Source organism: Suncus etruscus, chromosome 15, assembly GCF_024139225.1.
Source record: "Suncus etruscus isolate mSunEtr1 chromosome 15, mSunEtr1.pri.cur, whole genome shotgun sequence".
Lineage (NCBI taxonomy): Eukaryota > Metazoa > Chordata > Mammalia > Eulipotyphla > Soricidae > Suncus > Suncus etruscus.
In genome coordinates this window covers 1,230,183-1,518,540 of record NC_064862.1, presented here as the reverse complement: position 1 = coordinate 1,518,540, position 288,358 = coordinate 1,230,183, and the positions used below count along the sequence as shown (strand labels likewise).

The 288,358-nt window shown below is 36.0% G+C and overlaps 1 non-coding gene and 1 pseudogene across 1 annotated transcript; both read left to right on the top strand.

The window, feature by feature from the left end:
* Positions 1-163,530: 163,530 nt before the first annotated feature.
* On the top strand, positions 163,531-287,932 carry LOC126031346 (tubulin alpha-1A chain-like; annotated as a pseudogene).
* LOC126031428 (small nucleolar RNA SNORA17) lies at positions 163,702-163,829 on the top strand. The gene has a single exon (XR_007503302.1). It is a non-coding gene; the product is annotated as a small nucleolar RNA SNORA17 (small nucleolar RNA).
* Positions 287,933-288,358: the final 426 nt, after the last annotated feature.

Below are 288,358 nucleotides of genomic sequence, written 5' to 3'. Positions count from 1 at the left end.
CAAGGACCTTGAAATCAAACCTGAATCTATAAAATATATTGAATTAAGCATAGTTATAATAATCCCAGACCTGGACCTTAAAGAAGTCATTAAGTTCTAATGGCAAAGTCTATGAATCAAATCTGAACAAATAAAAAACATAAAACTAAAAAAATTTTGTATGGAAAAGAAAGCCAGGATAAAACTAAAAGAGCTGAACAGAGAAAATATTTGCACTCAACACATAAGATAAAGGGTTGATATCTGGAATATTCAAAGTATTCACAAAAATTAACCTCCCAAAATTAAAAAAAATGGGGAGAGGCCATGAATAGACATTTCTCAGAGAAAGACTAACAGATGGCCAACAGGCATATAAAAAGTACTTTTCATTTCTTATTATTAGAGAAATCCCAATGAAGACAACAATGAGATATCATCTACACCAGTGACAATGGCACATATTAAAAGTACTGGGAACAATCTGTTCTGGTGGGGATATGGTGAGAAAGGAACTCATCCACTGCTGGGGGAAATATTGTCTCCTTCAATTCCTAAGGAAAACAGTATCATATTATACAATACATATATTAAATATAACAGTATTATAGGGTTCTGAGTAAACTAATAACAGCTAAACTTTTAAAGGTGCCTGTTATGATAGGGTGTCAGTATATGGGAAATTTAGCAGAGAAAGGTTGACACTGTTGGTGGGATTGGTGCTGAAATATTGTATGTTTAAAACTTAACTATGAATTGCTGGAGGGATAGCACAACAGCTATGACATTTGTCTTGCACACGGCCAACCTGGGACTGACCTATATTCCATCTTTGACATCCTATATGGTCCCACAATCCTGCCAGGAGCGATTTCTGAGCACAGAGCTAGGAATAACCCATGAACACCTCTTTGTGTGACCCACAAACAAACAAACATTTTTAAAGGAAACAACTAGTTATTTATTTATTTGGTATTTTGGGGCCACACCCAGCAGTGCTCAGGGCTTACTCCTGGCTCTGCACTCAAAAATTATTCCTTGCAGGCTCAGGGTACCATGTGGGATTCATGAGATCGAACCAATGTTGGTCCTGGGTTGGCTGCGTGTAAGGCAAATGCAAATGCAAAAGGTCCCCAAACTTAACTATGAATAACTTTGTAAATCACAATGCTTTATATAAAAATTAATTAAAAAAGACACAGAATGATCTCTATCATATGTTCATCTTAAAGATATACTCAGGGTAGCAATAAATGTTCAAAGGTAACATAATGGATCTACATAACTGAATTGTGGGGTGGTGGTTAAGAGAGACGAATGTTGCGGTTCTGGGGTCAGAGAGGTGGGTACACTGTTGAAGAGTGTAGTGTTGAATTATATACATTAGAAACCATTTTAAATAGTATTAGTAAGCACAGGATATCAATTGTTAAGCTTTTTTCAAAGAAAATTATTTATGGAGGATAAAATAAAAAATTTAGAATAATAAAGTCTGGATTAATTTTCATAAATATAAAATATTACTCAACACTTAAAATGTCCATATCATTACATCTTAGATTTCAAACTCTCTAATGACATTTGCTAGAATGGAGGGAAGTTTATAAAATATTTCTTTTCCCTTTCTTCCTTCCCAATCCTCTTTCCCTTCTATCACCCATCTTCTCCATAGGTAACCTTAATTCTAACTGTCTGTGTATTTTATTTTATTTTTTTACTCCTTCTTCCATTTACTCTCCTTATACTTATATTCACTTTTTTAAATTTTTATCTTTGTATTGGAAACACTATGATTTACAAATTTTTCACTGTTGGGTTCCAGACATACAATGCTTCAAGGGCCAATCCCACCAACTAGTGTCAACCTCCCTCAACGATCATTTAAACAATGCCTCCCCTGCCACCACCCTTGCTTCCCAGCAAGGAAGCGTAACAAGTCCATTTTAAGTTTTGATTGTTAAAGTTTGTGCTTCATGATTTAATTGTTGTTGACTCTGCTGAGATGTTTAGTTCTTTCCTTTCAGAAATCGCTCCTGGCTTGGGGGTCCATATGGGACTCTGGGGGTTCGAACTGCCGTCCATCCTGGGCTAGCGTGGGCAAGGCAAAAAACACCTTACAGCTACAGATCTGGCCCCAGTTTTTTCCTTTCTTAACATCACCAATGTACTTGAGACCTCTTGGGCTCTGGCCCCCATTCTTTTATATTTGTGTTTCTTCTCCACTCAATTTATTTCCTTCTCCTCACTATACTCTTGAGCCAAGAGTCTTCCAGACAACCATTCCACTTCTTCATGCAGTTATTCTAAATACCACATATACATACTACAAATAAGTGATTCGATTTATGTGAGCACCTCTTTTTCCTTGTGAGTCTTGCCACAAAAAAACTATTTCCTAATTGTATTGATTATTTGTACTGTTTTCTTTATTTCTACATCATTGATTTATGCTCTGGTTATATATAATTACACACATGTAATTATATACACACATATACATATATTATATACTTACATATATGTAATTATATATATATATATATATATATATATATATATATATATATTCTCCAGCTTGTGTTTGGATTCCTTTGTTGTGGTTTTCTAAAGTTTAAGGTGTACTTTTAAGTTGTTGATTTTCTTTTTCTCTTGTGTAGGTCTGTATTGCTTTGAGTTTTCGCTTAATTTCTGCTTTTGCTGTGTCCCCTTGACTTTGGTAATTAGTCTCTAGGAAACTCTTCATTGGCTCCTTGCTTTCCTCTTTCATCCAGCAATTATTGAACAGCATGCTGTTTAGTTTCAAGGTGTTAGATTTTTCCCCCACATCCTCCTTTTACAATCAATCTCAATCTCTGGCATTGTGATCGGATAGGATGCTTTGTCTGATTCTTCTGTTTGTGACTTTTAAGTTAGACTTATGTCCTAAATGTCGTCTATCCTAGAGAATATTCCATGTACACTTGAGAAGAATTATATTCAGCTATTTAAGGATGAAAGGGCCTGTATAAATCCATTAGTCTATGTTCTAGTTTCTCATTTAGACTCTTATATCCTTCCTAATGATATGCCTAATGGATCTATCCAGTGAAAAGAGTGGAATATTGAAATCTCCCACTACTATCACATTTCCATCCATATGTTGTCTAGGCATATGAGAAAACTCTACATTTGGTGCATATATGTTGGTGAGAATTAGTACTTCTCTAGGTGGCATCTCACTACCTAACCTGAAGCTATACTTTAAAGCCATAGTGATCAAAACGGCATGGTACTGGTACAAAGACAGAGCCTCAGACCAGTGGGTTAGAACAGAATTTCCAGACATAAGCCCCCAGACATGTTGAAAGTCTTTTCAACAAATGGTGTTGGTACAACTGGAAAACAACCTGTAAGAAATTGAAAATTGACCCATATCTCACCCCATATACAAAAGTCAACTCAAAATGGATCAAAGACCTCGAAATCAGACCCAAAACCATAAAGTTTATTGAGAAAAAAATAGGCAGAACACTCGAAGACCTAAATATCAAAAAAAGTCTTTGATGATAGATTGCCAATGGCAAGAACTTTAGCATCAAACATAAACAAATGGGACTACACCAAACTAAAAAGCTTCTGCATGGCAAAAGAAACCATACTCAACACAAGAAGACAGACAACTAAATGGGAAAAAAAAATCTTTGCACTCAACATGTCCGATAAAGGGCTGACATCCAGAAAATACAAAGCACTCAGAAAGATGAGCTCCACAAAACCAAATAAAGCCATAGAAAAATGGGGAGACGAAATGAAAAGACACTTCACCAAAGAAGATCGAAAGATGGCCAACAAACACATGAAAGCATGTTCACCTTCACTCATTATTAGGGAAATCCAAATCAAGACAACAATGAGGTACCACCTTACACCAGTTAGGATGGCTCACATCAAAAATAATGGAAACAATCTCTGTTGGCAGGGTTCTGGTATAAAAGGCACTCTCATTCACTGCTGATAGGAATGCCCCCTAGTCCAACCCCTATGGAGAACAGTCTGGAGAGTGCTCAAGGAACTCAGAATTGAGCTGTCATTTGACCCAACAATTGCTCTCCTAGGTATCTACCCCCAAGCTGAAAAGATATTCATCTCAAAATATGTGTGCACCTCACTATTTATCGCAGCACTCAGTATAATAGCCAAGTCTTGGAACCAACCTTGATGCTCAAAAACAGATGAGTGGATCATTAAGATGTGGTATCTATACACAATAGAATACTACATGGCAGTAAGAAATGATTCAATCACTGACTTTGCAGCAACATGGATGGACCTAGAACATATTATTTTAAACAAAGTAAGTCAGAACATGAAAGATAAACACAGAATGATAGCACTATTCTGATGCACCTAGAAACTACACCATATATACAACTAATATTCAAAGATCAAATAACAGGACTTAACAGGGTAGAAACTCCAAACACTGTAATACCACACATATACTGGGCAGAAGTGCCCAAAATACATGAAAGAGGAACATCATAAACTCTCGACCACACATTAAACCATAAAGAAACCAGCAACTGCAGAAACAGCAGAGTAGAGACAACAGGTATGTAATCAGCCTGTTACTGCAAAGGCTCATAATAATCTCTTAGGGAGCTTATACAAGGTTACAGGTAAAGAATACCATGGGAAATCACTGACTACAACTGAAGTATTTCAAAATAATAGGTGTTAATGCCTTAAGCTTAATATATTTAAATTAACCTCTCAGCTTTTCTGTCCACAGGAGTTCTTGGATACAAAGGATGGACAACCTAAGATGGCATCTCAGAGCTAAGCCACACGAGATGCCATACCCAGGTTGCGTTGCAAAATTGTCTGGACAAAACTTTTTAACAGACCCTTTATCTCTAGGGCATACCTTCTTTTAGGACCTGAAGCATGTGACCAGCCAGACCACCGAAGCAGCAACAGTGACCTGCAGACATATACTACGGGGCCTACTCATCGAACATATTCAAGCAAAATGACATACCCCCGCTCTTTTCACCTCTCTTCTCACTACTCCCTCTTCCTTTTTTTCCCTATTTAATCTTATTTTCCCCTTTCTTCCTTTCTGCCCCTTCCAAATACTCTCCCCTCTCCCCCTTCCTGGAATCCGACTACCCCTTCACCCCTCAATCCCATTCAGATTTTCCAATTCATTAAAACTCTTAACCATCAGTTCTTAATCTATTAGGCATCAAGACTGACCTCCTACCCCAACAAACCAGTACCCAGCACCCGAGCGAAGGGACTTCCACTCAAACCCACACCTCGTCCCTGGCAGGAAAAGACAACCAACAGCCCTACTGACTCATGCTGTGTGGCTCTCCCTACCAACTTATCCTAACGTGGACTGTTGCTGGATACCGGACTTAGCCCTAAAAGGACTCCCAATGCAAGAACTTTACACAAGACCCCCCCCCTCAAATCTTTTACCAATCTCAGGAAGGGCAGGGTGTGTGATGAAAAGGTGCCTGGGAACCCACACCCCACAAAAAAAATCTCAAAAGGCAATGGGGGAACCTATACTTCCATCATAAGTATAAGACCTATATAAAACTACCTCTTTATTTTTATTTTATTTTACTTAAAATCGTTTTTCACTATACATATGTGAGCAAATATATATTTTTTATTTTTATTTTTATGTTTTTTGGGTGTGTTTCTCTGTTCTTTTCACCCCCAAATGCACCGGCAATATAATGAAGCACCATTTCTCTCTGCAAAGGCACACTAAAAAAGGGGAAATCCCATGTATATAAATAACCTCTTATCTACTAGGGATAATAACTCATTCTTATTTTCAATACAGGGGAATCTCCCACCTTAAAAATATGTCATGTGGATCCATCTTAGATGCCAGAAGATTATACACCGACCATCCAGACTTGAATCCTGAACTCCAGACATAGAATCGACACAGTTCTTCACAACAGCTACAAGAACCAAAGCCCATCTGGGACATCCTGAATACTACTCAATCTCCAACATGAATCAGTTTTAATATGATATCCTGACAACGAGGAAATTGGGAACAAATGGACATAAGAACAGGTTATCCTACCTTACCAACTAATGATAAAACAAAATTAGAAGACTTACCACACTATGGGCTGTGCAAAAGCCAAGAACGTGATCTACAGATGACCGGCTGATAGAACCATGACCAGGCAGAATATATTCTGGGACCAACAAGAAAGCCCTAGTCTAGGGTTTGGTCTACGTCCTGCATAACAATCATGACCTCCAATTCCAGAGTCCTGACTGAGGCAATTGCAACTGAATGGGTCTTCTGGAAACATAACGAAAGACATATCTCAGGCTCCATCTGAGTTTCAGCGCAAGGGCCAAGACCGCTAACCACAGAAGACAGATTAAAATGACATCGAGGAAACAGAACTTCGAAAATCACAAAGAAAGTCATCATCATAAGTTCCACTCCTTGACCTATGCACAGACTGAGACCTCTAGATTTAGAGGTCTGTTTTTAACATCCAGATTGGAGCAGAAGTCTTCTATATGGCACAAAAACACCAAGGGGAAAGTAAATGAATGTGAAAGGAGTCTATAGATAATCCCATGACAATATATTCAAGGGTAGAGAAACCCTGTATCTCTTAGGCCAAGGGGATTCCCGTTTCGGATGACCCCAATATTTACTGTGCCTATGCAGGGTTGGGGGAGACAAAAAACACTAAATAATCCTTTTTTTATTTTAATTTTTAATTTTTATTATTTTTATCTAGTTTTTGTTGATTTCTTTGTTTTGGGGTAGATATTGAAGTAGTTGTCCATTTTTTAAATTATATATTTACTTTTTCTTTCTTCTTTTCTCTTCTTCCTCTTTGCGCCTTGTCATATTTCCTATCTCAAGACCATGGCAACTATGTGGTGCATATTTTTATTGCTGCAGTGCTCACTGGACATCTTATTTGATTCTTCTTTTTGAACTGTTGTGGTGTTTCACCTTATTCTTTTCCCTTCGTCCCTCAAACCAAGGATGAGAGCCTCTAGAATGACTCTGCTCAAAGTCGGCGTAGTCGATTTTTACCCCATTATATTACCTTTCTCTTCCTCAAACAAAACCACATAACTTGAACTTTCTAGTCCCGCCTCCCAATTATAGGGGACAGTAATGGAGGCACCAAGACCAAACAGTTATAAGACCACTAAGTAATAAACTAGACACAGAAGGGACCACGCATTCTAGCACCCCCTGGGGGGAAGAGTGGAGGATGGGAGCGGTTGTGGGAGGACAATTTGGTGGTGGGAATTCCCCTGATTCAATGTAAATATGTACCTGGAATATTACTGTGAATGATATGTAAGCCACTATAATTAAAATAAAAATTATATTAAAAAAGAATTAGTACTTCTTAGTCTATTGTTCCTCTGATAATAATGCTCATATTTGTCTCTAACTACTTTTTTTGAGGTTGAATGTAATTTGGTCTGATACAAGTATTGCTTTCCTAGCCTTTTTTTTATTCTTGTTTTCCTTTGCTGGTGTAATGATTTTCCATCCTTTTATTCTGAATCTTTGTCTATCCTGCGATATTAAGTATGTTTCCTCCAAGCAGAAAATGATTGAGTTTTTATTTACTAATCCAACATGCTTCTCTGTGCCTTTATATGGGAGAGTTTAGTCCATTGACATTTAAGAAAACTAGTATCAGAAAGGGCTGTTGTGCTATCATATTATGTAGAGTTGTTGTTGCTGCAACTGGGTATTTGGTTCATATAAGTGACCTTTGAACAGTTCATTTAGAATAAGTTTGGATAGTGTGAATGGTGCAGATTCTTTTTCGCCTTGATAATGTTTTTATCCTTCCCTCCCACAAAAATGAGAGGTTTGCTGGGTAGTGGATTCTAGGTTGAAAATTTTATTCAGCAATTTGAATATGTCATTCTAATTTTTCTTACCAGGATCTTTTAATATGGGAAATATCATTTTATTTTTATATTTTGTTTTTTTTTTTTAGAAATTTTTATTTTTATTTTTACCACAGTGGATCTTTCACAGTATTATTTTAGGTACATAGTGACATTGAATCAGGGGCATTCCTACCACCAATCTTGTCCTCCCTCCACCCCTGTTCCCAGCATCCCATAACTCCCTCCTTTGACCCTGGGCTGCTAGTATAAGTGTGTCTAGCTTGTTATGCCCTTTATATGTAAGGTTATTTTTCTCCTTTATTGATTTAAGGAGTCCATCTCTTTCTCTCCCCCCAACTCTGTCTTTTGGATTAATATGTATCTTGGTGTTGTTCTTTTAGGACTATTTTGTTTGACACTCTTTTTGCCTCTTAGATTTATATAGCAGCCTCTTTCCAGAGAGTGGGATTGTTCTCTGCTATTATTTCTTTCACCACTTGTTCTTCCCCTTTTTCCCCCTCTCCTTCTGGTATTTCTATAATTTAGAGATTATTTCTCTTGTCTTTTTCATTAAGTAACCTAACATTTTTCTGCTGCAGGCGTCCTGCATCTCAGCAATTCTAGTGGGTCTTAGTACTTCACGAGAAGAAAGCAGGAGCATGAGTGGCCAAAGGGAATAATATTGCAGAAATGATTACCACACACTAAGTATGGGGACTCACGTCTGACGAGTGTGTGACAAGTTTAATTTTTTGAGCAGGGAAATTTATAGGGGTAAAATTAGTCAGAGGTAAAGAATAATTATAATCAAAAAGCATAGTACAACAGTAACAATACCTAAGCTATGGGTGTGACTGTAAAATTTCTAGTTTACAAAGGAGAAGGTTACAACTCAAGGCAACTCTTTGCAAGCTCACTTTAAATGCAAAATTAGGATTAGGAGGAAGTAGAAAGTATCTAGGAACTTTATCTTTACTGGACTGGACTCTATTGTTCAGGGGGCCAGTTCACTGTCCCTCAGACCATTGGTAGGTCTGACTATAGTAAAAAAAAAACTTATGAACGAATTCTTATGCACACTGCATATATCTTATTTTGCAATGAAGAAACAAAACAGATACAAATACAAAATGTGGCCTGCGGGCCATAGTTTGAGGACCACTGCTTTAGAGGTTAAGTAAAGGGAGGAGCCAAATCCCCAAAAATGAGTTTCCCTATTTCTAAAGGAGGGTCAGTAGTCAGTAGCCAGGATTTGCATTCTGGTTACGCCCTTGATTACCTGAAAATGCAGCTGCAAGGACATATTTGAAAAAGAGAGAAAAAGGTACTGTCTTTGCTTTTAGGGCTGGCTATTATCCAGAAAAGGGGTTCTCAAATAATCTTTGGTGCTGAAATTTCTGAGTAAAATTATTTGATAGAGGCTATTATTTTGCCTGATATATACAACGGAGAGATAGTCAAATACTGGCTTAAAATGTACTGCTAGGCATCTTTTTGGAGATTCCTCAACCATCCATGCAGGGAAAAAAAGGCTCCACAGAGGGTCTTTTGAGGAACCCCATTGAGGTTAAATTAGTTCTACCCACCAGGAAAATCTGAGGATATATCTGGTGGGCTGAGCCCCCCTAAAAACTTAGGTATGCCCTGGCATTTTCCTTCTATTGTTTTGTCTCTCCTTTCTCTTTTTGACTGTTTTTTTTTTTTTTAATTTTTTTTTTTTTATAAATGCTGGTGTGTAATTTGTCTTCAAGTTTGTCTATATAGTTCTCTACCTGTATGATTTTCTACTATGGCTTGCTAATGTGTTCCTGATTTCCTTCAAATCCATCTGTATGGATTTTCTTACTTTTTTAAAGAGTTTATTGAGTTGGTTCAATTATTAATTATTAATATTACAGGCTAGTGTCTCCTTGATATCCGTTGCTAACGCCTTAAGTGTTGATTTTAGGTTCTCATCTATGTGTCTCATGTGTTTTGATGGGCTTGGAGATTTACCTAGGTTTTTCTCCATATCTTCAACTGCAGCTATCCTCTATAGTTTCTCCACTGTTCTTTGCATTTTTATGTTAGAATTATGGAGTTTCAGGTTTCCTGTTACTTGAGAAACTTATCTATTGAGTTGATTACACAAAAAGGTGGCTACAAATACATCTGCCTCACAGATTATTTTTCTAAACATGTGAGATTATTTGAATAGGAAAAATTTTGTCAAGTAATTATTGGGTTGGTAGACTCTATTGTAGGCAGAATACTGTGTAAGAGAAAGAAATACTAGGCCCTTTATGTCTGGAAATATTAGATATAAATTGGAATGACTTTGTGCAGATATGTAGAATCTATGTAGCTTTGGGACATGAGGGCAGATGAACCAGATATCAGGACAGGTATCAGACTAAGCCTATAGTTTGAGAGAGGGGATTGGCACATGGCCCTGGTATCCCAGAATGCTAATTCAAATATGGGGCCAGATGTCCTTCCCTTGGATTTATACTCACTTTTATTTAGACAAAATTATCTATTATCTATTTCCTTCTGAATTCTTTCGATTCACACAGTTCTCTTAAGATCCTATTTTGGTGCAAATGGAAAATTTAAACTTTTTATAGTTCAGTTACTACTTAGTTTATACCATTATATAAATGTACCACATGTTTATCTAATTATCTATTCTTACTTTAGTTTCTTCCACTTTTTAGCTATATAATGCTTCATAAACATTGGAGTTAGTTATTACTTTTTGTGTTAATATTTTTGTTCCCTCAGATAAATACCACAAATGAGACTTTTACCATATGGCAATCTTTTGTTTCTTACATTTTTTAAAATAGTTTTTTTTTTTTACCAATTTATACCTGTTCCTACAGTGCATGAAGATAGTTATTTTTTCTTATTGTCTCCAAAACTTACTTTTGCTCTTAATTTAATTAGTCCTCACAATTGTAATATGCTATCTTAATTATAATCCTAATTTTAATTTTTCTGAAAGTGTTGATGAGCATATAAAAATGCCTGTTGGCCAGCTTTGTTTTCTCTTTGGAGAAATGTCTTTGGAAATGTCCTTGTTTTTGTATTTTAAAATTCTTCAGTTTTATTTTAAGTTATTTATATTTTGTTGAGGCAAATTTGTTTAAAAAGTGTGTAAATTTTATAAGTTCAAGCAGTACAACATTATTAAGCCATTCGCAAACCAAAGTGTCAATAAGCTTCCTCTGCATTTCACTGAATACCGTCTAACTTTTTAACTCCTTGATAATCCCAGTTTTTTATTTACATTGGATATTGATTTTTTTCTTTTGTGTCTTTATTTGCCACCCAAGAGACAATTTGGTATTTTTCCTTCACCTTCTGACTCATTGTGCTTATTATTCTCTATTTCTACATTTAATAAAAAAAAGATTGTATCTTTTATAATAGCCAAGTAGTATTCCACTGTGTATATGTATAGCTTGCTTATCTGTTACTGAGTACTTGGGCAATAACCAGCCTTATATATTGTATATAGTGATGCAATGGACATAGGAGGACTCATATCATTTTAAATTAGAATCAATGAAATTTTTTGCATAGAAACCTAGCAAAATATGTGGCTCAAGCATATGGTAATTCTGTTTTCCTTTATAGCTAGATAAATTTAAGGATATTTAAATAGTAAATGGGGGATCTTTTTACTCTATGCTCTAGCAAATACCTGTGTTTATTCTGGTCTTTTTAATTTAAACTATTTTCACAAATATGAAGAGACATCACAATTAAATCTTGATTTGCATATCTTGAAAACTAGTGGTACTGTTTTTTTTTTTCTGTTCATTTTGGCAATATATATATATATATCCATATATATATCTTTATTGGTGCAGTTCAGCTATTTTCCACATTTGTTTTGTTTTGTTTGTTGTTGAGTTTTGAGTGCCAATATATCTTGGATATTAATAATTTATTAGAAATATGACAGAAGACAGTTTTTTCCTGAATGAATTTTTTTGTTTTAATTATAGATTCTTTTGCAGTGCAGAATCACTTTGATTGATGCATTTCCATTTGTTTAGTTTTGCTTTTAGTTTATTTTTAGATGGAATTGAATCCCTGAAGATACCAGCAAAGCCAAAATCATGTGGTACATTATCTATATTTTCTTCAGTTATCTTATGATTTGAAATCTAACATTAAAATATTTAATTAAATTTGGGTCAACTTTTTGCATGGTAAGAGATAGTTATCCAATTTTAGTCTTAATCAGGAGATAGTTCTAGTAGTATTTGAGAAAATTATTTGGTACCAGGAATCAAATTGGGATTTTCATATATAAAGCTTGCACGCCTACCCTTTGAATCATCTCCATAGTCATTAATGTATTTCTTGAGAAGTCTGTCAATTTATTTCAAGGATTTGTATATATTTTCATAGTGACTTTTTTTTATTTAGTTTTAAGAATGAAAATATTTTAGTTCTTACTTGACTATGGGTTTATAAAAATATAAACTAAGCTTGAGTAAAACAGACTTAAAATTTAAAATGGCTATATAAAATGCATATATTTTGGGGAGAGATTTTGGAAATCACTATATTTTGTTAATATTTTAATTTCTTATAATTTAATAACCTCTAGAAAGAAATGGTACTAAACTTTATGGGGACCCAAAATCAAGCAAGCATATTTTGAAAATCATTAACTTTCTAATTCTAATAGTTTAGGTGACTTTTACTTTTATGCTTAAACTGAATTTGTTTAAAGAGATTTTGAAAAAATGATACCCCCATTTCATAGATTAAAAAATGAGCTTTGAAAGTTTCCCCAAATTTTGCATAGAAATTCAGTGGGAGATGAAACCTTGAAACTCAGTAACTTATTTTTTCATCTTGTGCTTAACCAATTGAAGGCAAGTTGTCTCTAGGCTATATTTTCTCTTTAATGACTATAAAGTGAATATATTCAAAGAACAGTCTAGTGTCCTACTGAGATTGATATGAAAAAGGACGGGGGAAGAAAAGAGAACTCATTAATGGATTTATATTCTAGAGATAGGGATAAGGGGTACAAAGGTCATTTTGTAAAGTAAAGTGAAATATAGTTTGCAGGAAAATTATCTTGTTATCTGACTTAGAGACATGAGGCTGCACGTTATTCTCTGTTGGTTTAGTTTTTTTTTCTCCTAGTTTTCCTTTTATTTTTAGATAAATGTGAGTCAGATGACAAGAGTAATTTTTAGAAATGCTTCCTTTGCAAGCTTTTGAGAGAAGAGCTTTACATTTTTTAAATGGTCTGATTGGAAGTGCTTTTTGATTGTGAAGAAAGAACATCTGGAAATAGGCATTAAATCAAACTTTGGTGGCACACTAGAGAAAGCAACTGAAATATTTATTAAAAATGAATAAACTGGGTCATAATCAAATAAAATTTGAAGATTAATTTCAAAAGTAAAATTGAATTTCTCTAGATTACCAAATGAGAAAGGAAAATATATATTGCTAAAAAGATTTAGTAGTTTAACTATAAAACGGAGTGGAATTAGAAGGTTATTTGAAGCTCTTATAAAGGTGGCCTTTCATTCTAATTAAATAGCTACATTTAAATGCCATTTAAATTTAAATCATGGTATTTAAATTTAAATAATTTAAAATTTAAATTAATTTAAATAAATGTTAAAATTAAATCAATTTAAACATTTAAATCACTTGAACATGGACACATTATTTTAAATATATGTATATGAGAATTTTCAGACTTAAAAATTTAACTGTATTGACTATATTCTCAATTATTGGGTATGACTCAACAGCTATAACTCAATTATATTCAAGTATATGAGTACAGTTACAACATCATATAGGAAAGAATGATCACCTCTGTTAGGGGTGGACAAAGATTTTATCAGAAAATAAATAAAGCATTGACCTGGCTCTTTTATGTCGAAAAAGAAAACCAATAGGGCATATATAATGAAGGAGAAAATCTAAACAAAATAAAATGAAACAATTAAATAAAATGCATTTAAAATATTGCCAGATAAAAATAGGATATCTAGAAAAATTTAAGATTAAAGCAAACAACTAAAGTATAAACTCATTTAAAAATATAATCTATGTACTTTTTGAAGCATGTGTATGTATGTTAACATATGCTTTATCATTTATCTGAAATGCAAATTTAACTAGAATATTTTCTCTGTTAAATCTAGACATACTATAATTTGGCTTCCTTAGAGAACAGTCTAGTCTGTAAGAATGACATTCAAAGAAGTATAAAGAAAGTTAGGCTGAGGTTTCAAGATCTAATATTTGCTCTGATTGGGATAAACAGACAGAATAGATCACTCTCCCAAACAAATATTTGTTTATTCTACTGCCCTGGCAATTTATAATCTTTAGTTAAAAGGAACAAGTAATTGAAAAAGTCACTTGTTTGAGGAAAAACATATAATATAAAAGGGTTAATAACTTTACAATAAAGTAGAAGTGTCTGTTCTGCAAATATAAACTATAAAAATGCTCGAATTAAAAACAATTTTGAATGAAGCCACTTGAATATTTAGTTATTACATATGTTAGTGTTTCATATTTCAATTTTAAATAAAAAATATCTTATTAAATTGTATCATTCTCATGAACATCTTGCACAAACTAAACAGAAAATAATATACTCGCAGTAGTGTGAAATTATGAAAATTTTCCCAAAGTCACTGAAGAAAACCTTCAATGGGAAAAATTGAAAATCATTCTATGAATGACAAGTGGCATTTTATAATTATTTTAAATATTAAGGTCACTATATTATTTGAAGAGGCCTCTTAATTGCTGTATTTTTGTTTAGTGACATCACATATAAGTCACTTTGGGTGATGGAGCATGTCTTCTATGTTGTTTTTATCAACATATAAAGGCATATAAACATCTCAATTTAACATTTAGAAAGCAAAATGTTTGTGAAAGCAGTAATTACAAACCAGTTTAGATTTTTTCCCCTCCATCCTCATTAGATATGTGACTATGCCTTTTATTTACTTTCTCCTTGCTCCGGAAAGGATTTAAAGCAGCTCATAAATGAGTGCAAGACCTATTACTCCTACACAGAGGGCTGCTCAAGCATTTTGATGAGTGTACATTTTAATGTTCAATGAAGAATTCCTTCTTCATGATTAGTGTGGATTTAACTCTGAAGAAAGTTATAATGATTATTACATTCTGCCAACATTATTTTATTATTTTTTCTATATCTAGAGAGTAATGTCATAAATCCCCTAGGAACCACAGTTAAGCAATTATTTTGCAAATTGCATTCATTTGTTTTATATTTGCTAGGGAATTTTACTTTTTTGGATTAATCCTGTTTTTACTTTGGATGAGGTCAAAGAAGACAAAATTCTAACTTTAAACACAATCTGTGTCATGATCAATAACAATATAAAGATAAAATAAAGAATCTAAATGTTGGTCCCTAAACAATAACTTAAGTTCATTGTGTTTTTAGGAATGTTTTAGTTTTTAAGAAGAATATTCTTGATTAAAATTAAAGTGCTATTAATAGGCAAGGATGCAAATTAATAAACAGTAAATTAACATTTTAATCAAGGTTATTTAATATTTATTTATTTATATTTTGTGAGTTTTTTTGGCTTGCACTCAACAATGCTGAGGGTTTCTCTGCTCTGCACTCAGGAATTATGACTGGAGGTGCTCGGGTGACCAAATAGGATGCAGAGATTGTACCTGGATTAGTTGTGTCCAAGATAAGCACCTTAACCACTGTATTATCTCTCTAGGCCTCTATTTGATATCTTGACTTAGATAGGAAAGGGTGCAAGCTTTATCAAAAATGGTCTGGGGCTAGAAACTAACATATTAAAATGAAAATTTTCAGTGATTTGATGATCATCTTATCAAATTAGCTGGTGTCTTACTGAAACTACTGAAAAAAGCCCCCCCCCCATTTCACAATCTGGACAAATGTCTCCACAAAATTAAGTTTTATAGTCATAGAAAATAAATATATAGCTCTGTAAAAAGTTTATATTGAAAATGGTGGGGGAATGTAGCTTGATAATGGTGAATTAGATGTAAGTGAAGAGTATTGGGAATTAATAAGTCTCTTAGAACTTTAAATTAATTTTGAAGAAAATGTTCTAGACAATGGAAAATGTTATATATCCACTAAATATACTATAATTGCATTATTTTTAAAAAATTCAAATGTATAGCTACGTACTATACCTTGAAAGTCCATTTCAAAAACAAAAGAGGTACATGAGGTCAAAGGACATGTTTTATCTGGAGGTGAGAGGAACTTTATAGTTAAAGTGAAATGTTTTGTTTTCAACTTTATGAAGGTGATAACATAGAGGTTTCCATATAACAACTGATTTCACTATAATCAATTGTTCACAGAAAGAACAATTTACTTTAGCAGATAAGTTCCTTTAAACTTTTGAAGAAGCTGGGGATAGATGATTTATACATTGAATATAATTCTAGGCTTTTCTAATTCCTTCTGAATTGGCTTGCATAAAATCTGAAGAATGTTTAGGACACTTACATTTTTCAAAAAATTATTTCATTTAAATTGGGGCAAGAGCGGTGGCACAAGCCATAAAGCATCTGCCTTGCTCGCACTGGCCTTGGCTGGACCGTAGTTTGATCCTCCAGTGCCCAATATGGTCCCCCAAGCCAGAAGCGATTTCTGAGCCCATAGCCAGGAGTAACCCGAGCGTCACCGCTCTTTGGGGGTATGTCCCCCCCAAAAAACACAAAAATATTTTATTTAAATACTGTGATTTCAATGTTTTGTGTAATACAGTTGGATTTTTTTTCACATGTACAAAATTGTTCATGATTGAGTTTCAGTCATATGATGTAGAACACACTTCACCAGTGCACATTTCCCACCACCTATGTTCCCAGTTTCCCTTCTGCCCTCCCCTTGCCCTGCCTCTATGGCAGACATTTCTCTTTATCTTCCTTTATTTTTTCTTTTTAGACACAGTTGGTTTGCAAAATTTTACTGCAAGGGTATTATACATATGAGTTTACCTCCTTTCAGTACCCAAATCTTACCAGAGCTATCATTTCAATTATCATTGTTATAGTGCTCTCTTCTCTGCCCTAACTGCACTTCCTATCATAGACTGGTCATTGTCTCTACTATTTCTAGATATTATTAGGATATTTACATATTTTCATGATATGACTTTTTAAAAGCCATGAATAATTTCTGAAAATTACATTACAAAACAAAAACTAACCTGCCTTTGTTATAACATAATCAAAGCAAGTGCTTAATGGACTGACCATTTGTATTTTGATGTTCAAAGAAGCTATAGATTATTTTTCTTGCTATTGTTCTTCATATAATTTCAACTTAAGTAGATAAACTGAATTATAATAGACTTTCATAGAAACTTAGCCAAAAAATATATACCCTACTTAAATGAAAATTCCATTAAAGTCAGAAAATTTGTGTTGTTTGCATTTAGTGAGATACCAGTTATTTTTCCAGTCTTTTTTTAAATATAAAAATTATTTTGTTTATTTTTGCTCTTCTAATACAATGCTTAAAGGGTTAGGGGCCTCTTCAGGAAAATCTGACAAATGGTTCAGTGGGTAGGCCAGATGAAGCAATGCTGCTTGAAGTCAAGCACTGGGTTTGCTTCAGCAGAGCTCAGTAGCTACTAGGCCGTGTCCAGCAGTAATTTAGGTCTCCATAGCTACATAGGAAGGTGTTTGGTGGTGTGTTTTTATGTTTGATTTTTTATCCTGGGGATTAAATTATGTGCTGCATGCATGCAAGGTAAGGTATTCACTCAAGTATTTTGAGCTATTGGCCAATCCTCTCTTTCCGGTCTTTTAACATACGATGGACTCCAACCAATGATTTATTTATCTTCAAAGATAGTTTATGTTATAACATACCTCTATAACAAATTAACTCACTCCTTGGAGTTTGCCGTAATAAGATTCACAAAATCAATTCTTGTGAAATGTTCTTTTCTTCTTTATATCTACACACCCTAATAATTTTTGCCAGTCACCAGCTGACTTACCACCACCATAATTGACTGTAAACTACAAGATAATTATTAAAAAATTTGTTCCAAAAGTTACACAGAGCCAACAATGTCAACAATGGAAAGAACTAGTACATTTTGTTTTGAAAATTAAAAAAAGTCCTACTTCTGGTTATTTGCCAACTTAACCCTCAAATACTTCAACAACAGACTTCTAAATAAATAAATTCAGTTTGCCTCTTATAAAAATGTTTTTTGGCTTATTATCTCAAAGCTTAGAGCATCTATAAATGCCACTCCTTGTAATCCTATAATACTTAAAATATAAAATGTATAACTTTACAGTATAATTGGCCATGCATTTGGTTAAATTAGTTGAATAGATTTTTATATGAAATGCAGTATGTTGAACTTTTCATAACTATGAGTTAAATCATAAGACTTTTCATATGTTTCTTAATTTAAAATTTAGTATTAGTTTCCATTATTTTATAATTATGTCTTCCCTTTGTTTTAAAATTGTAAAATAGTCTTCCCTTTCTTGTTATTTCAATATCATCACAAGCTAAACTATCATCCAGAATTTATAAAGAAGTCATAGAAACTCAAAATAAATTTGTCCAGTAGGGGTTGTCTTAAACAATCTCTCAGGAAATAAATATTTAGTTAAAAAAGTACATCGTAGTGTATTTTCAGTTGTTTTTTAATTTTCACAAGTTCATTCAATCCACTACTTTTCAGCAGTGGATTCAATCCTCTTTACTTTTCAGGTAAAGTGCATTCCAAGTGCTGAATGTCTGAAGATCCCCTATATGTCTTTTGTCATAAAATATAAATCTTCGGATCACGGCAAAGTGCAAGAGGACTAGAAAATAGCATCCAAAGAATTTTAGGGCGCTGGAGAGAGCATGATGAGTATGGCCCTTGCTTTGCACAGGTTGACAGGGGAATCTCCTTACCACCTGTGATCACCCTTCCAGGAATGAAACCTAAACGCGTAGCCAGGATTAAGTTCTGAAGACTCCTGGAATGACCTAACCACCAGCCCCTCTGTCCCAAAAGATTTTTCCAAAGTTTCCCATGAGAGTTAAAAAGTGCTATTTAGTGTTCTAATAAATCCTGTCATAGTAAGGGGGCTTATTCTAAGACATTTTTGTGTAGAGTGTGCTGTCTAATTGAAGAGAACATTTGTACATTCAAAGCATTTTTAGCCTTTTGAAAAGTACAGCAGTGCTTTTCAATGAGGTCTCATGGTTACATATCATTTTAATAGTGCTTCCTATCAAAACTATAATTTTTAAATCATGAAAGAACCAAGACTTGCATGTTGCATAGGATTAAGTTCTTTCCTAATTACTTTCTTAGAAAAGCCAGTGGAAAATTAGATACATCCCATCAGGCAATAAATATATCATACTAAACGAAATTTAAACTGTACAACAATCAACCCTTTTTCTTTGTTCTTTCAAAGGAGAAACAGATTAGACTTTTATAAAAGATCAAGAGCATTTTATGGGAAATCCAGAAAAAAAACTATTTGGACTGAAATCAAAATGTTATGAATAGTACTTTCTAAGTAATGACACATATCAGCAGTATTTGTAACCATAAGAACAATGTGATAAATTTTAATCACTCGGGACTCCATTTCTGTGGGAAGTGCTTATTACACAGACATCATTTATAGGTTTCCAGTTATGACCTACGTCTAAAAGACATTTTAATGATAAGTGGAGAAAGTAGATAGATTGTCTTCCTAGAGTGTTGAAGTTCCTGCTTGTTGTCATCCTCAGCTCTATTAAAAAGCAGCATTTTCCAAGGTACTCTTCAGACTAGCAATCAGGATGCAATACCAAAGGCATGGAACAATCTAAGATAAAATGTGCCAGAAACACACTCCTCAGGATTTCCTGTGGGAGTCTGACAAAAATTAGGCAATATTAATAAATATAAATTCTGGAACACTATTATCAACTGAAACAGGGTTTTAAAATGTACCCTTGAAATTTTTCTAGTTTCCTCAGACAGTCACTATTTCAGCTTTAATTATGCATAAGTTAGACCTCCCTGTGGGGACAATTGCTTTAAATTATATCAAAGACTCAAAGATTGTAATAGGCATGCTAAAGGAAGTTTTATTTGTTGGATGCTCTAAGTCTTTGAGTAATCAGGATCCTTGGGACCCTTAACCTTAAAAACATTTTGAGACACACACAGAAAATGTGGATTTAAAACATTTCAATGTGAAAAAATGCAATGGCTCTATTTGGTTTTTATCCTTTACCATATTTTTACTGCATTTTTTGAGAAAGAGAGGCTGAGGTGATACATATAGAATAAAGGGAAGTCAAAGAAGAGAAGCCTTGTGCTATTAACAATGAAGTGTTACCATGCACAGTTACATTTTATTTCAATGATTAGTAAAACAGCCCTCCGGATATAGCTTGTAGCCAAGTAAGATTTCCTAGTTTAAGATTTCTCAAGAGAGGCCAGAGTGGTGGCGCAAGCCGCAAAGCTTAGGATGGCCTGCAGTTCGATCCCTTGGCGTCCCATATGGTCCCCCAAGTCAGGGCGATTTTTGAGCGCATAGCCAGGAGTAACCCCTGAGAGTCACTGGGTGTGGCCCAAAAACCAAAAAGGAAAAAAAAATTTCTCAAGAGGAAAGACTACAGGACTACATATTTTTTCTTTGGCCTCTTTCAGCTTCTGTATCACTGAGAACAAATGAATCATCTCAGTGATCTCAAAGATGCTTCGTTTCATTCTCTCCATTCAGTTTGGCTGCTAACAATTCATGTAGGAAATGACTTCTTAAGTGTTATTTATTACCACCTTATGTTTTCAGCATTCATTAATTCTTCATTTATTTCGCTCCCACCTAATATAGTATCTTCAATGGTATGGTAATGCTAATATTTTTCCATTCAATTATAGTAGAATTACTTTATTACATTATCTAAATAGTATGCTATTTAACCATTCATACTAGTGCAAATTGCTTTGTATCACTAGTCTACTTGTCTAGAGAACTAATTAAAATTAACTCGATTTTGTTAAGCTTTTGATAAAATCAAAAAGTATTTACTGATTATAGAAGATGGAACATTGGGGCCGGAGAGATAGCATGGAAGTAAGGTGTTTGCCTTGCATGCAGAAGGATGGTGGTTCGAATCCAGGCATCCCATATGGTACCCTGAACGAGCCAGGAGCGATTTCTGGGCATAGAGCCAGTAGTAATCCCTGAGCACTGCTGGGTGTGACCCCAAACCCCCCCTTTCCCCCAAAAGAAGATGGAACATTAATCACTGCTTTAGTTTTGAAGAACAAAATATACCATCAAGAGGCTTTTATTTTCTAGCTGCTACAGTTTATTATTTTAAGAAAGTAACCGATTTGAAGGACTAGAGGGGCCACGTAGAAGCATAAAGATCACCAAATGGAATCTACAAAGATCTACATAGTGTCATGTTTTAGAACTCTGAAAACTCTCCAGAGTCTTGTCTCTTATTATTTCCGTAATGAAGGGTAAGGTTTAATGTTAAACGGAAAGAATATTCAGAATCAAAGTTTACTATTGGAAACATTGAGGTAACAGGAGTCAAGCCTTTTGTTACTTATTACTGCTAAGCTCCCACAGGGGCTGAGTTTCAGGGACCCAATAAGGAGATTCAAGTTAATTTAAGATATTTAATTCATAGGGTTTCTAGGTTTCAGTCTTTTTAAAGATATTTTTAAAATTGCTTTATTTAAGCACCATAGTTATAAAACTGTTCATTGTTAGGTTTCAGTCATACAATGTATATCATGGCTCTTGAGAAATTTCCTGTTCTTCCTACCCCAAAAAGGAGTGGTTCAATCTTCGGCCAGGTTGTCCAATCCAGGTCTCTTCAATGATTTATTATTTTTTGTTGTTATTTTTTCTTTCCTATTCTTCTTTGCTTGTAATTTTTCAAGGAGGATTTCTTTATCTTAATGGAAATTCGTGTCAGTGAAAATGTTCTCCTGAATGCTTTTTATTTTTCTCTCATTCTACTCTTTCAAGAATGCTTATCTTAGGAGAAAAGACCCTGTCAGAAACTGAGTGTCTGTGGAGTTGTTGAAAAGACTGACTGATTACAGTATGACAGAAGAATGATATCTAACTTCGTGGTTAGGTTAACTGATTAAGCTTTCTGTGATTAATAAACTACCCTACAGATTAGTGGTGAGAACTAGTTACTTACCCATGGTTATAGTTTAGTGTAGATATGATAGCCTATCTACTTGTGAAGGCTTTGATGTAGAGTACTTTTAGTATTTTAATTTCTATTGCAACATCAGAATTTTAGACATTTACTGCTCCCTGTTTTATGGCTGTGGATAAACTTTAAACAAAGCAGAAACTCAATGATGAGCTTAATTCAAAGTCTGTGAAGTAAGCAAATTCTAATGCCTGAGAAATTGTGCTATTTAATTGAAGAAGACTTTAATACAAGACCGTGGAGTTTAAACAACAAAGATGGAATGATAATAGCCAGTTCACATGCAGAGTAAAAGGAAATGAATGGATACAAAAAGGTAATGATGGGAAAATGATACCTTATAAGTGGCAAAGTTTTGTATCCTTCCCCGAGGACTAGCATATTATTAATTGCTTATGACTTTTTTTTATTCACAGGGATGTTTATTATTGAACAATCAATCCAAACCACACTGTACTTTTGAACTTCCCATTCAAAGGAGAAGGACTTGTCAGAAAGATCTCTGAATTTGCACAGATTTAAGGCATGATTTAAGATACCACATAGTGTGTTTAACATCCTTTGAAGCTTGGTCTTTCCTACGTATAATATGTATATCATTCCAACACTCACAAAATTTAATTTTGATGAACAGCACCACAGAGACTGTCTTTGCTTCACAAAATCTCCATGAATAGACCCTTTTCAACTTTACCATGTTTGAGGATGTGAGTGACCAAAACAAAGGGTATGAATCAATCTAGCTATATTTTTTCCCCTTTTTCATCCAGAAACCAGACCTGGAAGTCCTAAACTTACTGGGCACAATATTCATATCCCATATGATTTATTCTTAATTAAAGGGGAGATTAATTTTAGTTTTCTGTGTTATGTATCTACATAAAAATTGCACCTGGCTTGTTTAGGATTCTGTGTTTCATTGATCATTATGGAAAGTAAAATTGCTTTTATTAAAAAACAGAAAGCATGTATCACATTTGTATATCCAAACTCCAATTTCTTTTTTTTTTCCTCAGTTTGTTCAAAAAAAATGAGGGTTAACTAAGGACCAAAAGAAGTCTTATCTGAAAGTCTTTTCTCCTTTAGCCTACAGATATTTTCATTCTTTTGACTTGTATCCCCAATTCGCAAGAAACATTTAACATATCTCAATTTCAAAGCTTAGAATGAAAAGACTTTATCAGAATATGAAATTCCTTCCTCAATGTCAAAATAGAAATACTATGCTACTTAAAGGACACAATTTTGTTTCCAAGGAAGACAGTTTGAGCTCTCTATTATTAATGACTGAACTTAAAACAACAACAACAAAACCATTCATATATTTTTCCAAGACATAAAATCTGATTTCTTCCCATTAGCTAAACCTAGACAAATAGGAAAGACAAACAAAGCAACAGCACCCTGGCTTGTACACCCTGACAAGGCTGCAGACCCTGGGATTAGTGTGTTTCAGTCCCATATCCGATGTCTCCCAGAAAGACATTTAGGAGGAAAGAGGAAGCTTGAGGTTAGTAATTTAGAAAGATTAGGCCAGATAGTTAAAGCTCTGGATAGAGGAGGCAGCCTGTAACTGATTAGCAGAGCCCTTCCCAGGGGTCACTGCAAACACCATACAGCGAAGAGCAGAAATCTGCCAGTCCAGGCTGAGGTTCATTCAGCATTATGTCTGCAATCACTACCTGCCCGTTTTACTGATTGTTAAGGTATATAGGAGAGAATCCAACTAATATGGAAAGCATAAGGACTTACTATTTGCTCAACTGAAGGCATAGTGAAAATAAGATTGCTAAGAATGGTTTCATGCAAGAGGCAGAGAGAGAACAGGAAGCAATGAAAATGCATTTCTTGTCATTTCAAACGATATTTTAAATTGACCAGATAAATCAACAATCATAGATACCAGAAGCATGTTTTGGCGTAAGCAAAACAAAACTAGGTTTGGGTGTGGACTTAACTAAGGAAATCTAAGATTTCATTTTTATATTTACCACTGGGTAAATCCTATAAGAATAGAATTTTATTAGTGAAAAAATGGGTTTGTTTTACATTGCTTTTACAGTCCATTAACAAATCACTTACTAACCTAGCAGTTACAGTGTCCTTTGAATAATGTATCTGTTTCACTTTCCTCTTTAATAACTTTAATAAGATGCAATGGTCATTTTTTCTAATTATTATATTATTATATTATAATTATTTAAAAATTTAAAATTTATACCTTAAAATAAGAGAAACAAATAACCTGGCAGCATGTCTTTTAAAAAAAGCACCGTTGGGCCCGGAGAGATAGCACAGTGGTGTTTGCCTTGCAAGCAGCCGATCCAGGACCAAAGGTGGTTGGTTCGAATCCCGGTGTCCCATATGGTCCCCCGTGCTGCCAGGAGCTATTTCTGAGCAGACACCCAGGAGTAACCCCTGAGCACTGCCGGGTGTGACCCAAAAACCAAAAGAAAAAAATAAAAATAAAAAATAAAAAAGCACCGTTTAAAGATTCTGTAAAGTTGGCCAGAGAAATTGCACTTATCTTGCATGTTGTGAACCTGAATTCTATCTCTGCACCCACAGATTCTTTGAGCACTCCGAGGAGTAATCCCTGAGACAGAGATATGAGCACTATTGGGTGTGCGGCCCAGACTCCCCCAAATTAATGAGTTTGGATTTCTGTATGCCTGTCAGTCTGTCTGTCTCTCTGTATCATCTACCTACTTACTTAAAGGGGTCAATCCCAGTTGTGCAGGTGCCCCAGTGCCAGTGTACAGCACAGTAGCATTGGCCTAATGTAATGTCTCCACCCTCACAGTGCTTAGGGACCACAGGACCCTTCGGGACCCAGCTTGGGCTGGGGTTATGGCATATGGTGCAAATTCAGGGCCTTAAACAAATAAAGCATGTATTTTCTTACTTCCCATAAGCCCTGAGTTTGGATTTAAAGGGAGATATAATATAAAGCATAGAGTCAGTATTTTCTTTTATAGTGCTACTTAGATCTGTAGACTTAATCCAGTTTTATAAATTCTTGAACTGGCCATGAATGCGAACTTTAAAATGTAGTCACAGGCATATTGTATTGGGAATTCAAACACCAAAAGTTCTTTTCTTTTATTTAATAATTTTTATTGTGACCAGAGTCAATTACAAATCTTTCATAGTAATATTTAAGGTACATAGTGACATTGAATCAGGGGCATTTCTACCACCAATGTTGTCCTCCCTTCACCCCTATTCCCAGCATGCATCCCTTATCCCCTTCTTTTGCCTTCCCCCCGGGCTGGTAGTATAACTGGTCCCCTCTGTGTATAGCTTGTTGTAGATTGGGTATGAATTCTATTGTCATTGACTTTGAATTTGGTGTTTAAATCTGATCTTTTTGTTTATTTCTACTCAATGTTCATACAACTGCTTGGTCTTGGTACCATCCATTTTTCCCCTCAATTTATGAGGCAGAACAATATGATTCAAGTTATGTGGTACTGTTTGAGAAATTAAGAAAGAATAGAAAATCAAAGTAAAAAAAAAAAAGAAAAGAAAGGAAAAAACAAACTAACAAAAAACAGGAGGAGTCCATCTAGAGGTTATAAATATCAATTTCTTTTGATATTTATAATGGAGAAAAGAAGAAAATAACAAAAAGACAAAAATACAAAAAACAAAAACAAACATAAAACAAAACAATAACAAAAAGAAAAATGAAACTGAAAAACGTAAACCAGCAACTACAAAAAAGCACCACAGCAATAAAGACAACAACCAAACAATAACCACAAGCACAAAATAAAAAAGAATAAAGAAGAAAAAGAATTGTGCTTTTTTTTTTTGCATCATAAATATTGGGGAGATTAGAATTCTGTTGGCCTAATAGATACAGGGTTTCTCCGCCCTTGAAGCATACTGTCATGGGAATAACTACAGACTCCTTACATGTACTTTTTCACACCCCCAAGTCTTTTTATGGTGCCAGGAAACTTTGCACTCAGTTGTGGATGATAAAATCAGGCCTCTTTAACTAGACATCTTGTTATTTGCACGGATCATAGGATGAAGCCTAGGATAGAGTCTTTATGGTTCTAGAAGTTCTGTTCCATCACTGTTGTTTTAATCAGTTTTCTCTAATTGGTGGTCTTGGTTTTTGCACCGATCCTAGGATGAAGCCTAGGATAGAGTCTTTAATTATGGTTCCAGAAATTTTGCTCATTCTCAGTTGTCACAGTCAGACATCTGGAATTAGAGCTCTTGGTTATTGTACAGACCATAGGCCAAAACCTATACTAGGGTCTTTTTTTTAATTGGTCCCAGGATAATTCTGCCCAGCCATGGTTGTCAAAGTCAGTCTTCTGTAGTTAGCAATCTTGGTTTTTGCACAGATCAAAGGACAACATATCCTCTGATTTTATCTTACCATTAGGTGATGAGATAGGACAACCTGCTCTTAGCTCAAGTTATTGCCATTTCCTTTTTGTCAGGATGTCATATCAAAACTGGTGCAAGATGATGCTAGAGCAGTATTAGGAATTTCCCAGGGGGCGTTTTTTCCTGATGCTCTTACAGGAAGCTTTGTCGGTTCTATGTTTTTGATCTAGGGCTCAGGATTGGACGGTCGAAGTCTGATTCCTTGGAGTCTAAGTTCAAACACAGAAAGTTCTTTATTAAAAAATATTGTATTAGAACTTGATAAGATACTTTATTTTAAAAAATAATATTTTGTTTTTGTTATTGACCCACATGTAAATCATGTTTGTTTGTTTTGGGGCCAATAGAGCAAAGGGCTTACTCTTATCATTCAAGAGACCATATGAGATGCGAGGGAACCCAGGTTGGTTGTATGTAAAACAAACAACCTACCTGAAGCTGTTTCTATAGCCTCAAAAATATGCTTTTAGACAGGAATAATAATAAAGCAATTCCTCTTAACTCCTGTGTGGCGAGAGTGTGAAAATATCAGAGTTCTTGGTTCATCACTGCCCTGTAGCACCTCCTTTCTGTCTCTTTTTGTGAGAGCTAGAGCTGTGCCTTTACAGTAACTCTTGAATTCTCATATTTGTGTCTAAAGGTGCCTTTTTTGGGCACATCAAACATCAAAACTAGAAAGAAAATCCCATTAGCCTAAGAGATACGGGGTGTCTCCACCCATGAAGCATTCTGTCAAAGGACCAACTACAGGCTCCAGGCATGTTGGTTGTCCAACCCCAATGTCTCTTTTTATGGTCCCAGAAAAAAATTCTGCTCAGTCATGTTCACAAAGTCAGTCTTCAGTAGTTAGAGATCTTGGTTTTTGTATAGGTCTAGGATGAAGCCTGGGATAAGTCTTCCTATGTGGTCCTAGGAAAAGTTCTGTTGTCACAGTTGTTATAGGTAGTCTTTTGTAACTAGAGATATTGGTTCTTGCACAGACCCTAGGGTGGAGTGTCTTCTGATTTCATCTTGCTGTTGGGTGGTGAGGTAGGCAACCTGTCTGTAGATCAAGCTTTTGCTGTTTTCGTGTCATCAGGGTGTCTTATGGGACTACCCTGAAGCAATTGATGCCAGGGCAGCATTTAAGACTCCCCCAGGGGAGTTTGAATCCTGGTGCTAGTGCTATAATCTGTGCTGGTACCAATAATGGGACCTGATATTTGAGGTTGGACAATCGATGTTCTATCCATTGAGGTCAAATTCAAGTCTCCAAGACAAATGCTCAGGGTGAAAGGCAGCCTTGCACTATAAAATTTATAAGTTCCTATTATATAAGAAATTCCTTCTATATATTAGATTTCTCTCTAATAAAAAACATTACTTCCCCTCCCCATTTTTCTTTTCTTCTTTTAATTTTAATTATATTCTAGATAGAGGAGCTCATCTTTTCCAGAGAACCACAGAACATGAATCACTTTGTTCTGTCTCATATTTCTATGTCTTTTTACAAATTGAGAAAGAGGGAAAATGACTGGGGCCCAGGGGCCAAGTGGACTCAGAAACATTGAGTGGAAAACAAAAGAAGTCAGATCTAAATACCCAAGCCAGAGTCAATGACAACAGAATCAAGAGACCCAAATATAACAAGCTATACACAAAATGGACCTGTTAAACTGGTAGTCTAGGGGGCTAAGAGTGGAGCTATGGAATGCATGCAGAGAACTATGGTGGAGTGATGGAGATAGGTCAGCATTGGTGGTAGCAATGGCTTTAATTCACTGTAACTAAAAACCTGAAATACAATTGTGAAAGACTTTTTTAAGTTTATAATTTAAATAAATACATATATATTTGATATCTTTATTAAAAAACCTAGATTACAAATATGGTTGTAGTTGGGCTTCAATCATGTAAAAAACACTCCCCTTCACCAGAACAACATTCCCATCATCAATATCCCAAATCTCCCTTCTCCCCACTCCACCCCCACCTGCACTCTAGACAGGCTTTCTACTTCCATCAGTCATTCACATTGTTATGATAGTTCTCATTGTAGTTATATCTCTAACTGTACTCATCACTCTTTTTGGTGAGTTTCGTGTTGTGAGCTAGACCTTCCAACTCTCCTCTCTTTTGTCTCTGAAAATTATTGTAAAAATGTATTTTATTTTTCTTAAAACCCATAAATGAGGGAGACTAATCTGCCTCTATCTCTCTTCCTCTGACTTATTTCACTCAGCATAATAGATTCCATGTACATCCATGTATAGGAAAATTTCATGACTTCATCTCTCCTGACGGGTGCATAATATTCCATTGTGCATATGTACCACAGTTTCTTTAACCCTTCATCTATTGAAGGGTAACTCGGTTATTTCCAGAGCCTGGTTATTGTAAATAGTGCTGCAATTAATATAGGTGTGAAGAAGGGATTTTTGAGTTGTATTTATGAGTTCCTAGGGTATATCCCTAGGAGTGGTATAGCTGGATCGTATGGGAGCTCAATTTCCAGTTTTTGGAGGAATCTCCATATTGCTTTCCAAAAAGGTTGGACTAGACAGAATTCCCACCAGCAGTGAATAAGAGTTCCTTTCTCTCCAAATCCCCGCCAGTACTGCTTGTTCTCATACTTTTTAATGTGTGCCAATCTCTGTGGCGTGAGAAGGTACCTCATAGTTGTTTTGATTTGCATCTTTCTGATGATTAGTGATGTGGAGCATTTTATTCATGTGCCTTTTTGGTCATTTGTATTTCTTCTTGACAAAGTGTCTTTTCATTTCTTCTGCCCAGTTTTTGATGAGGTTAGATATTTTTTTCTTGTAAAGTTATATCAGTGCCTTGTATATTTGGGATATTAGCCCCTTATCTGATGGGTATTAGGTGAATAGTTTCTCCCACTCAGTGGGTGGCTCTTGTATCCTGGGCACCATTCCTTTGAGGTACAGAAGCTTCTCAGCTTAATATATTCCCATCTGTTTATCTCTGTTTCCACTTCTTGGGAGAGTGCTGTTTCCTCCTTAAAGATGCCTTTAGTCTCAATGTCATGGAGTGTTTTTACCTACGTGTTGTTCTATATACCTTAATGTTTCAGGTCTGATAGCAAGGTCTTTAATCCATTTGGATTTGACCTTTGTGCTTGGTTGTTAGCTGGGGGCAAGTTTGCTTTTTTGCAAGTGGCTAACCAGTTGTGCCAACACCACTTGTTGAAAATGCTTTCCCTGCTCCATTTAGAATTTCTCAATCCTTTATCAAAAACTAGGTGATTGTATGTCTGGGGAGCATTCTCTGAGTACTCAAGCCTATTCCACTGATCTGATGGTCTGTATTTATTCCAATAACATGATGTTTTGATAACTATTGCTTAGTAGTACAGTTTAAAATAGGGAAAGTAATGCCTCCCATATTCTTTTCCCCAAGGATTGCTTTAGCTATTAGAGGTTGTTTATTGTTCCAAGTGAATTTCAGAAACATTTGATCCACTTCTTTGAAGATGTCATGGGTATCTTTAAAGGGATCTCATTAATCTGTACAATGTTTTGGGGAGTATTGCCATTTTAATGATGTTAATCCTGCCAATCCATGAGCAGGATATGTGCTTCCATTTTGCTTGTCCTAACATTTTATGGAGCAGGGTTTTATAGTTTTCATTCTATAGGTCCATCATGTCTTCAGTCAAGTTGACTCCGAGATATTTGAATATGTGTGGCACTAATGTGAATGTGGTTGTTTTCTTAATGTTAATTTCTTCCCTATCATTATTGGTGTATAAAAAGGCCATTGATGTTTGTTAATTTTGTAGCCTGCCACATTGCTAAATGAGTCTATTGTTCTAGAAGCTTTTTTGTAGAGTCTTTAGGGTTTCCTAAGTAGAGTATCATATCTTCTGCAGACAGTAGAGTTTGACTTCTTCCTTTCCTATCTGGATTCCCTTGATATCTTTTCCTTGCCTACTCGCTATAGCAAGTATTTCCAGTGCTATGTTGAATAGGAATGGTGAGAGAGGACAGCCTTGTATCAGAATTCAGAGGGAAGGCTTTTAGTTTTTCTCCATTGAGGATGATATTAGCCATTAGCTTATGGTAGATGGCCTTAACTTATATTGAGAAAGGTTCCTTTCATTCCCATCTTGCTGAGAGTATTTTTTTAATCAAGAATGTGTTTTTATCAATGATTTGACCTTATCAAATGTTTTCTTTGCATCTATTGATATGATCATGTGATTTTTATTTTTCTCGTTTTTGATGTTGTGTATTATGTTGATAGACTTATGGATGTTAAACCATCCTTGCATTCCTGGGATGAAATCTATTTGATCATAGTGAATAAACTACTTGACGAGGCATTGGATCCAATTTGCCAGGATTTTGTTGAGGATCTTTGCATCTGTGTTCATCAGGAATATTGGTCTGCAATTTTCTTTTTTGGTAGCATCTCTGTCTGGTTTAGGTATCAAGATGATGTTGGCTTCATAGAAGCTATTTGAAAGTGTTCCTGTTTTTTTGATTTTATGAAACAGTCTTGCCAGGATTGGTAGTCATTCCTCTTAAAAGGTTTGAAAGAATTCATTAGTGAATCCATCTGGGACTGGGCTTTTGTTTTGGGGCACACAATTGATTATCATTTTAATTTCCTCAATAGTGATGGGAGTGTTTAGATATGCTACATCCTCTTTATTCAACCATGGAAGGTTAAAAGAGTCCAAAAATTTATCCATTTCTTCCAGGTTCTCATTTTTAGTGCATGGAGTTTATCAAAGTAGTTTCTGATTACCCTTTGAATCTGTGCAATGTCGGTAGTGATCTCCCCTTTTTCACTTCTAATATGAGTTATCGAGTTTCTCTCTTTCTTTGTTAGTTTTTCTAATGGTCTATTGTTGTATAAGTAAACATTTTTACGGGATTATTATGTTACTGACCCCACCCTGATTGGTGATTGTGCCCTACCCTAGAATGTGACCTGGCATTCTGCTCCCACTTAGGGTGGTACCTGATTCTACTCCCACCATTGGGTGGTATCTGATCCCATCATTGGAAGGCACCTGATTCTGGGGCATAAAAGCAAAGGTCTGTGGAAGGTAATAAGTTTTTTCCTGGGGCCTATTCTTAGGCCTTTTGGCTTCAGCCTCTTCATGGAGTAAAGAGCTGTTTTCTTCAGAAGCCTGACTGCCTGTTGGCTTTCATCCCACCACATTCACCTCAGAACGGCAGGCTGAACAGGGTAACAGACGCTGGTCCGAGCTGGAGGAAAAAGGCCTCATCCTCCATCCCTTCATCAGTCAACCTCATCAGGGGCAATGATTTGCAACATTATTGTGCCCAAACAGGGACCTGAACCCTCAATAATTTTAAGTGAAATAGTCCATTGAAAATTTCCTCTGCTGAACATTAAATGACTTTGTGGTTAGTCATGTAAATTCTGCCACCTTTTTGCATATATATTGGTTCTCTATTATATAAGTGGATTATTCCATTTTGTTTTAAACTAATTGGTTTGGATCTAAGGACAATCACTACAGTTGGATGGTTGTAGCCTATATTTCAAATGAAAATTGCATTGTCTCTAGCCATCATAGTTTGTGGAATTTCTGTGTTGGCTCATGTTGTTACTGTGAGCATAGGTATTGGCTAGTATTTAGGAAATAAAAAGTGTAGAAATGGTGAGGCTAAAACCAGTATCGATAATAAGGAAATCTTTCTGATGGAAATTCAGACCAAGGTGCGGGCTGACGAATCTAGCCCCACCATCAACAATATAGGAATTTTTCCTGGAAGAAAATCAACTCAGAAAGGTAAGCTTGATTCTAGCAAATTGCATGACAGTAGTGACTCAGAAAATGATCAACCTCTGGTGCTAACTCCAGAAGTGATGTCTCATTCTATTCACAAAATTGAATCGCACAACAGTGCAGATTCAGATGATGAACCACACGCATGGCCTCGGAGCTCTATTCAGAGTAATTTTGCTAATCCGGCCTCATCCCCTTTACACGGGGTAAATGTTTCTTACTATGTACCCTATCAGATGGAAGAATTAGATTGGTTTATAAAAGCATGTAAAGAGTATGGTCCAAAATCCCCATACAGTGTGGAGTTACTAAAACTTTGGAGTCATAACTTATCTTGGACTTTGTATGATTTTAAAAGAATCACTGAAATATGCCTGTCATCTAAACAGCGAACTGAATGGGAAATGTACTATACAGAAGGCGTAAAAGCCAAATTATATAGCCCAGATGGTACAAAAAAACAAGTGGCAGATGTTACTCTATTGTATGAATTATTGATGGCAGAAAATCAATTTGCAAATATTCAGACACAAGCTGCTTAACTAAAGAAATCTTAAATTTAATTAGAGATATTGCATTGTCATCATGGGAAAAAATTGATTCTAAAAGCATTGGTAGAGGAAACTTTTTTTTTTAATATAATTTTTATTTTGATCATAGTGGCTTACATATTGTTGACAATATTTTAGGTACATATTTACATAAAATCAGGGGGGCTTCCCATCCCCAAATTATCCTCCCTAACCCTCCGTTTTTGTCCTACCTCCCATTTCCTCTTCCCTCCCCCTCAGGGCGGCTAGAATATATGGTCCCCTCTGTATCTAACCTACTACTTAGTAGTCTTGCATCAGTTTGGTCTTGCTGCCTCCCTTATTTCCCCCTGTAAGTGGGGGCAGGGCTAGCTAGTTCAAGTTACGTGGTTTTGCCTGAAAAAGAGAAAGTAAATAAACTGGGGTAAGGGTCTAATACCCCGAAAATGGGTAGAATCCTTCTAGAGGTTCTCATCATCAATTTGGGAAGTGAATGAGAACAAGAAGGTGAAACACTCCACCAGTACCAAAAGAAGTGTCAAATATCCAGTGAGGACTCCAGTTATATCGATAGGCACCACAAAAAACAGATTAAAAATAATAATAATAAAAAAAATAAGAAACAAAAAAAAACACGCCATGGTCTTGAAATAAGAAACATGGCGTAGCACAAAACGAAAGAAGAGAAAGGAAGAGAGAAAAAAATATAAGAATAATTGGGGACAACAATTTCAATAATCACATCCAAACAGAGAAATCAACCAAAATAGCTAGGTAAATAAACATAATAATAACGATAATAAATGAAGGTAAGATATATATATATATATATATAAAATGTCCAAGGTTTTGTGTTTTTTGTATTTTTGTTTTTTTCCCTCCTGCCCTGGCACAGTAAATATTGGGGTTATTCGAAAAGGAATTCACTTGCCCTATGCGATATGGGGTTTCTCCGTCCTTGGAGTATATTGTCATGGGATCAGCTCTTTGCTCAGGATCATTACTCTCCCGGTGGTGTTTTTTTTTTTTTTTTTTTTTTTTTTTTTTTTTGGTGTGTGGAAGACTTCTGCTCTGTCCAGGGTGATACAATCAGAGCTCTGTGTTTAGAGGTCTCAGTATCTGTACAGATCCTGAGGTAGGACTTATGGTGAAGTCAGTCTTTGTGAATCTAGAGGTTCTGTTACCTCAGTGCCATTTTAATCCATCTTCTATGGTTGGTTGTCTTGGTCTTTACACTGAACCTAGGATGGCATCTAGAATAGCGTCTTTCTTTGTGCTTCCAGAATCCCCTTTCCGTTACAATTGTCTCTGCCGGACCTTTGGAACTGGGGATCATGCTAATTGTGCAGGTCTTAGCTCAAGCCCTAGACTAGGGCTTTTTTATTGGTCCCAAGATGTATACAGTCTGGTCGTGGTTCTAGCAGCCAGTCATCTGCAAATCACGATCTTGGCTTTTTGGACCTACCAAAGGGTGCCACGTCTTCAGGTTTTGTCTTGTCGTTATCTGGTAAGGTAGGCTAAACTGCTCTAAGGTCAAGTTGTTCACATTTTCCTCATTGTCGGGATATCATGTTAGAGCTGGCCCTTGTTGTTGACCCTGTAGTATTAAGGCTGTCCCAGATGGAGTTTGTTTCTTGCAGCTGTTGTGAAGAGCTGTGCCGTTTCTATGTCTGGGATCCAGGGTTCAAGGCTGGATGAATGGTATCTAATCACCTGAGGTCTAAGTTGATTCCACATGACATATTTTCAAGGTAGGAGATATCCCTGTATTATAAACAACTATGAGTTCCTATCTCTAGTAGATAAGAGCTCTTTTTTTGTATGTAAGATTTCCCCTTTATTTAGTGTGCCTTTGCATGGGGAAGTGGTGCTCCGTTATATTGTCGGTGTATTTGGGGTGGACAGAGTGGGTAACAGAAATAGATTGCATACCCAAAAACGATAAAAAAAAAAGAAATAAAAGTATATGTGCCCACAAATGTATATGTAGGACAAACATTTAAAAAAATTAATTAATTAAATAAATTACAAAAAAAATAATAAGATAAAATGAGTTAGCGAAGTTTTTAAAGGACCAAAGTGGTGCAACAGACTACTTTACAATTGGGGGAGAACAGGTAAAGAGGTAGTGTATTACAGGTCTTATTCCTATGTTGGAAGTACAGTTTTTCCCGTTGTCTTTTGGATTTTTCTTGTGGTGTGTGGGTTTGTAGGCATCTTCCAATCACACCCCCTGACCTTCTTCAGATTGGTAAAAATTTTGCGGCAGGGAGGTCTTGGAAGAGTTCTTGCATTGGGGATACTATTGGACCTAAGTCCGGTTTCAAGAAACAGTCCACGTTAGGGGGAGATGGTAGGGAGGGTCTCGCAGCATGAATCCACAGGGGAGTTGGCTGTCTTTCCTTGCAGGAGACGAGGTGCGGGTTTGGCTGGGTGTCCCCTCGCCTGGGTGCTGGGTACTGGTTCGTTGGGTGGGAGGTCGCTCTTGATGCCTAAAAAATTAAGGGCTGAGGGTGGAGAGTTTTAATATGGTGGGAGACCAGGATGGGATTGAGGGGTGAAGGGATAGTTGGATTTCCGGGGGGGAGAAAGGGGAAGGTATATGGGAGGGGTATGAAGGAAGAGAAAAGAGAAAATATCGAAGAAAGAAAGGGAGAAGAGAAAGGGAAAAAAGTAAAGAGAAGAATAGAAGAGCAAAAAAGAAGAAAAAAAAGTAGTGAGAAGAACGAAGAGAATTGCAAGGGAATGCTGGTTTGGTTGAATGTGTTCGATGACTAGAACCTGTAGTTTAGGTCTGTACGTCGCAGGTACTGCTTTGGTGGACTGACTGGTCACGTGCTTCAATTCCTAAATGAAGGTTTAACCTAGAGATAAAGTGTATGTTAAAGAGTTTTCGCGTGGCCATCTCGTAGTGCAGGCAAGGTATGGTATCTCGTGTGGTATCCCGAGTTGCCATCTTAGTTTGTCCGCTCTTTGTATCTAAGGGCACCTGTGAACAGAAAAGCTGAGAGGTTATTTAAAATATATTAAGGTAAAGGGATTAAAACGTAGTGTTATGGTATGTTGCCCTTGCAGTCCGTGAATTCCCGTGGTGTTCTATACTTGTGTTCCTGTTAACGATCCCTAAGGGATTATTGTGGGCCTTTGTTGTAAGAGTCTGATTACATACCTGTTCTCTCTATGTTGCTGTTTCTGTTTTCTTTGTGGTATAATGTGCTGTCAAGAGTTTGCGTTGTTCGTTTTTCATGTATTTTGGACACTGCTTCCACGTATATGTTGACTATTACAGTGTTCGGAGTTTCTACCCTGTTGAACCCTGTTATATGATTGTTAGGTATTAGTTGTGGAAACTTTTTAAAAATTACCCAAGGCCCTTATGAGCCATATGCAGAGTTTGTAGGTAAGATTAAAGATGCAATGAAGTTACAAGTTGAAGATGAAGAGATGAGAAACTTCCTCATAAAATATTTGCCTGATCATAATGCAAATTCAGCCTGTAGATTTGTATTGAATACTTTAAATAAAAAGGCAGATGTGAATGATTTTCTTTATGCCTATCGGAATGTCTATGGGGAACCCCAACCCCCACTCCACTTAGACTCGGTACAAACCTTCCCAGTTACCAAGGGAACGATGCCTTTCTACCTATGGGGACAAAGCACTTCCTGAAAACCAGGTCTTTGCCCAAAATGCAGAAAGGGTTGCCACTGGGCGAAAGATTGCAGATCCGGAAACATCATTGATAATAGCCTAAGAAGAGGTTTCAACACAATCCCCAGGAGGCAAAGTGTCTGCTACTATTGTGGAAAATAGGGGCCTACCAAAAGGAATTACACTCTTCTTTTAAGAAGAGTGCTCTTCACTCTTATCTACTAGGGATAAGAACTCATACTTGTTTACAATACAGGGATATCTCCCACCTTGAAAATATGTCACGTGGACCCAACTTAGACCTCAGATGATTAGACACCATCCGTCCAGTCTTGAACCCTGGATACCAGACATAGAATCAACACAGTTCTTCACAACAGCTACAGGAAATAAATCCCATCCAGGACATCCTTAATACCTCTGTACCACCAACAAGTTCCAGCTCTAATATGATATCCTGACAACAAGGAAAATGGGAACAACTTGACCTAAGAACAGGGTATTATACCTCATCAGCTAACGATAAGACAAAATCAGAGGACTTGTCACCCTTTGGAGGGTCCAAAAGCCAAGATCACGATTTACAAATGACTGGCTGCTAGAACCATGACCAGACTGAATATATCTTGAGACCAATAAAAAAGCCCTAGTCTAGGGTTTGAACTATGACCCACACAACAACCATGATCCCCAGTTCCAAAGGTCTGGCAGAGACAATTGCAATGAAATGGGGCTTCTGGAAACACAATGAAAGACGCTATCCTAGGTTCTATCCTAGGATCAGTGCAAAGACCAAGACCACCAACCACAGAAGATGGATTAAAATGACACCGAGGAAACAGAACTTCTAGAACCACAAAGAAAGACTTCATCATAAGTCCCACTCCTGGACCTGTGCAGATACTGAGATCTCTAGATACAGAGGTCTTATTTCATCACCCAGAATGGAGCAGAAGTCTTCCAGATACCACGAAAGCACCACCGGGAGAATAAATGAACCTGAACGGAGTCTATAGTTAATCCCATGACAATATACTCCATGGGTGGAGAAACCCCATAATTCTTAGGCCAAGTGAATTCCTTTTCGAATGACCCCAATATTTACTGTGCCAGTGCAGGAGGGGAAAAAAGGCAAAAAGTAAAAAACATTTTTTATTTTTTATATATTATTTTTTTCTTCATTTATTAATTATTATTATTTTATTTTTATTTACCTATCTACTTTTTGTCATTTTTTGTTATTGACAAAACAATTTCTTTGTTTTTATATATTATTTTTTCTTCATTTATTATTATTATTTTATTTTTATTTACCTATCTACTTTTTGTCAATTTCTTTGTTATTGACAAAACAATTTCTTTGTTATTGACAACAACTTCAATAACCAGGTTATTGAAGTTGTCCCCATTTATATTTATTTTTTCTTTTCTTTTCTTTTCTTTTCTTTTCTTTTCTTTTTTTCTTTTCTTATGTGCTCTGCCATTTTTTTTAACTCAAGACCATGGCTTGAGTTATCACTGGAGTGCTCACTGGATATTTGACACTTCTTTTTGTACTGTTGGGGTGTTTCACCTTCTTTTTCTCCTTCATCTCTCAAACCAATGATGAGAGCCTCTAGAAGGATTCCGACCATTTTCGGTGTATTAGACTTTTACCCCAGTTTATTACTTTTCTCTTCTTCAAATAAAACCACATAACTTGAACTATCTAGTCCTGCCTCCCAGTTAGAGGGGAAAATAAGGGAGGCACCAAGACCAAGACTACTAAGTAGTAAGCTAGGTACAGTGGGGACCACAGATTCACACAGCCCCAGGGGTGAGGGAGGAGGATATGGGAGGTAGGACGAACACGGAGGTGTAGGGAGGACAAATCGGTGATGGGAACCTCCCTGATTTTATGTAAATATGCAGCTATAATATTATTGTCAACAATATGTAAGCCACTACAATCAAAATAAAAATTATAATAAAAAAAAGAAGAGTGCTCTTCAAGGACACACAGACAAGTTGCAGGGAAATGCCCACAGGCCTACCCCAGGCCCTTCCAAATCAGGAGCAAAATTCACAGACAATAATCCTTCCAAGCACAGCCCAAGAAAATTTATCACTATAAGGGAATTAATTCACACACATCAGGGAATGCCAGATTAGACATATTATGCCCAGAGTACATTACAATTTACCCAAGAGCATGCCCTTACATGTTAGAAACTGGCACTGTGGGCCTACCACCCCAGATACTATGGGTTTGATTCTTGGCAGAAGTTCCCTCAACATAAAGGGTATATCAGTAACCACTGGTGTCATTGACTCAGATTCTATGCGATAAATCATTGTAGTTATTACTGTACCAGTTACATGGACCTTTAAAAAAGGAGAAGCGATTACCCAGATAGTAATAGTGCCTTATGTCAAATTTGGGACTTCAGGTAAGACTAGAATTGGAGGTTTTGGAAGCACAGATCCGAGTGCTGCTCAAAACCCAATCATGGCTCTGGTTACTAAATTAAAAGATAAAAACCCAATGATCAAACTTCACTTCAAAGCGCAACCCTTTGATGGCATGATAGATATGGGTGCTCAGGTTACTATAATTTCTGATAAAGAATGGCCAGGAAATTGGCCTCTTCAGGAAATCCCATATTCGCTAGAAGGAGTAGGAGGCCTGAGCTCCTGTCTGTTGAGTACAAAGACTATAATATTTTATGGCCCAGAAAATCAAAAAGCGATAATCAGACCTCACATGGGCCCATTTTCACCATCCCTGTTGAGCCGTGACTTACACAAACAGTGGAAAGCAGAATTCCACATCCCATTAGCTCCAGAAGAATCCGCACCTTCTTTTGATTTAAAAACCCAAAATTTTTAGTAGGGGCCACTATCATAAAAACCCCAGCACCAATAAAAATAAAATGAAAATCTGACGAACCAATTTGGACAGGTCAGTGGCCCCTTAAAACTGATAAATTAAAGGTCCTGACAGAATTAGTGGAGGAACAGCTAAGTTTAGGACACATTGAACCATCTTTTTCTCAATGGAATTCACCTATATTCACTATAAAAAAAGAAATCCGGTAAATGGAGACTTTTGATGGATCTTAGAGCTGTAAATTTATCCATGACACCTATGGGCAAATTGCAGACTGGCTTACCATCACCTGTAGTTATTCAAAAGGAATGGTCACTAATTATAATTGATCTGAAAGACTGCTTCTACCATATTCCTATCCACACAGATGATTAAAAAAATGTTTTGCATTCTCAGTTCCTTCTCTCAATAATACCCATCCCTGCAGATGTTTCCAATGTACTGTTCTCCCCCGGGGCATGCTGAATTCCCCAACAATGTGCCAGTTTTTTGTAGATAAGGTTTTGAGTCCTGCTCATGAAAAATTTCCTCAAGCCATAATATTTCATTAAACAGATGATATTGTGCTCACAATGAACAATGAAACAAATTTACAGGACTTATACTCTTATGCTATTGGCTGTTTACAAACATCAGGACTGAAAATAGCTTTAGAAAAAATACAGATAATGCTACCGTATCAATATTTGGGTTTTATTTTGGACTGGATGTCAATACGTCCACAAAAAATTTCTATCCAAAAAAAAAAAAAAAAACAAAAAACCTCAGAACGCTTAATGATTTTCAGAGACTCTTAGGTGATATAAATAGTATTTGACCATAGATACCAAAATACAAATCTGAACAGAAAGTTGAATTAGCAACGTTAATTTACCTACTAGAAAATGTATCTGAAGCCATGAATATAGTTTCTGATTTTTTGTATGTGGTAAATTTATGTCATGTAATAGCCACTGCCTCCCTTAATGTTAATAACCCGGTCATACAGAACTTACTTCTACGATTACAGCAGCTTCTTCGAAAATGTGCTGAGCCCATCTTTATCACGCATATTAGAGCTCACTCAGATCTTCCAGAACTGATGGCTCAAGAAAATAAAACTGCTGACTTTCTAGCAATGCCTATATTTAAATCACCTGTAGAGGAGCATTCAGCCCTATACAGAAATGCTCGCCATTTACATGTGAATTACCAAATTCCATGGAGGCAAACTAGAGAAATTGTAGAAAACTTCAACCTATATGCACAGTTAACAAAAAAGACTCACATAGCAGGAGCAAACCCAAGAGGCTTACAGTCTTATGAACTTTGGCAAATGAATATAACTCAAACAGATTTACTTCCAATAAAACCTTATTTTCATGTTGTGGTGGACACTTATTATTGGTTTATGTGGGCAATTCTTATGTCTTTTCAAAAATCTAAGACTGTTTGTATTTTTCCTTTACAATGTTTTTCTGTGATGGGTATTCCATTTTCTATAAAAACTGATAATGGGCCAGCATATGTTAGTAAAACTTTAAAATTTTTTTGTATAGAATGGCAGATAAGACATCTGAAAAGCATCCCTTACAATTGTAGGGGACAGGCCATTATAGAAAGGACTCACAGAACCTTAAAAACTGAATTACAAAAAAATAGAAAAAGAGGTTTACCACCAACGGATTTGCTATAATTGACTCTTATCACACAAAATTACTTAAACTTACCTCAAGGGGAAAGTTACACTGCAGAGGAAAGGCATTTTAAAGAAGATATTCGGAGACAAGAAACAACCTATAAACCTATTTGGATCAAGGAGGATGAAAAATGGATAGCTGGATATCTTCACCTGAGAGGAAGGGGTTATGCCTATGCTTCTACAAATGACAACCCTACCAAGAAATTTTGGGTTCCATTATGCTTTTTTAGAAATTGTGGTAGCACAAATGATCAGGTTCAGACTATAAACTCCCCTTTAGAGCAAAAACAGAATACTCAAGACACTAACAACAGTAATATTGCTGAGGTCTCTGGGACAGGGAACAAAAATTTAGCTGTCACACAACATATATTGAGTGATACTGACAGTAGATATAAACCCTTACACTCCGAGATGCCAAAGGAAAGACAGGAACCTATCTTAACTGGGCTCCAAAATATAGGAAACTCTTGCTACATGAACTCAGTATTGCAATGCTTGTATAATATTTCAGACTTGACTCGGTATTTTCATCAAGATCATTATAAAAAGGATATTAACAAAAAAATTCAATGGGGCATGAAGGTAAATTAGCTGAAGAATTTGGTCGGCTCATCAAAACCATGGGAAATAAATTGCATAGATATATTAACCCTGAAAGCTTCAAAGTAACAATTGCTTTACTTAATGACCAGTTTGCTGGACACAATCAGCAGGATCCACACGAACCACTGATGTTTCTAATAGAGGGACTACATCAGAATTTGCTTACTGTAAATCCAATAAGCTTCTGCACCTCAAAAGAAATAGTGCCCAGGATACAAGAGTCACCCACTGAGTGGGAGAAACTATTCACCCAACATCCTTCAGATAAGGGGCTAATATCCAAAATATACAGGGCACTGACAGAACTTTACAAAAAAAAAACATCTAATCCCATCAAAAAATGGGGAAAAGAAATGAACAGACACTTTGATAAAAAAGAAATACAAATGGCCAAAAGACACATGAAAAAATGCTCCTCGTCACTAATCATCAGAGAGATGCAAATCAAAACAACGATGAGATACCACCTCACACCACAGAGATTGGCGCACATCACAAAGAATGAGAACAATCAGTGCTGGCGGGGATGTGGAGAGAAAGGAACTCTTATCCACTGCTGGTGGGAATGCCGTCTAGTACAGCCTCTATGGAAAGCGATATGGAGGTTTCTTCAAAAACTGGAAATTGAGCTCCCATTCGACCCAGCTATTCCACTCCTAGGGATATACCCTAGGAGCACAAGAATACAATACAAAAACCCCTTCCTCACACCTATATTTATTGCAGCACTATTCACAATAGCCAGGCTCTGGAAACAACCAAGATGCCCTTCAACAGACGAATGGCTAAAGAAATTGTGGTACATATACACAATGGAATATTATGCAGCCGTCAGGAGAGATGAAGTCATGAAATTTTCCTATACATGGATGTACATGGAATCTATCATGCTCAGTGAAATAAGTCAGAGGGAGAGAGAGAGACGCAGAATAGTCTCACTCATCTATGGGTCTTAAGAAAAATAAAAGTCATTTTTGTAACAATCCTCAGAGACAATTAGAGGAGAGCTGGAACACCAGCTCACTCCATGAAGCTCACCACAAGAGTGATGAGCACAGTTATAGAAATAACTACACTGAGAACTACCATAATCAAGTGAATGAATGAGGGAACTGGAAAGCCTGTCTGGAGTACAGGTGGGGGTGGGGTGGGATGGAGGGAGATTTGGGACTTTGGTGGCGGGAATGTTGCACTGGTGAAGAGGGGTGATCTTTATAGGACTGAAACCTTATCACAATCATTTATGTAATCAAGATATCCAAATAAAGAGAAAAAAATAATCTTAAAAAAAATAATAAATTTGAAATAAATAATAAAATAAAACACCAAAAAAAAAAACAGATAAAACTACACATCTTATGGAAAATGAAAATTATGAACAATTAGTCCAGAACACCAAAAAGCTCACAAATCTATTATTTATGATCTCTTTCAAGGACAATTCAAATCTATATTACAGTGTCTCACATGCCACCAAAAGCCTGAGGTTTATGAGACATTTGTTCATTTGTCTCTGGATGTTACATCTACAGATAAATGTACATTACAGGAATGCCTCTCTGAATTTTTTAAAGAAGAAGAGTTAAGGGATGACAATAAAGTTCAGTGCAACAGCTGAAAAACTAGAAGGGATTTTTCAAAGAAAACATATTTATGGAAACTGCCACCAGTATTTATAATACACTTGAAACATTTTGCTTTTGAAGGCAAATAAATAAAAAAAATTGCACACTTATGTGGATTTCCTATAGAGGACTTCAATTTAGTAGAATTCACTTCAGAGAACAAAAGCAAGATTAAGAAATACAACTTATCATCAGTATCAAACCATTATGGTAAAGTTCACTATGGACACTGTATTTCATACTGTAAAATTGCTGCAAAACAACACTGGATCAATTTTGATGACAAGATCAAAAAAGTCCCTAATAAATTGGTGAAATCCACAGCAGCATACACCCTGTTTTATACTACTTAAAGATCTACAATGAACACCAGATAATCATTTCACTTCCTTATCGGTTGCTTTTAATGCTCTATGTTCTTTCCACAGGCATGATCAATGAATAGGATTGAAAATCATGGACCTCCAATGTGTTTCCTTGTATGATGGATTCATATCTTAATTTCATTATTGCTCTAGGTCTCAGTTAATCATGAAATCTTACAAATTAATTTAGTCAAGGTTCACCTGAAAAAAAATTCTCATCATATTAATGTTGTTTTTCTTTCTAGGTATATTCATTTAACGACTTTCACTCTTTTTATTTTAACATCATTTCTTTATTTTCCTCAATTTAGGTTTTAAGATGCTGGCATAATGATACTTTTAAGGTGACTTTCTTCACAGTGCTTCTCGCCTATGGTTGACTATCATAGAGTTACTGTTATACAAATACTTTGTATATATACTGTTATACACTTATACTAGAGTTTTCCATGTTTGTATTATGCATGAAATTCTCTTTCAGATCTGCTCTGCTCTGCCATTAAAAAATTTTTTTTGAATTTGAAATGATTCATCTAAAGAGTTGCTGGCTATTACATTTTAAAGCACTTTTAGTTGATTCAGCTGAATTCACTTTTTCTTTTTATATATTTTGGATCCTTTCCAACAAATATTTTTTGGTATGAGTGAGTGTTATAGCCATAATTTTGTGAAGTCTGTATGTGTATGTCTTGTTCAGTGTCTGTCTGTTTTGCATACTTTGTATATAGTTCCCTTTTTCCTAACTTTATCTTCCCCAATTTAGTCTTCCTTATCTTTCCTTCTCTCTTCCTAGTCCTTAACATTTAATTTCCAGGATTCCCTTCACATGTGCAAATCATCTCATTCACCCCCAACTACAAGCCTCCTGATCTCGGCCCGAGGAAGAAATCCATGACTGTTGGAGTTTTGTACCATGTTTGCTGCAAACTTGTTGGAAATGAAGCCATCTGGAATTTGTGTCACAATGTAACCCCAGAAAAAAGATCCACGGGTAGACCCACAGTCTCTGGAGCCCAGTCAAACTGTGCTATCTGAATTTCTGATTTTTTATCCACATACACAGTGCTATTGTTGACCATATCTACAATGGCTACCCCAAGATTGCACTGATCCCAAAGGAAATGCAGAAGCCCAACCAACTCATGATGGCAATGATGTAATGCTTGGGGATGCCCCAACACATGGATGACTATACTGTCCTTCCTTCTTTATTCAGCTTGATGTTATCTTCTGTACCAGGCTTCAACCCACTTTTCCAGACCCATCAAGTGTCTTTTGCCGGTCTTTTCGTAGTTCCAGACTCCTAATCTTTACAGATTGGTATTGGACTCTGTAGAAATTTCACCTTTTGTATTTGTTTTATAATTGTAAACCTTTGAATTTATATTTGGTACTACACTTCTTTTGACCATTGTAATTAATGTTTTTCTATTTTAGTTTTTAATCTTAGAAACTGATGTTGTATTACATTAGGGTTTTGCTTTCTTGACTTTAGGTTAGTGGGTTAGATATTGTTGTCTATAATTTCCTAAATGATGTTTTTGTCTGTTCTCAGGGTTTTCTACGCGGGTGCATCATAGGCGAAATACTAGGTTTATAGGAGGTTCTATCCATTTTGGATGGACCCTCAAGTTGTTTATTTACACAGGGAGATTATTTGCCTTAAACATTTTGTTCTGATTTGTTACTTTAGCTCCCATCTATAAATAATAGACCATACTTGGTACATCAATTTCAGACCTCATATGAACTTCTGCCTGGTCTAAGAACTTGGATTAAGTTCAGATGCCTATTGATCATCATTGCAGTGGCCCCCCCACTGTGCAGGGGGTATATACTTCTTCCTCCAAAATAAGGGCCTAATTCAATGCCCTCCAAGATGGGCTTTCTGGTCTACCTGGACTTGAATGAAAAATGGGTCCGGAGAGAGAGCATGAAGATAAGGCGTTTGCCTTTCATGCAGAAGGTCATTGGTTCAAATCCCGGTATCTGCCAGGAGCAATTTTTGAGCATAGAGCCAGGAGTAACTCCTGAGCACTGCCGGGTGTGACCCAAAAACCAAATACCAAAAACCACCACCAACAACAACAAATAAAGAAAAGGTGCTTCTTCTCGCCTGCTACACAACCTTTCTGGTGTCTCTTCGAAGGATCTATGTCTACGTATTACAATTGGGATTTCTGATTGCCCCAGGAGCTCCCCATCACCTACTAGATCCTTGATCATTAAATTTCAGATTCTTCATCTGCTTTTCCAAGGAAGAACTTACTTGGAATTCTTCATCTTGTACGTCAAAGATCTATCATCTCAGGAACTTTAGTTGATTTCTTGACATATGTTTCTGGCTTTAGACACCCTGTGTTTAGGTTAGAAGGTTTTCTTTACATTTTCCTGTGATGCACTTATGCAAACAGCCTCTCTTTTATTATAGACTAGTTTTTGCTTTAATAATTGTAGACAATATTACTTACTTTTGTATATATTTGTCTGTTTACTAAAAACAAACTGGGGAATTGTTGTGTATGTAAACATTTTTATGAGAGTATTGCTACTTACCCCACCCTGATCGGTGATTGTGACCTACCCTAGGGTGTGACCTGGCATACTGCTCCCACCCTAAGGTGGTACCTGATTATGCTCCCATCATTGGGTGGTATCTGATCCCACCATTGGGTGGCACCTTAATCATGGGGCATAAAAGCAAGGGTCTGTGGAAGGTGAGGGGATTTTTTCCTGGGGCCTATTCTTAGGCCTTTTGGCTTCGGCCTATTCACGGAATAAAGAGCTGTTTTCTTCAGAAGCCTGACTGCCTGTTGGCTTTCTTCCCACCACATTCACCTCAGAACCGCCAGCTGAACAGGGTAACAGACTCGTGGTCTGAGCTGGAGGAGAAAGGCCTCATCCTCCATTCCTCAATTAGTCAGCCTCATCAGGGGTGATTTGCAACAGTCTATCAAACTTTATTTTTTTGAAGAACCAACTTCTGCTTTCATTGATCTTTTGGATTGTTTTTGGGGTTTCCACTTTGTTGATTTCTGCTCTCAGCATTGTTATTTCCTTCTGTCTCCCTATATTTGGTTCCTTTTGTTGAGCACTTTCTAATTCTATGAGCTGTGTCATTAAGCTATTCAGTTAGCCTCTTCTTCCATCCTGATATGTGCTTGCAAAGCTATAAATTTTCCTCTCAGTATTGCTTTTGCTGTGTCCCATTCGTTCTGATGGTTTCTATCTTTATTATCATTTGTTTCCAGGAAAGATTTGATTTCCTCTTTGATTTCATTTCAGATCCACTGGTTATTCAGTATGAGGCTGTTTAACTTCCCGGTGTTAAAGCTTTTCTTCTGTGTCCCTTTGGAATTTACATATAATTTCAGAGCCTTGTGGTCAGTGAAGGTAGCCTGCAAAATTTCTATCCTCTTGATATTATGGAGGTATGTTTTATGTGCCAACATGAAGTCTATCCTGGAGAATGTACATTGGAGAAGAATGTGTATCCAGGTTTTTTGGGGGTGGAGCGTCCTATATATATATCTACTAGGCCTCTTTCTTCCATTTCTCTTTTTAGATCTAGCATATTTTTGTTGGGTTTCAGTCTGGTTGATCTATCAGTTGTTGACAAAGCCGTGTTGAGGTCTCCTACATTTATTGTGTTGTTATTGATATCCTTGTTTAGATTTCTCAACAATTGCATTATATATTTTGCTGGCCCCTCATTCGGTGCATATATGTTTAGGATAGTAATTTCTTCCTGCTGTACATATACCTTGATTAATACAAAATGTCCATCTTTGTCCCTTACAACTTTTCTTAGTCTAAAGTTTGTGTCGTCTGATATTATTATGGCCATCCCAGCTTTTTTAAATGTGTTGTTTTCTTGGATGATTTTCCTCCAGTCTTTAATTTTGAGTCTATGTTTGTTCTAACTATTCAGGTGTGCTTCTTCTTGTAGGCAGCAGAAGGTTGCATTGTTTTTTGATCCGTTTAGCCACTTTGTGTCTCTTAACTGGTGCATTTAGTCCATTGACATTGAGAGAAAGAATTGTCATGGGATTTAGTGCCATCTTTGTGTAGAAGTTTGGTGTGTCTGTTGGTCAATCTTGTCTTAAAGTAGATCTTTCAGTTTTATTTTAAGGCTGGTTTTGATTCTGTAAAATTTCTGAGCTGTTGTTTGTCTATGAAGCCATATATACTTCCTTCAAACCTAAAAATAAGTTTTGGTGGGTGCAGTATTCTAGGTGAAGCATTTATTTCATTGAGTTTTGTCACTATGTCGCACCACTGCCTCTGTCCTTGAGTGTTTCTTGTGACAGGTCTGCTATAAATCTCAAGGATGCTCCCTTGAGTGTAATTTTTCTTTTTGATCTTGCTGCTTTCAGTATTCTGTCTCTATCTGTGGGATTCCTCATTGTGATTAGGATGTTTCTTGGGTATTTTTTCTGGGGTATCTTTTAGTTGGTACTCTTGGCATGCAGAATTTGGTCACATGTATTGTTTAGCTCTGGTAGTTTCTCTTTAATGATGTTCTGGACTGTTGATTTTTACTGGAGATTTTTTTCCTTGGGTCTCTGGGACTCCAATGATTCTTAAGTTGTTTCTGTTGAGCTTATCAAAGACTTCTATTTTCATCTGTTCACATTTTCTGAGTTATTTTTCCATTGTCTTTTCATTTGCTTTAAGGATTTTTTCCAATATCTTCTGCTATATGAAGTTGTTATGAATCACATCTTCCAGCTCACCAATTTTATCCTCAGCTGCTGTTACCCTTCTGGAGAGGTTTTCCATTGAGTCTTTTAATTCATCTACTGAGTTTTTCAGACCTGTTATTTGACTTGCTATTTCAGTTTGGAGTTTTCTGATTTCTGTCTTCATATATTCTTGGTTTGTATTAGTGTTCTGTTCAATTCAATATATGTTTTCTTTGATTTCTGTGAACATCCTTCATATTTCTTCTCCAAACTCCATATTTGAGAGTCTAACTAGGTGGTTGGCTGTTTTCGGGTCATCAGAGTTGTCATCTTCATTCTCTATGCCTGGTGCTCGCCTGCATTGTTTCCCCATTGTCATGCTTGTATCGTCAGTTTTTCTATGTGTTGTGGTGGTATTCATTGGTTAAATGATGTGTGTGGCCACGCTGCTCCTGCAGCTGTGCTCCTCTGGGTCCACCCTTTGTTTGCGCGTCAACTCACCTCCAAGAAAGGGAAACCCTCTGGTAATGAAGCTACACCGAATCAAGTCTTATGCCTGAGCAGGTGGAGCAGGCAGAGAAGACAGTCGAGAGAGGTCTGCTGAGCTTCAGAAACCCAGCACAGTTCAGCTGGCTTCATCCTTGTGGGCAGGTCTACTCACCTCCAAGGAAGGTGAGCCCTCTGGCGATGAAGCCACACTGGATCAAGTCGTAGGCCCCAGCAGGCAGAGCATGCAGAGAAGACAGTCTAAGAGAGAGCAAAGACTTTTAATTCACAATGGCCTCAATAAAAAAATTTTAAAAGTGCTTTTATTTCACCACCACCACTACCACCCACCACCACCACCACCACCACCAACAACAACAACAACAACAAACCAAAAAAAATGAAAAAGAAAAGGTGCTTTTATTTGTTTTAGCATCTTCAAACTACATCTTTAAAATCTGATTTATACAGAGAATAATTTTTCTCTATAATACTATTTTGTGCAGAATCAGCACTTTTCATCAAGCTAATTATCTTTATCTAACTATTTTTGAAATTTCCCTGAAATATCTATAATGTATGAACCCTTATACCAATGCTTTATCCTACTTCTTACTTATATTCTAGCCTTACCTTTATTCTTATTATAATTACTATCTCTAAAGCATCTTAATTTGCCACTTCACTATTTTTAATCACATTTTAAAGATCTATTCCAGAAAGGAGTATTTCAGACCCAGTCCATATTGCTCTATGTTTATAATTCTTTTCTGATTGCTTTTTGGCTTAGAACGTTAGAGAATTAGTCTCTATAGTAAATCTTTATGGCAAAACCCTAGAAATTTTTGCTTCTTTGTGTTCTGTCTGCCACTTATCCTAACTATCTAGCACAGAGAAAAAGGACTTAGAGTCAGTTCTCAACTTTTCTTGTTAACTATTGAAACATATGCATTCTTTTGATAACTGAAAGGGATACTGAGAATTGAAGTTAGCTTACCTAGTTTATCCATGAATGAGGCAAAGAACAACACCAAACAACATGGATGTGGTATTGAGGAACATCTGCAAAAGAACAACAGAGACAACAATCTGGCTTGCACTGGTCAGGAAATGAAGTGGCTCATTCCTAGCAATGGCCCATTTTGTATTTTGGAGGCCCAGATATAAACAATGGAAGGCTCTTTTAAAAGCAGCTGCAGTCTCAAATCTCCCAACAAGCTTCTTATGTGCAAACTGCAGGAAGGACTCCTGGTACCATATTGTGCTTCTCAGTCTCACACACACACACACACAGAAGAATAATCACTGTCAGGGGTGTCATCTTGGAATATGATGCAGAACAACTCGCCCATATCCTTCTTGGCTGTAAATGAAAGTAAATGAGAAATGAAGTAAAATGAAGTAGGGTTATTAGATAGGCCATTTATTAACCCTCTGAAAAACTTGACCAAAAATTTCATCTTTGACCAAAAGAAAATTTTTGTGTGAGTACAAAAAAGCTCTTGAATTAAATATGCACTGATTTTATAGATTATATATAAATTCAGGTTTTATTTTTTTTCTAAGTGTCTGCTGATTAGATGTCAGGTTGTTTGGGTTATCGCCTTCTCATCTGAACATTTTATTGTGAAAGTGCAAGTTGTGAGATCTAACATGATGTATTAGGCATATAAGTAATCAGGAAAAAATGTAGTTAAGCCCATGCATTCTTTGGAAATATGCATAAATATTTATAAATTATAGAGTTAAATCCAGATTTTTTTGGTAAGAAAATATATCCACCATCCCCTCTTTTATGTAAATGGCACATCAAATTCTGTAAACCAGTAGGACAGCAAAGTCAAAACATTGTCCACAGCCCCAACAGAGCAATTGAACATAATTTTATAATTTTTCATATATTAAAAGATTTACTCATCTAAACTATCTATTTTTTTAAATTTGCATATAATTTTTTAAAGTTTTGATAATTAGCTGATTTTCTGGTCAAACACAATAATGTTGTAAATGTTAAAGATATATTTCTGCCTTCTTATTTTTGTGATGCACAGGCCATTATATCAAGTTTCCAAATTGGTTAATTTAGCATTGATTTTTAATTTTTTTCTAGAATTTCCTTTCATCTACAAAAATGGAAGTAAAGCTAATTTGTATGTTAATATAGTGAACAATAGTTGACCATTCTGGAGTTTACCAAGCCACCCTGCTGATCTTGCGGGACCTCCAGAGTTCCTCTTGGCAATGCTTGGGAGACTATTAGATACTGAGAGTGGAAGTTGAGTTTAGTGAATGCAAAGAGTTCAAATTCAGCCTCGTATTATTTCTTTTGCCTTGGAAGTGATACTTTTAATTTAGAAGAGATATACTTTAAGTAATAACCTGTGCTGTTATATATGTTTAAATGGCGTTTCACATTACTTTACTAATAATTTATAATGCTAGAAGAAATGATACAGAAGTGGATAAATATGGGCCCGGAGAGATAGCACAGCGGTGTTTGCCTTGCAAGCAGCCGATCCAGGACCTAAGGTGGTTGGTTCGAATCCCGGTGTCCCATATGGTCCCCCGTGCCTGCCAGGAGCTATTTCTGAGCAGACAGCCAGGAGTAACCCCTGAGCACTGCCGGGTGTGACCCAAAAACCAAAAAAAAAAAAAAAAAAACCAAAAAAAAAAAAAAAAAACAGAAGTGGATAAATATATATTGAAGGTGATGAAAAGAAAAAATGGCCTTTTCAATACATTGAAAGATGATATGTAGTTTTTATAAAAATTGTGCTATTCTTAAATAGAAGCTAAGTGTTATAAATGTTTGTAATGACCATGTTTTTCATTTTATCACTGAACTTGAAATAATTATGTTGACAGCCTATTTATACTCATAAGTATCAGTTAGCTGGAACAATAATAATTTAACATTCAAGGGCAATCTAATGTGCTAATAAGATAAAAAACCATAACGCCTGCTTATCATATATAGCTGACTAGTGGTTTCCTATAATGATGAGTGATAAAGAATATTTTACAGGGGCCAGAACCATACTACAGCGGTAAGGCATTTGCCTTCCACGCAGCCAACACAAGACGGGCCCTGGTTCGATTCCTAGCATTCCATATGGTCCCCAGAGCCTTCTAGGAGCAATTTCTGAGTGCAGAGCCAGGAGTAATCCCTGAGCACCACTGAACGTGATACCCCAAAAATTTTTTTTACAAAGGGTGCACATGTATGTTTCTAGCCCATGAATATTGTGGCATCAATCACTTATGATGTGTCATTTCATACATTCATGAGGGAATTTGTACTTGGGCTCTCTTATTCTCTGGAAAAGCTCTCACTCTCTGTTGAGCATATTACTCTCTCTCTCCCTCCACTTCTTCAAAATCTCCAAATAAAACCTCTTTTTGCTTCAAAAAAATAAAAGAACCCTTTACAAAGGTAGATCTTAACTTGAATTATTTTGTTTAAAACCATTGATTCCACAAAAATAAGAATAATATTGGATAAGCCCAGTCAAGTGTTTATAAATAAACTATTTTTTCTGTATTAATAAATAAACCAGGTACTAAACAATGTTCAGTGAAAAGTAATCTTTGGATTTTGCTGACATAACTGAAGTTACCAAGCATTGGAGTGGGTGTGGCAGACTGGAAAAATCCTATAAATGTGACTGAGGGATATTGACTGGTGGGTGTGGTCTGGTATTATTACACACCCCCATATTATTAATAATGTAATATTAAGTATTAAAACATATATGTATTTACACTATTTTAAAAAATATCTTATTAAAAAGTAAAATGGAGGGGCTGGGAAGGTGGCGCTAGTGGTAAGATGTCTGCCTTGCAAGTGCTAGCATAGGACGGACCACGGTTCAATCCCCCGGCGTCCCATATGGTCCCCCCATGCCAAGAGTGATTTCTGAGCACATAGCCAGGAGTAACCCCTGAGTGTCAAACAGGTATGGCCCAAAACAAAACAAAACAAAACAAAACAAAAAAAGTAAAATGGACACATATTTTGGACAATTTTTAAAAAGCAGATAACTTTTTTACCTAAAATAAACCATACACAGTTGCAGACAAAACCTTATAGAAGAAGGAGTTTGGTTCTAAAACTAGCACATGAAATGGTGAAGATAATCCCTTCAATCTAAAATCCCAACTCCAGTTTACACATTTCTTCTCTTTCTCATCTTTTTTATTCCTGTCTTGATTTCTTTTCTTCTTAGTCTTCCATCCTAAGCATTCTAAAGTGCTTTTGGGATTGTTATTTGGTTCAACCCCTGTGGAAAATGGTATGGAGAAGAAACTTAAAATTGAGAAATTCCACTTTTGGGTGTCTCTACCAAAACTTAAAGCATTCCTTCAAAAGTATGTATGCCCACTATAATTTCTAATAGAGTTTTAAATAATTACTTTTGTTTTTTAGCAAAATGCTTCTATACCAGTACAATATGTGGGGGTTCCTGGTTTCCCGCATGCTGCTGCCTGCAGCCTACAGTTTGCAGTATTTGTTGTGTTTGTGCTGACCATAGAATGGAGTTACTGGAGAAGGTGCATAGGTGCATAAGGCCAGGGTTTGAGCAGCCTCTGGGATTGAATTGAGCCAACAGAGAAGTACTTGAGTTGCTTCCTCTATCACTTTTAATAGCCAGATTTAATAGAACAAAGGTAAACCACTTGAGGGATAGGGTTGAAGTAGCTAAGGGTAATTGTATTAATTAAAACTAGGTTAGTTTCTAATTAAGCCTGGGTGGGTTTTTGTATTTTTATTTTTTATAATATTTTTATGTTGTGTATGTAAACATTTTATGGGATTATTATGTTACTGACCCTACCCTGATTGGTGATTGTGCCCTAATCTAGGATGTGACCTGGCATTCTGCTTCCACCCTAGGGTAGTACCTGATTCTGCTCCCATCATTGGGTGGTACCTGATCCCACCATTGGGTGGTACCTGATTCTAGGGGATAAAAACAAGGGTATGTGGAAGAAGAGAAGCCTTTTGGCTAGAACTGATGCTGAGGTTTTGGACTTTAGTCTTGTCCACCGAATAAAGCTAATATTTCCACAAGCCTGACTGTCTGCAAGCTGTTTACCCGCCACTTCACCTCAGAACTGCCAGCTGAACAGGGTGGCAAACACGTGCTCTGAGCTGGAGGGGAAAGACCTCATCCTCCATCAGTCAACCTCTTCAGGGGCTGACTTGCAACATCTTTATTTAAGCACCATGATTACATTTTATATTTCTACTTAATGTTCACATGACTGGTCTTGTTACCCTCCATTATTTCCCCCTCCATTAGTGAGGCAAAACAAGATGGATCAAGTTGTGTAGTTCTGTTTGAAGGAAAGAGAAAAAAATAATAATAAATTAATAATAAAATAAAATGGGGCAAAAAGCAAACAAGTCGAAAAATGAGAAGAGTCCTTCTAGAGGCTATATTTCTCAGAGTAAGAGCAGGGAGGGAGAAGAAAGAAAAACATAATAGCAATACAAAATAATAGATAAATAAAAGATAAAAAAGTCAAACAAAAACTTGAAAAACACCAGGAAAATGTAGACTGCAGTCATACAATAACCATAGTCCTTAAATAAAAACAAAACAAAGCACAAACAAAATTAAAAACAGCAACAAACAACAACAATAACACAACTAAAAATAAAAATATAAAAATTTGATTTGTGCTCCTCTCTCTCTTTTTTTTTTTTTTTTTTGCATAGGCACAGAAAATATTGGGGAGATTAGAAAGGGCATTCCTTTGGCCTAAGAGATACAGGGTTTCTCCACCCTTGAAGTATACTGTCATGGGAATAACTACAAGCTCCATATATGCTCTTTTACTCTCCCCTAGGTCCTTTTGTAATGTCTGGAAGTTTTCCACTCTGTCTTGGGTGATAAAATCCTGCCTCTGTAGCTAGAGATCTTGATATTTGCACAGGTCAAAGGACGGAGCCTAGGATGGAATCTTTCTTTACAGTTCTTGGAGTTGTGATACATCACTGTTGTTTTAATCAGCCTTCTGTAATTGGTGGTCTTGGTTTTTGCCCCATCCTAGGACGAAGCCTTCACACCCTAATTCAGTGTTATATTAATTACAGTGGTATTTAATTTCCATATCTTAATCTATCTTAAATGTTTAAATCACACTAATCTTTTTACAGTTCTTAGCAGAGATTATTTTAGCAGAGGAAGCTTTGAGCTACACTTGGAAGTGTTCAGAGGTTATTCCTAGCTTTTGTTTAGGAGGTCACTCCTGCTACTGGAGAACCATACATAGTGATGAAGATTAAACATAGGTCAACCTTATTCCTTGCACTATCTCTCCTGTCCCTTTATCAATGATATATTTTTTTTTGTTTTTTCGGGCCACAACCGTTTGATGCTCAGGGGTTACTCCTGGCTAAGCGCTCAGAAATCGCCCCTGGCTTGGGGGGACCATATGGGACACTGGGGGATCAAACCGAGGTCCTTCCTTGGCTAGCACTTGCAAGGCAGACACCTTACCTCTAGCGCCACCTCACCGGCCCCTCAATGATATATTTTATTTAACTAGTCATCACTGAACCTACTTTTTGGTAAAGTGATATAGTGTTGACAACCTAAGTTTTTCTTGGAGACTGATGCAATTAATTGCAATTAAAACTAAATATAGTCAATTGAATAACAACTGGACTTCACAATTCTTTGCATGTAAGTTGCATGCTAAAACTGCATGTCTTGAGGTTATGGTTGGGACAGAGGCATAAAAGAAATCTTTAGCTGACATTCTACCTTAAGGGTAAAGGACCTGTTGTCCTGGTCTACAAAGATCTTAGAATCCATGTTTCACTCTGGAAGATGTAAGGCTATTTTAATTCCTCTGGCATGAGAAGCAGACAAGAATTTCTTTCTTTTAATCTTTTTTCTTGTTACATTGCAGTCAGTGTAGAAAGATCTTTGGTGCTAATTAGGCTGTCTCTGTCCACATTAAGAACTATCTTGTAGTCTTGTTTAGATCTCCAGTGTGGGATTTGATACCAAGGCTTTTCTTTATTTAAACACTGTGGATACAAAAAATATTCACAGTTGAATTTCAGTCTATTTTTCTCTCACACTCATTGTCATGGCAGTTGTTAGTGCAGTTATTTCTCTAACTGTGCTCACCATTTCTTGTGGTAAGCTTCATATCTTGGGGTTGGCCCTCATCTTCTATTGTCTCTGGTTTATAACTGTGCTTTTATTTTTTTATATACTACAGTTGAGTGAGACTATTCTGTGTCTATCTCTCTCCCTCTGATTCATTTCACTCAGCATAATGGCTTCCATGTTTATCCATATGTAGGTAAATTTTGTGACTTCATTTTTCCCAACATCTGCATAGTGGTACCAACACTTCTTTCTAATGGACAAGAGATAAATGCTGTTGGGAAGAGAATTCTTTTTCCTGACATTGTACTGCAGCTCAAAGGGTGGTTTTTATCCTGTCTTCCAAAAGTGACTCTTGCATAAACAACTTCTTCATAAAAAGCATAAATCTATTGAATTAGGCCTTTCTCAATGAAAGGATGGAAAATTACCACTGAATGTCTTCTTCATCCCATAGCCACTGACCTGTGCCAAACTACATCTTAGTCTTTCACTTTCATTCTCTTTCACTCAGAAGGTCTGGAGAAATGTAGGATCTGGTTTCTTTGTGTTAAGTGGCCCAAAATACATTACAGATGTGTTAGAGAAGACTTTTTATATGGTAAAATTCCCTTATAGTTTGGGGGAAAATAGGGTAGAATTTGACTAAGTAGTATGCTTAAAAATGAGTGTGAAATAATAGATATTTTTTGTAGATTGTGAATGACCATGTCTGATTCTAAGAACCATTGTGCAATGGGTAAAGATATTTTAAGCTAACCAAGATTTTAGTAGTATAAATTAGTCCAAATATTTATATGACATTTAATTCAATACCCAGATTATATTTATATTTCTAAATATCATTTCTATTTAACTCCAGGAGTTATATAGGAGCTCTTAAATCTTGACTTTTAGCATAAAATACTGAAAAAAGTGGCAATCTAACTAATATTAAAATTTAATATTCGATATTAATGATAGTTAAGTGTGATACATATTAAAAAAAGATTTATATGAGAAGTATATGAAATTTAGAAAACTTTTAGAATTTAAAAATTTAGAAAATGATTTAGGAAATCATCTAGTATAGTAAAGATCTTGACTAACAAGCATTAGTATGCATTTAAATTAATTATAGTCTTTCTAAGTGTTGTCCTAATTTATAGTAAAGTACTTATTAAGCAGTATGAATGCTTAACTATGAGTGCAAGTTATAAATCGCAATGGATTTCAAATGGATGTGTTAAATCCTAAGATTAGAGGATTTAGGTTGTTAGGTTTATTTGTTGGTTTGTAATTTCTCATCTATAAAATGTGGTCTATAACATCAAGACTATACTTATATTAAAGAGAATTAGGTAGAAGAATTTAGAAAATGAAATGCATGAAGTACAGTCCTTCTTTGACAATGTTTATTATAAAAGATACAAAATACTATAAATTGTTTTCTACATTTAATTACCTTATTTATTAGTTTTGTCTTTAATTATTTAATTGTAAAATATTACAGTAACTTGTTTTCATAAATTGAACTATTATTACATTGTAGAAATAATCCCAATGATTATTGTGTTTAATTCTTTTAACATTTTATATAATCCAATTATCATAATTTGCAAGTGTTTTTACATCAATATTCTTTGGATTTGTCTGTAGCGGTTTTCCTCCCTTTTTATAGCATAGTCTTTTAATTTTAGTATCAGAGAATATTGATCTTATGAAATAAATTTTAGTGTCTTTTTGTTTTGTTTTGTTTTGTTTTGGGGGAAGGGTCACACCAGGTAGCTCTCAGGGTTTACTTCTGGCTCTGTGCTCAGAAAGCACCCCTGGCAGACATGGGGGACAATATGGGATGCCAGGATTCCAACCGCCGTCCTTCTGCATGGAAGACAAACTCCTTACCTTCATGCTATCTCGCCGGCCCCAGTTTTAGTGTCTTTGAAGGACGATAGAATTTTTTTTAAATTTATTTAAACACCTTAATTACATACATGATTGTGTTTGGGTTTCAGTCATGTAAAGAACACCACCTATCACCAGTGCAACATTCCCATCACCAATGTCCCAAGTCTCCCTTCGCCCCACCCGACCCCCGCCTGTACTCTAGACAGGCTCTCCATTTTCCTCATACATTCTCATTATTAGGACAGTTCAAAATGTACTTATTTCCCTAACTAAACTCATCACTCTTTGTGGTGAGCTTCCTGAGGTGAGCTGGAACTTCCAGCTCTTTTCTCTTTTGTGTCTGAAAATTATTATTACAAGGGTGTCTTTCATTTTTCTTAAAACCCATAGATGAGTGAGACCATTCTGCGTTTTTCTCTTTGTCTCTGACTTATTTCACTCAGCATAATAGATTCCGTGTACATCCATGTATAGGAAAATTTCATGACTTCATCTCTCCTGACAGCTGCATAATATTCCATTGTGTATATGTACCACGGTTTCTTTAGCCATTCGTCTGTTGAAGGGCATCTTGGTTGTTTCCAGAGTCTTGCTATGGTAAATAGTGCTGCAATGAATATAGGTGTAAGGAAGGGGTTTTTGTATTGTATTTTTGTGTTCCTAGGGTATATTCCTAGGAGTGGTATAGTTGGATCGTATGGGAGCTCGATTTCCAGTTTTTGGAGGAATCTCCATATTGCTTTCCATAAAGGTTGAACTAGAAGGCATTCCCACCAGCAGTGGATAAGAGTTCCTTTCTCTCCACATCCCAGCCAACACTGTTTATTCTCATTCTTTGTGATGTGTGCCATTCTCTGGGGTGTGAGGTGGTATCTCATCATTGTTTTGATTTGCATCTCCCTGATGATTAGTGATGTGGAACATTTTTTCATGTGTCTTTTGGCCATGTGTATTTCTTCTTTGTCAAAGTGTCTGTTCATTTCTTCTCCCCATTTTTTGATGGGGTTAGATGTTTTTTTTCTTGTAAAGTTCTGTCAGTGACTTGTATATTTTGGAGATTAGCCCCTTCTCTGATGGGTATTGGGTGAATAGTTTCTCCCACTCAGTGGGTGGCTCTTGTATCCTGGGCACTATTTCCTTTGAGGTGCAGAAGCTTCTCAGCTTAATATATTCCCATCTGTTAATCTCTGCTTTCACTTGCTTGGAGAGTGCAGTTTCCTCCTTGAAGATGCCTGTAATGTCCTGGAGTGTTTTGCCTATGTGCTGTTCTATATATCTTATGGTTTTGGGGCTGATATCGAGGTCTTTAATCCACTTGGATTTTACCTTCGTACATGATGTTAGCTGGGGGTCTAAGTTCAATTTTTTGCAAGTGGCTATCCAATTGTGCCAACACCACTTGTTGAAGAGGCTTTCCCTGCTCCATTTAGGATTTCCTGCTCCTTTATCAAAAATTAGGTGGTTGTATGTCTGGGGAACATTTTCTGAGTATTCAAGCCTATTCCACTGATCTGAGGACCTATCCTTATTCCAATACCATGCTGTTTTGATAACTGTTGCTTTGTAGTACAGTTGAAAGTTGGGGAAAGTAATTCCTCCCATATTCTTTTTCCCAATGATTGCTTTAGCTATTCGAGGGTGTTTATTGTTCCAAATGAATTTCAAAAGTGTCTGATCCACTTCTTTGAAGAATGTCATGGGTATCTTTAGAGGGATGGCATTAAATCTGTATAATGCCTTGGGGAGTATTGCCATTTTGATGATGTTAATCCTGCCAATCCATGAGCAGGGTATGCGTTTCCATTTCCGTGTGTCCTCTCTTATTTCTTGGAGCAGAGTTTTATAGTTTTCTTTGTATAGGTCCTTCACATATTTAGTCAAGTTGATTCCAAGATATTTGAGTTTGTGTGGCACTATTGTGAATGGGGTTGTTTTCTTAATGTCCATTTCATCCTTATTACTATTGGTGTATAGAAAGGCCATTGATTTTTGTGTGTTAATTTTGTAGCCTGCCACCTTGCTCTATGAGTCTATTGTTTCTAGAAGCTTTTTGATAGAGTCTTTAGGGTTTTCTAAGTAGAGTATCATGTCATCTGCAAACAGTGAGAGCTTGACTTCTTCCTTTCCTATCTGGATTCCCTTGATATCCTTTTCTTGCCTAATCGCTATAGCAAGTACTTCCAGTGCTATGTTGAATAGGAGTGGTGAGAGAGGACAGCCTTGTCTTGTACCAGAATTTAGAGGGAAGGCTTTTAGTTTTTCTCCGTTGAGGATAATATTTGCCACTGGCTTGTGGTAGATGGCCTTCACTATATTGAGAAAGGTTCCCTCCATTCTCATCTTGCTGAGAGTTTTGATCAAGAATGGGTGGTGGACCTTACCAAATGCTTTCTCTGCATCTATTGATATGATCATGTGGTTTTTATTTTTCTTGTTATTGATGTTGTGTATTATGTTGATAGATTTACGGATGTTAAACCAGCCTTGCATTCCTGGGATGAAACCTACTTGATTGTAGTGGATGATCTTTTTAACGAGGCATTGAATCCTATTTGCCAGGATTTTGTTGAGGATCTTTGCATCTGCATTCATCAGTGATAGTGGTCTGTAATTTTCTTTTTTCGTAGCGTCTCTGTCTGGTTTAGGCATGAAGGTGATGTTGGCTTCATAAAAGCTATTTGGAAGTGTTTCTGTTTGTTCAATTTCATGAAAGAGTCTTGCCAAGATTGGCAGTAGTTCCTCTTGGAAAGTTTGATAGAATTCATTAGTGAATCCATCTGGACCTGGGCTTTTGTTTTTCGGCAGACATTTGATTACTGTTTTAATTTCATCAATGGTGATGGGGGTGTTTAGATATGCTACATCCTCTTCCTTCAACCGTGGAAGATAATAAGAGTCCAAGAATTTATCCATTTCTTCCAGGTTCTCATTTTTAGTGGCGTAGAGTTTTTCAAAGTAGTTTCTGATTACCCTTTGAATCTCTGTCATATCAGTAGTGATCTCTACTTTTTCATTCCTGATACGAGTTATCAAGTTTCTCTCTCTCTCTCTCTCTCTCTCTCTCTCTCTCTCTCTCTCTCTCTCTCTCTCTCTCTTTCTTCGTTAGGTTTGCCAGTGGTCTATCAATCTTGTTTATTTTTTCAAAGAACCAACTTCTGCTTTTGTTGATCTTTCGGATTGTTTTTTGAGTTTCCACTTTGTTGATTTCTGCTCTCAGCTTTGTTATTTCCTTCTGTCTTCCTATTCTTGGGTCCTTTTGTTGAGCATTTTCTAGTTCTATTAGCTGTGTCATTAAGCTACTCAGGTAAGCTCCTTCTTCCTTCGTGATGTGTGCTTGCAAAGCTATAAATTTTCCTCTCAGTACTGCTTTTGCTGTGTCCCATAAGTTCTGATAGTTTGTGTCTTTATTGTCATTTGTTTCCAGATACCTTTTGATTTCCTCCTTGATTTCATCTCGGACCCACTGGTTATTGAGCAGGAGGCTGTTTAACTTCCAGGTTTTAAAGTGTTTCTTCTGAGTCCCTTTGGAGTTCACAAATAATTTCAGAGCCTTGTGGTCAGCGAAGGTAGTCTGCAAAATTTCTATCCTCTTGATCTTATGGAGGTATGTTTTATGTGCCAGCATGTAGTCTATCCTGGAGAATGTCCCATGTACATTGGAGAAGAATGTGTATCCAGGTTTCTGGGGATGGAGTGTCCTATATATATCCACTAGGCCTCTTTCTTCCATTTCTCTCCTCAGTTCTAGTATATTCTTGTTGGGTTTCAGTCTGGTTGACCTATCCAGTGTTGACAAAGCCGTGTTAAGGTCCCCCACAATTATTGTGTTGTTGTTGATATTATTTTTCAGATTTGTCAACAGTTGCATTAAATATTTTGCTGGCCCCTCATTCGGTGCATATATGTTTAGGAGAGTGAATTCTTCCTGCTCTACGTACCCCTTGATTAATATAAAATGTCCGTCATTGTCCCTTACAACCTTCCTGAGTATAAAGTTTGCATTATCTGATATTAGTATGGCCACTCCAGCTTTTTTATGGTGTTGTTTGCTTGGATAATTTTTCTCCAGCCTTTTATTTTGAGTCTATGTTTGTTCTGACTATTCAGGTGCATTTCTTGTAGGCAGCAGAAGGTTGGATTGAGTTTTTTGATCCATTTAGCCACTCTGTGTCTCTTAACTGGTGCATTTAGTCCATTGACGTTGAGAGAAAGAATTGTCCTGGGATTTAACGCCATCTTTATTTCAAAATTTGGTGTGTCTTTTGGGTAGTCTTGTCTTAGATTAGGTCTTTCAGTTTTTCTCTTAAGACTGGTTTTGTGTCTGTGAAGTTTCTGAGCTGTTTTTTGTCTGTGAAGCCATGTATTCTTCCGTCAAACCGGAAAGTGAGTTTTGCTGGGTATAGTATTCTGGGTGAAGCATTCATTTCATTCAGTCTTGTCACAATATCCCACCACTGCTTTCTGGCATTGAGTGTTTCTGGTGACAGGTCTGCTGTAAATCTTAGGGAAGCTTGCTTGAATGTGATTTCCCCTTTTGATCTTGCTGTTTTCAGAATTCTGTCTCTATCTGTGGGATTTGTCATTGTGACTAGGATGTGTCTTGGGGTGGTTTTTCTGGGGTCTCTTTTGGTTGGTACTCTTCGGGCATGCAGGATTTGATCACATATATTCTTTAGCTCTGGAAGTTTCTCTTTAATGATGTTCTTGACGTTGATTCTTACTGGAAATTTTCTTCCTGGGTCTCTGGGACTCCAATGATTCTTAAGTTGTTTCTGTTGATCTTATCATAGACTTCTATTTTCATCTGTTCCCATTCTTTGACTAATTTTTCCATTGTCTGCTCATTTGCTTTAAGTTTTTTGTCCAATCTCTCCTGCTGTATGGAATTGTTATGTATCTCATCTTCCACAGCACCAAGTCTATTCTCAGCTTCTGATACCCTGTCCCAGAGCTTATCCATTTTGTCATTCACTTCGTTTACTGACTTTTTCAGTCCTGTTAGTTGACATGTTATTTCAGTTTGGAGTTTTGTGATTTCTGTCTTCATATTTTCTTGGTTCTTATTAGTGTTCTGTTCAACTCAATACATGGTTTCTTGGAGTCCGTTGAGCATCTTCCATATTGCTAGTCTAAAGTCCTTATCTGAGAGGTTGATTAGTTGGTTGGTCATTATCTGGTCCTCAGAATTGTCATCTTCATTCTCTATGTCTGATGCTGGCCTGCGTTGTTTCCCCATTGTCACACTTGTATTGTGGGTTTTTCTACGTGTTGTGGTGGTATTCATTGGCTATATGATGCAGGCAGCACACTCCTCTGGCTCCTCCCTTTCTGGATGGGCTGACTTGCCTCTAAGGGAGGGGAGTCCTTCGTGGATGAAGCCTCACACTGGGTCAAATCTTAGGCCTGAGCATGCAACAGAGAAGTGAGTCCGGAGAGAAATGTTTGCTTCTGTGATATAGCGCCGTTCTTAGTGTGATTTTTCCTTCTTGTTGCAATGGAGTTTTTTCCTTAGAAAGAGTGCACGGCCGCGTAGCGAAGCGGAGCGGCCATGATCCACTGGAGCCTCTTTTTGCCCCACTCGCAAGAGTTTCATGCAAGAAGTCAGTAGACAGACATAGTCAGGTCACACTCACAGTTTTTCACAGTTGGGCCCCACTGGGCTGGTGTACTTTCTCAGATTTTCCCGCCTGGTGTCACACACAGGGAGCCGGCTTTTGCAAAGCTTTGCCGGTTTTCATGCTCTGTATTCCCTCCCTGAAAATGGCGTCTTGGCGAGCAAGGTTTCTGGAGGCTCTTTTTGCCCCACTCGCAAGAGTTTCACGCAAGAGGACAGTAGAAAGACATAGACAGGTCACACTCACAGTCTTTCATAGCTGAGCCCCACTGGGCCGGTGTACTTTCGCGGATTTTCCCCGCCTGGTGTCACACACAGGGAGCCAGCTTTTGCAAAGGTTAGCCGGTTTTTATGCTCTGAAGTCCCTCCCTGAAAATGGCGTCTGGGCGAGCGAGGTTTCTGGAGGCTCTTTTTGCCCCACTCGCAAGAGTTTCACGCAAGAGGACAGTAGACAGACATAGACAGGTCACACTCACAGTTTTTCACAGTTGGGCCCCACTGGGCTGGTTTACTTTCTCGGATTTTCCCCGCCTGGTGTCACACACAGGGAACCGGCTTTTGCAAAGCTTTGCCGGTTTTCATGCTCTGTAGTCCCTTCCTCAGGACGATAGAATTTAATTCATCGTTTGTGGCAAATTCTCTGGTGAAGCCATCTCATTTTAGGATTTTCTCTAATGGAAAGTTTTCAATTACTAGGTATTAGTCAATTTAAGAGTAATTTTGAAAAGAAACTTTGGGAGGTGTAATAAAATGTGCCCCAATACCTCTATATTGAGTATATTATTACATAGGCCATCACTAAGCTTTGAGTCAGCCGAATCAATATAATCTAGTACTATGAAAATCACATTGTGTGTAGGAAAGTATAGTATATAGGTCTATAGTATACTATATACTATAGTACAGTATAGAGAATTTAACTTAGAATTGAAAATAAGTATGTACTTTGTAAAATTTAAAGAACTGAGAACTAAAAGAATACTGACCTATCCTTATTGAATTAAATAAACTCAAAATTAATAAGTATTTGTCTAGTATTTATTATATCTGAGATTGCTATTAGGTGATGGCAGGATCTGTACAAGAAATTGAGCCTGGGGCCGGTAAGGTGGCGCTAGAGGTAAGGTGTCTGCCTTGCAAGCACTAGCCAAGGAAGGACCACGGTTCGATCACCCGGCATCCCATATGGTCCCCCCAAGCCAGGGGCAATTTCTGAGCGCTTAGCCAGGTGTAACCCCTGAGCATCAAAACGGGTGTAACCCAAAAAACCAAAAAAAAAAAAAAAAAGAAAAAAAAGAAAAGAAATTGAGCCTATTTGGAAAAATTTTACTAGATAATGAATCATAAACATGAAAATAGTCAAACTTGATGAAAAAGAAAATGATCACAAAAGAGGAAATAAGTGTCAAGGGTGCAAGAAGAAGACTGAACTCTGCGATTATGTGCACCTGTGTATGTGTACTTTTTCCTGCGACATCTCCGTTCATGGCACTATAATAAATGGACCATTAAAGATACCTGGATCTCTCCTCCTGGTAGAAACCATGGGGTGGTCATCTGTTGCCACATTATAAAAACGGCTATGATTGTAGCACAAGAAGGAAGAGACGTTTCTGTGCAGAAGTGGAGTATCAAGTACAATTTACTGCATGTACATTAACATTAGATGTGTGTGCATGCAATGTGTCGTGTCTGTGTATTTGTGTCCTTTTACTTTGGAGGCTCTACTTATTCAATGTGGTGCATGTAAGACTTCTGAGCATTGATATCTCATAGAAAAGTAGAGAACCAGAGGAAGACAAGAAGGGAAGGAATTAATTCACTAACGAAGGGATTATTTATTTGCTTTGTAGATAAACATAGGTCATTCTCGTAGAGTTAGAGATCTTAAACAAATTTAACAATGCACAGAGAATTATTAGAGACCCAATTTTATTTATGGGAGGACCCTGCAACTCTGTAACTTTAAATGATTATTAATTTTTAATTGTTATTAGAATCAAGGAATTATGATATAATACCAATTATTCTCTCAGTAGCATTCAGCACTGTAGAACATTATCACAAATTGTCTTGCTTTTCCTACTTTCCTGGTTTTTTTTTTTAATTTCTGAATACATCATTTCTGTTTTCTTTGTCCAATAATCATCACCTTTTCCCTGAAGTGTACATTTTACATCAGGTATATATCTGGGGATCTTTAGTTTTTTCTTTTTTTTAATCAGGTCATATATTATCTGGTTCTTTCTGTCTTGCTAATTTCCCCCCTTTTTACATGTTCCTTTATACCTAATCTGTCAAGTCCAGCCCCTAGTTTTATACTAAAGTGTCTATTCCAGCATAGTTGGCTGTTTCTTTTGTTTCCTGACTTAATAATGGCACAATGTTTTTCAAGCTAAAAAGCATTTTCAGATCTATCCACTTCATATATTTGCTCAAATGATGACCAGCATCAAACACTGGTGCATATATATTCATGGTATCTATCAAACATATCTACTTCCTGCATTTCCACCACATGTACCATGACTCAAGAACTGTATTCTTATGGACTACTGAGAATGCTTTCAGGTACGTTTTTAAACATCCTTGTCCCATGTCCTACCTAATATTCACATTGTGCTCTTTCTAAATGCAACGTGATCCCACCTCTTCTGTTCCCCTTGTTCTCAATATGAAGATAAGATTCTAAAAACACCATACATCATATTTCTCCAGCTAAAACCTGCTCATATTACCATCCTTGTTTTTTACCTCCCCTATTCTCAACTCTTTACCTTTCAGCTATGTGTGTGTGTGTGTGTGTGTGTGTGTGTGTGTTTCTAAAGCACAGTTGCTTTTAACATAATTTGGGTGAAAGATTACTTGAATACACATCCTCTGACCTTAGACTGTGTACTGTCAACACACAGAACAACCCCCCTTCTCATCAGACTGATTTGGGGGTGGGGCACACCTGGCAGTGCTCAGGAGTTATTCCTGGCTCTGCACTCATAAATCGCTCCTGGCAGACTCAGGAGACCATGTGAGATGCTGCGAATTGAACCTGGTCTGTCTCGGATAGTCTGCGTGCAAGGCTAACGCTCTATCAATGTGCTATCACTCCAGCCCCATCATACTGATTTTTTATTAAATAAAAACTGATTTTATTTAGAGGTGCAGAGAAAGGGAAAGGAAGAAAAAGAGAGTGAGAGAGAATGCAATATGAAAACAAGAAAGATCACATTTCAAGAGGGGAGATGAGAGTGCATTTGTTCAGGCACCATGTATCCAGGCAACACATATGTCTCATTCTGCTGTTTTGATATTGTGTGGCCACTTGCATCCTACATTGACATCTAAGCTTCTAGAGTGCAGATATCCTATTTTATCAGTTTTTTCTCTAGAATCTATCATTTTGCAGCTTTCAGTATGGATGCATTTGTTCAATAAATAAACTAAATGTGTTCTAGGAATGTATATTTAAAAATAATTCATTCAAAATTGTGTTGGTAATCATGTCTGCACACATTTTCTTGCTTATTAAAATATGTTTTTATCACTGTCTCTCATCTATTTTCATATTTATATCTATATCAAAACATACTTATATCAGAAAAGTGTAAATTTTTCAAAAAATGAAAATCTTGCAATACTCTCAAATAATGATGGAACACCTCAGCCTTTTTGAGACCTCGTCTCATTTCTCTTTTCTTTATGATGTTCTTCAACTTATTTTTTGAAAGGGGAAAAGATGTAGTTGGAATTACTTCTTATGTGTTTTTTATAAACAAATTTAATGACTATCCCTTTTCAATGCATTTTCATAACATTATACATAATACTATAAATTAGCAATTTTCCTTTTACATATAAAACAAATCAACATTTTTATTATTGAAAGTTACAATGTGGAATCTAAGACAGAAAAGAAATTCTTGCTTTTTTAAGTAAAAAATTTTAGGTTAACAGAGCTATGAATCACTTTCACTGCCTATTACAACTTTATGCCACTTTATCACAATCAAGTGCTTCAGCCCCTGTGATGAACCTAAACTCATGTTTAGATTTGTAAGGTAATAAGTTCAAGGAAAACTTAGCTGAGTTCTTTATATGCAAGCCACTCAAAATCAATGTTTATACTTTATAAGAAACATGTCTTTAATCTTATATATTTAAAACTTCTACATTTTTACAAGATTCTGATGACAAAGAATGTCACACTTGTACATTAAAATGGCACTATTTCCTCTCTGATGGGATAAGTAGACTTTTTATATCATCTTTGAATGCTGAATTAGTTTTGCATTGATCTTTTCAATGATCCCTAATTGTAATGTTTTGATAAAAACCTTTTCAAAAGGTCTTTACAATATTAAAGAATATTAAAGGAATATTATAAATCCTAAGGAATGATCAAGCATATCACGAATGGAGCCAGCAATTTAGGCACAAGTTAGTGCAATACCTGATGACTTAAACTCCAAAAAGTAAATCAAACTTAAAATCTTCCTCATTAAAAAAAATGTTAGAGTTAAAATACATATTGTGGAGTGAGTATCTATTGTTATTGTTCCACAATTTTACAAATTTTTGAAGAACATACACTTTGCCATTTTACAGTTAGTATGCAAAATTAATTAAAAAGAGAAAATTTACAACTCAAGAGGAAACAATTGATTAAAATTAGACAGTCTTGAATAGAAATTTTTTTAAGATTCATGACAAAAGATTAAAATGAGTAGAACATTATTAGTAATTAGAGAAATGCAAGTAAAAATATAATTATAAACCATTGTACACATATTCAAGTCTGATAAAATGGTTGGTTGGTAAATGGTAAAGATATGGAGAAATTTAAACATTTATATACTGCAATTATGAACACTAAAATTGTATAATTGTTGTGTATAACATTGTAATACTTCTTTAAATAATGAAAATTAGGTCTATTATATAGTTTAGTAGTCATATTTCTTAGAATTTATCAAAAATAATGCTACTCCCATATTAAATACAGCAAAATTCATAACCAAAATCTGTAAACAATATATGAATGGATAAAAAATGTAGTACAAATTTAAAATAAATTATTATTTAGCTTTAAAGCAGGGGGAGGAGCAAGAGAGATAGAACAAGTGTTTGCACACCTTGCATGAGGTAAACTCCATTTCTATCCCTGACTATACAAGGTCCCCAACACATTGCTGCATGCAGCTCTGATGGCCTTTGAAGCACTGCCAGGTGTGGCCCTGAAAGTAACCAAGCCTGCCTACCAATAAAATCAGTTTTTATTTAATAATATGCATAATAGCTCTTCAGTAACAATATTGTAAATCAATGTGTCTAGATAGTAGAAAACAACAACAACAGAGAAGTAGAAGGCCGGAACGGTGGCGCAGCAGTAAGTTGTTTGCCTTGCATGCGTCTGACCTGGGTTGGACAGCGGTTTGATCCCCTGGCGTCCCATATGGTCCCCCAAGCCAGGGACGATTTCTGAGGGCATAGCCAGGAGTAACCTCTGAGCGTCAAAGAGTGTGGCCCAAAAACCGAGAGAGAGAGAGAGAGAGAGAGAGAGAGAGAGAGAGAGAGAGAGAAAGAGAGAGAGAGAGAGAGAGAGAGAGGGAGAGAGGGAGAGAGAGGGAGAGAGAGGGAGAGAGAGAGAGAGATGTCTGCCTCAGAGTCAGGCAGTGTAGAAAAAAAGAGGGAAGAGAGGGAGGGTGGTGGAAATGTGCATTGGTAAAGCGTGTTGGACATTATATGATGAAACTCAATCATGAATAACTGTAATTGTGGAAATAATTGTAATATGAATAACTTTGTAAACATTGGTGTTTAAATTTGTTTAAGGGCAAAGCTATTATGTTATAGGTTTAAGTCATTCCAACTATGACCATGGCATTTTTCATTATCTAGTAGGTCTATGTATAACATTGACATGTATGTTTCTCAATGAAATGTGTATATTCTTTTAATATAAATCCTTAAACTATGTTCACTTGTTCTGTTAGTGTTATGAATGTGGTATATTATATTTTGCACTGGTCAAATTGGAACTGTAATTTGTTTCATTACTATCCCTGTATGTTTTGATGTTGGCTAGTGTTGGTCAAAAGACATCTGGAGGACTAAAATAGAAAGAAACCATTATTTTTTGATGGTTATTGTGGTTAGATGCAGTGACAAACAGATACATAATGCTATACTTGGGTTCTAACTCTTTTTTGAGCTAGTCTGCTTCAAATTCAGGCCTTCCCACTTGCTGACTTTGAGAGTAAAAATCATGCCAGATTAAGGACCTGGTTTAGGTAGCAAAATAGATTTATTGGTGATTCTTCTGGTCTTGCAGACCCTTCTTTTTTTGGATCTATTTCCCCATTTCCCCTCATAATGGTATAAAGTCTAATTTCTATGATAAATTCTTTTCCACTAATGCATTAAGATTCTGGTTCACAAGCTAGGAACAGGGGTGGAGGGAGGACAACATTGGTGGTGGGGATGCCCCTGATTCAATGTCACTATGTACCTGAAATACTACTGTGAGTGATTTGTAATCCACTTTGGTCAAAATAAAAATTATTCATATAAAAAAGATTCTGGTTCCAGGACTTAGCCCTGACTGTTAGGTTTTCTGTTTGTTTTAGTTTGTTTAAAGTTATTGGGTTTATTTATAAATTCTACTTATTTTAGATAGCTATATTTTAATTTCAGAGTTTTTATTACTAGTTAATATACAAAGACATTGCTCTATCTATGAATTAATATAAATTTTCTTAGAATAATTTTTTATTATTTTAATTTCCTAAGAGCCAGAATTAATAATCCTTTATTCCCTACATGAGTAATTTGTATTTTATTCCTCTTTTCTTGCCTTATGTAAAGATTTATCAGTGTTATCAAGTTTCTTTAGAGTCAGACTGGTATTTGACTTTGTTTTGGTTGTTGGTTTTAGTGTTTCTGGTATTACCTTGAGTATTTCAGTTTATTATTTATAGTAAGTTCAATTTCAATTTTTCTGACTTATTAGGGTGAAAGTGTAGTTTATTTTATAAAATAATAGAAGCATAGTTATGTTTTTAGTCATATGACACAAAGCACTATTTTAAATATATTTTATTTTGGAGCACATGAGTTTTTATTTTCATTCATTTAAATATATTTTATTCTTTCATTTATATATATAAACCAATATATATGTGTTTCTTGGGCCACAGCCATTTGACGCTTAGGGGTTACTCCTGGCTATGCCCTCAGAAATCACTCCTGGCTTGGGGGATCATATGGGATGCTGGGGGATCAAACCATGGTCCTTCCTAGGTTAGGGTGCTCAAGATAGATGCCTTACCTCTAGTGCCACCGCTCTGGCCCCTTTAGATGTATATTCTAATATAATTTGTAATTTATATTTTGACCTCCATATGTTTCAGTAGTATTTATTTATTGCTTCAGAATTTTCTTGGTATTACTTCTAACATAACCAATTTAATTTTTTGTAAACAAAGAAGATATTTTGTATAATCTCACTCTTTAAACAAAATCTGAGGCTTATTTTATGGTCCAGAATGTGATGCACCTTGATGAGTGTTCCATATGTGTTTATGAAATGATTGGTCTACATAATAAAGTGAATAATGACCCAAACAACTTTGAGTCTTTACCCCTTGGGTATGTTCCTGGTATTACAAGGGTTCTTGTGAAAGGATAAAATTTAGAAGTTCAAGATAGGAAAACTATTCAGCTTTATGCTAGTGTACCTAATGTAATTTGTAGGTGTCCTTCTAAAGGAAACAGTAAGGAAGGAGTATTATAGGGAATATAACTATAGAACAAGATGTTGGAGGGATATGTTTGTTAACTTCTAAATATGGAAAAAGATTATGAGTAAAGGAGTTTAGACAATCTCCAGGACATTAGTGCAGCAAGAACACAGCCTCCTATAAAGCTTTCAGAGAAAAGATTTGCTTTCATCTGCTACAGAGAAAATTTTAACCTTTTAACCTCCCAGGTAATAAATTTATAGTTATATTTCTGATTTATGTGATTACTATCTAAATATGTAGTAATTTGTTATAGTAACAATAGGAAACCTATATATGTATATATATTTAGGGGGTATGTAATTTGAGATATGGGGGGGCTGAGTTTGGGCCATGCCCTGCAAATCTCAGGAGACTATATGTGATACTGTGGAAGAACCAGGGTTAGCCTTACTAGCTAAATGTAGAGCAAGTAAGTGCCTTACCTCCTGAATTATCTCTTCTGCCTTTCTGTTTTGCAAAAGCAATTTATAATTCTCAATGCTAATTATTAATTACTAAATAAATAATATATTGTATAGTATAATGTTGATATTTAAAGAAATAATAATTGAAAAAAAGTATAACACAATTTCTGCTACAAAGTAAATGTTCTGCAAATATTGATCTTTGTTGTCCTCAAATGAACTGGGTTTATGTACTAGGATTGCTTCCTCAAATAACTGGGAAGCTCATGACACACATGACACATTTAAGGGACATTGTAAATATGAATACAGAAATAAAAAGCAAAAATTAAAGATAATTGTTAGCCTATATGCCTCCTTTAATCTCAAAAGCATTTCTTAAAACTTCAATGATCTGGAAAATAAATTAGCACTAGCACAGCAATTGTTATGTTTGATTCTAACCTAATCTGAGAAATCTCTGCTGCTTTTGTTTTGCTACTGTCATCCTCTAAATCAAGATTTCCGACAATGTTCCATTTACCAGAGACTTTGCTTACTTGAGAATCCTTTTACTCCTTTTACCTTAGAAAGGCAACTCAGGTGAGTGTACCAGAAATATCTCAGAGTGATTACATGAATTGTTTTGAAATAATTTTTGGTCTTTAGTTGACCAATCATGATCATTGCTTATTCAGAGAACTTTTACTATTGCTTTTTTTTTTTTTTTTTTGCAATCTCCACCCACATTCAGTTAGTTGAAAATTTGCAGGGTCTTAACCCTCAATTTAAGAAGTTAGGCTTTAAATTGCTTCGTTAATTTACTGGATAAAGAGTTGGTTTGAAAAATATTTTCCAAATTATAGCACTTGATACATTTATTAGTGACCATAAAATTAAGAAGTTATGTGAAATAGTATTTTAAAAATGTAATACAAATTAATAAAAATAGAGAAATATGAGTCACATATTCTAAATCTAGAAATTATTTTTCTTTCTATTGTGTTTGTGTAGATTATTTCTCTCCATACATATAAATGTGGAATTGTAGATTATAGCAAAAACTCCTAATTCTTACTTGTGCCACTACTAAAAGGTTTTTAAAAATTTGGTATAAGATGTATCAACCTAGCCATGGCCTCTCTCCACTGGAAGTTCAGATTACAGGGCACTCTGAGGGTCACAATTTGCTTTCATTCTTCAATGCCAAAGATTGACTTTAGATAGCAGAAGAGTAATAGCCATTTTAACTACCATTTGACTTTTTTATAAGACAAATCCACTGATACTATATGCTAATGAAGTATGCCTTCAGATAACTCATGTCTCATTTTTAAATAATAGCACCTATTTAATATTAATTTGTGATGCATACTATGATGTATAATAATTGAAATAATTAGTTTAGTTCCTTATTGATGGTATTGCAGAGAATTTTTTTTGCATAAAAACCTCAGCAACTCCAAAATTAACAAGCCTTATTTTATGCATGGCTTTATTATGAGTTATTGTAGACTAAATATTTAATGAACATTGGTAAAGGCCCCACTTTTCTCACTTTTTATATCTAGAATCACTTGAATTTTTGTAGAGGTTAATATTCATCCAAAATAAGAAAATTTCTATGGGCTATTAAAATGCATTTCAAATAAGTATTTGGCATTATAAAACATTGTAATATAAACTAAATTTCAGAGTACCTAATATCTCTTCAGAGATCTTTGGATTTGACTTTATGGAAAGTTACTTGAAATAAATAATTTGAGATACCATTTTTAATAATTTATGGTCAAATTAATGATACACAATTAAGAAAAATACTGCAATAAAATGAAAATGGATGCCTAATAAAATTTTATTTGAATAGGATTGGAATACTTTGAGGACTCTCACAAACAAACTGATTGATGATGTGTTTAATTCAGTTTTTAAAACAAGATAAATCTCAATGAGATACAGTAAGATCTCAATTTTATGAGCAGTCACATTTATTCAGATTATAATCAAGAGAGTAAAGAATAATAAATTGATCCATTGAATAGCTTTAGTATAGTTTGTCTGCATATTCTTAAAAAATATAGAAGATATCTGTTACTTTGTATATTTTTAATGTTCTTATATATAGAGAAAATGTTCCTGTGAAAGAAATTGGGGAGGTATATGGTCATATGCTTTAGGGTTTTTCTTATTTCACAGGATTTAGTGTTACCAGTCTTTTATGTTCCGTTTCAAACAGATTTCAAAACAAATCTACAGACACATTGGGACATTGGTTATTTTGGGCTAGTGTCAGGTAAATGAAAGGAGATTTTGACATTGTGCCAAATGTCTTAAGTCTTAGTTACAGAGTCATGTCTTTTTTAAAATAAAACTTTGAGATTTGCCAACAGGGAATTTTTAAAAAACTATAGTTACCCGTTACTACATTAAAAGAACTTGTCTCTATGGAGGTTGATAGAGGGCAGTCAAATCTCTTGCACTGCATAAATTATATCATTAGGTGTCTGAATATGAATTGACTTATCTCAAGGCCTAAAAACTAAACACAGCTGAGAGCTAAATCCCATGACAAATGAAAGTTCTGTGAACAGATCACAGACAGCATATAGAAAATGGAATTTCTAAAAACCACACCATCCTCTAATATACACCTGATAAATGACCATCTGAAACTGTAACTTGGAAAAAGAATTTAATGTTGCTGCTTCAGGATAGCACAAATCAAAAAGGAAAAATACGGCTTGTGCATTAGAAGCAAAAAAAAGGTGATCGTTTTCATCTTAGTGTTAAATAAATGTGGATAGGAGGAGATTAAATGATGGAATCAAATTAATAAAGAAACTATCTGTTTCTCCTGAGATTTTAGTTGAAAAGTTTTTGTATTGTAAGAGGCAGCCTTTATGATAAGCCTAAATGTCAAAAGCCTTACAAAAAAAAGTCACACTATAGTGTTTCTTTAGTTTTCTTTTCCCAAGAGACAATAAAAACAGTATTTGAAATGTAATTTTATCATTATCAGAAATAAAATATAGTTTGTTTGAATATCAGAAATTTTATGGTAACTTTAACCAATGATAATCAGGACTTACTTTGGCTCTTTCCAGAAATTACTGGCAGTAAACCTCAATATGAGGTTTCAGGGTTTGAACCCAGGTCAGCCATGTGTAGGGTAGGTGCCCTACCTGCTGTATTATCACTCTGGCCCAATAATTTTATTATATAATATTATAGAAAATAAGATTTATATTTTGAGTAATAATTTACCTGCTAGTATAATTTTATAATCAATTTTATAAAATTGATATCATTTAAATGGTTAGCAAATGAATAGCTATTATTAATAAGTAATTCATTATTTCAAGTGCACTTGACATTTTTCAAAATTCAATATTAGGAATGGTTATTATTTATGCTGGATAAACATAATTAACTTGAATTATAATATAGATTTAATTGTTATTAAGAATCAAATAAATAATCAGAATTTAAATTATATTTTATATCACAAAAAGATTCAATCTGTATATGTTCAACTAAATTATTTTATTTTAATTTTTAAAAATAATATATTTATTTAAGCACCAGGGTTACAAACATGTTCATAGTTGGGTTTCAGTCACCCCCTTAACCAGTTCAACTTTCCTGCCACCGATGACCCCATTTCCCTACTCCAACAACCCTGCCAGTATTCGAGACAGTCGTTCTAGTCTCTCTTTCACTATCACAGTCAGGGATATTGCTAGTGTAGTTATTTCTCTAACTGCACTTACCAATCTGTGGTAAGCTTCATATTATGGACTGGTCCTTCCAGCCTTGTCTCTATTGTCTCTGGGTATTATTACCATACTGTCTTTTATTTTTCTTAAATATCATATAGATGAGTGTGACTATTCTATGTCTATTGCTCTCCCTCTGACTTATTTCACAGCATAATAGTCTTCATATCCATCAATATGTCAAAACATTTTATGACTTAATTTTTCCTAACAGCTGCATAGTATTCCATTGTATCGATGTGCCACAGTCTCTTTAGCCAATTATCTGTTGTTGGAAATCTGAGTTATTTCCATTTTCTGGCTATTGTAAATAGTGTTGCAATTAACAGAGGAGTGCAGAGGGCATTTCTCTATTGTGATTTTGTGTTCCTAGGGTATATACCTAGGAGTGGTATTTCTGGATCATATGGGAGCTCAATTTTGATTTTTTTTTGAGGAATCTCCATATTGTTTCCAAGAAATCTCCATTTGTTTCTAAGAAATACTGGACTAGATGGTATTCCCACCAGAAGTGAAGGAGAGTTTCTTTCTCTCTGCATCCACATCAGAACTGGTTGTTCTTGTTCTTTGTGTTGTGTGCCAGTCTCTGTGGTATGCTGTTTAGATTTGCATCTTCCTGATAATGGGGTCTTCAGGGCAAACTGTCAATGTGATAGTTGCTTCCACTACTGTTATTCTAGAATTGATGAAATGACTGCTTTAGATTCTCTGCCTAAATTCCATGCAAATAAAACCTATATTTGAGGAAAGATACTCAGGTGTTCACAATTTGTTATTAATCAATCATAAGTAATAAATATCTTCATTTTATTCTCAGAACATTTCAAGATGTTCAACCGAACTCTAAACATTATGCTACTAAATAAATCTATAAAAAACTGGGAAAATTGATTGTGGTTTGGCCAAGACAACTTAATAGTAACAGAGGAACTCAATTTGAGAATTATAGATGCATTTTCCCAAGGATTTGAAAATAAAATGCTTTATTAAAGCTAATTCTTATGAGTCACTCATAATAAAAAAAACATTCTGCAAACTATTCTGTATTCCTCAGGAAAACAAATTTTCAGAATTATCTGAAAGATAATATTAATTAATTCAAGCAAAAAATCTAAGTTAGTTTTTCATTAGTCTCTAATAGCTTTAATAAATGGCACATTTGTCAAGAATAAAACTAATCATCATTATTAGCACCACATGTTCAACTTTTTCTTCACTATGATGCCTCATCAATTTGTTGACAAAACATATGGATTTTATCTAAAGCTTTTACTCAAGTTTTGTAGATTTCTCAACCTTCCTTTTAATATTAACCTAAAAGTTTCATCCAGAACCATCAGAGATTACCTTTGCCTATATCTATTACTTCATACTCAAATCACCAAATTATACTCACATATACTCTTCTTTACAATTACTTTATTTAAGCACTGTGGATACAAAATTGTTCATAATTGAATTTCAATTATAGAATGTATACCACCTTTTACCAGTGAATATTTCCCACCACAAATGTCCCCAGTTTCCCTCCCATGCATTCTCTCATGTTTCTAGATTAGGCATTTTACTTCTCTCTTTCTCTCTCTCTCTCTCTCTCTCTCTCTCTCTCTCTCTCTCTCTCTCTCTCTCTCTCACTCACTCACCCTCTCGCTCTCTCTCGCTCTCTCACTTTTCTCTATCTCTCTTTTTCTCTCTCTCATCTTCTGTCATTGGTTAGCTTATTGTTAATGAAGAGGTACCATACATATCACTTTATTTCATTTTAGCACCAAGTTCTTATCTAAAGTAATCAGTTGCAACTATCATTGCCATAGTGGACCCTCTCTAACCTAATTGCATTTACCACTCTTTGTGGCAGGCTTCCTACATGGACGGGTTCTCCTGTCCCGTATCTCTATTGTCTCTAGATAGCATTGCCATACTACATTTTATTTCTTTTAATATACCACAAATAAATAAAATTATTTTATGTCTATCCCTCTACCTCTTGTTCATTTCATTCAACATAATTTTCCCCATATATATCCATATAAACAAATTTTCTAACTTCATTTTTCCTAACAGCTGAATAGTATGTTATTGTGTATTGGTATCGTTTCTTTAGACACTCATCTGTTCTCAGGCACTTGGATTTTTCCCAAATTCTGGCTATTGTAAATAGTACTGTGACAAACTTAAGAATGCAGAGGGCATGTATGGAATTTTTGGATTCCTAGATTACGTCTCTTGGGGTGTTATTGCTGGATAATATGAAAGGTCAATGAATACCCATATTCATAAAAATGCTGGACTAGTCTACATTCCCACCGGCAGTAAATGAGAGTCCCTTTTCACATCTGTGGCAGCACTGGTTGTTCTTGTTATTTGTGATGTGTACCAGTCTCTGTAGTGTGAGGTGATATCTTCTTGTTTGAATTTGAACCTCTCTGATGACTAGAAATGCAGAGCCTTGCCTTTTGGTTATCCATATTTTTTGAGGAAATTTCTGTTCATTTGTTCTCCCCATTTTTGGATGGGGCTAATTTTTTCTTGTTAAGCTCTATATATACTTTGTATATCTTGGATATTAATCCTTTATTATATGGGTATTGTGTGAATAGTTTTTTTCATTCAGTGGGTAGTCCTTGTATCCTAGTCACAGTTTCCATTGAGGTGAGGAAGCTTCTTAGTTTAATATAGTCCTATTTGTATATCTTTGCTTACACTGGCTTGGCCAGTGGTGTTCCCCACTGATATTTCAATGTCATAGAGTTTTCTGTCTATATTTTCATTATGTATTTATAATTTCAATTCTGATATCAAGATATTTAATCCATTTTGATTTGACTTTTTTGCATGATGTTAAAGAGAGGTCTGAGTTCATTTTTTTTTTTTTTTTGGCATATTGTAGACCAATTTTCCCAACAACACTTGTTGAAGAGGCTTTCCTTGTTTCACTTTGTATTTTCTGCCCTTTATCACAGATAGATTGATCATATACCAAAGGATAAGTCTCTGAATATTCAAATCTGTTTCATTGATCTGAGTATCTGTCTTTATTTCACTACCCTGCTGTTTTAATGACGACTGTTTGTAGAAAATTTGAAGTTACAAAAAGTGATTTCTACCATTTTCTTTTTTCCAAGGATTGCTTTAGTTTTTCTAACTGTTTATTGTTCTAATTAAATCAGAAGTGTTTGATCCACTTTTTTGGAGAATGTCATGGTTATCTTTAGAGAAGTTGTATTTAATCTGTACAATGCTTTGGGGAGTATTGCCATTTTAATGATGTTAATCTTCCCAATCCATGAGCAGGGTATATGTCTCCATTTCATTTGTCCTCTTTTATTTCTTGATGAAATATTTTATAGTTTTCTTTGTATAGGTCCTGTACTTCTTTAGTTAAATTCACTCCAAGGTATTTGAATTTCTGTGGTGTTATGGTGAATGGTATTGTTTTAAATGTCTATTTCTTCTCTATTATTATTTGTGTATAAGAAGGCCATTAATTTTTGTGCATTAATTTTGTAGCCTGTTATATCAACCTATTGTATTTAGAAGCCTTTTGGTAGAGTCTTTAGGAATTTCTAAATATAGTATCATGTCATCTGCAAACAGTAAAACTTGACTTCTTCCTTCCTACTTGAATTCTCTTGTTACCTTTTTCTTGCCAAATTTTATGGCAAGTATTTCTAGTACTATATTAAACAAAAGTAGCGAGAAGGGCAACTTTGTCTTGCTCCAGATCTTAGATAAGGCTTTAAGTTGTTATCCATTTATTATAATGCATGTCATGGGTTTGTTTTAAATGGTTTTGACTATATTAAAAAAGGTTTCTTCAATTCTCATTTGTTGACAGTCTTTATCATGAACAGTTCTGGGTATTATCAAATGCTTTCTATGATTTATTGTCACAATCATATGAGATTATATTTAATTTTTTGCTATGTATATTATATTAAATGACTTGCATATGTTAAATCCTCCTTGTATCTCTGGAATGAATCCTTTTTGGTCATGTTTTGTGACCTTTTTGATGAACTGTTGGGTTTTATTTGCTAGTTTTCTGTTGAGGATCTATGCATCTACTTTCATCAAGGCTATCTGACTACAATTCTATTTTTTGTGTGGTATATCTGTCTGCTTTTGGTATCATGGTGATGTTAAGTTCACAGAAATTGTCTGGGAGTGCTTCTGTTTCATTAGTTTCCTGGAAGAACTTGAAAACATTGCCAGTCCTTTGTTTACCACTAAATTTCTTTTTATCACTATAAAAACTTTTGTTTATCCCTGTAGAGAGAATTGAAATGGTAATCAAAAGCTTCCCAAAAAGAAAAGCACAGGCCATATATATTTGTTAGTGAATTGTTTTAAACCTTTACTGGCAAAGTTTTTCAAGCTCGTATAGTTCATATTATATAATATACTTCATATATGATGTTATATATGCTATGTAAAATATATAGACACACCATGAATTCTTTATTTAGACAATTTTCTAGGACATAGAATTATTTCTGGATGAGGTCCAGGAGGTCTGGTCCATGGGATAAAGCACAAAGAGTGGGGGAGTTCCATTAGGGCAGAGAAAGGACCACTATGACTATGATATTTGAAAACGAACACTCTATTCTTGATCGCCGTTCTTGAACTGGGTGCTGAAAAGAGGTAAAGTGATATGCAAGACTCCTATTCAGTAGCAATATTTCAAAAAAAAAAAAGGAGAGATACACAGAGAAAGACAGAGACAGACAGATATAGAGACACACAGAGAAGAAAATGTCAGGCAGGCTGTGTGGAAGGGAGTACGGTGGCAGGAAATGTGCACTGGTGAAGAGTGTTGATGGTATAATTAAAATTCAATTATGAACAAATTTGTAACTGTGTATCTCATGATGATTCAATTACTTTTTTGTATAAAAATGATTGCCTCTTAGCTAGTACAACTAGTGCTTGAAAGAACACATTTTTTCTTTTTTCTTTTTTCACTTGTTAAAAGTAAAAATCCTCTTAGTTTCTTTTGATCTGAGAAAGCTGGTTTAAATGTATATCTTCATGCAGTTATTCTAAATCTATCATATAAATGATATCATTCTGTATTTATCCTTTTTCTTCTGACTTACTTCATTTAACTGCATGAAGAAATAAATTGGTCCAAATGGGAGTTATCTTGAACACTCTTGGCCCCAGAGTAAAGCAAGGAGAAGGAAAGAAACTGAGTGGAGGAGAAACACAAATTTGAAAGGATGGATGGGGCCAGGGACCAAGCAGTCTCAGGTGCATTGGTGGAGTTTTTTTTTTTAAAGGACAAAATTAAGTATCTTAAATATCCAAGCCAGAATCAATAACAATTTAATCAAGAGACCTAAACTCTAATAACCTAAACTTTAAATGGCTCTGTTAAATTGGCAGGCTGGGTACAAAAGGTAGTGGTTGGAATACATGTGGTGGAGGGAGGTCGATACTGGTGGTGGGTTGGTCCCGATTCATAGTATGTCTGAAACCCAACTACGAAGGACTTTGTAAATCACAATGGTTTCATTAAAATAAAAATAAAACTGTGGGGCCAGAGCGGTGGTGCAAGCAGTAAGGTGTCTGCCTTGTGCAGGCTAGCCTAGGACAAACATCGATTTGATCCCCCACCCCTTTCCATATGGTCCCCAAGCCAGGCGCAATTTCTGAGCACATAGCCAGGAGCAACCCCTGAGTGTCACCGGATGTGGCTGAAACAGCCCTCTCCCAAATTAAATTAAATAAATGCACATCTTTTGTAAAAAGAGAAGAGTATAACGTGAATTTTTGAAAAGACATCTCTAAATGATAGCTATTTTATGTTTCTAAATTTGCCACTTTTGTACAAGAGTAGTGATTAAAACACTGCTAAAATTATTTCTTCAATTTAGAAGTAATGGCAGTTTTGAAAGGTTGTGAACCTGGAGAAAATTATTGTTTAAATATGGAATTTCTTTCAGAAGCAGTAGAGCAAGTGATTGAATATTAGGCTGGGAAGTTTGGAATTATAAGTTTAGAAAATTTGAGTCCAAGTTGAGGGAAATCAATCTTGTTTGACTTTCAAACAAGGTACTTATCCCTGGATCTCGATTTTATCATTGTAAATATAAATTTCACTTTCTGGTTCCATTACTATATAGTTTCAGTATGATTAATCTATGGCTGTAGGAAAAGAAGAGACATCAAACATAACAATGAATTGTTTTAGAGGTTAAGGAGAAAAAACTTAGTATTTTTATACTGAGTGGAAGAGATGAAATCAGTACATTTGACTATAGTTATTAGATTCTGTAAGTCTCAGGATTTCATAAAATTATTTTGCTTATTTATTTCATTTGCGGGCCTCAACTGGCAGAGCTCTGAGTTTACTCCTTGTACTGCACTCAGAAATTACTGCTAACAGGTATCTCATAACTATAGATGGTGCCAGGAACGGAACCTGAGTTTTCTATGCAAAATAAATACCCTACCCATTATAGCATCTCTGCTCTATCTAAAAATACCTAAACATATTAAATATTTAATTTTTTAAATTACAGGGTCTTTGGGGATTATATTGATCAATATTTATTTTATTAAAATAAAGGTCAACTTTATACAATACCACACTATTTTGTTTTATATTTCAGAGGTCCCTAGGCTCCCTTGTTGTTCTTCTAGAGATTACCAGTAGAAAATGTCCAATGTATTAATTTTTGAATTAGAAATACATGCACAAAGCAAATCCAATTTTATAAGAATAATTTATATTGGCAGTAGAAAACAACCTGTACTATTTGGATTTTATACTGCTGAGCCAAAAATTTTTATTCCAAATCATATTGCTGGGCTACATGACCTTTATAATTTCTCCAAGTTCCTGATTGTATTAGTGTATGATTCATTCTATTGGCTAACTAGGCTGATCTTATTCCATTGCTCTGTTACACCACCTTTACTTCACTAGAGTTATGTCCATTTGGACTCATAATTTATTACCAAGCAACTTTAGTCATAAATGTATCTTCTAATTTCCTTTGCTTAATTTGAAAAATGTCTAGTGAATTAAAATCTAGCATCATGAAACAAACACAGTGGAAAATAGTTTATTTATTATACACATTCATACTTCTAATGACTAGCAACAAGACAGGAAGTATGTTTTGGCCAGAGAACTGCATTTTTACAATGCATAAATTTTTTTAAGTTAAGAAATTCCATTATTTTTTCTTACACCATTTTTCCAACAGAAGAGTTCCATTAGAAAAGAGACATCTCTGTCCAACAATACATGTTAAGTGAATAAATTCTCTGCTTGGAAAGGGCTACTGTGCTATAAATCAGTATGCACAGATATTTTCATAAATTCCAAGAGCAAATTCTGACCTTGAAAATACTGGATTTTTTCAAGGTTTAAAAAAAACTTTTGGATCAAATTTGTGTCTATGTTACATGAAGTCTAGAAAATATAAAGGTAAGCTTGATATTTGAGAAAAAGTAAGACATTAAAACAATTTTAAAGTTTTTAAGAAACACAAGATCTTTTTTATAAAGATTCATATTTGATAAAGAAAGGTCAAGACATAATGTTAGTAAGTTTTCTGGGAAGAGAATTTAAATTTATTAAATTTCTAGGAATGAAGAGCAAACCCAATTATCTGCCTCAAGTTTCTCAAGGTGAGATTTGATCTAGACTCAAGCTTAGATTATCTAGTACATTACTGTCTTTCCAGCTGCCTTTTGTTTTGTCCTCTTAACTATCTGATATGAAAATCTTTCCATTCAATTTCCTGATGAAATACCTTATCATAACCTAAACCTCATAACCCTAGAAATGCTACTAGTTTATTCATTTGTGCAAGGTAGATCATGTCAATATTGAACTACTGTTTTGTTTTGAGGACAACACACGTCCTCTAATTTAGTGAGAAAGAGTCTTGTATTTTTCTTCTCTGTTTCCTTCTATCCACTGCTCCATTCCTGATAAAAAGCAAACTGGGAACTTCAAGCAGCATTTAACTAGCTTAGCAGAGCCAAGTCAGCACCATCTCTTTAACATTGTGACGTCCAGGACAAATTTCACCTGGATTGCATTTTTTTTCTATCACTAGTGTAAGGATGAAATAGATAAAGGATTATTATCTTTCTTCCACAAGACAGGGAGCCCCCATAGTACGTGAAAAAGTCAGACTTATAACTGTTGGGTTTTTTCCTGTCCAAAGGGGAGTGCTGGCCTCACTCCTAAGCAACAACTTAATTACAGGTATATAAAACTTGTTCAATGAGGAAGGATTGACATGTTTGGAAGTGTGACCTAGGCAGGTCAGAGCATCTCTCTCAACCATAATGGCATTTAATAGTGAAGCTTCTCAGCTTCTCAAATTAAGGAAAATTACTTATCCAACAATCAAATAAACCTGTACAATCAAATTTGTAAAGAGTCCAAATTGTGAATAAAAATACCAGAGAGTGTGTTGCTAATGTAGAAAATACATTTGGTTTGATATTGGGAGGTAAAATATAAACAGCCTAGAGATGATCCTGTTTAACTAAGTGCCATATAATCATCATAGAAATCACAGAAATGAATATTCAGAACTGCTTCATATATAATTCTCAAATGTCAGAAAAAACCCAACTGCTGCTAGGAATACACATAAACACACATACACAGTTCTAGTCATACAATGTCCTGTTGCACAAACAGAAAAAGTTACCCGTCTCCACTCTACCGAGTAGAACTAATTAACTTCAACTCTACCATTTTGAGACACCACTATGTGAAAACTTGATTTCTACCCCAGAAATAAACACACCAAAGTGAAGGAATGAATCTCAGAAAATCGTCTATTTTATATCATCTCTACAAAAGTAAGAAACAAGGCATGATGTTATTGAAGTGTACAAACTTTTCACATCGAATCATGGGATCCATGCTGGGAACCCGGGTGGAGGGAGGACAACTTTGTTGGTGGAATTCTCTTGATTCAATGTCAATATGCACCTAAAATATTACTGTGAAAGATTTGTAATTCACTTTGGTCAAAATAAAAATAATAATTATTAAAAATAATAAATAAAATGCTGGATTCTGGTTAACTTGGGGAGGGGATGTACAGGAGGTGGTTAATCAAAAATTACAAAATTGGAGATGAATTAATTGACAATGTTATAATTCTTGAACTGAACTTTTAAAATTGCAGATATAAAGAAGAAAGGAATGGAAGGATTCCCTTTTTTATTTTTATCCTCCCCTCCCCTCAGTCAAGGAAAAGTCAGTAAATAGCTGAGTGGTCAGGGAAGGCAGATTCTCCGAGAAACTGTAGTTGAGCCTTTCCAAGTTCATGTGCTCATCAACACAGTCCTCTCTTCATAGGGAGCCAGTACACAGGGGCCCCCTGGCAACCCCAGATTCCAAGACAGTGTCTCTCAGCACGCGGGCGGCTATTCCACTGCTCTCAGCTGCCCTCCAGAGAAACTACTTGGTGTCTGTGTGTCGACTGTGTCCTAGTCAGCTCGAGACTCAACCAGATAAGCTCCTCAAGGCAGACCCTTTGCAGCTGTTGTGGTGAGAGCAGCAGGTTCTTATCTGAGGACAGCGGGGCCATGTGGCACGCCACGCTGGGCAGTGGCTGTGGGAAGCATGTGGTTTCCTACACAGTAGCAAAGCCCAATAGACAGCAATTAGCACCAGGAGAATGAAGATGAACGGGACATACACATAAACTTCATAAAAATGTCACAAGGAAAAAGACTCACAAACCATATGGATTTGTGCTGGGGCTCTCCCAGGTCAGCCTTTAGTTCAAGTGACAGCTTTTTAAAAGAGATGTCTCTTCCATATACGTCGCTGGCCCAATTGGACAAGGACAGGAAAGAAATTGGCTGCCCTTAGGATGTTGGATGTCACATGAAGAGCAATTCATTCTGGAACTTGTCTAGTTTTCCTTGCTCTCAGTTTCTGGAGTAGTCTCCTGTGCATGTGGTGATAGCTAATTAAATAAACTGTTTTTCTTTCCTTCTTTCTTTCGTTTTTGTTTGTTTTATATTTGGTCACACCCAGCTGTGCTTAGAGCTAACTTTTAGCTCTGAACTCTTGGCAAACATGTGTTCTGTGAACCATAAGCATGTGGTGCCCAGGACTGAATCTGGGCCAACTGTTTGTAAGACCAGGAAGTGCCCTACCCACTGTGTTATTGCCCTGGCTCCAAATGAGCAGCCTCTTTTTTGGAATATATTCTCTCTTGCTTTTGGCTATCTTCTTCTGCACCAATGGGTATTTCAGAAATTGAGCGCCCATTTTCTAAGGCCATTGTTGGATACTTCTCTATGCAAAGAAATAAACTCTCTGTAACTGCATTAAGCAGAGAAGTCATTATTCAAAAGGAGTTTGTGTTACTTCCAATGTCACTGGGTAAATTGCAGTCTTCCCATAAAATAGGAAGGCATAATGGCGTAAAATCTTAGATAGAATCTAGCCTCAGCATGACCTGTAAGTGAGAACGGATACTAATGGTGACTACAAGATTAGTGTCCATCCTGAAGGTGCCTATTTGGGAAAATAGGCAGGCGGTACCACTGATGTCACATAGAGATGAAAAGCTTTATTCTAGAATCAGAGCCATAATAGACCAGGTAGCTTGCTTTGCACAAGGCCAACCTATTTTCAATCCCCAGTACTCCATATGGTCCCCCATTATCTGCTAAGAATGATTCCAAAGTGTAGAGTCAGGAGTAAGCCCTAAGCACATGAAGCATGAATACAAAACAAGACAATACTATTTTTAAATTTTGGCAGCCAGGGACCTAGTTCAAAAGATTGAAGCTCCAACTTGGTATGTTGAAGGCCCTCATACAATTCCCCAAACCTTGTGATAGACCCAGAAATGACCTTTAGGTATCACACTGAGAATAGTGCTTGAACACTGCTGATTTGTTCTCCCCAACCAATTAACTTTATTTTATATTAAAATATCAATTCCTGATACAAAACTGAGAAATCTCAGCTTAATTATTATATTTTGAGCATTTAAAAGCATATTTTAAAGTTTCTTTCTCCCTACATCCACAACAGCAGTGTTGTTCTTGTTCTTTGTGTTGTATGCCAGTCTCTGGCATGAGATGAACCTCATCTTGTTTATTTTTTGTGTGTATTTATTATTTTTATAATATCTTTAAGATAATGAAGTATTACAGTGGTTAAGGTGCTTGATTTGCATAAGAAGACTTTTATTTTATCTCTAGCTTGGCATTTAGTACCCCCATCAGGAGACACTCCTGAGCAGAGCAAGTAGTAAATTCTGAGTATTACTGGGCCTGCTCCCAAACAAAAACAAGCACATAAATCAGTAAAATATAACTGACACTCTCTCAAGTTCGTGGGACATATTTACCAAAGAAATACACACATCTCTAATTGCTTAGAATAGATAATTGTGTTCTAACAAGTTTAGGAGACTGAACATCACAAAACTGAATATAAATAACAAAGGAACAAATGAGGCCAAATGGTAGCAAATGAGAATGCGTAGGGAAAAAGGAAAAACGTCCAAGGGATAGGTTGGGGCCTTTCAGTTAACAATTTTTAAAGGGAGTAGTCTGGGACTTATCATGGAGAGAATGATTTTCCAAGAGGAATTTTAGGAACGTAGGGACGAAATGTCATACATTCTCACAGTTGTAATACATTCTAGGGCATCTGAAATGGCTGGAAAATAAATTGATCCTTATGGGGGAATAAAAAAACAAATAAAAGGAATTAACTGGAAGTCCGAAGTTTTTATTGATAATCTATACAAATAGAGCTACAGGGTAAAGTGGAATATTCTTGGGTGGATTTAAGCATAATGCACAATATGGGATTGAGAGGGTACAAGGAACCTGCCACTCCCTATCATAGAGGTAAGGAAATTAGGTATAACTGTGTCTTAGTCTCACATTGTATGTTTTTTATGTTTGTTATTATATAAATAATTTTTAATTTTTATGAATCTATTATTTTTGTCATACGTTTCTGCCTCTGTGATCTGTTTTGATAGAGCTTAGAGAAGATATGGGATACAGGTATTAAAACTAGACTGACCCCATGCAAAGCAACTACCTTATCCTCTGTACTATGCATACAGCCCTATAGGTACTTTTTGGACCCCCCCCCACCCCTGCCAATGAAGGCAGAAAGTAGATAAATGATCACAGACTTGTGAATTAGTTGCAGGAAATGCTGGTATTCCCTCTCAACATAAACATGTGATCTAGACGGAATGTCTGTCTCCTGATAGGACTATGTCAACCCTTAATGCCCATGTTACAGCATTTGAACCATTTCATTTGAACCATTAGGAAAGAATTAGCATGTCACAGTGAAGGCTCATATGAATAAAATTATGCCATGCCAAAAGAGATTCAGAGAGATGGCTACAAATGAGGCAGGAATAAGGATCTTTGCTCATGACGATTTTGCAGGCACCCTGATCTTGAACTTCTCAGCTGCCCAAACTGAGAGAAGTAAATGTTCACTGCTTATAAACTATTCATATAATGGCATAAAGTTAGAGCAGTCTGTTCTGATGAAGAGAAGAGTTGAGGTTTTGGGAGGGCTGGTTCTTTCCAGTGAGTGTCTCCTCTTTGGACTCTGATAATGGTGTAGAAAACCTAGGTGACTTTTGTGTTGTCTATTTGGACAGATCTGTTTCAGGTGCCTATTCCTATTCACATAGACCATTAATGCATAGATATGAACCCTACAATAGGAAGTACACATCGTTTTATGATGACTTGTATGTGGGAGCATCAAAAAAAGGGGGGGAGAAGTGTTTAAATATTTTTGTTCCATGCTCTAAATGTTTAATTCATTTCATTCTCCTTTTGGTGCTTGAGAGATAGTATAGTGGGCCTGGTATTTGTACACAGCTGTCTTGATCAGGGTTTGAAGCTTGGGATCCTATATGATCTACTGCACCATACATAGCTATTCCATTTGGCTTTGTCCTCAGAAATGACTCCTTGAAGTACTCCAGAAATTGTTAGAGGTGCTTCAGATCAGGCTGAGGTCAGCCACCTCCAAGACAAGTGCCATAACCCTATATCTCCACCTTTTATGTTATTTTCTTTTCATTTAAAAAAGAAACATGGGGCCAGAGTGAATGCACAGTGGTACGGCATTTGCCTTGCATGCTGCTGACCCTGTACAGATAGGGTTTGATTCTGGCAACCCATATGGTCCCCTGAGCCGGCCAGGGTGATTTCTGAGTGTAAAGCCAGGAATAACCCCTGAGAGCTGCAAGTGTGCTCCAAAACATCCCCAAAATAAAGAAAAAGAACATAGATTGAAGAGTATAGACCATTTATTTTCACTGTAATTGCTCTAGTCTGAATTTTGCTGACAGCACACTTTTGGTGCTTTTAAATATCTTCCTGCATATCTCTAGACAATTAATATAGTCTTTTTCCCATCCAGAAGTTAATATCTGGTTACCTCACTTTGGGAAATACTATTTGCTACTGATGTTAAGTAACTACCTCAAGTTAGGTTAAAAGTAATGAGACTTGAAAACTTCACAATTTAATTTTTATTATTAATATAGAATAACTTCAGTAAACTTTACTTTTTAGGATAGCTTTAGATTTAGTAGACAATATTTAGAATTACTGTAAGTGCCTACTTCCATTTCCACATTTATTCATGTCTTTTATTGTAGGTACTGGTATATTTATAATTAGGATGTCTGGTACATTTCTTATGATTAATGGATATTGTTATTAGAGTTCATACTTCGTTCAGATTTTCTGAGTTTATAACTGATGTACAATTTATGAGTCATTTAGTGATGCATTAGAAACTAATGCAGTTTAGACACATTTAGTATAGTTAGGGATGAGAAAATGTAAGCAACATAATGGAGGTGAGCATTTTAAAATACATTAATGTGCATTTAACTGGTGAAAATAAAGTGGAATGAAAGAAGGCTACTAGAGATGAGAAAAAGCAACACATCACCATGTATACTTTTAAACTTCTGCGTGGATAGCTGTGCTCCTTAGAAGCAAAGTAACATTTTCCCCCATAGTCTCCAAATAAATAATTTTACATTACAAGGAATTAGGGAGACTCAAAATGCATACAAATACTCACAAACAATCTTAGTTGTATTACAAATGATTAAAAAATAAGCATCAAAGAGAAGTTATTCGTAGTTCAGTTAGTAATTTTGTACTAGATTTAACCTCCTGGCATCAACATTTATACATTTATTAGGTAATTTGTTAGCTTAAGAAATTACACACAATTCTCTGTATTGTTTCTGCAATATTTTTGTAAGCATAAAATTATTTACAAATATAAAATTGGAAAAAATAAGGAAAGTAAAATGAAAATGTGGCAAACATTTTTAGACACTATGAAAAGATCTGCATATATAAAAGATCAAAATAAAATCCAGAATAAGCTATAAATCAATTGGAAAAATAAAAAGTAATAGAAAAAGATTAGAAATTTAAACACCTAAATAGGTGTTTAAAATTTCAATAAGCATATAACAATTTTCATGAAACATCAAAGCTAGCAGATTGACTTCCTGAACTCATATAAACTCACCAGTATGCTTACCATTAAAAATATGACTAGATCAAATATGGGTTAGGATGCAAAGTAATAGAAACTTCTATATACTGATAGAGAATTTATAGGCAAATATATTTAAAGACTGTCATTTATACTAGAGTCTAACTCCAAGCTGTTATTAATACTAGAGCTTAACACACATATTAACAAACACATCACATACATATGCATGTATGAAACATATATTGCTTATATGTCTTTTGAACTAGCACTTCTTCTAAATATGTAACTATTATATATTTACAAGACATGGTATATTATTAGTAGTTAAAATATTTTAAGTAAAGGACAGTCCATATTCAAAACTGGAGTCTATATTAAACATTCATCATCATTAGAATAAATAATTAAAGTGTGATCATTTTACAATGGAATATTTTCAATTATTATATTTACAATACACATAAAATGAATCTTGCAAACATAAAACTGAATGTAAGAAGCAAGACACATTAAAATGCACATCACAAAAATGTGAATGAAACCATGGGATGCATGGTTTCAAAATATGAGAGTAAAAAAGACAAAACTGGACTATGATTTAAAGACCCACTACATTCATTATGTTTGAAGGAAAGTGGGAGTAGTGATTGGAATGTGCAGGATGTGGACTTCTTAACATTTGGCAACATTATGTTTCTTGACCTGGGTGGAGTTTTATGTTCTCCTTTGTGACCATTTACCACACTGTACATTTAGAATTTCTGCACTTTGATATATGTGTGATAGACTTCAATGCAAACATTTTAAGTTCTTTTTTTTTTATAGAGAAAACATTTTTAGTTAATCAGGAATAGAGATAAGGTCATACACAAATAACCTCAACCCCTTTCTGTGTGGATTAGAGTAATAAATATTCTACTCAATATCTACACATTTCTGCCTCTGGATTCTTATTTATGAGACATTCTCTATTTTATTTCCTTTCCTTTTATTATTTTCTTCTGTATACTTCTAGTTTATCCTTATAGATAGCACAGGTCTCCTTTGATTTCATTCCAAAATACTCACAGAAAGAAATGTAGGTCAGAACTTGTAGTTATGATTTGGGCAAATTGGGTAAGTCAAGAGACATATGCTGAAGATCATATGGTTTATATAAAAATTTATGCCCATTAAAAGCCAGTATCCTTATCCTCTACTCCCCTATACAATTGTTTGCTGCAAAGTTTTGTTTATCACATCTTCTTCAATGCCTACTCTCAATATACTTTTTATCTTCCCCAATTTTGATTTTTTTCTCCTCAAACTCTTCTATATACCTCTTTTTCAAAGTCACTTTTTTTCCTCATACATGTTTTTCTGGCCATCCCTTGAAAATAATTTCTCTTTTCAATGACAGTTCATTAAATTAGCCAAATAAAACATTTTTCCATGAAATGGTTTTTCTACTCTTTACCAGGCAGAGTTCTGCAGGTGATCCTTAAACTGATTAACTTTTTCCACTCTCTCTGAATCTTGAACTTATTTTATTTATCCATAACTACTTTTCTAAATACACTGGTACCTATCCTCATAGTTGCTTTATTTAACAATTCTAGAATAGAGATTAGCACAAACTCATATAGAAACTTTAAAAAGTAGAAATTGATTACTTGCTCTTCTATGTCTTTCATACAAAGACTAATTTGTTTCTAGAAGACTTCATCAATTACTTAAAATCTATGGTCACTATCTTTATGCATATTTATTCATTCTTTGTTTTGCTCCCTTGTAATAACGTAATAAGTTTTGTAGTTGCCCAAAGAAAAAGATAGATTTTTTATGATAGGTATACTATAACAAAATGCAATTAATATTTTATACCAATAAGGGACAGTGTTCCACAATATTTATTGTGTGATGAAATTGTGAAGAATGAACAGATAGTGGCAAGTTTTTAAAATGCTAAAATGATTCGTATTTGTATTATGAATCAACATGTTTTTCATCCTGGTGGGAGCAGAAGAGATGAAATAAGAACTTTTATTTATTGATTTATTCATTTATTTTGGTTTTAGGCCTAACTTTTAGAGGGGCCAGAGCTACAGAGCAGCAGTAGCATTTACCTTGCATACAGCTGACCCAGGACAGACCTGAGTTCAATTTCTGGGGTCCCATATAGTTCCCCAAACCAGGAGCGATTTCTGAGCGCATAGCCAGAAGTAACTCCTTAGCGTCATTGGATGTGACCCCCCCAAAAGAAACAAAACAAAACAAAAACAGACAAAAAGAACTTTTAGAGACTTATTATTGATTATAGTTTTATGGAAAAATGTCCTAGGAAGCACTGAAACAGCTCATCCAAAGTAAAGGAAAAGTTTCTATTTATTGCAGCCTTTCTCACTAAGAAGAAAGCATGATGCTTTGTTGGCTGATGGTCTCTAAGGCAGTAGAAAGTGACTTGAGTCACTTTAATAAACCTCTGTTTATTATTTAGTGGTTTATTATCTAGTGGCTCAGTTTGCCAGTTTTGAGTATTAAACAAAATAATGAAGTTTATACCACATCCAATCCCATTGGAGGTTGTCTATCACTTGGGTAATTTATTTCAAATCTGAGAGTTCTGGGAATTCCTGGGTGGGCAAATATGCAGGTTAGAGCACTTACCAAACTCCATGGAAAAATCATAATTTGAACGCCTAAAATTGAGAGCTACATCATGTCTATTTTATCGAGAAAACAATATTTGCTGTTTAAAAATCAATTCCTTGTGTGCTTCTATGCTTTGATGAGTGTGAGTGTATGTAGAATCAAATAATTAATGATGGTGCTGGATGGCGATGGATGGCGATGGATTCCTTTCTGCCACCCCAGGCCACATGGCTCTGCAACCTCCATCCAGCCGGCCGGGTCCCAGGCCCAGGTGAAATCACTCACTCACACGCAGGCTTCAGGAAGAATCATCTTTATTCATGCCCTTGCCACCACAGGTGTGTGGCCTATGTCAACCTTTCAAGCACAGCTATATTTTGCTAGCCCTGCATCTTATCTCCTGTTAGCCATCTTCCCTTTGGGCTCCATGCGGCCCAAAGATCCAAAAGCCAGGAAGCCAAGCCGGGCCAAGAGAGAAACGGCAAAAAGCCCGAATCCCCTGGCTCAGAGGTTTATCTATCCTTTTCCAGACCCCTCCCAGAAATGGGAGGTCTTGCAGGTAGTTACACCTATTATCCGGTTCCCAAAACTCCTCCCAGATATGGGTGGGTCTTGGGGTACACCAAGTGTACATTATCAGGAAAATATTAGCTATAGTCCAAATAAAAGATGGGAACAATTTCTTGAGGTACCAGCATTCTCATGACAGGTTTATTATATCATACCTCTCTTATCTTGCAGAGAACCAGGAGGTATCTTAAACCAGAACTGATTATCTACAGTGGATTTGCGTTGACATTAATATCGTATCCAGCAAAACCATTGCTATGGTATCTAATATATGTGACATGATTGTAGACCTCATTTTAGGACCAGAACCAAAGGACAATTGCCTTTAAACTTCATTGTTCAGGAGCAGCTCAATGAAAATACCAACATATTTTATTGCCCGAGTCTAGGATATCATACAGTTGGTTATCAAATGTCTCATACTTGGCATCAAGTATAATTGAGCCTGGGGACCAAAGACCAGAAAACTATTAAATCCTCTCACCATGCTGGTGACTCTCTTTTTGAAATTTGTCTTCCCTGTTCCTTATTTTCCAAATCAAAATTCTCTGTTCCGAGGAAGAAAACCAGTCGAGAATACAGTAAACATTTCTTTAAGCTTGAACTTCAGCTTCCACCTGATCACTTTATATTTCCCAAACGAGCAAAGAAGGAAATAACTTCAAAGCAACTGACCTAGTCTCACTGCTATATGAGGTGCCAATGAGGGGTGTGTATAGATAACAGGATACTTTTGGATTCTCTCCTCTTCATAGTTGTGCTCTCAGTGATAATGTCATCTGAACAAATTGTAACCACAGCTTGAAAAGAAAAGGCTCAAGTTATCCAATAGTACAGGAAATTTAGCAAAGCTGAGGATCTGGGGAAAAATGAAAAGAATACTGAATGGCATGTTGAGGTTACCAGATGGTCACTATTGGTTTCAGTCTCAGAATTAACAGCATCTTCAAGGATGTAGCTGCCAATAAGCTTCATATTCTTAAAGATACCTTCATAGCTGACCAAGATTTGGAAGAGAACATAATGGGCAGAAGATCTGAAATGCACAAAAGTCAATTTCATCATATATTTTATGTACCTTTTTATATCATCTCCAATATAATTGCTATAGGTTCTGCTAAGGTGCCTCCTTATAACAATCTATAAGAATATCTTTGATGCTGCGACATGGGACTCTAGCATGAAACTACCTGACGCTCACCTCATAATTGTATTCAAGAGGACTGTGTAGTATCTATGAGACCTTTTCTGTGAGAAGTGGAGCCAATTAATAGTTCTCTCTGTATGTCCTAGTTTAAACAATCTATGCTATATCCTGTGAGAAACAATAAGTTCTTGGCAGGATTGACTACCAAAACTTATACTGAGGACTACTTCAATATGCAATCATTTTTTACTTTATTTAAAGAACATGCAACACATAGTTGATACAGTTGACCATAATACATTCATTTCTGGATAAGTGAGAATGAAGTTATTTTTGGACCACACCTGGTGACGCTCAGGGGTTACTCCTGGCTATGTGCTCAGAAATCACTCCTGGCTTGGGGGACCATATGGGATGCCAGCAGATCGAACTGCAGTTAGTCCTAGGTTAGTGTATGCAAGGCAAATGCCCTACCACTTGTGCCACCTCTCTGGCCCCAACAAAGTTATTTTAAAAAGAATAGAAAGAAAAAATAAAAAGGAACAGGTAGAGAAGATAGAAAATTAAAATAAAGAAGTACAGTGATGAGCAAAGTTGTAAAACATATCGTATCTACAATGAAGTCATTAAAGCATTGGCAGAAGTTTTAGTAAGGTTTTGTTGCTTACTAAACTGAACTCTAGTTGTCGCCATTCTGTTATTTTATTTGTTTCTGAACAATAAGTGACCACAGCTACACATTGTCATCTAAAATGATGTGTTCCTTTAGGGCAGTGCTTCTCAATTATTTTCTGTCATGCCCCCCTAGGAAGAAGAAAACATTTTTTCACGCCCCCACGCGACTGTAAATAGTATCTTTATTAAAAACACTTTAACCTGCAAAACAAAAATATATAAAATAATTTGAGCTGTTTTTTTAATAAGAGGTGATGTCTGGATTATTGGCTACAATGAGCATCTTTTGCAATGCATAGCTTTTCGAAGCAGGGTTTGAAGCAGGACTCAGCGACTCTCAGCTCCAGAGACATACAGAGACATAAACATGGGGCTTAGCTTGTTATGACAGTTTTTACAAAGGTCAAATGTGCCCCCCTTTATGGAGCCTTGCACCCCCTGGGAGGCACACCCCACTATTTGGAAAGCACTTCTTTAGGGGTCACAGCATCAAACAAACAAATTTGTCCAGGAATTCGAAGCACTATTAATGATATTATGGCCCTTATGGGGTATGGTATCAGCTACCAGGTCTCCCAAACTAGGAGAACATAAAGCTATAGGGAGGGAGAGTTCTGCCCTAACTTCAAAAGAACCATGGTGATATTAGCCCAAATACCAGCATACCTAAATTTTTGTCAGATTGGTGTCTATGAGCAGCAAGCAGAGTCATAGGTAAACAGCAATTATGGTTGCTAAATGGAGCAGGCATGGCATAGAAAAGGCAGGGGTTTGGCTCAGCCTTTTCTCCCAAGATTGCCAGTTTTCAACTGTGTGATTGATGTATCTATAATATTTCTAGGCTTGGTTTACATCCTTTTCTAGGAAAGAATAAGCCTCCAGAGCTAAGTATAAACATAGTAAATATGCACACTTTAATAGACCAACCTCCTCCCCATCACAATCCCCATGTCCTTTCTTTATTCTTTATTAAGTATTTTAGAAATATCAGAATCAAGCCTCTTCAACAAGTGGTGTTGGCACAACTGGTTAGCCACTTGAAGAAAAGGGAACTCAGACCCCCAGTTAACACCACGTACAGAGGTAAAATCCAAATGGATTAAAGACCTTGATATCAGACCTGAAACCATAAGGTATATAGAGCAACATGTAGGTAAAACACTCCATGACATTGAGACTAAAGGCATCTTCAAGGAGAAAACTGCACTCTCCAAGCAAGTGAAAGCAGAAATTAACAGATGGGAATATATTAAGCTGAGAAGCTTCTGCACCTCAAAGGAAATAGTGCCCAGGATACAAGAGCCACCCACTGAGTGGGAGAAACTATTTACCCAATACCCATCACATAAGAGGCTAATATCCAAAATATACAAGGCACTGACAGAACTTTACAAGAAAAAAAATCTAATCCCATAAAAATGGGGAGAAGAAATGAACAGACACTTTGATAAAGAAGAAATACAAATGGCCATAAGGCACATGAAAAAATGCTCCACATCACTAATCATCAGAGAGATGCAAATCAAAACAACTATGAGGTAACATCTATTGCCACAGTGATTGGCACACATCACAAAGAATGGGAACGAGCAGTGCTGGTGGGGATGTGGAGAGAAAGGAACTCTTATACACTGCTGGTGGGAATGTCGTCTAGTCCAACTTTTATGGAAAGCGATAAGGAGATTCCTCCAAAAACTGGAAATTGAGCTTCCATATGATCCAGCTATACCACTCCTAGGGATATATCCTAGGAACACAAAATTACAATACAATAGTCTCTTACTCACACCTATATTCATTGCTGCGCTATTTACAATAACCAGACTCTAGAAACAACCAAGATGCCCTTCAACAGATAAATGGCTAAAAAACTTTGGTACACATACACAATGGCATATTATGAAGCCATCAGGAGAGATGGAGTCATGAAATTCTCCTATACATGGATGTACATGGAATCTATTATGCTGAGTGAAATAAGTCAGAGGGAGAGAAATAGATGCAGAATAGTCTCACTCATCTATGGGTTTTAAGAAAAATGAAATACATTATTGCAATAATCCTCAGAGACAGAGGAGGGTTGGAAGGTCCAGATCACAACATGAAGCTCACCACATAGAGTGGTTAGAGCAGTTAGAGAAATAACTACACTGAGAAGTATAATAACAATGTGAATGAATGAGGAAAGTGGAAAGCCTGTCTAGAGTACAGGTGGGGGTGAGGTGGGGAGAATGGAGATTTGGGACATTGGTGGTGGGAACGTTGCATCAGTGATGGGGGGTGTTCTTTACATGACTGAAACCCAACCACAATCATGTTTGTAATCAACGTGTTTAAATAAAGATATTAATATAAAAAACAAATATATCAGAACCATTACTAGCACACACTTTTTTGTTTGTTTGTTTGGGGCCACACCCAGCACTACTAAGGGGTTACTCCTGGGTCTGTGCTGAGAAATTGCTCTTGCAGGATAGGGGACCATAAGGGATGCTAGCGATCAAGCTCAGGTTGGTCCCAGGTCTGCTACATGCAAGGCAAGAATGCCCTACCTGGAAAAGAAAAGCCTTGGCCTACATACAATGAGATCTTACCCCTGAAGTTTTCTGGCATAAGACCAACTTTAGGCTCCAGGCATACACGATTGTCCAACCCAAATCATTGTCTGTAGGGCCAATACATTTTATTTTTCACACAGTCACTGTTGTTGGTGTCAGGTTTCTGTAGCCAAGGATCCTGGAATATGTCCATATCCTACTTCAAAGTCAGGATGATGTGGAGCATCCTTTAGTTTCACCTCACAATTAGAGGACGATGCAGAGAGCTTGGTCCTGAAAGTAGGTTGTTGATGTTGTTAAGTCTTCTGGGTGTTAAGGGAAGTCTTTGTTGAGTAGGTCTATGCCAGAGCAGTGGTAGGGTCTTCCCTGGTAGAGGTTTTCTTTCAGGGGATGTTGTACACAACCACGGTTGTTTTGTAGATGGCATCCCTGGTTCAGGGGTAAATGGACAATGCCCGTTCTTCTGAGGCCTGAGCCAGGTCATTATGATAATGTTTATGTCCATGTCCCCTATATTTTGCTGGGTTATGCAAACAATTGCCACTATAACATCATATTTGTTGTGCTCCTTTGACTCTTCCTTAATGAAATAACGTATTATGATCAACTGTGTCAACAATATTATAGGCTTTAATGTTAGAGGAGTTACATAAATTTTGTGGCTTAAGATAGCTTTGTGTATTGCTAAGAAATGTTATAATGTCCTACAATCTGGGGACTTGAGGGACAAAGTAATTTTGCATGCATTTTATTTTTCTTAATGTCTTTTGGCTGAAAATTTAAAATTAAGTTGTCAGACAGCAGGCGGGGAAAATCCGCAAAAGTACACCGGCCCAGTGGGGCCCAACTGTGAAAAACTGTGAGTGTGAACTGTCTATGTCTGTCTACTGTCCTCTTGCGTGAAACTCTTGCGAGTGGGGCAAAAAGAGGCTCCAGAAACCTCGCTCGCCCAGACGCCATTTTCAGGGAGGGACTACAGAGCATGAAAACCGGCTAAGCTTTGCAAAAGCCAGCTCCCTGTGTGTGACAGCAGGCGGGAAAATCCGCGAAAGTACACCGGCCCAGTGGGGCCCAACTGTGAAAAACTGTGAGTGTGACCTGTCTATGTCTGTCTACTGTCTATGTGACCTGTCTATGTCTGTCTACTCCACTTCGCTACGTGGCCGTGCACTCTTTCTAAGGAAAGAACTCCATTGCAACAAGAAGGGAAAATCACACTAAGAACGGCACTATATCACAGAAGCAAACTTTTCTCTCCGGACTGTCTTCTCTGTTGCATGCTCAGGCCTAAGATATGACCCAGTGTGAGGCTTCATCCACGGAGGACTCCCCTCCCTTAGAGGCAAGTCAGCCCATCCAGAAAGGGAGGTGCCAGAGGAGTGTGCTGCCTGCATCATATAAACAATGAATATCACCACAACACGTAGAAAAACCCACAATACAAGTGTGACAATGGGGAAACAACGCAGGCCAGCATCAGACATAGAGAATGAAGATGACAATTCTGAGGACCAGATAATGACCAACCAACTAATCAACCTCTCAGATAAGGACTGTAGACTAGCAATATGGAAGATGCTCAATGGACTCCAAGAAACCATGGATCGAGTTGAACAGAACACTAATAAGAACCAAGAAAATATGAAGACAGAAATCACAAAACTCCAAACTGAAATAACATGTCAACTAACAGGACTGAAAAAGTCAGTAAACGAAGTGAATGACAAAATGGATAAGCTCTGGGACAGGGTATCAGAAGCTGAGAATAGACTTGGTGCTGTGGAAGATGAGAAACATAACAATTCCATACAGCAGGAGAGATTGGACAAAAAACTTAAAGCAAATGAGCAGACAATGGAAAAATTAGTCAAAGAATGGGAACAGATGAAAATAGAAGTCTATGATAAGATCAACAGAAACAACTTAAGAATCATTGGAGTCCCAGAGACCCAGGAAGAAAATTTCCAGGAAGAATCAACGGTCAAGAACATCATTAAAGAGAAACTTCCAGAGCTAAAGAATATATGTGATCAAATCCTGCATGCCCGAAGAGTACCAACCAAAAGAGACCCCAAAAAAAACACCCCAAGACACATCCTAGTCACAATGACAAATCCCACAGATAGAGACAGAATTCTGAAAACAGCAAGATCAAAAGGGGAAATCACGTTCAAGCAAGCTTCCCTGAGATTTACAGCAGACCTGTCACCAGAAACACTCAATGCCAGAAAGCAGTGGTGGGATATTGTGACAAGACTGAATGAAATGAATGATTCACCCAGAATACTATACCCAGCAAAACTCACTTTCCGGTTTGACGGAAGAATTCATGGCTTCACAGACAAAAAACAGCTCAGAAACTTCACAGACACAAAACCAGTCTTAAGAGAAAAACTGAAAGACCTAATCTAAGACAAGACTACCCAAAAGACACACCAAATTTTGAAATAAAGATGGCGTTAAATCCCAGGACAATTCTTTCTCTCAACGTCAATGGACTAAATGCACCAGTTAAGAGACACAGAGTGGCTAAATGGATCAAAAAACTCAATCCAACCTTCCGCTGCCTACAAGAAATGCACCTGAATAGTCAGAACAAACATAGACTCAAAATAAAAGGCTGGAGAAAAGTTATCCAAGCAAACAACACCCATAAAAAAGCTGGAGTGGCCATACTAATATCAGATAATGCAAACTTTATACTCAGGAAGGTTGTAAGGGACAAAGACGGACATTTTATATTAATCAAGGGGTACGTAGAGCAGGAAGAATTCACTCTCCTAAACATATATGCACCGAATGAGGGGCCAGCAAAATATTTAATACAACTGTTGACAAATCTGAAAACTAATATCAACAACAACACAATAATTGTGGGGGACCTTAACACGGCTTTGTCAACACTGGATAGGTCAACCAGACTGAAACCCAACAAGAATATACTAGACCTGAGGAGAGAAATGGAAGAAAGAGGCCTAGTGGATATATATAGGACACTCCATCCCCAGAAACCTGGATACACATCCTTCTCCAATGTACATGGGACATTCTCCAGGATAGACTACATGCTGGCACATAAAACATACCTCCATAAGATCAAGAGGATAGAAATTTTGCAGACTACCTTCGCTGACCACAAGGCTCTGAAATTATTTGTGAACTCCAAAGGGACTCAGAAGAAACACTTTAACACCTGGAAGTTAAACAGCCTCATGCTCAATAACCAGTGGGTCTGAGATAAAATCAAGGAGGAAATCAAAAGGTTCCTGGAAACAAATGACAATAAAGACACAACTATCAGAACTTATGGGACACAGCAAAAGCAGTACTGAGAGGAAAATTTATAGCTTTGCAAGCACACATCAGGAAGGAAGAAGGAGCTTACCTGAGTAGCTTAATGACACAGCTAATAGAACTAGAAAATGCTCAACAAAAGGACCCAAGAATAAGAAGACAGAAGGAAATAACAAAGCTGAGAGCAGAAATCAACAAAGTGGAAACTCAAAAAACATTCCGAAAGATCAACGAAAGCAGAAGTTGGTTCTTTGAAAAAATAAACAAGATTGATAGACCACTGGCAAACCTAACAAAGAAAGAGAGAGAGAGAAACTTGATAACTCGTATCAGGAATGAAAAAGGAGAGATCACTACTGATATGACAGAGATTCAAAGGGTAATCAGAAACTACTTTGAAAAACTCTACGCCACTAAAAATGAGAACCTGGAAGAAATGGATAAATTCTTGGACTCTTTTTTTTTTTTTTCTTGTAGCAGTGTTTTGTAGTTTTCTTTTTTTTTTTTCTTTTTTTTTTACACCACCCATCACCAGTGCAACATTCCCATCACCAATGTCCCAAGTCTCCCTCCTCCCCACCCGACCCCTGCCTGTACTCTAAACAGGTTCTCAATTTCCCTCATACATTCTCATTATTAGGACAGTTAAAAATGTAGTTATTTATCCAACTAAACTCATCACTCTTTGTGATGAGCTTCCTGAGGTGAGCTGGAACTTCCAGCTCTTTTCTCTTTTGTGTCTGAAAGTTATTATTGCAAGAATGTCTTTCATTTTTCTTAAAACCCATAAATGTGTGAGACCATTCTGCGTTTTTCTCCCTCTCTCTGACTTATTTCACTCAGCATAATAGATTCCGTGTACATCCATGTATAGGAAAATTTCATGACTTTATCTCTCCTGACAGCTGCAAATATTCCATTGTGTATATGTACCACAGTTTCTTTAGCCATTCGTCTGTTGAAGGGCATCTTGGTTGTTTCCAGAGTCTTGCTATGGTAAATAGTGCTGCAATGAATATAGGTGTAAGGAAGGGGTTTTTGTATTGTATTTTTGTGTTCCTAGGGTATATTCCTAGGAGTGGTATAGCTGGATCATATGGGAGCTCGATTTCCAGTTTTTGGAGGAATCTCCATATCGCTTTCCATAAAGGTTGAACTAGACGGCATTCCCACCAGCAGTGGATAAGAGTTCCTTTCTCCCCACATCCCCGCCAACACTGTTTATTCTCATTCTTTGTGATGTGTGCCATTCTCTGTGGTGTGAAGTGGTATCTCATCGTTGTTTTGATTTGCATCTCCCTGATGATTAGTGATGTGGAGCACTTTTTCATGTGCCTTTTGGCCATCTGTATTTCTTCTTTGTCAAAGTGTCTGTTCATTTCTTCTCCCCATTTTTTGATGGGATTAGATGTTTTTTTCTTGTAAAGTTCTGTCAGTGCCTTGTATATTTTGGAGATTAGCCCCTTATCTGATGGGTATTGGGTGAATAGTTTCTCCCACTCAGTGGGTGGCTCTTGTATCTTGGGCACTATTTCCTTTGAGGTGCAGAAGCTTCTCAGCTTAATATATTCCCATCTGTTAATTTCTGCTTTCACTTGCTTGGAGAGTGCAGTTTCTTCCTTGAAGATGCCTTTAGCCTCAATGTCCTAGAGTGTTTTACCTACGTATTGTTCTATATATCTTATGGTTTTGGGGCTGATATCGAGGTCTTTAATCCATTTGGATTTTACCTTCGTACATGATGTTAGCTGGGGGTCTAAGTTCAATTTTTTGCAAGTGGCTACCCAGTTTTGCCAACACCACTTGTTGAAGAGGCTTTCTTTGTTCCATTTAGGATTTTTTGCTCCTTTATCAAAAATTAGATGATTGTATGTCTGGGGAACATTCTCTGAGTATTCAAGCTTATTCCACTGATCTGAGGGCCTGTCTTTATTCCAATACCATGCTGTTTTGATAACTATTGCTTTGTAGTAAAGTTTAAAGTTGGGGAAAGTAATTCCTCCCATATTCTTTTTCCCAATGACTGCTTTAGCTATTTGAGGGTGTTTATTGTTCCAAATAAATTTCAAAAGTGCCTGGTCTACTTCTTTGAAGAATGTCATGGGTATCTTTAGGGGGATCGCATTAAATCTGTACAGTGCTTTGGGGAGTATTGCCATTTTAATGATGTTAATCCTGCCAATCCATGAGCAGGGTATATGCTTCCATTTCCGCGTGTCCTCTCTTATTTCTTGGAGCAGAGTTTTATAGTTTTCCTTGTATAGGTCCTTCACATTTTTAGTCAAGTTGATTCCAAGATATTTGAGTTTGTGTGACACTATAGTGAATGGAGTTGTTTTCTTAATGTCCGTTTCTTCCTTATTAGTATTGGTGTATAGGAAGGCCATTGATTTTTGTGTGTTAATTTTGTAGCCTGCCACCTTGCTATATGAGTCTATTGTTTCTAGAAGCTTTTTGATAGAGTCTTTGGGGTTTTCTAAGTAGAGTATCATGTCATCTGCAAACAGTGAGAGCTTGACTTCTTCCTTTCCTATCTGGATTCCCTTGATATCCTTTTCTTGCCTAATCGCTATAGCAAGTACTTCCAGTGCTATGTTGAATAGAAGTGGTGAGAGAGGACAGCCTTGTCTTGTGCCAGAATTTAGAGGAAAGGCTTTCAGTTTTTCTCCATTGAGGACAATATTTGCCTCTGGCTTGTGGTAGATGGCCTTAACTATATTGAGAAAGGTTCCCTCCATTCCCATCTTGCTGAGAGTTTTTATCAAGAATGGGTGTTGGACCTTGTCAAATGCTTTCTCTGCGTCGATTGATATGATCATGTGATTTTTATTTTTCTTGCTGTTGATGTTGTGTATTATGTTGATAGATTTACGGATGTTAAACCAGCCTTGCATTCCTGGAATGAAACCTACTTGATCGTAGTGGATGATCTTCTTAATGAGGCATTGAATCCTATTTGCCAGGATTTTGTTGAAGATCTTTGCATCTGCATTCATCAGCGATATTGGTCTGTAATTTTCTTTTTTCGTAGCATCTCTGTCTGGTTTAGGTATCAAGGTAATGTTGGCTTCATAAAAGCTATTTGGAAGTTTTCCTGTTTTTTCAATTTCATGAAAGAGTCTTGCCAGGATTGGTAGTAGTTCCTCTTGAAAGGTTTGAAAGAATTCATTAGTAAATCCATCTGGGCCTGGGCTTTTGTTTTTGGGCAGACATTTGATTACTTTCTTAATTTCCTCAATAGTAATGGGTGTGTTTAGATATGCTACATCCTCTTCATTCAATCGTGGAAGATTATAAGATTCCAAAAATTTATCCATTTCTTCCAGGTTTTCATTTTTAGTGGCATAGAGTTTCTCAAAGTAGTTTCTGATTACCCTTTGAATCTCTACCATATCAGTAGTGATCTCTCCTTTTTCATTCCTAATACGAGTTATCAAGTTTCTCTCTCTTTCTTTCTTTGTTAGTTTTGCCAGTGGTCTATCAATCTTGTTTATTTTTTCAAAGAACCAACTTCTGCTTTCGTTGATCTTTTGGATGGTTTTTCTGGTTTCCACTTCATTGATTTCTGCTCTCAGCTTTGTTATTTCCTTCTGCCTCCCTATTTTTGGATCCTTTTGTTGAGCACTTTCTAATTCTATGAGCTGCGTCATTAAGCTATTCAGGTATGCCCCTTCTTCTTTCCTGATGTGTGCTTGCAAAGCTATAAATTTTCCTCTCAGTACTGCTTTTGCTGTGTCCCATAGGTTCTGATAAATTGTGTCTCCATTGTCATTTGTTTTCAGGAAGGTTTTGATTTCCTCTTTGATTTCATTTCGGACCCACTGATTATTCAGTATGAGGCTATTTAACTTCCAGGTGTTAAAATTTTTCTTCTGTGTCCCTTTGTAGTTTATATATAATTTCAGGGCTTTGTGGTCAGCAAAGGCAGCCTGCAAAATTTCTATCCTCTTGATATTATGGAGATATGTTTTGTGTGCTAACATGTAGTCTATCCTAGAGAATGTCCCATGTACATTAGAGAAAAATGTGTATCCAGGCTTCTGGGGGTGGAGTGTCCTGTATATATCTACTAGGCCTCTTACTTCCATTTCTCTCCTCAGGTCTAGTATATTCTTGTTGGGTTTCAGTCTGGTTGACCTGTCTAGTGTTGACAATGCCGTGTTGAGGTCTCCCACAATTATTGTGTTGTTATTGATATTATTTTTCAGATCTGTCAACAGTTGTATTAAATATTTTGCTGGCCCCTCATTCGGTGCATATATGTTTAGGAGGGTGATTTCTTCCTGCTGTACATATCCCTTGATTAATACAAAATGTCCATCTTTGTCCCTTACTACTTTCCTAAGTATAAAGTTTGCATCATCTGATATTAATATGGCCACTCCTGCTTTTTTTTGGGTGTTGTTTGCTTGGATGATTTTCCTCCAGCCTTTTATTTTGAGTCTATGTTTGTTCTGACTATTCAGGTGCGTTTCTTGTAGGCAGCAGAAGGTTGGATTGAGTTTTTTGATCCATTTAGCCACTCTGTGTCTCTTAACTGGTGCATTTAGTCCATTGACATTGAGAGAAAGAATTGTCCTGGGAGTTAGTGCCATCTTTATATTAAAGTTTGGTGTGTTTGTTGGTAAGCCTTGTCTTAAAGTATGCCGTTCAGTTTTTCTTTTAAGAATGGTTTTGAGTCTGTGAAGTTTTTGAGCTGTTGTTTGTCTGTGAAACTATGTATTGTTCCTTCAAACCTAAAAGTGAATTTTGCTGGGTACAGTATTCTAGGCGAAGCATTTATTTCATTGAGTTTTGTCACTATGTCCAACCACTGCCTTCTGGCCTTGAGTGTTTCTGGTGACAGGTCTGCAGTAAATCTCAAGGATGTTCCCTTAAATGTAATTTCTCTTTTCGATCTTGCTGCTTTCAGAATTCTGTCTCTATCTATGGGATTCGTCATTGTGACTAGAATGTGTCTTGGGGTGTTTTTTCTGGGGTCTCTTTTAGTTGGCACTCTTCGGGCATGCAGGATTTGATCACATGTATTCATTATCTCTGGTAGTTTCTCTTTAATGATGTTCTTGACTGTTGATTCTTCCCGGAGATTTTCTTCCTGAGTCTCTGGGACTCCAATGATTCTTAAGTTGTTTCTGTTGAGCTTATCATAGACTTCTATTTTCATCTGTTCCCATTCTTTGAGTAATTTTTCCATTGTTTGATCATTTGCTTTGAGGCTTTTTTCCAATTTCTTCTGCTGTATGTAATTGTTATGTATCTCATCTTCCAGTGTACTGATTCTATCCTCAGCTGCTGTTAACCTGTGGGAAATCTCAAACATGTTTTTCTTCAATTCATCTACTGAGTTTCTCAGACCTGTTATTTGATCTGAAATTTCCGTTTGGAGTTTTCTCATTTCTATCTTCATATTCTCCTGATTCTTTTTAGTTTTCTCTTCTATACTTTGTTTGAGTTCTTTGAACATGTTCCATATTGCAACTCTAAACTCCTTATCTGAGAGACTGACTAGGTGGTTGATCATGTTCAAGTCATCAGAGTTGCCATCTTCATTCTCTATGTCTGGCACTGGCCCATGTTGTTTCCCCATTGTCACACTAGTACTGCGTGTTTTTCTACGTGTTGTGATTGTATTCATTGGCTAAATGCTGTGCACCGTCGCGAAGGGGAGCGGAGCAACCGTGCTCCTCTGGCTTCTCCCTTTCTGGGCTTGTCGACTCACCTCCACGGAAGGCTCACAGGAAGGCAGGCTGGCAGATGGGCTGCACCCAGGATGAAATCAGGCCAAAAATGCAGGACAGCAGAGTAGAGAGGCAGAAGGGTGCTGGCATCTGAGATCCAGCGAAGTTCAGTGGCTCCTCCCTTTCTGGGCGTGTCGACTCACCTCCACGGAAGGCTCACGGGAAGGCAGACTCCCCGGAAAGTTCACAGGAAGGCAGGCTGGCTGATGAGCCGCACCAAGGGTGAAATCAGGCCGAAAATGCAGGACAGCAGAGTAGAGAGGCAGAAGGGTGCTGGCATCTGAGATCCAGCGAAGTTCAGTGGCTCCTCCCTTTCTGGGCGTGTCGACTCACCTCCACGGAAGGCTCACGGGAAGGCAGACTCCCCGGAGAGCTCACAGGAAAGCAGGCTGGCTGATGAGCCGCACCAAGGGTGAAATCAGGCCGAAAATGCAGGACAGCAGAGTAGAGAGGCAGAAGGGTGCTGGCATCTGAGATGCAGCAGAGTTCGGTCAATTCTTGGACTCTTATAATCTTCCACGGTTGAAGGAAGAGGATGTAGCATATCTAAACACCCCCATCACCATTGATGAAATTAAAACAGTAATCAAATGTCTGCAGAAAAAAAAGCCCAGGTCCAGATGGATTCACTAATGAATTCTATCAAACTTTCCAAGAGGAACTACTGCCAATCTTGGCAAGACTCTTTCATGAAATTGAACAAACAGAAACACTTCCAAATAGCTTTTATGAAGCCAACATCACCTTGATACCTAAACCAGACAGAGACGCTACCAAAAAAGAAAATTACAGACCAATATCACTGATGAATGCAGATGCAAAGATCCTCAACAAAATCCTGGCAAATAGGATTCAATGCCTCGTTAAAAAGATCATCCACTACGATCAAGTAGGTTTCATCCCAGGAATGCAAGGCTGGTTTAACATCCGTAAATCTATCAACATAATACACAACATCAATAACAAGAAAAATGAAAACCACATGATCATATCAATAGATGCAGAGAAAGCATTTGGTAAGGTCCAACACCCATTCTTGATCAAAACTCTCAGCAAGATGGGAATGGAGGGAACCTTTCTCAATATAGTGAAGGCCATCTACCACAAGCCAGTGGCAAATATTATCCTCAATGGAGAAAAACTGAAAGCCTTCCCTCTAAATTCTGGCACAAGGCAAGGCTGCCCTCTCTCACCACTCCTATTCAACATAGCACTGGAAGTACTTGCTATAGCGATTAGGCAAGAAAAGGATATCAAGGGAATCCAGATAGGAAAGGAAGAAGTCAAGCTCTCACTGTTTGCAGATGACATGATACTCTACTTAGAAAACCCTAAAGACTCTACCAAAAAGCTTCTAGAAACAATAGACTCATATAGCAAGGTGGCAGGCTACAAAATTAACACACAAAAATCAATGGCCTTTCTATACACCAATAGTAATAAGGATGAAATGGACATTAAGAAAACAACCCCATTCACAATAGTGCCACACAAACTCAAATATCTTGGAATCAACTTGACTAAATATGTGAAGGACCTATACAAAGAAAACTATAAAACTCTGCTCCAAGAAATAAGAGAGGACACACGGAAATGGAAACGCATACCCTGCTCATGGATTGGCAGGATTAACATCATCAAAATGGCAATACTCCCCAAGGCATTATACAGATTTAATGCCATCCCTCTAAAGATACCCATGACATTCTTCAAAGAAGTGGATCAGACACTTTTGAAATTCATTTGGAACAATAAACACCCTCGAATAGCTAAAGCAATCATTGGGAAAAAGAATATGGGAGGAATTACTTTCCCCAACTTTCAACTGTACTACAAAGCAACAGTTATCAAAACAGCATGGTATTGGAATAAGGATAGGTCCTCAGATCAGTGGAATAGGCTTGAATACTCAGAAAATGTTCCCCAGACATACAACCACCTAATTTTTGATAAAGTAGCAGGAAATCCTAAATGGAGCAGGGAAAGCCTCTTCAACAAGTGGTGTTGGCACAATTGGATAGCCACTTGCAAAAAATTGAACTTAGACCCCCAGCTAACATCATGTACAAAGGTAAAATCCAAGTGGATTAAAGACCTCGATATCAGCCCCAAAACCATAAGATATATAGAACAGCACATAGGCAAAACACTCCAGGACATTACAGGCATCTTCAAGGAGGAAACTGCACTCTCCAAGCAAGTGAAAGCAGAGATTAACAGATGGGAATATATTAAGCTGAGAAGCTTCTGCACCTCAAAGGAAATAGTGCCCAGGATACAAGAGCCACCCACTGAGTGGGAGAAACTATTCACCCAATACCCATCAGAGAAGGGGCTAATCTCCAAAATATACAAGGCACTGACAGAACTTTACAAGAAAAAAACATCTAACCCCATCAAAAAATGGGGAGAAGAAATGAACAGACACTTTGACAAAGAAGAATTACACATGGCCAAAAGACACATGAAAAAATGTTCCACATCACTAATCATCAGGGAGATGCAAATCAAAACAATGATGAGATACCACCTCACACCCCAGAGAATGGCACACATCACAAAGAATGTGAATAAACAGTGTTGGCGGGGATGTGGAGAGAAAGGAACTCTTATCCACTGCTGGTGGGAATGCCTTCTAGTTCAACCTTTATGGAAAGCGATATGGAGATTCCTCCAAAAACTGGAAATCAAGCTCCCATACGATCCAGCTATACCACTCCTAGGAATATACCCTAGGAACACAAAAATACAACACAAAAACCCCTTCCTTACACCTATATTCATTGCAGCACTATTTACCATAGCAAGACTCTGGAAACAACCAAGATGCCCTTCAACAGACGAATGGCTAAAGAAACTGGTACATATACACAATGGAATATTATGCAGCTGTCAGGAGAGATGAAGTCATGAAATTTTCCTATACATGGATGTTTATGGAATCTATTATGCTGTGTGAAATTAGTCAGAGAGAGAGAGAAAAACGCAGAATGGTCTCACTCATCTATGGGTTTTAAGAAAAATGAAAGACACCCTTGTAATAATAATTTTCAGACACAAAAGAGAAAAGAGCTGGAAGTTCCAGCTCACCTCAGGAAGCTCACCACAAAGAGTGATGAGTTTAGTTAGAGAAATAACTACATTTTGAACTGTCCTAATAATGAGAATGTATGAGGAAAATGGAGAGCCTGTCTAGAGTACTGGCGGGGGTCGGGTGGGGCGAAGGGAGACTTGGGACATTGGTGATGGGAATGTTGCACTGGTGATGGGTGGTGTTCTTTACATGTCTGAAACCCAAACACAATCATGTATGTAATTAAGGTGTTTAAATAAATTAAAAAAAAATAGCCAGACCACAACCATGAAATCAACAAAAAATAGATAAGTAAATATTATTAATAAAAAAAATTAAGTTGTCAGCAATGGTATTTCTTTTGAGAATTCTGTTTATGGGTTATTCTCTTCCAACTGTAACTTCACCTTGTTCTTTTTCTTTGCATCTTTGTCTTCATAAAAAAAAGAATGTCCTACCTGCTGTTCTATTTCTCCACCCCAAACACAAACTTTTTAATATGGACACATGATTCTAGAAATGGTTTTCTGTCTAAAAACCAGTCTGTTATTAAGGCCATAGTGCACTTCTATTGGCCCACATCAATTTAGTCTATTTCTCAAAGTATCCACAAGAAAATTTTTTTCAGTTGATTTACATAAGAAACTGTATCTGTAGCCAAACTAAAGTCTATGTCCACCTTATTATCAACATTATAAAAGTTTCTCCTGCGTTTGAGGCACATACTATCAATAAATCAATTTTAGTGTTTCACCATTAAAGTTTGTCTCTTTTTTGTTGGATCTGAAAGTGATAGCACATATTTATAATGTTCTCTAAACCAAAACACCCTGTTATAAAAGTTGGTTTGCTTTTCCTTTGCAGAACATATACATATCAATGACCAGAAATTCATGTTAAAATATGGAAACTGTTTTTGGATTATTTTAACCATGAACAACAATCAAGTAACTTCAGTCTAAGAGTAAGAGAAAACTCTGTACCCTCTTTTTATTTCTGTTGCATAAATAAAAAATGAAGTATTAATTCAGAAAACACCTTTATTTAAGAGAAATAAAGGAGATGAGTGTTAGATACCAGTGATTTCTAAATTTATCTTGAGTATGTCAGCATTAGATAAGAAGAAAAAGTGATAAAAGCTACTAATATTTCTTTTTTCCATAACTAAGGTTCTTTTATTATATCTTTAAGTTTGTAACTTAACTTTATTTAAGTTTGTAACATAGTTTGTAACTGTGGTTACAAACATGTTTGAAATTGGTTTTCAGTTATAAAAAAGAATACCCCCTACACAAGTGCAAACCACCCATCATAAATGACCCCTATCTTCCTCCTCCCCCATTCCCCCACTCCCCTGCCTGTATTTGAGACAGGATACTAGCTCTCACTCTGACTTAAACTGACTAAAACATAACTCAAGTTTCTATTAAACTAAGGCCTTATGTTTGTATTTAAGTCAGTCTAAAACAAAGAACATGTTAAGCAGTCCAACTGAACAATATTCACACTATTGTATCTTCACACTAAAGCCTGAGTCTATCCCTCAAAGATAAATATATTTAAAAAATTACTCCTGTTACCTCTCTTTCCCAATTCCACACAAAATATGTTAAATAACCTAAAAATTAAATGTTATAAGGCTTGAGTTTTTCAGTCACAAAAATATTTTTTTCACTTTGACCCAGAACCCAATCTAAAGTCAATTAGTGTCACCTTTTGGGGACAATTCAGCATGATAGAAGGCCTAGTAAAAGTCAAAGTGCAGAAGAGTACTAATGTTTTACATCCGTTCTCCTGGCAACACCTTAATAACAGACTCATCTGCATATGAAAATCCTAAGAACAGGACATCTTTAAAATCTAAAAACTGGCATTGCAAAAGTAATAACATTTTACTTCATTTGTTTCCTGTGATTTTTTTTCTTCTCAAATTTGTCTTTTTGATCATACTTTTTTATTTTCCAATTTAGCCAAATTTCTTTACAATTGTATTCTCTAGGAATTATTTTCTTTATAGCAATGAACCTGAGGAACTTGATTCAAGAGGTTCTGGCTAACTTTTTTATTTTCTGAACAAAGAAATCCTGCAATCTTCCTACATCCATGTCTTCCAGAAAATTAAGCTGGTAGAAACCAGTTCCAAAGAGATCTAAGGCTCAATTTGACTACTACTTTGTGGGTTGCTTCAAATCTAATATCTATATTTTTTTTGTATTTATTTCATTTTTAATAATATCTTTATTTAAACACCATGATTACAAACATGGTTGTAGTTGGGTTTCAGTCATAAAAAGAACACCCCCCTTCATCAGTGCAGCATTCCCACCACCAGTGACCCCATCTCCCGCCTCCCCCATTCCTTGCCTGTATTCAAGACAGGCATTCTATTTCTCTCACTCATTAACATTGTCATGATAGTTGTTAGAGAAGTTATTTCTCTAACTGCACTACATGGTAAGTTTTATATCATGAGCCAGTCCTTCCAGCCCTCATCTTCATTGTCTCTGGGCATTATTATAATAAAGACTTTCATTCTAATTAAAACCTATAGATGAGTAGACTATTTGGTGACTATCTCTCTCCCTCTGACTTATTTCACTCAGTAAAATAGACTCCATGTCCATCTATGTATATGAAAATTTCATGACTTCAACTCTGCTGATGACTGCATAATATTCCATTGAGTATATATATGTACCACAGTTTCTTTAGCCATTCATCTGTTGAAGGGAATCATGGCTGTTTCCAGATTCTGTCTACTGTAAATAGTGCTGCAGTTAATATAGGTGTGAGGAAGAGATTTTTGTATTGGAATTTTGTGTTCCTATGGTATATTTCTAGGAGTGGTATAGCTGGATCTTATGGGAGATCAATATCCAGTTTTTTGAGGAATCTCCTTATTGTTTTCTATAAGAAGACATTGCCAAAGCAGTGAATGAGAGTACCTTTCTCCCCATATCCACGCCAGCATTGATTGTTCTTGTTCTTTGTGGTGTGTGCCAATCTCTGTGGTTTGAGGTGGTACCTCATTGTTTTTATTTGCATTTCCCTGATGATTAATGATGTGGAGCATTTTTTCATGTGCCTTTTGACCATTTGTATTTCTTATTTGAAGAATTGTCTGTTCATTTCTTCCTCCCATTTTTTTGATAGTCTTAGATGTTTTTTCTTGTTAAGTTCTGTCAGTACCTTGTATATCTTCGATATTAGCCCCTGATCTGATGTATTAGGTGAATAGTTTCTCCCATTCTGTGTGTGGTTTTCGTATTCTACTCACTATTTCCTTTGAGGTGCAGAAGCTTCTCAGCTTAATATATTACAAAATGTTTATCTCTGCTTCCACTTGTTTGGAGAGAGATGTTTCCTCCTTGAGAATACATTAGTCTCAATGTCATGTATTATTTTACCTATGATTGTTCTATATACCTTATGGTTTCTGGTCTGATTTTATGGTCTTTAATCCATTTGGATTTGACATTTGTGCATGGTGTTAGATGGAGGACTGAGTGTGCATTTCTGCATGTGGCTGACCAGTTTTCCCAGCACCACTTGTTGGAGACTCTTTCCTTACTCCATTTTGCATTTCTTGCCCCTTTATTAAAGATTAATTTGTTGTACATCTGGGGAAAATCCTCTAAATACTCAAGTCTATTCCACTGATCTGAGGGTCTGTCTTTATTCCAATAACAAGAGTTTTAATGACTATTATTTGCAATACAATTTAAAATTGCGGAAAGTGATGCCGCCCATATTCTTTTCACCAAGAATTTCTCTAGCTATCCGCGGGTGTTTATTGTTCCAAATGAATTTCAGGATTGCTTTATCCACTTCTTTGAAAAATGTGATGGATATTCTTATCGGTGTTGCATTAAATATGTATAATGCTCTGGGGAGTACAGTATTGCCATTTTATTGATGTTAATCCTTTCAATCCATGAGCTGGACTGTTGATTCTTCCTGGGAATTTTATTCCTGGGTCACTGGGACTCCAATGATTCTTATGTTGTTTTGTTGTTGTTATTTGTTTTTGTTTTGGGGTAACACTCAGCAGCTCTCAGGGGTTACTCCTGGCTCAATGCTCAGAAATTGCTCCTGGCAGACTCAGGGGACCATATGGGATGTTGGGATTTGAACCACCGTCCTTCTTCATGCAAGGCAAATGCCCTATCTCCATGCTTTCTCTCCCATCCCGATTCTTATGTTATTTCTGTTGAATTTATCAAGGACATCTATTTTCATTTCTTCACATATTTTGAGTATTTTTCCATTGTCTGATCATTTGCTTTAAAGCTCTTTTCCAATCTCTTCTGCATCTCATCTTCTAACTCACTGATTTATTCTCAGCTACTGTTACTCTGCTGGAGAGGCTTATTGAGGCTTTCATTTTGTCTACTGAGTTTTTGAGACCTGCCATTTCTGTTTGAAGTTTTCTGATTTCTATCTTCATATCTGTGAATGGGTACCAGGGATCCAAAATGGGAATCTGGTAAGGGACAGGTCTGGAAGTAAATGTTGACACAGGAAATAATCCACACAGTGAACATGTACAAGAACTGGTTTAACAAATTCAGCCCTCATGTAAGGAATTCAACCACACAAGCTTTTTGCACCTAAGAAGTAATGCAGCTAGTGGAAGAAGACCAGAGAATGAATGTCTACCTTCCTCAGATTTTGTTTTTATTGACAAGAACCAGGCCACACTTCAGGGTGGGAGAGGAATAGCAAGTATTGAATAATCTAATAATTCCATCACCAGATCACACCATAGGGTTGGGTATGAATATTGATTAGGGTAGTACCAGTAATCCAACAGGGGACCATCCATATTAAATGTTGGGATTGAACCTGGTTTGGTTCAATCTGCTGTACACTCTGACCCACTCTTGTGGCTGACTTTCCCCTTAACTACATATCCTGTACTTGCCCTGCCTGGGACACAGGTGGTTCAAGCAGGAGATTGTTAGCTATCTCTCATTCTATCAAATTCCACCACCACTCACCACTTCTTCCACCAAAATAATCAGAGAAACTGTTAAGGACACTGACTTCATTCAGAAATATATCCAAAAGATCCACTTTGAGTAATCTTTTAAGATTCCTATATCAGAACCATAGCAAAAATTTGAAGATGGCTGGAAAATACTGTGAGTAAGGTCTGATTCCCAGCCTGTTTATTGTCCCCTGAGTGTCATCAGGTATAAACCCTGATCACCACTGAGTGTGTCAATGTCTGCCCATGCCCCACCCCAGCTCAAAACAAAACAAAAGGGGGGGCGGGGTGGCAAAAAGAAAAAAAAAAAAACAACAAAAGCCAACAAGAGCCAGTTCAACATAATATTGATTTTATTTATATATGTTTATTTTTATAAATATTTACTTATTGTCTATTTTATACATGATATTTATATTATATATATATATATATATATATATATATATATATGCTATTTACAACGGCCAGACCCTGGAAACAACCAAGATGCCCTTCAACAGAAAAATGACTAAAGAATCTGTGGTACATATACACAATGGAATGCAGCTGTCAGGAGAGATGAAGACATGAAATTTTCCTATACATGAATCTACATAGAATCTATTATGCTGAGTGAAATAAGTCAGAGGGAGAGAGACACACACAGAATAGTTTCACTCTTTTATGGGTTTTAAGAAAAATTAAAGACATTATTTTAATAATGCCCTGAGACAATAGAGATGAGGGCTGAAAGAACCGGCTCACAATATGAAGTTCACCAAAAAGAGTGGTGTGTGCAGTTAGGGAAATAACAACACTAACAACTATCATGACAATCTTAATGAGTGAGGGAAGTAGAATGCCTATCTCAAATACAGACAAAAGATAGGAAGGACAGGGAGAGGGGGAAATTGGTGGTGAGAATGTTGCACTGGTGAAGGGGGCTGTTCTGTTTATAACTGAAACCCGACTACAATCATACTTGTAATCATGGTGCTTAAAGATTCTATAAAGAAAATAATGATTTTAAAGTGAGAATTTTCTATGTGAAATGTACCTGGGCTCAGGTTAAGGTTGATGTTCTCAGACATTTATAAATTCTTGTATTATTATTATTATTAACATTACATAACTGACACTAAAGACATTTGTCCTGGGTCACTACTCTCTTCCTTGCTTTCTCAAAGAAAACATACTAACTAATCTTTTCCTTGCTTTCTTGAAGGTAACATATATTTCTGTATGACATTGACATTTTAGTTATTTTCTATGAACCTACTTTCTAGTCCATCAATTTTTTTCCTTTAATTATGTTCAACCTTTGGTTTAATCAATCCACTTGGTTATTATATTCTTTCCAAATTAAATTTTATATTTCACTTAATTCCCTAGGATAGATGATAAAACTCTCTGGTGAAGTTCTCTGAAGAATATTCCCTAATGAAAGTCTTTGTTTTGATATGTTTGTATTCAATTTATTATCTCACTTTCTTAAAAATTGTATCTGATATTTTTAATATTTAGATTTTTCTATTAGTGAATTGGTTTTTTTTTTAATTTTTCTTTTTTGTTGTTTTAGATTGTTATTTTTGTTTGTTCCTTTTTGGACCACTGCTTCAGGATTATATTGGACTCTGCACTCAGAAATAATTTCTTTTTCTTTTTCTTTCTTTTCTTTTCTTTTTTGTTTGTTTTTTGGGTCATACCCGGCAGCGCTCAGGGGTTACTCCTGGCTCTACGCTCAGAAATCACTCCTGGCAGGCTCAGGGGACCATATGGGATGCTGGGATTTGAACTATTGACCTTCTGCATGAAAGGCAAATGCCTTACCTTCATGCTATATCTCCAGCCCTCTTCTTATTTTTCTTAAAACCCATAGATGAGTTTTTGTTTCTATCTTTCACTCAGCATAATAGATTCATGTACAGGAAAATTTTATGACTTCATCTCTCCTGATGGCTGCATGATATTCCATTGTATATGTACCACAGTTTCTTTAGCCATTCTTTTGTTGAAGGGCATCTTGGTTGTTTCCAGAATCTGGCTATTGTAAATGGTGCTGCAGTGAAGATAGGTGTGAGGAAGGGATTTTTAAATTGTATTTTTCCTATGGTAGATCCCTAGCATATACCACACACAGAGAGAGATCATTGATTCCATCCTTCCCTTCCTGATTAACTTCACCCAACATGACAACTCTCCAAATCATCCATGTATGTAGAAGCAAGTTGTATGATTTTATATTTTCTTATAGGTAATATTATATTGTATATATCCTATAGTTGTTCTTTTCTTTAATTCAGCCATGAATCATATTGTTTTCCATATTGTTTTTCAAAAAATTATATTTTTCCTATGGTATATCCATAGGAGTGGTATAGCTGGATCATATTGTTTTCCATAAAATAAAAGACATTTTTGTAATAATTCTCAGAGACAATAGAAATGAGAGATGGAAGGTCCAGCTCATGATATGAAGCTCACCACAAAGAGTGGTGAGTGCAGTTAGAGAAATAACTACACTGAAAACTATCATAACAATGTGAATGAATGAGGAAAGTAGAAAGCCTGTCTCAAATACAGGCAGAGGGGTGGGGAGGAGGGAGATTTAGGGCATTGTTCATGGGAATGTTGTATTGGGTGAAGGTGGGTTTTCTTTATATGACTCAAACCCAACTAAAATTGTGTTTGTAATCAAGGTGTTTAAATAAGGATATAAAAAAGAAAGCAATGTGGAAATTTCTCCAAAAGTTAAAAAAAGTTCAATACTAAAAAAAAATGAAAGGAAGAAAAGTATGAATTCCTGGCAGTGTTTCAGGAACTTTATGGATGCCAGATGCTAATTTCTGATAATGAGAATTAACTTTTAACTTTGGATTTATTTAACTCAATTAGAACAATTAGAACATTATTTCATCTTAACCTGCATTGGGTTGTACTCATTTCAGGTACTTTTCAGTAATAATGAGAGGTAGTCTATTCAATGTTCTATTAGTCCAAGGGCATCGTTTTTGGGAGATTTGAACTGATAGAAATATTTAACCAACATTTAACCAACAATCAAGCCTGAGCATTATTATTTTTCTCCCAAACTCTTTTTTTCCTTTTAACATTTTATTGATTGGTTTAGTACCACATCCAGCAGTGCTCAGTGATCACTCCAGGCCGTACTTAGGGAACCACATGTGGTACTGGGGAATCAAACAAGGTTGTTTACATGCAAAACATGCACCTTAATTCCTGTACCATCTCTCTGGCCTGATATATTTTTTACTTATCTCTTTTATTAATTAAATAATTTCTTTATTTAAACACTATGATTACAATTATAGTTGTAGTTGGGTTTCAGTCATAACAAGAACACCCTCATTCACTGTGCAACCTTCCCATCACCAATGCCTCCATCTCCTCCCCCCTGCACCTTCCATCTGTATTCTAGACAGACTTTCTACATCCCTCACTCACTGACATTGTTATGATATTTCTCAGCTTAGTTATTTCTCTAACTACATTCACTATTCTTTGTGGTGAGCTTCATATCTTGAGCCAGTCCTTCGGCCTTCATCTCTAGGAATTATTTCAATGTCTTTAATTTTTCTTAAAACTCATAGATGAGTGAGACTATTCTGTATCTCTCCCTCTTACTAATTTCACTCAGCATAATAGATTCCATGTTCATCGATGTACAGGAAAATTCCATGACTTCATCTCTCCTGATGGCTGCATAATATTCCATTATGTATATGTACCACAGTTTTTTTAGCCATTCCTCTGTCTGCTGAAGGGCATTTTGGTTGTTTCCAGAGTCTGCCTATTGTAAAAAGTGCTGTTATTAATATAGGTGTGAGGAAGGGATTTTTGTATTGTATTTTTGTGTTCCTAGCGTATATCTCTAGACGTGGTATAGCTGGATCATTGGGGCTCAATTTCCAGTTTTGGGAGGCATCTCCATATTGTTTTCCATAAGGGCTGGATTAGACGGCATTCCCACTAGCAGTGAATGAGAGTTCCTTTCTCTCAACATCTCCATCAGTACTTTTTTTTTGAACTTTGTGATGTGTGCCAGTCTCTGTGGTGTGATATGTACCTCATTGTTTTAACTTGCATCTCCCTGATGACTAGTGATGTGGAGCATTTTTTTTTCATGTGCCTTTTGGCCATTTGTATTTCTTCTTTGAGGAATTGCCTGTTAGTTTCTTCTTTCCATTTACTGATGGGGTTAGATTTTTTTTCTTGTTAAGTTCTGTATGTCTTGTATGTCTTAGATATTAGCCCCTTATCTGATGGGTATTGGGTGAATAGTTTCTCCCACTCTGTGGGTGACTTTTGTATCCTAGGAATTATTTGCTTTGAGATTCAGAAGCTTCTCAGCTTAATGTAGTCCCATTGTATATCTTCAACTTGTTTGGAAAGTGCTGTTCCTTCCTTGAAGATGCTCTTGAAGCTATTGGAAATTCAGAAGTTTCTTATTATATTAGTAACCATGTATTTTTTTCCTTAAGTCCTTAGTTGAGAGCTGAATATTGGCAAATGTCTCAAAAGTGCAGACAGTGAACTTTGAATTTACTTTTCTGTTTCCTGTTTGAATTTTACTTTTCTGAAGATTATTGGACCCTAAAAGTACAAAACATCTTGGTTGCTTTCTAAAACCTGAAAATATATTTTTAAATGACCATGATTATTTTTGAGGTATATTAAAAGATTTCACTTTATGAAAGGTTGTCAACTATAGCTAGAAACACATGCATTCTGCTTTTTTAATTTGATACCCCAAGTTATAATACATTTATTAATAAGATTATTTTGGTATAAACAAATGTTTATATGTTCCACCTATTGTATTTCTATGTAACTCACTTATCTTCTTTTTACCGGGTTTGTATATTGATTTATAACACAGGAAGAATTTCAGAAATTACTTGTGGGGAAAGGAAGTTTTAAAATGTCTCCATATATCTTCCTCTTTTCTGCAACTTGTTCTAATTATCTTATGTTATCTTTTGTCACAGAAATATTTAAATTTTTATAGACACATTTTATTTTTCTACTTTATAAAAATTATATTTGGCTTAATAAATTATTTCCTTTCCTGATCTCAAAAATATGTTTCACAAGTTTTCTCCACTGTTTCCAGTTTTTATAAAGTTTTAGTTTTAATGTTCATACTGAGGTCTTTATCAGTCACTGACTTTTCCCAGGTTGTATCTTATAGAAAGCAATTAATTGCCCAGGCATTTGATGTCACTGTTAGTATTGATTAAATTTAATTTTAATATTTATCAGCTTACTTGTATAATGACATAAATTTTATGTTAACATAATTCTTTAAATTTTAGGCACTGTGACTCACAGTATTGCTAATGCTGGGTTTCAGACACCAAATCCTACAGCAGAGTATCAACTTCCTTACACAGTTGTCTCAGAATCCCTCCCCACAACACAATCCTGCCACTATAGTGCTGTAATAAGCACAGATATGTAGAACTGTTCTCAGATTTAATCATTTGTTTTCCTTTACTGTATTTCTTTGTATACCACACACAGAGAGAGATCATTGATTCCATCCTTCTCTTCCTGTTTAGCTTCACCCAACATGACAACTCTCCAAATCATCCATGCATGTAGAAGCAAGTTGTATGATTTTACATTTTCTTATAGTTAAGTAATATTATATTGTATATATCCTATAGTTGTTATTTTCTTTAATTCAGCCAACTGTTTTTAAACATTTGTTTCCAGATTTTAGCTATTGTTTCTACATGAATTCTTTTTAAAATTATTTATTTTATTCTGCATAAACACAGTGATAATATCATAGTTTTTTTTAAAAACTCATTCACAGGGGCTGGAGAGATAGCATGGAGGCCTTGCATGCAGAAAGTCGGTGGTTCGAAACCCGGCATACTATATGATCCCCCGAGCATGCCAGGAGTGATTTCTGAGCATAGAGCCAGGTGTAATCCCTAAGTGCTGCTGGGTTAGACCCAAAAAATAAAAGAAATAAATAAATCAATACATAAAAACTCATTCACTTGTTCGATTTTCATAAAATTGAATACAAAAAATAATTGTTCAAAGTCTGATATAGTGATGTTTTATACTAATAAGCAACAAAGCATTTTCTATCTATTACAAATTTTACAGTCATGATTTCTATCACATCTAACAATTTTTACATTAGTGATGGTTAGCAAGCTTTAAGAACTTTATATTTGCTGATTACTAAAAACTTTCAGGTAATAATAAATGTCTACATTTTTTCACATAGTAAAATTGAGTTACAGTAAAGTAAAATTTTATACCATTTTTGGGAGGCACCATACCCAGCAGTGCTTAGGGTTAACACCTGGCTCTTTACTCAGGAATCACTCCTGGTGAGCCTGAGAGACCATATGGGATGCCATAAATCAAACCCAGGTTGGTTGCATGCAAGCAAACATATTACCCATTCCATCCCAAATTTATACCGTTTATTTAAAATAGACAAATCAGTACTACTTCACTTGAAGTCATTTTAACTTGTAAAATAAATGAAGTATTGCTACTACATAATTACCAGGTGACCACTGAATTATAAGTATATTTATTTCTCTGTCAACCTTTAATCTTACTGTGATGCATGTCCACATAACAATTGCTATTACTGCGATCATCATTGTAAATTAAAAAGCTCATGAGGCTTGTGGCATTGTGCAAGGTATTAAAATAAACAGTGATTTGCTTGAATCTACACAAAACAATTGGTATCTAGAACTTTCACTACATTTTTTTTCATGATAATGCTGACTGTTTAGGGTTGTACTAATCTGGTGGTTAAAAACACTATATACAAATAAAAAACATGTAATGAACTGAGTCTCTGCAAATGAAAGCCAAAAGCAATATTAGGAATGGTGTTTTTTTAATAGACCAGAAACTGCATTTTAGATGTTAATGTTTATATGACAGTTAAATTAAATATAAAAGAGTCCCATTACAAGGGAAGTACTTTACATAGGCTTTTTATATGGTCTAAATAGCATAACCAGCCCTGCAACTCCTCATGTGAGACATTTTTAGAACCTTATTTATATTAAGGCTCTAACAAACTAGCAACTCGAAAACTATAATGGGCACAAAAGACTAATAAAAAAGAAATTGTTGAAAATACTTCTTACTAGCAACTTAGGAAGAATCATAACTGGATCAGTGCAAAGACCAAGGCCACCAACCACAGAAGACGGATTAAAATGACACGGAGAGAACAGAATTTCTAGAACCACAAAGAAAGACTTCATCATAAGTTTCACTCCCTGACCTGTGCAGAGACCGAGATCTCTAGATACAGAGGTCTGATGTTATCACCCAGGATGGAGCAGAAGTCTTCCATACACCACAAAAGCACCAAGGGGAGAGTAAATGAACCTGAAAGGAGTCTATAGTTAATCCCATGACAATATACTTCAAGGGTGGAGAAACCCTGTTTCTCTTAGGCCAAGGGAATTCGTTTTCGAATGACCCCAATATTTACTGTGCTTGTGTTGGAGGAAAGAAAAAGGAAAAAAAAAAGGAAAAAAATCACAATTTTTTTATTTATCTAATTTTTGCCGATTTATTTGTTTTGGTGTGGTTATTGAAGTTGTCTCCGTTCATATTTTTTTTTTAATTTTTTCTTCTTTTCTTTTCTTCCTTTATGTGCTCTGCCATGTTTTTTATCTCAAGACCAGGGCCTTTATGTGGTGCTTATCTTTATTGTTGGAGTGTTCACTGGATGTTTTATTTGACACTTCTTTTTGTACTGTTGTGGTGTTCCACCTCTTTTTTCCCCTTCATCTCTCAAAACTAGGATGAGAGCTTCCAGAAGGACTCCGCCCATTTTCGGCATATTTGATTTTTCCCCAGTTTATTACTTTTCTCTTCTTCAAACCAAACCACATAACTTGAACTATTTAGTCCCGCCTCCCAACTAGAGCGGGAAATAAGGGAGGTACCAAGACCAAACCGGTGTAGGACCACTAAGTAGTTAGCTAGGCACAGAGGGGACCACTTATTCTGGCAGCCCCGAGGGTGAGGGAGGAGGATATGGGAGGTAGGACGGGAACGGAGGTGGAGGGAGGACAATTCGGTGATGGAAATTTCCCTGATTTTATGTTAATATGTACTTAAAATATTATTGTCAATGATATGTAGGCCACTATGATTAAAATAAAAATAATATTTAAAAAAGGCTAAGCTGGTGTCTTTAGATGCCTGCCACTCTAGTGATCAGAGTTCACAGGTACTCCCTCCCTACTTATTCATCTTCATTGCTCTCTTGTGATCTTTTAAGATTGGCATTTGTCCTAATTTTCAGCCAGTGTATATTGAGCCAGAGGTACTCTTGAAAAAACCCAAATGTCAAAATATCTTATAGGTCTAACAAGAGTTGGTAGATATGTGTACATGTGTACAGATACATTATATTTTTACAAACTGGATCATTGAAATCTGGATTACTTTTCTGCTGAACTGCTGTGTTTATATAAGAGGGCTTAAGTGAATAAGTCAAATTATTTATTAAACCCAAACTACTTAATATTGGGAACATATTAGTTTTACAGTCAGACATGTTGGGCCAGATTCATATTTATTGCTACATCAGGGAAATCTGAAATAAAATGTGGCTATTAAAGTAAAGAAAGGAAAGATTCTTAGAAAAGAGTGGACCAGTCATGTATAAAATTCTGCTTCAATCACCAAAAAGACATTCAGTTTTTATAATAGTGTAGAGTAGTGGAGAAAGAAAAAATAATTTTACATTTAATTTTGTACATTCAGGTCCTTGTGGGCTCTTTTGTGAGGCAAACGTGAAATCAATGAATTTCTCTGCTTACACAGTGCTGGAACCCTATGGAATATTGTTTGAAAACTATGCACTTATTGCAATTGCTGATGCCTTGTGTATGGTTCTCAAACTGTATTTGGGTTATAGACCATCACTGAGATCATTGACATCTGCCTCTCACCCTGAGAAGCTTTTTTCTCCTCAACATTTCTGATATAGGATCACTGGTCTATTTCTGAACTCTCAGTATTGGGAAGTATACAACTCTAAAAATATTGTAAGCCTTACTCAAGGAAAATTCTTCACAGATCCCAAATCATGTATATTTAATTTATGTAGCATGTCCCTTAAATAAAAATGGCCACTCAAGAAAAGCTGGCTCATCGTGAGCTTCCCACTGCATTTCTTGGAATTTCCTCTTTGATGCATTTTCAGACTGTATTTTCTTACTTAGTTTCTGAGTGTTTATTATATGAGTGAAGGAAGAACTAAAAGAAGCCAGGAGACTGGAGTGAGTTGAAAAAGCAAGCGATACTTTGCAGGATTGGAAAACTGGATATAGTGATAAGAACAGGAGTTAGCATAAGCAGAGTTTTTTGTTTTATTTTGTTTTGGGATCACACTTGGCAGCACTCTGAGGTTACTCCTGGCTCTGGTCTCAGGAATTATTTCTGGAAGTCTCAGAGGACCAAATGTGATGCAGGAAATTGGACCCTAGTTTGCTGCATACAAGGCAAATGCCCTACCTGCTGTACAAACCCAGCTTAAGCAGACTTCTAAGGAAGTGTTTTGTGAAAAGGAAAACTTCTTATAGATAAATAATGTATCATTCTTCTGGGTTCATATAAAATACATAAATAATTTTGAAATCAAATCATATACTGGATAAAATAAAAGCACTCATTTAAAAAGTTATGTACATTGATGCACTACTTGCAACATTATTTACAATGACCAAGGTATAAAAACAACCTGAAAGTTCACAGATAGATAAATCATAAAGAAAATGTGATTATATACACATTTTATATATAATTGCATATGTAATATAAGTAAATAAATATTACAATTCAGCAAAAATAGTTGAAATATTGACACAATCAAAATTGTATAGATATTTGTCTTGGGGACTGACATAACTCAGATGATAGGATGTCAACCGTCCATCCCCAAGCCCCAAATCTCAACCTTAGAACTGGCACAATTGCCTGCAGCAGTGCCAGAAATCAAACTTCTTTGGAGGAGTCCCTAATACTGCTCAGGCACCAACTTGCACCAGGGTAGGTTCATATGACACCCTGATGACACAGAAAGAGCAACAACTTGATCTAAGGGCAGGTTGCCCCGCCCCATCACCTAATTCATTTTCACTATGTACCTTAAATAAAACTGTGAAAGATTTGTAACTCACATTGGTCTCAATAAAAATTTTAATAAAAAGTTCATAGAAAAATGTCTGATGAATTCTAGAAATAGAATGGTTGATAAAATGGTTGACAGGGTTAAAAATGTCCAAATTTTGAATTATAAAATAAGACATAAGATATAATGTAAGTGATAACCAATACAGTGTACATACATCTCATTACAAGAAAAATTTTTGTATTTTCAAAGAATACAAATAAATCATCATTGGTATATGCATAAAATAAGGCTATTCCATATAGCAACTATACATCAATAAAGCAGTCATTAATACATGATACACATTTGCTCTATTTGTAAATTTGCCTTTTTATTTTACATATAATAAATTCATAACTCTCACTTTTTCTTCTGACTCATGTTTTTGTGCAGTATTTTATTGTACTGACTTTTATCATTTTTAATAAGCAATTGATGAACATTTAATTTTTAATCCCCTACTGTCATTACCACCTTCAAATAAGGGATATATAAAAACTCATAGTTAGAGAAGTTTTATATTACTGCCTTAATTTCTATAGTTTATTAATGGGAAAAAGGTTAGACAACAATCTACATAAAAGAAAGATAATTTTCAACAATGCTACAAAATTAATGCAAAGGGGAAGAATAATTTTTTTTCAACAAAAGATGCTGAGACAACTGCACATATGTATCAAATGAAATAAAAATAGACCTTTAAATAGTACACTTAAAAAGATTAGGTCCTCAAATCTTGAATTACTCATTACATGGAATTTTGAATTATATGGAATTTGAATTCCATATAATCTTTGATGCACACTGGGAGAAAGAAATGCTCATAGCTAAATACTACAATTGTCAGGGTATGATTTATTTGCTTTCAAGTACTGTATGCATTTAGATTTATCTCTGCTTTTTCAAAATAATTTTTATTGTGACCAAAGTGTATTACAAATATTTCACAATAATATTTTACGGTACATAGTGACATTGAATCAGGGCCATTCTCACCATCAGTAGTTTGTCCTCCCTGCACTCGTGTTCCCAGCATGCATCCCATATCCCCTCACTTTGCCCTCTGGACCTGCTAGTGTAACTGGTCCAATCTGTGCATAGCTTGTTGTAGATTGGGTATGGATTCTGTTGTCATTGGCTTTGAATTTAGTGTTTAAGTCGATCATTTTCTATGTTATCAATGTTATGACTATTTGGTCTTGGTATCGTCCATTGTTTCCCTTAATTTATGAGGCAGAACAATATGTTTTGGAAAAAATATAGAAAAAAAGGGGAAAAAAAGAAAGGAAAGGGAAAAAAAACAAAAACTGGGAAAGGTCCATCTAGAGGTTATAAATATCAATTTAGAAAAAAGGAAAAAAAAAAGAAGAAAAAACAAACAAGAGATCAAAACAACAACAAAAATCCCCAAAACTCAAAGAAAAAAAACAAAACCAGCAACTACAAAAAGCACTACAGCAATAGACAATAACCAAATAATAACCATGAGCATGAAATAAAAAGAAAAAAATTGTACTTCTTTTTTTTTTTTGCATAGACACAGTAAATATTGGAGATATTAGAAAGGGAATTCCCTTGGCCTAAGAGATACAGGGTTTCTTCACCCTTGAAGTATACTGTCATGGGCATAACTTCAGGCTCCATACATGCTCTTTACTCTCCCCTAGGTTGTTTTGTAATGTCTGGAAGTTTTCCACTCTGTGTGGATGATAAAGTCAGACCTCTGTACCTAGTGATCTTAGTATTGGCACATGTCATAGAATGGAGTTTTTCTTTATAGTTCCAGAAGTTCTGTTCCATCACTGTTGTTTTATCAGTCTTCTGTAGTTGGTGGTCTTGGTTTTTGCACTGATCCTAGGATGAAGCCTAGGATAGAGTCTTTCATTATGTTTCCAGAAGTTCTGCTCAGTTACAGTTGTCTCACTCATTAGTAATTAGATAGATATCTATCTGTAATTAGATAGAGAACTTGGTTGTTGTACAGATTGTAGGCCAAAGCCTAGACTAGGATTTTTTTATTGGTCCCCAAGATATGTTCTGCCCAGTAATGGTGGTCACAGTCAGTTTTCTGTAGTTAGCCATCATGGCTTTTACATTGATCAAAGGATGATATGTCTTCTGACTTCATCTTATTGTTAGGTGTTGAGATGAGACAACCTTCTCTTAGACCAAGTTGTTTCCATTTCTTCGTTGTCAGGATGTCATACCAAAACTGGTGTATATTGGTGTCAGAGCAGTATTAAGAATGTCCCAGAGGGAGTTTGGTTCCCAGAGCTGTAGCAGAGAACTGTGTTGGGTCTATATCTGAGATCTAGGGTTTTTTTTTTTTTTTTTTTTTTTTGTAAATGTTGCTGCTTGTTTTTTTGTTTGTTTTGTTCCTTTGCTTTGCCTTTTTTACCCCTGTGCATTAATTCATCTTTATTTCAGGACCGTGGTTAGTGTTTGGTTGTTTTCTTTATTGCTGTGGTGCTTTTCAGGGTTTTAGTTTGTTTATGTTTTGTTTTGTTTGGGGTTGATTTTTCTTGTACTATGTTTATGTTATGTATTATGTTTTCCTTCCTTTTTCCTTTCTTTTCTTAAACTGGTATTTATAGTCTCTAGAAGGACTCCTCCCATTTTTTGCTCATTTGAATTTTTGTCCCCCCCCTTTCCTTTTCTTCTTACCTTCAAACAGAACCACATAACTTAAACCATCTTATTCTGCCTCACAAATTCAGGGGGAAATTAATGGAGGGCACGAAGACCAAACAGTCATCTGAACATTGAGTAGAAATAAAAAATGATCAGAATTGAACACCAAATCCAAAGCCAACTACAACAGAATCGATACCCAATCTACAACAGGCTGGACACAGAAGGGACCACTTATCTAGTAGCCCGGGGGGAGCAAAGGAGGGGTGATATGGAATGCATGCTGGGAACAGAGGTGAAGAGAGGACAACATTAGTGGTGAGAGTGCTCCTGATTCAGTGTCACTATGTACCTATATACTACTGTGAATGATTAGTAATCCACTATGGTCAAAATAAAAATAAAAATTATCAACAAAAAAGAACCAGTTTCTCTCCAAAGGATCCCTTAAAATAAGCTAAAACTTTATCACACACCTATTCAAATGGCTAAATTGGAAAAAACTGACAATATTAAAAGTTGACAGAGAGTGGAATATTTATATAAGCATTAGTGAGTAATAAAATGGTTCATTTGGCAAACAATTTGTCAAATTCCTATAAAGTGAAATACTTATCTTCATTTGACCTAACTCTTTTTACAAAAAAATGGAAGGAATTATGTGTTAAAGAGTAAGTTAAGAGGAGAGGAGGTGACAAGGATAAAGAACATTTTTTTAATATTTAATATGGGTCATTTGGGTGTTTTCTTTAATAAAATTTATGTTCATCTTTTTCCTCCCTTTTTTGGTGGGTTTGTTGTTATTGCTGGGTTAAGATTTACAATTTTGTTGTATGTCTTAGATATTAACCCTTTTTTCAATGAGTGGTAGATGACCGTTTTGTATGTTTATGGGTGTCTTCTTTATTTTAGTCGTCATCATTATTCTCTCATCAAGAAAATTAAAATTTAAACAATGATATCACTCATCTAGTGAAAATAAGTCAGTACTGGTCTGAATTTGTGAGGACTACTCATACACTGCAGGAGGGGCATGTAAATCTCTTTAAAAATAATATGGTCACCTATCAAAAACATCTAGGAATTTACTTTCCATAGAATCTAGTATTTCTGCCTCAATGATCCCAAAACACTATATGTTGTAAAGACATCTGTGTTCCAGTGCTCATTGCAACACTGTTTATAATAGTCATTATCTGAAAACGACCAAAACGCCAAAGAACAAATGGTGATAAAGAAATTATAATATATGTGCATTATAGAACACTACTCAGCTACATGAAAAGATAAAATCATGAATTTGGCATTATATAGATGGATCTAGAGAGTTTTCTGTTGAGTGAAGTCCAGATAAGATAGAGACAACACAGAATGATCATTCACATATGTGGGATACAAAGAAGCATAGTAAGCACTAAATGACCAGAGGTGTTGAATTAGAGAGTATGATCTTAATTTTGTTGGGAATGGGAGGAATCCTTAAGAAATTAGTGAAGGGCAAAGAGATAGCATGGAGGTAGGACATTTGCCTTGCATGCAGAAGGATGGTGGTTCGAATCCCGGCATCCCATATGGTCCTCCCAGACTGCCAGGAACGATTCTGAGCATAGAGCTAGGAGTAACCCCTGAGTAGTGCCAGGTGTGGACACCCCTCCCCAAAATCCAACAGCAAAAAAGAAATTAGTGAAGGGAAGTGAACACTGTATTAGTGGGTATAGTGTTGGAACAAGGTATGTATTAAACTATTATTAATGGTGTTGTAAATCATAGTATTTCCATTTAAATGGGGAACTATAAACAGAAAATGACACCCAGGAATTAAAATTCCTTTCACACTAAGAACCTGGAAGGAAAATGGTGCTCAATTCTCTGAAAAGCCCAAACATATTATCACATAAGCACAATCTTAGGAATAAATATTGTCACAACTCTGAAATATGTCACAGTTAAATTTTATTCTTTCATGCTTTTTTTTAGTAAAGAGGAAAAAAGTATTTTGTTCCAAGTAAAAGTAGTATGAAATATTAAAATAAAAGATGATTAACAACAGGATGACTTCATTCATATAAGGAATATAAAGAAACAAAGCAAAATATAGACTAAACAAAATAGAACAAAACCTTTAGGTCTGATTGCTGAATTGAGGTTATCTGGGGGAACGTGAGCAGGGTACATACGATGGGTGTGGAGGGCTCCAGTGGATTGTGCTAGAGGGTTTGGTGGTGGACATGTTATGTTCTCTTACATTTGAGGAGTATAAACCTGTACTCCTTAAATGTATTTTCTCTTATAAACTGTTATAAACTCATTAACCTTAAGAAATTAAAAAAAGAAAAGTCCCTAGTAGTTATCAGTAAGGATTTCTGAAATGTTCTTACCTATATTCTAAATATTCTTACCTATATTCTTATATTCTTACCTATATTCAATTTTTTTTATTTTCCAGCCTTTCTAACATTAATACCCATAAAAAGATATATTTTGCTCTTGTGCAGATAAAAAAGAAATTGTTAAGAAAAAAGGTCTAGATAGTCTGCAAGCAACAGTCTCCGGTCCTTCCCCCATCAATCCCACTATCAGTTCTGTGACCATGTAGGGTCCCTGCTCCTATTGATTTTCGTATCGCTGTCATGGTTCTCTCAGTTCTTTCAGGGCTCAGCTCTGAAGGAAGTTTTTTTAAGCTAAAGTCTTCTTTTCCTTCATCAAATGTTACACCAGTGTTTAATGTCAACAGCATTGTTTCAAATGTTGTTGTTTTTAGTTTTGTTAATGACTGCTTTCTTTTTTTGTCAAACAAAATCATCAGCTTTCTGTTTGATATTTTAGACGTGCAAGAATGACAAAGTCAGTGTGCTTCCTAATGAATAATGGTGCAAACATATAGACATTATTAGTTTGACCAAATAAATTGGAAATTGGAGGGCTGACCCCAAATCTCAACTAGATCTTAAATCCTCAGTGAAACTTTGCTTGGGAAGGCTTTATTTGCTTGTTTTAAAAAAACCTGCACTAGCTTTAAAGATTTCAAGGATCAAAACATCCACAGACCCTTTGCTGTGAAAATGTCTGTTTTTGTGTTATTGGCTGTATTTCCTCCTCATTTTGTCTCTTTATTTCTTTCAGTGTGTGTGAGGTCTCCTTCTCTGTCCACTTCTCCTTTGATTTTCTTAATTGTAACATAAAGTTAAAATTTGTTTTTAAAAATCATTTCACATATTTAAATTTTACTTATTACCATATGAAATACTAGCATTGCCTTACTTAAACTCAGAGGAAGATAGGTGCTTTATTTTTCTCATCTTAAAATGCCACTTCAAGAATATCTACTTGCTGTGTGGATTTTGACTTACAAGGTCTTCAATTTGTTTTGTTTTTTTTTTACCCCCTCTATTTTTTGTTGCTAGTGGCACTGCTGTGCTATTCTTACCCCCCACACCTTCCTGCCAGCTATGTTGATGATGCAAGTTTTTGTATTTTTGTACTTCATAACTTTATTTTTAGGTGCTTTCCAAAAGTATAGACTTGATAGTAAGTGTACTTTATTTACACTATATATATTTACCTATTTGAAGTGTAAATTAAAAAACCATAAAATGAAAAGATGAATATATGTCTTTTCAAATATTTGCTTATTTAGAGCATAAATAATAGCACTGCAGATAAGGCCTTATAGGCAGCCAAATTAGGATCAATACTTGACATCACATATGAATGACATCACATACTTATCACTGCAAGAGTGATCCCTGAGCATTGCTGGGTATAACCCAAAACAAAAAAATATTTTTGGGGGGTGATTTATTTTTTGCTTTGTTTTGATTGCTTTATTAACAAAATTCTTGTAATTTTCCCAAAAAGCACTTGGTAAGATTTGTTCTGATTATGAAATTAGTAACATTCAATGAAAAACAATAAAGTTTTTTAGTTTTCTCATCTTTAACCGAGAGGGCATTATGACCGCACAATTTGTATTGAGAAACATCAAAGACACTGTCTTTATATATCCACTTTCATACAAGTAAGACCCTTGAACTTCTAATAAAATTTCCTTCATAAACTATTCCTAATCATTGTGTTTCTGGTGTTCTACCAAATAAAACATGTAACCATAAATAATGGTCTTTATCAACAGTTCACATGCATATGTAACAATAGATGAGAAGAGCAAATTAGAGAGAGATTACAAGAGTTTTGGAAACTTGAAGCAGAAACACTCTAAATTGACTTAGTCAATTTCACATAGATATCTGAAGGAGAATAAAAAACCCTGCTTAAAATCTATGCCACTAATTCTGTATTCTATTTTATTATTTTAATCAGAGAAACTAAACAGTACAAGACAAGGGATGTTCTTTTGAAATATGAGTTGGAGAAGACTTCTTTTGCAGTTTCTTTATTATACAGTCATCTCTTTCCAACTCTGTTCTTTTTCAATGGCTTCCTGATAAAAAGCAGTTATAAAATTTTTAGAATTACACCCACCTGCAGAAGCAAGATTTAAAGATGGGAGTCTTTCCAGAAGGAGAGTTCAGCCATATTCTCACTGACTTTTGGGAATATAAAACAGTCTCAGTATTGAGAGAGTCCAGGATGCTATAACATTGGCAACAGTTTAACAGTTTAAGCCAATAGATTTTTACATTCACATGAAAAATCAATGCCAATTAATACTCTTCTATGAGTAAACTAAGTAACCCAAAGAATATAACATAAAATTTGGAACAAGAGAAAGAACAAGTCACTATTAAAGGATCAAGTCACTATTTAAAAGGAAAAATCAAAAAAGCAGCTCATGTTAGAAAAGATATTTCCTTAGTTGCTTCCACATTGTAGGTAATGTACTCTTCCAGCACAGGAAAAACTAGTAGGTGTGCCCATCTTTTTTTCTTTTTCCTTATTTTTGCTTTCGGGCCATACCCCATGATAATCTTGGGTTATTTCTGGTTCTGCATTTAAGCATGAATCCTGATAGGGCTTGGGGACCACATGGGTACCCGCCTGATTGCAGGGCAAGCACTCTGCCGCTGTACTCTCTTCAGCCTCAGGGATGGCCATGCTGGCCTCCAAGTAAAACTCTTAATTCCTTAAGCCTCCTTGTGAAGAGGTTCTGGAGCCTGCAGTCTTTCCTGGGGATTAAGAAAAAAAGCCTAGTTACTAGAACTAATGCTTACCAATGTTTTTCTGCCCATAGTCAGGAAAAGATTGAAAAGTCTTTCTTTTATAAAAAATAAAGTGATAACATCATTTTAAATTCTCACCTTTATGATGTTTGTATTTTGACATGTATTTTCATACAGAGAAATTGAAAGTCTTTGATTGAAATGAACTCACTTAATTGAAAGCAATAGTTTAAATTCTCATTAAAACCTTAAATTTAATTTTATAAGAGTTCCACTTATATTGTACAAATTAATTAGATGTTAACAAATACTTCTATTTTAAATTTCTTTGAGTAATCATGCTTTATATTTAATGATGGAATGATTTTCTGCATATATATTCCAAGGCCATATTCTCCCCATGTGTTCTGCTTTCCTCCACCATTTTTTCAGTATCTGTACCCTCAATCTACATCCTTGCTGTTGTGGTAAGCTCAGCTTTATATACCAATACTCAGGTTCTGTTGCCTTTAGGCGTTTAGCATCCCTTACTATGATTCTTTATATATCACATATGAAACAGATTATTTTGTATTTATTTCTCTTCTCATTAACTTCATTCAACACAATATTCTCCACATAGCAAAAAATGAATTGGTTCTATGTTTCTTATAATTAAATATTATGCATTGTCTTTGTATACCATGTATGCCTATCCAGTTATCTGTTTTTAGACATGTTACTCTCTCCTAATATTGGGTATTGGGAATAATGTTGCAATAAACATATAACTATAAACACCTTTCGAAGTAATATTTTTTGGCCAGAGGGTGGATGCCAAGAAGTGAAATTGACATCTATATGGATTCTCAATTCTTAATATATATATATATTTTTTTTTGGAAGTAACAGCAATGCTTTCCAAAGAGATTGAATTAGTTAATTTTCTCACCAGCAATAGATGAGGTTCTATTTTCCCCATACTCATATCAAGATATTATTATTATTATTATTATTATTATTATTATTATTTAGTTTTTGAGCCACACTCGGTGATGCTCAGGGCTTACTCCTGGCTCTGTGCTCAGAAATCGCTCCTGGCTTGGGGGACCATATGAGACGCCAGGGAATCTAACCGTGGTCCGTCCTAGGTTAGATGCATGCAAGGCAAACACTCTACCGCTCTGCCGGCGCTCCGGCCCCTCAAGATTGTTTTCAGTAAGTCATTACAATAATGTAATGGTAATCTTTCTGCATAAATTATTGCAGCACTACACCTTTTGAGGGGTGTCTGCTTTTCTCCACTATTCTAGTACTCCCCCTCCCATCTATTTTCCAATCTCTACTCATCCCCCTGGTAAGCTTCCTCCTGAAGATCCGTACCTAATTTCTATAACCTTTGGGAACTTGTTATTTTCTTAGTATGATTCTTTTTATACAGAATATGAAAGATCATGCTGTGTCTACTTCTCGTAACTTCACTCAGCACGATACTCTCCAGATTCGACCACATGGTAGCAAACTTCATCTTTTCTCACTTTTTTATCTTACTTTTTCTTACTTTCCTATTTTCTTACTGCTAAGTCCTACACTATGTTATATACCACACCATATCTCTAGCTCTCTAGCTCTTTCCTTGGACATTTGAATTGGTTTTGTCTTTTGTGAATAATGCTGTAATCAACATAAAAGTGCTAATATCTGTTCATAACAGAGGTTGTAAGACCTTGGTAGATGCCAAGAAGCAGAATTATATAGAAACATAATGAATTTCAATTCCTAATCTTTTGATTAGTGTCAATATTATTTTCCCAAAATGGCTGAACTATCAGTGAATGTGAGAACCACTTTCCTACATTTATGCCAACAGTGATTGGTTTTGTTCTTTATGATATGCACCAGTGTCACAGGTATGAGATGATATCTTATCACTAATTTAATTCACATTTCCCTAATTATTAGTGATGCAAAGCATTTTGTTATATATATTTTGGTCATCTAAATGTCTTCTTTGAAGAAATAACACTGGTTGATTTATGTGTATGAAAGTTTCAGAATCATGAGGTGATATCCCAAATACTATCCAAAAATGGGAGAAAGAGATAAATAAATCCTTCCTCAAAGAATATAAAACACGTCATCTGACATCTGTGATAATGGCACATATCAATAAGATAAAATACAACCAAAGTTTCCATTTCACAAGCATGAGGTATTTATTTTTGTTTTTGCTTTATGATAAATATCTAAAAATATTTGTTATATTAAATATTTATTATATTGATAATCAATTAATAAGACATTAACTGATTAATAAAATTAATGGATTAATTACATTACTAGTAAAATATTAAACACTTGTTACGTATTCTTTTTGTTGTTATTGTTGTTGTTTTGGATCACACCCGGAAGCCCTCAGGGGTTACTCCTGGCTCTACACTCAGAAATCACTCCAGGCAGGCTTGGGGGACCATATGGGATGCCGGGATTCGAACCACTGTCCTTCTGCACGCAAGGCAAATGCCTTACCTCCATGCTATCTCTCCAGCCCCTTGTTATGTATTCTTTGAGGAAATATCTGTTTATCTTTTCTCTCCATTTCATTTTTTTTTCATTTCTCTTTGATTTTAAAACAAAACACCAACCCTTTTCTCTCCATTTTTTGGATAGTGTGACTTTTTTTTACTAAGATTTTGTCTTTTGGGCCATACCCAGCAGTTCTCAGGGCTTATTCCTGGCTCCACTCAGGATCACTTCGGCTGGCATTATTGCAGCATTTACACAAAAGAGTGCTTAAACTTCTACAAGTATTTGGCTGGCAAACTATTTGACAGATAAGACATTAAAGAGAGACCTAAGAGAAACCTAAATATTATTATTTGAACAAATGATATACATCAAAATATACAGTATATCCTTTGTTGAATTTAAATATTGGACATTACCTAATACCTATCTTGAAAAATTGTGTTTGTAGAATCAGGAAAAAATATAGTTTTTTAAAAGTTAGTTTAACATGTTAAACAAACATATTATAGCTAACTTGTGGAAATTAAACCCGAGTCAATATTTTATATTTCAACTACTGTGTGTACTATACTGCTATTCTAACAGTATCTTAATTGGCAATTTTATATATCTTGTCTGAAAAAATATTAAAATTTTATCTGTCATATCACTTTTATAAAAATGAGTCTTAAATCTGCATAGTTTAGTTTCATGTATATTTCTAATTTGCTACTTTAGATACTTATTGAAAAATTTTAACATTTATAAAATTAAAGTATATTAATGTCTGACATATTAAAATAAAAATGTTATATAATTTGTGACTATTTTTCTTTCAGGTGACTTATATTTTAAGCCAAGAGTATATAAAACAGTGTAACAGGTAGGCAACATCATAAAACACAACTGTGGGAAACGTGACTGCATAATTTGTAGTACTTAGGGATTGTGTTCATGCTCTCCCCTGTGTGTGTGGGGAAATTATGAAACTCAATAATTTACATTAGTTACCTTAGAGTGTTGATAGATGCATGCAAAAATAACTAACTCAGGAGTTCATAATTAGCATAAATTAAAATATGAATAAATAAAATAATAATAATAATAATTAATGATAAAGAAAAATTACTGTAATGACAGGACTCATTAAAAGAATACAGTCAATAATTTTTGTTTTTCTTTTAGGGCCATATCCTGTGATACTCAGAACTCACTCTGGCAGTACTCAGGAGATCATGTGGGACTTTGGGGATCAAACCTAAGTTTGCCTGAGTCCAAGGCAAGTACCTTACCCACTGTACTATCACTTTAGCCTTTAAAGTCAAGAATATTGTAAAAATAAATATTGACAAATAGAAGGAATGTTTCACGTAAATTAGTAGTAGAGTTAAGCAAATAGACTTCCTGTAAAAAAGTCACTCATAATTAAATATAGATCAGATTTTGATTAATATGTTATCGACTATAGCAATGGTAAAATTTTTTTCTATAATCAATGTAGTCAATGTAGTCATATTTGTAGTAGGCACTAGACTTCTTTTTTGCTTACATTTTTAATCTATATATGAAGAAGAAATGATCTTTAAAAAATTCATGAAAGATTATTTTTCTTTCCTGAGTTGCATTAAAATTATGCTAAGAATTTTCTAATCAGGCACACTCTTGGCTGTTCTTGAACAAAGAACAGACTCCAGAATTAAGAAATTACCTAAAGCCATGGTAGTGATTTACTTGCACTTAAATGCTTTCACCTAGTTGAAAGACCAGAAGACAATGTTAAATATCACTAGTTTTTCATAAACATAGAATAAATTTCATCCCAAATTTCCTCTGTCAACAAGTGAAAAAATGATACTGGAAATGCCCTGCAAAATTAGCCTTGGGAGTTAAAATATCCATTGAAGAGATCAATTGAATGTATCAAGAGCTTTTCATTCACATAAATATTTTTCACAGGTGGTTTAGTAAGACTGACTGTATGGAAATAAGCCAGGCCACAATGAGATAACAAAGAAGAAATGTTATTACCACTAAAGAAACACACCTTCTAAAGCCCTTATCCACATATCCCCAGACTGAACTTTCAATTCAGTTGAAGGGGTTTTCCCAGCATTTCCCAAACTAGCGTTCCCATGGCAGCTGCTGCATTACAGAGTTCTAGGTAACCCCAGGCTCACCTCAGCTGGAACATTCTGTCATCTAGGAAAAAGTACTGATATTCAGAGGCAATCCTCAACTAAGGCTGAATAGAGATGGGGAGTAAGTGCTCGATTTCTTTCTCATCCTTTAGGGAGGTAAGTCTGGAAGGTGTTTAGCACTTTTTTTTTGGGGGGGGGGCACACCCGGTGACTCTCAGAGCTTACTCCTGGCTATGCGCTCAGAAGTCGCTCCTGGTTTGGGGGATCATATGGGACGCCGCAGAATTGAACTGCGGTCCGTCTTAGATCAGCCATGTGCAAAGCAAATGCCCTACCACTGTGCCATCGCTGCGGCCCCAATGTTTAGCACATTTCTAAGGCAGTTCCAGAGGAATGGACTTTGTTTCCCAAATAAAACACCTTTGGTTGAATTTTCCTACTTTGCTGCCTCACTCAATTTTATTGTCATCTCATTTCTCCTAGGGTCTAACTCGCAAAAATTATCTGTAACCATGTTCTGGCCTTGGTTTTACTTTGAGGGCAACCCAGAATAACACATTTCTGATTCTTATAATCATCATGCTATTCATCCAACAATGAGTCGTCTCAAAAAAATTTCCAGCTTTGTTTGGCAAATATTTAGTTTTTATATATAGGCCTGTTTTGGACTCTTTTCCACTGAGAACTCTATATATTGTTTTGGATTTTTTTTTTTTGCATTGTAACTCAAATCTAAAATATTTTCTTTCTCTGTCTCTCTCTCTTTCTTTTTCTTTTTCTCTTTTCTTCTTTTTTTTTCTTTCTATCTCTTTTTTTTCTTCTTTTTTCTCTCTTCTTTCTTTTTTCTTTTTCTTTTTTCTTTCTTCTCTTTCTTTCTTTCTTTTTTCTTTCTTTCTTCCTTCTTTCCTTCCTTCCTTCCTTCCTTTCTTTTTTTCTTTCTTTCTTTCTTTCTTTTTCTTTTCTTTCTTTCTTTCTTTCTCTCTTTCTTTTTCTTTCTTTCTTTTTTTTCTTTCTTTTCCTTCCTTCCTTCCTTCCTTCCTTCCTTCCTTCCTTTCTTTTCTTCTTTCTTTTCTTTTTTTTTCTTTCTTTTCTTTCTTCCTTCCTTCTTCTTCCTTCCTTCCTTTTCTTTCTTTTTTTTTTCTTTCTTTCTTTCTTTTTTTTTCTTTCTCTTTCTTTTCTTTCTTTTTTCTTTCTTTCTTTCTTTCTTTCTTCTCTTTTTTCTTTCTCTTATTTTTTCTTTTCTCTCTTTTTTCTCTTTCTTTCTTTTTCTTTCTTTCTTTCTTTTTCTCTTTCTTTCTTTCTTTCTTTCTTTCTTTCTTCTTCCTTCCTTCTTCCTTCCTTCCTTCCTTCCTTCCTTTCTTCTCTTTCTTTTTTCTTTCTTTCTTTCTTTCTTTTTCTTTCTTTCTTTCTTTCTTTCTTTCTTTCTTTCTTTCTTTCTTTCTTTCTTTCTTTCTTTCTTTCTTTCTTTCTTTCTTTCTTTCTTTCTTTCTTTCTTTCTTTCTTTCTTTCTTTTTTCCTTCCTTCCTTCCTTCCTTCCTTCCTTCCTTCCTTCCTTCCTTCCTTCCTTCCTTCCTTCTTTCTTTCTTTCTTTCTTTCTTTCTTTCTTTCTTTCTTTCTTTCTTTCTTTCTTTCTTTCTTTCCTTTTTTTGCCACCCCAGTGGGGTGCTAAAAAGTGAGTTTGGGGACACCAACTTCTATAATCACCCAAAAAATTTTAACAACATTTTATGATAGACTTTCATGCAAAAACAGTCCAACACGACATCTACCATCCATGATGTGTTTCCTTTATCATTGCCTCTCTACTGTCCCTACTGTGGTAAACTCGGTTCTGTAGCCCAGTTGTCAGTTTCTATTGCGTTTGGCCATTGCTTATTCCTTTGCTATGTTTCTGTATATCTTTCATGTGAGAAAGATCATTGGACACTTTGTTGTTTTCAGATCTTGGCTATTATGAACAGAGCTGTCTTAAAGATAAGAGTGCAAATGTCTTTTCTGAATAGAGTTTTCTTGAGCCCTTGGGGGAAGATGCTCAAAAGTGGAAATGACCCAAAATGGAATCTTAATTCTTAGTGTTTTGCTGGATTTGTTTTTGTTTCTGGTCTACCCTTGACTATATTCAGGCGTCACTTTACACTCGGATGCTGCTCCTGGTGATGCTCCAGAGCCCAAAAGGGATTGTGAAAGGCCCTAGAAAGAAACAAACCTTTTTTGTCAAAGTAAAAGTGAGTGGAGACAAGGTGATTTTAAGATCTAAAGAAACTATTTGGACAGGAAATGTTTTCTTTCTTTGTGAAACACTTCATCTCCTTTTATAAAAATATTGGCTATAAATTTAAAAAGAAAGAACTTATCTTAGATTTGAGTTTAGCAAGTGTGACTAACAAAGCTGTACTAGAAGACTCTATAACTTAGAATAAAGAGCATATACTAAGACACAGAGAAGATTGAAGGGACATACAAAAAAGAGCAGAAGAGTGAAAGTGAGTTGAAGTTAATTGGCAGAAGAGCCTTGATTCCATTTCTTAGCTATTTTATCTAGGTGTACAACCACAGATAAGTAGAGTACACAATGGAATACTATGCAGCTACAAATAACTATGAAATTATGCAATTTGTTGCAATCTGGTTAGAACTAGAAGACATCATATAGGTGAAGTAAGCTATAAAAAACTACAACAGGATGATTTCACTTACCTGTGGTACATAAAATAATTGTATTAGGAAATATTGTGTAGTAAACGAAGGATGTCTAGATCACTCTTGATCCCAGAGCCTAGGAAGAAAAAAGAGGAAAAAAGAAATTATTGAGGGAATGAAGATGAGAGAGGGAAGAAGTGGGTAAACAAGGGTCTGGGTTTTGATTTACTGGGGATATGGGAAAGTGGCATAGATATAACTTCAAAGCACAAACTCAAAAACATTAAAAATATGAGATCTAAGATGAAACCACTGAAGTTTAATTATCTGCAGGCAGGGAATAGTATTTGGTTGGGACAAGGGGAATGATGAAATACAGGAGCATTGGTGATGAAAGTTGACATTGGTGGTGGGATTGGTATTAAAATATTATATAACTAAAACTCAACTATCAATAACTTTCTAAACATGAGTTTTATTTAAATAAAATTTAAAAAAATAGAGAGGCTTAATTACAAGAGATTGGTCAGAGATCCATCTACATGAAGCTGTACTAACACACTGTAGTAAAAGCTAATAATTTAGTAGAGTATTTAGTAAATGAAATTTAAACCTGAATCCAAATGGAATTCAAAGCAAGTGTTTTGAAATGCCAAATGCAATTACATGGAATTTAAAGTAAATTAAAATGGAAAGGCATTGAGAAGAATAAAAGCAAACCCAGTGCTAAGTTTTTAAGATGATGGGATCTGAAGATGTCAGTGATGAGTAAACACACAGTAAAGCTGGATAATGAGCTAATGAGCTAAGTAAAAGTTACTGGTGCCTTTGTCTAATGCAGCTCAGTAGGAGTATTCAGGGGATACTGGGGGGATGAATGAGAATGTGGCAGGCAAATATAATCAGTTCAGGGCCCGGAGAGATAGCACAGCAGCGTTTGCCTTGCAAGCAGCCGATCCAGGACCTAAGGTGGTTGGGTTGAATCCCGGCGTCCCATATGGTCCCCCGTGCCTGCCAGGAGCTATTTCTGAGCAGACAGCCAAGAGTGACCCCTGAGCACTGCCAGGTGTGGCCCAAAAACCAAAAACCAAAAAAAAAAAACCCAAATATAATCAGTACAGGTGTTTCTAGTTGGATAATACTACAATAAGCAGAAAAAGAATTCAGGAGGGGGGCCAGAGTTATGCTACAGTGGGTATGGTATGGCATTTGTCTTTTATGTGGCTGACCCAGGTTTGATACTTGGCATTTCTTATAGGCCCCTAAGCACCAGCAGAGATAATTATTGAGTGCATAGGTAAAGTAACTTGAGCATTGCCGAGTATGGACCAAAAACCAAAAGAAAAAAAAAAGAATTCAGGAGTAAAAGGAAAGAATGCAAATAGGAAAGACAGGTAAGAATAAGAAAGGGGGGAGGAAGAAAAAAGAAGAATAAGAAAAGAAGCAGAAAATCATATTTTACTTTGTAATTACATGTAATTTGTAATAAAGAGTAGTGAATACTCATTCTTTTCAATGGTAAGCTGCATCAAAGCTCAATTAACTTTTGCAGTGGGAGGCTTCCAAGACTTTACTTAACAGTACAAATAATGGGTTAAAAGTCCTGTTACTGATCATGTGTGCATTTCTGTCTCTTGGAGTTAAAGGCCAGATTTAGTAAATAAAATACAGATTGTCAAACACAGTTTAAATTTCAGAAACAAAAAGTTCTTTTTCAGTGAAAATATACTCATATAATTGAGCACATTTCATATGACATATTTATTTTAATTACTTAGTTATCTCAAATTTAGATGAAGTGAGAGGGGGTTATTTCAGCAGGTATTAGGGATATAAACTCATGAGATATCATTTTACAATGAGCAGCTCATAGTAACTTATTGGAAATATTACCACCATAAGTTTAATCATCATAATTTCAGAAAGTAATAGATTTTTGTATATATGAATACTTTTGCAAGTTGTAAGAAATAAATAGAAAGCCTGTCTCGAGTACAGGTGTGGGTGAGGTAGGGAGGAGGGAGATCTGGGCAATTGGTGGTGGGAATCTTGCACTGGTGAAGGGGGGTGTTCTTTACATGACTGTAATCATACAACTACAATCATATTTGTAATCACGGTGTTTTAAAGATAATTTAAAAAAAGATGGGAAATGAGAAACAACAGAAATAACCATTATAGTATAAAAACTGACTTTGCAGATGAATTTAAAACAGACACTGTAATTTTTTTTGTTTTTGTTTTTGTTTTCGTTTGGGGGCCACACCCGTGACACGCAGGGGCTACTCCTGGCTCTGCACTCAGAAATTTCTCCTGGCTTGGGGGACCATATGAGACTCTGGTATCAAACCATGGTCCATGCTGGGTCAGCCATGTGCAATGCAAATACCATACCACTGTACGCTCCGGTCCCAACACTGTACTTCTGTTTTAATTTTTAATCTCATTTGTCTTTTTTAAAATGGCCCAGCCTATGTTGCTTAATCACTGCAAATGACAAATTACACTGAGCTTCAGTAGGCCACACTATGAACTGAGTTTAGGGTTTCAGTTGAATTAATTAAATTATGAACAGCTTTCAAAAAAAGAATTAATCTAAAATATTCTTACTTTACAATTAATGCCATAATTAATTTCCTCACACTAATCATTTTTCAAAATCAACATGACATTTTTTCTAAAGAAAGTATTTTTTTGGCATTTGGGAAATTTTTGGAATTTTATTATTTAGAAATTAACAAAACCTTGGATATTTCAGCGATAATATTGTTAATTCTGATTATAGAGCGTTTTATATGATTTCTTAATGTAAATAGGATGTTAATTGTATTTTAACACAAAAATTATAGAGTTAAGCTTGATTGACATTTTAAAAAATCTCAAGTGTTTTTTTAAGTAAAGAATCATTTACTTAAATACTATTTTTAATTTAAGCAGTCAAAATATTATGTAAGTTTATGTATTACAGAAACACAACAAATCTGTCTGGGAATGGCATCCCTCACTTTTCCTTCAGGGGAAAAGCTTCATTTTTCTTGTGCTGAATAATTCAACCCATTGAAATAGGATTTCTATATCTTTGCTGCCCTAGATAGTCTCTGCAGCCCTTTTCTCCTCACAGATGACACTTGTTATTTATATCTACCATCACATCTTAGCCACCTCAATGGTGCTTTCCCAGTGGGTTCCTCACTGTTCTCTGACTACAAAACCCAGACAGGGAACTGCTGAAACTCTCTGACTGGAGAACCAGATGGTCTGCAGCCAATGATCTTTAATATCTGCTGTGTTAATGAATAAGATGCTTGGCTTTAAGTCCTTTGTGAAATAAAAAAAATTCCCAAATTATTAAATGAGAATGATAAATTTATAGATTACATATAAGGGAAATAATAATAAAAGTAAAAAGATCAAGGAACTAATATTTTCTGAACATTTGCTTTGTACCTCACACAATCTCAAGTATTTTACAAACATCATCTCATTTAATTCTCATTACATACCTAAGAATTAAATGTTCTAAAAGGCAGGAATTTTAACAGATATTTTACAGATGAAAACACAGTGTTTCTCATGAATGTTCAGACCTTTCCAAAAACACAAAGATAATAGCCATGGAAAAAATCTCCAATAGGACTTTTAGGTATCAAAGCCCCTATTTGTCCCATATCATTATATTTTTGCATAGAAATCATTTGTTTAAGTTTATAAAGCTAGAATGTGGGAGGTATGAATTCAAAATTAGATAGGACTACTGAAGTAAGTGAAACATAAGAACTAATATTTAATAGGATTGACTAAGGTATTAAAAATGTTGATGATGGGGACTGGAGCGGTGATGCAGGGCATAAGGTGTCTGCCTTGCATGCTTTAGCCTAGGATGGACAAATGTTCAATCCCCGGCATTCCATATGGCCCCCCTCCAAGTCAGGAGCGATTTCTGAGCACATAGCCAGGATTAACTCCTGAGAGTCACTGGATGTGGCCGAAAAACAAAAAAACAAAAACAAACACAAAAAATAAAATGTTGATGATGTATGGCAGATCCAAATAAAGCACCACAGTTTGCCATAAACAAGTTCAGGTAGCTTGTGTGTGTGTGTGTGTGTGTGTGTGTGTGTGTGTGTGTGTGTGTGTGTGTGCCGTCTGTGTTGCAGGAGGCGGAGTATACATGTGTGCATAATTTGATGAATTATTTAGCAAGTTGTCCTAGAGTAGATGTTACAAGTTCTCCTGAACTATAGTCTAATAGCAGCATGATTATTCCTCGAGTTTTGATGCTGAAGGTTCATTAAAGTTAGTGTTTGAATATAACTACTTTATTCACACATCACTGGGTGTTATGATGATCACAGTTACAGAATCATCATTTAAATGGAGAACCATCTTTGGGTCCTGATAAATAGCAACAAAATTTAGCATCCAAGTATTGATATAATTGGGTAAATATTTCTTAAAGGGTGGCATATGTATAGGTGGAAGCCAATTCATGAGAATAAAAGATTAAAAGAGGTTTAAGATTGAGTTTTATTTCTGAAACCAGTATATTGTGAGATTTTGGGGAGACTATTCAACTTCTGTAGTCTGAAGACTAAATAATTTTTCCTATAAAAATCATATATACTTGGGGCCAGAAAGTTGGCACAAGCAGTAGGGCATTTGCCTTGCAAGCGCTGACCCAGGAAGGACCACGGTTCGATCCCTTAGCATCCCATAATGTCCCCCAAGCCAGGTGAGATGTCTGAGCACATAGCCTGGAGTAACACCTGAGCATCACCGGGTGTAGCCCGAAACAAACAAAAAAAAAAAGCATATATACTGGAAAGCAAGTCAAGGGGATGGAAAGCATGCTTTGCATGTAGAAGACCAAGTTTCAAATCCAGCACCGCATGGCATCTAGAGGCTGCCAGGACCATCCTATCCCAAAAACCTACATAGAGTACAGTCACAGGCTAAGAATCAAATAAAAATAAATTTATCATTGGTTTAAAATACTATAATATTTCTTAGTACAGCTTTCCATCTCCAAGTATATGTGAATCATATCCACAATAAGAGTTCTAGTACTATCACACTATAAAAATGAACTTCTCTAGCCAGGTCTTTCTTTTCCGCTTGCAATTGCCATATTTTTGCAATTCAATAATTATTTTTGGTGTTGTTATTTATATTCTAGTTATGACTGAGATACCAGTTCTTACTTTTTTACTTGTTTTTGAATTTCATTAAAACATTTATTTTCATTTTTTAAATAATATATTTAAGCAATATGGTTACAAATATGATTGTAGTTTGATTTCAGTCATAAAAAGGAACATCCCACCTAACCAGTGCAACATTCCTACCACAAATGCCCTTTATCTCCTTCCTCCCCACCTCCTGCCTATATTTGAGACAGGCATTCTACATCTCTCACTCATTAATATTGTTATGAGTGTACATCCATGTATAGGAAAATTACATGAATTCATCTCTCCCAATGGCTGCATAATATTCCATTATGTATATGTACCACAGTTTCTTTAGCTATTCATCTGTTGAAATGCATCTTGGTTGTTTCCAGAGTCTGGCTATTGTAAAGAATATAGGTGTGAGGAAGGGATGTTTTGTATTTCGTTTTTTAGTTCCTAGGTGTGGTATAGCTGGAACAAATGGGAGCTCAATTTCCGGTTTTTTGAGGAAACTCCATATTGTTTTTCATAAAGTCTGAACTAGACAACATTCTCACCAATGAATGAGAGTTCCTTTCTCTCCACATACCACCAGCACTGATTGTTCTTGTTCTTTGGAGGTGTGCCAGTTTCTGTGGCCTGAGATGGTACCTCATTGTTGTTTTGATTCGCATCTCCCTGATAATTAGTGATGTGGAGAATTTTTTTGTGTCCTTTGGCCATTTTTATTTCTTCTTTGAGAAATTGTTTTTTTTTTCTCCATTTTTTGATGAGGTTAGATGTTTTTCCTTGTTGAATTCTGTCAGTACCTTGTATATCTTAGTATTGGGTGAATAATTTCTCTCAATCTGTGGGTGGCTTTTGTATCCAATTTTGTATCCCATATTGACGAGAGGAAATTGTCGCTATTTCCTTTGAGGAGCAGAAGCTTCTCAGATTAATATAATCCCATCTGTTTATCTCCGCTTCCACTTTTTTGGAGAGTGAGTGTTTTCCTCCTTAAAGATGCCTTTAGACTCAATGTCATGGAGTATTTTACCTATGTGTTGTTCTATAGACCTTATGGTTTCGGGTCTGATATTAAGGTATTCAGTACATTTGGATTTGACCTTTGTGCATGGTGCTAGATGGAGGTTTGAGTATGCTTTTATTTTTCTTTTTTCCAAGCAATCAGACTTTATTACTAGCATGCTAGGGCCGACTCCTTAGGTTGGAGAGTAACCCTGGCTCAAACTTTCATGCAGCTTATGGACTCTTTAGATCATTCCATGACATCGTTCGTCAGTTACACAAAACTACATAAAATTATATTTCAAACAGTCCACAGGTCTACATAAACATAAATTTTAGCTCACATCATTCAATAGGAAAAGATACAATCCCCTTGACCTTATCTCAGCTCACATTCAGGTGGTCTGTCTGTTTCTCCTTGGGACTGCCTTAATCCACCAGGATGGGGATCTTTGGGAGAAGTCTGGCCCATCAGGATCTCAAAGCTATTTTTATAGCCTTGAGCCAGCAGAGTATGCTTTTTTTAATCTTTATTTAAATACCATGATTACAAATATGATTGTAGTTGTATGATTTCAGTCATGTAAAGAACACCCCCCATTACCAGTGCAACATTTCCACAACCAATGTCCAAAATTTCTCTCCTCCCCAACCCACCCACACCTGTACTCTAGACAGGCTTTCTACTTCCCTCATTCATTCACATTGTTAGGGTAGTTCTCAATTTAGTATGCTTTTTTTGCATGTGGCTGACTAGTTGTCCCAACACTACTTGCTCGAAAGGCTTCCCTTGATCCATTTTGCATTTACTGTTCTTTTATCAAAGATTATTTGGTGGTATGTCTGGAGAACATTCATTTTCTGAATAGTGAACTTTATTCCATGTCTTTATTCTAATACCAGGCTATTTTAATAACTATACTTTGTAATACAATTTAAAGTTGGGGAAAGTAATACCTCCCATATTCCTTTTCCCAAGTGTTGCTCTAGCTATTCATGGGTGTTTATTGTTCTAAATGAATTTCAGGAGTGTTTTATCCACTTCTTTGAAGAATGCCATGGGTATCCTTAGAGGGATTGCAATAAATCTGTACAATGCTTTGGGCAGTATTGCCATTTTTATTATGTTAATCCTCTCATTCCATGAGAAGGATACGTCTCCATTTCTTTTATTTCTTGAAGAAGGGTTTTGTAGTTTTCTTTGTATAGGTCCTTCACCTCTTTAATTAAGTTGACTCCAAGATATTTGAGTTTGTGTGACATTAATGTGAAAGAGATTTTTTAATGTACATTTATTCTCTATTATTACTGGAGTATAATAAGGTCATTTATTTTTGTGTGTTAATTTGTAAATTGCCACTTTGCTATTAGAATCTATTGTTTCTGGAAGCTTTTTGATAAAGTCTTTAGCATTTCCTAAATATAGCAATATGTCATCTGCAAACAGAGAGAGTTTGAATTATTCATTTTCTATCTAGATGTTTTTGATATCTTTTTCTTGCATAATATCTGTAGCAATAATTTCCAGTACTATGCCAAATAGGAATGATGAGAAAGGATAGCCTTGTCTTGTACCAGATTTTAGAGGAAAGACTTTTAGTTTATCTCCATTAAGACTAACTGGCATGGATAACTTGAAAACCCCATGGAATTTCATCAAAAGACCCACTGCAGAAGCTGTACCCCTGCATGGAGAATTGAAATTTCAAAGTGGTATTTCTTAAATTCATATAGTTGTACTGACATAATATTCCTTTCTTAATATTTGGCCTTTAAATTAATTCTCCCTTCTGCTGATATTCACAGGCAGAATATAGCCTTGATTAAAATCTCTTTACCTGCATAATATTTAGCACCAAATCAAAGACAATCTTTTTTCTCTCTCTTCAAAGTGTCCTTGCAGTCTCAGCTTCTAGGATACAAGGGCAGAGCCAGAATGAAGATTGTGGGCTATTGACTTTTCCCAGAAAATGAGAACTACACCTTAGTGGATTTAGTTCCTTCTTTCACTTGACCTCTAAAATAATAGAGCTCATCCCAGTGAAGATAAAATTCCTAGATTTTTTTCTACTACTTCTTACTAATCCCTTATTTTGCATCTGAAGCTAGTTCCCAAGGAACTGCCTTGAGTTGAGTTGTGACCTTCTCCTTTGTAACTCAGAACTGCTTACACCAGGGGTCTTCAAACTATGGCCCACGGGCCACATGCGGCCTGCAGAGGAGTCTGATCCGGCCCACCAGCAGTGAGCGCTGTTTGGTTGCCAAGATACCTGCCAGCATATACACTCAGTGTCACGGTTTCTCAGGGATGACGTCAACCACCTCCGCCCACGGCATGTTGTGTGCTGGGAGGGTAGGCATGAGGGCGGTGTTGAGAGGGACACTGATGCGCCCTTGTGCCTGGCACTTGGCTAGCGCGTTGCTGATGACGTCACTGGAGGGCGCCAGATGCAGTGTGGCGAGGAGTACCACATGTGGGTGACTATATGATGTAAAAAGGCGCCTGCTACACCCCCCAGGCAATGTGGTGTCTGTGTGCTGTGCCTGCCTGTCAGTGAGGTTTTCCTCCACTCCCTCCACTGCCAAAGGTCAGTCAAAAGTGCCATAGAAATAAATTTTTGCCTGATGGGGGGTTCTGTGCGATTGGGCTGTGGGTGACTCATATGAAAATTCCCCTTTGGGGGTGGTGAGGCGTTCAGTGCTGAAATCAAAGTTGGGGGGGGTGGTGGTTGGGAGGTTAGGGATTTGGTGCTGAATTGCCCATGTGGAAAATTAGGGGTTCGATGCTGAAGCATTTTAAAGGGGTTACATTGAAAATTTTATATGCATTTTGTAGTTCCTTTTCAGTGTTCACATGCTGATTCCGAACATATCAATTTGGGCATCATATAGGGAGATATAACTGAACTATCAGGGACTGAGCTGGTCTGCTTAAAAAAGCCTGCAAGGGGTAAGTGTTCACATCAGGGACTAATGGGGGTTCATACACTGTGTATATATATACACACATATTTGTATTTCACTAATATCAGTTTGGAATCCTAGGAAACAATGATGTCAAAAAAATTGATGGCGAGTGTAGGATATTCAAAGAACAGTGGACTTATGATTACTTTCTTATGCACTACAAAGAAAAAGCTGTGTGTCTGATATGCCAGAATATACTTGCTGTGTTCAAAGAATACAATTTGTGACGCCACTATCAAACTCAACATAAAGATAAATATGATTGTTTGGTTGGAGAAGTGAGAAAAGATAAAATATTGCAACTGAAACATACACTGATGACTCAGCAAAATACTTTTGTGAAGCAGAAACAGTTAACTACTTCCTCACTGCAGGCAAGTTTTCAAGTTGCCAAGCTAATAGCGTGTAATGGCAAACCATTTGTGGAGGGAGAATTTGCTAAAGAATGCCTTATTTCTGTTCCCAAAGAGATGTGTCCAGAGAAGGCCGATTTATTTAGTACAGTGAGCCTTTCAGGAGTTACAATGACACGAAGGATTGAAGAAATGGGAGAAAATTTGCTGCACCATTTGCAAAACTCTGCAAAGAAACTTCACTATTTTTCTTTGGCACTCGATGAAAGAAAGATGTTTGTGATTCTGCCTAACTTCTCATTTATATCATGGGACAAATGAATATTTTGAAGTCACAGAAGAGCTTGCTGCACTGCAAAGTATCAAAGGTACAACCATAGGAGTGGATATATTTGAAAAGGTTTGCCAAACTGTGAATGGTTTGGAGCTGGACTGGGTTAAACTAGTCAGTGTAACAACTGATGGTGCTCCTAGCATGGTGGGGTCTAAGAGAGGAGTAATTGCTCACATTACACAAGAGATGGACAAACATAACCATCCTCATCCAATTGCCATACACTGCCTCATCCACCAACAAGCGCTGTGTTGTAAATCACTGAAGTGGGATTCTGTTATGAAAATTGTGGTATCTTGTGTTAATTACATTAGAACTCATGCACTAAACCACAGACAATTTCAGGAATTTCTATCTGAGGTAAATGTTGCCCATGAAGATGTTCTGTACCACATAGAAGTCCATTGGCTGTGTAGAGGGAGAGTTTTGAAACATTTCTATGACTTACTTCCGCAGATTACAGCTTTTCTACTTTCAAAAAACCAAGAAGTACCAGAGCTCAATTATGCAGAATGGAAATGGCACTTTGTCTTTCTGACAGATATAGCAGAACTACTCAACAATTTCAATCTGCAACTTCAAGGCAAGGGGCAGCTCATCTGCGATATGTCATCGCATGTGAAAGCATTTGAAGTAAAATTAGGCCTTCTCATCAAACAGGTACAGGAGGAAAACTTCAGTCATCTCCCAACAACTCAAAACCTGTCAGCGGACAAACCATTGGTTGCATTTCCAAAGGAAACATGTCTGGCTTCATTAGAATTGTTGCAAAAGGAGTTTCAATTTAGATTCAAAGAGCTTCATCTCCATGAACAGGACATACAGCTTTTTCGTAACCCATTTTCTGTTGCGATTGAAAATGTCCTTACAATTTACCAAATGGAACTGGCTGAACTGCAGAATTGTGACTCTCTGAAAGATGCATTTAAGTCAAGTAACCTTTTGAATTTCTATGCATCTCTCCCCTCTGGGACATATCCAAATATCAGGAACCATGCACTCAAAATGGTAACCATCTTTGGTAGCACTTATGCCTGTGAACAGACTTTTTCAAGAATGAAACATCTGAAATCTCCAACCAGATCAAGATTAACTGATGCCCACTTGCATCACTTGTTACGGCTGGCAGTGACAAATATGGAACAGAACATTGACCATCTCATTAGCCAAAAGCAGGCCCACAGTTCCCATTGAAATACTGGTGCGTGATCTGTTTATTTATAAATGGTTTTCATTTATTTATATAAGATATGTGCAGTGTGAGTAGGAATTAGTAGCTCATATAGTCCGGCCCTCCAGCTCTCTAAGGGACCGTAATCCGGCCCCCACTTTAAAAAGTTTGAAGACCCCTGGCTTACACCATAGTTTGTTGTTTTGTTTTATTGATAAGCTCTGCTTAGTAATTGTAAACTTTCTTCTCAATACCTATGATTGGCTTTTACCCCTTAAATACACCTAGCTTGGCGATTAAATTTAAAACATGCTTGCTAGAAAGTGTTTCCCCATACATTCACTGTATGGTCTCATTTTCTTCATATTTTGCCATTCATGTATCCACTCTTCTCAAGGAGGACTTAATAAAAGCCCTGTAATGCACTTGGACCCCAAGAGCCAGTCCACAAGATCTAGCATACCAAAGTTAGCCTGCAACAGTTTGCCATCATGCGTAATGACTTTCCCACAAAATAAAGGCATTTTCTATTGATTCTACTTATACAAGTATAATAAGTTAAAGTGCCATTTAAATAAACTCAGGCTTCTGAATAATTTGGTTGAATGATCAACTTTTTAATTATAAAACCCAGATTGATCAGGGAACGTTTTCAAAAGAAACATTGTTGTTTAGGAGTTGGGGGGGGTGGTGTAAAGGTTCCTTGAAGCAGTGCTCAGGGAGCCGAAAGACTGCCTAAAGTAATTATCCTCTAACAGGGCAGGGCACTGGAATGCTAAAGCCCCGTAATTCAGTGCTACTCTGATCCTACAGTGAATTAATAAAAACTTTAGGAATTAAAATGGAAGGGGCTGTGAAATGTTCATTTGTATCAAAACTTAGAGCCTAGCCTGCATGTTCAGATTTCCTGGATTCTAGGTTTCTAGTCTCAGAACCTAGAACCTGGCTGAAATAGTCAAATATACAATTGAAAGCCCCAAAACCTATGGATTTGAAGGAATACTGGTACTTTTTATCTTTATTAAACTGATGCTTTTCTATTCTGCTCTCATCAAGGGCAAAATGTTCTTACTAATACAGTTTATTTGGCATTTAAATGACAGCCTGAAGTCCTGTTCCACAACCAGTGATCAGCAGCTTTATGACTTGCCAAATTTTCTCACAAAGCCCAAATTCATATGGTAGCTAAGCTGCAGCAGATGTCACGTAAGCATAAATATTTTATTCTATTTTCTGGTCCACAGATGTGAAAATGGTTGAAAAACAATATAATAGAGTAATTTTCATAAACCATGGGTGCTCTAATTTACAATGAATATTCATCCACACTTCACACATTTTAGGAAAATCTTAATATTTACACATATCCATGAAGTAGTTTTTATTCTATATTCATTGTTACTTGTATTTTCATCTCTTATTTACTGATTATAAAACTTAATTTTTTCACTCAAGGAATATTTAAAGAACTACAGGGGGAAACAGAAGGAAGCCTATTCTTCATATTTGAAAATAGGTCTTAAAATATTAGCTTCAAGAACTATTCTGAAGAAAGCACTATCTTTCTCATTCCTTTTACAAAGCAAAGGATTTAGTAAATTCTTTAATTTTTTTCTTATTGTCCACAGCTCCTAAAAGAATAATCTTCCTTGACAGTCATTTAATCATTGTGAGTGATCTATGATTTTATTATAAAGTACTCATCAATGATCTATTTCCTTTACCCATATTCCCTTACTACAAAGCTAGGAAATTATCTTTGTGATTCTTTTAATAACTTCCTGTGGGATTGCAAACCCCAACTGAAGTGACTCTGCAAAGGAGTTTAATCATATAATTTCACAGATTAAACACCACAGGGTTACTAATGAGAAACTTCAGTTTAGTGATAAACTTTTTTTTCCAGGAATATTTTGAGAGTCCTGCAACCTTTGGCTGACACCCAGCAAGGCTATTAGTTTAACCATGGGATGCACTACCAAAATTCACAAGAGTCAGCAGAACTTTTCTGCAAAGTTGATCGTAAGAATAATCTTGTTATAAAGACTTTAGAAATTGATGGAATGGGCAAAGGGGTGGGGAATGTTCAGCCATATGCTTAAGATGGAAACCACAGTTCACATTGAAATGTCATGCTACCCTCTGTTCCATAAACATGTATCATCCATCACTAAATATTTAGATCTGAATTGTTGGAGCTGAGTTCTGTGCCAGGGGTAGGGGGATTAATTCCTTTCAAGGCCCTCACATGATGGATTTTCACTCAAGTAAACATCCTAGAAGAGCTCACACTAAAGCCATAAAATATATAAATAAAGTTTAAAGTTTAATTAAGTCGACATTATTTAAAGTAGTTGTCATATTTTATAGTGAACTTTCATGCTTATTTTGTATGACTCCTAATAAATAGCCCCTCCTGATCAGACAAAAGGCACAGCTAGTTTAAAGAGGACTCCTAGCATGGGAACACAAAGAGAAAAATATATCTGAGCTGGGTATAGAGTACCTTTCTCCCATTATGCTTTTGCCCCAAAAATCAACTTATCAGCTAGACACTAAGCCAATATTCCAGCTTGCGGATTACATATGGCTGTATTCAGTGCTTACTTCTGACTCTGTGCTCAGGAATTACTCCTGGAGGTATTTAGGGGACCATATAGAGTGCTGAGTATTGAACCTGGATTGGCAGTGTGCAAGAAAAGCACTCTGTCAACTGTACTATCTCACAGGCTCCAAGGTTCCGTATGGTAAGGACATTTAAAATTCTTTAAGATTTTATCAAGTGGACTCTGGGAGAAATAAAATATTCCCAAGGATAGAAATTTAGAATAGGAAACAGACAAGAATAATTCATATGGTAAAACAATTCGCACTTAATTTTAGTTATTAAATATTAAAAGAGAAAATCAATTAATTATACATTGACTTTCTATCTCCTAAAATAATTTTTAAACAGTAAAACTATGTGAGTGTATATAAATCCTCAACTTATATTCAATAATCCAGTGAATATATTTCTCCTGAGATGTCAAATAAAACAATAAATAAATCTTATACTCTTCCACATTCAGTAGCCATTAAAAAAGCTAGAATTGAACAAATGCATTTTTCTACTACAGAGAGCTGATATTTGCTTGGCTTCCCGAGCCTGCCAGGAGATATTTCTGAGGACACAGCTAGGAGTAACCCCTGTGCACTGCCAAGTGTGACCTCCAAACCAAAACCAACCAAACAAACAAAATATGTGTCAACATATCATGCCCACTACTAAGGAATAAATATTTCTCCATTACAATCTGTTGGACTCTGCTCCCCACTTTAATATCCATCTTCCTTTACCCTCTGTTAACTTCAGTTCTGCACTTTGAATCCATGGATTTGTTTTCATTTGGATTGTCTGTGTCATACTTTGTTCCGATATATTCCACATATAAGCAACATAACCCAATGTATCTTTCTACTGACACATTTCACTTTGAATTTGAGAAGTTAAATACCAAGGATAAAGTGTCTTTCCAAGTCACGAAATTGTTGTGATCTGGCTGAAGATGATTTAATTTCTTTTCATAAATGGGAACTAATCTTTATATTTTTGATAAGTCACAATATCATATGTAAAAATCAGATTATAGGTAGATATTTTTTCTAGAATAAAAAATATAAAATGATAAAATGTATACAGTAGCATGACTTATTACTTAAAGGAAAGTTTTTAATTTTAATAGAAATGCTGAAATTTGATAAATAAATTCATAATTAATTTTATAATTTTACTGAGAAAAATCTTTATATTATAACCCTTAGCATATTTAAGCATTCTTCATATTAAAAAATAATTAGAAAATAAACAAGTTTTGTTTATCTATATACTTGAAAGAATACGTAAGAGAATATAAATGTAGAAAAGAATACATTGATGATGAAACTCTAAAGAAACATGAATAATAAAGCAGTAGTAAGTAAAGGGGCCAGTGCAATAACACAACAGATAAGACTTTTGCCTTGTATGCAGCAGTCCCGGTATCCACCTTCTACATCCCATGTGGTCCCAAGAGCCTGTCAAAGTGATTTCTGAACAGAGATCCTGAGTAACCAAGAAAAACAACAATGATAGTAAGTAAAATAAGATTCTGTTGGCTCAGTTTTGACTTTATCTGGGTTGTCTTAAATGAATAAATTAGTTCCATGTAAACCGTTGAGTCCAGAAACTTTTCTGTTTCTAAATAGTGATTTTATTAATAATATTTAATTTTTGTTTGGGGGCCACACCTGGAGGTACTCAGAGCTCTTCCTTCCTCTCCTTCTCCTTTCTTCCTTCCTTTTTTCCTTCTCTTCCTTTCTTCTTCTTTTCTTTTCTCTCTTTCTCTTCTTTCTCTCTTTCTTTCTTCTTCTTTTTTTCTTTCTTTTCTTCTTTTTCTTTCTTTCTTTCTTTCTTTCTTTTCTTTCTTTCTTTCTTTCTTTCTTTCTTTCTCTTTTTCTTCTCTTCTCTCTCTTTCTTTCTTTCTTTCTTTTTTTCTTTTCTTTCCTTTCTCTTTCTTCTCTCTTTCTTTTTTCTTTTTCTTTCATTCTTTTTCTTTCTTTCTTTCTTTTCCTTCCTTTTTCTTCTTTCTTTCTTTCTTTCTTCTTTCTTTCTTTCTTTCTTTTTTTTTTTTTTGGTTTTTGGGCCACACCCGGTAATGCTCAGGGGTTACTCTGGCTATGTGCTCAGAAGTTGCTCCTGGCTTGGGGGACCATATGGGACACCGGGGGATCGAACCGCGGTCCGTCCAAGGCTAGCGCAGGCAAGGCAGGCACCTTACCTTTAGCGCCACCGCCCGGCCCCTCTTTCTTTCTTTCTTTCCTTTCTCTTTCTTTCTTTCTTTCTCTCTTTCTCTTTTTTCTTCTTTCTTTCATTCTTTTTTCTTTCTTTCTTTCTTTCTTTCTTTCTCTCTTTCTCTTTTTTCTTCTTTCTTTCATTCTTTTTTCTTTCTTTCTTTCTTTCTTTCTTTCTTTCTTTCTTTCTTTCTCTCTCTCTCTTTCTTCCTTCCTTCCTTCCTACCTTCCTTCCTTCCTTCCTTCCTTCCTTCCTTCCTTCCTTCCTTCCTTCCTTCCTTCCTTCCTTTCTTTCTTTCTTTCTTTCTTTCTTTCTTCTTTTCTTTGTTTTTTTATTCATTTGTTTGTTTTGTTTTTTTTTCGGCCACACCAGTGAAGCTCTGGGGTTACTCCTGGCTATGCGCTCAGAAATTGCTCCTGGCTTGGGGGACCATATGGGATCAATATGGGACCATATGGGATCAATCCACAGTCCGTCCTATGCTAGAGCGCACAATACAGACGCCTTACCACTTGCACCATCGCTCTGGCCTCCTGAGCTTATTTCTGACTGTATTTTAAGTTAACTTCTATTGGGACTCAGGGGTCAGCATATGGTGCTAGGGATTAAACCTAGGTCAACCATGTGTAAGGCAAAGTGCCTTTTATCCACTGTAGTTTGTTCCAGCACTAATAAGGATTAAGTTAATATATGTATACAGATATATATTGTGTGCCAAATAAATCTCTCAGAAATTATGTTTTGTAAAAATATGTGATATACGGACAAAGTTGTAGATGTTATAGAAATGAAAACCTTTACACTAAATAAAAAGAACTTATTAATGTTATACAGAGCACAAAATGTTATACCAAGACTAGATGATTTCAAGGATAAAGGCTTGAAAACAACTATATAAAGAGAATTCTTTTTCAACATCTAGTGAGTGTATTTACTGAAATATCTCATTGAACATATTTAAAGATCTATTCAAAATTCTCTAAAGCAAAGTTACTGAAACATTGGTTCCTTATCTAAAGGATGGTATGCTGCTGGTAACATATAAAATTACTGTTTCTAACTCATATTAAATATTACCTATTAACCTACACATTCTAAATTCATGTTTTTTTTTTGTTGACTTTGAGTGATACACACATAAAATTATCTACCTAGAACTATAAGTACCTAGATTGAGGAACTTATTCCTTCATTATTTGATGTTTGGTAAATAAGATAAGGTAAAATTGTGAATGTTTAGAATTCTTAAATAGATTAGTGAACTGATTGTCTACACATATACTTTTAATAAATGGTCAAAATAACTCACTCACAAAACTTGTCTTTTTTTTCTTCCTAAACGTCTTACCTTACTCACACCTTACCTCATATAATTAGGCTCTCAAGAGTGTGGTTTCTGATTCTCATAAACTGGATGCCCAGAAGGCTGAATGCAGTGTAAATTAATTTCATTAATGCACTCTCAAAATAAGCACACGTGCAGCTAGTATTTCTAAACAATTTATTTTGTGTAAACATTTATCTTCACAGAGTTATTTATACATTATGATACAGTAGAACTGAGTGGGCACTAAAGGTAGAGTCAGACGAGAACCTTTCCAGGCATTGCTCACTGATAGTAAATGTTGGGTTTTTATTAAGGAAAGTCTTTAGCAAGCAGAATATTTAAGAAAACATAAAGATGTTTGGAATAGAATAAGTTAAGCAATGAAGATGCACCTATTAAACTTTAGCTATTTTTCAAATTTTTGCTACTAATATATAAATTTGTTTTGCAAACACCTGACCATCTTTTGTACAATGTTGACCGTCTCCTGTACAGTAAATAAAATCCAATATAAATTAAGTTTTCATTACCTTTATTCTGGGATGAAAATTTCCTTTAAGGGGCCGAAGAGATAGTATGGAAGTAAGGTGTTTGCCTTTCATGCAGAAGGTCATAGGTTCAAATCCCGGCATCCCATATGGTCCCCTGAGCCTGCCAGGAGTGATTTCTGAGCATAGAGCCAGAAATAAACCCTGAGCACTGCCAGGTGTGACCCCCCAAAAAAAATGAAAATTCCCTTTAAGATGTCAGGAAGTCACTGTGATCAATCTAAAGCATGTAACTATGCACACTGATATACATATATATTTGTACATTTTGTTGTGATGCATTATTTAACTTAACTCTATTTTTAAGTTCTAAATATATTTGAAATCTATAAAATAATATTATTTTATGCCTTTTTACATTTGTATCTGATGATAAAAAATTGCAGGGACAGGAGTGAATGGAGGGGCCTAACCTGAATGCTGCCTGTCCCAGGTGCAGGAAGGCGGGCAGGCCGAGGGTTCTTGTATACAAAGGGTGGCCAACCTAAGGTGGCACCTCGGTGCTCAGTCACATGAGATACCATACTCAGCTTGCATTATGAAAATGTCTTGATAAAACTCTTTAACATACCCTTTATCTCTAGGTTATGCCTTCTTTTAGGACTTGAAGCACATAACCAGCCAGACCACTCTGAAGCAGCAACTGTGACCCACAGACTTATACTACAGGGCCTACTTATCGAACACGTTCAAGCAAACTAACATTCCCTTGCTCTTTTCTCCTCTCTTCTCACTATTCTTCTTCTTCTTCTTCTTCTTCTTCTTCTTCTTCTTCTTCTTCTTCTTCTCCTTCTTCTTTTCTTCTTCTTCTTCTTCTTCTTCTTCTCCTCCTCCTCCTCCTCCTCATTTGCCTCCTCCTTCTTCTTCTTCTTCTTCTTCTTCTCTTCTTCTTCTTCTTCTTCTTCTTCTCCTCCTCCTCCTCCTCCTCCTCTTCTTCTTCTTCTTCTTCTCTTCTTCCTTCTTCTTCTTCTTCTTCTTCTTCTTCTTCTTCTTCTTCTTCTTCTTCTTATTCTTATTCTTCTTCTTATTCTTCCTCTTGTACCTTTTCCTCCTTATTATCATCAATTTAATCCATGTCAAATAAAAACCATACTGTTACCTCCTCTTTAAGAAAGGAAAGTGGATATATATAAGATGCTGCGGACAATACTGCATAGGGTAAACACCTACATAGATAACCTCACAAACACAATGTTTAGTACTCGTGATGCAAAACCTATATGTATCCAAAAGTTTATCTATTAGTTTCTTTACCTTACACGTACTATATTTACCTATCTTTCTGTACTTAGCTTATATCTTGCTCTCCCCATCTCTTTTTCTTAAGCTATACCTAAGCTAACTTCTATATGTTTATATGTGGGGAGGAGCACACAGAGATAGAAAGGAATCCACCTTGAAAGCCAAACAAATTATAAACAGCCCAGACCTATAGTGCATATATCCCCTTCCATCCTACTATCCCTTCACACTTCAATTCCATCCTGATTTTCTACCTTATTAACTCTTCACCTTCAGCCCTTAATCCTTTAGGCATCAAGACCGACTTCCTACCCCAACGAACCAGTACCCAGCACCCAAGCGAAGGGACACCCACTCAATCCCACACCTCGTCCCCAGCAAGAAAATACAACCAATACCCCTGCTGACTCATGCTGTGTGGTCTTCTTATCACCTCTCCCTAAGGTTTGATACTGGACTTATTTCCAAAAGGATCCCCACTGCCAGGACTCTACCCAAGACCTCCCTGCCACAAATCTTATCTCAATCTCAAGAAAGCAAGGGTGTGTGATGAAAAGGCACCCTGAAGCCCACACCCCACAGGAAAATCTCAAAAGACATGGGGAGGCCTATACTTCCATCATAAGTATAAAACCTATATAACACTACCTCTCAACCTGTTTTCCCCCAAATGTAAGGTAGTCTCCTGTATCACTTTGTTCCTTTAATTACTTTTTAAATTCATTTTAAAATCTTTTTTCTTTATATATATGTGAGCATATATACTTTTATTTTTGTCTTGTTTCTGCTTTCTTCTCTTTGTGGTGAGCTTCATATCACAAATTCTAATTTAAGAGATATTTTGTTTTACAAAAGGTTGAATCATGAGGATATCAAAAAATTCCTTTATTTTAACTGAAATGCCCTATAAACAAAAGCCAAGAAAAAAATCTTAAAATTAATATAAATAAGCATGTCATTTGATCTACACAATAAAGTTGTGAATTAATAGCTTACTCTCAAGTGTTATAGACATTATTAATTTCATGTGTTCTATCCAAACTATAAATCATAAAATTTCTATCTCATTAAAATTAAATCAGTGGGAAACCACTATACTTTCCTGATAAAATAGTTTTTAACTTAGCTGTGTTTTGACATTACTTTCACATCTAGAATAAAACCTCTATTTAGCTTTATTATTATTAAACTTATACTTCAGGTGATAATAAAGTCCAAGTCTTTCATCAATATTGCATGTCAAAAACTTGGCAATGTGCAAAAGCTACATAGTGATTATATTTAAAATATGTGAATAAGTTTTGATAAGATAAAACTGGCAATATCAAGATGGAAGCTTTGTCTCAAGGTTCTCAAAATAGGATGATCATTTATAATAAGAAATAACAGAATGAGAAATTAGCAAATGACTTGAGGTAATATGTCATTATGCAAGAGGACAAAATTAAACTGAAAGGACACGCTTTATTTGAAAATACTGTCAACTTGGTAAAGTAGTCATGAATAATTTACATATTTATCAAAAGAAATAAAAATGAATAATGAAAAAAGACTGAAGATATATTTCAAAAAAGACAAATGTTATATTTGGTAGCTCGTTTGATGTTGCAATATAATTCATTATTATAAAATATTATAAGTCTATTGGTTATTGGAACATATCACCATTCCACTTCAAAACTGTATATTAGTAATAAGAGAAATATAATTTCACTAGAACATAAAATTACTGTGATCAATATTTACAAAAACACATGAAAATATAAAGTTAAGCTGTGAAGAGTTTATTTAGACATAAAATAGATTCCATAGTTATTTAATGATTATATTTTATTGATACTGTTAGCCCTCACTTTTAAAAGTTTGTATATGCCACTTTATCTTTACATTAATTTAAATCAATACATTAATTTAAATACAATAAATTTATTGTGTATTTAACATTAATTAAATATTATGTGTTTAATAAATAGATTTAGTAATTAATAAACCGATACATTAATTACCTACGCATTAATAACTATTTTTGTTTCCAATATAAATCAAAACATTTTTTAACCTAACTCAAAAGGCAAAAACTGAAAATTATTTTCAGCATAACTAAAAGCATGGAAGCATTGCTCACATTGGGAAATACCGTAACTGTAAAAATTATGTGAACCATATATAATATATACATTAATTGTGAAATATGTATATATATATATATTATAGTTAGGGTTTTTGGTAACACCAAATGGAGTTCAAGGCTTCCTCTCTGTTTTTTTTTTGTTTTGTTTTGTTTTGTTTTTTTTGGATCACACCCGGAAGCATTCAAGGTTACCTTTGACTCAGCACTCAGAAATCGCTCTTGGCAGGCTTGGGGGAACCATATAGGATGTCAGGGATTGAACGCCAGTCAGCCCAGGGTTGGCATTGTGCAAGGCAAATGCCCTTCCCACTGTGCTGTCACTCCAGCTCTTCAAGGCTTGCTTTTAACCCTGACTTAGGGATCACTCCTGGTGATACAGAGGATCATATGTAGTGTCAGATATCAAACCAATGTCAGTTGTGTCACTTACTTGCTATACTACCAGTTCAGAATCTATAATTTTTTCTTTTGGTTTTAGGACAATACCCGGTAGTGCTCAGTGGTTGCTCCTGGCTATGCACTCAGAAATTACTCCTGGCAAACTCAGAGACTATATGGGATGCAGTAGATCTAACCCAGATCAGCCACATGCAAAGCAAACTGCTATCACACCGCCCTTCTATAATAATTTTAAGTGAAATATATGGCAGAAATATTTATATGTAGATTTTGAAGTAGTAGTGTAGTAGATTTTGAAATAACTGAAAAGTTTTCATCTCCATGCTCCTTGCAAAATGAGCCCAAACTAGTTTCTAGCCTCCAGTCTGTATGAGTTCAGGGCTCAACTGGCTAAAGGAGCCCAGCAGAATAAAGCAGCAGAATAAATGCCCACCTGCAGACTAAATTTCTCACCCTCAGGTTGGTGAGCTCTGAAATGTTGGTCTTTACATTACAAAGTTTATGGTAGTTTTTTTAGTCATGTAAAAATCATAATCCAAGTTCTATTTTTTAATTGTATGAAATTCCAAGTCATTTCCCCAATAGTAACAATTAGTTTATATTAAACCATGTAATTTTTACATGTCTAATCTCCCTTTGTGATTGTGTAATTCCTTCAGTAGATGACTTGAGACTCGATTGTTATGCAATGATTTTTCTGAAGCAAGTTAACTGAATTCTTTTAGAATGAGACCCAAGATACCAATTTTATTAGCATCCTGTTCTGAAACTGAGAGGCTTGGCTCAGATATTTTCTTTAGCTTCAGTCTCTGAAAACATTTTTGAGTTTTCACTTATTTTCTGTGTAGGTTATATGTATGCATATAAAATTAAACATAAATTGAATTTGAAAAAATAATATCAGACACTAATAAAGCTGTAAATATCAGGACCAGATGATGACTTTTGAGAGCACTCTCTCTGTTAGCCTTTGTGGGCTTCTCCCACAAATGAGCTAATAGTTTTTGACTGCATTAAATTGATGATAGCTACATTACACAATGATATTACACAATGATACAGGGGGTAGGGCACTTGCCTTGCATGTGGTTGACCCAGGTTTGATTTCCAGCACCACATATGGTCCCCCAAGTCCAGTAGGAGTTTTCCCTGAGTAAAAGAGTAAGCCACCAAGTGAGGCAAAAAATGATAAAATAAAATGATCACTTATTTTTCTAATAAAAAAGTAAGAAAAATATTTTGTGATTTTTGCTTCAATCTCTTATTTCAAATGATTAAATCAACCTAGAAAGACAAAGGATAAACCTATTTGCTCTTTTTTTCGTTTCTAGTTAGAATTTTTCTGTAGGAATTGAAGAGTTGTGTGTATCTGTGTGTTGTTTGCATGTACATATGTGTATGAACATTTCTCCTCTTACACCTGATTAAGTAAGTTATCCCACCATCTTCTTCATCCCTCTCTCCAGTTGGGAGTATGCTGCCTAAGAGTAGTTACATAAGACCTGCAGCAGTTAAAAAAAAACCATTCATATCCCACAATGACCAAAAGAGAAAAAAAAAGAAAAGCAAAAGAAAGCCAACACTAGGGAATCTTCAATATAAACATTAATAGTTTCCCACATCTTTGTTTAGAGAATAGCCTGAGGATTTCTAAACTTTTAGATCTTATTCATTCCAGAAGAACTGTTTCACTTATGGCCACATAAATCTTGGGCTTTTAGAAATTCTAAGACTAAAACTGTGGAAACCAGAGGCACAGAGAACCATAGGTGATCTATACAGAGTATCTGATTTAAAGCATCAGGAGCCATAACATTTATGAAAGTCACTTAGGCATAACTCAACATCTAGGGACATGGGAATGAAACATAAAATGGAGGTCTTAGTAAGAATTGTAGTATTACTGTTTTTAAAACAGGATTAATTTCTGATGGTAAAAGACAGATATATTTAATAAAGATAAATGAGAATATTCATTTATGTTTTGGGGCCACATCCAGAAGTGTTCAGGGATAACTCCTGGTTCTGTACTCAGGGAACTCTTCTGGCGGGCTTAGAAGACCATATGTGCTCCCAGGGATAGAACCCAGGTCAGTGCAAGCAAGGCAAGTAGCCTACCTGCTATACAATCACTCCAGCTTCCTGGGACATTCTTTAAAAAAAAAAGTTTGTATGTGTATATATATATCTTACTTATGAACACATTTTACTAGTATTGACTTTTTCAAAATATATGTCATTTGGGTGTCAGCAGAGAGACTGTGTGGGATGAGCCGAGCAGCTTCCCAGGCATCTCCCAGCACCTCCCAGCCTGGATCCCCCCGGGAAGCAGTGCCAGAGGAGCCCTTTTGCAGGAGGCCCTGCCCGTTGGAGTTCTGTAGGTCGGGCACCCGCCCGGTAGAACTGCAGAAGTACAGGTGAGCAGGATGTGAAGCGCTTGCTGCCCCTCGAGTTGTTTCCGGTATGGTTGTGATGCCTGGCTGCTTCAGTAGGTAGCACACAGGAGACAGGCCTGACAGAGCTAATGCTCTGACCTATGAGCTCAGGATGGTTAATTGTCTGGCATACTGGTAAAAAAAAATGCCTTCTGCACACCTATATTCGTTTCAGCGCTAGTGCCAGTAGCCAGAATCTAGAAACAACCCAAATGCCCAACAATAGATGAGTGGCTAAAATAACTGTGGTACATATACACAATGGAATACTATGCAACCGTCAGGAGGGATGAAGTTATGAAACTTTCTTATCCAAGAATGGACATGGAAACTATTATGCTAAGTGAAATAAGTCAGAGGAGAGATAAGACACAGAATAGTCTCACTCATCTATGGGTTTTAAGAAAAATTAAGTAGTAATGCCCAGAGACAATAAAGATGAGCGCAGGAAGGACCAACTCATAATATGAAGCTCACCACAAAGAGTGGTGAATACTGTTAAGGAAATAACTACGCTAACAACTAGCATGACGATTTTAATAAATAGGAGAAGTAGAATGCCTGTTTCGAATACAGGTAGGAAAAAGGAAGGAGGGAGGTGGAGGTCATTGATGGTGAGAATGTTGCACTGGTGAAGGGGGTGTTATGTTTATGACGGAAACCCAACTACAAACATGTTTGTAATCAAAGACATAAAAAGTATGCCATTCATTTTGAACATAGTGAAAAAAGTTTTTACAAACCACACGTTTCAAAATGCAACTATCTAAATCAAAAGAAAATAAGAGTTCTGGGAGTAGTCTTTTCTAAGATTCAGTTTTCTATATATTCTCACATCTGCGGAGCATCTTATCATTAAAGTCCCCACAATTTTTTCCAATACCAATACAGCTTTTAAATGGAAGTTCCCCATCAACTAACCACCACAAATTTTCACATACAAAATTAACTCAAATATCCTGGCACTCACACCATTTAGCCCCTTACCTTCATCAATATGGTCTCTTCAGCACTCTGGCTGTGCTACTATAGTGCCATGTATTAATCAGTCTAACTACCTTTACTGTCCAGGAGTCTCTAAGGTATTTAATGTCCCATGACAATAGTCATTACTTTGCTCAAATGGTAGATCCTTGGGACTAGATGTGTTTAGTGCTGACTTGCAAGGCTGAGTGGTGAAAGGAAAGGAGAGAACTTACAATACATTTAACCATTTTTCCTACTTTTTTCATCTCTTCTGTAGCGGTTGGTACAGTCTTATGTATATATAAAGAAAGGACAGATAAAGCTTTACGTATTGTCTTTATGTATGTTTTATGGCTGTCTTTGTGTATATCTTGCTATCAGTACTATCAAAATTTCCTAGAATCCCTTTTGAATATACCATATATTTTATTATAGACATCTGTTTAATAGACATTTAAATTGTTTATGTCTTGGTTATCATAAATTGTGTTGCAATAAACATAGGGATATATGACATTCTTATTTATTTTCAAATTAAATGTTTTAGTAATATTGAAATATTATTAGAAATAGAATTTATTAGTAATATGTATATCTATCCTCAAATTTCTCACATCTAAGAGTATATAAGGTATTTACATTTGTAACAAATAATGGAATTTGAGGTGATAAAGTTAAGTGAAATAAATCAGAAAGAGAAGGAAAACACCAGATCATCTCACTACTATGAAGACTATAAGTAAGCAAACAAGCAAACTAAAAACTAACAAAAATAACTCTATATGAACAACAATAATAAAAGTAAAAGAAAAAATATCCAAAGATGAAGGGAAAAGCAAATGAAGGAAATGGGTGGGAAGAGATCAGTGGACAGTAATGAATGTATTGTATGCATTTATCAAAGTGAGAGGCTATATTCCTAAATATCATAATATTACAAACCAATGATAATCAAAATAGTAAAATATATATTTAAAAATTGAATCACCATGAGATAAGTTGCTCATGATTGACTTTCAATCATACAGTGTCCAAAACCCAATACTTTATTTCCTTTTTAAACACTGGTGTTAGCAATATTATTAGTGTAGGTATCACACATATCACATTGTCTCTTTGCAGCACAAGTTCTTGTCCAGAGTGATCATTTTCAACTATCATTGTCATAGTGGTCTCTTCCATACCCCAAATTTACTCTATTGTTTGTAGCAAACCTTCTGCTGGGAACTAGTCCTCCTGGCCTTTGGGTATTATTACCATACTATCTTTTTTCTTCTATAAATACAACTTTAAAAAATTTTTAAAGGGTTTCTTATTCTTTTTAAATCATAACTTATTTATTTATTTATTATTTATTTTATTTTGTGGTTACAAAAATGTTCATCGCTAGGTTTTAAGTTGTGGAATGTACATCAACCTTCACTTGCTGAAGAGGCTTTTCTTGATCCATTTTGTGTTTCTTGCCCCTTTATCAAAGATAAATTGATAGCATGTTGGAGGTTATTCTCTAAATACTCAAGTCTATTCCATTGATCTATGAGTCTGTCTTTATTCCAATATCATGCTGTTCTTATGACTACTGTTTTGTAGTACAATGTAGAATTGGGAAACGTGAAGCCTCCCATCTTTTATTTTTCTTTAAGGTTAATTTAGCTATTTGTGGCCATTTGTTATTCCAAATAAATTTCAGAAGCATTTGATCTACTTCTTTGAAAAATGACATGGGTATCCTTAGAGGGGTTGCATTTCATCTATCTAATGCTTTGGAATGTATTATCATTTTGATGCTCTTAATCTTCCTAATTCATGAACTGGGTATATGTCTTTATTTCCTTGTGTCCTCTTTTATTTCTTGAAGCAGTATTTTATAGTTATCTTTTAAGAATTCCATTGGTTTTTGCATGTTAATTTTCTTTTTTTATTAATAATATAATTTTTATTTTGATCATAGTGGCTTACATATTGCTGACAATAATATTTTAGGTACATGTTAACTTAATATCAGGGGGATTCCCATCACCGAATTGTTCTCCCTACACCTCCGTTCCCTTCCTTCCTCCCATATCTTCCTCCCTCACCCCCGGGGCTGCAAGAATACATGGTCTCCTCTGTGTCTAACTTGCTACTTAGTGGTCTTACACCTGTTTGGTCTTGGTAGCTCCCTTATTTCCTCCTGTAACTGGGAGGTGGAACTAGATAGATAAATTTACATGGTTTTGTTTGAAGAAGAGAAAAGTAATAAACTGGGGTAAAAATTAAATACGCCAAAAATGGGTGGAGTCCTTCTAGAGGCTCTCATTATGGGTTTGAGAGATGAAGGGGAAAAAGGTGAATCACCCCAACAGTACAAAAAGAAGTGTCAAATAAAATATCCAGTGAGCACTCCAACAATAAAGGTAAGCATCACATAAAAGCCATGATCTTGAGATAAAAACATGGCAGAGCACATAAAGAAAGGAAAGAAAGGAAGAAAATAAATATATAAATATAAATGGAGACAACAACTTCAATAACCACATCAAAACAATGAAATCGACAAAAACTAGATAGATAAATAAAGGAGAAAAATTGTTTTGTGCTTTCTTTTTTTTCCCCTCCTGCATAGGCACAGTAAATATTAGGGTCATTCGAAAAGGAATTCCCTTGGCCTAAGAGCTACAGGGTTTCTCCACCTTGGAGTACATTGTCATGGGATTAACTATAGACTCCGTACAGGTTCATTTACTCTCCCCTTGGTGCTTTCATGCTGTTTGGAAGACTTCTGCTCCATCCTGGGTGATAAAGTCAGACCTCTGTATCTAAAGATCTTAGTATCTACATAAATCAAGGGGTGGAATTTATGATGAAGTCTTCCTTTGTGGTTCTAGTAGTTCTGCTCCCTCAGTGTCATTTTAATCCATCTTCTGTGGTTGGTGGTCTTGGTCTTTGCGTTGATCCTAGGATGTTTCCAGAAGACCCATTCCGTTGCAATTGTCTCAGACAGACCATTGGAACTGGAGATCATGGTTGTTGTGCAGGCCATAGTTCAAACTCTAGAGTAGGGCTTTTTTATTGGTCCCAGGATACATACAGTCCAGTCATGGTTCTACCAGCCAGTCATCTGTAGATTGAAATCTTGGCTTTTGGACAGAACAAAGGGTGACAAGTCTTCTGATTTTGTCTTATTGTTAGCTGGTGGGGTAGGATAACCTGCTCTTAGGTCAAGTTGTTCCCATTTTCCTCATTATCAGGATATCATATTAGAGCTGGCATTTGATAGTGTCCCAGCAGTACTAAGGATGTCCCAGACGGGATTTGTTTCCTGTAGCTGTTGTGAAGAACTGTGTCATTTCTATGTCTGGGATCCAGGGTTCAAGGCTGGACGAATGATGTCTAATTACTTGGGGTCTAAGTTGGGTCCACGTGACATATTTTCAGGGTGGGAGATGTCCCTGTATTGTAAACAAGTATGAGTTCTTATCACTTGTTTTTTACCTAAGATTTCCCCCTTTTTTAGTGTGTCTTTGCAGGGGAAATGGTGCTACATTATATTGCCGGTGCAATTGGGGGTGGAAAGAGAAGAAAACAGAACAGGTAAACTCCCAAAAAATATAAAAAATAGAAATAAAACTATATGTGCTCACATGAATATATAAAGAAATGTAATAACAAGGTAATTAAAGGAACAAAATGATGCAATAGACTATCTTACATTTGGGGGAAAAGCAGATAAAGAGGTACTGTGTACAGGTCTTATACTTATGATGGAAGTATAGGTTTCCCCATTGTCTTTTGGGATTTTTTTGTGCTGTGTGGGTTCTCGAGCACCTTTTCATCACGCACCCTGACCTTCTTCAGATTGGTAAGAGAATCACGGCAGGAAGGTCTTGGGAAAAGTTCTTGCTTTGGGGGTACTTTTAGAGATAAGTCCATTTTCAAGTAACAGTCCATATTAGAAAGAGTTGGTAAGGAGGGACGCGCAGCATGAGTCAGCAGGGGAGTTGGTTGGCTCTTCTTGCCGGGGATGAGGTGTGGGTTTGACTGCGTGTACCTTCACTTGGGTGCTGGGTACTGGTTCGTTGGGGTAGAAGGTCAGTCTTGATGCCTAATGGATTAAGAACTGAGGGTGAAGAGTTTTAATAAGGTGGGGAATCTGGATGGGATTGGGGGGTGCAGGGATATTCAGATATCTAAGGGGGGAAAGGGGAAAGTATATAGAAGGGACTGAGAAGCTTCTGCACCTCGAAAGAAATAGCGCCCAGGATACAAGAGCTCCCCACTGAGTGGGAGAAACTATTCACCCAATACCCATCAGACAAGGAGCTAATCTCTAAAATATACAAGGCACTGATAGAAATTTACAAGAAAAAAACATCTAGTCCCATCAAAAAATGGGGAGAAGAAATGGACAGACACTTTGACAAAGAAGAAATATAAATGGCCAAAAGACACATGAAAAAATGCTCCACATCACTAATCATCCGGGAGATGCAAATCAAAACAACTATGAGGTACCACCTCACACGCCAGAGATTGGCACACATTACAAAGAATGAGAACAAGCAATGTTGGCGGGAATGTGGAGAGAAAGGAACTCTTTTTTTTTTGGGGGGGGGGTCACACCTGGCGGTGCTCAGGGGTTACTCCTGGCTGTCTGCTCAGAAATAGCTCCTGGCAGGCACGGGGGACCATATGGGACACCGGGATTCAAACCAACCACCTTTGGTCCTGGATCGGCTGCTTGCAAGGCAAATACCACACCACAGTGCTATCTCTCTGGCCCGAGAAAGGAACTCTTATCCACAGCTGGTGGGAATGCCATCTAGTTCAACCTTTATGGAAAACAATATGGAGATTCCTCCAAAAACTGGATATTGAGTTCCCATACGACCCAGCTATAACACACAAAAATCAATGGCCTTTCTATACACCAATAGTAATAAGGAAGAAATGGACATTAAGAAAACAACCCCATTCACAATAGTGACACACAAACTCAAATATCTTGGAATCAAATTGACTAAAAATGTGAAGGACTATACAAAGAAAACCATAAAACTCTGCTCCAAGAAATAAGAGAGAACACGCGGAAATGGAAGTACTTACCCTGCTCATGGATTGGCAGGATTAACATCATTAAAATGGCAATACTCCCCAAAGCATTGTACAGATTGAATGCGATCCCTCTAAAGATACCCATGGCATTCTTCAAAGATGTGGATCAGGTACTTTTGAAATTCATTTGGAACTATAAACACCCTAGAAGTGCTAAAACAATTATTGGGAGAAAGACTATGGGAGGAATTACTTTCTTTAACTTTAAACTTTACTACAATGCAGTAATTGTCAAAGCGGTATGTTATTGGAATAAAGACAGGCCTTCAAATAAGTGGAATAGGCTTGAATGCTCAGAGAATGTTCCCAAGACATACAATCACCTAATTTTTCATAAAGGAGCAATAAATCCTAAATGGAGCAAAGAAAGCCTCTTCAACAAGTGGTGTCGGCACAACTGGATAGCCACTTGCAAAAATTGAACTTTGACCCCCAGTTAACATCATGTACGAAGGTAAAATCCAAATGGATGAAAGATCTCGATATCAGACCCGAAACTATGAGATATATAGAACAACACGTAGGCAAAACACCCCATGGCATTGAGACTACAGGCATCTTCAAGGAGGAAACTGCACTCTCCAAGCAAGTGAAAACAGAGATTAACAGATGGGAATATATAAAGCTGAGGACCTTCTGCACCTCAAAGGAAATAGTGCCCAGGATACAAGAGCCCCCCACTGAGTGGGAGAAACTATTCATCCAATACTCATTAGATAGGGGGCTAATCTCCAAAATATACAAGGCACTGACAGAACTTTACAAGAAAAAAATCTAATCCCATCAAAAATGGGGAGAAGAAATGGACAGACACTTTGACAAAGAAGAAATACAAATGGCCAAAAGACACATGAAAAAATGCTCCACATCACTAATCATCAGGGAGATGCAAATCAAAACAACTATGAGGTACCACCTCACACCACAGAGTTCCCATATGATCCAGCTATACCACTCCTAGGAATATACCCTAGGAACACAAAAATACAATACAAAAATCCTTTCCTTACACCTATATTCATTGCAGCATGACTTCATCTCTCCTGACAGCTGCATAATATTCCATTGTGTATATGTACCACAGTTTCTTTAGCCATTCGTCTGTTGAAGGGCATCTTGGTTGTTTCCAGAGTCTTGCTATGGTAAATAGAGCTGCAATGAATATAGGTGTAAGGAAGGGGTTTTTGTATTATATTTTTGTGTTCCTAGGGTATATTCCTAGGAGTGGTATAGCTGGGTCGTATGGGAGCTCGATTTCCAGTTTTTGGAGGAATCTCCATATCGCTTTCCATAAAGGTTGAACTAGACAGCATTCCCACCAGCAGTGGATAAGAGTTCCTTTCTCTCCACATCCCCGCCAACACTGTTTATTCTCATTCTTTGTGATGTGTGCCATTCTCTGGGGTGTGAGGTGGTATCTCATCGTTGTTTTAATTTGCATCTCCCTGATGATTAGTGATGTGGAACATTTTTTCATGTGTCTCTTGGCCATGTGTATTTCTTCTTTGTCAAAGTGTCTATTCATTTCTTCTCCCCATTTTTTGATGGGGTTAGATGTTTTTTCTTGTAAAGTTCTGTCAGTGCCTTGTATATTTTGGAGAATAGCCCCTTATCTGATGGGTATTGGGTGAATAGTTTCTCCCACTCAGTGGGTGGCTCTTGTATCCTGGGCACTATTTCCTTTGAGGTGCAGAAGCTTTTCAGCTTAATATATTCCCATCTGTTAATCTCTGCTTTCACTTGCTTGGAGAGTGCAGTTTCCTCCTTGAAGATGCCTGTAATGTCCTGGAGTGTTTTGCCTATGTGCTGTTCTATATATCTTAAGGTTTTGGGGCTGATATCGAGGTCTTTAATCCATTTGGATTTTACCTTTGTACATGATGTTAGCTGGGGGTCTAAGTTTAATTTTTTGCAAGTGGCTATCCAATTGTGCCAACACCACTTGTTGAAGAGGCTTTCCCTGCTCCATTTAGGATTTCCTGCTCCTTTATCAAAAATTAGGTGGTTGTATCTCTGGGGAACATTTTCTGAGTATTCAAGCCTATTCCACTGATCTGAGGACCTATCCTTATTCCAATACCATGCTGTTTTGATAACTGTTGCTTTGTAGTACAGTTTAAATTTGGGGAAAGTAATTCCTCCCATATTCTTTTTCCCAATGATTGCTTTAGCTATTCGAGGGTGTTTATTGTTCCAAATGAATTTCAAAAGTGTCTGATCCACTTCTTTGAAGAATGTCATGGGTATCTTTAGAGGGATGGCATTAAATCTGTATAATGCCTTGGGGAGTATTGCCATTTTGATGATGTTAATCCTGCCAATCCATGAGCAGGGTATGCGTTTCCATTTCCGTGTGTCCTCTCTTATTTCTTGGAGCAGAGTTTTATAGTTTTCTTTGTATAGGTCCTTCACATATTTAGTCAAGTTGATTCCAAGATACTTGAGTTTGTGTGGCACTATTGTGAATGGGGTTGTTTTCTTAATGTCCATTTCATCCTTATTACTGTTGGTATATAGAAAGGCCATTGATTTTTGTGTGTTAATTTTGTAGCCTGCCACCTTGCTATATGAGTCTATTGTTTCTAGAAGCTTTTTGATAGAGTCTTTAGGGTTTTCTAAGTAGAGTATCATGTCATCTGCAAACAGTGAAAGCTTGACTTCTTCCTTTCCTATCTGGATTCCCTTGATATCCTTTTCTTGCCTAATCGCTATAGCAAGTACTTCCAGTGCTCTGTTGAATAGGAGTGGTGAGAGAGGACAGCCTTGTCTTGTGCCAGAATTTAGAGGGAAGGCTTTCAGTTTTTCTCCATTGAGGATAAGATTTGCCACTGGCTTGTGGTAGATGGCCTTCACTATATTGAGAAAGGTTCCCTCCATTCCCATCTTGCTGAGAGTTTTGATCAAGAATGGGTGTTGGACCTTATCAAATGCTTTCTCTGCATCTATTGATATGATCATGTGGTTTTTATTTTTTTTGTTATTGATGTTGTGTATTATGTTGATAGATTTACGGATGTTAAACCAGCCTTGCATTCCTGGGATGAAACCTACTTGATCGTAGTGGATGATCTCCTTAACGAGGCATTGAATCCTATTTGCCAGGATTTTGTTGAGGATCTTTGCATCTGCATTCATCAGTGATATTGGTCTGTAATTTTCTTTTTTGGTAGCGTCTCTGTCTGGTTTAGGTATCAAGGTGATGTTGGCTTCATAAAAGCTATTTGGAAGTGTTTCTGTTTGTTCAATTTCATGAAAGAGTCTTGCCAAGATTGGCAGTAGTTCCTCTTGGAAAGTTTGATAAAATTCATTAGTGAATCCATCTGGACCTGGGCTTTTGTTTTTCGGCAGACATTTGATTACTGTTTTAATTTCATCAATGGTGATGGGGGTGTTTAGATATGCTACATCCTCTTCCTTCAACCGTGGAAGATTATAAGAGTCCAAGAATTTATCCATTTCTTCCAGGTTCTCATTTTTAGTGGCGTAGAGTTTTTCAAAGTAGTTTCTGATTACCCTTTGAATCTCTGTCATATCAGTAGTGATCTCTCCTTTTTCATTCCTGATACGAGTTATCAAGTTTCTCTCTCTCTCTTTCTTTGTTAGGTTTGCCAGTGGTCTATCAATCTTGTTTATTTTTTCAAAGAACCAACTTCTGCTTTCGTTGATCTTTCGGATTGTTTTTTGAGTTTCCACTTCGTTGATTTCTGCTCTCAGCTTTGTTATTTCCTTCTGTCTTCCTATTCTTGGGTCCTTTTGTTGAGCATTTTCTAGTTCTATTAGCTGTGTCATTAAGCTACTCAGGTAAGCTCCTTCTTCCTTCCTGATGTGTGCTTGCAAAGCTATAAATTTTTCTCTCAGTACTGCTTTTGCTGTGTCCCATAAGTTCTGAGAGTTTGTGTCTTGATTGTCATTTGTTTCCAGGAACTTTTTTATTTCCTCCTTGATTTCATCTCGGACCCACTGGTTATTGAGCATGAGGCTGTTTAACTTCCAGGTGGTAAAGTGTTTCTTCTGAGTCCCTTTGGAGTTCACAAATAATTTCAGAGCCTTGTGGTCAGCGAAGGTAGTCTGCAAAATTTCTATCCTCTTGATCTTATGGAGGTATGTTTTATGTGCCAGCATGTAGTCTATCCTGGAGAATGTCCCATGTACATTGGAGAAGAATGTGTATCCAGGTTTCTGGGGATGGAGTGTCCTATATATATCCACTAGGCCTCTTTCTTCCATTTCTCTCCTCAGGTCTAGTATATTCTTGTTGGGTTTCAGTCTGGTTGACCTGTCCAGTGTTGACAAAGCCGTGTTAAGGTCCCCCACAATTATTGTGTTGTTGTTGATATTAGTTTTCAGATTTGTCAACAGTTGTATTAAATATTTTGCTGGCCCCTCATTTGGTGCATCTATGTTTAGGAGATTGAATTATTCCTGCTCTACGTACCCCTTGATTAATATAAAATGTCCATCTTTGTCCCATACAACCTTCCTGAGTATAAAGTTTGCATTATCTGATATTAGTATGGCCACTCCAGCTTTTTTATGGGTGTTGTTTGCTTGGATAATTTTTCTCCAGCCTTTTATTTTGAGTCTATGTTTGTTCTGACTATTCAGGTGCATTTCTTGTAGGCAGCGGAAGGTTGGATTGAGTTTTTTATCCATTTAGCCACTCTGTGTCTCTAAACTGGTGCATTTAGTCCATTGACGTTGAGAGAAAGAATTGTCCTGGGATTTAACGCCATCTTTATTTCAAAATTTGGTGTGTCTTTTGGGTAGTCTTGTCTTAGATTAGGTCTTTCAGTTTTTCTCTTAAGACTGGTTTTGTGTCTGTGAAGTTTCTGAGCTGTTTTTTGTCTGTGAAACCATGTATTCTTCCATCAAACCGGAAAGTGAGTTTTGCTGGGTATAGTATTCTGGGTGAAGCATTCATTTCATTCAGTCTTGTCACAATATCCCACCACTGCTTTCTGGCATTGAGTGTTTCTGGTGACAGGTCTGCTGTAAATCTCAGGGAAGCTTGCTTGAACGTGATTTCCCCTTTTGATCTTGCTGTTTTCAGAATTCTGTCGCTATCTGTGGGATTTGTCATTGTGACTAGGATGTGTCTTGGGGTGGTTTTTCTGGGGTCTCTTTTGGTTGGTACTCTTCGGGCATGCAGGATTTGATCACATATATTCTTTAGCTCTGGAAGTTTCTCTTTAATGATGTTCTTGACCATTGATTCTTCCTGGAAATTTTTTTCCTGGGTCTCTGGGACTCCAATGATTCTTAAGTTGTTTCTGTTGATCTTATCATAGACTTCTATTTTCATCTGTTCCCATTCTTTGACTAATTTTTCCATTGTCTGCTCATTTGCTTTAAGTTTTTTGTCCAATCTCTCCTGCTGTATGGAATTGTTATGTATCTCATCTTCCACAGCACCAAGTCTATTCTCAGCTTCTGATACCCTGTCCCAGAGCTTATCCATTTTGTCATTCACTTCGTTTACTGACATTTTCAGTCCTGTTAGTTGACATGTTATTTCAGTTTGGAGTTTTGTGATTTCTGCCTTCATATTTTCTTGGTTCTTATTAGTGTTCTGTTCAACTCGATCCATGGTTTCTTGGAGTCTGTTGAGCATCTTCCATATTGCTAGTCTAAAGTCCTTATCTGAGAGGTTGATTAGTTGGTCAGTCATTATCTGGTCCTCAGAATTGTCATCTTCATTCTCTATGTCTGATGCTGGCCTGCGTTATTTCCCCATTGTCACACGTGTATTGTTGGTTTTTCTATGTGTTGTGGTGGTATTCATTGTCTATATGATGTAGGAAGCACACTCCTCTGGCTCCTCCCTTTCTGGATGGGCTGACTTGCCTCTAAGGGAGGGGAGTCCTCCGTGGATGAAGCCTCACACTGGGTCAAATCTTAGGCCCAAGCATGCAACAGAGAAGACAGTCCAGAGTGAAATGTTTGCTTCTATGATATAGCGCCGTTCTTAGTGTGATTTTTCCTTCTTGTTGCAATGGAGTTCTTTCTTTAGAAAGAGTGCACGGCCGCGTAGCGAAGCGGAGTAGACAGACATAGACAGGTCACATAGACAGTAGACAGACATAGACAGGTCACACTCACAGTCTTTCACAGTTGAGCCCCACTGGGCCGGTGTACTTTCGCGGATTTTCCCCGCCTGGTGTCACACACAGGGAGCCGGCTTTTGCAAAGCTTAGCCGGTTTTTATGCTCTGAAGTCCCTCCCTGAAAATGGCGTCTGGGCGAGCGAGGTTTCTGGAGCCTCTTTTTGCCCCACTCGCAAGAGTTTCACGCAAGAGGACAGTAGACAGACATAGACAGGTCACACTCACAGTCTTTCACAGTTGAGCCCCACTGGGCCGGTGTACTTTCGCGGATTTTCCCCGCCTGGTGTCACACACAGGGAGCCAGCTTTTGCAAAGCTTAGCCGGTTTTTATGCTCTGAAGTCCCTCCCTGAAAATGGCGTCTGGGCGAGCGAGGTTTCTGGAGCCTCTTTTTGCCCCACTCGCAAGAGTTTCACGCAAGAGGACAGTAGACAGACATAGACAGGTCACACTCACAGTCTTTCTCAGTTGAGCCCCACTGGGCCGGTGTACTTTCGCGGATTTTCCCCGCCTGGTGTCACACACAGGGAGCCGGCTTTTGCAAAGCTTAGCCGGTTTTTATGCTCTGAAGTCCCTCCCTGAAAATGGCGTCTGGGCGAGCGAGGTTTCTGGAGCCTCTTTTTGCCCCACTCGCAAGAGTTTCACGCAAGAGGACAGTAGACAGACATAGACAGGTCACACTCACAGTCTTTCACAGCTGAGCCCCACTGGGCCGGTGTACTTTCGCGGATTTTCCCCGCCTGGTGTCACACACACAGGGAGCCAGCTTTTGCAAAGGTTAGCCGGTTTTTATGCTCTGAAGTCCCTCCCTGAAAATGGCGTCTGGGCGAGCGAGGTTTCTGGAGCCTCTTTTTGCCCCACTCGCAAGAGTTTCACGCAAGAGGACAGTAGACAGACATAGACAGGTCACACTCACAGTCTTTCACAGTTGAGCCCCACTGGGCCGGTGTACTTTCGCGGATTTTCCCCGCCTGGTGTCACACACAGGGAGCCGGCTTTTGCAAAGCTTAGCCGGTTTTTATGCTCTGAAGTCCCTCCCTGAAAATGGCGTCTGGGCGAGCGAGTTTTCTGGAGCCTCTCCTTGCCCCACTCGCAAGTGTTTCACGCAAGAGGACAGTAGACAGACATAGACAGGTCACACTCACAGTCTTTCACAGTTGAGCCCCACTGGGCTGGTGTACTTTCGCGGATTTTCCCCGCCTGGTGTCACACACAGGGAGCCGGCTTTTGCAAAGCTTAGCCGGTTTTTATGCTCAAGATACTTGATTTTCTAAAGTCTAGTTATAAATATTTTAAATATATATTCGTTATTTGTATATAAGAAATTCAAGGATTTTTGTTTATTAATTTTGTAATGTGCCACCTTGCTATATGAATCTTTTATTTCTAGAAGCTTTTTGGTAGAGTCTTTAAGTCTTTTCTAAATATAGTATCATGTCATTTGCAAACAGTGAGAGCTTGACTTCTTCCTTTCCTATCTGGATGTCCTTGATATATATATATTTTTTACCTGATTGCTATAGCAAGTACTTCCAGCAATATGTTAAATAGGAGTGGCAAGAGGGGGCAGCCTTGTCTTGTGCCAGATTTTAAGGCTCTTTGGCAATCTCTTCTGTTGTATGAAGTTGTTATACATCTCACCTTCCAGCTCACTTATTCTGTCCTCAGCTACTGTTAGTCTGTTGGAGAGGCTTTCCAGTGAGGTTTTCATTTTGCCTACCAAGTTTTTCAGTCCTGCTATTTCACTTTGGAGTTTTCTCATTAATATTTTCACATCCTCTTGATTATTATTTGTGGTTCTTCAGGTCCTTCCATGACTTCTTTGAGCTCATTGAACATCCTCTAGATTTTCTCTCTAAAGTCTTTATTAAAGAGGCTCTACAGGTTGCCAGTACTAATTAGATCTGCAGAGCTACCATCTTCATTCTCTAAGCATGGCGGTGTTCTGCATTGTTTCCCCATTGTGTCTTTTGCAGTGTGGTGTTTTCCATGTTTTGTTTTGGGTCTCATTGACTGGAGGACAGCCACAGAGCAGAAGGCTATGCTCTTCTCTATGAGCAGGTCCTACTGCATCTCTTCTGGGCCATGGGTGGATTCCACTTGCTGTAGCCTTCACAGGCTAGGCACCACTCACCAGGCTGCTACTGGATACATCGTTTGTGTCACTTTTTGGTCATGGGGTGGGTGATACTCACTGATGGGTTTTGTTTCTTTGAGCTCATTAAATTAATTTAATTAATTCTAATTTTTAATTAATTAATTCTAAGCATTTCTGTTTTAAACTTTTTAGAGAGATTATAGGGGGTTATTCCTGATTTAGTCTTCAGAATTACAATCTCTCCTAACTGGGTAAGGTGGAGTGTTGTGCAGTTTTATCTTGTTTCATTTCTGTAGTCTGGAGCTCCTTCCCTTTCTGCAACCTGTCTTTCCACTTCACTTTCAGTGTGACTCCCTACTTCTGACCCTGCTCGAGTTGTCTCTGAAGAATTTTTATGTAGGAATGAGATTATCTTGTGTCACATGAGTTACCGCTGCTTGTGGCAAAAGGGATGGTCTATGATCAGTTCGTGGCCAACTTTCTGTGCATCAGCTCTGACCAGTGGTGACTTCTTCCCTTTTTCCCTCTTCTCCAGAGCCACCAGAAAAAACTGTGTGCTTTGTATCCATGAAAGCTTTTTAATTATCCCTTTTTGTTTCAGTGGAGGTTTAATTAAATGAATTCATTTATTTGAACCACATACAAAATTTTTTAAGGGCTACATTTGGTTCTGTACTCAGGAGTTGCTCACAGTAGTGCTTGAGGCAGAGGAGCAGGTAGTGATGGAAATTGCTTCTTAGACTTCTACCTGTAAAGCACATACTTAGTAATACATTGAGCTATTAGGCCCTCAGTGGATGTTAAATACTGAAAAACACGATTAATAATTCTATTGACTTTTTAGCATTTTATCTCACTTCATAATGCCTAGCTTAATACTCAATATTCAATCTTTATTTAAATCACTAGCAAATTTATTCTTTTCTTTTTTATATTTTCTCTCCTTAATTAAAAGAAAAGGAGTTCTTTCTCTTCAAAATACTCCAGCCAGAGTTTAGGCCCTTAAAGGACTTTTAGACACTATCAGACAAAGTCATCAGGTGCTTTTATCTTCTAGTCAAAATACTATTTTTCTAGATATTTTGGAACTATTACTGATGTTTGTTTGTTTGTTATTAATAGAAAGTCAGCATCTTAGTTTGTTTGGTGGATTTTCTCTTTTAAGCATAAATACTTTTAAATTTTTCTCCTTTTCTGTCTCCCACCATTTATGTTTGCCATGCTTTTTTTATCTGTTGTTCTCCAGTAAACACATTGCCTCAGCAATTGTTTCTGAAATATTAAGTTATGCTATTAATATATATTTATGCTGACATACAATTTCTAGATATTTAAATCTAAAAGTCTATGGATACTTCCTGTATTTATGTTACCAAGAAGTTTCTATATTTATATCATGATCCCCTCCTCTAAATCTCCCAGATTGCTCTTTGTTCTGTTTCCTCTCTAAATTCTTTGATGGTACTATCAAGTTTTTCAGTTCATAATATTAGGAGCCATGATAATCCTTTCCTTTGATAGTAGTGCTGATGAACAACTTTCGATATGGTTTTCTCTAATCTTAATCTCAGTGTATTCCTTTTTTATCAATTGGCTTGCCATTGTTTTTATTTTGTTTTGTTTTCTGCTCTTGCCACAAATGTATTTTCATTAACTCATGTTAATAAGCTTGCAATGCTATACTACAACTGAATTAATCTGTTCCTTATTGAGGTTCTTACTGTTTCCTTCTTGGGCTCAAGTGACTCCCTTCTTTGTCTATTACTCCAAATCAACACTTTCACAACTTCTTTTTCCCCCACCAAATTGTATTGTTTTATTACAGAAGCCATGCCTTTCTCAACATCTCAATAAATATTATATCCAGTTCAATAAATATTTATCAAATAAAATGTTTATTGAAAAAATTCTTCTAATTCTTTAGTCTTTTCTACTGCATTTTTATATTTCAATGTTTCATTAAGAAGTCAGAATGTAGCAATTAAAAGAGAGGTTCTGAAAGTGAAGTAAAAGGGAAAGGGTTGAAACTTTTATTATATTGGTGATGTAGGAGAATGGTATAGCTATGCATTCAAAGAAAAGTTTCAGCAACACTGAAAACATAAAATGTAAGCTGCAACTTCTTAACTTGGTTATGTGCTTGTCTAAGTTGTAGACAAGGGGTAGGGGAGTGAGGGTGAGCTTGGGGGATGAAGGAGTACAGGAATCCTGGTATTGGGAGTTGACGTTGATGGTAGTAAAATATATGCCTAAAACCCAACATCAATAACTTTATAAACTATGGTTATTTAACTAAATAAAAATTACTTTTAAAAGTGACGTTCTGAAATGAAACTTCTTAAGTTCAAATTACACCTTACCAATAAGTAACTGTCCTAACTTTTGAATATTTTTGTGCTCAAAGTTATCATCTTAAAATACAAAAATCATTTACCTATTTCCAAGATAGTGTGAAGATCATACAAATTAATATGTATATATCTAGATGTTAAACTCTTACCTGACATAAGTATTTAATAGATATTTATTTTATTGTTACATTTATTTTTTCATTTGTTCATTTCATCCTTTCTTCCTTTTTTCTTACCAATTTTATTTTGTATTCTCTTCATTTATTTGTGACCCAACATTTTACTTTTATACTCCACTAGTTTTACATTTACTAACAATTCATAATGTTCCAGCCACAAAGACGATCTTGCTCTAAGGAATCAGACAAACAAATGCCTCTTCTCTAAGGTCATGTTGATGTGACATTTTGAGGAGGAGTAAACAGTTGCATTGTGGCAGTGATGTAGTTCTGGAATTTGTCTACAACGTAGGCAGCTATAACATGGAATACTAAAAAATATAAATGCTCTAGAATTCTATCTGAGCTGGCAAAGTTTTTCTGGAATATCATTAGTTGCGATACTAATAATGCCAGTAATGCAAGCTTAGGGCAATATTCATATTATCAGTATCATCTAACAAATAGTTCCATTTCTCAACTTTGTTCTGAGCTATTTTGTCCTGATTAAAGAAAAAAATGTATTTTCTAGGACTTGATCTTAGCTCCTCACATTTAGCTTTCTCTTGAAATCTGATTGGTACTCCTTTTACAAAGATTTTGATCATGATAAAATAATTGAGTCAGAGTGATAGAATAGTGTATAGGCCACTTACATTGTATATGGCCGACACTGGTTTGATCCCAGCATCCCATATGATTGGATCTCTCTGAGCACCAACTGCAGTTCCTGAGAGCCGAGCTAAGAGTAAGCTCTGAGCACCATTGGGAGTGACCAAAAACAAAGAATAAAATTGAATAAAAGAACTCATGCATCTGCTTGATTGCTAGTCGCCAGGGTTATCATTTATAACCCCATTTTCCAAAATAATTAGTGTGTGCTTATTTAATATCATGCATAAATTTCTTTAAACAAAAGTATTAATATCAATCTTTATTAAAATTTTATTATGATTTAGGTAATATAGTTTCAAAAGTAAAGTTATTGAGCTACACACAACTTTACCTTCCACCATCGTCCATTAAAGCTATGAACATCTAAGAAAAAGTGATAGAGGTGTCTGTGTGTGTGCATTTTATAGAGAGAAAATATGAGGTTATTTGAAAAATATGATTATCCTTTAAAGAAAGATGAACTTAAAAGAGAAAGAAAGACAGAGGTTATCTGCATGTCAATAAGTAAAAGTCTTTATATTTTCTGTTTGCTATTGATACTTATGATAACAAGTTATATGTGGTCCTTAATGTATCATTAATTGCTGAAAAATGTATCATAGTACTTGCTTATAATATGTCTTGATAGTTATTGAGGATGCATTAGTAAGTGAAGAGATTAATTCAATTATCAAAATATGTTGTAAAATATACAATTGGCTGTGTACATTTTTGGAGGAAGATAAATGTTAATATACGCCATAGTAATTTTAGTGAGAGAAATTTAAGAGAAAAAGTTAAGAAGTTACAAATCTCGAGGCTGAGATATAGCACAGGTATTAACGCACTTGTCATACGTATGGCAGGCTCAAGTTTCATCCAGACGTCCCATGTGGACATTCCAGAATGATCCCTGAGTTCCATGGCAGGAATAAGACCTTAGAAAATTAAGTTATGTTACTATTGTCCCAGTAATGTCTGAAAACCACTTGTAAGACCACCTGTTGGAGGTAATTGATAAGATAAAGAATAACAAGGAAATAAAAGCAGTCTGATAAGAAGTAAATATAGTTCTATGCCCCAAATACATACTTCTTTCGCACAGTCACATTGTGCAAGGTTGTCTCCTTTACATATATTAAAAATAAACTCCAGAAAATTCAAAAATGACATTCTTTCCTATTTTATTCAAGTGTCTAAGCAACAATGTAGAAATTTTCAAAAGATTTCTATGAAAAAAATACTCAGGGATTTGTACTTAAGATTTTAAGGAGTTAAGATATGAAGCTCACCACAAAGAGTGATGAGTGCAGTTAGAGAAATAACTACGCTGAGAACTAGTATAACAAAGTCAGTGACTGAGGGATGTAAAAAGCTTGTCTCGAATACAGGCTGGGTTTGAGGAGGAAAGAGAGGGACATTGGTGATGGGAAGGCTGCACTGCTGAAAGGGGGTGTTCTTGTTATGACTGAAACACAACTATGTTTGTAAGCACGGTGTTTAAATAAACAGATTATTTAATAAAAATATTAAAGAAAAGAGTTTAAGGAGTTAAGAAATCTAGATTTTGATTTCAAGGTATTTACTCTAAAATTGAAAACAATAATGAAAATAGTATTGATACATGACAGACTATGAAATATATAGAATTTCCTTTTTTCTTTTTTCTTTTTTTTGTTGTTTGTTTTATGGGCCGCATTCAGTGATGCTCAGGGGTTATTCCTTACTATGCACTTAGAAATCACTCCTGGCTTGGGGAACCATATGGCATGCCGGGGATCGAACCTGTCCTTCCTGGGTCAGCTGCATGCAAGGCAAAAACCCTACTGCTGTGCTATCACTCTGGCCCTGAAATATCTACAAGTTTCTTTCTGAGAATTGGATCAATCAGGGTTAAATTGGAAAAGCAACGCAGTGAGAGGTATTCAAGTATTTATTTTGATAAATCAAATCTCGAAGTTCTAGGAATTGATAAAATAAATCCAAAATCTGTTCTGTAAACATAGTGATGGGATCCAACTCTTCATGTATAAAGTGTGTGGATCCTTAGGTGTTTTGCCTGAACTGGGTTGTTGTAGGTTACTATTAACTTCACGTGATCTCTAGTATTCCAAGATACTATCTTCCTTCGTTCCTTCCTTCCTTCCTTCATTTATTTCTTTGTCATTCTTTTTTGGTTCTTCCTTTTTCCTTCTAAATTTTTCCATTCTTCCTTCCTTTCTTTTTCTTTTTTCTTTTTCTTTCTTTTGTCTTTCTTTTCTTTGTCTCTTTTTTCTTCCATTCTTTTTTCAGTTCTTTCTTCCATTCTTCCTTCTGTTCTTTCCTTCCTTTTTTCTTCCTTCCTTCATCCTTCCTTCCTTTCTTTTTATCTCTCTCATTTTCTCTTTCTTCCTTTCTCTCCCCTTTTCCTTTATTCTTCCTTCTGTTCTTCCTTTCTTCCATTCTTCTTTCTTCTTTCTTTCTTTCCTTCCTTCTTTCTTCTTTCTCATTTTCTTTCTTTCTTCTTTTTCTTTCTTTTTTCTTCCTTTCCTTCTTCTTTTTCTTCATTTTCTTTTCTTTCTCTTCTTTTCTTTCTTTTTTCTTCCTTCCTTCCTTCCTTCCTTCCTTCTTTCTTTCTTTCTATTCTTTCTTTCTTTCTTTCTCTCTTTCTTTCTTTCCTCTCTTTCTCTTTCTTTCTCTCTCTCTTTTCTTTCTTTCTTCTCTCTCTCTCTTTCTTCTTTCTTCTCTCTCTCTCTCTTTCTTTCTTTTTTTTTTTTTTTTTCTTTCTTTCTTTCTTTCTTTCTTTTCTTCTCTTTCTTCTTTCTTTCTTCTTTCTTTCTTCTTTCTCTCTCTTTCTTTCTTTCTTTCTTCCTTTCTTTCTTTCTTTCTTTCTTTCTCTTTCTTTCTTCTTTCTTCTTTCTCTCTCTTTCTTTCTTTCTTTCTTTTTCTTTCTTTCTTTCTTTCTTTCTTTTCTTTCTTTTTCTTTCTTTCTTTTTCTTTCTTTCTTTCCTTTCTTTCTTTCTTCTTCCTCCTTTCTCTGTTTCTCTTCAGGACTCACTATAGGGCCTCTGCTAAAGATCAATAAATATTGTTGGGACATGGAGGACCATATGTAGTTCTGGGGAGTAAATAAGCATCAATCTTGTGAAACTTCATCACTACAGTAGTTGTACCATTTCTCTGGTCCTACTATCTCTATTTCTGCATGTTGATTTAGATACTGGGGAATTCTGAGCATTATTATCCACTTCCAGTTCAAATAAATTATAGTCATACTTTCTAGTAGAAGCCTGTCTGTATTTGGAGGTAAAGTCTGCAAAACAACAGAGACTAAGTTCATGAGCTGAAAAACAAAGCGTTTTGAGAGATCATTAGGGATTTCCATGATTGGAATTATTCCTGATTTTACCCTTTGATTCACGGATCCATAAATCATGGACACAAAAAAAATGTACCCAACTATTGATGTTTATTTAATTACAAATGGCCTCTCACTTCACTGATATAATATGTTATCAACTAGTTAACTTTGTATATTTGTCTTGAAAGGCTACCTTTTGGTTCAGACAATCTAAATTTTTGGAGGAATAAGTATATTTAAGAACAGCAATGTCCTTAATCATGAATCTTTGGCTGTACTTCATTTGCTATGATGTGAATCTTTATTCAATGTTGTGAGGAATGTCATAATAGTGGATAAGGCATTTGGTAGTTTACAGATCATATTTTCTCTTTTTTTAATTTTTTTTGGGAGGGCCACACTGGTGACACTCTGGGGTTACTCCTGGCTATGCACTCAGAAATTGCTCCTGACTTGGGGGACCATATGGGACTCTGGGGATCAAACCAAGGTCTGTTCTGGATTGACTGCATGCAAGGCAAAGGCCCTACCACTGTGATATTGCTCCAGCCCCCGAAAATCATTTATTTAGGAAAATTATCACTTATAGAAATATCAAATTCCTATCAACAGTAAATATATAAATTTCTGTAAGGACAAATGTATGTCCTTCCATGATAAAAATTGTACAATGTAACCTATCTATTAATAAATAGGATGATAACCTCAAGAAATTGTACCTATCAAGGACTAAGTATTGGTTACTGTTACTGAGAGATTATCATTAATAGTGGTTGTAAAAAAGTTTGTATTGATCATTTAAAGGTCACATTAATTTGTAAATGCCTAACCTCCTGTGTTACAGTGATCATTTTGTTCATGAACCCTTGGGTAATAACAAAAACTAGAGAAAGATGCTAAATGGTATCTTAAGAAGACCCTGTTAAAGTCACTCTTTGGTGAGCAATAATATAAAATATAGTATCTTAACATTCTTTGCAGGCTTAAACATTGTATTCTCTTATGTTTTACCAGTATCTGCTAGTTGCCAATTTTCTGGACATGATCATTATGGACCATAACCAATTATCAAAGCCTCTCATATTTTCTTCTCTCAAGAAAAGTTAGCCTGTGCCTCTCTTTTTGGTTGTTGTATAGTATCAGATTAAAAACATTATCATAGACCTTGAAGAGTCTATTTCACTGTGCTGTAAGCACAAAACCCAAAACATTTCTCTAATGCAGGAGTACTTAATTTTTTTCTAGTTTATTTAACATCCTATAAATCCCAAAATTAAAATAACATATTAATGGTTACTTATTTCTTCTGGCTAGTATTATAATGTATTAAAAGTTATATAATACAGCTATTATAATATTTAAAACTATATAATACTTATATGTAATCATTTTGATATCTTTTGGAAAGAAGCAGAAGTCCAATTTCCTGAAGATTGATTACAGCTAGAACTAGAAATTTGTTATATAACCAAGGCAAGAAATTGTAACTGTATTTTTGATTGGGGGGTTATCTAGCCTGCTGGTGCTTTGGGGCTACCAGGCCCTATTTTGGAGGACCCAACAGTAATAAGTATTGAACCAAGGCTTCCTTCATGCAAGGCATGTAATCCAGCCATTGAGCTACCTCTCCAACCTTGAAAGTGTGTTTCTGACTGGTGAACGTAAATGTGATTGGCCAAGTGAAAGTAAATTTATACTGGTGGCCATTACTAACAGATATAGGAAAAAATGGTTAAAACAACTGCATTACACAAAGGTACCTAGGGATTTTTAAATGATTCATATCATAAAACTACATCTGATACAGAAGCTGTGATGGAAGTTTCCACCTGATCGTTTATGTTAATCTTTATTATGCTCTAAATTCATCTGTGTTTTTACAAGGATCAGACAGGAGAATTGGATGGAGATGTGGTAATCTCCACTCCTGCAACTTTCAAAGTGATGATGTTGGCACTAATCACTGCAGTCTTTGAGGGTTATAGTATTGCCTTTAGGTTTGCTATTCCTGTAGAGGACAGTCTTAGTGTTTTCTTTTTTCCTTTCCTGAGACTTTCACTGGTTGCCCAATAGTTATAGACAGAATAAAACTAAGAATTTTTTGAAATGAGTATGCTTCACTGTCAGGAACCTGAGAGCCTCACACCCTTGGTCTGCTTCTGCTGCTGCTTTACAGAACTTCCTGGTATAGCTGCCCTTGAGACCCCCTGCTCCAGGGCTTAGGAAATGAGTAAAACAAGACAAAGTTAGCACAAATTTTGCTACCTAACAAGATACCTGAGGAGGTTTGCTAAACTATGTTGCCAGCCTTGTTCCTGTTGACCTTTCAAGCATGAGTTAAGATCTAGGTTTAACTTTATGTTTAGTAAGAACATTGGGTAATTGTAAATGTTTTAATGGTAAATGCCTTCATGTTACACATTTCTTTCTGCAGGCCCACCCCCCTGCCTCTTTGTGGCTTGGTACTATATAAGTTCTGTGAACTTTGCAATAAATGGCTCTTGATCAGAATCTTGTCTTGAGTCCTGTCTGTTCCCCTCCCCAGTTCTTTTACAGGTTAAGTCCTCTTCGTGACCCATGACTAAGTGGCGACCCCCGTCCCTGCGGGCAAGTTTGGGTGGTCACACTTCACAATTATGCAATTTAGAATGAGGGGCAAGCCATAGTTTTAGCAATTTAGTTTTAGGAATACTCTATGAGATTCTCCAAGCTATCACTCTGTTAATCACCCAAACACTACAAGTCCATTTCTAACTGGCACACAAAGAAGAGTTTTGTGGGATTCAGAAATAGTGTCAGTTCAGGCATAAGCCCAGAATTTCTTTTTTTTTTTTTTGTTCTGTTTTGTTTTGGGGCCACACCTGGCGGCGCACAGGGGTTACTCCTGGCTATCTGCTCAGAAATAGCTCCTGGCAGGCACAAGGGACCATATGGGACGCCGGGATTTGAACCAACCATCTTAGGTTCTGGATCGGCTGCTTCCAAGGCAAACACCGCTGTGCTATCTCTCTGGCCCAAGCCCAGAAATTCTTTACTTTCCCCACTGTACAATCATTTTAGGTTTCTTTGGAGAAGATTTAGAAATAAGTATAAATTTTAACATTGTTGAAGGTTCTTTTCTGAAGAGGTCATTCCTGAAATGAAGAGTGTGGTCATTGAATCATTCCATAGGTCTCTTATGTGTGTGTGTGTGTATACAAACTTGTTTAATCCTTATTACCCATCTTCCAATATATTTGTTATTACCCCCATTATGTAAGGAGACTGTGGATTAAATATAATAAATTTAAATTTTTATTATTAAAATGAGTATTTGCTTGGTAAATTTTTTTGGTTTTTTTTTGGGGGGTGTTTAATATTTTTTGTATTATTTTTATGTTTTCCTTCCTTTTCCCCTTTCTTTTTCTTTGTTTTTGTTTTTGTTTTTTTGTTTTTGAGTCACACCCAGCAGCGCTCAGGGGTTACTCCTGACTCTATGCTCAGAAATTGCTCCTGGCATGCTCAGGGGACCATATGGGATGCCAGGATTCAAACCACCGACCTTCTGAATGCAAGGCAAATGCCTTACCTCCATGCTATCTCTCCGGCCCCTCCTTTCTTTACTTAAACTGTCCCATCCTGCAGGACTCCATTATTCCGTGGGTGTATAGAGGGGTCCCAGCCTGTAAAGAGGATGGGGAGAAAGAAGAGACACGGAGATCAAGGAAAGTGTCTTATCAAGGTCTCCCTTTATTGAAGGGTACAGGCTCTTTTAAGCACGATTAAACAGGGGGTGGAGAGGAAGCAAAATGGAACAGCCAGCATTACAGACAGTCTTTACAGGGTGCATCCCTGTAATTAAACTTCACATGTTATCTTTACACAGGAACCAATTTTCACCTTAAGATAGTAAAGATCAAAGATATCTCAAGCTTCCTGGAATATATACCTGATAGGAAACTAATATTTCTTAGGGCTCTGGGCTAGTCAATGCCTTAGGTTATGTATTTTTGCCACACAGACTGGTTTATCCTGCTAAATTACATATCAGGGTTTGATCTCTGGCTGTCTCTGACATTAAACTGATTTTTAGTCTCTAGGACTCCTCCAGATTTTTTCTTTGTTTGAATTTTTGACCCCCCCCCCGTTTTCTTTTTTCTTTTTCTTCTTTTTTTTCTTCTTACCTTCAAGCAGAATCACATAACTTGAACCATCTTGTTCTGCCTCACAAATTGAGGGGAAACTAATGGAGGGCACCAAGACCAAACAGTTGTATGAACATTGAGTAGAAATAAAAAACGATCAGACTTAAACACCAAATCCAAAGCCAACTGCAACGGAATAGATATCCGATCTACAACAAGCTAGACACAGAAGGGACCACTTATACTAGTAGCCTGGGGCCAAAGGAGAGGCGATATCAGATGCATGCTGGGAACAGGGGTGGAGGGAGGACAACATTGGTGGTGGAATGCCCCTGATTCAATGCCTCTATGTACCTAAAATACTACTGTGAAAGATTTGTAATCCACTTTGGTCAAAATAAAAATTAATAATGAAAAATTCTGTTCTATGCGATTACGTTTAGAAATGCACATTATTTTTAATAGAGTTTGACCAATAAATGGTTTTAATATTTTCTATTGACACAAATAGATAATATGGTAAAAATATTAGCTGTAGCTAGATTTTATAAGATAAAAGCTAAAATCACTAGTTTCAGTAATTGAATGACACTCTCATTTGAGTTGTTTAGGCACAGAAGAGCATCTAATAATAAATAAATCTTAATTATGTAATTGTATTAAACATTATATTTCAATACATTACATGTAAATAAGTGATACAACGCCCACTGGTAAAACTGAGAATAGAATGATAAGGATCTGGGGCCGGGTGGTGGCGCTGGAGGTAAGGTGCCTGCCTTACCTGCGCTAGCCTAGGAGACAGACCGCGGTTCGATCCCCCGGTGTCCCATATGGTTCCCCAAGCCAGGAGCGACTTCTGAGCGCATAGCCAGGAGTAACCCCTGAGCGTTACCGGGTGTGGCCCAAAAACAACAACAAAAAAAAGAATGATAAGGATCTAAGAGATAAAATGTAAATGATGGCATATTTTTATTTAGCATGAATATGAAAGTAATGAAAAAGTTAAAGTAGTCAGATCACCGTAGAAAAAGAATTTTAGATGAGCATAAGTAAAGGGTAATAAAATAATCTGGAAAATAATGGCAAAAGTTTAAAACAACTAATAATAAATAAATGTTAGCTGAATTGAACTGACGGTTTTTCATGTAGCATGTATAATTTATTTGTCCACATTCACAGACATATTTTTCCAACATTCATATCCAAATTTTTACTCATTATAAAAATAAAGTAACATACATACCAAAAATCATTTGAAAGATGCTGTAATTTAATAGAAAAAGATAGTGTAGGCACATGTCCTTTTTGGAGGAGTTTTTATTGCATTACATAACATGATTCATAACAAAAAGTTGGCTGTGGGATAGCAGCTTATTTCATAAGCCACCAATATATTTATTAGAATGTTAATTCTTTTAGTCCTAATCATAAAGCAATCTCTTGGGACTATTTCAATAACAATAATCCCAGACATTAGTAATATACAGCTCAAGAATACTCATGACAGAGTTGTACTATTATGCCCTATAGGAAGTTTATGGGGTATGTGTTTTGTTTTGATGTTTTTTCATACAAAAGAGTTCTCTTTCCTGATATATGGCCCAAAGAATTTGTGGGTGGTATTTGAAGATTCTTGTCCTAAGAAGATAATATCTAAGTTTAAATACTTCTCTTATCTACACAAAATAAATAAAAATTGTAAAAGATGAGAGAGCAATTAGTTTTTTAATGCACACTTCAATTTAATGGGTTAATTTGTGAGTACCTGGGGTATTAATAAATGAACTAAATACCCACTGAAATTAATTACTCTAAAATACTCATATTTTATTTTTATGTAATATATATTTGTATCTTATTCTTAACATAATCAAATACATAAAACATAGAGCTTCTAGGTAAATGATATTTGAGACTTTTTCTCTTGAAAAAGTGTGTTCTAGTAATTATTTTAAGTGGATTTGAACACTACTTTTTTAACTCCTAATATCAATAATAAGTCAGAATTTTGAAGTCAGGATCATATACCATTGAAAAATTATAGAATTGTGTGACTAGTGAAGTTGAGATTTGGGCAAGCTATAATTATGAACAAGAAAAAGAGTAAAGCAAGAGTAAATAGTAATAAACTCTGTGGAGGTTTTCTTTATGCTGAGACTTACGGGAAGTAGATATTTTCCTCAATGAAAATATTCATAGATATAGGACAACTCTTTATCTCAGAAACTGAGAAAGCATAGATATGTCACTCTTTCATCCTGCTTCCATATAGTTTAATGTATAAGGAACATTCTTTTTCCTAGTTGGCACAAATAAATAATAAACATTTTCTTTTAAAGGATATGTGTTTCTGTAATAGAACACCAGGTGAACCTTAAGATTTAAATGCTGTATAAAGATGACTCTATGTGACAGAATCCTAGAAAAGGACACTGTTGACTTCTATAGAGGACTTTATCTCTTTTTTTTTTTGCTATTACATCTTTTATTGCTACATAAACAGAGAGGTCAAGAAATTTATTTCCAAGACTACGTACATCTTGTTCTCTGGTGTTCATTGGCAAAAACTTGGCACACTCAAGTCAAGTGAAGATATACTTAGAAACTTTACAATATATTACAGAAACTTTATTTAAAAAAGGCATATCAAGATATTAAATAACATTTTTTGTATTGGATGGGGAAATAAAACAGAAAGCAAAATAAATGCCTCCATCCCTAAATAGACGTACAATTTATAAGACATAAAATCTGGAATAACCATAGATATACTGCTGAGTTCAAAGGATCACATTTATATATACTCACATATCAGCCTCCTTCCAAAACTGCTCTCAAAAACAATATTGAATGAAAAATTTGAGTTGCAGGGTTACATGTCTCTCCTTCCCTTTGTGTTTCTGTGGTGGTTGGAACACATACCTAGTAGCAATGTGTATCTATCTTTTTGACTGGGATGCTTGCTGGGTGGTCATGTCACATATTTGAATCGTGGTTCTCAAACACACTTGTCTGTGATGTACCTAAGATTGCTCACTTGGTTGTACTGAGGAACTCAGTCCAGCAGAACCTCTGGGAGTGCAGTCAGATATATCAGATATATTGAGTGATTCTGCGGATGGACAGCCTCACTGGCCTCGTTAGCACAGCACAAACAGTGCATTCCTGCTGAGCTATCAGCAGCCCAACATTCGTTTATTCAAAGTAGAAAAAAGTGACATAAATGAGTATTCACAGACATGTGATTGACTTATTGCAAAGTCTGTGGCATCTACGATTGTTTTGACCACCCAAAGCCAATCTTAGTTTCCTATTGTTATTTTCCTTTTCTTTCACTATATAGAAGATGGGCGTCTGAACCCAGAAAGACATTCACTGTTAACTTCTTGCCAACCATTGAATCTTATTAGAGGACTTTATCTTAAAAGATAGGACTTTTAGAACTGTTAACAGTGCAGCTCTTCATAAAAGACTCAGTTGAATTTCTTTTTTTGTTGTTGTTTGGTTTTCTTTGTGGCTCTCAGAGGTTCTTCCTGGCTATGCTCTCAGAAATCACTCCTGGCTTGGGGGACCATATGGGACATCGGGGGATCGAACTGCAGTCGGTTGGTTCTAGGTCAGCCACGTGCAAGACAAAGGCCCTACCACTGTGCCCCCTCTCTGCCCCCTCTCTTTTTTTGTCAGTTGAATTTCTGATGTTCAGTACTGAAATGGTAGAACTCAATTATGGCCCTAGTTCACTAGGAAAATACCAGCTTGGAATGAGTTAAATGTGTAGATTCGTGCAAAGCAATATAGTGAAATGTTCTATTCCATCGTATTGTTATTTTCACGATCATCATCCGGTCATTGCATCACAACACCATTACAACACACCAGAATCATATTTTATTCAACCACCTTAAGTAAGGAAATCAGTTTTGTAGTACAGTTAGGACTTTAGAGTAAATAGCATCACAAAACTTTTGATTGCAATGGTCATTCTTTGGCATGCAGAGGAAGGAGGTCACAAGAAGGAGACACTCAGCAACCACAAGTAGAATTATGCTCCCTACATCATGTCTTCTTTTAGAAGTAGTGCGCTTCTCTCTCTCTCCCTTTAGTTTAGCTACTGACTTCTAAAAACTTACTTAATTCCACTATCTTTTTTCTTTAGCGTAGTGGCATTAAAATAAAAGAGAAATCAAAATAAAATTGTTCTTATTTTGGCGCCAATTAGATTATAATGATTCAATTAATCAGTGCACATTGGAATAATTAAAGTTTTAATGAATTTATTACTTATTGTTGTCTTAATTTAAATTAAATAGTCCTATTGTTGGTATGGGGAGATGGTGAGGCCTTTCTGGGCTCAACCTGGCTCCCATAGCCCCTATGGTGGTGGGTCTGAAGCTTGCTGTGTGAAGGCGGAGAGATTCCCAAAGCAGTCGGATGAAGTCCCAGGAGTCAGCCAGCTTTATTTCACAGTTCCTATCGCCATGCACACCTCCTCACATGGCCTCCATACTAAGCCTTTTCTTAGCAGCCACTTCTCTGCTCCTACTGGGCTCTCTCGGCCTCTGTTTCCTTTTCAGCTGCCTGTTCCGGTGCCCCCGACGTGATTCGAACACGCAGCCTTCTGCCTAACACAGAAGGTGATGATAGAGAAGATGGAGGATCCAAGACCAGCTGAAAATAAACAAAGAAACTGTTTTTAGAACTTCTTGCACCTGGGTTACCTCCAAAAAAATCAACTTTTTTCTAGACTAATATTTTGACTATTTGCATCTGCCACTGTCTTACTACTTAAATTGTGTTTATCTCTATGTATCATATTGTTTTGTTTTATGCCTTACTGCAAACAGAAAATTTTGTACTGTATCTAATTTTAATATTTGTTTGCACAATTCTGGGGAAATGTATTTTAGAGTTTCGAAAGTTCTCAGCTATCCTGGTGCATCTTTTCCAATTGCTATGTTATATTGTATATCTTAATAATTTTATACATATATCTCTGTTGTATCCCTGTTATAGACTTATCAAAAATGCTTCTGTAATAATACAAAAAAGGTGGAGAATGTGGGTATCCCCTCCCCCAACTCATCTATCCCACCTGAATTCAGAACGGCCCACACCTGGAGTGGGTGAGGAGAGGAGTCTGCAGGGGGGAGAGAGAGGCGATAAGGAGGAGAGTTAGAGAGAGAAGCGAGAGAGCCATCATCATCGGAGATACAGCATCAGATTCAGCATCAATAATTCATCAAAGTAGCATCAAAGAAGCAGCAGCAGTAAAATCACCAAAGAGAGCTGGTCAGCCTGGAAGTCAGTTAAAAGCCTGGTAAAAGCAGCTGGAAGGGAGACAGGCCGAGAGAGCCCAGTAGGAGCAGAAAAGTAGCTGCTAGGCTTAATATGGAGGCCATGTTAGGAGATGTGCATGGCGGTAGGGACCGTGAAATCAAGCTGGCTGACTCCTGGAACTTCATCTGACTGCCCTCACCTGCAACCTTCAGACCCGCTAGACAGTAGGGGCTGCGGGAGCCGGGCCAAGCTGAGAAAAACCTCACCATTTCCACACCAAATCTAGGACTCTTTAATTTATATTAAGACAACAATTATTAAAAAAAGACAACAATTATTATAGAAATAAATAATAAAATCCTTTAGAATTCATTAACAATTTTGTATGTTTTTTTTATTCTGCAAGTTTTAATAAGGTAGAATTATTTTACTTTTCATGTACTATATACATTTTTACTCCTTGGTAGGCTTTAGAGTATTGGTTTGCTTGAAGCCTTATCTCTATATCCTCAAAACAATCTATAACTTATTGCATTGCATATTATTCTAAATATAATAATTACATTGGGGTGATGTGTCTTGAGAAAGATTTTCTGGTAAACTTAATGATTGTATTGGTTTTTAACAGACTATTTCATAGTTGCTACTGAGGAGGGAAAATTGGATAAAATGTAAGAGCAGAAAGTAAACAAAATCATGAAAATCATTAATGTTTTTGAAAAATTTAAGCACTTCAGTATTATTGGGACATAATTTTTTTTGTTGAAAGGAGCATGTGAAAGAAGGGATGTCAGTTAAGATTCCATTCTGCAGCAATGATAAGGAACACACATCAACCAAATATGCACTTGTCGATTTTTCTTACACAAGTCTGAAAGTTTTGTTTTAGAAATAACTACAAGTCCAGTATCTCTGAATTTGAACCTTCATTCATATCCACAGGATTCATGCTCTCCATCCTTTTTATGTAAGGAAGATGAAGGAAGAAAGGAGGTCAATGTAACTAGTATATCTGCTCCTAAGAATAAATTTCTTTTAAAAAATCCATTCTCTGTCCATTCTGCTTTCAAATATTTCTTTAGCAAGAGTATTAAAAGATGGAAGACTGTGATTTGTGGAGACACAAATGCAAGTTGGGAAAGTGACACTTTAGTTTTTATGTTCTAGAGATCTAACTGAAAAGAGCAGGTGAGAACTAAGTTAACTAACAACTGTACTGCAGTGAGTTTTGAGAGAGGAATTTGAAGATTTTGCTTTGGTTTATTTCTTTTGTTGAGAGACTAACGATTTTCTCTTTACTTTTTATTGAAAAAACCGTTTTGAGTGGTTTGATTAAACTTGTGTATTAAAATAGTTATTTAAAAACTTGATAACAAAAATTGTTAACTTTTCCTCTAAAAGTCATTGTCCAAACACTGGTCTTTCTGTGTTGAAATGTATAGTATCACTAATAACACTTGAATATGAATAACATGAGTATCTACATAATGTCACAAATATGCATAAAATTATGTACAAAAGTAACAGGTAGGCCTTTAGATTAATTTTATTTGGCATGATAATTGAATACACCATGTACTTCTAGTATCTCGAAATAATTAATTTTGTCAATTTCTTACTGTAAAAATAATACATTTTTCCAATAACTGAATACTTTTTAGTTTGTTTGGAAAGTATCTTTAATTGTTATACTGATCTTCACATTAATTCTTAAAAATTAAAATTGGTTATCTCTTCTTCTTAGGTTTAGAATAGTAGGAGACAATCATTGTCTTCCAACATCTTACTGAAATTTAATAGGAATATACCTAATACTCAAATAGAAGCAGCCAAAAAATGCCTTTTCTCTATGTCGTAACCAGTGTAAAAATATGTGAAAGCAAAATGTATTCTTCAAAATCTGAAGAAAAAGGCTTTCCCAAGATCATTCCCATTTTTAAACAACTGTCATTTCTCATAATGAATCTCTACATTTTTTCATTTTTATTTTACTTCTAAAGCATGCCAATCAAAAAATAGTAGAAAAGTAGAAAGTCTATTACTATTTTGCTTTGGGAAAGAACAGAAGGAATGTTATGATATATATGATAGTTACATAGAATAGTTTATATATCAAACGAGTGAAAAGAGAATGGGAAGGTCTTGTGGTGAGTCAGGATAATAACAAAGGGAAAACTAGTAAAGTGGAGCTTGGTGATATCGCTAGAGACATTCTTGGTGGTAGCCTTGGAGTTTGAGAACTTGAGACCTCCACAGACTAGCTCTCCCTGCACAAAGGGTACAGCAGAAAGTGAAGCACACTGCCAAACTGTGCAGTGGGTCAAAAGGAACTTGGCCTGAGTTTTGGAAACAGAGAGAAAACACACAGCTGCTCTGAAGATTTTCAAGTTGGGGATGAGGAGTTACTGTGTAAATGAACTGGTATTTCCTGGACAGGTCTCCACTCAGTTTCTGTCTTTTCCAAGTCCCAAGTATTTTACAATTTTTTTGTTTGAACTCCCAAATTTAATAACCTCATGTCTCTGCATCCTAAATTTAGCAGCTGATGAGACATAAATTCTGTATTATCGAAGTTTTCATTGCATTAGGCTATTTTATAACCTTTGCATCCTGGCCATTCTTTTTGGATTCTGAATTACCATCTGGAAATTGAAGAACAAAGGAATTTACTTTTATCAATAATGTAAATATTTATTTATTTATTTATTTATTTGGTTTTTGGGTCAAACCCGACAGCGCTCAGGGGTTACTCCTGGCTCTATGCTCAGAAATTGCTCCTGGCAGGCTCAGGGGACCATATGGGATGCCGGGATTCGATCCACTGACCTTCTGCATGCAAGGCAAATGCCTTACCTCCATGCTCTCTCTCTGGCCCCCTAAATCTTTATTTCTATACATATACCTTTAGTGATAGCTTAGTCAATACTTTAAGCTAGTTCTCAAAGCAAGCTTTTGATATAGATATATTTGTATCAAGGCAGTGATGAAATTTGTGCTTAGAAATTTTAAATAACCTAATCAAATTGAGTGGTGACTGCACATTGGAGGGCATGCTCGAGGGCATGACTGAGAGCTGTAACTATGTTGTAATTCTATGATAAGGAATGTCTAACTATAAATCTCAGATAACCTGAAAAGGGTACATAGGTTTGAGTAAACCAATGGTACTTATTAGGCTCTCATGTGTACAGAACAGCCCTATCAATAGCTATAAAATTAAACATTTCCCTGATACATTAAAAAATAAACATGCGGGATCGGCAAGATAGCATGGAGGTAAGGCGTTTGCCTTCCATGCAGAAGGATGGTGGTTCGAATCCTGGCATCCTCGGTGCCTGCCAGGGGCGATTTCTGAGCATAGAGCCAGGAGTAATCCCTGAGCATTGCCGGGTGTGACCCAAAAAACAAACAAACAAACAAAAATAAATAAACATGCAAAAATATGCCTCAATAAAAAACAAAAGAGAAAGTATTAATTATTTGCAATAAGACTGAAGAACAATCTTTGCCTCAGGAACTAAGGAATAGGAAATATGTGGAAATTAATGTTTCTATTAATGAATATCATATTAATTAAGTATATCTTCTTACTTACAAGATCCTCATTGCTAAGGATTTCTTTGTATAGCCTCAAACTTTGATTATTCTATAAAGTTATATATGTTGGCTAATATGCATCTTTATTACACTTCTTTATTGTATTCATTTTGGTGACCCTTGGTTTTTTCTTTTAGTATTTATAATTTAAATTAGACTATAGCTTTTTATTTGAAAAAAGTGTAATTCTAATATTCTAGAAATCTTTGACATTTATTTTGTTATTTTGTTATGGCTAGGTTTGTCTTCGTAATGTAAACTTGTCTAACATAGCAGCTATACTGTTTTAACTTTACAGTAGTGAAACCAATTCTGTAGTAATTCTTTTTCCACATTTATATTTAATATCAGGAAGGGGGTCAGCACTAAATAAATATGGTACAGAAATTTCTTTATTATTCACTTTCCTGTAGCTGCTCCTAACACAATGGAATGAAGAAAAGAAGAAATCATCCAATTTTAATTATGTGCATGGAAAATAATGTATCATGCTGAATGAATTAATCAAAAGGAGAGAGGAAAATGCAAAACAATGTCTCATATGTGATTTATAAAGAAACATAGCAATGTATTTAACAAAAGGCAAAGACATTTGGCAAAGTAAAACAAGAACATAGGCATGTGTGGTGTCAGAACATTGTAGGCATAAAACTATCACTAATGATAATATAAGTCATAATATGATTTTTTTCTTTTCTGAAATGATACTAAAATCAATCTCATGATATAGTTATAAATAAAACTATATTTTGACTTGGAAGTGGAAGGGCAGGTAAAACATTCTTAATATTGAGTGCAGGTTGTTTTTACTCCTTAATAATCGAGCACACAGACATTTAGTTTTTGTTCATTACGGTCCTTAAAACAAATACTGTCTTCTGAGAAGACCTGAATTTTTTGAAGCAGGGACTTGACCCTTGACATAGCATGAAAAATAGTAGAGTACAGTGATTTAGTCGTGTACTCAGTAGGCACGGAAACTTTCCTTTATTCATGAAATTGTCTCAAAAATAGAGATTTAATCTGAGAGTATGGACTTTGCACAAATGAAAGATCGTTTTCTTGGGTCAGCTGAAATAATTAAGGAAGTCTGGGAAATTTCTATATCCAGTACTACTCTTGTTTTTGATTATTAAATTTGTTTCAAAGAACACATCTTGGCCCCGGAGAGATAGCACAGCGGCTTTGCCTCGCAAGCAGCTGATCCAGGACCAAAGGTGGTTGGTTCGAATCCCGGTGTCCCATAGGGTCCTGTGCCTGCCAGGAGCTATTTCTGAGCAGACAGCCAGGAGAAACCCCTGAGCAATGCCGGGTGTGGCCCAAAAACCAAAAAAAAAAAAAAAAAAAAAAACACATCTTGAGTCAACTCCTAATACTTCACTGGTGGGGAGTCAGACATACTACTACCATTGAACAAAGAGGTCCTTCGCCTTTTTGGTAACTACTGGGATAATCACTTCCTTAGTCTGTAGATATGACGGAACACAGTAATTGAGTTTAAAATGTTGAACAAACCTGGCATGCTTGGTAATATTTAGTCTCCTTTTTTATCAATGTCTTTACATATTGTTGACTTTTTATTTTTAAATAGTTATTTTCCTTTAATTTCCTTTATTTTCTTAATGTCTCTTTATGATTTTTATTTGAATAATGCTGACCATAGAGAATTAATTAGAAAGTTTTGTTTTTGTCTTAATCTCAAAGAGATTATAGAACACGGGGGATTGGTGGTTGGAATGTTGCACTGGTGAAGAAGGGTGCTCTTTGTTCTTTTTACTAACTAGAAAACCCAACTACAAACATGTTTGTAATCATGGTGCTTAAATAAAGATTTTTTAAAAAATTAAAAAATAAATAAAAATTTTGAATAAAAAGAGAAATTGCTTTAACTTAATCTTAAATGTTTGCTTGTGAACTAATTTGGGCCTAATACATTCTGTTATGGATAGTTATTCTGATTCAATTTCTTTAATAGAAATTAGAGTATTTAATAATATAAATTATTTATATTATCATTTCTATTTACATTATATTTATATATTCTATTCTATTATTTATTACTACAAATTAGAGTATTGTGTATTATTCTTGTGTAATTAAATGGATTATATATTTTAATAATCTGGTTCTTAGGATATTAAATCTGTAGGCATAGAGTTCAGACTTTTTATTATTCTTATAATATAATATAAAATTGTCATTAATAGCACCTTTTTATTTATAATATTAGTAATCTGTGTCTTTTTTCTGTTTTTCTTGTATATTTTGTTTCCCATTTTATACAACAGTATTTTTTTAATTTTTTTATTTTGAATTATGAGAACAAAAGATGCAAAGAAAGAGGACAAGGTAAAGTTACAGTGGAAGGACAATCACCCATAACATAATTCTCAGAAGAGGTCCTCTTGCTGATATCTTAACTTTGAACTTTCAGCCAAAGAATGTTAAGATAAAATAAAACAGAATCCATGTGCAATTCTTTTTTGTTCCTCAAGTTCCCAGATTGTAGCACATTATAATATTTCTTAACAGCACACAAGGCAATCTAAAGCCATCAAACTTACGTAACTCCTTTAACATTAGAGGCATAGTATTTTTTACATTTCCATGCACATGAATATTAGCTTAAGTTAACCTCAAATTTTAAGTGGGTGCGTTTTAAGGATTAGAGTCAAAGGAGCACAGTAAAAACGTTGTTAGAGTGGCAATTGTTGTTTGCATAGGCCCACCAAAATATGAGAGGCATGGAAAGAAATAACCTTGGCCTAAATACAAAGAGATCCTACCCCTGAAGTTTCCTGGCATAAAACCAGCTCTAGGCTTCAGGCAAGTTATCGTCTGATCCAAGACATTGTCCATAGTGCCAACACACTTTTCACACAGTCTCTGTTGTTGGTATCATGTTTCTGTATTAAAGATTCTGGAATCTGCATGTCCTACATTGAAGTCATGATGTGGAGTGTCTTCTCATTTCACCTCACCATGAAAGGGCAATGCAGGAAGCCCTTTCTTGTAAGCAGGTTGTTGTTATACAACAGTATTTTATTCAATGATTTTCTCTACTGAATTCATATTTTTAAAGTCATTGATTACTGTTCCAATTTATAATGCTACTTTTATTCTGCATTTATCATAAATTTTGTTCTCCCCTTTTAAATGTATGCATCATCATTAACAATGCTATTGATAATAGAGTTTCAGGCTTACAAAATTTCATTACCAAACCTGCCACCGTTATTTGACAGATTTTATAGTTGTCTTTTGTATATGCAGTTGTATAAATGTTCTAAATGCTTCATTTAGTCAATATACTATGTTATAATAAAATATATACTATATATTTTTATGAGTTGTATTCTGATTTTCATTTTTAAATACTATTTTAATTTCTCTTCAAATTTATTATGTGTGTGCTATTTAGAAATCTGGTATTTAACCTTTAGGAATTTTGAAATTTTTCAGCTGTGTTTTGTTATTTACTTCTAGTTAAATTTCACAGCAGACTGAAATAAATATTGCATAATTTCTTTTTAAGTTTTTGTTTATTTTAGGGGCTTAGAATGTGATCTAGCTTAGCAAAAGTTAATTTTATTTTTGTTACTTAGAATGTGATCTATTTTGGATGGGGTAGTACAGATATTTTTTAAATTAAGCTTCTTAGTGGGATTATTGAGTTCAATTACATCCTATTAAATTTTGCATCCCAAATCTGCATATTTTTGAGATAAAACTGCTAATGCAACTTGCTATAATAAAAGGACAATCTTATTTCCTTGTGCATCTCCTTGTGGACAGTTTTAAGTTCAGTTTGTTCTGTGTTGTTAGGCATATTGCTATGGCTTCTTAGACAACTAAAACCTTTATTATTATGTCATCCCCTTTTGTAATTTTGAAAATCTTTCTTGATCTGAAATCTGCTTTAACTGAAATTATTATAACTAACCTTGCTTTATATCAGTACTAGATGGTATATGCTTTTCTACACCTAATCACATAAAAACATATTTGACTGAAATAGCATGATAAATAAATAAATTTTCAATTACATTGCTTTTTTCTGATTTTCTGTTTTTTAATTGCTATATTTAAACTTTATGATCTACAAGAATACTGTTTTTCTTCAATTACAAAGTTGCTCATGATTAAGTTTCAGTCATATAGGGTACAATATCCTTCTCCAGTGCAAATTTCCCTCCACAATGTCCTCAGTTTGTGTCATGCCTCCCCACCAGTCATTTTCCTTTGCTGTCCCCCTGCCTGCATTTGTGACATTTTTCTGCTCTCTCTATCTCTTTCTCATACTCCCCACTTTTAAATACTGTGGTTTCCAATGCTGTTACTGAAGAGGTATTTTATATATATATATAAGTATGTATATATACATATATATGTCACTTTAACTTCTTTTAGCTTCTAGTTCTTTCCAGATTGAACATTTCTAACAATTGTTGTCATAGTGGTCTTTTCTCTGCCCTATCTGCATTCCCCAACTATTTTTGACAAATTTCATCTAGTGGACTGCTCCTTCTGAACCTCATCTCTATTGTCTCTTTATATTATTATTATTATTATTATTATTATTATTATTATTATACTATTTTTTATATTTCAGAAATGAGTGTACTTATTCGATGTCTCCCTCTTCCCTGACACATTTTGCTCAGCATAACACTCTCAAATCTATACATGTATAAGCAAATTGTATGACTTCACTTTTCCTAATAGCTGCATAGTATTCCACTTTATAGATGTTTTGTTGTTTTTTTTATACACTCATCTGTTCTCAGGTAATTAAGTTGTTTTCAGATTCTGGCTATTGTGAATAGGCTAAAATGGACATAGGAATGCAAAGGGCTTTTTTGTATTGCAATTTTGGGTCCTTAGTAAGATATATTTCTAAGATCAGTATTGCTAAGTCAATAGAAATACAATTTCTAGGTTTTTTAAAAACATATTCATATTCATTTTCCAAAAAAGGCTGAACTACTCGATATGCCCAAAAGCAATAAATGAGAATCCCTTTTTCTTCACATCCTTGCCAGCATTGGTTGTTCTTGTTCTTTGGGATGTATGCCAGTTTCTGTGGTGTGAGATAATTTGTGATGACTAGTGATGTGGATTTTGAGCATTTTTCATGTGCCTTTTTGCCATCTGTATTTCTGTTTTGAGGAAATGTCTGTTCATTGCTTCTTTCTATATTTGAATGTACTTAAATTACTTTTTTCTTGTTAATCTCTACCAGTGTTCTATATATCTTAGCTAAAAACCCCTTTTCAAAGGGAATATTTATACCCTTTCAGTCTTCATATTCTAGACACCATTTCCTTTAGGTGCGTGAGCTTCTTAGTTTACTATAGCCCCATTTGATTACCTTTGCTTCCCTTGTTTGGTCAGTGGTGTTCCATTCTTGAAGATGCCTTTAGCTTTAACATCATGAATTGTTCTGTCTATGTTTTCTATATATATCTTTTGGTTTCAGACCTTATATCAAGGTCTTTAACCCATATTTTTGTGTTTGAGCACATCCAGTGGTGCTCAAGATTTACTCCTAGCTCTGTGCTCAGGAATCACTCCTGGCAGGCACAGGGATACATACAGGATGCCAGCTATCTCACCTGGGTAGGCTGCATGCAGGCAAACACCCTCTCTACTGCGCATTATTACTCCAGGCCCTTTAATATATTTTGAATTGAATTTTTCACACTACATTAAGGAGAGGTCTGAGTTATTTTTTGCATGTGTTTTGTTCTTATGTAATCTTTAAAAAATTATAAAGTAGGACCAGAGCAATATTACAGCAGATAGGATGTTTTTTACCTTGCTTGTAGCCAACCAAGATTAAATATCTGGCATCCCATATAGTACCTGAGCCCATCTGGAGGAGAGTCAAGAGTAACTTTGAGTATTGTTAGGTATGACCAACCCCACAAAAAAATTCAATAAATTATAGTAGAGGATGCCAGAGGTGGATAGGAGGTAAGGATCAGCTCCTTGTCTTTATATGTTTCCTGAGTTTTTTCAGTAGTGATCTCTGACGACATAAAAAAAAGTAAGCAAAGATAAAAATAAAACAAAACAAAACAAAATATATATAATATAGATAATATATTCCCTCTTTCCAATTTTACGATTAGCAATATTTGTTTTTTGTCCCCCCAGGCAATATTCAGTGATGTTAGAGGCTACTGGCTACTTCTGTCTCTGTTTTGAAAGGTCACTCAAAGTAGTACTTGATATCATATGTAGTATATACAAACTCATTGCAAACATTATACTCAGTGGATAAAAACAAAAAGCCTATCCACTACGATCTGGCACAAGACAAGTTTGCCCTCTCTTGCCACTTCTATTCAATATGGTACTGGAAGTACTTGCTGTAGCAATTAGGCAAGAAAAAGACATCAAGTGAATCAGCGTAGGAATAGAATAAGTGAAGCTCTCTTTTGCAGATGACATAATACTGTATATAGAAATTATAAAGACTCCCCCAATAACTTTATAGAAACAATAGACTTATATATTAAAATGGAAGCCTACAAAGTTAATATGCAAATATTTGTGCCTTTCCTATATACAAATAATAAAAGAGTAGAAAAGGTTTTAAAAATTAACAATTAAAAAAATTAAAAAATAAAAAAATTAACAATTAAAAAAATTAACAATTAACAATTGTGCCACAGAAAATTAATTATCTTGGAGTCAATTTGGTTCTCCAACAGAGCAACAGCACAGCAGCTGAGGATAGAATCAGTGAGCTGGAAGATGAGATGCATAATAAATCCATACAACAGAAGAGATTGCAAAAGAGCCTTAGAGCAAATGATTGGACAATGGAATAAAATACTCAAAAAATATGAACAGATAAAAATAGAAGTCTTTGATAAACTCAAAAAGAAAACTATACACTAATATCACTGATGAACAAATATGTAAAAATCCTTAACAAAATCTTAACAAATAGGATCCAATTCCTCATCAAGAAGATCATAGATAATGACCAAGTAGGATTCATTCTAGGGATGCAAGAATGTTTTAACATACGCAAGGCAATCAATATTATACCTCATATCAACAAAAGAAAAAAAATAAGATCATATCTTCTTATAATAAAAGCAGAGAAAGCATTTGACAAGGGCTAACACCCATTCGTAATAAAAACTCTCATCATTATTGGAATGGAAGGAACTTTTCTCAATATAGTCAAAGCCATCTCAAATATTATACTACAAGCTTTTTCTGTAAGATATGGCACAAGACAAACTTTCCCTTCTCATCATTTCTATTCAACATAGTTCTTAAAGTACTTGCCATAAAAATATAACAGATAAAATTATTAAGAGAATCTAGATAGGAAGGTAAAAGGTCAAGCTCTCACTGTTTGTAATGACATAATAATATACTTAGAAAATCCAAAGGGGGCCACCCTGCTGGGCCTTTGTTCACTCTGAGGACTTCAAGGGAAACTTCTTCTGCACCTATCTGCCTGTGTTTCTGAATCCCTGAAGATTTCCTCAGAGGCCTAGGGAGCGCACCCCCCAAAAACTGCATTTTGAAGCTGCCCAGTAAGTACATTCTGGCTGAGGGGGTCGCTGTCCAATAAGCTGAGGTTCCTGGCCTGTGAAGGCTCCACCCTGCTGTGCCTTTGTTCACTCTGAGGACTTCAAGGGAAACTTCTTCTGCGCCTAACTGCCTGTGTTTTGAATCCATGAAGATTTCCTCAGAGGCCTAGGGAGCACAACCCCAAAAAACTGCATTTTGAAGCTGCCCAGTAAGTACATTCTGGCTGCGGGGGTTGCTGTCCAATAAGATGAGGTCTCTGCCCTGTGGAGGCTCCAATCTGCTGTGCCTTTGTTCACTCTGAGGACAGTCAGATAGAGGCAGTAGAAGAGCGTGGCTGCTTTGCTTCACAGCCATACACTCTTTCTAACCAATGAACCCCACCACAACAAGCAGGAAAAACCACACTACAAGCGTGACAATGGAGAAATCTCGCAGGCAAACACCATCCACAGGGAATGAAGATGAAAGCTCGGATGACCTAATAAATTCCAACCACCTGATTAACCTCTCAGATAAGGAGTTTAGAATAGAAATATGGAAGATGTTTGTAGAACTCAAAAAAACAAACATAGATACATCTGAACAGAACACAAAAACATAAATCAGAAAACTCCAAACTGAAATAACAAATCTGAAAAACACGGTAGCTCAACTGAAAACCTCAATGGATAGCCTCACCAACAGGGTATCAGCAGCTGAGGAGAGAATCAGAGTACTGAAAGATGTGATACAAAAAAAACTCAACATAACAGAAGAAATTGGAAAAGAACCTTAAGACAAATGAACAGGCAATGGAAAAAGTACTCAAGGCATGTGAACAGATGAAAATCAAAGTCTTTGATAAACTCAACAGAAACAACATAAGAATCATTGGAGTCCCAGAAACCCAGGAAGGAGATCTCCAGGAAGAATCAACTGTCAAAGACATCATCAAAGAGATACTCCCAGAGTTAAAGACTACATGCAATCAAATCCTGCATGCCTGAAGAGTACCAGCTAAAAGAGAACCAAAGAAAAAGACCCAAAGAACATCCTCGTTACAATGACAAATCCCACAGATAGAGATAGAATACTGAAAGCAGCAAGATCAAAAAGAGAAATTACATTAAAAGGAGCATCCCTAAGACTTACAGCAGACATGTCACAAGAAACTGTCAAGGCCAGAAGACAGTGGTGGGATATTGTGACAAGACTGAATGAAATGTGTGCCTCACCGAGAATATTGCACCCAGCCTGACTCACGATCATTTTTGAAGGAAGAATACATAGCTTCATGAATAAACAACAGCTCAGAAACTTCACAGATGATAAACCAGCCTTAAAGGAAAAACTGACAGATCTACTCTAAGACAAGAGAGACCAACAAACACAGCAAATTTATCTACAAAGATGACATTAAATCCTATGACAATCATCTCCCTCAATGTCAATGGACTAAATTCACCAATTAAAAGACACATAGTGGCAAAATGGGTCAAAAGATGAATCAAACCTTCTGCTGCCTACAAGAAACACATGTGAATAGTCAGAACAAACATAGACTCAAAATTAAAGGTTGGAGGAAAATCATCCAAGAAAACAACACCCTCAAAAAAGCTGGGATGGCGATATAAATATCTGACGACACCAACTTTATACTCAGAAAAGTGGTAAGGGAAAAAGATGGACACTATGTACTAATCAAGGGATATGTGCAACAGGAAGAAATCAGACTATTAAATATATATGCACACAATGAGAGACCAGCAAATTATCTAATAAAATTACTGACAAATTTGAAAGAAGAAATCAATAATAACACAATAATTGTGAGAGACCTCAACATGGTCCTAACACTTGATAGGTCAAACAGATTGAAACCCAACAAAAACATACTAGCCCTAAAAAGAGTTATGGAAGAAAGAGGACTAGTAAATATGTACAGGACACTCCATCCCAAAAAACCTGGATACACATTCTTTTCCAATATACATGGGTCATTCTCCAGAATAGACTACATGCTGACACATAAAATATACCTCCATAAAATCAAGAGGATAGAAATCTTGCAGGCTACCTTTGCTGATCACAAGGCTCAGAAATTAGATGTGAACTACAAAGCCACAAAGAAGAAAAACTATAACATTAATAAAAAATTAAACACCCTGTTACAGAACAACCATTGGGTCTGAGACAAAATCAAAGAGGAAATCAAAACCTTCCTGGAAACAAATGATAATGAAGTCACAAACTACCAGAATCTATAGGACACAGCAAAAGCTGTCCTGAGAGGAAAATTTATAGCTTTGCAAGCACACATCAGGAAGGATGAAGGGGCATACATGAATAACTTAATGACGCAGCTCATAAAATTAGAAAATGACCAACAAAAGGAACCAAAAATAGAGAGACAGAAGGAAATAACAAAGCTGAAAGCAGAACTCAATGAAGTGGAAAACCAAAAAACAATCTGAAAGATCAACAAAAGCAGAAGTTGGTTCTGTGAAAAAATAAAGAAGATTGATAGACCATTGGCAAAACTCACAAAGAAAGAGAGAGAGAGAAATGTGATAACCCGTATAAGAAATGAAAAGTGGGAGATCACAACAGATATTGCAGAGATCCAAAGGGTAATCAGAGACTACTTTGAGAAACTTTATGCTACTAAACATGAGAACCTAGAAGAAATGGAAAAATTCTTGGGCATTTATACCCTTCCACATTTAAGTAAGGAGGATGTAGCATATCTAAACACCCCCATCACTACTGAGGAAATTGAAACTGTAATAAAACATCTGCCCAAAAGGAAAGCCAGGCTCAGATAGATTTCCTAATGAATTTTTTCAAAACTTTCAAGAGGATCTACTACCAATCCTAGCCAAGCTCTTCCATGAAATTGAAAAAACGGGAACACTCCCAAATAGCTTTTACGAAGCCAACATCACCTTGATACCAAAAACAGACAGAGACACTATCAAAAAAGAAAATTACAGACCAGTATCCCAGATGAATGCTGATGCAAAGATCTTCAACAAAATCCTGGCAAATAGGATCCAATGCATCATCAAGAATATCATACACTACGACCAAGTAGGTTTCATCCCAGGAATGCAAGAATGGTTTAACATCCATAAATCTATCAACATCATACACAACATCAACAACAAGAAAAATAAAAATCACATGATCATATCAATAGATGCAGAGAAAGCATTTGATAAGGTCCAACACCCATTCTTAATCAAAATTATCAGCAAGATGTGAATGGAAGGAACTTTCTCAATCTAGTTGAAGCCATCTACCACAAGCCAATGGCAAATATTATCCTCAATGGAGAAAAACTAAAAGCCTTTCCCCTAAATTCTGGTACAAGACAAGGCTGTCCACTCTCACCACTCCTCTTCAACATAGTACTGGATGTTCTTGCTATAGCGATCAGGCAAGAAAAAGATATCAAGGGAATCAAAATAGGAAAGGAAGAAATCAAGCTCTCATTGTTTGCAGACGACATGATACTCTACTTAGAAAACCCTAAAGACTCTACCAAAAAGCTTCTAGAAACAATAGATCCATAAATCAAGGTGGCAGGCTACAAAATCAACCTACAGAAAACAATGGCCTTTTTATACACCAATGATGATAGGGAAGAGATGGATGTCAGGAAGGCAATCCTATACACCAGGGTCCTCAAACTTTTTAAACAGGGGGCCAGTTCACTGTCTCTCAGACCATTGGAGGGTCTGACTATAGTAAAAACAATACTTATGAACGAATTCTTATGCCCACTGCATATATATTATTTTGCAATGAAGAAACAAAACAGATACAAATACAATTTATGGTCTGTGGGCCATAGTTTGAAGACCACTGCCATACACAATAGTGCCACACAAAGTCAAATATCTTGGAGTCAACTTGACCAAAGATGTGAAGGACCTATACAAAGAAAACTATAAAGCCCTGCTCTAAGAAATAAGAGAGGACACACGGAAATGGAAACATATACCGTGCTCATGGATTGGCATGATTAACATAATTAAAATGGCAATATTCCTCAAAGCATTATACAGATTTAATGTGATCCCCTTAAAAATACCCATGACGTTGTTCAAACAAGTGGATCAAACACTTATGAAGTTCATCTGGAACAATAAACAACCTCGAATAGCTAAAGCATTCCTAGGGAGAAGGAAAATGGGAGGCATTACTTTCCTCAACTTTAAACTGTATTACAAAGTAATAGTCATCAAAAAAGCATGGTATTGGAATAAAGACAGACTGTCAGATCAGTGGAATAGGCTTGAGTTCTCAGAGAATATTCACCAGACATACAATTACCAATTTTTTTGACAAAGGAGTAAGAAATCCTAAGTGGAGCAGGGAAAATCTATTCAACAAGTGGTGCTGGCAGAATTGGTTAGCCACTTGAAAAAAGCGAACATAGTCCCCCCGTTAACATCATGTATGAAGGTAAAATCCAAATGGATTAAAGACCTTGATATCAGACCTGATACCATAAGGTATATAAAACAGCACGTGAATAAAACACTCCATGACATTGAGACTAAAGGCATCTTCAAGGAGGAAACTGCACTTTCCAAACAAGTGGAAGCAGAGATCAACAGAAGGGAATACATTAAACTGAGAAGCTTCTGCACCTCGAAAGAAAAAGTGCCCAGGATACAACAGTCACCCACTGAGTGGGAGAAACTATTCAACCAACACCCTTCAGAAAAGGGGCTAATATCCAAAATATACAGGGCACTGACAGAACTTTAGAAGAAAAAACATCTAATCCCATCAAAAAATGGGGAGAAGAAATTAACAGACACTTTGATAAAAAGAAATACAAATGGCCAAAAGGCACATGAAAAAATGCTCCTCATCACTAATCATCAGAGAGATGCAAATCAAAACAACGATGAGATACCACCTCACACCACAGAGATTGGTGCACATCACAAAGAATGAGAACAATCAGTGCTGGTGGGGATGTGGAGAGAAAGAAACTCTTAACCACTGCTGGTGGGAATGCCGTCTAGTCCAATCTCTATGGAAAGCGATAGGGAGATTCCTCCAAAAACTGGAAATTGAGCTCCCATTCAACCCAGCTATTCCACTCCTAGGGATATACCCTTGGAACAAAAGAATACAATACAAAAACCTCTTCCTCACACCTATATTTATTGCAGCACTATTCACAATAGCCAGGCTCTGGAAACAACCAAGATGCCCTTAACAGATGAATGGCTAGATAAACTATGGTACATATACACAATGGAATATTATGCAGCCGTCAGGAGAGATGAAGTCATGAAATTTTCCTATACATGGATGTAAATGGAATCTATCATGCTGAGTGAAATAAGTCAGAGGGAGAGAGAGAGAAGCAGAATAGTCTCACTCATCTATGGGTTTTAAGAAAAATAAAAGTCATTTTTGTAACAATCATCAGAGACAGTGAGAGGAGGGCTGGAACACCAGCTCACTTCATGAAGCTCACCACAAAGAGTGGTGAGTGCAGCTATAGAAATAACTACACAGAGAACTACCATAATCATGTGAATGAAGGAGGGAACTGGAAAGCCTGTCTGGAGTACAGGTGGGGGTGAGATGGGATGGAGGGAGATTTGGGACATTGGTGGTGGTTATGTTGCACTGGTGAAGGGGGTATTCTTTACATGACTGAAACCTAATCACAATCATTTATGTAGTCAAGATGTTTAAATAAAGAAAAAAATTAAAAAATAGGAAAATCCTAAGGGGGTGTTCTTTTTATGACTGAAAACCAATTATAATCATATTTGTAACCATGATGCTTAAAGATATTATTTATAAAAGAAAAACCCAAAGACTATACCAAATTGCTTCTAGAAATAATTGATCTGTATAGTAAATTGGCAGGCTATATAAATCACACACAAAATTTCACATCATTTTTAAACACAAATAATAAAAGAAAACAAAGAGATATTGAAAAATCATACAATTCACAAGTCAAGTTTTTTGGATTGAACTTAACTAAAGAGGTGAAATATCTATACAAAGAAAACTACAAAACACTGCTTAAAGAAATAAAAGAGGACACTGGAAATGATAACAAGTGCTCTGCTCACAGATCGATAGGTTTAACATCATTAAAATGGCAATACTTCCCAAAACATTGGACAGATTTAATTCAATCCTTTTAAAGATACCCATGACATTTTTCAAAGAAGTGAAATTTATTTGGAAATATAAATGCCCATGAATAGCTCAAGCAATCATTAGGGGAAAATGAAAGATATCACTTTACCCAACTTTAACTTGTACTATAAATCAGTAGTCATTAAAATAACATGGTGTTGGAACTAAGACAGACCCCAGATCAATGGAATAGACTTGTGTTTTCAGAGACTGAAACCCAGGTATATAAGCAGTTAATCTTTGATAATTTGGCAAGAGATACAAAAGAAATCTTTTCCACAAGTGATCAATGACATGCAAACAAGTAAACTCATATATCTATTTAACACCATGCACAAATATCAGATAAAAATAGATTAAATACCCTAATATCAAACCTGAAACTATAAGGTATATAGGAGAAAATGTAGGCCAATCACTACATGACATTGAGAGTAAAGATATCTTCAAAAAGAAAACACCACTGCTTAAGCAAGTGGAAGCAGAGATAATATATGGGATTATGTGAAACTGAGAAGCTTTTGAACTTCAAAGGATACAGTGTCTTGTATGCATAGGCCACCCACATAATGGGAGAAACTATTCACCCAATATCCATCTGATAAGGGTTGATTTAAGGTATACAAGGTATTAACAAAACTTAACAAGAAAAAAATTCTAACTCCATCAAAAAATTGGGAGAAGAAATGAACAGATATTTCTTTAAGGGAGACATACAGAAGGCCAAAAGGCACATGAAAAAATTCTCAAAATCTCCAGCCAGATGCAAATAAAAACAATGAAATATAGACACACCACAGATAATGGTATACATCACAAAGAATAAGAACAACCAATGCTGCTGTGAATGTGTGGAGAAAAAAATGTCTCATTCACTGCTTATGGAAATGCCATTTAATCTAACCTTTCTGGAAAACAATTTAGATATTCCATACAAAACTGGGAATTGAGCTGCTTTATGATCTGGTACTACCATGCACTCCTAGGGATGCACCTTAGGAGCCAAAATAAAATTAAAAAATGCCCACTGCACTCCTCTATTCATAGCAGCACAATTTACAATAGCTAGAATCTGTAAGTAACACAGATGCTGGCAAAAATGAGTGGTTAAAATCTCATGACAGCATGCTTCAGGGATGGAGAAACCCTGTATCTCCTAGGCCAAGGGAATTCCCTCTATAATATTCCCAATAGTTACTGTGCCTATGCAGGGGAGAAAAGAAAGGAAAAAAAGGAAAAAATGGCACAAAATAATCATTTTTCCACATATATATTTACTGATTGATTGATTTTTTTGAAGTCCTTATTTTGGTGTAGATATTGAAAGTTGATGTCTCTCTTTTATTTTATATTATTTTATCTTATCTTTCTCTTTCTTTTTGCACTCCGGCATGATTTGATTTCAGAAGCAAGACTATTGTGTGGTGCTTCTCTTTCTTGCTGTAGGGCTCAGTGGATATTTAATTTGACATTTATTTTTGTATTGTTATGGTGTTTCAATTACATTTTTCATGTCCTCTCTCAAACTGAGGTTGATAGCCACTAGAAGTACTCCGCCCATTTTCAGCATATTTTTTTAATTTTTTTTTATTCTTTACCCCATTCTATTGCTTTTCTTTCCCTCAAACAAAACCACATAACTCGATTTATCTAGCTTAGCCTCTCAAATAGAGGGAGAAACAAGGGAGGGCACCAGGACCAAACAGATATATGATCACTGATAGTAAACTAGACAAAGAGGGGACCACCTACTCTAGCAGCCTGGGGGGTGATGGTGGGAGATATGGGTTGCAGAAAGGGAATTGGGAAGGGGGGAGGACAAATTTGGTGGTGGGTATTCCACTGATTCAATGTTAATATGTACCTAAAATACTAATGTGAAATATATGTAAGCCACTATAATCAAAATAAAAAAAGGAAAAAAAAAAGAAACTGTGATATTGATACACAATGAATTACTATGTGGCCATTAGGAAAAATGAAGTCATGAAATTTGCTTATACCTGGATGGACCTGGAGATTTTTATGTTAAACGAAAAGAGTCAGAGCGAGAGGGATAAACATAGTAAAATCTTACTCATCTATGGTATATATGAAAAATAAAGGACAGCATGGGGATGATATCCAGAGGCAATAGAGATGGGGTTTAGGAGAACCAACCAGTTCATGGTAGGAAGCTTACAACAAAGAGTAGAGAGTGCAGTTAGAGTAGAGAAGGTTCTATTTATGGAAAAACATGGAGGCATCCTTTCTTTAAAAGTAGTGCAAAGCAGTGTAAGGAAGGAAAAGGAGAGAAGTAAAATGTCTGTCTCAGAAGCAAGTGGGGGAGGGTGGGCGGGAGGGAAGAGGGCATCAGAGAGGGTGAGAGTGAAACTGTTGACATTGGTGGTGGGAAATGTGCACTGGTGAATGGTGTTGTACATTGTATGACAGACACTCAATCATTAACAGCTTTATCTGTAAAGAAAATAAAACTCTAGTATGAGTAATCTTGTAACCGTGGTATTTAAATTTAAAAACAATTTAAAGATTAAACTGTATTACTAACTTTGTGAAAAGTAAAGATGCATGAACACAAAATTAGTTTGCACAGGTTTTTTAGAGTTAGAAACTAGAGTAAAAGTGTTAAATTAATTTTTTGTTTTTTTATTTTTTGTTTTGTTTTTGGGCCACACCCATTGACGCTCAGGGGTTATTCCTGGCTATATGCTCAGAAATCGCTCCTGGCTAGGGGAACCATATGGGATGCTAAGAGATGGAACTGCGGTCTGTCCTAAGCTAGCACAGGCTAGCACCACCACTCCAGACCCAAAGTATGCATTTTTTTTTTTTACATTTCATATTAGTAATAGGCCTCTGCTTAAAACAAAAGGATGCAATTGTTCCAACTTTGCTGATAGTCATTTCGTGTTCTGTATTTTTCTTTCCTAAATGAACTAATGCTTGCCTTTTGTTGATATAGTTCCCAAGGCACAAACACCTATTTCAAGTCAAGTACGCTGTGAATTTTAAGTACAAAGCTTAATCTGTAGAAGTTTTTTGAGTTCAATATTTTCATCATCTTTCAAGCAAGATATATAAAATGTTTGTTACATGAATGTAAATAAATAAACATGCTGGGAGATGATTTTGTTGTTTTTGAAGGATAAGGACTTGGGCAAAATAAAAATAGGTGCATATTTTTATAATATTATATACTACTTATGAGAGCCAGACTCAACATCAAGTGGTACAGAACAGCCTCCCAAAATACCATAATTTCCAAAAATACCATAGGGAAGAATTTTGTTATCAGTTACAATACTGGTATAATTTTAGAAAAATCTAGAACTTGTAATAGTCTATTTTATTTTTCTACCCTTCCCCTTTCCTTTTATGACACTTAAGCAAAAAATCAATTCCCTGCTCAGGAGTGGGTCTTGTGGCAGAGTTCAAGAGAAAACTACTTTTCATCTTTTGTTTCCAAAATCCTGAGAACAACATCAAACTCACAGGACCTGTGGAGGATTGATATGGTTTTAGTAGAGGGAATAGTGCTTTGGAACATAGAGAGTTAGCATACAAACAATGACCTGTATGAGGTCATCGAGCCTCAGCAGATTCCTTCACCTCAAACAGTTCACCTACAGATTTTACCTATGTTCATGTGATTATGGCATAGAAAAAAAGGACCTACAATAAAATAATTTCTCTGTCTATGGCCAGAAGCCATAGTGATCAAAAGATTACTAATGAATTATTTATATTCTTTTGGATTCCAGAAAGGTGAAAGACTAGTATGCATGAAACACAGAAGGAAGAGCTAGTAGTTCTTGTGGAAGATAGTAAAATGTCAACTACTCCTTGGAGAGGTAACGAAGTAAGAGTTGCTGAGCAAAGAAATTAGAATAATATTTAGGAGCACTTGTTTATTATGTTGAAAGTACAGAATTACCTCCATGATTTAGTAGTTGTGAAGGAAATGAAAATTTCTCTTCTAGTGGTAATACATATGACATATTTGAATTTACTCAAGGAATCAGGTACAGATGTTTCTGAAAAATAGATTGTAATTTAGGTGTGGAGTAGGATTACCTGAGTCATGGAAAGCAGCGTGGATTTTCCAGTCAAGTTTGAGGGCCTACATTAATGTTACTCTGAGCGTGTTGGCAAAAGATAAAAATAACTCAGCAACCAGGAGTTTGGTGATCAGGTAATCTTATTACTATAGAGATAAGGAAATGTTCAAATGGGGGAAGACAGAGTCAGACAAGAGGTAGAGAAGAGGAGCCTCCTATAATGTGTAACCAAGGTGAAGACATATCTCTACAACTGTCCCCAGATACAAAAAGTTAACTACAATAAAATCTTATTGAGTGTACTGCATCATAATTATTTAAACCTTACTTTACTGATTAAAAATTAAAGGACATCATTATTCCACAAAGAAAACAGCAACACCAAAAACTGCACCGTAGAGAGAACAGGTATGTAATCAACCTTCCAAGACAAAGGCCCACAACAATCACTTAGAGATAGTATTCAAGAATACCACGGGAAATCACTGTCTCCAATGGAATCATCCCATAACACTACGTTTTAATGCCTTTATCTTACAATATTTAAAATAACCTCTCAGCTTTTATGTCCACAGGCATCCTTGAATACAAATGGCGGATAAACTAAGATGGCAGCACGGGATACCACACGAGATACTATACCTAGCTTGCACTATGAGATGGCCCCGAGAAAACTCTTTAACATACACTTTATCTCTAGGTTACACCTTCTTTTAGGAATTGAAGCACGTGACCAGTCAGACCACCGAAGCAGTAACTGAGACGTACAGACTTAAACTACACGCTCTATTCTTTGAACACATTCAAACAAACTAGCATTCCCCTGCTATTCTCTCCTCTCTTCTCACTACTTTTTTTTTATTTTTTATCTTCTTTTTTTCTCTCTTTTCTACTCTTCTCTTTACTTTTTTCCTTTTCTCTTCTCCCTTTCTTTCTAAAGTATTTTCTCTTTTCTCCCTTCCTACCCTTTCCATATACCTTCCCCTTTCCCCCCTTTGGAAATCCAACTATCCCTTCACCCCTCAATCCCATACAGACCTCCCGCCATATTAAAACTCTCCACCCTCAGTCCTTAATCTCTTAGGCATCAAGATTGACCTCCTACCCCAACGAACCACTACCCAGCACCCAGTCGAGAGGACACCCAGTTAAATCCACACCTCGTCTCCTGCAAGAAAAGGCAGCCAACTCCCCTGCGGATTCATGCTGTGCGGCCCTCCCCACCAACTCCCCCTAACGTGGACTGTTACTTGAAACCGGACTTAGGTCTAAAAGTATCCTCAATGCAAGAACCCTTCCAGGACCTCCCTGCCGCAAATCTTTTGCCAATCTGAAGAAGATCTGGGGATGGGATGGAAAGACGCCTGGGAACCCACAAACCACAAGAAAAACCCAAAAGACAATGGGAAAACCTGTATTTCCAACATAAGCATAAGAACTGTACCACACCACCTCTTTACCTGCTTTTCCCCAAATGTAAGATAGTCTTATGCATCACTTTGGTCCTTTAAATACTTTGCTACCTCATTTAAAAAAAAAAAGTCTGGCCTACATATACATATGTAAGCACATACATTTTTATTACCTATTTTTTTCTATTTATTATTTTTTCATCTTTTTTTGGGTATGTAACCTGTTTCTGTTTTCCCCTTTTGACCACCCCCAAATGCACCAACAATATAATGTAGCACCATTTCCCCCTGCAAAGGCACACTAAAAAAAGGGGAATTCTTACATATATATAAAAAAAATAGAGCTCTTATCTACTAGAGATAGGAACTCATAGTTGTTTACAATAGAGGGATATCTCCTACCTTGAAAATATGTCATGTGGAATTAACTTAGACCTCAAGTGTTTAGATACCATCCATCCAGCCTTGAACCCAGGATCCCAGACACAGGAACGGCACAGTTCTTCACAACTGCTACAGGAAACAAATCCCATCCGGGACAGCCACAATACTGCGAGGTCACCAACAAGTGCCAGCTCTAATATGACATCCTGGCAACGAAGAAAATGGGAACAACTTGACCTAAGTGCAGGTTATCCTACCTTTCCAGCTAACGACAAGACAAAATCAGAAGACTTGTCACCCTTTGGTAGGCCCAAAAGCCAAGATTGCGAGTTACAGATGACTGCTGCTAGAACCATGACCAGACTGTATACAGCCTAGGACCAATAAAAAAGCCCTAACCTAGGGTTTGAACCACGACCTGCACAATAAACATGATCCCCAGTTCCAAAGGTCTGGCAGAGACTATTGTAACGGAATGGGGCTTCTGGAAGCACAAAGAAAGACACTATCCTAGGTGCCATCCTAGGTTCAGTGCAAAGACCAAGATCACCAACCACAGAAGATAAATTAAAATGACACTGATGGAACAGAACTTCTAGAACCACAAAGACTGACTTCATCATAAATCCCACCGCAGGATCTGTGCAGATACTGAGATCCCTAGACACAGAGGCCTGATAGTATCACCCAGGACAGAGCAGAGGTCTTACAAACACCACAAAAGCACCACCGGGAGAGTAAATGATCCTGAACAGAGTCTATAGTTGATCTCATGACAATACGCTCCAAGGGCGGAGAAACCCCATATCTCTTAGGCCAAGTGAATTCCTTTTCGAATGACCCCAATATTTACTGTGCCCGGGCAGGAGGGAAAAAAAAAAAGCACAAAACATTATTTATTTTTTATATATATTATTTTATTTTCATTTATTATTATTATTTTTATTTACCTATCTATTTTTGGTCAATTTCTCTGTTTGGGTGTGATAATTGAAGTTGTCCCCAGTTATACTTATTCTTTCTCTTCCTTTCTGTTCTTTCTTTATATGCTATGCCATGTTTCTTATATCAAGACCATGGCATTTTTTGTTTGTTTGTTTGTTTGCTTGTTTTGTTTTATTTTGTTTTTTTTTGTTTGTTTCTGTTTTTGTGGGGTTTTTTTGTTTTTCGTTTTTTGTGGTTTTTTTTTTTTTTTGGTGCTTGTGTTTATTGTTGGAGTACTCACTGGATATTTGACACTTCTTTTTGTACTGGTGGAATGTTTCACCTTTTTTCTCTCCTTCGTTTCTCAAACCGATGTTGAGAGCCTCTAGAAGAATTCCGCTTATTTTCGGCGTATTAGACTTTTACCCCAGTTTATTACTTTTCTCTCCTTCAAACAAAACCACGTAACTTGAACTAGCTAGTCCTGCCCCCCCAATTAGAGGGGGAAACAAGGGAGGCACCAGGACCAAACAGGTGCAAGACTACTAAGCAGTAGGCTAGATACAGAGGAGACCACATATTCTAGCTACCCTGAGGGTGAGGGAAGAGGATACGGGTGGTAGGACAAAAACGGAGGTGTAGGGAGGACAATTTGGTGATGGGAATCCCCCCTGATTTTATGTGAATATGTACCTAAAATATCATTGTCAACAATATGTAAGCCACTATGATCAAAATAAAAATTAAAAAAAAAATTAAAGGACACCAAGGAAATCATTGTTTCCTGGATTTCAGTTTTCTCTTTTGTGCATAAATAAACAAGATGGTTGGGTGAAAGTGGTGGGACTTGAGGCACCACCCAGTTGTACTCCTGGCTTATTCCTAACTCTATCCTCTATTCCTAGCAGTACTTGTGGAACCATATTGGGTGCTGGGGATCAAACCTGGTTTATCATGTGCAAAGCAAGCACTTTACCCTCTGCAATATTTCTCTGGCTTGAATCAGATAGTTTTAATGCTTATGGAGCTTTCACTCTAGTGAAAGATGTGTATAGGAAACACTAAGCAAGATAATGGAAGTGGTGATAAGTATTTTGACATGAGGAAGAGGATAAACAGGTAATCTTGAAAAATTTTTACAATAAAGGAACAAATAAAAAAACTAAAATGTTTGTGTAAGTAGGCAGGAAATGAATTAGACAGAGAGGTTCTGAAAGGGATGTGTTTGACATGCAGAAGGAGGTTAGCAGAGCAACAATAGGATGATTACAGAGAGTAGAAAATTAACTCAAAGAATTTGAAATCAGACCACTTAATGTTCATAGGCTATGCTCTTTGGCTTCTATTGTGATATTTTTGGCATGGGGGGGTTAAACACAGAAAAACAGCAAAACATAATGTTTATATTTAAATAATAGCATAAATTTGCATTTTAAATTAATCAGTCTGATTACTGTATGGAAAAGTGAGTGGAAAGGTAGATAGATGAAAGGTAAAAAACCATCAGTAACGTTTGTGATAATCTATGGGGAGAAATAAGCAGGGGAGATGTTCATAAAATGACAAGACAAATAATGTAGACTCCATGGAAATTGACATCGAATTAATGATAAATAGGACTTAAATATGAGCCTTGCACTGCCACTTATTAATGAGGACTTTAAATTAGAGATACAATTGTAGAAAAAAAAGAAAAATGGGGCTTAAATTATGGGTCACGCATAAGATATCTCAACTTCATTATGCCCTAGGGAAGAAAAAGACAGTATCTGGAAGTTGTGAGAACTGGCCTGGTTTAATGTCTAGGTAATATTTCTATGGTTTCTAACTGGTGAACTTTGACAACCTTCAGGCATCCAAATGAAAATATTAAGGTAATAGATCAAGAACACTTATTGGTATAGGCAGTGGCAAAGTATAAAACCCCTAGCAATAGAGGGAAAAAAGAAAGGTTCAGAGGACTAATTCTGAGAAATTCAATGTCTGGAAATTAAAGTAGAGGGAAAAAAGGCAAAATTTTCTGATATAGAATTGTGACCAAAGTAGAAAAGTTGAGCAAAAGCAAAGTACAAGAAGCCAAGTAAAAATGGTATTTAGAAACAGGGTCCGTATCTCATGCCACAGAGATTGACGCACATCACAAAGAATGAGAATAAGCAGTGCTGGCGGGGATGTGAAGAGAAAGGAACTCTTATTCACTGCTGGTGGGAATGCCATCTATTCCAACCTTTATGAAAAGCTATACGTAGATGCCTCCAAAAACTGGAATTTAAGCTCCCATACGATCCAACTATACCACTCCTAGGGATATATATATCCTAGGAACATAAAAACACAATACAAAAATCCCTTCCTCACACCTATATTCATTGCAGTGCTATTTACAATAGCCAGCCTCTGTAAACAACCAAGATACCCTTCAACAGATGAACAGCTAAAGAAACTGTGTACATATACACAATGGAATATTATGCTGCCATAAGGAGAGATGAATTCATGACTGTGGCAACCTTGACTGGGCAGAACTTATCCTGGGACCAATAAAAAAAAAGACCCTAGTCTAGGCTTTGGCCTATGACCTGTACAACAACCAAGATCTCTAATTCAAGAGATCTGACTGAGACAACTGCAACTGAGCATATCTTCTGGAAACATAATCAAAGACTCTATCCTCAGCTTTGTCCTAGTATCAGTACAAAAACCAAGACCACCAACTAAAGAAGACTGATTAAATCAACAGTGATGAAACAAACTTCTAGAACTGTAAAGAAAGACTCCATCCTAGGCTCCATCCTATGACCTGTGCAAATACCAAGATCTCTAGCTACAGAGGCCTGATTTTATCATCCATGATGGAGCAGAAAGTTTCCAGACACCACAAAAGGACCTTGGGGAGAGTAAAAGAACATGTACGGAGCCTGTAGTTATTCTCCTGACAGTATACTTCTTGACAGAGAAACCTTGTATCTCATAGGCCAAAGGAATTCCCTTTCTAATCTCTCCAATATTTACAGTGCCTATGCAAAAAAGCACAAATTAATTTTTTGTTTTGTTATTGTTATTAGTTTTTTGTTTTGTTTATTTTGTGCTCTGTTTTGTTTTTATTTCAGGACCGTGGTTTTTGTGTGTGGTTGTTGTCTTTATTGTTATGTTGCATTTCTGGTTTTTTGTTTGATTTTTGTTTGTTTTTTGTATTGTTATATATTTCTTCCTTTTTCCCTATCTTCTCTTAAATTGATATTTATAGCCTCTAAAAGAACTCGTTCCTTCAAACAGAACCACATAACTTGAACCATCTTGTTCCACCTCACAAATTGAAAGAGGAAATAATAGAGATTACCAAGACCAAACAGTTGTATGAATATTGAGTAGAAATAAAAAATGATCAGACTTAAACACCAAATCCAAAGCCAATGACAAGAGAATCAATACCCAATCTACAACAATCTAGACACAGAGTGGACGACTTAAACTAGCAGCCTGTGGGGCAAAGTAGGGGAATATGAGATGCATGTTGGGAATAGGGGTGGAGTGAAGACAACATTGGTGGTGGGAATACCCCTGATTCAATATCATTACGCATATAAAATATTACTGTGAAAGATTTGTAATCCACTTTGGTCAAAATAAATAAATAAATAAATAAAACCTACACATGATTAAAAACAAAGACAAGACTGATATATTTCATTAGTAGTCATTTCAAAAGAAAAAGAAATAGGGAGTGAAGAACTAGGTCAAAGATGAGACTTCATGTAATTTAAGTATGGGAATCTGACTATTAAATTTGCTACATTATTGATTGGAGTTCATTATTGATCCAAGAATTGCAATATTGGTGAACTAATTAGAATAAAATCCAGGTTTCACCAAACATAAGAAGAGAAGGGTAGATAGTGAATATATATAATACCTTAGATTATTTTTTAGTAAAGGTAATTTGGGGGATATGTTGTAAAAGCTGTAGAGGACATGGAGAGCTGAGATTAAAGACAAGTGATCTGCTAATTTTGTGACAGTAAAATTTGACATGTGTGTGGAAATGGGAGTCTCAATAGAAATTAATTAATGTTGAGGGAGAAAGGATGCACTTACGTAAGTCAGAGTGTGAGATTTAAATGTAAGTACATCCATTACAGTGGGAAATGAAGTGTGACCCTTGCCAGCTGATAGTTGTTTCATTCTGAGTGGATGTTATAATCTCTGTGAGCATTTTAAAACTATAAAGAAGGTTATATTGGAACAGGGGAAAGAATAATAGAATTTTGAAAAGGGGGGGAAAGTTGTGAAACATACTCTAAGGGAATGTAAATGTTTTCTCATATTTCTTCCTCTTTATTATTATAGTTATGATTCTTAGAGTAGACATAGATAAAATATCATAAAACTGTTTAATTAAAATTCCATGTACATAGTTATGCATAGCCCTCAATGTTAGTTATGTGTTTATAAACATGTATAATTATATGGCTAAGTAGATTTTAGTATCTTATTAAATCTATTGATTTTTAAAAATGTAAGATTCAGGAATAAATTAGCCTTTCCAAATTTATACCATATACATAATTTTGACATCTTTAATCAAAAATTTAAAATGAATAGTGTTTGAATTCTTACACTGAGATCAGTAAATACATAATCTCAGTCAGTAGAGGTTGTTTGGGTGGCTTGTATTGTTTGAAGTCAAATCTGTTCAATTCTACGCCAGACTCTGTGACTGGGAATTTCTCCCTGTTCTACTTAGGGCAACATGTGGTGCCAGTGATAGAAACCTTTATAAAAGCATCTGTTCAGCATATTGATCTATCTATCCAGCTGATCAGTTGTGCTTAAACTCAAGTACTTATGAGAACTTATTGGAGGACTTATTAAAACATATATTGCTGTTTTGTATCCTTAGAGTCATGATTTAGTATGTGTGGATTTAGACCTGAGAATCTTAGGTCTAGCAATTCCTAACCAGCATTAATGGTGCTTGGGAAACTACTGGCTTGCAGGTATTTTTTGTTTCCTTGGCTATACATATAAGAAGTAAATTTGGAAGAAAGATCAAGAAAGTGAAATTTGTGGGTTATAGAGGGGTACTGATGATAAAGTGATTTTCTTTGTACTCACTGACTCAGATATGATACCTGTTCCACTGTATGGCCACCTGAGATCTGCCAGGAGTGATACCTCAACAGAGTTTCAGGAGTAATCACTGAATACATCTGGTGTTGCTTTAAAAATTTTTAAAAAGTGAAAACATTTTATATCTAGATAGTTCTCAATTGCATACATACAAAACACCACTTCTTTTTTTTTATTTTATTTTATTTTATGAAGACAAAGAGGCAAAGAAAGAGGACAAGTTGAAGTTACAATGGGAAGACAATCATCTATAAACAAAACTCTCACCAGAAATCCTCTTGCTGATACCTTCATTTTGAATTTTCAGACAAATATCATGAAGAAAAATAAAACAAAACACATGCACAATTATTTTGTCCCCCAAGTCCCCAGATTGTAGTACATTATAACATTTCTTAGCAGTACACAAAGCAATCTAAAGCCACAAAATATATGTAACTCCTTTAACATTAAGGCCATAGTATTGTTGACACAGTTGATCATAATACATTATTTCATTAAGGATGAGTCAAAGGAGCACAGCAAATACGGTGTTAGAGTGGCAATTGTTTGCATAGGTCCAGCAAAATATAGGGGACATGGAAAGGAAAGCCTTGGCCTAAATACAAGGAGACCTTACCCCTGAAGTTTTCTGGCATAAGACCAACTCTAGGCTCCAGGCATACTAGGTTGCCCAACTCAAGTCATTGTCTGTAGTGCCAATACACTTTTATTTTTCACACAGTCACTGTTGTTGATGTTAGATTTCTGTAGCTAAGAATTCTGGAATATGTCTATATCCTACATGAAAGTCAGGATGATGTGGAGCATCCTTTAGTTTCATCTCATAATTAGAGGGTGATGCAGAGAGCTCAGTCCTGAAAGCAGGTCGTTGTTGTTGTTAAGTCTTCTGGGTATTAAGGGAAGTCTCTGTTGAGTAGGTCTATGCCAGAGCAGTGGTAGGGTCTTCCCTGGTAGAGGATTGCTTTCAGGTGATGTAGTACACACTGTGGTTGTTTTATAGATGGCATCCCTGGTTCAGGGGTAAATGGACAATGCCTGTTCTTCTGAGGCCTGAGCCAGGTCATTATGACAATGTTCAGGGTTTAAGGGTCCACTGCATTACAAGATTTGTGTGTTCCCATATCTATTAGATAAGAATTAGTTTGTATATTTCCCATTTTAATGTGCCTATGCAAAGGAAGAACAATGCCACATGGCATAATTGGTGCTTTTGGGGATGCTAGAACAAGTCCAACAATCCCCTTGATTTGGTTCTAACATGAACTTTAAATGGAGAAACACTTCTACAGACTTCCTTATTAAACAGATAAGAATGAGAAGGACATACAATGGTCCTTATTTTAAAAACCACTCGGGAGCCAGCGCCCTTGTGCATGCAATATATATTTATAGTATTCTATGCATATATTTTACATATGCATAATATCCATCTTGTATTGTGATCTTGACACTGTTCTAGAAAGCTCATTTCTAGTCCTTTACTGCTTCAGTCCCAACCATTATTTCCCTCCATTTACCCTTTTTACCTCCAATACCGTACAGGTCAAATCACAGACCAAAGGGATTCACTGAATTTAACATCCCTCCCAACTATTTCAAAATATACCAATTCTTAACTCATTCAATTGATTAAAGTATTTCAAACATAGGAAAAATATATCTGCAAAACAATTTTTTATCTTTAATTAAATACCTAGAAATGGAATTCTTGGATAATAGTGTACATCTATTCTTAATATTTTACTGAACTATTCATACTGTTTTTATACACACTGCCCCAATTTGCCTGTTATTAATAATATACCAGGGCTTCTTTAATCTCTGTGTCTTTGATAATCCTTGTTGCTTGACATTCTGATAACAGCAATTTTAACAGGTATGAGATGATAGTTTTATTATGGGCTTTGGTTAACATTTCACAAATTATAAGCAGTGGTTGAACATGACTGGACCTTCAGGAAAACAGAAAAGTTAGGACCTAAGAAATACAATACCATTTGATTCTCACTAATATATGAAAGGATAACTAATGTAGGTAAACAAACTAAAAATATAAAGATTTAATTCTTACATCAGAATTATGACTACAGAAGAGGATAAATAAATTAGGCATAGTGGTAATGGAACCAAGAGTTTTGGTGTTTTCTGTAGTGTAAAATGATGTAGTCTTATAAAACTTCACACTGGAACATTAAAATGAAAGTGAAAAGAGGGAAAAATAAGAGAAAGAAAGAAAAAAGAGAGAAAGAAACAAGAGGAAGAGAAGAGAAAGAAAGGAAGAGAAAGAAAGAAAGAAAGGAGAAAAGAAAGAAGAAAGGAAAGAAAGATAAGAAAGAAAGAAAAGAAAGAAAGAAAGAAAGAAAGAAAGAAAGAAAGAAAGAAAGAAAGAAAGAAAGAAAGAAAGAAAGAAAGAAAGAAAGAAAGAAAGAAAGAAAAAGAAAGAATGAAGAAAAAAGAAAGAAAAAGTAAAAAAGAAAAGAAGAAAGATATAGGAAAGTAAAAGAAAAAAGAAAGAAAGAAAAAGTCAGTTCACAGCTGTAAACAAAAAATGTATTTGTAATTACATGAATAAAGATCCAAATTTTGAATAATCTTCAATTCATGCTTTATTCTCCAGCCACTTTTCCTGAAAGAAAAATATTTATAGTAAGCCCTTGAGCCAATGTAAGATTTCATTCTGCTTAAAATTATAAAACCTCATTGACAGAAAGAGACTGTTTTAGGAAAGGTTCTAGTACTCATAAATGTACATCAAAATTAGGAATACTTTATAAAGAAGAAAATAATTGTTTATCACCTGTATATGGCCCCAATTTAATCTTTTTAAAACCAAAAACAGCAATCAAAAATACTAGGGGTTCAAGCGACAATCCTTTACCACCTACTCCTTTCTCCTTGCTATTTTGCCAACTGAGTCCTCAGGGACCTCTTGGGTTGTCAAGCTCGTGCTTCAAGAGACAAGATAGTAAATATGCCAAGAAATCCCAGACTATAGGAAGAGCTTCTGCCAAAACACCATCTACATTGGCTACTCAGGCTTCTTATGTAATATCAGCATCCACTTCACCTTAATGCTTGGCTTACAGTCAAGTACATAGTTCTTACATAGTAAATGCTAACTAATAACTTGTCCAATTTTAAGTCATAAAAATAAGAATACTTTTTATTTCAACACAGAACACAGAAATTGAATGAGGTGTTCAGTGTCATGGAAAATTGCAAATAAGGATCTTGTGGATGAGGATTATTTGATAACTTCTTACACTACAAAAATTTAAAAAATTGTAAATGTTCATTACTTTTATCAAATAAAAAGTACAAAAAAGCCTTTATGCAATGTCATTCATAAAAAACTTCCAAAATGTTGATGAATGCCCTTTCCCATACAGTAACACACAAATATGAACATATTCATTTGTACAAGTATGCACACATGTACACATATATACATCATAATGAAACCAAAGATACCTTAAATATGTTTTTAATAAGTATGGTCAACAGCTTTTTGTTAGATTAAATAAAATTACTTAAAATTACTCTTTATTCTTTTATCTGAGAAAATCCTGCCACACTAGCCCCCCATTTAGTTATTTTAAATTTTATTTATAATTTCTACATAAGGGTACCCACCTTTTTCACAAAAACTTGAAACTTGAGTCACTTTGTTTTACCTCATCACTACCCTTTCTACAAACTGAGAAGAAAAAAAAAAGCGGACAGGACCAAGGGCCCCAGTGATCTCAAGTGCATAGTTGGGAAATAAATGGTCAGAACTAAATATCCAAGCCAAAGCTAACTAAAATAGAATCAAGAGACCCAAACTATAATAAGCTAAACACAAAATGGACCTGTTACACTGGTAGACTAAGGGCTAAGGGTGGAAGTACAGGATGCATGCTGGGAACTCAGGTGGAGGGAGTTCAACACTGGTGGTGGGAATGGCCCTAATGCACTGCCACTAGATGCCTTAAATACAACTATTAAAGACTTATAATTCACAATGGTCTCAATAACATTTTTAAAATGCCATGATCAGGCCTATTATTGCTTTCATTTATAAGCTCTGCACTTATAAAACAAAATGTTAAAATGGGTTATTTAGGGCTGAGAAGATAACACAAAGGTATTAGACATTGCCTTGCACATTGCTGCCCTGGCTTTAACTCAGTACACACATGGTCCCCGGAGCACTGACAGAAATATTCCATGAATGCAAAGTCAGGAGAAATACCTGAGCACTGGTGGGTGTTCCACTATAATAAAATATTAATAATAATATATGACTATTCTAAATAAAACTTTTATAATTTGCTTTATTGTCAACTCTTATCCAGTCCAGAACTGATGATAGAAATTTTTCTCAACCATGAGTAGTTTTCTGAGATAACCCAGATCTTTCTTAGTAAGACATACAGGAAGTGGCATACCTTTATGTATAAAAGTGTAGTTCCAATTATGAAGGAGAATAAGTACATATTTCAGGATTATAATTATGTTTTTAACATGTTTCTAGTCTATAATGTTCATTATCTTATCAGTTGTCAACAATAAATGGTCTTGTAAGTGGTTTTCAGGTATTACTTGGCCAAAGGTAATATGACTTAAGTTTCTCTATATAAATGCAATATGTCTCTATATAAATGTGATCACTTTCTATTCAAATATATATTTTAGGATTTAGGGCTTTGCCAAACAGTGCTCATGGCTAACTTCTGGTTATATACTAAGAGATTGCTCATAACAATGTTAAATGGACCTTATCTGGTGGCTGGGATGGAAATTGATCAACAATAATCAAGACAAGAACCTTACCCACAGTACCATCTTGATAGAGATATTGAAATAGGTTAGAAGTTCTCATTTTAAAGTTATATGTTAGCTTTCAAAAGCAGATTCTGTAACTACTAGCTGACATTGGGTTGGATATAACAATACTTATTTCTTAGATTGCTGTTAATATAAAATATGATATGATATTTTACAATACATTGTATATTTGGTAGTAATGGAACGTAATTTTAGAAATTCATTCCAAACCCCAGAGATTTAAATATGTATAAAAATATGTGCACTGAGATAAACAATATTAGCATGGGTAGAGAATTTGCCTTACATGTAGCCAACCAGAGTTCAGTCCCCAGAAACTCAGATGGCCCCCTGAGTAGGGTAATTCCTGAGTGCAGGATTAATTCATGAGTATTACCAGTATGGCTCAAACCCCTCCCCCAATTGCATTAGTTATTGTAAATCCTGTGGTTAGAGAGCTTAAATTTGTTTTCTTACTAAAGATCTCTTTATTTCAAAAAGCAATGAGCTTTTTGAAAAAGTCTTAAAGGTTCCTCAAGAAAATCAACATTAGTTCAAGAGTCTTTAGTTTATCTTATAAGTTTTAGTTTCTACAAATCAGTAAGGATTGCTTGAGTATCAAAGCTTAATTATCCATGAAACATAGACATACTTATTTAAGACAGAGGTGTATGGAATGATGGAGCTATGAAGTCAGAATAAAAATAGATAGCAGAATAAAATAAATGAAAAATAATTAAGTATGAAAAGTGACTAGCATACAAATTAAGTATGAAAAATATTTTTCCTACAGATGTAAATGACCATGAAGATTTGCATCACTTTATATGTTAAAATGATTTATTACAAACTATCTGTAATATAATATAAGATTGCATTCCTTCTGAATTGAGACAATGAAACTTGTTCAGGTTTGCATTTGTAGCAAGCATATCAGAGATGTTATCAAATAAAGGAAGATGTTCAGATGAACCAGGAAGTGCAAATGGGATTTGTACACTTTGTTTATCAGTAATATTAGTACATAAACATTTTTATGGGCATGAGGGAGAAATAATACAGTATTTAAGTATTATATACTATAAAAGCCACATATCTGAGAGGAGCAATGACTGACTAAACAACAATCACAGATAGCATCTTCAACAAGTGGTGCTCGGAAAACTGGTCAGCCATATTCAAAAAAGCAAACTCAGACCTGCATCTAACACAATGCACAAAAGTCAATTTAAAATGGATTAAAGAAAATGATATCAGAATTGAAACTATACATATAGAAAATATAGACAGAACACTCCATGACATTATAGATAAAGGCATTTTCAATTGTGAAACACCACTGGCCAACCAAGTGAAAGAAAAGATATACAAATCGAACTACATTAAACTAAGAAGCCTCTGTACTTCGAAGGAAACAGTAACTATCCACAGAATAGGAGAAACTATTCACCCAATAACCATATGAAAATGGTTAAATTTCTTTTCTATCATGCACAAAACCTCTATTAACATCCATGATATACAAAGAACTGGTATAATTTACCAAGAAAAAATCTAATGTTATACAAAAATGAGGGATTTTTTGCTACCATGCATCAAAACCTTTATTGATATTAATTTATTAACATTTATTAACATAATATTAACAATACCTTAATATACAAGGTATTGGTAGAATTTAGCAAGAGAAAGCATTTAACCCCATACAAAAATGGGGAGAAGAAATAAACAATTCCTCAAGAAGAAATTCAGATGGCCAAGAGGCACATGAAAATCTGCTCCACCTCACTAATCATCAGGGAGATGCAAACTCAAATAGCAATAAGATACTATCTCAGAACACAGAGACAAAGAACAAGACACATCACAAAGAACAAGAACAACCAATGCTGGTGCAGAAGTGGAGATAAAGGAACCCTTGTTCATTGCTGGTGGGAATGCTAATTTTTCATTAGTCTAACCTTGTGGAAAACATTATGGATATCCCTCAAAAAAACTACAAATGAGTTTCCATATGATCCATCAAGGCCACTCCTAGGAAGTAACCTAGGAGCTCAAACAACAGAACATGACCTGTGCACTGCGATGCTCATTGCAGCACTATTAACAATAGTCAGAATCTAGAAACAACCTAAGTGCCTTAACAACAGATGAGGAGGGGCCGGGCGGTGGCGCTGGAGGTAAGGTGCCTGCCTTACCTGCGCTAGCCTAGGAGACGGACCGCGGTTCGATCCCCCGGCGTCCCATATGGTCCCCCAAGCCAGGAGCGACTTCTGAGCGCATAGCCAGGAGTAACCCCTGAGCGTCACCGGGTGTGGCCCAAAAACCAAAAAAAAAAAAAAACAACAGATGAGGAGATAATGAAACAGTGACGCATATATATATATTATATATATATATATATAATAGAATTCTACTTAGCTGTTAGGAAAAATGAAATCATAAAATTTGCTTATCATGGATGCAATATGGAGAGTATTATGCTAAGCAAAATGAATTTGAGAGAGAAATAGATATCAAATAATCTCACTCATTTGTGGGATATAAAGACAAATTAATAATGGTAATATCCAGAGACAATAGAGTTGAGGACCAGGGGACCAGTTCATGTTGGGAAACTTGCCACAAATAATAGAGCAGTGCCATTGAGTAGAGAATGGACCACAATCACAAGATTTGGAACTGATCATACTGGACAAAAACTGGGTGCTGAATGGAGTTAGAATGATTTGCTTGGTATTCTTCCATTAATAATAGAGCAAGCTGCAGTGTCTTAAAGAAGAGAGAGAGGGGTGAGAGAGAGAGAGAGAGAGAGAGAGAGAGAGAGAGAGAGAGAGAGAGAGAGAGAGAGGTAAAAGAGCCAGAAAAAACCCTGAGCGCCGCCGGGTGTGACCCAAAAACAAAACAAAACAAAAAATAAATAAATAATGCTCATGGGTGAAGGGTGGTGCACATTGGAAGACTAAAACTTATTCATTAACAACTTTGTAACCCTGGTGTTTAAATAAAATCAAATAAATCTACTAAGTAAGATAAAAGTAGCTCTAGATTATATAAAAACTATTAGATAAAAGTTCTTTATCCTCTAAAAAGAAAAACTTGGCCATTATTATAATTATCCTTTATACTTTCTAGTATGCTTTCTAACTCACTCAGCAAGAGATATGAACAAGTAGTATTATAATTATAGTAGAGAAAGCAATATTACCATAAATTACAAAAGATATTTACAGAACAAGAACAGAAAATTGAGTTGCAAATAAGAATACAACTATAAGGGGCCAGAGTGGTGGCGCAAGTGGTAGGGTGTTTGCTTTGCACATGCTAACCTAGGACGGACTACAGTTAGATCTCCTGGCGCCTCATATGGTCCCCCAAGCAGGAGCAATTTCTGAGTGCATAGCCAGAGTAACCCCTGAGCGTCACTGGTTGTGGCCCAAAAACAAAAACAAACAAAAAGAATACTAATATAAAAATCAATACATTTTTTGCATACCAACATCAAAAAGCTATGATGTATAATGAGAGATGAGATTTTATTCAAAAATCAACAAGACACAAAAACATAATTACATATGTGTAGCAAGTGTTTTATATAATAATATCAATTTTAAACGACTAAGAAATACTTAAAATATATTGAACCAAGATATTATGGAACTATCCATTATCTTAAATATATAGAACTGATAGATTTTATGGAAAAATATATTCTCTAAAATAATACTTATATTCTGTGCAATGTCAACCGAAAGTCTGTGAGATTTGAAGTGGAGAAGAGGTTTCAAAAAATGTGCCAAATTTGCTTGTTTACAAATTAGCAGCTAAATAGATATGCAAAATGACAGTTTTGAGTCCTCTTTTATTGGTCTTACATTCACTGAAAAGGAAGGAAAACAGAAGAAACTGCTCAATGTCCCTCCAATGGAATCATGAATAGAAACTTTGGTTTCAGAGACCCCACAGGGGCCCAGCTGAGCTCGAGAGGACAGTGTGAGCAGCTGTGAGCCTTCACACAACATCTCACTTAAAATGTCATGTGTGCTACTTGGTTTAAGTTGTCACCCCTCCAGCAACCACAAACAATGCAGACACAGCAGATGTGTTTTCTATTTAGAATTAAACAGTTTATCTCAACCACTGTCATTGTTATAGGGAAAAAATAAATAAATATCCATGTAAATGTAAACTTCAAAAGGTACTTTCTGGCAAAGGACTTATTTTTAAATCCAAGGTCCTCTGAGAAAATTAGGATTTAACCACATTTTTTTTTCAAAATTGGGATGTTGGCAGCTCAGAGTAGTAAAATGTAGCTGGTCAAAAGATTTTTGGCCAGATATTACATATAATAACTCATGTCATGTATGCTTAATGGTACAAAACATTAAGTAAACATCATTAATGTCTTTTGTTATTAAATGTTCTGTTCAAATATTTTATTTGAATCTTGTATAGTAGAAAGTAAGAAAGCTCTATGGGAGATTGGCCCTCATAGTAGTCCCAGATTCACTTTTCAGAGAATGTTTGTAATATATGCAATCCACAAAGTTATAGAACAAACAGCACCTCCATACTTTTGCCTATGCATTTTGTTCCTGGAAGTTAATCTACTAACTTCTACCTAGATTTTGTTTGTTTGTTTGTTTGTTTGTTTTGGGGCTTACCCAGCAGCACTCAGTGCTGCTCCTGGCTCTGACTTCAGGCTCAGGGACCATATGGGATGCTTGGGATTGAACCTGGGTCCAGCCAAGGCCAATCACTAGCAAGGCAAACTCCCTACCACTGTGCTATTGCTCCAGCCCCTGCAAACTAGATTTAATAGGTCAAATTCACTTACCACCCAAGTTTTCTAAAAACTATAAAGTCAGGAAATCAACCTTCCTTTATAATAAAGTAGAAATATGGGTGTTTTCTTAATATGAAATATAAAGATATGGAAATGTTAATTTTAAACAATCACTTTTCAAGAATATCAATTGCTATAGTGAAAGAAATACAGAATTAGTTTGTTAAAAATAAGAGAATAAAAGACCTATTGTGACAATGATCATTGAGTGCAGTCCACCGCAGTTTACATATCTTTTTTAAAATAATATCTTTATTTAAGCACCATGATTACAAACATGACTGTAGTTGGATTTCAGTCATAAAAAGAACATCTCCCAGGGGCCAGAGAGATAGCACAGCGGCATTTTCCTTGTAAGCAGCCAATCCAGGATGGCCTGTGGTTCAATTCCCAATATCCATTATGGTCTCCTGTCCCTGCCAGGAGTGATTTCTGAGCACAGAGCAAGGAGTAACCCCTGAGAACGGCTGGGTGTGACCCCAAAACCAAAAAAAAAAAACAAAAAACAAAGCAAAACAAAACACTTGCCTTAACCAGTGCCACTTTCCCACCACCAATGTCCCCATCTCCCTCCTCTCCATCTCCCTGCCTATATACGAGACAGACATTCTACTTCTCTCACTCCTTAATGTTGTCATGGAAACATAACATATTTGTATTTCCATTTAGTCGTAAATATGATTTATTTTATCCTGCATCTAACCTAAAATATTTTCTGGTAGTGGTTTATGTTGTTGTTTGTTGTTGCTTTATTTTTTCAATTCATGGTTAAAACATCATTAAACATTAAAATATCATTAAACAATTTTACAGTACAATTACTCTTGTATTTTTCCATAGAAATTCTTTATTCAAATATGAGTAAAGGACATTTTTCAGATACCCTACTTGGGTTATATATGCTAAAAGAGTTACTGGGAAATTTTCTGATCATCTCAAGATGTTTGTTTTCTGGATGTTTTAAGTGGAGATCATTCAAAGAGAATTTTTTTAACTTTTAATTTTCTTTATAAATTAAAACATCTTAACATTTATTTGGCAATGTTGTATACTACTTCAGTGGATTCTAACTGTATGTTTTAAGTCTCATATACAAATCCTAATATTTGGTAGTGAGAAAGGAGGTAAGATATGTGCATTGCTCCAAATAATAAGATTTTTTTTTTTTTTTTTTGGTTTTTGGATCACACCCGGCTGCACTCAGGGGTTACTCCTGGCTCTACACTCAGAAATCGCTCCTGGCAGGCTCGGGAGACCATATGGCATATGAGGTGCTGGGATTCGAACGACAGTCCTTCCGCATGCAAAACAAATGCCTTACCTCCATGCTATCTCTCTGGCCCCAAATAATAAGATTTTTTAAACAGAACTTCTGGAAGTTTGTGTTTTTCACAGTTCTTCTGCAATTCACTTGTTTATTTATTCACACAATGTTTTATCTGAGAATTATTTAGCATCCCTATGCTATCAATGAGGAAACCTTTTCTTTTTATGGGTGAAATTGCTAGTCTCCAGCTGATCTGATATAATTCTATTCCTACTAGAATAAACCTAACTTTCTCTGCATATAAAATGTATGCACTATCCTTTAGGAAAACCGATCAAGTTGTTGAATGATCAAGGCAATCATTGGTAATTTTTAGAGTAATGCTTATATATAAGCTAGTATCATTGAGTATAAAAATGAATGTTATAAAAGTTAGCAGGGTGACACAATTTTAAAATAAAAGCAGTAGCTAGAAAGGAGCCTGGTATTAATAAGTATGTACTCATGTCTTTTAAACTTGGAAAAGTTAATATTTCTCACAATTTCTTTAAAGTGCTTTTACTGATGTCAAGATACGATACCTGAACAAACAAATACAGATTCTCCTCACTTAACGACCAAGTTCTGTTTCAATGACTTGGTCATTAAGCGATTGGTCATTACGTAAGGAACTGCAGGCACTGTATACAGTAGTACAGAATATACATAGTACTTGACAATACAGTATTCTAAATAAGTAAAATAATGAGAAAGATCAAACTTGTTTTAATTTGCATAGGTTGTGTAGTTTACACACAGTACTGCAATATATTACAGAACATAAAGTTAGTTAAGTAGGTACATTAAAGCACCAAAAGCCACAGCACTGTACTGTAGAGTGTCCAAGATGGTAAAAGGATATTTAAAATAAAATAAAATAACGGTGAAGAGATGGTTGTAAGAGAGGTTGCTAAACAGGTAGGTCATTAAGCGAGGAGTATCTGTATATACTTTTTAAGTACTTCATAAACCAACTTATAATGAGGAATATCTAAAAAACTTTTCTCTGTCAAAAGTGTTCATTTCCTGACATTATACTACTAAGAATAGCAGTCTCTTATGTTTTATAATATACATTTGCTACATTACTGTACCATATACAAAAATATAGCTAGATTAACATTTGAAAACAAAACTAAAAGCCATTTGAGATACTATTCACCTTTATAATTTTTTGTCTCTGCTGGGAGTGAAGGGAAATGAGGATACTGATCTTATAAAAACAAAATTCAGCTGGTGTAATATTTTGATATGATTTTATTGCATTATAACCGGCATTTTAGTAATCAATACCAAAAATAATGTTTCTCCATTAACAATTTTAAAAACTCTGGGGAATATTCTCTGAATACTCGTCTATTCCACTGATATAAGGATCTGTCTTTATTCCAATACCATGCTATTTTGATAACTATTACTTTGTAATACAGTTTAAAATTGGACTTTAGTCTTGTCCACCGAATAAAGCTAATATTTCCACAAGCCTGATTGTCTGCGAGCTGTTTACCCGCCGTTTCACCTCAGAACCGTAGGCTGGACGGGGTGGCAGACGCGTGCTCCGAGCTGGAGGGGAAAGACCTCATCCTCCATCCCTCCATCAGTCAACCTCTTCAGGGGCTGACTTGCAACAATTCCCCAGACATGCAATCAACTAATCTTTGATAAAGGGGCAAGAAATCCAAAATGGAGCAAGAAAAGCCTCTTCAACAAGTGGTGTTGGCACAACTGGATAGCCACTTGTAAAAAAGCGAACACAGACCCCCAGCTAACACCATGCACAAAGGCCAAATCCAAATGGATTAAATACCTTGATATCAGGCATGAAACCATAAGGTATATAAAACAACACATAGGTAAAACACTATATGTGATATTGAGACTAAAGGCATCTTCAAGGAGGAAACAGCACTCTCCAAACAAGTGGAAGCAGAGATAAACAGATGGGACTATATTAAGCTGAGAAGCTTCTGCGCCTCAAAGGAAATAGCTCCTAAGATACAAAAGCCACCCACTGAGTAGGAGAAACTATTCACCCAATACCCATCAGACAATGGGACTTAATCTCCAAAATGTACATGGTACTGACTGAACTTAATAAGAAAAAACATATAGCCCTATCAAAAATGGGGAGAAGAAATTAACAGACACTTCTTCAAAGAAGAAATATAAATGGCCAAAAGACTCATGAAAAAATGCTCCACATCACTAAGCATCAGGGAGATGCAAATCAAAACAACTATGAGGTACCATCTTACACCACAGAGACTGACACACATCACAAAGAAGATGAGCTATCAGTGCTGGCGGAGATGTGGGAAGAAAGAAACTCTTATTCACTGTTGGTGGCAATGCCATCTACTCCAACCTTTATGGAAAACAATATGGAGATCCCTTTAAAAAAAACTGGAAATTGAGCTCCCATATGATCCAGTGAAATCATATTTCACTGCTAGGGATACACCCTAGGAACACAAAAATACAACTCAAAAATCCCTTCCTCACACCTAAATTCATTGCAGTGCTATTTACAGTAGCCAGACTCTGGAAACAACCAAGATGCCTTCAACAGATAAATGGCGAAACTGTGGAACATAAACACAATGGAATATTATGCAGCAGTCAGGAGAGATGAAGTCATAAAATTTTCCTATACGTGGATGTACATGGAATGTATTATGTTAAGTGAAATAAGTCAGAGGTAGATAGACACAGAATAGTCTCACTCGTCATGGGTTTTAAGGAAAATTAAAGACATTACCGTAATAAGGCCTAGAGACAATAGAGCTAAGGACTGGGAGGGCTGGAAGGACCAGCTCACAATTCGAAGCTCACCACAAAAAGTGGTGAACGCTGTTAGCGAAATAACTACACTAACAACAAGCATGGCAATGTTAAAGACTGAGAGAAGTAGAATGCCTGTCGCGAATACAGGCAGGGGTAGGGGAGGAAGGGGTGGGAAATTTTCACTGGTGAAGGGGGGTATTTTGTTTATAACTGAAACCCAATTACAAACATGCTTGTAATCATGGTGCTTAAATAAAGATTTATATAAAAAGGGGGATTTTAAAAAGTGAATAAGACAAAAAACTGAATTTCTAATGTCAATAAATATTGAAGCTTAATTCTATTAAAATATGTTCTTTCTTTCCACAAATCAAATATATTGCAAGATATGATAAATTTATGCATCAGTTTTACTAGAGTGGCAAATATTTCTTTATTTTCTAGGATTGAGATAATATTTTTTAATTTTTTAAAAATTTTTGTATTGTGACCAATGTGAATTACAAGTTTTAACCGTTATGTTAAGGTACATTGTGACAGTGAATTAGGGCCATTCCCAACACCAGCGTTGTCCTCCCTCCACCCCTGTTCCCAGCATGCATCACATACCACCCTGCCCTCTGGACTGCCATTGTAACAGGTCCCTCTGTATATTGCTTGTTGTAAATTGAATTATCTTGATTAGGTAATAATTATCTTGCCAAGTATTTGTAATAATAACCCCTGTAGAGACATTAAATCATAAAGGGCTTTTGCAATATTAAATATCTTGAGGTATATTGACAGTGTTAGTAATTTTCCAATATACTATTTCAAAAGCATAAGGCTGGGGCTTGAGGTGAAACTTGCCTTACATATATGAAGTTCTGAATTCTTTTTTTAATTTTTTTTATTTTAGCTCCATGATTACATACATGATTGTAGTTGGTTTTCAGTCTTAAAGCAAACACCCCCCTTCATCAGTGCAACCTTCTGAAGGATGCCTTCATTCTTAAACTAGGTGAAATAATTTGTTGTTTCATTCACCTAGTTTAGAACTACTATAAAATAATATATGGCAGTGTTTATATAGAAGTACTATCTGGAAAGAGAAAAAAACATGAAAGAAAATCTAACTATCACCTAGAAGATGGGATGCCTGTGCTCCGGCTCTCAGTTCAAGTGAGCTGCACCATCAAGATCCACGATTCACTTGTTTATTATCTCTGCTCTGTTTCCCTCTGCAAAAACAAATAAGGTGCTTCCTTCACTTAATTTCACTGCTCATCATTGTAAAATATGTGACAATTATATTGTACTTAAAAAAGAAAACTAATAACTGCGTTTTAAATGTTGAAACCATTAATTATATAGAAAAATAGGGAGCCGGATTGATAGTATAGCAGTAGGGCATTTGCCTTGTATGTGGCCAACCCCTGACCGATGGTGGTTCAATTCCCAACATCCCATGTGGTCTCCCGAGCCTGCCAGGATAGATTTCTGAGCACAGAGCAAGGAGTAACCCCTGAGCACCTCCGGGCGTGTGTGTGTGTGTGTGTGTGTGTATGTGTATACATATTTATGTATATATGTATATATACATAGAGAGAAATAAAGCATAATAGAATCTATAAGAAATATGAGACTGCTTTAACTTGGTGGTACCATATTATCACTAAACTGTACCAAAGCATACCCTTTTATACACAATAGGACAAATAAATCAAGACAATGCTTCTATTTCAAAGAATACTTTACTGCTACCTTAGGAGTAGGCGTATAAGTTGATCACAAGAAATTTTAGCAAATAAAATTTTCTATTTAAGGAAAAGTATACAAAATAAGTTAGTCTTTATGATTCAAAGTTGTTGTGTGATTACAGAAGGGTTTTGGTGTTTGTGCATCCAAAGAAAAGAGAAGGGAATGTTGGAATTTCATCCTTATGACCAGTTCTTTAAGATGAATCTTCTTCAATAGTTTTAATGTGAATTCTCCGTATATAGGGACTGGCCAGAAGTTTTTCAGTGCAAATAATAAAAATACAAATGAATTGGAACTCACTTGGTAAACAAATGCTTTTCTGTGTTCATGATCTCATATTGTTTCATAAGCCATCTGTCATTAATTTAATGTCATAAAATACAGGGTAAGAAAGTCTCTGGCAGAAAAGGCAACATGGAAAAATATACAAAGGGTAGGGGACATACTTGATAGAACATGTCAGCGATATTCAAAGAAGACTGAATCACAGATTATAAAAGTCATGAAAAGTCATAAAGAGGAATAAGAAAATGAAAATGTAGCCAAAAGTCAAAGGATATCGATTGACACAATAATGAGTCAATTGCTAAAGAGCATTTGAAAATGAGTCAAAAGAGTAATAGATGAAAAGAAAGGATGGTCAAAGGGAAGTGAAATGTTTCTAACTATAGAAACTATGAAAATTCATTCTCAAGCACTTCACTCAATTTCATACAGAACAATGTCAAGAAAAACAAACTATAAAATACGTATATTTATTGTACAGGATTGGTTTAAGCATTATCAGTCAGAGGTTGAGATGTATCAAGATTTGCAGTAGATAAACTGGAGTCCTGAGAAAAAAATAGTGTAGATAATTTTAATTCCAAATATCTGACAACATGACTTAATTGTTTTTATTTCAGTCTATTATTCTGTAAGCAAAATCTTAAGAATCAGCATTTCAGAGAGTCTAGAAAAAATGATGCTCCAACTTTATAGTCAGAAAGAAATTTATTTTCTTTGAAAGAAGATGAGCATTTTAGTTCTATATAATTCAACAGATTGGTTGAAACAACATTAGAAAAATATTTTACTTAATTTATAGGCAAAAAATAATAATCCCATCCCAAACCTCCTGTACATATAAACCCAGAACAATCTTTGACCAAATAAAGGGCCCAGTTATTTTTTGAGTTTGTTTATTTGTTTTGCATTTGGGGCCACACTTTTGCTGTGTGAGTTCATCAAGTGATCTAAATTTAATGTCACATTTATGTAATGTGAAAAGTTGTGGTAGTCTTTAGCTATCAAATAAGGTTAGCATGATAATTAAATGATATAATAGTAAGAAGTTTAGTAGAATAATCTCAAAAACATGACAAGAAAACTAACAAATATTACCATTATTATAATACTATGATTTAATTAATTTATGGGTGAGGTAATAGTTGAACGAGGAGTTATTGATATTTAAATAAAGAATTTTTTAGGGTAGAAATTTTAAATTGAAAAATATTAATTCATTTTATATAAGTAATAATAATAAAGGAAGATATATGGATACTGAGTGGTAAAGCCACTGTTTTCTTTTTTTAAATGGCATTAGTGAGACTTGTAAGAAATAAATGTAATCATGCATATAATTTATTTGGAATGGCATACAACACAATTTAAATTCTTAATAAATGCTTATTAGGGGCCTGAACGGTGGTGCAAGCGGTAGGGCATTTGCATTGCATGTGCTAACCTAGGACTGGCCGTGGTTCGATCCCCCAGTATCCCATATGATCCCCTAAGCCAGGAGCCACATCACTGGATGTGGCCCCAAAAGAAAAACAAAATAAATGCTTATTACTATTAATAATGTTAAGTAATTTTTATCAAGTTCTTGAGACAAGTAAGTTCAGTTATTCACTTATCAAGTGATAATGAACATCAATAGTCTACCCATCTACCCAACTGTCTTCATCTATAGCTTCAAGTAAGAGAGCTTACTTTATATTAGATAGGATTTCGATTAGGTTTCTAAAATGCCTTAATGAGCAATAATAAACATTAAATTCATTTGAAATTGACTTTAGTTCATTTTTGTTAAAATACTGAGGAATCAATTATTTTCTTTTGTATAATGTCAAGCTGAGTGCATATCCTACTTTTAAAAATAAGACAATTATGAAAATGGTGAGTACAGATGGATTGGATTGGTGAGTGTTTATCATTTTTTAATATTTTGAAACTAGATTGCTACAATACACATTGTTGGTTGCCTTCTAAGAAAGCTTCATTGGTGGGTTACTAATCTTTAATAAGAAGTTACAACATTTTCATCCAGCTTAAATCAACTATTTTGAATATACAATTGGACAACCACTGCTGCAATCCTTTAGAAAATAGAAAACAGATGCTTAATAGAAAGAATACTATGAGCCAAGAAATTCATGATGATCTTTTTATAGAATGTAAACTTACATATTTTATGGACTTTTTAATGGACTGCTATAGAACAACTTCAGCAGTCAAAACATTTCATGAAAATAGATGTGAACAATTTGTCACTTGTTAGCATATTCACAGAAAATCCTTCAGTTGCGCTCCTGGAGAAATGGGCACATTGGTGGCTCTTCTTATGTTATTAATAACATCTGTTATTTACCAAGTATCTTATTGAATTAACTGGCTATAGAGGAATTGGGATGAATTAATCAAGATGCTTCTGTTTTTTGAGTTGTTTCTGCCAAGTCTGGCAACACTCACTAGGTATTAATATATTTGTGCCAATAGTACTTACAAGGAAAAGCAAATGAAGTAAGGCTGAGATATTGTGTTCTGCTTTAGGGTATGTAGAGAGAGCACTTGAACCTTTGAAGCAAATGAACTGAGGATGTGGCTCAAATAGTAGAGTGCAGAATAACAAATTGGATATTTTGAGAAAGAGCCTACCATTTGCTCATTGGAGCAATAATAGAATAAAATTTTCATTGGTTCAGCTAAACTGTAAAATTGGTGAAATGGAGTAGCCATCAAATTCTAGTCAAGCTAACTTGTGCCTAGAAAATTGGCAATATAGAAACAAGGACAGAGAGAGTACAAATTTACCTCACCACTATCATCAGTATCTTTAGCTTTCTTTCTCCTGAGGTTAGTTAGGCATACCCTTTAATGCTAGCATGAAGGAGAAGAGTAAAGAGAAAGTATAGGAGAAGAAATGATGAAAAAAATTAAATAGCAGGATACATACGCTAGCTGTCCTGTACATTACTCCAGAAGAAAATAGGTTTGGTTTGGTTTCGTTTCGTTTCATTTCGTTTCGTTTGGAGCAGGGGTGGCGAACAAGTTCAACACAAAGAGCCAAAATTTTAAACTGGGAGAGTCAGAGAGCCACACCACGCAGTGACGTGCCAAAACAGACAAACACTTACACTATTTTAACAATAATGTATTAAACACCTATTGCATTTTGCCAATTTGAGTGAGGTAAAGATCCTGCAGTGATGGTGAGGGTGAGCTGCATCCTCCACACTAAGAACTAATGGCCAGATGTGACCCAACATGTTTTTTGGGCCACACCCAGTGACACTCAGGGGTTACTGCTGGTTATGCACTCAGAAATTGCTCCTGTCTTGGGGGACCATATGGGATGCCAAGGGATCGAACCTTGGTCCGTCCTAGGTTAGAACATGCAAGGTAAAAGGCCTACTGCTGAGCCACTGCTCCAGCCCCTTAATTTATTTTTTAATAAAAGGAGTCTCTATACTAGAGTATATTGAACACAACCCAGATTTTTTCCTATTAAAGGTAGTTAAACTCTGCTATCTTTAGGCTAGGTCTAGTATTAATTAATGCATTAACTGGCAATGAACAATACTGAAAGTTATAAGTTATTATGCTGATACAAATAAAATCTATGATCCAAATGAACTGCAGGACGCTTTGAACCACTTTTTTGAAGAATGTCATGGGTATCCTTAGACGGATTGTATTAAATCTGCATAATGTTTGAGGAGTATTGCCATTTTAATTATGTTGATCTTTCCAATCCATGAACAGGGTATATGTCTTCATTTCCTGGTGCCCTGCTTTATTTCTTGAAGCAATATTTTGTAGTTTTCTTTGTATAGGTCCTTCACTTCTTTACTTAAGTTGAATACAAGGTATTTGAGTTCTGTGATGCTATTGTGAATGGAATTGTGTTTTTAATGTCTATTTCTTCTCTATCATTATTTGTGTATAAGAATGCCATTGATATTTATGTGTTAATTTTGTAGCTGCCACTTTGCTATATGAATGTATAGTTTCCAGGAGCTTTTTGGTAGAGTCTTTAGTTTTTCTGAATATAGTATTATGTTATCTGCAAACAGTGAAAGCAAGCAACCCTTAGGAAAAAAAAGATGGGAGAGATCACTTTTCCCAACTTTAAATTGTACTACATAGCAATAGTCTTTAAAACAGCATAGTATTAGAATAAAGACAGACCCACAGAACAATGGAATAGACTTTAGTATTCAGAGAATGATCCCTAGACAGAAAAATCAATTAATCTTAGATAAAGGGGCAAAAAAAAAAACACAAAATAAAGCAAGAAAAGCCTCTTCAAAAAGTGTTTTGGGGACAACTGATCAAACAAGTGCAAAAAAACAAACTCAGACCTCTATCTAACACCATGCACAAAGGTCAAATAAAAATGTATTTAAGACCTTGATATCAGTCATCAAATTAAAAGGTATATAGAAGAAAAGGGAGGCAAAAAACCCCATGACATTGAAACCAAAGATATCTTTAAGGAGGAAACACCACTGTCCAAACAAATGGAAGCAGAGATAAACAAATGGAACTACTTTAAACTGAAAAGCTTTTGCACTTCAAAGGAAACAGCTTCTAGGATACAAAGGTCAACCATGAAATGGGCAAAACTATTCACCAATACCTATCAAATACCCATCAAATATGTAGCTAATATCCAAGATATATAAGGTACTAACAGAACTTAACAAGAAAAAAATATCTAACCTCATCAAAAATGGGGAGAAGTAATGAACAGACATTTCTTCAAAGAAGAAATACAGATGTCCAACAGGCACATGAAAAAATGTTCCAAATCACGAATCATCAGATAGCTGCAAACCAAAGCAACAATCAGGTATCATCTTACACCACAGAGACTGGCACACATCACAAAGAACAAGAACAACCAGTGCTGGAGTGGATACAGGGAGAAAGGAACTCTCATTCACTGCTGGTGGAAATGCTATCTATTTGAACTTTTCCAGAAAACAATATGGATATTTCTCAAAAACTGAAAATTGAGTTCCCATATGATTCAACAATAATACCACTTCAGAAACACAAAAACAGAATACATGCATGCCCACTGCACTCCTGTGTTCATGTAGTGGTATTTATAATAGCCAGAATCTGGAAACAACCCAAATGGCTAACAACAGATGAGTGGCTAAAGAAACTATGGTACATACAATGGAATAGTATGCAGCTGTCCGGAAAAATGAAGTCATGAAATCTGCTTATCCATAGATAGACTTGGAGACTATCATGCTGAGTGATATGAGTCAGAGGAAGAGAGATACAAAAATAGTCTCACATCTGTGAGATGTATGAAAAATAAAAGACAGTATGGTAATAATACCCAGAGACAATAGAGATGTGGGCCAGAAGGACCAGCCCATGATATGAAGCTTAGCACAATGAATGGTGAGTTCATTTAGAGAAAGAAGTATTCTAACTATTTCATGACAATGATAGTGAGAGAGAAAGATAAGTAGAATGCCTGTCTCCAAGACAGGCAAGGAGTGGGGTAGGAGGGAATTGGGGAACATTGGTGGCAGGGAATTGGTGGCAGGTGAATATTGGTGTACCTTTGATGATTGAAACTCAACTATAAACATATTTGTATCCACAGTGCTTAAAAATAAACTGTTATAAAATATAAAATACATAAAAATAGAGAAAAAGAAATTGTAAATATCAAAGATTTTCATGGGGGATGGTCTCAGCTACCAAAATCAAATAAGAGAGATTAGGCAATTTTAATAACACAAATCTATTTTCTCTGCATGGAAACCAGAAATCCAAGATAAAGTTGTAGTCCTAGTTAGTTTCCTTGAGGAGTATCTTTTTTGGCTTTTAGAGAATTGCCTGATTTCTGTGTCCTTACATGGCCTGTTGCTATGCTTATTGAGAGACAAGTGAGGGTGAGATATCTGATATCTCTTTTTCCTTTTTTTATTAAGGTCATTTTATCAGATTAAGGAATAATTTTATGACATTTTAAATTTTCATTTCTCCCTGAAGGCTTTATTTATAATGCAGTCACATTTAAGTTAGAATTTCAAGATTTAATTTTTTGAAGGTAGGGCTGGATTGATAGTACATTGGTTGGGAAATTTCTCTGCAAGTTGTCAATCTAGGTTCTATCTCTGTCCACCTATGGTCCTATATAGTGTCCTAATATGGTCCCCTGAATCCACCAGAAGTGAAGCCTGAGCCCAAAACTAGAATTAATCCTTGATCACTGCTAAGTATGGCCCCAAAACAAAAACTTTGAAAGATAATTTAGCTCATAACAGATGGTATGTGTATTAGTTTTGAAAAATTAAACAGAAATTAAATATACACAGTCTGCCAGTGTTGGAAACCAGAGGAATAATTTTTTTAAAGCTAGGAATATCCAGAGTGTACATTTAAAACAGGAAAGATTCCATTTGATCAGACTGTAAGGGCTAGTAAAGGAATTTAGCTTATTAAGAGCAATAAAATAAAATATATAATTGAAGTGCTAGTTTGGAAATTGAATGCCCAGCTCAAGTTTGAAATTTATTGTTCAGAGAATAAAGAGTCATTGAAAGTTTATGAGCTGAAAATGACACAATGGAAACTGAACTTTAGAAAGATAATTTGTGAGGGAAGTGTGTAAGAATGGAGTAGAAACTGGAAGCCAAGAAAGCAGTAATAATGATGCAATATTTTAGGGAAAATTTGGGCCTAGCTTCTCAGCTGCTGAAGCAAAAAAGCTGCATATTCATACTCACTACAGTTTCTCCAAATTTCAAAGTATGTGCAGTCTAGTAGAAGCACAAAATGTGGATGAGAAAGTTGCCTAATACCCCACCAACTTCAGTGAGAGAAAATAATAATACATAAAGCTAAAAAAATATTCAATAATTCAATGAGCACCAACCAGCTCAGAAAATCCTCAGAAAATGACTTTAGGAATTGTCTAAAGTCAAATAAAACTAAATAAATCATCACTAATTGACTCATATTGATCTATTTTCTGACAATTCCATTTGGCACTTTTTTGTAGCAAGTAATATAAAATATAATAAATTATTAATGACAGGCTTGCGAGGGATAGAGGGAAACTGGGGACATTGGTGGAAGGATTCATGTCAGAATATCGGATACCTGAAACAAATGTGTTATAAAAGACTTTTTTTGTTCATCACAGTGTTATATTTATTAAAAAAGATAAATGAATCCAATTTAATATACAAGCACTGTTTTCCTCTGACATATAATTCTTAGTGTTTTTCTTATTTCTGTTTTTTCTATTTTATCTTTAATTGTAGCTTTTGCCTTGACAGTTTGCCTTCTCCAGACTTAAATTCATTCTTAGAACAATCATATAAAAATTATGTACACCCAAAGATTGAGAAATAATTTTATAGTTTTGTTTTTTTCCACGATCTTTTTTTTATTCTTATTTTGACCAAAGTGGGTTACAAATCTTTCACAGTAATTTTTAGATACATAGTGACTTTTATCAGTGGCATTCCCACCATCAATGTTGTCCTCCCACCATTCCTGTTCCCAGCATGCATCCCATATCACCCTTCTTTACCTGGGGTTGCTAGTATAAGTGGTCCCCTCTGTGTCTAGCATGCTGTAGATTGGGTGTCGTTTTATTGTTGTTGGCTTTGGTTAGGTGTTTAAGTCTGATATTTTTTCTTATTTTTACTTAATGTTCATATGACTGTCTGGACTTGGTCCCCTCCATTATTTTCCCCTCAGTTTATGAGGCGAAACAAGATAATGGTTCAAATTATGTGGTTCTGTTTGAAGGAGAGAAAATAAAATAAAATAAAATGGGGCAAAAAACAAACAAGCAAAAATGGGAGGAGTTCTTCTAGAGGCTATAAATATCAATTTAAGAAAGGGAAAAAGGAAGAAAAACATAACAATAATACTAAAAATATAAATAAAAATAAAACAAAATACTCAAAAAGCACCACAGCAATAAAGACACCAACCACACAATAGCCACGGTCCTAAAATAAAAACAAAACAAAGCACACAGAAAAAGAAACTCCATGGAAAAAATAAACAAGCAACAAACAACAACAACAACAACAATAGCAAAACCCAAAAAAAAGTTAATTTGTGCTTTTCCTTTTTTTTTTTCTTGCATACGCACAGTAAATATTGGGGAAATTAGAAAAGGAATTCCCTTGGCCTAAGAGAAACAGGATTTCTCCACCCTTAAAGTATACTGTCATGGGAATAACTACAGGATCTTTACATGCTCTTCTACTCTCCCCTTGGTTCTTTGGTGGTGTCTGGAAACTTTCCACTCCATTGTGGATGATAAAATCCTGCCTCTGTAGTTAGAAATCTTGGTATTTGTACAGGTCAAACAATGGAGCCTGGGATGGAGTCTTTATGGTTCTAGGAGTTCTGTAATCTCATTGTTGTTTTAATCAGTCTTCTGTAGTTGGTAGTCTTGGTTTTTGCCTCGATCCTAGGATGAAGCATATATAGTCTTTCCTTATGTTTCCAGAGGATCTGCTCCATTGCAGTTGTCTCAGACCTCTGGAATTAGAGATCTTGGTTGTTGTACAGATCATAGGCCAAGGCCTAGGCTAGGGTACTTTTTATTGTCCCATGTAACCTTCTGGAGCTGAGTTCTTTATCAAACAACAGTCCACATTTGGTGGGGGGAGATTGAGAAATTTTTGAATATATATAAATATACATATACATCTGTATATGTATGTATATATGTGTGTATGTGTATGTATATATATACACACACATATATATACATATATACACATACTCACCTATATATATAAAGAAAAAATTAAATAAAAATAAGTTTAAAAAGTATTAAGGGAACAAACTGATGCAGGAAACTACCTTACATTTGGGGATAAACAGGTTAAGAGGCAGTATTATATAGGTCTTAAACTTATAAAGGAAATATAGGCTTCCCTATTGTCTTTTAAGATTTTCTTGTGGGTTGTGGAATCCAGAGCACGTTTTTATCACACACCCTGTTCTTCTTGAGATTGAGAAACGATTTGCAGCAGAAAGGGCTCGGGTAGAGTTCTTGCACTAGGTAACCTTCTGGAGCTGAGTTCATTATCAAACAACAGTCCACATTTTGTGGGGGAAGATTGAGAAATTTTTGAAAGTGTTGAAGGTATAATAATTCACCTGACAGAGATCAGAATACGTACTAACCCTGCAGCTGAATTTTCCTACTTATAGAACACTTTACCATTTCACTTTCATAAAACTTAAATTTTTACAATTAAGGATGTAACTGGAAACATGCTAATCTATACATTTCAAGTAAATATCTTCTATTTCCAAAGCGACACATGTCATGTTATCCATAGCATTCAAAATAAACACCAATATTTATTTTGTGAATGAAGTTGAAAAGCAAAACCAAAATTCTCAGAAAAATCTCTTGTATTGCAAAAGGAGCATATTTTGCTTGTATTTTAACTATAATTTGTTTAATGTTTAGCATTGTTATTTTTCCAAAACAACTTCATTTCTTCTCATTCTGGAATTTAGCCCATAGTTCTATTCATGATAACAAGAACTCCAGTCAGTTTGGCATTGACCCATTTGAACGTTAGCTATTTAGTTGTTGTTCCAGAAGCCTCTCCAGGTTTGTTGCTATTTTCTTTCTCAGACTAGATAGGCAGTGGCTTTTAGCACATGCTTGGCATTTACCCAACTGAAAGCATAAATACACTCCCGAAGTATGCAGAGCAAGAAATTAATCAATCACTAATCAATAAATAGCTACTTGCTTATAACTGACTGTCATGAGCAAGACAATAGTCTACTTAATTGTTTGGGGGAATACAAATAAAACATTATGTATTGACCTTGAATCTTAGTTCTGTCTTTTTGAAAGATACACACATACTTTCCATTTTTTAATCAGAGCTCAAGCTCACACAGAATTGCTTTCAAGTAGCCTGTAACTTTCTTTCTTTTTTTTCTTCCCTAACTACTCATTGTATTGCCATATGCAATGTAGGAATTAAGCACCATGATTACAAGCATGTTTGTGGTTGTGTTTCAGTCATAAACAGAATATCTCCCACACACCCATGCAACATTCCCACCAACAATGCCCCCATCACTGCCTGTATTCGCGACAGGCATTCTACTTTTCTCATTCTTTACCATTGTCATTCACCACGCTTCAAATGAGCTTCAAATTGTGAGCCAGTACTTCCTGCCCTTACAGCCCTTAACTCTGGGCCTTATTACAATAATGTCTTTATTTTTCTTATAACCCATAGATGAGTGAGACTATTTTGAGTCTATCTCTCTCCCTCTGATTTATTTCACATATTTCTCATATTAGATTCCATGTACATCCCTGTATAGGAGAATTTCATGACTTCACGAAAGAGGATTAAAATGTAGGAGAGCCGAGAGAAGGTCCAAGAAGTCTGCTGTGTTTCTGACACACAGCAGAAATCAGTTAGTTCCACTGTCTGTGGGCGCGACTGCTCACCTCTGAAGAAAACTCACATAAACTCTTAAAGGTTTGTTTTATAATCTAAGATATGCAGATGTTATGGGGCCGGGAAGGTGGCGCCACGCTAGAGGTCAGGTGTCTGCCTTGCCAGCGCTAGCCTAGGACAGACCACGGTTCTATCCCCAGGCGTCCCATATAGTCCCCCAAGCCAGGGGCGAATTCTGAGCGCATAGCCAGGAGTAACCCCTGAGCGTCAAAAGGGGGTGGCCCAAAAACCAAAAAAAAAAAAAAAAAAAGATATGCAGATGTTATATGTGCATTGAAAAATAATAAATTCTGTTCTATTCAATGTAATGTTCTATAAAACTTAATTGGATCTAGTTGAATTATGGCATTCTTTTTTGTCTTTGCTTGGTTCTCCGTATCATATTTGACTATTCCTGAAATGAGAATTAAAAACTTCAACTATGATTATAATTCTAGAAGTTTTTGCTTCATTAACTGAAAACTCTCACGTTACATGAATTCACATTTAATATTATTTAATATCATTTAATGTTTAAATGTTTAAAGTAATATTTAATATTACTTATATTAATATTTTTATTATATATTATATCAATATTTTAATATTATTCAATATTAACATTATTTGATATTATGTCTTTAGGATAAATCTATTTTTACTTAAGATACAATATCTTTTTTGATTCATAATTTCCTTTACCAAAAATTTGCTTTGAATAATATTAATACATTATTAATGTAAAGTCTTGTTGATTAGTATTTACATAGTATATATTTTTCACTCTTTACTTTCCATCTACCAAGATAATTATATTTGAAAGGTAGTTTTAATAAACAGCACATGAAGATATATATTTATTTATAGTTAATGTATTATTGATATCTTTGGATATATAAATATAATTTTATCATTTGAATTTATAGATACATTTTATTATTTGCAAATAATATATAGGACTAGTGACTTTTAATTAGTAGTATGTTAGAACACTCACAATTGAAAAAAGAGAAATCAAATAATCCAGTCATTCTGCAAAGACAAATGTTGCTAAGTGTAAGTAAAAGTAGGAACCCTTGATATCATTAATAAAAATACAAATTGGTCTAGCCCCTATAGGACAGTATGGAGAGTTCTCAAAGTAAGAAATATCCCTCCTCCCCTCCACGCCAGTACCTGTACTATAGACAGGCTTTCTATTCCCCTCATATATTCTCATTGTTAGGATAGTTCGCAATGTAGTTATTTCTCTAACTAAACTCAGCACTCTTTGTGGTGAGTTTCATGAGGTCTGCTGCAATGTCCAGCCCTCCTTTGACTCTGAATATAGTTGAGTAATGTCTTTCATTTTTCTTAAAATCCATAGATGAGGGAGACCATTCTCCGTCCTTCTCTTTCTCTCTGACTTATTTCACTTAGCATAATAGATTCATGTACATCCATGTACAGGAAAATTTCATGACTTCATCTCTCCTGACAGCTGCATAATATTCCATTGTGTATATGTACCACAGCTTCTTTAGCTATTCATCTGTTGAAGGGTATCTTGGTTGTTTCCAGAGTCCTGCTATGATAAATAGTGCTGCAATGAATATAAGTGTAAAAAAAGGGATTTTCGTATTGTATTTTTGTGTTACTAGGAGTGATATAGCTAGATCATATGGGAATTCAATTTCCAGTTTTTGGAGGAATCTCCATATCGGTTTCCAGAAAGATTGAACTAGACCTCATTCCCACCAGCAGTGAATAAGAGTTCCTTTCTCTCCAAATCCCCGGCAACACTGCTTGTTCTCATTCTTTGTGATGTGTGCCAATCTCTGTGATGTGAGGTGGTACCTCATAGTTGTTTTGATTTGCTGCTCTCTGATGATTAGTCTTGTGGACCATTTTTCATGTGCCCTTTGGCCATTTGTATTTCTTCTTTATCAAAGTGTCTGTCCATTCTTCTCCCCATTTTTTGATGGGATTAGATTTTTTTGGTAGAGTTTTGTCAGTGCCCTGTAATCTTGGATATTAGCCCCTTATCTGATGGGTATTGGGTGAATAGTTTCTCCCAATCAGTGGGATACTGGGCACTATTTCCATTGAGATGCAAAAGCTTCTCAGCTTAATATATTCCCATCTGTTAATCTCTGCTTTCAATTGCTTGGAGAGTGTAGTTTCCTCTTTGAAGATGCTTTAGTCTCAATGTCATGGAGTGTTATACCTATGTGTTGTTCTATATACCTTATAGTTTCAGGTCTGATATCGAGGTCTTTAATCCATTTGGATTTTACCTTCATACATGATGTTAGCTGGGGGTCTAAGTTCACTTTTATGCAAGTGGCTAGCCAGTTGTGCCAACACCACTTGTTGAAGAGGCTTTCTTTGCTCTATTTAGGACTTCTTGCCCCTTTATCAAAGATTAGATGATTTTATGTCTGGGGAGCATTCTCTGAGTACTCAAGTCTATTCCACTGATCTGAGGGTCTGTGTTTATTCCAATACCATGCTGTTTTTATAACTATTGCTTTGTAATACAGTTTAAAGTTGTGGAACATAATGCCTCCCATATTCTTTTACCCAATAATTGCTTTGGCTATTCGAGGGTGTTTATTGTTCCAAATGAATTTCAAAAGTGCCTGATCCACTTCTTTGAAGAATGTCATGGGTATCTTTAGAGGGATCGCATTAAATTGGTACAATGCTTTGGGGAGTATAGCCATTTTAATGATGTTAATGCTGCCAATCCATGAGCAGGGTATGTTTTTTCATTTCTGTGTCTCCTCTCTTAATTCTTGGAGCTGAGTTTTATAGTTTTCTTTGTATAGGCCCTTCACATCTTTAGTCAAGTTGACTCCAAGATATTTGAGTTTGTGTGGCACTAATGTGATGGGTTTGTTTTATTAATGTCCATTTCTTCCCTATTATTATTGGTGTATAGAAAGGCCATTGATTTCTGTGTGTTAATTTTGTTGCCTGCCACCATGCTATATGAGTCTATTGTTTCTAGAATTATTTTGGTAGAGTCTTTAGGGTTTTCTAAGTAGAGTATCATGTCATCTGCAAACAGTGAGAGCTTGACTTCTTCCTTTCTTGTCTGGATTCTCTTGATATCTTGATATCTGATTGCTATAGCAAGGACTTCCAGTGCTATGTTGAATAGGAGTGGTGAGAGAGGACAGCCTTGTCTTCTGCCAGAATTTAAAGGGAAGGCTTTTAGTTTTTCTCCATTGAGGACAATATTTGCCACTGGCTTGTGGTAGATGGCCTTAACTATATTGAAAAGGTTACTTTCATTCACATCTTGCTGAGAGTTTTGATCAAGCATGGGTGTTCGACCTTATCAAATGCTTTCTTTGCGTTTTTTGATATGATCATGTGATTTTTATTTTTCTTGTTGTTGATGCTGTGTATTATGTTGATAGATTTATGGATGTTAAACCATTCTTTCATTCCTGGGATGAAACCTATTTGATTGCAGTGGATGATCTTCTTAATGAGGCATTTAATCCTATTTGCCAGGATTTTGTTGAGGATCTTTGCATCTGTGTTCATCATTGATATTGGTCTGTAATTTTCCTTTTTCATAGCATCTCTGTCTGGTTTAGGTATCAAGGTGATGTTGGCTTCATCAATGCTATTTGGAAGTGTTCCCGTTTTTTTTTTTTTTGTTTTGTTTTGTTTTTATTTCATGAAAGAGTCTTGCCAGGATTGGTAGTAGTTCCTCTTGGAAAGTTTGAAAGAATTTATTAGTGAATCATCTGGGCCTGAGCTTTTATTTTTGGACAGACATTTGATTACCGTTTTAATTTTATCAATAGTGATGGGGTTGTTCAGATATGCTATATAATCTTTATTCAACTCTGGGAGGTTATGAGAGTCCAAGAATTTATCCATTTCTTCCAGGTTCTCATTTTTAGTGGCATGTAGTTTCTCAAAGTAGTTTCTCATTACCCTTTGAATCTCTGCAATATCAGTAATGATCTTCTCTTTTTCATTTGTAATACGAGTAATCAAGTTTTTCTCTCTTTCTTTGTTTGTTTAGCTAATGGTCTATCAATCTTGTTTATTTTTTCAAAGAACCAATTTCTGCTTTCATTGATCTTTCTGATTTTTGGGGGGATTTCCACTTCATTAATTTCTGCTCTCAACTTTGTTATTTCCTTCTGTCTCCCTATTTTTTGGGTTCTTTTGTTGAGCACTTTCTAATTCTATGAGCTGCTTCATTAAACTATTCAGGTAGGCCCCTTCTTCTTTCCTGATGTGTGCTTGCAAAACTATAAATTTTCCTCTCAATACTGCTTTTTCTGTGTCCCATAGGTTCTGATAGTTTGTGTCTTTATTATCACTTGTTTCCAGGAGAGTTTTGATTTTTTCTTTGATTTCATCTCAGGCCCACTGGTTATTCAGTATGAGGCTGTTTAACTTCCAGGTGTTAATGTTTTTCTTCTGTGTCTTTTTGAACTTCACATATAATTTCAGAGCCTTGTGGTCAGCGAAGATAGCTTGCAAAATTTCTATCCTCTAGAATATTATGGAGGTATGTTTTATATGCCAGCCTGTAGTCTATCCTGGAGAATGTCTCATGTACATTGGAGAAAAATGTGTATCCAGGTTTCTGGGTGTGGAGTGTCCTATATATATCTACTACGCCTCATTCTTCCATTTCTAGTCTCAGGTCTAGTATATTCTTGTTGGGTTTCAGTCTGGTTAACCTATCAAGTGTTGATAAAGCCGTGTTGAGGTTCCCCACAATTACTGTGTTTGTTGAAGGCATTTTGGTTGTTTTCAGAGTCTGGCTATAGTAAAAAGTGCTGCGATGAATATAGGTGTGAGGAAGGGATTTTTGTCTTGTATTTTTGTGTTCCTAGGGTATATCCCTAGGAGTGGTATAGCTTGTTCGTATGGGAACTCAATTTCCAGCTTTTGGAAAAATCTCCATATCACTTTCCATAAAGGTTAGACAAGATGGCATATTGCATTCCCACCAGCAATGAAAAAGAGTTCCTTCTCTCCACATCCCAGCCAGCACTGCTTGTTCTCATTCTGCTTGTTGTGATGTGTGACAACATCTGTGGCATGAGAAGGTACCATATAATCGTTTTGATTTGCATCTCCCTGATTATTAGTGATGTGGAGCATTTTTTATTTGCCTTTTAGCCATTTGTATTTTTTGTTTTTGTAAAGTTCTGTCAGTGTCTTGTGTATTTTGGATATTAGCCCCTTATCTGATGGGTATTGGGTGAATAGTTTCTTCCACTCAGTGAGTGGCTCTTGTATCCTGGACACTATTTTCTTTGAGGTGCAGAAGTTTCTCAGCTTAATATATTCCCATCTGTTTATATCTGCTTCCACTTGTTTGGAGAGTGCTGTTTCCTCCTTAAAGATGCCATTATTATCAATGTCATGGAATGTTTTATCTATGTGTTGTTCTACATACCTTATTGTTTCAGGTCTTTAATCCATTTGGATATTACCTTCATACATTCTGTTTAGGTGGGGGGTCTAAGTTACCGTTTTTGCAAGTGGCTAACCAGTTGCACTGATCTGAGGGTCTGTCTTTATTCCAATACCATGCTGTTTTTATAACTATTGCTTTGTAATACAATTTAAAGTTGGGGAAAGTAATGCCTACCATATTTCTTTTCTCAAGGAGTGCCTTATCTAGTCGAGGGTATTTACTGTTCTAAATGAATTTCAGTAGTGTTAGATCCACTTCTTTGAATAGGGTCAAGGGTATCATTAGAGAAATTGCATTAAATCTGTACAATGCTTTGTGTGTATTGCCATTTTAATTATGTTAATCCTGCCAATCCATGAGCAGGCTATGTGTTTTCATTTCCATGTGTCCTCTCTTATTTCTTGAAGTAGGGTTTATAGTTTTCTTTGTATAGGTCCTTCATGTCTTTACTCAAGTTGACTCCAAGATATTTGAGTTTGTTCTGTACAAATGTGAATGGGGTTGTTTTCTTAGTGTCCATTTCTTCCCTATCATTATTGGTGTATAAAAAGGTCATTGATTTTTGTGCATTAATTTTGTAGCCTGCCACCTTGCTATATGAACCTATTGTTTTTAGAAGCTTTTTGGTAGAGTCTTTAGGATTTTCTAAGTATCATGTCATCTGCAAACAGTGAGAGCTTGAATTCTTCCTTTCCTATCTGGATTCCGTTGATATCTTTTTCTTGCCTAATCATTATGACAAGTACTTCCAGTACTATGTTGAATAGCAGTGGTGAGAGACGATAGCCCTGTTTTGTACCAGGATTTAGAGAAGACTTCTAGTTTTTCTCCACTGGGGATGATATTTGCCATTGCTTGTAGTAAATGGCCTTACCTATATTGAGAAAGCTTTCTTTCATTCCCATCTTGCTGATAGTTTCATTTTTTTTAATCAAGAATGGGTTTTGGACCTTATCAAATGATTTTAGTGACTATTGATATGATCATGTGATTTTTTCTTTTTCTTGTTGTTGATGTTGTGTATTATGTTGGTAGATTTATGGACGTTAAAGTATCCTTGTATTCCTGGGATGAAACCTACTTGATCAGAGTGAATGATCTTCTTGATGAGGCATTGGATCCTATTTGCTAGGACTTTGTTGAGGAACTTTGCATCTGTGTTCATCAGGGATATTGGTCTGTAATTTTCTTTTTGGCAGCATCTCTGTCTGGTTTTGGCTTCATAAAGGTATTTGGAAGTATTCCAAATATTCCAAAAATTCCCAGTTTTTCAATTTCATGAAAGGGTTGGTAATAGTTCCTCTTGAAAGTTTTGAAAGAATTCATTAGTGAATCCATCTGTGCCTAGGATTTGTTTTGGGGTAGACACTTGATTACAGTTTCAATTTCCTCAATGGTGATGGAGGTGATTAGATATGCTACATCTTCCTTATTCAACTGTGGAAGGTTATAGGAGTCCAAGAATTTATCCATTTCTTCCAGATCCTCATATTTGGTGGCATAGAGTTTCTTAAATTAGTCTCTGAGTACCCTTTGAATCTCTGCAATATCTATATTGATCTCCCTTTTCATTTCTAATACGGGTTATCAAGTTTCTCTCTCTTTCTTTGTGAGTTTTACCAATGGTCTATTAATTTTGTTTATTTTTTCAAAGAACCAACTTCAGCTTTTGTTGATCTTTTGGATTGTTTATGGAATTTCCACTTCATTGATTTCTGCTTTAAGCTTTGATATTTCCTTCTGTCTCCCTATTTTGGGTCCCCCCCTTTTTTGATATAAATTTCTAATTTTATAAGCCGCATCATCAAGCTTATTCAGATATGCCCCTTTTTCCTTCCTGATGTGTGCTTGCAAAGCTATAGCTTTTCCTCTCAATACCATTTTTGCTGTGTCCCATAGATTCTGATAGTTTGTGTCATTGTCAATTGTTTCCAGGAAAGTTTTTGATTTCCTCTTTAATTTCATCTCGGACACTGGTTGTTCAGTGGTAGGCTGTTTAATTTCCAATTCTTAAAGTTTTTATTCTGTGTCCCTTTGTAGTTCACATCTAATTTCAGAGCCTTGTTGTAAGCGAAGGTTGCTTGCAAAATTCTTATCCTTTTGATTTTATGGAGGTATGTTTTATGTGCCAGTATGTGGTCTATCCTGGAGAATGATTCTGTCCTTGGCTGCTGTTATGCTGCTGTAGAGGCTTTCCATTGAGTTTTTCAGTTGAGCTACTCTGTTTTTCAGATCCTCCAGATTTCTATTCTAAACTCTTTATCTGAGAGGCTAATCAGATGGTTGGTATTTTTTGGGTCATCAGAGCTATCATCTTTGTTCTCTGTGCATGATGTTGCCTGCAGTCTTTCCCATTGTCAAGTTTCTAGTGTGATTTTTTTTTCTGTGTGTTATGGTACGATTCATTTGTTCGAAAGAACACACAGCCACAAAGCGAAGTGGAGTGGCTATGCACTTCTGGAGCTTCTAGGAGAGCGATTTTGCTAGGCCCTTCTCGGCCCACTCAGGAGAGATTCAGGAGACAGAACAGTAGAGAAACATGCACAGGTGACACGCACAGTCTCTCCCAATTGGTAATCACACAACCCCATGAAAAACTTCTTAAAAGCCGGGGTCATCTTATACGCTCGTATGCAGCATGCTGAAACTTACCCCAGATTCAGGGACGAGTGATCCACCCCCCTCTGACAGCCACATCCCCTCCAGCTGCCAGGTGTCATCATTCAGTCCTCTGCTTGTCCTCCTCCATCTTTCAGGGCACACAGAGGAGCTGAGTTACCAAGCACTGCATCCTATCCAGCTGCTAGGTGTTATCACTGGTATGCAGCTTTCTGGTGCTTGTCCTAATTCATCTTTCAGGGCACACAGAGGAGCTGAGTTACAAAGTACCCACTCATCCAGCTGCCAAGTATGCGACTCTCTGGTGTTCAGTCCTCTGTTCAGCTTTTATGGGACACAGAAGGCACTATTTTCCTTCCAGCTGTCCAGTGATTAATAAATCACTGCACCCCAGTCAGCTGCTCTTGGAGGAGACCCCTACCTACTCTCAATGTAGATCACAATTAAAAAATCACAGTCACTTACTACAAATGACAAATGTAAACTGATTATTGGCACTCCAAAGTCTGCTTTATTAAAAATATATACTGTTAACCTTTGAGGGTTCTACACTATTTCTCTTACAGTTTTTATTTTCCATTAAAAGAGTAGTTTTATATGGCAAATATAGTCCAAACCCTATATTTCAACAGAAAAAGTTGAAATATAAGTTGAATATAAAGTTGAATATAAGATGCCCAGTCATCTTATAAGCTGGAAAATATGGCAACTACGATTGGAAAGGAAGCATTAAATTGTCTCCTAATCTAAAGTCCCCTTCATCTATTCTGTACCTTTTGCTGCATGCACATTTACCTTTCTTGTGAGCCCAGTGGCCCAGTAGGATACAACTCCTTGCTTCCTTAGTCATTAAAATACTGCTATTCTCTCAAGGGGAAAAAAGTATCTAGTCAACCAAAGAAAACAGTAACAAAACTTGTTACCCCTACAGCTAAATTTCTAATCTACATTCTTCAAAACCATGAGATCTAGCTATACAACCCAAAACACCCTCTTCTTTGTTCATGTTTTTCTAATTTCAAAATTTTTGTCTTTGAGCAGAAGTATCAAAATACTTTCCCCACATTTCTAGATTCAAGAAAACTGCACTGTGTGATGTGGTGGATCTTCCTGGGACATAGTTTCTGATTGCTTACATTTCATGATGTAAAAACTCACTTTATCAGCTATTCTGTAAATCTGCTTAAACACAATAAACCAACTTTGTATTTGCATTATATTAGGAGAGTCAATTTGTCTTGTAGGAAGAAACAGAAGGAAGGTTTTTTTTTTTCCTAAGCTGAAAAATACTAAACGGATAGTTTGAGTATAAGCAGAGAAAAAGCATGAACCAAAGAAGCATTCATTCATTATAATAATAAAATCTTATATTTTCAAACCTTCTTACAGACTTCCAAATCTTTTTGCTTGGCTGATCTAAATTCATTTGACCCAAGACTATTAATATTGAGTAGAAATATGTAACTAAAAATTAGATGTAAAGTATGTTAGATATCATTTAATCATTTCCAAATAAAACTCCAAATACATTTTTCATATTGCAAAATTCTCCTAAAATGTAGTTTAGAACACAAGATTTTTTTAATTTTAATCAAAGTGGATTACAAAAATTTCACAGTAATATTTTAGGTACATAGTAATATTGAATCAGGGGCATTCACACTACCAATATTGTCCTCCCTCTACCCCTTTTTACTTCTTTTACCCTCTTTTACCCCCCGGGCTGCTAGTATAAGTGGTCATTTCTGTATCTAGTATGTTGTAAATTGGGTATCAATTGTGTTGTGTTGGCTTTGGATTTGCTGTTTAAGTCTGATCATTTTTTTATTTCCCCCTCTATTTGTGAGGCGGAACAGATAGTTCAAGTTGTGTGGCTCTGTTTGAAGGAAAGAAAAAAAAAATAAAATAAAATGAGGCAAAAATCAGACAAGCAAAAAATGGGAGGAGTCCATCTACAATTTAAGAGAAGGGAAAAGGAAGAAAAAGCATAACAACAATGAAAAAAAAAGATAAAAATATCAAATAAAAACTCAAAAAGCACCAAAGCAATATAGACAGCAGTCACACAATAACCACAGTCCTGAAATAAAAACAAAACAAAGCACAAAAAATAGAAAACAACAACAATAACAAAATTAAAAATTAATTTGTGCTTCTCTTTTTTTTTTTTTTTTTCTTGCACAGCCTATTTTGGGGAGATTAGAAAATGTTTCCCTTGGCCTAAGAGATACAACGTTTCTTCTCCCTTGAAGTATACTGTCATGGGAATAACTATTGACTCTTGGCATGATCTTTTACTCCCCCATAAGTCCTTCTGGGTGTCTGGAAACTCTCCACTCTATCGTGGGTGATAAAATTATGCCTCTGTAGCTAGAGATCTTGTATTTGCACAGGTCAAAGGATGGAGCCTAGGAGGGAGTCTTTCTTTATAGTTCTCAGAGTTGTAATCCATCACTGTTGTTTTAATCAGTCTTCTGTAATTGGTGGTCTTGGTTTTTGCCCTGATCCTAGGACGAAACCTAGGATAGAGTCTTTCGCTATGTTTCCAGAAGATCTGCTCAGTTGCAGTTGTTTCAGACAGACCTCTGGAATTAGAGATCTTTGTTGTTGTACATATCATTGGCCAAGGCCTAGACTAGGGTCCTTTTTATTGGTCCTAGGTTAAGTTCTGCCCAGTCATGGTTGTCACAGTCAGTCTTCTGTAGATTGCGAATTTGGCTTTTGTACAGATCGAATGATTACATGTCTTCTGATTTCATTTTATCATTAGAAGGTGAGATAAGACTACCTGTCTTAGACCAATTGTTGCCATTTCCTCATTGTCAGGATGACATATCAAAACCCCGCACATGTTGGTGTCAGAGTAGTATTAGGAATGTCTCAGAGGGAGATTGGTTCCTGGAGCTGTGGAGGAGAACTATGTTGGTTTTGTGTCTGAGATCTCTGGTTCGGGGTTAGATGGTCCTGTCTGGAATCTACATTGGGTCCACATGACAAATGTTCAAGGTGGGAAGTGCCCTGTATTATAAAGTGCATGAGTTCTTATACCTAGTAGATAAGAGCTTATAGAACACAATACTTTTAGAACACAAAATTTTGAGACATATATTGGGCACAGTCAGTTTTATATTGTTATTGTAGAAAGTATGTTATATTTTTAAATTATTAATGCTCTCAAATTATTATGTAAAACAACTATGACAAAAATGAGAAATATATAATCAAATATTGAATTCTATAATTCTTCTTTTTTTTTTTGTTTTTGGGCCACACCCAGCATTGATCAGGGGTTATTCCTGGCTGTCTGCTCAGAAATAGCTCCTGGCAGGCACGGTGGAACCATATGGGACACCAGGATTCGAACCAACCACCTTTGGTACTGGATTGGCTGCTTGCAAGGCAAACGCCGCTGTGCTATCTCTCTGGGCCCGAATTTTATAATTCTTACATTCTTCTGTTCCCTTCTAGACATCATTAATATATATATATATATATATATATATATATATATAGTTTTCTTATGCATGGCATGTAATTAACTTGTATATTTTCCATGATCAAATATATCCAAAACTTTCCCATATGCTTTATTCTTTTTTCAATGATTACATAAAATTACAGGCTAGCCATAAGTTAAGATTTAATTATTGCCTTTTTGTATGGGGGCCTCATCTGGTTGTGTTCAATGATTACTCCCTGATATTTTTCCTGGGATCACTCTACAGGAGGCTTATGGGATCATATGTGGAGCCCCCATCACACCCTGGTGAACATAAGGAAGTGACTTACCCACGATACAATTTCTTAGAGAAGTTCTCCATTAAATTAAAACTTTGTATACTTAAGAGGTGATCAAGGTTACTGCCCTAAAAGGAAAACACTTGTCCTTTCTTAAAGAGCTTTCAAACAGTTAAAATGGAATGCCCTCTAGTGTTCTTTTGAGGTATTGCCTATAGGAAGACAACAAATATGACTCGCCTGTTGTGTGAGATGCCCACCCCAGAACTAAATACTCTTTAATAGAAATCAAGAAACTTTGATAATTACCAGGTGCATATTCTTCTGAGCCCACTTAAGGAACTTCTTTGTTCGTATCTCATGCCTTAGAATTGTTAAGCCTACATTACTTTTGTTTTTCCTCAGCTTTATTCAACCACCACCCCCTCCCTTGCAAGCCTTTAATTCCTTTTTTTGTTTTTGTAGGACAGTAATAACTTTGATGGCTTAGTAAGCCAAATCCTCTTTGTAGCAGAGACTGTGTTAATTGCTGAAAGACAAGAAAAAATTCCTCACATACTCTAAAATCATTTCTAGTTTTTTAGATTTTGCTGATTAGTGAATACATTTTGCAGAAAAACCTAGGATCAATTCTTCCTGCTCTTTGGAACTCCAATTACTCGAAGCCTTCCTCCACATTTTTGAGATCACTATAGTTGTGCTAAATGTGTTTGATAATCACTCTCTTCTGTAAGATAAAATATCAAGATTAAACTGTCAAGATTAATGCAAGCTTGACCATCAGGGACCAAAATTTTCAGCAGCAACCTAGCTTTAAATTTTTCTTTAACTTATATAAATTTGGATATTAATTGTGGCTAAATCAGCTAATGTTTACTCTTGTAATTATATTGCCTGTCTAGGAAGAAACTGAGGATAAGATATTCAGTTATAGGGGCATCAAAAACTGGGGGAAAAAAGTGGGAAAAGTTTGGGACATTGAGCTCTGTGCTGAAATTTCTGATTGGAGAGAGGATGGGTCAAAGGAAGAACATGAGGATGCTGATCTCTTAAAATAAGGATGAAAACTTGAACACAGGAAAGAAATGCACTAGAACAAGGGGAAAGGTAAACTGAATGTGTGTGCATTAAAGGAAGGCCTAAAGAAAGGAGATTGGCCAAACTTCTGTAAGAAGCATTGCCTCTGTCCTTTCCATAAGGAATGGAAGGTAGGGAGAGTCAGGCCAGCAGTATTCTTCACCTTTGGCTGAATTTTTTTGGCTTCTTCCTGTGGTATGAAACACTTTTAGGTAATTAACAGTCATGGTGTAATAGGGGCTTTGAGGTGTAATAGGGGCTTTGATTTGCATTGATAAAACTGAACTGCACTATAAAATTTAAATAAGAAAAACAAAAGAGGACTGTGATCTAAAACGTGAGTCTAGAATTGAAATGGCAGCTGTTTAAGAATTATAATATTAAGGACTGTGGGCTCCATATATCCCTATATTTTTGCTTTATTTTAAAAGGAAATCTTATGACTTATGCACAATAAAGAACTGACTTGCTGCAAACAAAAATTATGTCCTCTATTCAAGTTGACTCAAAGCTGGATCACCTCCAGAAATCTGAATTGAATGTTGGATTAAATTATTTCAAATTTAGTTGGTCTTTTTCTAGTTTATATCCTCTCACTTTTTGTATCTTCAAAGACCACCAGTAGTCCTTGTACAATTCCAGGATCCTGAAAATATGATTTCATTAATTTGAGATGAAGTCATAATTTCTTTTTATCAGGTTCTATAAAATCATATCTCTTCAAATCTTACTTAGCTCTTCCAGTTTTGTGAATCATTTTTTATATCTATTTCTCTCAATTTTTAGAGTTTCTTAAAAGAAGGTACCAAGACCATAGAGTCGTATGTCCATTTGGTGGAAATAAAAAATGATCAGACTTGAATATAAAATTGAAAGTAAACAACAACAGAAACGATACCCAATCTACATCAAGCTGTACATGGGGGAACAGTTGCACTAGCATTACGGGGGGTAGAGATGGGGGAAGTGGGATGCATGTTGGGAACAGTGTTGGAAAGAGAACAACACTGGTGGTGGGAATGCCCCTCATTCATTATTACTATGTGCCTTAAATATTACTGTGAATGATTTGTCCACAATAAATTTGTCCACTTTGCTCACAATAAAGAAGAAACCATGCTGTATTCATTTTTATATACTTAGAAACTAGTAAATGATATACTTAAAAGTATATATTTGTATATAAAAAGTATATATAGGGGTTGGAGAGATAGTATGGAGGTAAGGAGTTTTCCTTTCATGCAGAAGGTCATTGGTTCGAATCCCAATGTGGTTTCCTGAGCCTGCCAGGAGCGATTTCTGAGCATGGAGCCAGGAGTAACCCCTGAGCACTGGTGGGTGTGACCCAAAAACTAAAAAAAAATATATAGAGCTATATGTATATAAAAGTATATATCTATATATATGATACTTAAAAAAGTATTTTACAAATCAATAATAAAAGTACACCTGGATAAATGCAGTGTAGATTAACTGATATCTGTTCATCCTTTTATGCTTTACTAACAGCGAATAGTCCAGGATTTTTAGTTTCTTTTTGATATAGATTTACCAGCTTGAACAAACAGAAAACCATGAAGCAAAAATTAAGTAATTATAATAAAATGATTATATACTAAGATAAGCAATGTACCACATTGCTTATCTTCGTATATAAAATAGAATCCAAAAGAAGACACCCTCTTATGAAATTTAAGCCTTAGTATGTTCACAGATGTAACTTCACCCCCATCTTCTACATAACCTTACCTGATAGTAAGACCTGCCCAACTTTGGGAGGGGTCTTTAGGAGGTATCAAAAGGTTTGCCTCAGGGGCAGGAAGGGGATTTAGAGGATAGATTGAGAGAGATTCAGCAAGAGAGGAGAAAGGGAGATGGCAGGATGGAGGGAGAAGAAACATGTGGTATGCAGGGATGATTATGAATCCAGCATAAAAGGTTATGATAGAAGCCACACCTGTTTGCTAGGGCCTTAAATAAAGCTGAAGTCTCCTGAAACCTGACTGTCTGTGAGTCTTTTCCCTACCACTATCCTGAACCCGCAGACCTGCTGGCTGAAGGGGGTTGTAGACACGGGGCCTGGGCTGGAGGAGAAAGGCCTCTCCATTCATCTCACTATCATCCAACCCCATCCAGGACTCTATAATTCATCTGTTTTACTACACACAATGAATCAATAAAATATAAAAAGAAATAATTTAAAAAATCTTACTATACTTCATATATGCTCTATACAGCTTGTATGGTTTGCTTTTTTTATATAAATAGTTGGTGATCAATAACAGGAATATGATGGTTGGTTACTATTAATGAAATATGTGAAATATATCATAGATCCATTAGGTATCTTTTGGGTACACGTTTTTAAATCATCATTGTTTAAAAGAAATTCTAATCACTCTTAAATTTATAGACTTAAATTTGTAGTATCTTTTTAATCAGGCACAGGTAACAATTATAGTGAATAAAGGAGGGACATCAGATAATCTAGTTAATTTAACTAGTCAGAGAATGAATTTTGTAAGAGGGTTGGAAGAGTATTAGGCAGAGAAATAACACATATAAAAGGGAGCACAAGGAGTATCACCTGGTCCTCAGCAGATGACTGGAAAGACAGAATACCTTAATCACATCAACAGGATTAGAGAATAAAGGGAAGCCAAAGAGTTAAAGAACAGGTTGGCCTTGAGTAGCAGGACACAGAACCATAGCAATAGTTTAGAGCTTCTGGTCTTAAACAAGAACAGCAAAGGTTACTGAACACCTCATGGCATTGGGGAGCAGACCATGAGGATATCTGACAATACTGTGAAGTTCTGTGGATTACAGAACCAGCAAATAAGCATTGTGAACCAACACTAAAACATGGGAATGAGAGCAGACCAGTGTAAAGCCTAGACATGAGACACCAAGAGACACAAAATTATCCTCAAAGCTTTTCAATGAATAATTATAATTTCATAAACATCAATTTGCTGTATTATATGCTAATTTTATATACAGAACTCTAGGACCCACATAGGAACTAAAAAGTTTTCTAGGTAAAAAAGCCAGCATTAAGAATAAAAACTCTCCTTTGCTATTTTTTCCTCCAAAAGAATTGTTGAAACCTATCAGTTGTTTAAATAATGGTCTTTAATTTTTTACTTTAGTTTTACTTTTTGTTAATTTTTTATTAAATCACTGTGATTTACCAACTTGTTCATAATATAGTTATTTCCAGCATTAAATGTTCCAACACAAATTCCACCACTGTGGCAAACTTCCCTCCATCAATGTCCCCCACTTTTCACCCATCAGCCTGAAGCAGGCAGGCAGGTAGGGAAGGGTTTCCCCAAGGCAATTCTTGATATTTAATGAAATAAGATGACAGGATTTGGAGGAGCTACTTTGTCATTGATAAAGGTCTTACCTGGTGTCACTGCAGGCCCAGAGAAGTCTGGATTCTACCAGGAGAAACTCCAGCAGGAACAAAGGTCAGGAAAGGAACATTAAAGAAGAATATCAGGAGTAGAACGATGGCACAACAGTGGGGCGTTTGCCTTGCATGCGCTGAGAGGACAAACCTCGGTTTGATCCCCAGAGTTCCATATGGTCCCCAAGCCAGGAGCAATTTCTGGATGCATAGCCAGGAGAAACCCCTGAGCGTCACCAGGTGTGGTCCAAAAATTTTTAAAAATCAAATAATAATAAAAGAATATCAACTGTTCCCTGAATAGCTATATAATGGTGCTGCTCACATCTGCGTTGTCAACCTATGTATATGGTATCTGAGCACATGTGGCCTGCATCTCTCTTCTTGAGATTTGTGTTTCCTGATAGTTTTTCCCCCCACTTTTGGAGAAGCCTTTGTTCTCTCTTGAGTGCATTGCTATCTCTTCTGTATCTCTCCCTCTCTCCACCCCTGCCATAGCATTCCTCAGAATTTCCAAATAAAACCTGTTTTTACTTCACTGTTCATCTCCTAAAATTCTTTTCTATCAGGAAAGGCCATAAACCCTAAGGGCTTGGATAAAGTCTAGAATTAATTTTGCTTTCCTACAAAAAGCAAGGCCTATATCTCTGTAGCCATTCCTGTGTGGCAAAGGTAGGTAGAGAGAAATCCATGGATTCCTTTCTCAGGCCGTTAGCCTCTCTCTCCCTACTTCACACAAGTCACTGGAGCGCCCCTGCCCCACTGGCGTCAAGCCCAGTCTTGTCCCTTACAGGCACAAACAATTTTCTTGATATTGATATTGTAAAATGTAATCAGGCCCAGCATAAGCCATAGGTGTAGCATAACCTGAGACGGATTCAACTGACCATACTGCCTGGAGCTGGTGCCACTGGGTGCCCAGACCACTGATAAGACATGATGTCTTAACCTTCTAAGGAAAAAGAAGAAAAACTAGCTAAAGAACCAGATGAAGTCTGAAACAGTCTAGGCCCTTCTCTATGTTGCTTTGCTTCAAGTTAATTACTAGATGTTTGCTTTGTTTAGGTGATTACTGGAACAAAAATTCAAAGGGTAATTAGAGATTACTTTAAGAATCTTTATGCCACAACCTGGAAGAAATGGATAAATTCAACGTCCCAGGGCTGAACCAAGATGATATGATATATCTGAACAGGCCTATCACTATTGAGGAAGTTGAAATGGTAATCAAATGGAACCCTCTCCCCCACCCAAAAAAAAAAGTACAGGTGATTCACTAGTGAATTCTTTCCAACCTTTAAAGAGGACTTACTGCTTATCCTTTTCAGAAAGGCTATTTTAAAAAACTGAAGAAACAGAAATATTCCCAAATAATTTATGTGAAGCTAACATCACCTTGATAGCCAAATCAGACAGAGACTCAATACAAAAAAGATGATTACCAGCCAATATCCCTGATGAATACAGAGCAGATATCCTTAAGAAATTAATAACAAATAGAATCCAACAGGTCATCAAGAAATTTTTCCACCATGGCCAAGTCGGATTCATCTCAGAGATGCAAGGATGGTTTAACATATATAAGTCAATAAATACACCATATCAACAAAAGGAAAAATAAAAATCACATGATCATATTGACAAATAGATGGAAGGAAAGCATTTGATAAGGTTCAGCATTTTTTCATGACAAAAAATTTCAACAAGATGGGAAGTGAAGTGACTTTTCTCAGAATAGTCAAAGCATATTACCACCAGCCTATGGCAACATTATACTTAATGGGAAATTTGGCATGACAGAAGGTTGACCCCTCTTGGCATTTCTATTCATATTGTATTGGAAGTACTTGCCATAGAATCAGGCAAGAAAAAGATATATAGGAAAGGAAGAAATCAAGCTCATACTGCAGATGATATGATACTATACTTAGACAATCCTAAAGACTACCCCCAAAGCATCTAGAAACAACAGATTTTTGTAGTACAGTGATGGGCTACAAATGCATGCAAAAATCCATGGCTTTTCTATATATGAATAATTAAAGAAAAAAGACATTAAAATCCGGGCCCAGAGAGATAGCACAGCGGCGTTTGCCTTGCAAGCAGCCGATCCAGGACCAAAAGTGGTTGGTTCGAATCCTGGTGTCCCATATGGTCCCCCGTGCCTGCCAGGAGCTATTTCTGAGCAGACTGCCAGGAATAACCCCCGAGCACCGCTGGGTGTGACCCAAAAAACAAACAAAACAAAACAAAACAAAACAAAAAAGACATTAAAATCCAACCCCGATCACAATTGTGCCTCAGAAGCCAAGTACCTGAATCTATTTACTTAAGGAGATGAAAGAACTATCAAAGAAAAGTACAAAACACTGCTTCAAGAAATAAAAGAGGACAAATGGGAATGAAGACATACCCTGTTTATGGATTGGAAGGATTAGCATTTAAAATGACAATTATTCCCAAAGATTTAATGCAATTCCTTTAAAAATACCCATGGAATTTTTCAAATAGCTGGATCCAACACTCTTGAAAGGTATTTGGAGCAATAAACATTCACCAATAGCTAAAACAATCATTGGGATAAAGGTGATGAGAGGCAGCACTTTGCCAACTTTAAATTGTACTATAAGCAGAAGTTATTAAAACAGCATGGTATTGAAGCAAAGACAGACCCTGAGATCAGTGGAATAGACTTGACATTCTGAGACTGACACCATGTGTAAAGTCAATTAATCTCTGATAAAGAGGCAAGAAATACAAAGTGGAGCAAGGAAAGACCTTTAACAAATGGTGTTGAGAAAATTGGTCAATTACACGCAAATATGTTAATTCAGGTTCTCTTTAAAACCATGCATGGAGCCAAATAAAAATGAATTAAATACCTTGATACCAGAGCTGAAACCATAAGATACATAGAAGAAAAGAAAAAATACTCCATGACACTGAATCTAAAGACATCTTCATGGAGGAAACACCCCTCTCCAAGACAGTGGGAGCAAAGTTAAACAAATACTAGTATATTAAACTGAGAATCTTCTGCACTAGGATACAAAGAGTGTTTATAATATGCGAGAAACTGTTCATCTAACACTCATCTGTTAAAGGATTAATATCCAAGATATACAAGGCACTGATAGAACTTAGCAAGAAAAAAATCTAACCCCATACAAAAATGGGGAGAAGAAATGAACAGACATTTCTTCAAAGAAGAAATATAGATGGCCAAAAGGCATATGAAATAATGCTCCATATCACTAATCATCAGAGAGATTCAAATCAAAGCAGCAATGAGGTATCATTTCACAAAGACAGGCGCATATCACAAAGAACAAGATCAACCAGTGTTGACAATGATGTGGAGAAGAAGGTATTCATTTACTGCTGGTGAGAATATGGACTACTCTGCTTTTTTTGGAAAACAATAAGGATATTTCTTATAAAATTAGAAATTGAGCTTCCATATGGCCCAGAGGTGTCATTCCTAGTAATATATCATAGGAATTTCAAATCGCCATGCAGAAAAGCCCATTAATTCATATGTTTATTGCACATTATTTACAATAGCTAGAATCTGGAAACCACCCAAGTTCCTGAGACCAGATAAGTGGCTGAAGAAACTGTGGTATATCTTCACAAATACTACTCAGATATTAGAAACAATAAAGTCATGAAATTTACTTGTATATTAATAGATATGGAAATTATTATGCTAAGTGAAATATTCTGATAGAAAGATATAGACATAGACAATACTCACTTATTTTTGGGATATAAGAAAAATAAGGTAATATGGTAATAATATTCAGAGAAAATAGAGATGAGTATCAGAAGATTCAGTTCATGGTAGGAATCTTGCCACAAAGAGTGGTTCATGCCACTAGCATAGTCAACAGTCTACTCTGACAATGAAAGTTGAAACGGATCACTCAGGAAAAGAACTGGGTGCTGAAAAGGGATAAAGTTATATGCATGGAAAAGCCTTCATTAACAATAATGCAAACCAAAAAAAACATAAAGAGAGACATAAGTGAGAGGAGAGAGAGAGAGAGAGAGAGAGAGAGAGAGAGAGAGAGAGAGAGAGAGAGAGAGAGAGAGAGAGAGAGAGAGAGAAATACCTGCCACAGAAATAGGAGGGGCAGGTGAGTGGGAAACTGAGGACATTGCTGGCAGGAAAAGTGCACTGGTGAATGGTGAATGGTGATGTACATTCTGTTTTGGGGGAATATTTTGGTTTTTGGGTCACACTTGGCAGTGCTCAGGGGTTACTCCTGGCTCTATGCTCAGAAATCGCTCCTGGAAGGCTCGGGGGATCATATGGGAAGCCGAAATTTGAACCACTGTCCTTCTGCAAGACATCCATGCTATCTCTCCAGCCCCTGGTGGTGTAAATTCTATAGATAAAACTAAACCATGAAAAATTTTGCAACTATGGTACTTAAATAAAGTAAAAATATATATTATATTAAAATAAATAAAATACTTCAAATATACTCACTTTGATCAAGAAAAATATTTTTATTAAATGAATGAGTTAAGCAAAAAAATATTTTAAAGTGACTTTTTTCTAATGTTGTTCCACCTCAAAACAAAAGAAATTTTAATACACCATTAATTCAATAAAATTTAAAATAGTTCTTGAATTTAATGTTTTTAGATTTTATAGAAATGGGTTTTTACTATAGGCTTGTTGATACTGGGAAATTATTCAAAATCTTAAATTCCCACATGATGCCATCTATGTGTGGATTAATTTTAGTACGTAATTAAAATTATACCTACACATTAAATTAATTATGATCTCAAAGAGAAATTTTTTTGTTTGTTTGTTTTTTGGGTCACACCCTGCAGCGCTCAGGAGTTACTCCTGGTTACACTCTCAGAAATCGCTCCTGGCAGGCTCAAGGGACCATATTGGGTGCTTGGATTCGCACCAATGACCTTCTGTCTGAAAGGCAAAGGCCTTACCTCCTTGCTATCTCTCCAGCCCCTCAAAAAGGAATTTTAATAAAAAGAATTTTAAATCGACTATTGGTATGACAGGCATGATAAACTTATATGTAAATAAGACTACATTATAAAGGCTACATGTTACTTTGTGTTTTTAAAATTTACTTTATTTAAAGAGCATAGTTGACATAGTTGATCATAATAAATTTGTTTTCAGGTAAGTGGGATAAAATATTATAAATATATTATATAATTTCATTATATAAATATAATGAAATATGGCAAAAAGCAGATTTGTGAAAATAACTTTATCACCAATGAGGTCATTAAATCATTTTCAGAAGATTTAGTAGGTTCTTATTTCTAGTTTACCATTCTGATAATTCATTTGTTTCTGAACATTAGGTGGTTTCAGAAACACATTAATATCTATATTGGTGTGTTCCTACGGGGGTTAACCATATTAAACAGAAATGGGTTTGCTTCAGTGCAAGAATCCTAAAATTCCAAGTACTATTGCCAATACTTTTGTGCATCATCTTTTCAGCAGCCAGGTCTTCTGGAAGTACCATAAAGTGGGGGATGTGTGCCCACACAAACTACAGAAAAAGTTGCAGTGATATCAGCTCAACTAGTGGCATACCTGAAGTTTTGGTCAGATTGATGTCTCTATAGCATAAATATAGAGTCATAACTAAAGAGTCATAAATGAGTGGTGAATCAGGCTCTTGTCAAAGTGGCAATTGTGGGTGTTGAATGCAGCAGGCATGGTTTTGAAAGTGTAGGCACTTGGATCACCCTCTCCTTTCCATTTTGCCAAATTTTAGCTGTGTGCCTGTTGTACACATAATTATTCATGGGTTCATTTATATCTCTTTCAAGAACAGAGTGAATATGTAAGGTGCAGACATTAAGATTGAGTTTGTCACTATAACTACTTTAATATTTTTGTTTTAAGTAAGAAGTTCACATAAAAATAAATATTTCGCCAAAAATAAATTATGCTAAATAAAATTTCAGCAAATTGGTCATAGAGATATTAAGTGGATTAAACACTTGCCTTGTATGTGGTCAACCAGACTTGATTCCTGCTCTACATGGACCCTGACCTCCCCCACCCCTGAATCACTCCAGATATGATTCCTGAGCATAGAACCAGGAAAAAGACCTAAGTATGATTGGTTTATGTCCCCAAACTTATAATAATAATTCATCCATGTTGTAGGATATTTGGGGGGCACACTCATTGACACTCATGGGTTATTCCTGGCTATGTGCTCAGAAATCACTCCTGGCATGGGGGACCATATGGGACTCTGGGGGATTGAACCTCAGTCTGTCCTAGGCTATAGCACACGAGGCAGACACCCTATGGCTTGCGCCACTGCTCAGGCCCCAATGTTGTGAATATTGACATAATCTGTAATAATATTAATTTAGAGTTTTCCATGAAAATACAGCATTTTAGAAATTTTATGTTCATAGATTGGAAAATATACAATACAGTTAATTTATCTCTACTATTGTAATAATATCTATAGATTATTGTAGTCCCTATTAAAACTCTCAGTGATATTTTCACCTAAGTGCTGCTGGCTGCTTTAGTCTGACAGCACCAGAGGATTTTGATGAATTCACTTCAGGGGAGTGGGATGCACAAACTGGTGTATGGTGAAATATGCAATGAGACCACACAATGACTGTTTGGGGAAACACATTCTGACAAGAGTGTTTATGTTAATGCATTGACACATAAGTCAAAAGTACATACTAAAATTAAAATGAAATTTTATGGAACCCATTGTAATCAAAACAATACTGAATAAAAGCTAAATTGAAGGATGTACAACTCTTGAACATGGCACATAAAGAATTTACATAGGATTGGATAGAACAGAGTAGAGTAAGTTTATTCAAACAGGTTAAATAAATCTTTGCATATAGAGCCAATGATTTTTAACAAGATTACTGCTACCACTCAATACAAAAAATATTCTTTTTAGCAAATGTAATTAAAAAGCTGAATACTTTATAAAAAAAGTTGACTATTCATCTTATACTGTATATAAAGTTTGATTGAAATGCACTGAAGACCTAAATGTTAAACCTCAAAAGTATAAGTATTATTTTAAAATCTCCTAAAAGGAAATATTGAAGAAAATTTTAATGATATTGAACCTATTTTATTTTATTTTGTGGGGCCACACCTGATAACGCCCAGGGGTTACTCCTTGCTATGCGTTCAGAAATTGCTCCCAGTTTTAGGGATCATATGGTACACCGGGGATAGAACTGCGGTTCATCCTAGGTTAGCACATGCAAGTCAAACACCGTACCACATGCACCACAGCTCTGGCCCCATGGAAATTATTTTTTGACTTTGATGCTAATGTCACAGACAAAAGTAAAATAATAAATGGAATGATATCAAACTTAAAAATCTTTTTGGCATCAAAAGACAAAAAACAGTGAATGGAAAAGAAAAAGTACATAAATCATATATATGATAAGGGTAAATATTTAACAGCAAAAATACTAAGTACACTATTATAAAACATGCATAAGGGGCCAGGGAGATAACTCAGGGTTAGGGTAACATGCTTTGCATGTGCAAAGACCTGAAATTGATGTTCCATATCAGATAACATTCAAAGCACTGATGGATGAAGCCCTGTAGCCTATAGGCAATGTTCTTGGCCCAAGAGGCTTAACATCTCAAGTTCAAGTATTGAATCTGGCCTGGTGTAAGTGTATCACTGGGAATGCCTTGGGAATCCCTGAACACTTCAAGGGAGGGTTTAGCCCAAATTTAAAAAAAGAAAGAAAAATAAACATTTATTTCTTTATAGAGGCTATAAAATGCAAAGATAAAAAGATATAAAATGATATATAGATACAAAGATGATATAAAAATGTTATTAATAAATAATCTATTAAAAGATATAAGCAATACATTTATAAATAACATATTAAAATTTACTATAGAAGGTTAATTTACATATAATTAATATACAAATTAGCTCATAAATAACACATTAAAATATATCATTTAAATAATGCTTAATGATCATTCATGTGTGTTTAATGCCAGTTTCCCTCCACTTGAACTCTGCAGCAACCTATTAATTTTATGTATATTTTTATTTCTTGAGGAAATTTCAGCCATAGTATGTGGACCTCCTACTTAAAGGTATTAAATAGATTGTCATTCCCTAGAAAAGAATTTATTTCCCATAGTTTGGTTTACAGAATCTTGTATAAAGTGGATGCTTAAATATTTTTAATCTCCAAACCTTGTCATTTTTTCCTAAATTGAATGTGATCTATGCATATAGGCCTCTATTTGCCTCACAAAGCAAGGCAAGAACTTCCTTGTTCCAGTATTTTGCTCAAAGAGCACTCTTCCTCTTTCATCTCTTCACTGATCTCTCTAGACAACTCTTCTCATTGCCTTCAATGAGAAGTGTCTTCACTCAGAATTATCTCTCTCAGTGATTCTTTTATAACCTTACTTAAAACACATTCCTTTCTCGGGGACTATTTTTTTCTTCTTAAACTTATCTCCAAGTACACTGTGAATTCCATAAAATCAGAAAGTATGTATATCTTTTTGACTATTGTATTCCCAGTTCAGTGCAAAATGCCTTATTGACAAACATAACTGTGTTTTGAAAATGTAATGAATAGCAGGAGCTAAATAAAATATCAGAATTTATAAAAAATATATCACACTTTAGAAATATAGTTACAAACTATCAAATTGTGATTTTTGATTTTATCATCCATATCACACAGTATCAAGTATCTAGAAAATGTAATTGACAAAAATAGTTTCGGTGAGAAAGGATAGATTGGAATCCTTATGAATTTTTGTTCAAAATGTAAAATGGAAAGAGAATGGTGACAATTGAAATAGGTTAACCTTTCATTGAAGATTCCCACTATCCCATATGTGTATCTACCTCCTCCACAAAAAAAATTCAGAACAGACTCATGTAAAAATAGTTGCATATTCAAATACAGTGCAGCATTATTCACTGTAATGAAGATGTGGGAGCAGTTTGTTCATCACCAGATAAACAGATAAAGAAAAATGGGGTTTATACACATGCATTATTATGTTGCCTTTAAAAAAGAAGGAATTTTGTCAAATGGTGAACCTCATGAACAGTTAAACTAAATGGCATAAATCTTTCACAGAAAGGTAATATTTTTTAATTTCTTTCAATATGAAGTATAGAAAGTAGTCAAAATTACAGAAAAAGGAAGCAGGAAAGTGATTGCCAAAGCCTCAGATGATGAGGGAGGATTAGTGTTAAATGTGATGGAATTTCAGTCAAACAAGACGAGAAGACTCAGTAGTTCTGTCGCACAAGTCCACAGATGTACTTAACACTCCTGACCATACAATTTAAAGTGATTCAGATGTTAAATATGATTTTTTTCTACCACAAGAAAAAGTGAATGAGACTGTTTCCTTTTCTTTAGTTTCAAAAGTTCAAACACACATCTTTGTTCAGTGAGTTACTTTATCAGCGAAGTCTTTGGTTTTACTGAAAACATTGGTGATGACAAAAATGATAGCACTTAATACCACTGAAATTTCACACTTCTGGTCATCTGCCATTCCAAAAAGTAAATCTTGAAGAAAAATTAACATGTGGCATATGAAAGAAAGGCAAAAAAATATTGGGACTTTGCCCAGATCTTCAAAGACTAGCCCTATCGATTCCATTTTGAAAGCAGTTTTCTTATATGGGCAGGTCCTTCACATTTCAGGCCAAGTTATTTCTTTGTATAAACAATCTCTTGGTCTCCAAGTCATCCCATGTTCCTCGCTATAATCATTCAACCTGAAGCAACCTGCAAAGCTGATTGATTGCCCCACAGATCACACTTCTTTCAGATTGGGCTTTCACTTCTCAGCTTCTTCATTCTAGGACTTAGAAGGTAAAGTAAACTATAGAATGTAAATTCCCATAAACTATAGTAATGTATTGCATCAGCAACCTTTAGGAAAGAAACCAAAAGGATCCTGGGCAATTTTGAAATAAAGCAGTGGCTGAACCAGCAGCCCCTGGAACTGTTTAGAAATGCTATTCTCCAGCTTCCTCTGTACTGGCTAAATCAGTAAACGCTAAGGATGTGACACTCTGTGAAGTGTATTTTCTCCATCTGTCCAATGTCAGCTGAAATTTGGGTGCCCTACTGTACATCAGTTATCTCTATGTGGCCAAGACCAACAGAAACCCTACTACCAAAACTCCAGATCCAAGTGGAAAAAGAGATACAGCAGGTGGCACTGTTGTACTATTTCTGCCTTTTCTAGCACTCTGTTCTTATTGAATTGATATTATAGATTATTGAATTCATAACCTTAAAAATATCCAGCATGGTTCATTGGTGAAAAATAAATGTTTATTCCATGAAAGGACAAAACTTTGGTTTACTGAAAATACTGTATCAAAGTCTGAAATTGATATTACAGTATCTTTTTTCCTACTGTGAACCTCTGGGAGTTTACTTGGAGGGAAAGTAAAGTAGCTTGTTTCAAAGATAATAAAATATTTGTTTTATAACTTCTCAAGTCAATTGACTTAGAGTTAAGATACTTTAATTTCCTCTCCATACTCTTTCCCCTGTATTACTAAATTCTATTCTATGTGTGTATATCTTTAACTAAATCCAGTTTGTATTTGTCCCTGATGTAAATACTGACTTTAAGAAAAATTACTTTTTTGATGTTTCGTTTGATTGGGACCACACCTGTGGTTCTCAGGGCTTACTTTTACTCCTGGTTTTGTGTCTAGGGATCACTCTTAGTGATGGTCAGAGGACCACATACAATACTGGTGAGTGTCTCCAGGTCAGCTTTTGAAAGGCATGCAAACACTTTACCTGCTATACTTACTTTCCAGACCTTAAAAAGTAAATTTTAATTATTTATTTTTTTTATATTTGTAGGCAACACTGGCTCTTTTCAGACCTTACTACTGGCTCTGCTCCCAGGATTCTTTGCTATAGAAACCACACTTTTAGTAGTAACAAACAGATGGGCTTGGAAAACATATCACTGCCTTAAAGAGTCTGGATAAAGACTACAGCAAAGAGCTAGAGAGATAGTACAGTGGGTATAGTACTCACATTGCACACATCTGGGTTCCATCTCCAGTACCACATAGGATCCCCACATTCTTCCAGGAGTGATCCCTGAGTGCAGAGCCAGGAGTAAGCTCAGAGCACTGTCTGTGGTGGTCTACCTACCCACCCACTCAACAAGCAAACAAACCAAGAACAACAACAAAACATATTCCACCACAAGACTTTCAGATCATCAGTCATTGCACAGACACACCATCATCTGCCCGAAGCCTGAAGAACTGCCCTCCCAGTGATTCTTCCAGATCACAGAAACTCTGACCACTGCACAGGGCTTCCAAAGGAGGAGCTCTAAAACTGGTCTGGTTCAGTGCTTAGCATGTCTTTCCCCTCACACTCTGGAAGCACAAAGGGCCTTTTTTCTTAAAATTAGTCTAGCCTGAAGGGTTCTCTTGATTAATGGCCCCTTGAATGATAGCTCCAATAGGATGCTGTGCCTTTTCTGAAGACAAATGACTGCCAGAAGGAGCAGATAGTCAGGGATAACACTGCCTATTACTGAGGCTTTGTTTTCAGATGCCGTTTTATCTCTCACATCCATTTGTTCCTTTCAGCAATCAAAAGGGATGGTGGCAAGATTTCATGTAGAGAAGAAATGTTTGGATTTCTCTACTGGCAGCAGCATGTTAAATATATTTTCCTGGAACCATACTCCATTTAATGTTGAGCTGCTGAGAGAGATAAAGGCATCAGTGCCTCTTTAGAGCATGATCCTATCTTGTCCTGAGATCACATTTCATGATTCCTCATCCAAGAGTACATTGGGTCTGAGACATGGCCAAATAATGTGATTCTGGGACACAGATTGGGATTACTGAAGATAAAGTGGCCTGGCTATGAGGCATACTGTAAGAACACATGTGCTTATTAGATTGCATCTCATGTCTACTCCAGGCTCCCTGCTGCCAAGACTGAACTACTAAGCACAAACCTCTCCTCAACTCCCATGTGAGTCACAAGTTTGCTTTCACTCCCAAAGCAAAACATAACAGTGAGTGAGGCCCAGTTCCGCACAAGATCTACAAGCTGTCAGTTCATTTGGGGACAGAGGCGACATCCAGTTGATGCAGCACCCCAATAATGCCAAGTGACGCCTCTCACATTCTCACAGGTGCAAGCTATTTCTTCCTAAATGAATCACCCGTTCTGACTTCTCTGTGCCACTCACTGTTGCTTACATCATAGATCTACAGAGGCTGCAAAGCCTCACACTTTGTTCCCAACATCAGCAAGAGCTTTCAGTGTAAGCACATTCCTACTTATATGGTAAGAACTCAATTTTGATCCCCTGACAAATCAGGGCTTTATTTTTGAAAGGAACATGAAAGTCCAGTTATATCATCCATCCAAGTATTTTTTTAAATATTCAAAAATATGCCCAAGGCAAGTACATTCAAATTAAGTTACATGTATGTAATCACAGTCTTAGAATTATTTTTACATTCATGACTAGGTTGTATTTGGAAAAACTCACAGGCAGAAATGATTCCTCTATCATTTTATCCTTCCATATGCAATCTCCCTTACACAAAGTGTGTGTATGAGCAATAGTCTAGCATTAAGAAGTACAGAGTGCAGGCCATATTTATAGAAAAAAATATGAAATATTGCTAAATATTTATTTTTAGTAAATCTAAATTACAAAATTTGGGGCCTCAGAAATCTGCATTTAATAAGATACTTGGAAAAGATTTTGGATGCGAAATTTTGACAGCAGTGATCTCATTAATTAAACTGTTATGCAAAAATGCCCTAAAGAACATGGCTGTCTTTATGTGTGCACACACATGCTTCACTCATATAAATTTTATCAAGAAAGGTAATCACATCTTTTACTACCTTTATATTTTCAGCACTGACAAGCAGAACAGTATAGTAAGCTACAAAGTCTTTAACATGATTTAACAAAAAACACACAGACAGTAAGTACAAAAAGGTAAAAACTATTTGATTTTATGGTACCACACTGTAGAAACTTTGTACTGATGTACAGCTGGAGTTCTGAATAAGATCTCTGATTGATGAAGTTCACTGAAGCCCTCAAGGATAAGCCAAGGTTGATGAGAACGCTTAACTGATTCCTGGCAAAGAGGCTAGTACTTCGAAACTGACAGGAAACTGGGCTGGTCCCAAAAGGTCCAATGCAAGAAAAGACCCAGGCATATTAGGTATTTCGTAAAGGTGACTTGAAAATGAGAAGCATGATTCCATAGCTTCTCCCTTTTCGCTGATTCATAGCTCCTCCACATCGTTATCCAGTTATTTGGCTTTTAAAATCCAACTATTTGCTCTAATCATCACAGCCTTATTTCTCATTTTGGAGAGAAGCGAAGTGAATTTTATTAGGCATTAGTTACTTTCATTTAGGCAAGTTTAAGTTTTAGTCTAAGTAGAAAATTTAAGATGCTGAAGTTTTAGAAAAATCAGTGTGCCCAAGCTTCTAGAAAGAGGTTCCTGAGTGTATTTACCCACTTTTTTCAACTCAAATAAGTTAGTTGGGAAAAAATTCACATTATGACGGCATGCTGTTCCACCACTGCCCCCCTCTATTCAGGATGTAAGCTCTGTGAAGACAGGAACTAAAAATATACTTAATGGTCTTCAGAACCATGAAATGGTTTAGAGTTTAAGCAGCTTGTAAGCAGTTAATAAAACCTAAATACTGGAATGAAAGACAGCCTGAGTCCTGAAGGAATCAAGGCTGTGAGGAAAACTAGTAAAGCCAAGAGGGGGGTGTTGGATGCTAAGTATACTTAAGAAAGTGTAGTGGTAAGTTCTTACTCCAAGAGAGATTAGATTCAAATACTTACTCCCAAGGACTGGCCTGAAAGGCTATTTTGGGGAATGGGGGTTGGGAGAAGAAAGAAGAAGCTAAAGAAACTCTCTAAATCTAGCCTATGGATTTGAGGCCAAGTCACTGGCACACATTCATCCAGCAATTCAGCTCCTCTCAGGCGCCTGCTGCCATCCACTGACCCTTCCCCAGCTTTCCCATTGGGAAACAGGTGTCTCCTGCCAATTAGGATTTAAAAATCAACAGGGGCTTCTTGAGAGAATGATGACAAGTCTAATTGTAAGAAGCAGCTGTAGAGCCCTGGGCAACCCTCAGATAGCATTTATTAATCCCTGTTTGCTGGGTGCCTGGCACTGAGGTGGGGTCAGCTCCCCTGTCACAGGGTTGAAGCTGTAAAATGTAGGGTGAGTATTTAGTGACCTGAGCTCAGCAAGAGGGATTAGAGTACCCTGCACTGAGCAGGCACAGTGGACAAGCAAAAAAGTCAAGTGAGTACAAAGATGCTGTCAGCATGCACCATTGCTTTGGGGCCTGGCCACTGAGTGTTCTAGAATGCACCAGCATCATTACACTGTGCACAGGGAGGTATTTCATCTTTGCCATGTTCACCACCTCTTCCCAGCATCCCATACCCCAGTCTAGCCTAAACCTGGGGATTATTAATAGTGAGGACTCAAAATAGTTGATTTTGATTTTATAAACACACTTACGTTAACATGACAGGAGCCTTCCTTTGAAAAGACATAAATAGTAAAAAGTGATACTGCAAATACACTAAGGCATATATTTATCTATCAGAGCAAACACCACACACACACACACACACACACACACACACACACACACACACACACACACACACACACACACACCCTCCTAATCTGGGCATGTGCAAGGCCTATAAAGACAGACATTTAAAATAATAAAATGAGTTGAAGAAGTGTCTTTGAAGTAGATTGCCTGTCTTGCACCAAGCACCCTAGTTTTGATTGCTAGCACTTAGATAAGTAAATAAATCAATGAAAATCATCAATGAAAGTGGGGGCTAAACCTGCCCATTGGCAGAGCTTTCATTTAGTCCCACGGTCATTTGTAGAGATCTGTATTTTCTAAGCCTGATTAGGTAAATCTTGACTTCTACACACAATGATCATCCATCACCTGCCAGGAGACCCCTCTCTGTGCTCCACTCTACACTGCATACTAGATTGCCTTTGAGTGCACTTCTGGGAACTTGGCTTATTCACTATCTGCCGAACATTTATTTCTTTTGAAAAATATCTTTATTTAATCACCAAACATTTATTTTTTTTATTGGTAAGGTACGGGCTGTCGCCAGTTGTGTTGACAGACTAGGATCACATCTAGAGTGCTTGGGGTGGGAGAGTCATCTGCTTTCAGGGATTTCAATGAACCCACACTAACACCCGTGTCATAATTCTGATGGTAAAGACTACACTATGTAAGAGTACATGTGTGCATATATATTTTGTTTTTGTATCCATATCCTTATCTTCCAACCTACAACATGTTCAATAAATGTCTTCTAAAACTGGAACTTTCCACCTCAGGAAGGGAGGAATTAAACTGCCAAAGCAGTTCTAACCACCGCCAAGGCAAACACAATACCATCATGTGGTTCTGTTGCCATCTAAGAAGTCATTCCTTTAAAATGCCTGCAAAGTCAGGAAAATCGAAGAAACATTCCTCTGGAGACATACGCAAACACATGCAAACGTTCATTCTGGAATGCCTTGGCTTTTTCACATAAGAATAGCTCAGTGAGAGACTATCAGAGAGAAAGACAAAACCAGAGACAACATTTGCTCATAGAAATTTAAATGCTTAATATAGGTCGTGGTGAGGAGGGAAGTCAAGTGAATTAAAGGAATGAATAGTTTTCAACAGGGAAATTCTGCAAGTCCAGTGAATACATTAAAGTCTAATCCAGAAAGTAGTTTCTGTAACAATCACTTGTTTTAAAACTAACATTTATTGAAACCTTACTCTATGTTTACTTTGTTCTAGACAGTATACCCCCAAGCAGATATGTCATTTAATTTTTATCCTAAGCTACATACATGAGTAAACATCTGACAGTGAGCTTTCCTACAATGAATTTATATTCTACAATCAAATAGATTTCAGGAGGAGTAGGATTTTACCAGCATGAGAAAAAGATAGAAATATTTTCGAAAGACAAAAGCATTTTAGGAAGAGGAATGAGCATGAACAATAAAAGTGTATGATGTTGAAGAGCAAAAGAGGTTCATGTGAAATTATGACTACCAATGACATGAGAGTGGAAAGATAAGATAAATACTGTTGCTTCCACTGGATCCTGGATCTTGTAAATGGTTTTTAAAAGGTTATTGTATTTTATCAGTCAGAATTGAAAGTAAGGATCAGAGACACAATATCTGAATTAAGAAAAATTTTTTAAATCTTTTTTTTTGTTTGTTTGTATTTTTAAGCCACACCAGGTTGTGATCAGGGCTTAATCCTGGATCTACTCAGGGATCACTGTTGGGGTGTTCAGGGGACCATAGAGATGTTGTCAATCAAGCCCACATCATCTGTGTGCAAGGCAAACGCCCTACTTGCTGTACTATCTCTCTGGCACAAATAAGATTTTATTTAAGGGGACCCAAAGTGATAGCACAACTGGTAGGGCTTTTGCCTTACAGTTGGCTTACCCAAATAGGAAAGAAGGAAAGAAGGAAAGAAGAGAGAGAAAGAGAAAGAAAGAAGAAAGAGAAAGAGAAAGAAAGAAAGAGAGAGAGAAAGAAAGAAAGAAAGAGAAAGAAAGAAAAGAAAAAGACAAGAAAGAGAAAGAAAGAAAGAAAGATAGAAAGAAAGAAAGAAGAAAGAAAGAAAGAAGAAAACAAAAGAAAAAGAAAAATTTTATTTAAGAGAAGAGAAAGGAAAGGAAGCTCCTCTATTATAGATGGATCATCTGAAGCAGGACTCCAGAGTAATTCCTCCCAGAAGAAGGCTTCTAGAAATCTTTCTCCTTTCAAATCTTTTAACAGGGGTAGGTGAGCTACTTTCAATGAGTTTAAAGCAGAAGGGGGCAAGGAAACCAGATTAGGCTGTTGAGTCAATTATTTTCTGGTGTCCAGTCAAATAGGTTAATCAGATTATCAGACACATCCTGGCCCCACAGTTATGACATTCCTTCCTTAGAGCCATATGCCTAATCTCATGCTGCCTACATCCTATGTTTCTACCATTTATTATCCCTGGACACACAGAGTTTGCATAGAAGAGTAATGGCATCAGATAACAATAAAATAGTTTTACTTCTCTTGCGTTGCAAATAAGCCCTTGATCCGGCTGACTGATGGAGAGATGGACGATGAGGTCTTTCTCCTCTAGCTCCGAGCACGCATCTATCACCCCATTCAGAAGGTGGTTCTGAGGTGAATGCAGTGGGTATAAAGTTAGCAGGCAGTCAGGCTTCAGAAGATAACAGCTTTATTTCGTGGGCATGGCTGAAGAAAAAAGCCCTGGAATCAGCCCTCAAAAAAAGCTCCCGCCTTTCACAGACCCTTGCTATTATACATCAGAATCAGATATCACCCTAGGGTGGGAGCAGAATCAGGTACCACCCAAGGGTGGGAGCAGAATGCCAGGTCACACCCTAGGGTAGGGCACAATCACCTATCAGGGTAGGATCAGTAACATAATAATCCCATGGAAATGTTTACATACACAACACTCTTGGAAAAATAGAGTTTAATTTTAATTAGGCAAAGGGCCAAAAGAATGGGGGTGAGGGCAGAGATTTGAACACTTTAGAAATTGTTGATAACCTTGAAGAAGGATGAGAAATGAAAGATAATTACTAGGTCCAAAATTTGTAGTTTGGAAACCATTATGACAGTTTGGCTTAAGTGAAGATGGCAAATAGTAGAAAAAGTGCCAGTTTGTGGATGTATATAAAGACTTGATTTTAGATAGATTCCATAAAGAATTTGTAAGTAGTCTCAAACTTATAGAAAAGCAGATTGAATTTTAAAATGAGGTCTGAATTTATAGTAAAGGCTTTCTAAATAAAATATTTAATAATGAGCTGTGTAGAAAAGCAAATTTGTATAAGAAGATCAATTAAAAATAAATCTTAGCATTTCTTTTGTTTGTTTGTTGTTGGTTTACTTTTGGCATGCCTTGTATGTGGCTGACCCAGGATGGACCCGGGCTCTATCCCCGGTGTCCCATATGGTCCCCCAAGCCAGGAGCAATTTCTGAGTGCATAGCCAAGAGTAACCCGTATCACTGGGTGTGGCCCCAAAACAAAAACAAATGAAATTAACAGATGAAATTGGCTTAAAATTAATTTTAGTGTTTGTGAGTTAGTGCTGCAGATGGCTTGCGTCTCTTAGCAAAACCTTAGTGGGGTCAGAAAACCTTCATGAGAAGAAAGCAGGTACACAAGTGGACGAATATGAAATATGAAATAATTGAGACCACACAAAATGCATTGTATGGGGACCCATGTCTATGAGACGAGAGACAAACTTTGCTTTTCAGCTGATGACATTTTAAGCACAACTCTGGTATGCAAGGTATTTCCAGGGGAACAAAGGGCAGAGGATAAAAGGAAGGCTAATTTCTTACATACCAAAGTAGTTCCTGGCCCTAGGTGTCATTACTAATGTAAATTAAGGGATAGCAGGAATCCTGGTTTTCTTCCTAATAACAAATATCCATAACCTGAGGGAAATAATATTCTAGCTAGGGACTAAGACCTACTTCCTATGATCTGGTAATAGAAAGAGATAAAACTTATGAAAGGGGTACAGAATAATACCTAGTAAAATAGCCTAATTCTACACTGGCCAAACCTGTTTGTAAGCAAGTATTCAAAGTGACAGGGAAAGTCCCTGAGGTAAAATCACTCTGCTGTGGCGCTCAAAGGCAGGGAGAGAAGACCATTGTCTTGAAGATGCTATGTTTTGACTTGGTCTTAGGAAGCAAATAGGCTGACAGAAAGAGAGGTATCTGGCTTGGGTTTGACATGCAAATATGCTTAGCCAGCAGAGAACTTCTAGCAGTTTTCTTTGGTACTGAAAGTTCTTTATGACTGCAGGATAACTAAGGCCGAATTTCTGTAGTTAGCAAAGGAGACAAAATCAAATAAGTAAGAGTAAAGAGATAAATAATGTCACAGCCATGTCAGAAATAAGCCAGTAATCCACGCAGGGGTTATGATTGACTTCTCCAATGGGCCTTCTGGCTAAAATATATTTCTTTGGAGGAAATCAGGCACTGCACCAGGAAAGCCAAAAGACACGTCTGGTGCATGCTTCCCTGATAATGGAGACATACCTTTATGGGTAGTGACAAGTTAGCACACATAGAACTCATAGATATTGCCTAGGAAAATAGGAACTTCAGTTTATTGCTCCTAATTCTGTGTTGATTATAAAATCAACATAATAGCACATAATATACTGCATTACTCTACTGAAAAGATCATTTTTTAAATGAATTTAATTTCTGCACTTTTTGTATAACGATAATGACTGGCAACTTCCAATGTTTCCAAATGCTTTGTAGACTTTGTGATCTGATCAACTTAATACACCATTATTTGACTAGCACATTCTTTTGATTTTTCTTACTTTCATGGTATTCTAAATTGTGTCACTCTATAGAAAATATTTCAAATACAGTGTTAAAGTAAGACAGGTGACATTCAAAATAATTCCTCATAAAACTTGTGCTATGTTTCCTTTGTAAATTATTAATTGTGTCTGTCAAACTGTTTAAATAATTTAAATTCTAAGACAATTTTTGGTAAGGCACCATTTGGTTTTCTTACAGCTGATGTCTGGGGTTATATGTGTCTTGGCTGTGCTGCTGGTTCTTCCAGTCTGACAGAATGCTTGCTGAGTGGATATCTAAACAGATGTCCAAACACATATGCCTTCTCTCTACTAGATCAACAAAAAGATTGCATTTTTTGGAATTCACTACACTGTTTATATTGTGATGTAAGAATTGGAAGCTGTTTTAGTTTTTCTTTTAACACAGCTGAAAAGGAGTTTACTTCAAAAGTTACTTAATTGAGAATAACATTCAATTCCAGTACCATGCAATGCAATGTAGTTCTAGTTATAGGACTTATCCTGATCCTTATATTTGTGTTTACTTTTAAGTGTGCTTCTCTCCAGTCTCCAAATATCCCTAGGGAATTTGATCTGATTCCTTTTAATTCATTGCCCTATCTAGGTTCATTTCAATTCATAATTGTACTCAATTAAATTTTATTGGGTAAATGAATTAATAAAATTTTAATGCCAGATATTTCTTAAGTGCAAACAGAAATCAAATATTAATTTTATTGTGCTCAATTACAATAAATTACACTTAGATTCCCAAATATTTGAACCAATTATTTTCCATTCTCAAATAAAAACCAAAACAATTATGAAAACTAAAACAATTTCCAATATAATAATTTAAATTTATAAAATTAAATAAAAAGCAGAATGGAAAGGCATAAGTGAAGTAACTCAGACAGTGAGAGAAAAATTCTGTATGATCTCACTTATATGAAATCTTCAACAGAAATAAAAGAAAAAGGAGAAAAAAAAGAAAAACCAGATTCAAACTTGCCAGAGCCAAAAGATGAAGTGTGAGCAAAAATGAAAGAGGCAGTTATTTAGCTATGCCATTCCAAAACAATAATATTGTAAAATAATGATAAACCAATAAAATGATGGGAGATAGTCAAAAATATACAAGCTTGCAGCTCTAAATTGTACAGCTTAAATTATAGTTTTTGAGAAATATTAAAAGTTCTCATAACAAGTGATAAAATGTGTAAATGAGTGTTATGATGCATATTATTAATTAGATTTCATCTATGAAAATTATTTTGTTGTATTGGTACCTGAAGGGTGAAATGCCAGGTTATCTAGTTAATTAAGTCTGTCACTTAAGTCACACTCATCAAGAAAGGCATCCAGGCAGATTCTCTTACATCTACCACTTAAGAGTCTTGCTATAAGAAGCAACAATCCTCCGCCATCTCCACCACAAGCAGCAACTACGTGTGAATGTATTTCCACCCACATTGGCCAGGTTGGCAGGTTGGTGACCAGTTTGGCAATGCCTTTTGGGAGTCTATTGCCTGGAACACAACATCGAGCCTGAAGGCCAGATGCTCAGTGACAAGAACATCAGGGCAGGAGATGACTACTTTAACACCTTCTTCAGTGGAATGGACACTAGCAAACAAGTGCCCAGGGCTGTGCTCATTGATTTGGACCCCATCATCATTGATAAAGTTCACACTGGCACCTCCCATCAGCTCTTCCACCCTGAGGAGCTCATCACAGGCAAGCAAGATGCTGCCAATAACTATGCCCACGTGTACTACACTATTGTCAAGGAGATCATTGACCTCATCTTAGACCAAATTTGAAAATTGGCTGATCAGTACACAGACCTTCAGGAATCATTGATGTTTTATAGCTTTGGTGGGGAAATTGGTTCCAGGTTCAGCTTCCTGCTAATGGAACATCTGTCAGTTACAAGAAGTCTAAGCTTGAGTTCTCCAAATATCCAGCTCCCCAGGATTCTACCGCCTTGGTTAAGCCCTACAATTCTATTATCACCAATCACATCACTCTGATTGTGCCTTCATGGTGGACAATGAGGCCATATAGACATATGTTGTAGAAATCTTGATATTGAGCCCCTGAACACACTAACCTGAAAAGATTGGTAGGTCAAATTGTGTCCTCCATCACTGCTTCCCTCCAGTTTGATGGGGTCATGTATATTGATCTGAAATAATTCCAAACCAAACTGGTGCTCTAAACCTAAATTCATTTATTTCTGGCCACATATGTCTCTGTCATATCTGCTTAGAAAGTATATCATGAACAGTATTCTGTTGCAGTGACCACCAATACATGAATTGAGACAGTCCAAAAGATAGTAAAGTGTGACCCTCACCATGGTGTATGCATAGCTTGTTGCCTATTACATCATGGTGATGTGGTTCCCAGAGATGGCAACACTACCATCACCACCATCAAGACCAGGGATACCATCCAGTTTGTTAATTGGTGTCCCAACGGCTTCAAACTTTTTTATTAATTACTAGCATCCCACTGTGGTTCCATGTAGGGACCTGGCCAAAATATAATGAGCTGTGTTCATGCTGAGCAACATTACAGCCATTGCTGAGTCCTGGGCTCAATGGACAACAATTTTGATCTGATATATGCCAAGTTGCCTTTGTTCACTAGTTTTTGAGTGACAGCATGGAGAATGGAGAGTTCTCTGAGGCCTGTGAGGACATGGCTGCCCTTGAGAAGGATTATGAAGAGGGTGTAGTGGATTCTGTTGAAGGAGAGATGGAGGAAAAAGAAGAGAAATATCAACATTAAAATGTGACAAAGGTGCTGCTTTTTTTGTTTTAAACATTAAAAATTGTGGTCTGGTCACTTTATTAGTCTGTAGCAGTGTATACTCAAGTAATTACTGACCTACTTTAAGACATGATGGTCTGCTATAAATCCAAGATGTGGTGTTTCTGTGAGTGGTTCAAATAAAGTATTCCTTGTCTTAAAAAAGATGTCCAATAAGAATAGGCAATGGTAAGGCTAATGGTTGGAGGTGACAAACTTTTTGCATACATCACTGTTCTGATTGGCCTATGTTATGGACAGATGACAGGTTCAGACAAGGGCTCAAAGGCCAAGAGAGTGACAGGCACTGAGAATAGGAGTCTTACAAATGAGCACCATGGCCATGGCTGGATACTAACAAAGCTAGGACAGAACAATAGAGAACTTCTGTTTTACAGTTTGATA